The following is a 261,345-nucleotide window of genomic DNA, read 5'->3' as shown; positions in this document are numbered from 1 at the left end:
GGCTTTTTCTAAGCTCAAGAAAAGGGGGTAAAAAGACAGGTAAGGGTTTTTTGGTTTGTTTTATTCTAGGTGTTATTCATCAGTTCCATTTCGAGTAGCAGGAGTGTACTCAAACCATGATGATAGGAATTCATTGGTCCTGTAACTATACAGTTGTGGATTTCAGGAATGCTTATATCCAGGAACTCAAATGAGATCTTTGGAGACCTATATCTTGCTTCATCCTTAATGCTGACTTGGCTTTGTCTTTATTCTACACTGGCTTCTTGCATGTGGAGAACATGATTTATGTTCCAATGGCCAGACTCATACCTCCCCTGTTTCTGGCTTCAGTGTAAAGAGGCTAAGTCTCTAGACACTGCAGGTCAAAAACACCTGGCGGAACTCTCACTGGCCAGATCTGAGTCATCGTCCTGTTCTTAAGGCTAGAGGGCTAGAGAGGGGGTCAGTCTCACTGAAACTCGTTGGAATGGGTCCTCCATAGACCAGAAGTGCTCTGTTTTCAGAAGGAAGGGGGAAATGAGGACAAACAAAATAATCAGATGTCTGTTAGAACTGTCCAGCGACTTTGACCAGGATTAGAAAGGGACTGAGACTAGGGGCAGATGCTATCCCCAGGAGAAAAGACCAAGCCGTTGGCTAGAACTTTTTGTATCCTGTGTAATTCAAGAAACACTCTGACGTGGTCAGAGTGTAGGAAGCTGAGAAACTCATGAATGCGTCTTTGACGCTATTCTGCTGTGGATCATGGAAACCCACCCATGGGCCTCACCCTGTTCCTAACATGCTTAAATTACCATTTTCCAGCCCAGAGGTTCTTTAGGTTGGGGAACAGGTGATGGTGATGCTTCTCAGTGTTTGAAAACTACTGACTTACACTAAGAAATCCAAAACATTGTATTCAGAAGTTCTCCTTGGGTATCTTGTGGCTTTAAATATACATGTTGAACTTTTTGTTGGAACATGATATACATACAAAAAGTGCACATATTATGAGTGGATAGTTTGATTAACTTTCACAGGCTGAACGTAACCATGGAACCAGTCTCCAGATGAAGAAGCAAAACATTTCTAGCAGCCAGAAGCACCCCCCTCCCTGTAACCTCTTCTGGTCACACTTCTCTTGCCAAGGGTGATCACTATCTTTGAACAGCACAAATTTGCTTTTTCCTATTTTTTATAATTTATATGTATATATATGTGATTATACAGGGCTTCCCAGGTGGAGTTAGTGGTAAAGAACTTGCCTGCCCATGCTGGAGCCATGAGAAACTCGGGTTCGATTCCTGGGTCAGGAAGATCCTCTGGAGGAGGGCATGGCAGCCTGCTCCAGCATTCTTACCTGTAGAATCCCAAGGACAGAGGAGCCCGGCAGGCTACAGTCCATAGGGTCATGCAGAGTCACACACGACTGAAGTGACCTAGCACACGGTATGCACATTACTATACAGTTTATATTCTTGAATGTTTATCTTTTTTTCTTCAATGTTATACACACATAGGATTTATCTGTGTTATGTTTGTAGTTGTAGCTTGTTCATTCTATATTCTACAGTCTGTTACCACATAGTGCCTCATTGCTTATTTATTCCACACACTCTAAGGATGTGTGGGTGTTTCCCATTTGGAGCGTTTACTGCTGTGAACGATGAATATTCTAATGCATGTCTCTGAGTAAACATACATAAACACTTCTGTTTGGGTTGTATGTAAAAGTGGGAGCTCACGGCTTTACATATTTGGGGCTATTATTAACAAATAAGATTGCCCTTTAAATAAGTTATCTTTGACATTTAATGATAGCCTTTAAGGTATTGCATAGCCTTCTTCATATTCTGGGTGTTGTCCACAGCCTGAAGGGTGCTACTCAAAGTCTACAATCAGAATAAGACAAGGGGGCTGACACTGGTTGCCCAATAAAAAGTCATGAGTCTTTTCTCATGGATCTGAGTCAGTTCTCAGACAGGAATTCACTGACTGAAGAGGTAGCCAGGTCCTCAGGAGCAGGGATCCTGAAATGGCAAGTTAGGCTGTAAGAAAGGATTCTTAGTCATTTCCAACGGCTGTTGTTGTTCAGTAGCTTAGTCGTGTCTGAATGACTCTTTGCAACCTCATGGACTGCAAAGCAATCCAGGCTTCCCTGTCCTTCACCATCTCCTGGGGTGGCAGATGGAGCTTGGCTCCCTGGAGTTTGTTCAAACTCACCTCCATTGAGTCAGTGATGCCATTTAACCACCTCATTCTCTTTTGCCCCCTTTTCCTCCTGCCCTCCATCTTTCCCAGCATCAGGGTCTTTTCTGGTGAGTTGGTGCTTGATTTCCAAGGGAATCTATGGCTATTTTCTTGGAGAAAGGTGAATACTCAGATACTTCGAGGATTATTGAATACAGGTTCTGAGTTGCTATTGACATTTGGAGACCTGAAGCAAAAAATGGAGTTCTGGCTAAAGTCTGACTTACAGTGGGTTCCCTGGGCCTGCAGTCCCATCTGGTGGCCATTTTTTTCTGTCTTTGAGTATGTAACTGGGATTGATCCTCTTGGCAGCTGGAGTGATCTTCCCATTGGCCATTGGCCTGTGGAATAAGAGTTATCATAGTGGGGAAGGTCAAGAGAAGGCTCTGAAATGGCACCCTGGTCAACTGTCCACTCCCAGCAGGATGGCAAATCCAAACCAGTATTGCATCCCGCGGATAAGAGTGGGAGTGGGTGTGGTAAAGATGAATGCCGTCATTAAAACCTAAAGCGGGGTCTCCAACTCCCAGGCTGTGGACTGTTAGGACTTGGGCTGCACAGCAGGAAGTGAGCAGAGGGTGAGGGAGCCAAGCTTCATCTGCCACTCCCCATCACTCACATTACCCTGCCCCATCCCCACACCCCCATGGGAAAATTGTCTTCCGTGAAACCAGTCCCTGGGATCAAAAACGTTGGTGACCACTGATCTAAAGGATGCAAGGGTGCAGGGGGTGTGGGTGGTCCTGATTATATGTGAGTGGTCAGTCACTGTCCAGCTCTTTATGACCCCATGGACTGTAGCCCACCAGGCTCCTCTGTTCGTGGGATTCTCCAGGCAAGAATACTGGAATGGGTTGCCATTTCATTCTCCAAGGGATCTTCCCAACCCGTGGCTCCTGCATTGGCAGGTAGATTCTTTACCACTGAGTCACCAGGGAAGCCCATAGACAACATTTATTTACAGTTTTGCCCCAGGGATATGCTAATTCTCCTACCCTCTGTTATATATGGTCTGGATATAGACGCGGACCATCTAAAGCCCTGGAGAATATCACAATGATCCATTACATCCGTGACACTGTTCCGATTAGGCAGATGAGCACGAGGTGGCTAACACGCTGGCAGCAGATGGCAGGAGAGAGGGCAGGGGCAGTGGGTGTGCAGACTCTCAGACCGCAGCGCAGCGCTGAGAACGTCCTGACCGGGCTGGTGTGGAGCTTCAAGGCCGTGGGGGACTGACCGGCGGCCCCCACGGGCAGGGAGGGCCCAGCTCTGAAACCCTGGTGTGTGCGGTCGTCGGCAGGCTGAGGAAAGCACGCCTTCCGCAGTCACAGACGTGGCAGCTGGGGCCGTCGGCTCCCTGCCCTCCTCACAGGAGGCTCCCTGCTGAAGGGAGCCCTAAGCAGTGAATCGGCGTGGCTTTCACCGCAGTCCGTACCGACTAGACCACACAGATGCACTCCATCATTTTCCAGGGTGCAGCTCTCCCCTAATTCCCATAGACCGCTCCCCGAAGGGACACTTGGAAGAGGGAGTTTAGTGACACAAACCTTGGCCCCCACTGCTGCAGGTGGCCTTCGGGTCACACTGGCGTTTACCTTGCCGCTCCTCCACTGTGCCCTCTGAAGACGCCACATCCCATGCCATCACCTCGGCAGGTGTTGGTGGCTTGCTTACCTGGTGGTGCAACTCAAACGTTCATTCCTGGGGTCCCCAGTCCTTGGAGTCGGACCCTTCTCAGCTTACCTGGTGGTGCAACTCAAACGTTCATTCCTGGGTCCCCAGTCCTTGGAGTCGGACCCTTCTCAGCGTGGGGCTGTTGCACAAGTCCATGCCCAGCCATAACTGGGGAAAGGACTCCGCAGAGGCACCGGGTCAATCACGCGGTTGTGCGTATTTCTCCCCGCTTCCTCCACGCTGCTCCTGTGCAACGGCAGCCTTGGGTCCTCCCGCTGCTCAGGTGCATCGGTTCTGGCCAGAATGATGGCAGCTGTTCTCTCTGATTGATCTTGGACACAGGAGTCTAGGGTGCCTGCAGCATCCACAGATTATAGTCCAATGATACCATTACAGTCACTAGCAAGAGTGTACTCCCTTTGGGGACCCGGACCCTCCTTCCCCTTTCCTCCACTCACTGCGGTCATATCTGCTTTGCAATCTGAAGACTCTCCTGCCTGCTTTTCTTTTTTCTCCCCTCTATTCACAGGCATTTCCTCCAAAATGTCCCTTGGTCATCTTGTTCCATCTTGGTGATCTGAACTGCCCCCATGAAGCACACTCCTGGTTCGTTCCCGAATAACCATCTGTTTTTCTCAATCCACCCCCTCGCCCCGGCCCCCTCCGCCTTGATAGTTTAAACCTAAAGGTTTAACAGATACCTGCCCTATAAATGGGCTTCCTTGGTGGCTCAGATGGTAAAGAATCTGTCTGCAGTATGGGAGACCTGGGTTCGATCCCTGGGTAACGAAGATCCCCTGGAGAAGGGAATGGGTACTCATGCCGGTATTCTTGCCTGGAGAATTTCAGGGACTGTATAGTCCATGGGGTCACAAAGGGGTGGACACGACTGAGTGAATGAATGCCTACATCCCCTATGAACACAGGTATCTCTGCTGGTCAATTCACTGTCATTTAACTCTGCAGAGGAGTTACAGGATATGTCAGTGTCTTCCAGGACTTGTACTGGGGAAACAGAAGTCTATTTTGCCTATCTGCAGAACGGCAAGTTCACCTTCAAACTGTTCCTGAGTTACTTTTATCGTTGCCTCCCTTTTCCCTCCCATTGGTAGGAACTCTTTTTTGTCTCCTTTAAACCACAGAACTGCTAATTCAAGTGAAATGACATTTCCAGAAGACTAGAAATTCCTGATTTAAGCAGGGCCCTTTTGAGTTCAGATGGATTGTGATAAATAAGAGAAAGAGACTCTTGTTCCCCAACCGGCTACTCACTGCTGCCCCAAGCTGTAGATTAATGGAACTGGCCCAGGAGAAAACTTGGTTGGGATTTTCCTTGGTGAGACTTTGTGGCCACCAAGGAGCTTTCCTTGCAAGTAAATAAGTCTGGGTAGAAAAACACCTATATGTGAGGTTCTTATTGCCTCTCCTACAAAAACAAATCCCCTGGCAGTGATAAAATAGAAAAGACTGACTAAAGGTAAACACTTGGACTCTGCACAAAGGCTTTTGGTAATTTTAGGTAAAACGGGCTGGGTCTCTCCCATACCAACCGCTTGTGCTTTGGAAGCTGTAGAATGTGGGCTCCAAATGCATTTGGTCAAACTGCCCAGAAAGTCAAAGGGAGGATTCATTAGCAAGGATGAAATTTACCACCAGACTATGTCTGTCTTTTCAGCCAAACAGACTGAGGCTTATTTCTTGGGGTGCTCAAACACTAAAACAAAATGTTTTGAAACCCCTGTGATATTTTTTTGGTGAGTAGAGTGTTGAAAGGAACTTATGTGGAAGAATCAATATTAACTGTTGCTCCGGAGTTGTCAGGGAATTCATCAAAAAGGTCCCTCTTTATAAGTGATGGCTTTTATTCTAAGAATGGGATCCATCACTTTTAACTTAAGACCTTAGCTTGTGAGGTAAAGTAAAATGAAGCATTAGCTCTTGCATCCGTCACTATAATCTATCTCCAAGGCAGACAGAAGAGATAAATTTGTGGGCTTCGTTGCTCCATGGCATGTGGGGTCTTAGATTCTTGACTTGGGATCAAACCTGTGTCCCCTGCATTGGAGGTGGATTCTTAACCACTGGACTACCAGGGAAGTCCCTAACCAGTTTTTTTTTTTTTTTTTACAAATACAATGTCTACTATCCAGACTGAATTATATTATCATCTCTAACCTGGAGCTTCTGACTGTGCAATCAATAACAGGAAGAGCTTTGATTGGCAATTTAATAGATAGCAGTTACAGAATTTTTTAGTAAGGTGGTGGCTACATCTCAGGGATCTTGTCCTTCAAGTTTTTTTTTTTTTTTTTTACCATTTTATCAGGGTGTTCTAAGTCGCTTTTCTAATATTTCCAAACTCTTTCCCCTCCTATGAAACACAAAAATGATGGCAGGTGGGAGGAAATTCACAGAATGAACAATAAAATGTCTCTTGCCTGAAATCATTGCCCCCAAAATAGGAGATGATGATTCAGTAGAACCACAATGTGCAGCCACTGGGTTGGTGTCCATGTAGTTCCAAAATTGTTTGGCTGTAAGGGCATCATGTGATACCTCTAAGTATTTTGTTGGTGGTATGTTTTTAGAAGGTAAAGAGCTAAAAATTCAGGTTTCTGCTATAAAATGCTAAGCATATGAACACAGGTAGCTATTGCATCTCTGGGGTTCTCTCCGTGGAACTTCTTTCCATGAGCTTCCTGCTTTCCTTTTAGAATCGCACTCATTTTACTTATTTTTGACCTTGCTCTCACTTTCCCCCACCATCAAAGGTGACTGGTCCAAGTGGACACCTGATTCAAGCTAAGCCAATCAGATACCTTTCCCTGGGAATTTAAACCTGAGGCAAAAGTCTGTTTCTCTTTTAAGAGGAACTGTGTATAATATGAGGACTTCCCTGGTGGCTCAATCGGTAAAGAAACTGCCTGCAATGCAGGAGACCTAGATTTTATCCCTGGGTCAGGAAGATCCCCTGGAGAAGGGAAAGGCAACCCACTCCAGTATTCTGCCCTGGAGAACTCCATAACAGAGGAGCCTGGTGGGCTACATGGGGTCGCAAAGACTTGCATAATATGTGGAGTTGTGAGGCATAGACAACCACATGCCACGTGGCTTGAAGAGCAGAAAAAGCTGGGTGCAGAAAGGATAAAGTACATATGCAGAGAGAAGCGGGAGGGTGGGGCATGCAGGAGGAGACGGAGAGGGAGAGAGCATCGGAGATGGGAACTTTCTCAGGTTTTATGCAGTATCCTTGTAATTGCTCTCTTTTGCTTCAGAGAACATGACTTTGGGGGCTTTCCAGGTGGCTCAGTGGTAAAGAATCTGCCTATCAGTGCAGGAGACGTGGGTTTGATCTACGGTCCGGGAAGCAGGCTTTGGCACAGCTAAGCACGTTCACCACAACTATTGAGCCTGTGCTTCAGAGCCCAGGATTGAGCCCCGGCTCCACAACGCCCTCGATCCCGGGCGCGGCGACAAGGGCGGCCACCTCAAAGAGAAGCCTGAGCACCGCAGTGAAGAGGAGCTCCCACTCGCCACAGTTGGAGACAGCCGGTGGGAAGCAGCAAAGACCCAGAGCAGCCAAAAATAAATACATAAAAAAATAAATAAATAAGAGAACATAACTTTTTTACCTGCAGCCAAGAGGAGTCTTAACTTTTCCTCCCATTCCTGGCAGGTGTATGATATAGAAAATACGAATTTGCCCAACCAGGTAATCCTGGACTCACAGGAAATACTCGGATCTTGTAGGAACCTCTTCCTGCTGCAGGAAAAAAATCTGCCTGCTTTCTGCACTTTCTCCCCACACCAGCCCTCAAAGGGTTTAGAAAGACTCAACCTGAAGATCAGGACAGATGGAGGTTTGGGGGCTCCCAAGGATTTGGGGGAGGTTAGGGCCCCTAGTTAGATGGCTAGAGTGCCTGGCCACTGTTTGTAATATATTTTTTCTATAACAGACTATATTCTGAGTTCCAAATCACCAATTTGCAAGACAACTTTAGGACTACCATCCTTAAAAACAAAACAAAACAGGGACTTTCTATGCCATATTAATTAACAGTGATGATTCACGACCCAGAAAGGGTTCTTTAATACATACAAGCACTCCACTAATCAGGGCTTGATTGAATTAGGTTCCCTCCATCATATTTGACTCTTCATTTATTTAATGAGAGGGAGGAGGCAACTAAACTTCAATTTTCTGTGCACTGAATGGCCATTAGATGACAAGGTGTTTATGAAATGATACTATAAGTCAGTGAAGGAAAAATAACTTTAAAAATATCCTCTCTCAAAAAAAAAAAAAAAATATCCTCTCTCTTTTTTCTTTTTTGAAGAACAAAATTCTGTATGCTCAAGAAGGAGGAGGCAATTAAGACTTTGATTCAGTTAAAAAGTCAAGAGAGAAAAAAAAAGTTATGAGAGAAATATAATTTGAAAGCTGAGAGACACTAAAGGGTTTGAGTTCTGGCTCTTTTGATGACTTTTGGTAAGACATAAATTTTTCTGAATCTTTGCTTTCTTGTCTCTAATAGGAGTTCCAGTAAGCCTTGCCTGCCAATTCTTAGAGTTACTGTGAGATTCATGTGTAATTGTACATGTGAAATTGTTTTGTAGTCTATAGAAATATTATATAAATATTGTTTACTCTTATTATGATAATTGAAGTAATAATAACTTTTAATTACTATGGCTTGCAAATTAGGATTCATTGTATGGCAGACACTACTTGAGAATAAATTTACCCTCTTATCCAAGATTATCTGCAAATATATATTTTTATTATTTTTATTTATTTATTGTATCTTTTTTCTCTTTATTTTTGGCTTGAACCAATGCCCCTTGCATTGGGAACATGGAGTCTTAACCACTGGATCACCAGGGACATCCCAAAATATATATTTCTAAAGAACCTTTTTGCTGATTCTAAGCATGTGTGAGTTGAACCCACGCCCGTAGTGTCAGCTCTCCGGAGGAGCGGCGTTTGCCTCCTGGGCCGTCTCCCCACCCTCTCTTGGTTTGGCTGGTCCTCTCGTCGTCTCCCGGGCTCCAAACCACAAGTTGACTTTTCCTGACCAGGCACGAAAGTGACCTCATTTGAGCATGGCCAGCCCTGAGACAGAGAGATAATAGGAGCGCTTGTATACCCTTGGCTCCTGTCAGCAAGACGAATAGGACAGGGGACGAGATGTGGCTTGAACAGCTGGTATAACCAGATCTGGGACTTACTCGGGTGGAGGGAGGAGGTGAATGACATCATCAACCGATGAATGTCCTATTGGGAGGCAAACCCTTCCAGGCGCAGCCGAGAGACCACGTCTGGGCTTGCACCCCGTGGGCACCCCAGTGCTTTTTCTTCTGTTTTTGTCTGTTATTTAAACTTGGCATTATGTTTCTTAAAGATTGATTTTTATTATTAGACTGCCCCAGGTCCTGGTTGCAGCACGTGGGAATTTTGATCTTCATTGTGGTATCTTTATGTGGGATCTAGTTCCCCAGCCCGGGATTGAACCTGGGCCCCCTACGTTGAAAGCATGGAGTCTTAGCTGCTGGAGCACCAGGGAAGTCTCTGTTTTACAATTTAAAAAATTTTTTCCAAATATACGTATACTATCATTTTATGTCTATATAATACACAGTGTTATTCATACATTCAAGATATACATATATACACACATATATCACACATGTATATGTGATATATGTATACACACATATATGTATACATGTGTGTGTGTATATATATATATATATATGAATAATACTGAGCACCTTGAAATTTCCCCCCAAACACTTAATTAGTTCTTTCATCACACCCAAAATAATATTAATAGTATGGTTTGTGTTTCTGAGGGTGATGATTCGATTTCTATATCATGTGACACATTTATACAGATCTAAGTACATAAGAGACATTTATCTATTTTATTTTTACATAGTTTTTTTTGATTACTTTATCATCTCATTTTTCATTCATTTTTTTCCCCTGTGTTTTTGAACAAAGTTGTAATTATGGTACTAGTTAATATTTGATTCTTGTTTTTTTTTTTTTTAATCAAAAGTTAAATGTTTTTTTCACATTGGTACATTATCTTCATAAATACTACCTCAGATAGCTACCAGAAATTCACTGGATATGTTGAGCCATCACATATACTTTAGCCAATCTCATGTTAACTGTTTAAGAAACTTCTGACTTTCCCCTACTATAAATAATGCTGTATTTGGCAACTTAGCCATAAAGCTGCCGGTTAACCTCTAAAGCTCACTTTATGTTGTGAAGCATTTTCCATTTTTTGGCCGAGCCGCTCTGCTTGTGGGATCTTGGTTCCCCAACCAGCGATTGAACCCATGCCCCATGCCCTTGGCAGTGAAAGTGTAGAGTCCTAACCATTGGACTGCCAGGGAATTCCCATGTTAAGCATTTTCAAAGGTGTATTTCTCTTTTCTAAAAATATATTAACTTTTTCCACTTAAAATTATTTTATCCAGTTCAAAATATATACACATATGTAATACTAAAGGATAAACAACTCATGCACAGTATCCAAGTAAAGACTGTGTCTCAGAAATTTCTTTTTCCTCTGGTCCAACTGCATTGCTGAAGCAACAGATAACACTCAGCAGAAATAGTCCCATCCATCATGACCATCATCGTCACGATTATCAAAATAATCTTGCTTATGATCATACCAGCGATGCATTTTTTAGGAACACCAAAGTGAAACCGGACAGTGAAATCTGTAGCTGGGGAGAGTAAACGCAAAACTGGGTGTCAGCACCAATTGTCGTGTGTGAAAGCTTGCTATATGCTGGACACTGTGGTCGGTGTTTGGGGTGCGCTAAATTAAGAATATGCAAGGACCATGGTGGACTTGCCAAGGAACTGGCCAACTCTTAGGCCCCTGTTGAAATAAAGATTAATCTTTTTCAATAGTTTTCTGGACTCTTTATTATTCAAATCCTTATCTATTCAAAGTCCTTGTCTGTTTTGCTCCTCTTCAGTTGCTAATGGTGACTGCTTTGGCAGTTTTCTCCACACTAGTTCCACAAGTTCAGGCAGGTTCTGCCCCCAAGGGTTCCTGGGCCTGAGTCCTTTAACAACTCACCTACCCCATCAAGTTTCTGACCATTCACCTTCGCTGAAATCACTCACTCAGACCAAGTCAGTGATTCAGAGCTGAGGAAATCAGCTTGTGGCTTCCGGAGGGAAAATGGCAGGCAACAGCCCGTGGGCTAGGCGGCCACACGTGCTGGACGCCCCCGTGTGAGAACACGTTGTTATGTGCTAAGTCGCTTCAGTCTTCCCCAGCTCTTTATGACCCCGTGGACTGTGGCCCGCCAGGCTCCTCCGTCCATGGGATTCTCCAGGCAAGAGTACTGGAGTGGGCTGCCATTTCTTCCTCCAGGGAATCTTCCTGATCCAGGGGTCGGATCCAAGTCTCTTATGTCACTTGCATTGGCAGGTGGGTTCTTTACCACGGCACCACCTGGGAAAGAGAAACAAGAAAATGAAGCCCTCTTAGACTTGTCCTCAAAGAATTTGCCATCCTGTTCGGGAGCTGAGTCCATACGCGGTGCCAAAATTGCAGTGAATGCCAAGGGGGTAACTTACATACTGTTAAGAGTACATCAATGCATGGAATTTCCCTGGTGGTCTAGTGACTAAGACTCCATGCTCCCAGTGCAGAGGGCCCAGGTTCAATCCCTGGTCAGGGAACTAGGGCCCACAAGCTGCAGTTGAGAGCTTACATGCCACAATTAAAGATTCTGCACGCTGCTGCCAAGATCAAAGGTCCCAAGTGCCACAACTAAGGCCTGGCATAGCCAAATAACTAAATATTAAAAAAACAAAACAGAGTATCCCAGTGGGTTCTGGAAGAGGAACAAGTGATCATGTGGGGATCATCATTCCCTCACAACAAGGAATTATGACTGTCAGAGAAGCAAATCCATAAGGAAATGCAAGACACATCTAGACTTGCAGCTAGTGGAAACAGTGACTGACTTTATTTTTTGGGGGGCTCCATAATCACTGAAGATGGTCCTTGCAGCCATGAAATTAAAAGATGCTTACTCCTTGGAAGGAAAGTTATGACCAGCCTAGATAGCATATTAAAAAGCAGAGACATTACTTTGTTAACAAAGGTCTGTCTGGTCAAGGCTATGGTTTTTCCAATGGTCATGTATGGATGTGAGAGTTGGACTGTGAGGAAAGCTGAGCACCAAAAAATTGATGCTTTTGAACTGTGGTGTTGGAGAAGACTCTTGAGAGTCCCTTGGACTTCAAGGAGATCCAACCAGTCCATCCTGAAGGAGATCAGTCCCGGGTGTTCATTGGAAGGACTGATGCTGAAGCTGAAACTCCAATACTTTGGCTACCTGATGCGAAGAGCTGACTCATTGGAAAAGACCCTGATGCTGGGGGGGATTGGGGGCAGGAGGAGAAGGGGACGACAGAGGATGAGATGGCTGGATGGCATCACCGACTCAATGGACATGGGTTTGAGTAAACTCCGGGAGTTGGTGATGGACAGGGAGGCCCAGTGTGCTGCGGTTCATGGGGTCGCAAAGAGTCGGACACGACTGAGCGGCTGAACTGAACTGACTGGCAAGAGGCACTGAAGTACAAGTTAAGTTCTGTAATCAGATCCTGCTGACCTTCAAGGTCAGATTCCCTGGGATTCTCGGTCCCTTTGCCAGGTGGATAAGTCTGTTGTGGGGCCCGGAACTTTCCCAACAGTGTGAGAACTTCCTGGGTGTGATTGTTCTCCAGTTTGTGCATCGCCCAAGCCGGCAGCTCTGTGATGGTCGCGGTCTTATGCCACACGCTGCGCCTCCTAGGACGGCTGCTGCCAGAGCCCCCGTCCCCACGGCAGGCCACGGCTGACCCATGCTTCCATAGGAGACCCGCAGACACTCACAGGCATGCCTGGCTCTGTCTCTGGTGGGGTTCTCTGCTCCTTTCCCTGGGTCCTTCCATGTGTCTCTGGTGGGCATGAAGGTTGCTTTTAAATACAGCTGAGCCCCTCCTACGGTCCTGTTGCAGCTTCTCCTTTGCCCTTGGCTGCCCTTGCAGCTTCTCCTTGCCCTCTTTTTTTTTTGGTGGGTTCCAACATTCTCTTGACAATGGTGGTTTAGCAGTGAGTTGCACTTTTGGTGTTCTCGCAGGAGAAGATGAGCACATATCCTTCTACTCTGCCATCTTTTAAAATAAGATGTGTCAAGGGAGTGAAAGAGACAAGATCAACCTGAATTTAGGGGAAAGGAGGGGGCTATGGATGCAGGCTTGACAATGGATCATTTGGAGGGTAGTTTTGAGCAGGGTTCAAACAAAGAGATGTCTGTAGTGAAGGATCTGGCCAAATGTGTTTGGGTTGGAGCCTGGCTGGAGTGGATGAGAACATGTTTGTGTAAAAATTTAGGTCAGAAAGTGGTGAAGATGGCAGTTTGTTGGGAGTCCTTGGGTGCTAGACTGACAGCTGAGACTTATTCTTGTGGGTGGCAGTTCAAAGCTTGTGAGCCAAGGAATGATGTCATGAAAATGGGAGGCCAGAAATGAGAGGCTGGAGGCAGAGAAGCCAACGAGGAGGCCCCTGAATGCCTTGGGAGATAAGGTCCTGTTGTTGGAGTGGGAACGGTAAGATGGGCTTGAGGAGTAATGGAAGGAAGAATTGACAGCCCTTGCCATGACTAGATGTGGATGGAGAGGGAGCAGAGAAGGGTGACTCAGGGTAGATTTCAGGAGAAAGAGTGAAGGGAGGATTTGGAGACAGGAGATCAGCTTCAGGAGATCAGTGGAAAGTATTTGCAAGTGGAAAGATTTACATATCTGCAGGAGCGTAGTCTCAATTGATTATCTTATGAAAACGGTGGAGTTTCTCTGTGAGATAGGTGGGCAGTAGGTATCACAGGAATTTAAAATGACAAAACTTCTGGCTCACAGGAGAGCAGAGTAGGAAAAAGTGCTCTGATCTAGGATTACAAACCCTAGGCTAAGTCCCATTTTTTTTTTTTTTAAATTTTCTTTTCCCCCCGTTCATTTCACGTACTTGGACAAAATACAGGCATACCTTGGAGATATTGCCTGCTTGGTTCCAGACCACTGGAATAAAGTGGTTAGCTCAATAAAGTGAGTTGCTTAAATTCTTTTGGTTTCCCCATGCATGTAAAAAGGGGCTTCCCAGGTGGTGCTAGTGGTAAAGAACCCGCCTACCAATGCAAGAGACGCAAGAGACACGGGTTCGATCCCTGGGTAGGGAAGATCCCTTGGAGGAAGGCAAGGCAACCCACTCCAATATTCTTGCCTAGAGAATCCCATGGACAGAAGAGCCTGGAGGGCTACAGTCCATAGGGTCACACAGAGTCGGACACCACTGAAGCGACTGGGCACATGTGCACGCGCGTTTTAAGTAAAATTTGTGTTTTGCATTGTACTGTAGTCTAAGGTGCAATAGTATTATTCTTAAAAAAGACGATGCACACACCTTAATTAAAAGATACTTTATCACTAAAAAATGCTAACCATCATCTGAGCCTTTAGTGAGTCGTAAACATTTTGTAATAGTACCATCAAAGTTCCCTAATGATAGATAACCATTCACTAATACAGTAATTGGAGAAGGAAACGGCAACCCACTCTAGTATTCTTGCCTGGAAAATTCCATGGATGGAGGAGCCTGGTAGGCTACAGTCCATGGGGTTGCAAAGAGTTGGACACGACTGAGCAATGTCATTTTATTTCTTTCTATAGGTCCATTTGGAGAAGGAAATGGCAACCCACTCCAGTGTTCTTGCCTGAAGAATCCCATGGATGGAGGGGCCTGGTGGGCTACAGCCTATGGGGTTACAAAGAGTCGGACATGACTAAGCAACTAACTAACACATACACGATATAGTAATAAGGAAAATGTCTGGAATACTGTGAGAATTACCGAACTGTGACTGAGACATGATCTGAGCGAATGCTGTTGCAAAAATGGAGCTGATAGCGTTGCATGACGCAAGGTTGCCACAAACCTTCAACTTGTAAAAAAGAAAACAAAACAACGCGGTATCTGTGAAGTGCTATAAAGTGAGATATTCCTGTATTTAAAATTCCCTGGGCCAGTCTCCTTATCTGTAAAACATTTGTCTATTATCTATTTTATGGGTCTTAGCCCATAAATCACAGCCATTATTTATTAAATACTTCAGCAGGTAACAGAATTTAAGAACTTCATTTCTTACTTAATCTTTAGAATGCCCATTCTTCATTTAAAAAAAAAATTCCAAACTTCAGTAGCTTAAAACAATATTCATTTTATTTGTTCATCCTTCTACAATCGGGGCTGGATGGGGCTCTGGGGTTCTGTTGGTCTTGATGCTGACCACTGACTTGTTTGCAGTCCCTGGTGGGTGGCTGGGTGATGGATGGCTGGACTTCTCTCTCCTCCCTATCTCGGGGTCTCTTCCTCTCCACCTGGTTTCTCCAGCAAAATAGCTGCACTTCTTTCCCATGGGTGCAGATCTCCCCAAAGTACAAAAGCAGAAACTTTCACACCTCCCCAGGGGTTCAAAGAGGGAACTACCCCCCTGCCGGGCTGCATTTCCAGATGAAGGTGAGTCACTGGCCCGGTCCAGGTTTAAGTGGGAGGGACTCCGTTAGGGCGTGCCCAGCAGAAGGGTGGTCCGCTGAAGGGCAGCGGGGTCACAGACTGCAACAACATTGTCTCCAATTTGTAAATGAGTAATCTGTGACTTAGGGAGGTTAAATTACCTGCCCCACAGAGAGAATAGAGATAAGCAGGGGAGAACAGATAAAATTTGTACACACTTATCCCTCAGTATCAGTGTTGGTTCCAGAAAGAACACCCCCTGAAACCCAAATCCAAGGATGCTCAAGTCCTTTATATAAAAATGGTGCGGTATTTAAATATAACCTACACATATCCTCTGACATACTTTAAATCATCTCCACATTTCTTATAATATCTAATACAATTAAATGCTATGTAAATAGTTGTCAGTGTGGTGTAAATTCAAGTTTTGCTTTTTGGAACTCTGGATTTTTTTTTTTTTTAAATCCACCGCAGATGTGGAATCCAAGGGACACAAAAGGGCCAACTAAAATTTGTTTTAATCTGAAATCTTGTGAGGTGGGTACTGTTATTGTTCCTAATTTAGAGTGGGAAAACTCAGGAGTAGAGAGTTGAACTACTTTGCCTCAGGTATTTTTCTCTGGAGATTCATTATACACTTGCCTGCTGTCTCTTACAGGGCACTACCTGATACATATAAGGTGACTGTAAATGTTATTTAATCTGAACTACTGTTTGAAGCACTGAAGCACATCTCTTCAGCCATCCACTATCATATCTTATAGACTGGGAACTGGGAGTTTTCCCTTTGAGCTCTCACATGATCAGAGCCTTTTCCATTTCAGGCGTCTGCTTTGTCCTCCATTATCTAGGGCTTGGAGTTTGGTGAGGAGTGACAGCATCCTTGCCCACCCAACCTCAACCTTGATTCTCCCTGGCTGATTAACCTCATGCTTCCCTCAGTAATTTCCTCTTTTCTAGCAACCAGGTATTTCTTACAAAGCAAGACCTTCCTTCCTGGGTGAGGACCTTCCTGCAATAGGGCTAGCCTCAAAGTTCCATCCTTTCATTGTCAAGAGGCTTCTCAATTAGTAACCCTTTGGTCCCATTCACTTCCTGTAGTTCCAAAGCTAATTTCCCTATTGTTGTAACTGTGGTGGCTTTGGACAATAGCTTGCAAAGATGCTACTTCCCATGGAGTAACCCGCAGTAGCTTCCCCTTCCCTCTGCTGGTCCTATGGGCAGAGGACTTGCTGATGGAAAACAGTTTCAGAGTCTCCTGGAGGAGCCATGGCTCTGCTTACCTTTGATAGTGATCTCTCAGGCAGCCTTGATTTTCCCGTCTGTGAGGAGCACACCCTCAGATACAGATAATGAAGAAGGGGGCTCACATAGGTGGCCTCTGCTCTATTTTGGGCAATGACAGGGAGCAGCCATTTAGGAAATGTGCTCCGAATACTCCTACCCTTTCCATGGCAAAACTACAGGATGGCCTTGTCTTTCCCATACACTTTTCTCCTTCACAGCAACTCCAGATTTTAATTTTGACTTTTTTCCACTCTTGTAAAAATGTGGGGCACAAAACTTGCACTTTCATTTAACAAAAAGGTATGCAGGCAGGTATGTCTACAAAGTGCCTTACATATATTGTCTCATGTGACTTATTTCGGGAATAAGCTTATGTTTGAATCCAGTGGGGTGGGGTGGGGTAGGAGGTTTTCTGAAGCCGAATTTACCTGGCAGTCACTCTCCCCTTCGCCCCGACGGGAGGGGACAAGGGAAAGAAGGAATTGAGCTGCTTCGGAGGGCTAGGCCGCCTCCTACTTCCCGCAGCTGTCTTGCCAGGCCAGATCTAGAAGCAGGGGGTCTCCATCCCACGCCCAGATCCAGTCGGTGGGAGGGTGGGCGGTTTTTTCCGGGTCACTGGCGCACCCTCTCTATTCCCAGCCACCTGTTCCGGTTCCATCCCGGCTCCAGGCTCTCTGGAGGGCGTCAGGGACATTCCAATCCTCCCACGACCCGCGAGGATGTCGCGGGAGAGGGGGGCCCCTTGCTGTTCCTTTCCAGCACCGAAGATTTGCCCGGGTTTCTTCTCAACCCCTGGTGACCCGAGTCACCCTGGAGAGGAAAAAAGAACTGATAAATGGTTTCAAGGTTGTTTGTTTACAGTGAACTAGTTGGCGAAGTCGCATCCCTAGCGACAGAGGCACTTTCTGGGCACCGTCTGCGCAAGAGCAGACAATTGAAAGCCAAACAGCCGAGATGCCTCCTCGCCAGACCAAATATGGTCACATGCAGCCTCCCGTGGAAAGGCTGGCCTCGCTGGTGTCTCCCCGCGCCGGAGCGTACCCGGGCCCGCCCTCAGGCAGAACCACTGATCACTGCCGCGCTCCGGGCTCCCGGCCTCGGTACCCGGCACGAAGAGAAGGCGCGGCACCCAGGACCCGCCCTTCCTCGGTCTGGGCCCCTCACTCGCGTGCCTTCCGCCGCCCCCAGCCTGGTTTCGGTCCACAAGTCCTTGATTAAACAGGCTCGGGCCACTTTCCCTTTGATCCCGCCCCAAGTCCGTGGTAAACTCAAAGGAATGCAGATCCAGGGTTCCGCGAGAGAGGTCAGCGCGACCAGGAGGAGTGGGTGGGGGGCACCCATCTCCTCTTACCCTGCAGAGTACCCAGCACGCCCAGGGTTCTCTGGTGCCAGGGTGGAAGGAGGAGGAGGAGGAAGGGGAGGGACGAGAGGGGGTAGGCAGGCTCGGGACTTGGAGGTCATGCATAATTCAACAGCTCAACTTTCGGGCCCGCCTCTTTCCTGGGAGTGGGAGTTTGCTCCAAACTTTGTTTATGGGACAGTCCGGGATCCGCGGCGGCCGCGCTGTCTGCTTCTCCGCCTCTCCGCGGAGCGCGAGCGCCTGAGGCCAGTTCGGGGGATGTGAGAGCCGAAGCCTCTCGGCTGCCAGACACCGAGTAGGGTCGGGATTTGCCAGCCGGGCCCTAGATCCAGCCCTGCAAGCTCGGGACGCAGCCGAGCGACCCAGGCCCAACGGCGAGTTCGGGCGGCACGGCGGCCACCGCACGCCCAGACTCGGCTTCGCTGCGCGCCCAGGTAGTGCCCGCTGGCGCGCGCCCGCTCACCCCGCACCACGCCAGGGCGCCCGGCTCCTCGGGCTTCCCGAGTGGAGACGTCTTGGAGTTGGCTCGGGTTGGGACTTTGGGGGCGCTGCCTGCCCTGGAAAGTTTCGACCTGTCCTTAGACACCAGCAGTTTCATTAGCGTCTCCAGTGCAGTTAACTCCCAGCAGCCACCCCCTCCCCCTTTGCTGGTAACTTCTTGGCTTCAAGAAAGTTGCATAATTCTGGAGGCCAGGAGGGACCCCTCCCCCATCCCGCTGGGCTTAAGTGCTGGGTGTCTGGGATCCCGAGGCGGACACCTATCTGTCTCTTCTCGCTCTTCTCCCCTTCAATTCTCCGACCTTCAGTAAGAGGCTCATCTGACCTCCTTTCTCCCAGCAGAAGATGAATCCGGCTTCGGCGCCCCCTCCGCTCCCGCCACCCGGGCAGCAAGTGATCCACGTCACTCAAGACCTAGACACGGACCTCGAAGCCCTCTTCAACTCGGTGATGAACCCCAAGCCCAGCTCGTGGCGGAAGAAGATCCTGCCGGAATCGTTCTTCAAGGAGCCCGACTCCGGCTCTCACTCGCGCCAGTCGAGCACCGACTCGTCCGGCGGCCACCCGGGGCCCCGGCTGGCCGGCGGCGCCCAGCACGTCCGCTCGCACTCGTCGCCCGCGTCCCTGCAGCTGGGCACCGGCGCGGGCGCCGCGGTCAGCCCCGCGCAGCAGCACGCGCATCTCCGCCAGCAGTCCTACGACGTGACCGACGAGCTGCCGCTGCCCCCGGGCTGGGAGATGACCTTTACGGCCACTGGTCAGAGGTACTTCCTCAAGTAAGTCAGCCTGGAGCAAGGGGGGTACCCAGAGTTACAGTCCCCAGGCCGCGCGCGCTTCTTCTTGTGCGTGTTCGTGACCGTGCGTGCGTACGTGCGTGTGTGTGCGTGCGTGATAATGTGTGTCCTAGCACGGCTTTCCCCCAGAAATCTGGGAGGCTGGAAGTGGGAGTTAGTGTTAGGGTGCTGGAATTGTAAGGGATCAGAAGCTGGGTCTGGTGAAGTTCTTCCAGGATCCGGGAAGTTGCGAGATCGTCAGGACATGAAAATTCTTCGAGGAAGAAGAAAAAAGTACTTGGGCAGAATTCTCGTGAAACACAGAGATGATTATGCGTTGAGTCTGGAGTACTGATACTGGAGTACTTTGCCTCCTGGACCCAAACTCTTAACTCCCTTTCCGGCCCACCCGAAGTCAGGTAACTCCTAGCCTGGTGCTCTGCGATGTGACATCAAGATAGTTCTAGAACAGATCTGAGGCTTGTGGGAGGAGAGAGGAACTTTTGTTACTGTAGGTGGTCTGCTGTCTCTCCATTCTTGGAAAAAGCAATCTGGAACAGGGAACACTGATTTAGGCCTTACGGGTCCCAGTTCGATGACGTAATGGCCATACAGCACCCCCCAGTGATGTAATTAGGAACTGCGTGGTGAAGTGGTTGTGGGCTGGACAAATGAATTGTGTGGAAATTGGGTCAGGGGAGTTTTATTGTGTTGCACTTGGTAATCTAAAATATCATCGATCAGGAGCTGCTTTGTCGTTATTTCCCGACAGGTTGTGCTGGCTTTTCGATGTAGTGAATTTTACCCTCGAGTGGAATTAGACTGTGTAGAAAATGTATTCACAGGCCTAAAGAAGGTTGCTTCAATTGTGGTACCCTAGAATAATTATATTCTGGAGGAGAAGCCAAGCTGGAACTTGAAACATAACCGGTGAGGTCATGGGGGGTCAGGCCGTCAATGGCCTGGATAGAAGTCCTGCCAACTGGAGCACTAGGTTCAGGATTGCCTGCCCTGGCTGGCTGTTGACTGCCGTGGAGGAAAACTCTTCTGAGAGCTTGCCTTAGACTTTATTTTAAAGCCTATATAGATATATATAGATAGCCTATATGTCTATATATCTATATATATAGATATAAAATAGAGTAGCCTTAGTTTAGAAGTTGTTATGTGCAATTTTAATAAGATAATATTTGATACTCTGATTGCTATCAGAGGACCTGATAACAAATACACAGTGATGATGGAGGCTTAAAATAGCCAACCATTTGACTCATACTGGTAGGCAATTATTTCTTCTCCATCCCAAAACTGTTGACATCTTGTGCAAGGAGCTCTTTGCTGAGAAGAGCTTGATGTAGCGCTGAGAAGCCCTTGTTTGAAACAGACTTGATGATCATTTTTAGTCCACAACTGGTCTTCTGGTTATTGAGTGATAGTGTGGACACATACTGAGTGCTTTGATCTAAATAGTTGGTGGAATTCAAGTATGTGATATAATAGCATGACATTTTTTCTAAGTGTGATGATATTGTTCTAAAGGATGGCATTAGTTTATATACTATGTGTGCAAAGTCATTTCCTACTCTTTGCCACCCTATGGACTGCAGCCTGCCAGACTCCTCTGTCCATGGGATTCTCCAGGCAAGAACACAGGAGTGGGCTGCTATGCCCTCCTTGAGGGTATCTTCTTGACCTAGGGATTGAAACGGCATTTCTTGTGTCTCCTGAATTGGCAGGCAAGTTCTTTACCATTAGCTCCAGCCCTTATATACTGTATAAAGGTCTGAAGTAGCATGTTGTGTTGCTTACTTAGGTAAATGCAGTTTTGAATGTGTTATTGTGACTTTTGTAGAAATGGACTTAGTAGTACATACAAATAGAAAAAGACCCAATATTTTAAAATAATTTTGGAAGATATTTTTGGTCCCAAATGATTTTTGAACTATGGTTATATATATACACACACAAATATATGATACACAATCGGCATAACTGGTTGCTAAAAATATGAAATAAGAGCTAGTCTTGCCTAATGTCTGAGGAAAGCTAGGGGAAAAGATCCCTAAACAAAAGCAAAACAAAAGAATTCTCTTTTATACACATTTTGAATGATTGGAGTAGCTCAAAAATATGTTTGTGAAAAGTGGAAGTTAGCCTTGGGTTGAGAAAAAATTGGTCTGCTACATCTGCCTTATTCCCCCAACTAAAGCCACTCCTTGGCTTCCGGGGTGGCTCAGTGATGAAGAACCTGCCTGCGATCCAGGAGATGAGGCAGGAACCATGGGTTTAATCCCTGGGTGGGAAAGATCCCCTCGAGGAGGAAATGGCAACCCACTCCAGTATTCTTGCCTGGGAAATCCCATGGGCGGCCCATAGGGTCGCAAAAGAGTTGAGCACAACTTAGCAAGTAAACAACAACAATAACAAAAAGCCAGTCCTCAGTCCAAAGCCGGGTGAATCTCCTTTGGACAGTCAGTGATGACGACAACTGGAAAAACATGTAGGTAATAGGCCAGTAGGCTTGAGCTGATAACAATCCTTGAAAATTGTTGGTCAAGTAGCTAAGGGAATTTAAGAAATTAAATCACTGTGATCATTGTCTTTTGAGATAAAGAACTCTTCCAAGAGTTCTCCGAATTTCTTTTGGAGCTTTGTTAAAGTTGGAATGTTATATGTCATATATTTTTTTCATCAAGCAGTGTATCTGGGTGGATTTAAGTAGAATCTTGGAAAGTGATGGCAGCCGACCCTGGATTAATTTTCATAAAATCTACACATGAGTTTGCACCATCATCTGTGAAATGGGGCTTTCAGTAGAATCGTATTCTTGATTCTGTCAGGAGTAGAGGGCTTTATAAATCAGAAATCAAATTATTTCGTAATTGACAAGGTCATTTTTTAGGGGAAGGTTGGAAAATTGAGGCCAGGGAAGGGGGGAAGTCATGTGATTATTTATTGGTGGACTGGCCCTCTCATCCGTTGCCTTTACTTTGGGAGCAATTTTCCTTTTTCCACGCCCCACTTAATCCCCATGTCACTTCCCCAGTTGAACAGTGAGCTATGTGGGAGGTCAAACCTGGACACTGAAGAAGCTTTGAACAGTTTTTGTCATTTTCTCAGGTAAGATTGCTCTTATGTATATGCAGTGTAATCACTTTCTGACACTTGTTAAAGGACCCTTTTCTCAGTGTTCAGACCTTCCCTGTGATGTTGGGGACCATTAGTTAAATGGTGGGGAGGATGCGGGCCATGTTGAAATGCGTGGCCTCTGAAGATGACTGCATTGTCCCTACTGTTCTCTACAGCTCATAAATCAGGTTGGGGTGTGTGGGTGTTGGGCTGTCCGCAACAGGGTTTGAACACTGATCACATTAAAAAAAAAAAAAAAAAAAGTCTGGTTATAAATGGAGTACATGTTTGGTGTATCTAGACCAGAAAATAGAGAATTATAAAGAAGAAAATGATCTGGCTTCAGGAGAACTTTCCATTCTTACAGAAAAATTGTATTTGAATAACATATTCTATAAGAGAATATATCCCTACTCTTAAATATAATTCCAACTGTAACATTTGCTGCCACTCCCAGTTTTTAGTAATAATTTTAGTGTTTAGCCTTTTCTGTAATGTGTGGTAGAAATTTATTTTTGTCAAAGTGATCTATGCAGTTGGTAACAAACCCAATAGTACAGAAGGACTTGGTTTCCTTCACTTTCTCAGGGCTCACGGAGGCAACTTTTAAATTTGTTTAATAACTGTTTCTGTCTTTAATTCTTAGATTGTTACCTTCCTAACCCTTTAAGTAATATGCTTTTACCACTGTTGTTATCAATATTTAACTCCTAATCAGAAAGTGAGAAATTTAGCTCCTTAAAATGTTCCTTTTTTCCTCTCCCAAGTTGGATATTTACATTATCTCAACTTTGTCTGTTAGGTCACCTTTGTTATTTTCTGGAAACTGACAGTATTTCTTGACTCCCCGTTTTGTGAGTCCAGGAGGTTTGGGTGGCCGGCAGTTGCACACTTTGCTTTTTGTCGGTGACACCTGAACATTCCAAAGCTCCGAATCCACGACTGATACAGGTTTTGTGCTTTGGCCCCTGGTTGACTGTATTCGTGAATTCTTCTCGAAGTGGAAAAACCGGAGGCAACATTTGCTATAATTTACTGCCTTGTTTATTAGATTGGGTCTTAGACTTGCACACTGGGTCTGGTGTCAGGACTCCTGGGACACCCAGGAGGATATATCCAGCAACAAATTCAAATGGATTCTTTCTTTTCGTTCTTCATCGGTTGTTTAAACTTGTGTCACCTTTTAGTTTCTTCATATTTGGACCTTGACTTTCTTAAAAATTTTTTTCTAAAAAAAAAATTTTTTTTCTTAGTATTTCTAATTGCCTTTTTATACATTTATATGTTATTTGCCTTTATTACGATCTCAGAATTTTCTAGGCTCTCAATGCCCTTGGTCGTCAGGTTTCTTTTCCTTAAGCTTTTATGTCCAGATTCCATAGTCTCTGTGTCCCATTCTGGTTTCTCTCTAGACCTACAACAGGGCTGCCATCCGAGGACTTCTCTTTCCTTCCATGGCTAGAAAAGCTGAAGTACAAACTTCAGTAACTTCTTAAGAGATGTTTGTGGGAGGTAAACTTTTCAAATTCTTTTCAGTTAGAAAAGATTTCGTTTAAAATTGTTTAAAATTTACTTTTCTTAAAAAAGAACTGACTCTAGCTGGTTTTCCCTGTTTACCTTTGGATGACTGGATACTGTACTTGTTTTCTCGAAGAGCCTTTTGTCAGTCAAAAAAAATTGCTTGCTGCCTTAGTTTCCTCGTCTGTAAAATAAGGATCATAATACCTATTTCATGGTATCTGGAAGATTAGATAACATACCTGGAGTGTCTGGTACATAGTCAGATTGCAGTACAAGTTCATTCTTGCCTCCCTACATGCATACTGGCTACCTGGCCAAAATCAGATGCAGAGACTTTGGTAGTAGGGTAAACTAACTTTGGCTCTCAGTTAAAGTTTGGCGCTGAATGACAGCCTGGATCTGGAATTGCAAGCTTGGTTTTAAAGTTGGAAATAAGAACTGACAGTCAATCTTTGTGTTAAAGAAACCTAAATGGGGTACCCACCGTGGGGTGTGGTGGCTTTTTGCTGCAGCGTCTTGGGCAAAAGGCATCCAGTCACTTCTGAGGAAAGTCTACTTTCTGACTTTTGTAATTTGGCTTGTGGCTGCTAGTTTCGTGTGTGGGCTGGTGTTGGAAGGGGAGTGGGATTGAGAAGTGGGGAGAGATGAGAAGAGGAGGTAACTGACATGTGTTGATTATCTGTTCCATGCCAGAGGAGGCGGGCAGCTGAATCAGCGCTTCTCAGGGTGATCGGGAGCACCCACGGAGCCCGCTCCTGACACATGAGTGTGGAGACTTTGTTCATAACCCTAGGTGCTTTTCACACATTCTTTCTTTTAACCCTCACAGTGACCTGTGAACAGGTACATATTTTTATACCATTTTACTGTTGAGGAAGCTGAGGCACAGTAAGGTTGAGTAAATGGCCCAGGGTCACCTAACAGGCACGTGGCAGAGATGGGATTAAAATGTTGTGATTCTCAAACCTGTCCTGCCCTTGTACTGCCTCATGCCAATTACGTGCCCATAATTAGGCCCTGTAATTAGGTATCCTTGGTGACCAGATAACTTTGGAGTGGTGGGTGGAGCATTCGGGTTTGCTTCCAGGCTCAGTCTGGGCACTCAGATTTGGAGCTCTCATTGTTGGAGAGAGAGCAAGAGAGAGAGATGATAAAGCAAATCAACCAGAAATGGAGAAGTCTATTGACAATGCCTATATTTTCTCATTGAGATTTTCACCATTCATGAATCCATATCATTTTGCGGGGAACACAGATGTGACATGAAGGATGACCTAGTTTATGCCAGGATTGGACGAGTTCCTGATGAAATTTAGTTAGGTAATGTGAGTAAAGCAGCTTAAAGGAGAAAAGGTTACTTCTCATTGTTTTTATAATTGCAGAGATTGATTAGAAATAAATTGCTTAAAGGGTTGAGTGATCTTAATTTTTGTTTGTTGACAAATTGAATTAAGAAGGGTAGGAATTATCCTTGTCTTTCCCTTCCTCCCTCCTGTGGTTAGGAAATATCTAACCACAGGAGAGGGTGATGGAAGTAAAAGAACCCACCAATCCAGAGGATAATTTTATTAAAAAGTGTGATTTGGAAGACTGAGGATTGAAGTAATAAACTTACTGTTGAAGGGCAAGTTCTGAGGGGATGGCCCTTCCACTGGGGGACTGTGAATGTTTTAGTGCATTGAAATATCAGCAGAGCAGTTTTCCAAAGTGTATTCCTTGGAACCCTAGTCCACTCAGATACTTTGTGAACAAAAGGTTCACAAAGACCAATAGATTTGAGATATGTTGCATGCTCTATCCCTCTCTTGGAATTTCACAATATGCATTAATGATTCCAGAGTCATTTATTACAAAACTAGTTCATTTTTAAACCAATATTTCACAAGCATATTTAATTTTTGAACATTTTATTCCAACTGTCATCTCTTACCATCCACCCAGGAATGTTTGTAGACTTTGGGAAGCCTTTTTTGTGGCCTTCACTATTATTTCTCTAGTTGAGAGTTTCATATTTAAATCAAGTTGTAGTTTTTCTTTTCAGTGTACTTTGTGTATATGTGTTAGGCTTTCATTTGTATTTCTTGTCTTTAATAGTCAGTTACCAATGCTTAGAGATAAGAAATGGCCTTAAATATCAAACAAGTGGGGTATAACATAAAAAAGACCCAACAGTTATGGTACCTTGTGTAAGTATCATAATCCTGATACTATGTTTAAAAGTATGTGTGTGTGTCTGTCTGATAGAGGGTTCCATAAAGTGTTTTCGATGGTCATTTGTGGGATTATGGAGATTTTTCTTGTCTAGTTTCTATTTTCCTGTATGTTCCAAATGTTGCACGATAAACATAAATCTGGAGAAGTGGGGGGAAAATCACAGGAGAGGGCAAGCGCAGAGGCACGGGAAGAGGGAGTGGTCGATTTGGGTAGTTGTGTGGGGCGTGAGGGACTCTGAAAGCCTTAGCTCGGTACCTGAAGCCTGGAGCTTTTGTTACCAAGAAAGTCCTCTTTGGGGACTGCCTGTGTTTTTCTTGTTTGGGGTTCTTTTCTTTTTCAAAAGTTTTTATTGAAGTGTGGTTGAATTACAGCGTTGTGCTCATTACAGCTCAGTGATTCAGTAACACGGTAGTGTAGGTCCCTCAGTCGTGTCCGACTCTTTGCGACTCCGTGGGCCGTGTAGCCCCCCAGCCTCCTCTGTCCATGGGATTCTCCAGGCAAGAATACTGCAGTGGGTTGCCATTCCCTTCTCTGGGGGATCTTTCCCACCCTGGGATGGAACCCGGGCCTCCTGCATTGCATGCAGATTCTCTACTGTCTGAGCCATCAGGGAATGTGTTCGACACAGTAATTGCTGAAAATCTTACCCAAAAATTCTCCATAAAAGTCAGGATAAGAAGGAGACCTGATGGCAGCAGACCTTCTGAGTTTCCTTTAACGTATCTTTTATTTGCACGCTCTCTTTCCTGGACTTCTGGCTTTTATTTAATGTTCCATCTAGACACAGCAGATGACAAGGGAAGAAATGATGCTCGAGGAAGTGAAGTCAGCACTATATGCCAAGTGCTTGGCGCCGTGCCTGGCACCCCGGAAGTCTCCTTATTCCTGTTCTTGCTCCTGGTTGAGATGGTGACGGGGGCCTTGCCTTGGTGCTACCTTAAGAGATCCTAACTGGTCCAGCACCACCAGGAAAGATCTGCACGCTGCTCTTATGTGGCAGTTGAGGGCACCGTGTGGAGAGGGGAGAAATCGGGCAGGGTTTCAGACCCCAGGCAGCTGACAGTCTCGCTGGAGAATCGCGGAGAATCCAGACACAACCAGGTTGAAAGCCCCTTTCTGACCTGTGTGCGGAGGCTCTGAGCTTTGGGCTTTGAGGTGTGTCCCAGGAAGTCAGTCATTTCTGTTACAGTTACGAATCTGAAACTTCCAGCTGCTCTGGACGTCTTTTAGTTTCTCCCATTGGCTACGCTCCTTCTGGCCTCAGGAACTTGGCACAAGCTGCTACCTGTGCCTGGAACATTATTGCCCCGCTTTTTGCCTGGTTAACGCCCACACCACCTTCAGGCATCAGTTTGGGAGCCAGCCCTGCAGGAGGTTTTCCCTGACTCACAGCCCCCGCACTGGCTTAGGTGCTTCGGCTATGTTCTCCCATAGCCCTCTGGGTCTCCCCAGGCTCAGCTCTGCGGCTGTGTCACTGTGTGTTTTTATTTGTGTTTTTATTTTTATTTTTGGCTGTGCCTTACTGTGTGCGGGATCTTAGTTCTCCAACCAGGGATTGAACCCGAGCCCTCTGCAGTGGAAACTTGGCTGTCCCAACCACGGGACTGCCTGAAATTACCCTTATTACTGACGATTTATTTTTCTTTCTTATTACACTGTAACTTCCATGAGGGCAAGAGTGGATGTTTTTCTTGCTTTGTCATTGTATGACCTGAGCACAGTGCCTGGCACACAGGTAGGTGCTTTGATAAGGAAAGAATTCTGTAGTATTTTCTTTTAAATCTTTACAAGCTTACAGCCTGGAATTCCTTGTAGGAATCTTCATGTTCAGGAATCATGTCTGTCTCCCGCCTGGACTGAAAATTTAGAACCCTAGCTTGATGTATTAAATGCAGTGAAGATGGATGAAGGATGGGTATTCAGAGATGTTGTGCCAAAACGAAACATGTTCACTGGGGAAAAATGTATATGCTAGAATTTTTATTGAAAATATATATTTCTTTGTGATGGATTTTCTGCAAATATTGAAATACTGAGTATTTGTCTGTCTCCCAATTTGTCCATGAAAACCCTTTCTTGGGGTTCACAGGTTGAGGAAGCAACTGTTATAATCCGTTAATCCATCAAAAAAAGTAGAAAACACAAGCAAAAGAAGTATAACCCAAGTGAACAAACACAACTTTTACTGACTTGATTTTATCTTTGAATTTCTTTTTAAAAGATGACTTTTGGGGAATTCCCTGGTGGGTCGGTGGTTAGGACTTGGTGCTTAGACTGCTGGGGGCTGAGGTTGAAACTTGGTTGGGGAACTCGGGTCCTGCAGCCAAAAAATAAAGATGGCTTTTTAACATACTCTCATCAAAAAATTTAAGCAGAGCTGAAGAATGTAAAGTGAAAAATAAAAGCACTCCGCCCTCCAGTTTTACTCAATGGAACCACTGTTCACATTTGCGTGTGTATCTTCCAGGGATTTATTATGTATACACATGACCTCATTTATACTTGCATCAGTTGGTTGTTTGGGGATCTTGGGAACCACAGCTTAGGTGGTCTCTTTTTCTGGTTGGTCCTCATACACCCTCAGGACTGAGTATAGATATGAGTTAAATTCTGGAGAACTTCATGAGATTCTTGATGGGTGAGAAGCCTCGTTGGGGTAACTATAGTTCAGAGACTGGGATTTGGCTTTGTGGTTTGGAAAATTGATGTCCTTGGTGCTCCAAAACCGATCAGGATGTGGGTTGTACTGGGATGAAATGGGGATAGACATTTTATGTGCAGTTTCAGAATTCACAAGCCATAACTTGAATATTCTGCTACTCTGGAAGGAAGGTACTCACTCACACGAGTGACTCAGTCATGGGGGAATTGCTTTGGTGGTGCTGGAAAAGTGAAGAAGTGAAATCAGTCGTTTGAGGGCTAGTGAAATCATTTCAGGGACACTAGAGAGGTAAATTGGATAGGATTTGGTAACGGAGGAGATCAGGGCCGTGAGAAAAGGAGATGAATGGAAAATTTGCAGGTTACTGGCTGTATAATGGCTGGAATGGTAGTGCTTCTTGTTGTAACGAGCAGTATTGGAAACTTTAAAAGAGGCTGAGAAACGTTCTAACATGTTAAAGATACCCAAGGGAGATATATATACATATATTCACCCCAGGCAACTATATCTATGTGTGTATTATCTATATTATGATCATAGATTATTATTATTATTATTATTATTCAAATCCAGGCATGGATGAGATTCCTTAGAGAGAGGTCACAAAGATTGAGAAGAAAAGAGAAGTTCCTAGACTTGGTGAAGGAGATGGAGAGGAAGCGGTCAGAGATACTTATGAGGAAATCCAGAAAGTGGTGCCTGAAATTCAGGGAAGTTCAAGAAAGAGGAAGGGTTAATTTTATGGCATGTTTCTCAGAGGAAGATGGGCACTGAAATATATCCAGCGACTCGTGTTTCCCCTGGGGCCACTTTTTCCAGGGTTGGGCTACATTGAGTAAGTACTACATTGGGTACTACATTGAATAAGATGGCTTTTGTTTGTTTCTTTAAAGCATTTTATTTTTTAAATTATAAACAAATGATAACACATTTATAGGAGACTTGGAAGATAGAGAACAAGGTTATGGACAGAAGAGAGAAAAATGATGACAATAAGCCCCTGAATTACGTAAGTCATAGCCCGCGAGTTCCCACCACCACTGAGGTGTCCTGCTAAGAAGCTCGAAGTTTTCCCTGGAGAGGTCTGCTGACCGTCTGGAAGGATCACACATTTGCTTATTTAAACATCCGGTTAAAATGAGGCCTGAAATCAGTGTTTTATAACTCACCGAGATAAGTTATAAGACTTGGGTAAAAATATTACTCTACTCTAATTGATATGATACTCACTTGCCAGGAGCAAAATTGCCTTCTCCAATCCTAGCTGTGGTCAAACCTTTGTCACAGATTGTAGCTTACCGGACTGTTACTGCCTAGACGCGTTATACTTAATTGCAGCCATAAAAATAGCAGATTATATTTGCAGAGTACCAGTTAAAAATTTATGGTTTGGAATATTATGTAACTGTAGTTTCAAATGAGTGTGTATCTTTCCATCTTTGTTCCTTCATTTTGCCAGACTGATTTCAATAGCTGGTAAAGTAGATTCTGAAATTATCACGCATGTCAATGCTCTGGTCAATTTACTCTTTCACAGTGTAAGTAAATAAAACATGCTTGATTATATCAAACTGATTTGAGTTTGAATACATTTTGTAGTGGAAGCTGGGACTGTAGGTAAAAGGCTATTCTGCTGCATTCTGCAAATTTGGGAGCGTCTAGTGGTCCTGTTACTGGCTTGGGATTTGTGTGAACATGTGAATTTAGTAGAAGGGATTAAGAACCATAGAAGAAGCAGTAAACTTCAGTGCTGCTTATAAAATCACTTGTGTTTTCTGTAGACACACTCTTCAGCACAATTGCCAGCACTTTTATGGGTCTTAGTTTTATGTACTATGTGCAATAAAAGCCTGTGCATTTAGGACTTTAGGCAAATATGAATTCTTGTTACCTAATATATCATCCAGAATATATTTGCTCTTTGTGCATTTTAGCATAGAATCCATAAATATGTATTGTATAAAAAAACTTGTAGAAAGGAAAGATGGAAATGGAGGAAGGATCAGCTACTTAAATGTTAAGCTGTACCCAGATAGGTTTTTAAAATATGATCCGTTTTCTTCATAGGCTTTTTAAAAAGTTTAATTATCTCTGATCTGAAAATAGTTAAACTTACATTTATTGATCTGACATTTCTGTAAGCTTGAAGATGGCAAGGGTGTGCTTGGGGCTTCGGGAAAGTGCTCTAGCAAAGATCCAAGGACAGTAACCCACACAGGACAGAGTGGGGCCGTTGTTCTTTGTGTTTATCTGTGGCTTACATTTTAATAACTATTGAGTCATCAGTGATTATTAACAGATATTTAGCAGTAGGAGCAAAGGAGAGTGTAGAGTCATTATTGACAATTTGGAGTGTCAACATTAAATAAATGATTTTGAAGGCTGGATGCAGAATTGTTGAAACTTTTGCCTGAAAACTTAGGCAGGTGGCTAGAACAAGGGATGGACCAGCACAGCCTTTTTAAAAATAATTAGCCATAGTGAAATGAGTCAGGTTTTGCCAAAGTGCTTTTCATTTAACCTACTAATTGGCCAACCCTAGTTAATTAGTTGAAAACCATTAAAGGACTCCGATTTCCCGGTTGTTCGTGCATTGGAATGTCCAGCTTATCTCATGTGTGTGAATAAAATAAGCCTGTGATCTGACTAAACGCATTGTCTGAATTTACAATAAAGCAAAGCATCAGTAGCTAGTTAAGTTTTGCATTTTAAGTCATTCTGGGCCTTGGTAAACACCTTAGCAACTGGTACATATTTCTTTGGAGTCTAGTTTTGAGAGCTGCTGAAAAAGAGTATTATAAACTTCCCAGTAAGCATGGAGTTGTAAACTGATGCTGTGGAGTTGCTTCAGCTGAAGTGAAAGGTTATATTTACTGACACTTATTACAAATGGATTTTTAAAACAATGTCTGTTTTGTACCTTGACGGTCAAGTCGGTCAAGGGTAAAACAAAAAAGTTACATTGTGGAACAAGATAAAATGACACTGTATAATAAATAGTATCTAATGCCATTAAAATATAAGATTTCCTTTCCAAAATGTAAGTAGGAGCTTCTAAATGAATGTTTTAAAAATCTGACTTTACTTTGATTTGTCCAATGACTTGATGCACGAAATGATTATGATTCAGAATATGTCCCAATCTAGACTGCTACAATAAATGATACAGCTATATAGCATGTAAAAGTAATAAAACCTCAGTGACATTGTGTTTTAGTGACAGCATGGGAATTGTTTTCTTTTTCTTTATTAGAATAGGTCAAAAGTAGTTCATTGGCAACAAGCAAAATGTTTCCATCCACCAGTTAGTTTCTAAGGCTAGAGTAAGATCGCTGATCCAGACTCTACTGGTTCTACCCATAATTCATAGACATCATTGGTCTATGAAAATCAATGAGGGAATGTAGGCAAAGGGGAAAGCTATAGAAACCTTCACTAAATCCTTAAAGAAGAAAGGGTGGGGATCTGATAAGTAGTTGACTTTGTTTTCCTCTTACCCTGAATGGATTTTTGAGCAGAAGAGATGGCATGGAATTAAAAAATTGTTCTTGAAAAATCCTGGTGGGGAGGCGTCTATCTGAATCCAGTGAGGAGGACCGAAAACGTTGCTTAAAAGGCCTTTGTAAGAAAGGTAGGCGTAGGTCTTGTGCAGAGTGGGCAGCTGAGTAAGGGAGAGCCGGAAATCCAGAGTCCTGTTACTGCCTCATGCGGTTACAGAAGCACAAGGGTGAACGTCGAAGCTCACAAGGGAAGTGATTTGTTGAGGGGTGGGGAAGATCGTGGGAAAAGTTGAACAAGTGTTTAGAAACATAAGGGTTTATAAAAGAACTTGAGATGTTTGCAGATGTCCTTTGCTGTAGGACGGGCTTCCCTGGTGGCTCAGATGGTAAAGAATCTGCCTGCAGTGCAGGAGACCCGGGTTCGATCCCTGGGTCGGGAAGATCCCCTGGAGAAGGAAATGGCAACCCACTCCAGGATGCTTGCCTGGAGAATTCCATGGACAGAGGAGCCTGGCGGGCTACAGTCCACGGGGTCGCAAAGAGTCGGAGACGGCTGAGTGACTAACACTACTTTGTAGTACTACTTGTAGGACAAGTCTAGAAGTGTTGCCCAAGTTGTCTGTGGGAAGATGGAAAAGCCAACTTCAATCTGCTCAGAATAACAAAGAATGATTTACTAATTTAAAGAGTGGACTTGGGAACTTCCCTAGTGGTCCAGTGGCTAAGACTCAAAGCGCCCAATCCAGGGGGCCAGGGTTTGATCCCTGGTCAGGGAACTAGATCCCACATGCCACAACTAAAGAACCTGCACGCTGCAACGAAGACCAGGCATAGCCAAACACATAGATAAATATTTAAATAAAGAGCTGTGGCTCAGTTGGGAAAGAATCCGGCTGCAATCCAGGAGACTTGGGTTCGATCCTTGGGTTGGGAAGATCCCCTGGAGAAGGGGGGATTCACTTCAGTGAATCTGGCCTGGAGAATTCCATGACTGTACAGTCCATGGGGTTGCAAAGAGTCGGACACGACTGAGCTACTTTCACTCACTGGCGGCCATCACTAGAACTTTGAGGGATGGGTTTGAAAGCAGAGAAAATGCAGCCAGGTGTTTTTAAGCGACCCTGTGGGTGGCTCTTCATGTCAACCCAAAGATAAGGTATCTGAATTATATATATATATGTATATATGTGTGTATGTATTTATGACTTCATTTCTTCCTGTCTGGATATGCGGAGATCCCCAGATCTCTGTCCAAGCTAGTGTTTCTGTTCCCAAGCCTGATGGTAGAGTGGCCGGCTTTGATTTGCCTCCTGCCTGAAGCCTGCTTTGGGTGAATTTAAAAACCTGTTTGTTTCATCCGTCATCCGGCTGGGCCTTACCCATAATTCCTGCACTTTGATTATGGGGGTTATTATGGGACAAGAGCTTCTTTGTAAAAGAGCATGTTTAATACTCTGGGGTCTAGCGTGACTAGAGGATATAAGTTGCATGGAAGCAATTAAACTTGGAGGAAATGTCATGTGGGCCGAATTTAAATGTACAGTCTTGTGGCATTGAATTTTTTTTTTTTTTTAAGTTACACAGAGAAGGGTGGAAAGAGAAAAATAAAGGAAGAGAGAAGAGAATTGGCCAAGAGGCTGAGGGAAGGAGGGAGGAAAGAAAACAAATCATCTTGGACCCTCGGTTAAAACCCCAAAGTCTAGAGCCGGTATTATGCTCATGCCATTGCCCTTCATATGAACACTTTAAAAAGAAAAATACCGGGGAATTTAGACTCGTGGGACTCGTGGCCCTTTTTGCTGTTGGTTGAGCCCCTTCGTCGCGAGGCGTGTGTGTGTCTAAGTGTGCAGTGGTTTTTCGGGAACAGGTGAGTAAACAGGACTGAGGGGAGCCAGCCCGTGAGGGTCCTGCTGACTGCGCCAGTTTTCTCTCCATTTTGTGCTCACGGCCGCTGGATGTACGCGGTGGCTTGTCTTGGACTTCTGATTAACAGTCGCGTGCCCTTTCTCTCACTGTCCCGAACTGTTCTCCATCTCCTGCGTGGTGTGTTAGCCCTCAGCCAACCTCATCTCCTCTCTGACACTTGGTGAGACCAACTAGCTAGAAGGATCTCCTCCTTCTCCTCCAGATCCCATAGTAATTTGATCTGTATGGGTAATTGGGCAATTGATCTTTCCTATCATCCATTAGAACGTTGGGTAGGGCTTTTTAAAGCTGTTTATTTTTGGCTCTGCTGGGTGGGGTCTTTGCTGCTGCGCCTGGGCTTTCTCCGCTTGTGGTGAAGGGGGCTGCTCTTTGCTGCAGTGCGGGGGCTTCTCCTTGGCGTGGCTTCTCGTCTTGGGGAGCGCAGGCTCTAGGTTCGAGGACTCAGTAGTTGTGGTGTGGGCTTAGGTGCTCTGTGGCATGTGGGATCTTCTTGCACCAGGGATCGAACCTGTGTCCCCTGCATTGGCAGGGGAATTCTTAACCACTGGGCCACCAGGGGAGTCCCCAGCCTTGTTGCTAAATGAATGGATTTATTTCATCTCCCCAATATGTCAACTCTCAGAATGTGGGCCTGATGTGTTATCCTTCGTGCCTAGCATGTCTGGGTACAAAGTTAAGTACGTCTGTTAAGATCAAGGCTGATGCTGAACATACTTTTCCAATAATCAAAATGTACTGGGTGGTCAGAGTCAGAAAAGGATGCTTTTAAGATCAGATGTAATAGTACAACGAGTTTGATTTGAATTTGAGAATTAGACCTAGTAGGCAATTTTGACTTTTTTTTTTGCAAGGGAGAGTACTTATGTTTTATTTTCATTCTTTATATTATGAACTCCTTAAGGACAAACAACCAAATTTTACCCCATTTGTATCTCTTCAGTGCCCTGCCTAATGCCTAGCACACATGATAGTTCAGTTAATATCTGCTGAAAGGAATATAAATAATTTAAAATGTCTCCTTTATTTAGATCATCTAGTACTTCTTTCTTAGGCAGTAAGCCAGTAGATATTTATGGAGCACATATTGTGTGCAGAAACGGGTACTCTGCTTATTGGCGTAGGGAGTACACAGAGAATGTATTACAAGTTGGAATATATTCTAATCTTTGTATTTAATTATCAGTCTGATTATACATTCAAAGAAATCACTTCCTCAAGCAGAACATAACAAATTAGGAGAGGAAAAGTTGCTGAAAATAAATCCAGTGTATTCATTCTATTCCCAGATTATTTTCGCATTCCACTCCATGCTGGAAACATAGCTCCCCACCCCCTACTCTCCTTTCAAAGGATCCTAAGATTGTAACCTTTCCGAACATAGCTGGAGAGGTAGCGGACTGTTTAGATTTCAAAGGACTTTTTCAGGATGCAGAGTAAATAAGGGGAATCTGAGATATCAACAAAACTGTAATTAAGCAGATTAACTGTGTCAGTAGTGAATACAGAGAGATGTCAGAGGAGCTAGTTAGTAGCAAATATTTAAAAACACAGCCTCAAGTTCATCCTCAGTGGTATCACCAACATCCACAAATAAACCTGAAAGGAAGTTTAGCCAGATAAACCCAGGAGAAATGGTTCGCCTGGGAACATCACCTTCTAAATCATGTATCTATTATTAATGTCTTTATTTTAAATTTTGGCTTGGGCGCTTTTATTGTTTACAAGTTTCTTAAGGTCAGACAGAACCAGAATTTAATTTTATCATTTTTTCAGCTCTCTGAAAAGCAGGAAAAGAACCGTCTTCTGATCAGAATAAAGGAAAGGAGAATGTAAAGTTATAAATTAGATTTGAAGTTGAAGCTCCAATACTTTGGCCATCTGATTCGAAGAGCTGACCCATTGGAAAAGACCCTGATGCTGGGAAAGACTGAGGGCAAGAGGGAAAGGGGGTGATGGAGCATGAGATGGTTGGATGGCATCACTGACTCAGCGGACATGAGTTTTCGGAAACTCCGGAAGATAGTGAAGGACAGGGAAGTCTGGCATGTGGCAGTCCATGGGGCCGCAAAGAATCGGACACAACTTAGCGACTGAATAACAATAGCTGGTCGTATATATAAATGCAACAGCATCTGTTTATTTTTTATGGCACCCCCAAATTGCCCGTTATATACGAATGCGTTTTGTTTTAAGAAATCCAGCCAGAGACGGTCCTTCTTGACTCTTCTATACCAGTCGCGCTCATCGCCCCCGGAGACTGAGCCCCCTTCTCAGCTCACACTCCATCCAAGAGCACATACAAACCTGTAGTTCAGGTTTTTTTACCTGTTGTATCTTCACGTCCTTCTTTTTCTCCCCCACTGGAAAGTATGTTTTTCTGTGACAGTACCTAGAGCTCTACCTTAATATATTATTCTGTAGTATGGCTGTACTACAGTCTATTTACCCATCCTCCCAATAATGGAACTGTGATGTTATTTAAACCTCACTGGAAAGACTTGGTATAAATTAAATTCTTCTTTTGAGTTTTTGAGGATTTTTTTTTTATCACTTTGAAGGGAGATTTTTCAAATTACCCAAAGGTAGGAAACTCAAGTCTAATTACTAAAAATACATTGTGTTTATACGATAGTTTAACCTTCTTTTCAGTATGGGCATGGTACCCTAGCAGTGGCATGAGGATGCCCAGTGCCAGTGGGGTGGGGTGGGTGGAGGTGTGGGGAGACACCACCACATAATCACAAGCATGTGAGGGTGAGGATAGAGCCCTGTTCTGATTTCTGATCTTCCGGGGGCTTTTTGGTCAAGATCACGGAGCGTGTTCCTTCCTCCAGGAAAGGCAAGGACCCTTTTCCTCCTCTGCAGTTTACACGCTCTGCCCGGAGCTCTCTGGCCAACATCATCAGTTCAATATATGGCCTCAGAGCCTTTGATGTAAGTCGTGAGGGGGCAGGTGTGGTGTCCAGGGCCGGAGGCTGAGCTCCTAGGAAGCAGGGCAGGAAAGAGGCTCAGGGGATCCTGCTGGCAGGCGGTACCTGGGAAGGGCGGCCTGGGTGCGCAGGTGGGTACCCCCGGAGCGGTCCCTCGGGGCTGTGTAAACAGGAGCCCTGCAAGCCCGTCTGCGGAACACAGCCTGCCTGGTCCAGGCTCTTCCACTGGCCTCTTGGAGCTGCTCACCCAGCCTGTGGTTCAGCCGTTCCTAGTGCCTGGATCTTGGTGGAGAACACTTACTGCTGTTTTTCTTCTCTTCAGTTTCTCCCAGAAGGCCCATCCTCAAGGGCAGTCTGGGCAGTCAGAGTCAGTGCCCTCCTCGTCCGTCTGTGCCCGCAGGTCTTGACATGGTTGGGTCCTGTTGTTCTTCCCCTTTGTGATCTCTCTCCCTTCCGTCCTCTCCACTCCTGATGCTTCTGCCACAGAACTCGACACTTCACTTGTAGGTTATAACACACGGGCCTCCGACCTCGGCCCCTTACGCGCTGCAGCCAGGCTAGTCTCCTGTGAAGACAGCTCTCAGCGTCTCATTTCCCACTCAGAGCTCTCCCTGCGTCCTGTCCCGTCAGGGCTGAACTCTCCCCTATTCATCCGTCCCCCTAGCAATGGGACTATAATTTTTTTTGCCTATGCTGTCTGGCATGTGGATTATTAGTTCCCCGACCAGGGATCGAACCCTTGCCCTCTGCACTGGGAGCATGGAGTATTCACCTCTGGGCTGCCAGGGAGGTCCCAGAACTGTGTTATCTAAGCCTCATCTGAAAGACGTGGTGTACATTGAATACTCAACCGCATCTGTCTCCTTTCCCAGGAGTGCCCTCCCCTCTCTTTTCTGGCTCTCCATCCAGCTCATTCCTCCCGGAAAGCCCATCTCAAGCCTCCGCTTCTGCCCATCTCCTTAGCGCCTGTGGTCTTCAGCTCCTCTGCACTTGCTGGTACAGTCGGTTGGGTGGAATCAATCTCATTGTTTCAGGCTTGAAAGAACCCTCCTGTATTTAAGCTCCTTGAGGGCGGGGGTGAGGGTCCCCCGTTATCCATGAGCTGGCTCTGAGCTGAGGGCTCAGGGTCACTGAACTGTAGGGCCAGCAAGCCGAGCACGCGGGGACGCGGATATAAACCCTCACAGTGGGCTGACCGCTGTGACCGCTCGGGTTCCTCGCCTCGAGTGAGATGGTAGCCAAGGTCTCTTACGTTGCTTAACTGATAGCACTTACTTTCTTAAATAGCTTTATTGAGATATAATTTACATGCCGTACATCTTGCCCATTGAAAGCACACAATCCAGGGACTTCCCTGGTGGCCCAGAGGTTAAGACTCTGTGCTTCCAAAGCAGGGGGCACGGATTTGATCTCTGCCTGGGGGAGCAAGATCACACGTACCTCGGCAGCGTGGCCAAAAAAAGAGGCAAGTGTACAATTCAGTGCGATTTTTTCCCCCTGCATACTCACAGATTGCCACAGTCAATCGTAGAACACTTTCATCACTACAAAGAGAATCCCTTAGGAGCCAGGGAGCTATTAGCTAGCCTCTTCCCCTCCCCGTAACCCCATCCCCCCCAGTTTTTAGCTACTTTATGTCTCTGCAGGTTTGCCGATTCTGGACATTTATATAAATGGAGTTTTCTGTGCTCTTCCTTGCCTGGTTAGTGTTTTCAAGGTTTCTCTATGTTGTAGCCTGTATCACATCTTCATTCCTTTTTACTACTTAATAATATTCCATTGTATGAATATGCCACATTCTGTTTATCCATTTATCTATCGAGATGGGCATTTGGGTTTCCACCTTTTGGCTAATTATATTTACTGTTGAGGGGAAAATGGTCTTCTCTGCTGTGGCTTTTTCAGTTGCCAACAGTAGTTCCTTCCTGCTGCTTTAATAAGTAGGAATCTGTTTGCGAGGTGGGGAGGCGTAAGGGGTTGGAAACTTCGTTGTCTGCAGCGGGGAGCAGGGAGTGCTCGTGCGTTCTGTAGTCAGACATTCTGGTTTGAATCTCAGCTCTGCCACTTCATGAGCTTGCATCACTTTAGCCGGCTCCAGTTTCCTGGTTCGTAAAGTGGAAACCGCCCTGCCTACTTCCGTCACAGTCAGGGTCACGCGGGAAAGGGTGTGGAGCTTGGGGCAACTCAGTCAGCGCAGAGTGAGACCTCATTATGGCTATAAAAATAAATAAGCAAATAAATAAAAACGAAGGTAGTAAAAAAGTAAGTGCTGAATATTATCAGTTTTAGTAAGGTGCAGTGACTCAAAGCATGGAGCCCGGGGGCCGTATCCCAGTGGCGGTCCCCAAAGTGGACCTGCTTAGTATTATTGGGATAATTAAACATCTCTCCTTACTTCTGTTAGTAGTGTTTCCTGCTCTTGGGTCTCAATTTGTGGTCTGGTCACTATTCCATCAGCCCATTTGAGAAGAACAACTCTATGGGGGTAAGATCTTTTTGATAAAAAGATACAGAGGGAATAAATTTCACTCTTTGTGGAAAAGAGCAAGGAAAATGGAGACTTCCTTTATAGGCTTAGTCTCAGAGTGTAGCCGAAACCCTGAGCTTTTTTATGGTCATTATGCATTTTGGCTCTTGTATTTGTGGTTCGTACATGAGGACTGAAATGCCTTTTTTGCTGAATACGTGAATAAGAGATGAAATGTTAGTTTGATTCGAACTTGACTTGGAGGGTGGCGTAAATAACAATTTCACTGTTTTAGTGAGTGTGTTATGAAGAATCAAGGAATTGTACAGTTCTGGATTTTAGGCAGGGCCTGCCTCCACACCCAAAATAAAAGTATTTCTTATTGTCTAAAATAAGTAGGTTTTAGAAACATACAGTTCTTATAACAGCAAGTCTTTTGGGAGAAGGGAAAATAAGTCATTGTCCTTATCCAAACTTAGCTTCTGCCCTTGTGAACTTGGTGGGGCTACATAATCTTCCCTCCCCGCTTCTGTTCTGGCCCCAGGTGAGTGTGGACAGGTCTTGCCTGGCATCCTTCCCACGAGTCTGAACTGTGCACAACAACTGTGAGCAGGCCAACATGTCCTGGCTGACACCATGACCCGATTTTGTGTGGGAGATCTCGACAAAAGAGTATTTGTTTCTGGGGGACTGACACCCATTTTTTCCCATTAAGTCTGACCTTTCCATCATTAGATTGTAGCTCTTTTCAGAATTAAATAGAGCTTAGAAACAAGGAAGAAATGAGTAAAGGAGAGATGCAGTTTGCTGTATCCAGATGCAAACTGTGCAGAGACAAATGGATGTGAAGAGAATGGACATTATTTCTGGGGTGACTTCAGGGCCTTGTGGCCCTACCATGATTATGGAAAAGGATGGCTCATTTTACCTTAGCATCATGATTTTGCTTCCTGTTGTTCTTCCTGGGACTGAAGGGCCCCGACTTACATGCAGACTCCTTCTGTTTGCCAGCCTAGCAAGGGCAGAAAGGCTTGTGTGCGTGACTGGGGCCTTACCTGAAGCCGCAAGCCTTGGCCCTGTGTTTCTGGCTCAGAGCTGCCTGGAAACTACCGTGACCTGAGCAGGCCTCAGCCGTCTGGAGGAAGAGCAGAAAGAAATTGTGATCACCTGTCCTCAAACGGAGGTGTAGTATCCTGCTTGTGAGATGGTCAGAAAGGATCATGGAAACAGTAAAAGACCTTTGAAAATGTTAGGTCTTTGTCTATTGGCCTGAGATAAGTTGCTAATTTCCTTTTGTCCTGAGATTTTCTTTTAAAAATCTTTCTGTTCACCGCTAGAGCCAGAAGTACCAAGAACTAAATAGTTTCAGTGGAAGCTGCTTGTTAGAATAGTGATTATGTGTTTGGGTTTTCCTGTTTCAGTATCTCAGAGTGACCCAAACTGGCTTAGTCATGTGAGTTTTTTGTATCTTCAGAATTTTAAAAAAAGTAATACTTCCTTAAAAAGAAAAGAAGAACCTTCATAGGCTTCATTATGGGCTTCCCTGGTGACTTAGATGGTAAAGAATCTGCCTGCAACGCAGGAGACCCAGGTTCAATCCCTGGGTTGGGAAGATTCCATAGAGAAGGAAATGGCAACCCACTCCAATATTCTTGCCTGGAAAATCCCATGGACAGAGGAGCCTGGCTACACTATACAGAGAAAGGGAGACGATCTACCCTCGAGAGTTTTGTAAGTTTCATCAATGGATAGAAAACCCTGTGGTTTCATGGAGCATACAGCACGGATGTCTCGGTTGGTTTAGTCCATGTTTTGTCCAGTTTGGTTTGGGAGTGCCTACCATGGCCACACCACACTGTCTTCAGCTACGACCTCTTACTCCCCACTTCTGGCTTCTCTGACACTTCAGAGGGGAAGAGGGAATGTCATGGTGTAAGGCAGCTGCCATACCTTCCTTTCTCTCAGACCTCCTCACCTTTAGGATAATAAAGACCAGTTTCTTCCTGTCAGAGCTGTGTTCTTCCTTGAATTTCAGCAGATATTCAGAGCTGACTGACTTATTCCACAGGACACCCCACAAGGCCCCAAATGAGGGCATATCCCAGGAAATTGGGCTTGTGGTTAGGAAAGCAGTGGGTGTAGGTGATGGGTAGGCAGCAAAAGATGTTTACTGTAAGTGTGGCTGCCTGATAAAATACAGATGTCCAGTTAGACTTGAATTTCAGATAAAACAATGGATTAAGTTTTAGTATATCCCCAATATTTCATGAACATACTATACCAAATAAATGATTGGTTGTTTATCTGAAATCTAGATTTAACTAGGTGTCCTCCATTTTTATTTGTAGCCCTATGTCCCTGAGATAGTTCTCACTCAAGTCTCATTCACCTTTTTTGTTAACCTCTGGCTTACTCGACCTTCTTTGAAGAGGTACTGGGAGTAGCACAGTGAGAAGGCTATCACACTAGCGTGAGCTTAGAGAGGGCAGGGCGGCACATAAATAAAGTATTGGCCAAGGAGCTGTTTGGTGGCCTCAGGACAGAGTGGGTGTTCAGCAGCCTGTTCGTGATACGCCAAGGTTGGGCAACACCTTGGTTTGGATACTATTCTTGGACTCACCCCTACGTTCAATGCATTTCATCACCCCATGTGAGCACACACTCATAGTGGGCAATTATCCAACTGATGTCCTTCTGTAGTCTTCACGGGCAAACACCTGCAGTACCTTCTCCTGGAGTTTGGAAAAAGAGGAGTAGAATTTCATCTCTAGCCAATAACACTGAGTGTACTTTTGGGGTTCTAGTGCAAATTGTTTAAATAAATTGAGAAAAAAACTTGAATTTGTATGTTTAACATTGCATTTGTTAAGGTAGTTTTTTTTTTAATTTATTGGAAGTTCCCTGTGGTTCAGTAGTTAGGTCTCTGTGCTTTCACTACCCAAGGCCTGGATTTGATCCCTGATTGAGAAACGAAATCCCAGAAACTGCACATTTATTTATTATACACCTCAAACATTTATTTATTATACACTGCAAATATATATATTTGTACACAAACATTCTTTTAACATTCTAGCTCAAATAAGAGGAGTCATTAGCTTTGTTTGGTATAGTGACTGATTTCAACTGAATGAATTTTAGGGGAGAAAAAACCCATAGGAAATATGGTCATGAAGCACAGGGGATACTTATCTAACATAGTCTGCCTCTGGATGCATTAATGTTTCCTGGGTTTGGGGGAACCCTTTTTGAGGTTCTGTTATTAATTATTAGGTTCCAGTCATGACATAGTGGAATTAATTTATTTATAGTTGTTTCCTTATGAAATCTTCACAGATATTTTCCCAATTGCGGACCTGTCCCTTGGACCTTGGTTTGACTCAGAAAGCCATCCCTGATATTTTTTTTCTTGGGCCCTACAGGAAGACTCATTGCTCATGTGTGACAATTACTTTGCAGCCATTACTGTGTGGTTGCAGCATATTCATCGCTAGAAATGGTTGATGAGTGTCACCTTGATGCATGAGCTCAACTGCGTGTCAGACCTCTAGGAAGGGAGGGACTTAGTAGGTACTAAAATGGGACCTGAGGGAGCTGTTTGGAGGTGTGTTGGTGATTAAGGAGGTGCCATTTGGTTTGAGTCAGGGCTTTTAGCCTGTGCTTAGAACAGCTCATATCTTCCTTATGAGAAAACATTTATTTGCATGTGATCCTAATTTCTGCTTCATTAAAAACAACAAACCAACCTAGTCAAAAAAGCTCTGTCACAGAAGGCAAGAATAAAACAAGGGTAGAGTTGTCTCTTTCATCAATAAGCAGGTTTTCCTAAGAGGCTTCCTATGAAGGTTTAGGTATTATTATGTTTTGATTTTGGGAAGAAACAGAATGAACCGGTTCTTTCTTCTTTGTACAAGCATGGGTACTTTAGAAGGATGCAGCTCGCTGGGGCTTGTATGATGCACAGCTCAAAAGTGATGGGTAACCCAATTACCTGGAAGGGCTTGGATGGCAGAGACTGGACCGTTTGGCCATACACGTAGCACAGAATGTAGATCCTCCTCTCTGTTCTGTGCGAGCGTGCCAGTCAGGAGTGGTCCAGATGGAAGTGACAGAAGGCTCGCTCACACTGGCACCAGCTAGGGTGTGTACCCAGTGAGGCCAAGGTTGACCCCAGATCCAGGGCTGCGTCAGCATCATTTTGGACACCCATGTATTTCCTGGGCATCTCTCTTCCCCTTGGCCACCTTCACTTCTGCAGTAGGCAGGAGGGTGGCCTTGGGCAGATTTGGGCTTCCTGTGTTACAGGTGAGCGATGTTAAAGGGATGAGAGATCGCCCTCCTCCCCCAGGCTTCAGTGTGTGCTTGTATCTGCTCACTTGCCCTTTCCTGAGCCTGGCGAAGCTAGGCACTGGGGTGGTCACCACCCAGGAGTCACCTTGCCAGAACAGAGAAAGAGCAGCTGCTAGCTGGAAGTGATCACGGTGGGGGGAGGTTCTGCTGTCAGAAGCGGGGAAGACTGGGGTGGGGGAGGGGCGTGGCAGATTTATTTGGCCATGGGTTTTAGTTGTGTCATGCGGAATCCTTAGTTGCTGCATCTAGTTCTGTGACCAGGAATCGAGCTGAGGCCCCTTGGGTTGGAGGTGTGGAGTCTTAGCTACTGGACCACCAGGGAAGCCCTTGTACCTTAAATCATTCATTCAGCTCCCATGACCAATCATTTAGATCGTTTCTAGTTTTCACACTTTAAGTAAACCATGTGATAAATCTGATAAATTTTTAAGATACATTTGTGATTGCTCCATTAGAATTGATTCTTAGAAATTATTGGATCCAAAGCTCTTATTACCATGGCAGATGGTGGGGGGAAAGAATCATGGTCAACTTAGAATCATTTTAGTTGGATATTGAATCAAATATACATCATAATTCTTTATTTTGTTTTACTATGTGGGAAAGTAGAATTTGGTAGTAAATACCAAATGATTGTTATCATTGTGTATTATTCATATGTTGTATTGTTGTTATATATTCATTATGTTACATCTATAATAAATTGACAATTTGTGTTTTCATGATTTTTTGAAAATTAAATCTATTATTTAAATAATAACAACCTTGATAGAAAACATACTAGTACTTGGAAAAATAGTAACAGCAACATTATCCCCAGTGTGTTTAATCAAGCTGTAACTAAAGCATTGTTGTTTGGGAAACAGTTCATAAGACTGCATTAAAACAAGCCTCTTGCTGTTCCCCCACCGCACTGCAAAATAACTTTTTTGAGATTCTACCAACTGTACAATCTGTTCTGACATTAGGCTCCTTCTTTCTTTGCCCTTGTTGGTTTAAAAAATTTTTTTAAATTTATTTATAAATATTAAATAGTTAATATAAATAGTTTATAATTTATTTTTAAAAATAAATTAAAATTATTATTTTAATATTTTATTTATTAAATATTTTATTTATTTATTTAGTTTTCATGTGAAAACTAGAAACAAATAAGAACCAGCGCAGCTGGTTTCTGGCTGTGCTGGCTTGCTGCTTGGGCATTTTCTCTGGCTGCTGTGGGTGGGGGCTTCTCTTGTTCAGAGCAGAGGCTCTAGGGCAGTAGGGCTTCAGTAGTTGTGGCTCCGGGTCTCTGGAGCACAAGGTCAAGGGTCGTGGTGCGTAGACTTAGTTGCTCCGAGACAAGTGGGATCTTCCTGGATCAGGGATTGAACCCAGGTCTCCTGCAACTTCCTACACTGGCAGATTCTTTACTCCTGAGCCACAGGGGAAGCCCTGCCCTGGCTGCTTTTGATTTTTGTTGTTTTTCCTTTCCTTTCATATTTATTTTTTGGCCGTGGCATGTGGGATCATAGTTCCCCAACCAGGGGCTGAGCCTGTACCCCTGCATTTGAAGTGCAGTCTTTACCACTGGGCCTCCAGGAGAGTCTCACTGTTGCTGTTTTTGAGATGAACAGTTTTATATTCATGAAGAGGTAGTTATTACCAATTATGTCATAAGAGGGCGGGTAGGAGGCAGTGAGTAGTAACAGAGGTATTATTAATAGCTTTTCAGGGGAAGGATGTGGCATATGGATTCATGATTTCTATCAAGGTATTTTTTAGATAAAGGTAAGTGAGTGAGAGTTGAAAGAATAAAGATAAGGAAAGTGAAATGATGAATACATTTGGGGACCCTGAGCAAACATAGTTATAGCACCAAAGAAAAACCACATATTGATTTTGAAACCGTGCCAACATGTTGAAATGATAGTAGAGGAATTCAAAGAGTTTATTGTTAGATCATTGGCCTGTCTTCCTTGTAAGTTTTTGAGAACACCTGCAATGTAGAACATCAGACAATAGAACGTGTGTAGTTCTTTAAAAATAAATCTGAAATATAAATAAAGAGACTTCCCTGGTGGTCCAGTGGTTAAGACGCCATGCTTCTAACGCAGGGGAGGGCGGGGTTCAATCCCTGCTTGGGGAACTAAGTGGCCATACCACTTGGTGTGGCCAAAAATGAAAATAAAAAATAAATAAAATAAAAATAGATCTGTAATATAGTTGAGATTGGTGCAAGATGACTCTGTCTTCGACCGAATTGAGTGTTTTAGTTGAATTTCTTCCTCTCCTTAGATTTCCTTGTTTTGTTTCCTGTCTATCATTTTTAGCAAAAGATTGCCAGGGAAAGGAGTTACGCTTGGTTACCTTGGTTAACACATCAAGAGAGCTGGGCAGTCTGGTCACCGGTCTGCACACAGTCCTGGCCGCAGTGACATGGAGCCGGCCACAGTGGTGCAGCGCCCGCTCTGTCTGGGGCCTTTTACTTCTTCCAGCGCCTTTGCTACCAGCGTCAGTCGCTCCTGTTCGGGCCCTGTGGTTTTTGCTTCCTTCCAATAACATTACTTGAGTTAAAAAAAAAAAAAATCACAGAAATACAGTTTCACAAAGACTTCTGTGATCAGTGTTACCGTCTGGAAGAGTAGACAGGGAAGAAGCAATTTTAAGAAGCTTGAAAAGTTTAAAAACAACGATTATTTCTTTACAAGGGAGGTCTCGAAGTTGTTGGGTGCATGGTTTTTGCTCTTTAAAATGCCATATTTAGTATACCTCCAAACAGTTCAAGCGAGGCGAAAGCTGGGGTAGGGAAGCCGGTCACTCTGTGACATTTTCAGGACCGTAAGTCAGAATGGCAGCAAGTGTGTTTTTCAGGATCTCTGGTTCACTCAGCAAACTTCAACCCAGTGGCAGAACTGTTCCTACAAAGAGTGACATGAATTCTTCTACGATGCTCCGCATTTCTGTGTTCTCTTCACTTGCGTCACTTTGAGCAAACAGTTGTCGGCATTCTTTGTAGTCAAAGACCTTGAGATTCTTCTTAAAACGTGTTGTGTGTGGTCTCCGCAGCCTGGAGGTATGGTTCATTCCTGGAGGCAAGTCAGGCAGACCTAGTGGTGACTTTTTGCAAAAACAGCTGTCAGTGGAATTGGACAGATAGGATTTGAGCTGGATCTTGAGGTGTAGATGTATGGTATCTAGATAAAAACGATCTAGACATCTGTTTCAGCTTCTGTAGAAACATGTTTTGAGTAGATGTTACTCTGTGACTTTTCCTTTTTGATTCATTTATACATTTTCTGGCTGCTCTGGGTCTGCGTCTCTGTGCGGGCTTCCTCTAGTTGAGACGCGCAGAGGCTGCGGTGTGCGGACCGCTCCCCGCAGGGGCCTCCTGTTCAGAGCGTGGGCTCTAGGTCAGGTGGGCTCAGGGGTGGAGGCACATGGCCTTAGCTGCTCGGAGGCATACTGTGCAAGGCGGCCTCCTAACCACTGGGCCATCAGGGAAGTCCCACCCTGTGATGTTTGAAAGAAGTCTTTTACAATAGATCTGTGTGTGGGTGTGTGTGTGTGCAGGAGGGGTGATGGGGAACTTGATATCTGGTTGTGTGACATCTCCAAAGGGTCTTCCTTAATGCACTTGGAACTGAACTTGAAGGCAGCTGATCCCTGAATCCTGTCCTTCATCCACACTTGTCAGTCCAGCTGAGCTTTGTGGTCAGACAGACTTACGATCATCTTGAAAGAGGAGTTTTGTTGCTTCACCTTGAGGACTGACCGGATGGGTTCAAAGGAGATCCAGTTACATCCTTAGGTTTCATACCATTGAGGTTACAGTGTCCACACATGACCTTGAGCCTGTTTATTGTCCAGGTACCCTGCCTCCATTTGTGAATGCCTTATCTGAAACATAAAGAAACCAAGTTTCTCCTCTTCAGAGGAGATGGTATCTGGGAGGGGTTGAGAACACAGGTATAGAGTCAAAATATTGGAGTTCAGTTCTCAACTCTGCCTCTCACCAACAGTGTGACCCTGTGTGTTGGCACATGTTATAATTTCTGTGTCTCAGCTTCTTCATCCCTAAACAGACGATAACAAAAGCACCTATTCAACAAGCCTGTTTCCAGGATTAAGAGTCAGTCTATGTAAAGAACTTAGATAAGTGCTCAAGAGTGTCGTACAATAGAGCCCAGGACCAAAAATAAACTAAAAGATCGAAGTGTGTAGATATTAAGTGGAGCCGAGTCCCTAGTTGGTCACTGAAAGTAGGGTGCAGGGGTGGAACCCTAAATGCTTCCAAAGGGCCACCATTTGGAAAGTAAAATTTAGAAGTTAGCTCCTTGAGGTTTTGAGAGAACCAGGGCATTGGAGTGCTGGGGTCCCCAGAGTCAGCCTGGTTCTAGGACGAACTGGCACCCCAAGCGGGCCCTCTCATCTTTGCAGTGAAGGTAAACTGTTGGCCTCCCCTTGGCATTCAGTTAAAGCCTAAAGTAAGACGCTTGAGCGAAGGTCCTTTTTTGTTTTTGCTCCAGTGAAAAGAGTGTGGAGATTGAAGAAACTGTCAGCCGCACACCTGATTTCTCTTTCGACAATACCGCAGACAGACCCCGTCTCACAGGAGCTCCTGTGGGTTGGTGTGAAGAGACTCGGGCAGCCGAGCTGTTTCTCACCCTTTGAGGGGTTGCAGGGGGCCCACTGCCTTGCCCTCAGGGGACTCCTGCTCCCCGCCTCCGCACGTGGTTCAGCCTCAGGGGTGCGCCTGACGGGAGCTTCGTCTCTTCCTGAAAGGTGCCGTGAGACACAGCAGGCTGTTCCTCTTTGCCATTGTTTCTGCCTGTCTCGCAGCAGGATGAGGTCACAACAGAATGACAGGTTTATCTTGGATTTCCTTGCTTGGCCAGCAGCCTAAACATGAAACATCTCTGGGTTGAATGTCTCTGGGTGTCATACGATGTCAGGGGCTTGGAGGTGGTGTTGGCTCCGGCCTTTCCTCTTTCTGGAGGCCAGGTGGTCTTTGAGGAGGGGGTGAAGGACAGGGGACAAGTTTATATTTGTCAGATCACTGTTCTCGACGTTGACACTTTGCCTGCCGTCCCAGGCTCCTGCAGCTTGGAGAGGCAGCCTACAAAAGTGCGGAGCCCAGCGGCTTCAGGTGCAGACAGAACTGGGTTCACATTTCACCTTTGCCTTTTAGAAGGGTTCTCCTCTCTGGATTCCCCATCCCCCCCAGTCCCCAACCCTTCACTGGGATTTCTCACACTCGACCTTGCATAGCCCTTACTTTTTCCTCCGTCCATCTGTAAGCTCCAGTTGTGTGGGGACCACATCTTTGAATTCCATGGGTTCAGAGAACTTTCTGGAGCCTGACTGACCTCGCTTCCACTCCTGGCTCTCTGCCATTTTCTGGCTGGATGACCTTGAGTAAGTTGTCTAGCTCCTTGCCTGCCTTGGGTGTCGTTCTGAGGATTAGAGATAAACACATGCGGGGCGTCTGGCACCAGGGAGGGCACGGATGGATGCTCAGGGATGTTGGCCCACTCACCCCCAGCGTGGTACTAGCGCCTCAGTGTCTGCCCACACCCCCAGCCGCCCGGACAGATCTGCCGGCTGCCTGATACTGAGCCCGGCTCATGGCCAACTCGGGCAGCAGCCTGTTGGCTCGGGGAGGCCCTCATACCATCCTTCAGTGTCCGAAAGCGCGTGCCTACAGACGGCACAGACTTTATTCTTGGAATCTCTTGTTTCAGTCCATCCCTAAGAACTTGATAGTAGCCTTTAAAAAGTAACTCTGAAAAATTATTTCAAAAGTATCCATAGCTCTTTGTTGAATAAAAGAGGGGACTCTGCCATAAATCATCATTCGAATTTCTACTGTCCGCCGCAGTGGATATCTATTTTCAGGGGTCTCTGTGTCTGTGCTTGAACTGCCATTTTCTTTTATTGGGTGGTAGAATATTCTACATTTACATTTGTATCCGTGGTAGGGGTTGTTAGAGTTCATGAATAATACTGATGTATAGGATTTTAAAGGGCTCCAAATAAATCCTTGGTTAGATTAAGGTCAGCTTGAGATAATGAAACTGGCTGGTTCTTGGAAACCCATAAGCCTCCAGTAGTTGTGAACTTGAGGACGCACAGTGGAGTTACATTATGTATTCACTGAAGGCACCCACATAAAACTGTTGTGAGCCTAGAGAGGGGATGGTGGGGGCAGAGAGAAAGGGAAGATGGATTGTGTAAGGTCCACTCTGGGTCCTCAGAGGGTATACCCTGGAGTGACTGTGAAATGAGTTGTGAGTCTCTTTTTCCCTTCTGCTCATCTCGGTTCCTAGGAAACCCCTCAGGGTATGACCATAATATGACTAAGTGAAAGCCACTTACCTCTCCAGCTGTCTGTCCTAAAGCTGGAGGGAAAACTGGGTGTGCTGGTTTTAATAAGACAGAGGCTATAAATGGTATAGCAAATGAGTGTGCAGACAGATTTTCAAGAGTAGCTTTCCTGTATCCATTTTGTCTTCTCTTGGGAGTTTCGATCCTAACTCCTTATCAGTCTCATCTCTGGCCTCTACATATGAAGCAGCCTTTTCCTTCTTTCCTTCATTTTCCTTCCACACTGAGCTTCTGCTCTCTGCTGGGCCTGTGGGATGTAACAGTGATTGAATGGCCTTTGTCCTAAATAATCAGCATTGAATTTTAGAGAGAAATATGACAATGGCTTATCATAATACACAGTCATGCAAGGGAATCTCTTAAAGGAGACCATAGCCATTTTTATTAAGAAAGTACAGAAAAAGAAACAGTTCCAGCCTGGGGAGGGGGTTACATGAGGTCACCCAGAAGGCTGTTCCTTGAGCTGGGTTTTTAAGGATAGGATAGAGTTTAGAGAGGCAGAAAAGAGGGGTGGGAGAGATATCTCAGTTAAGGGGAAAAATAAGACTTTCTGAAAGCTTTAAAGCCCAAGCCATTGGAGGGAATAGAGTTCATGGAGTGAATCTGAGATGACATGGGAAAAGCCTTCCCAAGGCAGCCAGAATTCCCGTGAGTTCAGGGTAGCTTCCACTGAACGGTGTGGATGTTTATGCTTGTTTGAACCCTGTTGGAATATTTCTGGTTTGTTTTATGAAGGGATGTCTCTCACTGAGGATACTGACTCAGGGACATTTCCTTTTACAGTCAGGATGGCCTCCATCAGACCAATATTGTTCTCAGGCCTTTTTTGTTTTGTTTTGTTATCTTGGATAAACAGAGAGAGGCTGGCTGATTCATTTTTCTAGAAAAACAGGATGCACTAAAATACTGCAAGTGACAATGAAACAGACATGCTCACGTACAATAATACTTAGAAAGGCACCAAACAATATGTGTAGCAGACACCTCCATAGTGTGGCTGCTCTTCCCCCATCTTCATCGTCTTGAGTCCTTGGCCAAGTGGCTTGTTTCTTTGGGTCTCAGGTTCTTCAGATATCAGCTTGGGACCAGTAACACCCACCCACAGACAGGTCATGAGGAATAGACGTGCTGGGACCAGGATTGGGCACACTCCACTGAAACAACTCCAGTGAAGTGGGTGTGAAGGATTTGTTCACCATAGAAGCAATATATTAACAGTGATTTAAGAAAAGTGAAAAAAAAAAAAAACTTTATAGTATGGGAATGTTCAAATAATACATAAAAGCACAGAGAGTAGTATAATAAATTCCCACATGCCCATCATCACCCACTTCAGTGCTCAACATTCTTGTTCATTCAGCCACTCTCTCTTTTAAAAATGTTTTAAAATTTATAATGATTAATTGCTAGCTCAATTATTTTAAAGCAAATTCCACATGGTGTGGGATTTTTACAGCTTTTTTTTTTAGAATCTGAAAAACATCAGTGGGCCAAACGAAGAAACTCTTAAAAATGGCAGAAACCAATATTTTGAGCCCAATAGTCACAGCTGAGTTTTAGATGTTTTTGCTTTAAATCAGAAGATGTTTGATACAGTGGTTAAGACTCTTGTGCTTCCACTACAGGGGGCATGGGTTCGATTCCTGGTTGGGGAGCTAAGATCTTGCATGGCGAAGGCCCCCCCCCCAAAAAAAAGATGTTTACAAATATTTTATTGAAGAGTAACACTTTCAAAGTACAAAGTATTGTTTGTTTCATTTAGTGAATGCTTCGCATATTGGTTTGTACGTAAGTTAGCATTGAGGTGTATATGCAAAGCATTTTTTATAATGGAAGAGTTTAAATATACCCTAAACCTAGTGGAGTAGCATAATCAATTCCTCTGTACCCATCACCTAAGCTGTTGCTCCTGTGTGTCACCCTTTGAAGGATGCTCATGTTGTTTATAAAAGAATTCCCGGGTCAAAATGACATTATTAGTTTGGAAAAAGATGTAGCCTCAAACATTTATACTCTTTGGAAAGAAATCCTTAATCATCAATGCCTTTGAAAGGCGTGTCAGTGATAGCTTCTCAGAGGAACTGATTTTTTTTCCAAATGGAATAAAGTTAAAATTTGCTTGATGTTTGAAAGCAGTTCAAGAAAAACCTCCTCAAAAGACATGGAAGCAAGAACCAGTTTGGACGGCCATACCAAAATGTTAGTAGTGGGTTCTCTGGGTGGAGAAATTATGAACTTTCTTTTTTTCTTTTTCCCACCCATGCATCTTTCTGTTTCATTTTTGCTTTTCTGTATTTTACACTTTTTCCCCAGTATAAGCCTAGATTATTTCATTGTTAAAAAAATAATAAAACAAATGTGAGTTACCCAAATAAAAGAAGGCATGCTGGGAGTAGAGATTGGCTATATTGAGGTGACTGTGTAAGTGCAACAAAGATCCATATCATCAAAGCTATGGTTTTCCCAGTAGTCATGTATGGATTCGAAAGTTCGACTGTAAAGAAGGTTGAGTGCTGAAGAAATGATACTTTTCAAATTGTGATGCTGGAGAAGACTCTTGAGAGTCCCTTGGACAGCAAGGAGATCAAACCAGTCGATCCTAAAGGAAATCAACCCTGAATATTCATTGGAAGGACTGATGCCGAAGCTGAAGCTCCAATACTTTGGCCACCTGATTTGAAGATCCAACTCATTGGAAAAGACCCTGATGCTGAGAAAGATAGAGGGCGGGAAGAGAAGGGGACGACAGAAGATGAGATATTTGGATGGCATCACTGATGGTCATGAATTTGAGCAAGCTCCTGGAGTTGGTGATGGACAGGGAAGACTGTGTTGCCGTCCATGGAGTCTCAAAGAGTTGGACATGACTTATCGACTGAATAATGTAAGTGCAGGGCAGATTGTTTTTTTTTTTTCCTGCACCACAAGGCATCTGGGATCTTTGTGCCCAAATCAGATTGAACCCACGGCCCCTCCAGTGGAGTCTTAACCACTGGACCATCGGGAAAGTCCGTGGACACCTTTAACTACCAAGTTTTTACCTTTAGTCTTGCTGCTTGTCTTCAGCCCTGGCTTGGTCTCTGGTTCTGGCCTCTGTTTCCTTGGTACTGATGCTGGAGGATGATGCTTACCTTCATGGCATCATTCCAGTAGGCCAAGTTGGGAAAACAGTTGAACATACTTCCCAGGCCAGGTCTCTAAGCTGTGTTTAGGTTCATTTGTGATTCTGTTGGTATTTGATTCTCTTCTGTCCTCTGCTGTTATGTATTCTGATTTGCCTTCTGAGGCTTCCCTGGCTTCAGGAGGTGGGTGTTGGGAAAAGGCTAGGCGATGATAGACGCTGGGAGACGACGTGGGCAGGATGGCTGGGACAGGGAGCTCAGAGAGCGGGCGTAGTCCCTCCTCTCACCCTGAAAGCAGGAAAATGTCTCTGTGCGCCACTGCCAGCCTGCCCACCTCCGCTCCGAAAGAAAAGTCATTCCATTTCTCAACATGGTTTTCAGACCTGCCTTGGAACCATTGTCTGTCCTGAAGTTAACTCAGGACAGCCAATGAAGTTAACTAATGGAAATAGCTTAGTTATGCAGGCCTCTGCATGGGCTTGTGTTAAAGGAACACAAAAATTGTGCAGGAAGAGATATTTTCAAGGATTAGTGATGGTGAGATGTGAGTGGAGAGGCATGGGGAAGGGGTTGAGAGGAAACGACTTCCGTGATTAAAGAAGCCATTTATACCAACTTGGTGGTCATGGAAAGTCTGACCTGTGGAATGACAAATGGTGAGAGTTGCTCCTGCTAATTTACTCATCATTTGAATATCCTGCTGGTAGAGAAATGCAGTACGAAAGCCTCATCCTCTTGCGTTGGAAATACTTGGGTTGCCAAGGACTAGACTCTGTTTTACGGTCCTTCCCTGAAAAGAAGATATTACTCAGTTGGCAGGCAACTGGGGTTTCCAAGGGACTCATTCAAACTCTGTTTACTCTGTACTTGCCAGTACAGAAGGACAGGGGAATTATTATTATTATTTTTTAATTTGAAAATATGTATTTCTTTATGCTACCTCGGGTGTCTTAGTTGTGGCATGCAAGATCTTTGTGGCATCATGTGGGATCTTTTGTTGAGACACACTGACTCTCTAGCTGTGGCGCATGGGTTCGGGGGTTGTAGTGCGCGGGCTTAGCCTTTTCTTTGGCTGTAGCGTGGGAAATCTTAGTCCCCCAACCAGGAATTGAACCCATGTCCCCTGCATTGCAAGGCCATACCCACTGGACTATGAGGGAAGTCTTGGAAATTAGTTATTAATGATGCCTTCCTCTTAAGGACACTAAGTTTTCCAGTGGAGAAGAAGGTGATCCTCCTGCCAAGATCTATGTTGGTAGGTGAGTTTTGTTTCCCTCTCTACTGAATTCAGATTAATCCGTGTGAACTTTGACCCTAGTGCCTGTTGTAACAAAATGTGTATGTTGACAAGAGCTTTTGAAGCACAGAATAAACTCACCTCCAGCTCCTGGTCTTTGATCTCGATATTACAGAGCACCAAGCTTCCCTGGTGGCTCAGATGGTAAAGAATTTGCCTGCAACGTGAAAGACCTGGGTTTCATCCCTGGGTTGGGAAGATCCCCTAGAGGAGGGCATGGTAACCCACTCCAGTATTCTTGCCTGGAGAATCCCATGGACAGAGGAGCCTGGCGGGCTACAGTCCGTGGGGTCACAAAGAGTCGGACACGACTGAGTGACCCAGCCCAGCCCTAGCAGGCCGCTGTTCAGGTTTGGCAAGGATGTATCCACAAAAAGCATTTCTCTTTGATTATTTGGTGTTTTATTTTGGAATTTCTTGTCTTGAATGTAGTCCATGTGTCAAGCCCCCCGGTAGGAGTATCTTCCTAAAGTAAGTCATAGAATGGAATGGGGAATCCAGGGTTCCAGTCCAATTTCCTTGGCCCCTGACTCCATATAGGACATGCAGTAAGTCCAGGTTTTCTTCATGTGCCAAATGGAAGTAATAATGTCTGTCATGGTTGAAGATTCAATGCAAATCAAAATTCTCTAATGCCCTATATGGGAAGAGAATCTAAAAAGTAATGGATTCACAACTGATTCACTTTGCTTGTACACCTGAAACTAAGACAAAATTGTAAGTCAGCTATACTCTAATAAAAAGAAAGATAAATGAAATATTAAATAAAATAAAAAATTTAAAAGGCCATAATATATATAAGTGTTTTTGAAATTAAACTCACATGCAAATATACGATTGGATATAATCATCATTCAGGGAACAAGCATTTTTTGAACTTTCATGATGCACTTTGGCTTTTGCTAGGTCCTGGTGAGAGTTGCCATAAATGTCAAGGACGCTGGAGGAAAGGGGAATAACATCGCCAGTCAGTTGGCAAACATGCTGCAATTAGTTATTAGTGGTTAAACAATGATGTTATTAGTGGTGAAGCTGTGTAGTCTAGGTGAGAGCTGTTAGCCGTGGTGCCCCTGTGCCCCTACTCATCCTCTGTAACCCATTCAGATCGGGTCCTCCTCTTGCTCACCCTCTTCTCGTCTTGGCTGTGTTGTCCCTTACTATGTTCTTTTCCCATCTCCTTTGAAATTCTCTGTATTCTACAAGGCTCAGGTCAAATATCAGCTCTCTCATGTAGCCTGCTCTGATTGCCCCTCTGGACGGTAGGAAGTTCTCTGACCTAGTCAGGGGTTGGCAAGCGTTTTCTGAAGAGGTCCAGTTCGGAGGTGTTTGGACTTTGTGGACGGCATGGGCTCTGCTGCATCCACTCTGCCACTGCAGCGTCAGGACAGCCACGGACAGCACATGGGTGGGTGTGGCCACATGCCAATAAAACTTTATTTACAAAAACAGGCTGCCAGCTAGACTAGGGGACTGAGGCTGCATTTAGCCAACCCCTGGCGTACGTCATCGTCCTCTGGGTAGGCTTATTGAAGGCTTCTCAAGGGCAGAGTCCAGGCCTGTCTTGCCCTTGAATCCCCTGGATGTTTAAGTAGGAGGCTGTTCAGTTGATGTTCAAGCCAAAGAATGACTGAATGGCGCTGGGTTTCGGGTCTTGGCATCTGCACTGAACCTCTGGATGTCTGAGCTCTCTGAGTCTCTGATGTCGCGTCCCCTCTCTGCCCTGCTGGAAAGGGGGTGGGGGGCAGGCCCTCTGAACTGTGTGTACACCTCTTGTTTCTGCATTTCTCAGCCAGCCTTCCACTACTTTGAGCAGCTACTATTTACAACTCAGAGAATTCTTTATTTATACAGCATTGGAGACTGTTTACCCGTGTTGAACTAACATTAGGTTTCTTTAAATGTGCTTTTAAAATGAAGAGTGGCCATTTGTAACTTTAGGAACATAACAGCTGGAGTCATGATGTAAGCAAATATATACACCCTTAAATTTCTTTCCAAAGGCCCGGGAATGGGATTTTCCTAGTTGACGTGTTACAAACCAGTACTTTGTACACTGCTAGAGGAAAGGAATATGGAACAAAATCAAACAAAAAACTTCTGGACATCTTAGAAGTTGTTTCACAACACTGAGAAGGTATGAATTTGGTACTTTGTTTTCATCTGGAAAATTGGCAAATAAGTTTTAGTATAGACATAATTTTCAAGATGAGTAGTTTGTAAGGATCATTTACACATTTTTGATACTGAAAGAATAGCATATCAAAGGAAGAGAAAAATGCTTTCAGTTCCAGATAATATTCTTTTTTCCCTTAGGGTAAATAAATTCATTTTCACTAACCTGGCTATTTGTTATTGTTTTTTCTGCCTGAGCTCTTCATTTTTAAAAGTGAGTTGTTGGAGTCTTCTGAATTCAGTTGGGGAAAACGTTATAGACCAGTTTGTGAGTGAAACATTTGCTTTTTTTTTTTCCACTTTTACCCAATTTTAAGATTTAATGATAGCTACAGTATTCAAGATAATGAGGTATTAGCAGAGGTTTAAATACACAGATCAATAAAATAATGTGAAGAACCCAGAATAGACCAAAATGAATATGCCCAACTGATTTTTTACCAAGTTAAGTTCAATAGAGGCAGGATAGTTTTCCCAACTATTTAAACAGTAGCCAGAGCAACCGAACATTGTTGTTGTTTAGTCAATAAGTCATATCCAACTCTTTGTGACTCCATGGACTATAGCCCACTGGGCTCCTCTGTTCATAGCAAGAATACTGGAGTGGGTTGCCATTTCCTTCTCCATGAAGCATTGCTTTTTAATTTCACTGCAAGTGAGGCAGATGAGGGCCTTGGAAAAGAAAGGTTATTATTTCCTCTGTGGAAACTTTTATCTTTGTTTTCTGAGTGACTGGTAAAAACAATAGTTTGCTGTGGAGTTTCAATAATCAAAGAAGAGGAAATAGCATGTGAATGACTACAGCTGGTTGGCGGGGACAGGGCCGGCTCTGAAGGTGAAATGTACGGAGGCCACGTTAACTGTCTCCTGGTGCACGGGTTGCGGGCATTTTCTGTAACAGGCCAGATGAGAAGTATTTTAGGCTCTGGGCCCTGTGGTTACTCTCACAGCTATTCAGCTCTGCCACAGACAATACCTAAACAGTTGGACATGGCTGTGTTCCAACGAAGCTTTATTTGTGGACACAGAAATCTGAAATTTCATGTGTCACCAATATTATTACACTTCCAATTTGTTAAAATTATTTAAAACTGGGAAAACCATGCCTAACTTCCTGGCTGTGGAAAAACAGATGGTGCATGGGATTTGGCTGCTGGACATCATTTGCTGACTCCTCTCTATCCTAATTAATTAGCATGGTAATTTCTTGAAGAGGGGAAGGGTGTAGTGGTCTTTGGTGTTCAGTACCAAAATTTTACCGGCTTCCCAGGCGGTGCTAGTGGTAAAGAACTCGCCTGCCAATGCAGGAGATGTAAGAGATGCAGGTTGGATTCCTGTTTGGAAAGATCCCCTGGAGAAGGGAATGGCAACCCACTCCAGTATTCTTGCCTGGAAAATCTCATGGACAGAAGAGCCTGGCAGGCCACAATCCATGGGTCCCAAAGAGTCAGACACGACTGAAGTGATTTAGCATGCATGCACCTTTCATTAGATAATTTGATTATGATTAGTTAACACAAATTTGTAAAGAAAATCTCTAGTGGAATTTGGGTGATCCTTCAGGTGTTTATGTCCCTGACCCATTAATACAAAATTGAGTGGCACTTTGGACCTTGTTACCCATCTCGTGTGTGGTGGGGCTTCTTTATTTTATTTTTTATTTCTATGTATTTTATTTTGGGCTTTGCTGGGTCTTAGCTGCTGGGCTTCCTCTAGTTACGATGCACAGGCTGCTCACTGCGGTGGCTTCTCTTGTCTCGGAACACAGGCTCCAAGGCACGGGGCTCAGCAGTTCTGGTGCTCAGGTTTAGTTGCCCTGAGGCATGTGGAATCTTAATTCCCGACCAGGGATTGAACCCATGTCTCCTGCACTGGCAGGCGGATTCTTAGCCACTGGACCACCAGGGAAGTCGACTAGATGACTTCTAAAGTGAAAGTTGCTTAGCTGTGTCTGACTCTTTGTGACCCCATGGACTGTACAGTCCATGAAATTCTCCAGGCCAGAAGACTGGAGTGGGTAGCCTTTCCCTCCTCCAGGGGATCTTCCCAACCCAGGGATCGAACCCAGGTCTCCTGCATTGCAGGCGGATTCTTTACCAGCAAGCCACAGGGAAGCCGGATAACTTCTAAGGTTTCATGTGACTCTTCATATTTTAGACCCTCTATCACTTGTGCTTCCATTCTGTTTCTGATGATCATTCTTGCAATTTACCATCCTAAAAATTATTTAGATATTTATTGGGAAACAAATGTACCCTAATTGTACGGGGCTCAGTGGCTCAGTATGTATGGATATGGATGGTGGGTTGGTCAGCATACAACAATGTACATTTCAGTGTTCCAAATGAAATTTTTTTTACATTGCAAAAAATAGCCTTTCTTATAGTTATAAAAATAATATAGTAATTATACATATAAAATATGTTTGTGGGAATTCCCTAGTGATCCAGTGGTTAAGACTCACGGTTTCACTGCTGAGGGTGCGGGCTTGATCCCTGGTTGGGGAACTAAGATGTTGAAGGTTGTGTGCTTTCAAAAAGAAAAAAAACTAGAAAAAAATGTTTGTTAAAAAATATATGAATAATTAAAAATAAAAAATTAGACATTCATTTTGCATTTTTACTGTAGTTCCTCATTTGTTATTTATTTGCTCATCCAACACTTCCAGTACCTCCTGTGTGCCGGACACTTGTCTGGGCATTGAGGACCAAGCTGTTCCCCTAATAAATCGAGAATCTTGTGTTGAATGTGATGGGTGGGTAGTTTTATTTGTACTTTTCGGAAGAGGTCTGCTTACTCACTACTTGTTTTTCATACATGTATTTTTTGTTTCAGTTATCTCCTGGCAAATCTCTGAGTAATGTTTTTGAATTATCAGAGGAAATTTTACAGTCACACAGGTCTTTGTTGACTTTCCTAGTCTCCTAAAGTTGTTAATCATGGAAGATGACTCTCATTCCTCACTGACAGAGAATGAATTCATACTTTAAAATTACAGTGGCAAATTTGGAAAGTACTTCTTTCAACTTGGAGCTTTACAAAAAGTCAATCACATAGGTCCTTTAGAAAATTATTATGTCAGGTTATCAAAGGCCACTGAAGTTAGTTAATACTATCAGCCTTCTAAGCGCTACTAGTAGATTTATATGTGTGTTACACAACACTCTTTATAAAAATATTCCACATGCATTTATTAAATGAGTACTAAAAAAAAAAAATCTCAGGCAAAATAAAAACAACTGAAATACTTCACAATACTTGTTAAAGCTGTCTCACAACTTGGCCTTGATGTCACAAGTTTTGTTTATTTTTGTAAAAAGGTGGCATTCTTAGGCTTTACAGCTAGGAAAAAAAGACCTTTATAATAATAGTGTTATGACAATAGCAGTAATAAATAATCCAACAATAGAGAAAGCCGTTGTTCACCATCACTCCCCTTTGACTACTCCCTGCTCTCCTCTATTTCTCTTCAGAGTGATCACCTCTGTTTTTCTACTAAAATAAAGTTAAATATGGCCTCAGACCTTTTTTTCAAATTTTTGCTTATTTTTAAAAAAATATTTGTTTGACTGTGTCAGGATCTTTCATTACAGTGCAGAGGCTTCTGTCTAGTGGAGACGTGAGGGTCTGGTTGCCCCACAGTACATGGGGATCTTAGTTCCTTGATCAAGGATTGAACCCGGGTCCCCTGCTTTAAAAACGAGGAGTCTTAAGCAGTGGACCACCAGGGAAGTCCTTGTTTGTTGTTTCTTTTTAAATAAATTTTATTTTTAATTGGAGGATAGTTGCTTTACAATATTGTGTTGGTTTCTGCCATGTATCAGCGTAAGTCGGTCATAGACATACATATGTCCCCTCCCTCTTGAACCTGCCTCCCACCTCCCACCTCCCAGCCCACCCCACCCCCTTCTTGTTGCAGAGCACAGGTTTGGGCCCCCTGTGGCATACAGCAAATTCCCACAGGCTGTTTATTTTGCATATGGCGTGTGTATGTTTGCATGCTACTCTGTCAATTTGTCCCTGCCTCTCCTTTCCCCTCTGTGTCCACAAGTCCCTTGCTTATTTGTTTAAAAAAATTTTTTTTTCCCCATTTCTTATGACCTTAGGCTTTTCACTCATCCATTTACTGCTCCTTGGGATTCCCCTTACTTGAACCCTATCATCTAGTTAATTCTTCTTAAGTTTCGCCTTAAAAGGTCCCCTCTTTGTTGAAGCTTTCCCCGACCTTTCTGGAAACAGATGATTCCGCTTGTTATAAGCCTTATACTTCTTCAGAGCAACTAGAATTTATTCTGTCGTGACCTGACAGTAAGCTGGATGAACGTAGAGTCTGTGTTGCCTTTATGGACCCAGCGTGGTATGAATGAACCTGTTAGCTGTGTATTTCCATATTCGGCTCACAAGGCAGACTTTTGAGGCACAGAGAAGTTACGCAGTTTGCCCTAGGTCGCATCCTTATCCATGGGGGAGCTTCAGTGCCAACCCAGGTTGGTGTGACCCAGATTCTGCGTCTCCCATGGGCCCTTCAGAGGTACCAGTATTGGCTGCTGATAGAATTCACTGAGAGATCTTGATGTTTCCTCCTCCTGTGGGTCTGTATGTCTTCTTGTAGTCCTCAATTTTTTCATCTATGTGTTTAATTATAACATTTGCTGAAAGATATGTTCAGTTACTGTTTGAGGAAATGGTGGAATTTTTAAAGAAAATTTAATGGCACAGGAATGCAGAGGGCCAGGCTGTTTGGAACCAAGACGGCCTTGGAAAATCCAGGATCTATATCAGACACATCTTTGTCTTTAAACAGCTTGAAGTTGGGTGGGGCAGGAAAGTACTTATGCATAAATTATTAGTAGAATTCCCTGGCAGGCCAGTAGCTAAGACTCCGCACTTTCACTGCCGCGGGCCCGAGTTCAGTCCCTGGTCAGGGAACGGAGATCCCGTAAACTGTGTGTGTGGCACGGCCAAAAAATTAAAAAATAATGAGTATGCATTCAATGACAGTGGCTGTCTGTACAACTGTTTGATCTTTTTCTGCCAAAATCTCAGTGATATTATACAGACTATCAAGTTCAGGAGTTCAGAACATGAGCTGCTGATAAGAAAGCAGCTTCATGGAGTGGTTGGGGCTAGACGTCTTATAAGGCATGGCTACTTTTCAGCAACTAGAGAATCGGTTTCACATCTGTTCTCAGACAAGCCCCTGGTCTAAACCTGCAGCTTAAATCTCTCTTTTGTTTTCCAGACACTTGCGTCCACTTGCCCATTAGACACATCCACTTGTGTATACCGCAGTCACCCCAACATGTGTGACATGAATTCATGATCTCACTCCCAGACTTGCTTCTCTTCCATTGTTTGAAACTCAGTAAATATTGCTCAAGCTGGAACCTCACCCGTCATTTCTTCCTCACCTCCCACATCGTCTTTCTCACAGTCGCACTTGATCAGTGTCTCCATAACCTCCCTTCTCTATGTTTCCTGGTCTAGGTCACCAGCATCTCTTACTTGGGCTCCTGATCACCTCCTTGAGATGGTCTTACTCTCCTCTGATTGGTTGCCAGGCTTCAGCCAGAGTGATTTTCTTAAAAGACTAATGTATTAATGTCATATCATCTGTTGTAAAGCTTCTCATTTGGCTTTAGGATAAAATTCAAGTGCCATAACGTCCTTACAAGGCCCTTGTGACCTAACCCCTACTTTCCATCCAGATTGAACTTCTTATGTTATTGTTGTTTTTTGGTCACTAAGTGGTGTCCGACTCTTTGCTACCCTATGGCCTGTAGCCCTCTAGGCTCTTCTGTCCATGGGATTTCCCAGGCAAGAATACTGGAGTGGGTTGCCATTTCCTTCTCCAGGGGATCCTCCCGACCCAGGGCTCAAACCCGAGTCTCCTGCATTTCAGGCAGATTCTTTACCCACTGAGTCACATGGAAAGCCAAACTTCTTATAGTTCCTTCTAAAGATTGCATTCTTGCTAGCCACTGGGCCTTCGCAGTGCTCTTCCCTCTGATTTACTTGTCCCTTCAATGAGTGATTCTTCGCTCCTGCAAGGGCGTGGTCCTGAAAGCCTTGTCATGAACCTTGACATCCTGAAATCCAGGGGGTGCGGTGACTATGCTCCTCGGTAACTCAAGGCTTCCATTGACGTTTCCCCTTCTGCTTGGTGGGGCACAGTGCAGAGTTTATGGCTTCGGTTTCGTGCGGACCTTTCTCTGGGGTTTCTGGGGGCATGTGTGCCCATGCCTGCCTCCTGGCCTGCCATCCTGTTTGGTCGGGGGAGGTGGGGGGTTGCTGAGGGAGGGTGTGGGGGTGGGTCAGGAGGAAGGGTACTGAGTGGAGGGCCGGGAGCCTTGGATTTGGCTGACATCTGCTCCCATGCTCCGCACACAGAAGCACGGAGCAGCTGGTCAGCATGTGGGCCGGGAGGAATGGGGCTGGGCCAGGGACTGGGGATTAAGGCAGCCCTTGTAGCAGCAACTGTGACCCGGAGAGCACCTGGCCCTCCCGGAAGTCCCAGAGTGCCTTCTTTGACCTCCTTCCTTCACTTCCTGCATTTTCTGAATTACAGCCCTTTTTAAAAAATTAATTTATTTTTGGCTTCCCTGATAGCTCAGTTGGTAAAGAATCCGCCTGCAATGCAGGACTTGCTGGTTTGATTCCTGGGTCGGGAAGATCCCCTGGAGAAGGGATAGGCTCCCCACTCCAGTATTCTTGGGCTTCCCTTGTGGCTCAGCTGGTAAAGATTCCAGCTGCAATGCGGGAGACCTGGATTCGATCCCTGGGTTGGGAGGGTCCCCTGGAGAAGGGAAAGGCTACCCACTCCAGTGCTCTGGCCTGGAGAATTCCATGGAGTGTATAGTCCATGGGGTCGCAAAGAGTCAGACATGACCGAGCGACTTTAGCGCACTTTTTGGCTGCGCCGGCTCTTCATTCTCTGGCCGCGGTGAGCAGAGAAAACTCCGTAGCTTTGGGCCAGCCTCTTATTGCCATGGCTTCTCTTGTTGCCGAACATGGGCTTTAGGGCTTTAGTAGTTGCGACACGTGGGCTCACTAGCTGTGACTCCTGGGCTCTAGAGGCCAGGCTCAATAGTTGTGGCTCACTGGCTTAGCTGCTCCGAGGCATGTGTGATCTTCCCGGATCAGGGATCGAACCTGTGTCTCCTACATCAGCAGGTAGATTCTTTACCTCTGAGTCACCAGGGAAGCCCCTGAATTATATTACAGCCTTTTATCCTGGAACCAGAACCCTAGGAGTAAACCAGGCCCTGCTCTCATGGATTTCCCAAGATTGGCTTCTTTTCCAGCTCCTCCTCTGGTGGCTGAGATGTCAAAGCCAAGTCAGGTGCTCTTGCAAAAGCCTGTGGGCATCCCCTTCTCAGGTGCGCTGGGACTTGCCGGCTGAGAGCTATAATGATAATGAGGTGTCCATCCCAGGTGACTGGGTCTGAGGTATTTTCTAGCAGCATGACTATAGGCAAATTATTTAACCACCAGTACAGTTTCTTTACCTATCAGGTGGGATTGATAATTCTTAATATTTATCTTCTGGACATAGCACATGAAATAAATATCAGGAGGATCGAAAGAAAAAAAAGCTTTGCATATTATGAAATATGAAAATACTTTACATAACAATTTATTTATAGTGTGTTTCTGCTGGTAATATTATTCTTGCTGCTTCTAAAGTTAAAAACCATCCTGTCCTTTGAATACATTTTATGAATTCTCTGTCTTTCTAATTCTCTGTGTCTTGAATGCAACATAAAATCCGTGACTGTGGCAGAAGAGCGTCACTGACCTTGGGTGTGGGAAATGTGTTCCTCGTGAAATCTGCACAGCCTCACATGCTGCTGTCTTCTGGGACATTTATGTAGCACCCGCTAAGCATTTTACTGAGACAGCATTTTTTTTTTTAAGTGAAATTATCTCATAATCCAATCATTATTGGGAGAAAATGTCAGTTGATTTTTTTTCATTACTAAGAACAGGAACAAAGAAAACTGTGTAACAGAAAATTTTCTGTGTGGCGTAGAGAAATCTAATCACTCTCATGATTTCATCAGTGGGGCAGTACCCAGCTTTAGGGCAAGCTGATGAACTATTCCACTACAGAGTTAACCAAAGAAAGAAGAATTGGACAAGTGTAGTGGGGGTTGGGGAATGTAATTAGAGAACAGGAAAAAAAAAAAACCCTCACAATTCAGTTATTAGGATTATTATGAAGGAACTGTCTTTTGAATTGTGTTGAAGCTAAAGAAATCATAAACCAGTATTTTTGTGTGACCATTTCCCCTTGCAATTGAGGTTTATATGCCAAACATTCTTCGTATATCTTCATTAAGATGTCAGAATTCCTTGTGAAGCCTGCCTTCATTTGCATTCCCTTGTACAGTTATTAACAAAAGACCCTTTATGTCTCCACCCAGCTTGATTTCAGTCATGAACTCCATTTTCCTTTTATTTATTTCATAGAATCTGGTTACTCGACTGAACTCAGAAATGTGTCTCTTGACGACTTGGTGGGAAGCCAGAGAGAGGTGGTGATGAAAGCAGTTTGTGGGTCCTGGGTGAGTGGGGACAAAGAGGAGCAGGTCAGTGACTCTGGCTCCTCAAGGTAAGAGGGACCCGGTGTTACCTCCAGAGTCTCCTCCCGGCAGATTTTAAACATTCTTACTCAAAGTTAGTATGTTTTGCAGTTTGAAAATACAGTTGGAGCCTAGAGTTGTATGAAGCCTGATTGTTATTAGTTGGCTTTAAAATTATGCTTTTCTGATAAATTCTTTGAACATCAATATGGTCAGTTTAAACAATGATGAAACCTATGAGCAGTTTAAGGGGTTTAGTGAACACTCAAAAGTTGTGTCACAGTAATGATCAACCACTGGAGGTTAAGCTCCTGAGATTTTGTCCTTTATATCAGCAGTACCCAACCTTTTTGGCACCAGAGACCAGTTTCATGGAAGACGATTTTCCCAAGGACTGGAGGCAGGAAGGCGCGGTTGGTTTCTGGTTGATTCTGGTTGATTACATTTATTGTGCACTTTATTTTTATTTTGTGGCAATCTCAGGATATTCCACCTTGACTCTAGGGTTAGGGCTCTCATTCCTAGGAGAATCTAATGCCACCACTGAACTGACAAGAGGTGGAGCTCAGGTGGTGATCTGAGCAATGAGGGAGGGGCTGTAAGTACGGATGAAACTTGGATTGCTTGCCCACTGCTCACCTCCTGCTGTGTGGCCCGGTTGGGGACCCCTGCTTTATACCAAGCGCTTAAGATCCTATGACTGCTTAGGATTTGAGGGCTGGTCAGGGTTCAGAGTGCAATGAAAGAGGGAGGATCCTTGCTGCCCAAAACATCTTCTCATCGCGAGTTGCCTTTGTTCACACCCTTCCCTTATTGTTTAATCCAGATCATTACAAAGTAGTTGTTAGCAAAAATAGATGTGAATGCTCATTCACAAATATGAAAGGTTTTAAAATATCCTGTTACACTGTGACTTTGAGAATGAAAATGTAATTGAACTTTGCCTTGAGTTTTCCTAACATTTTTTTTGAACCCTACATAGATACAATTCTTCTCCGTGGGAAAACTTCTATACTCTTTCCTCATTTCCCCCAGCACTATTTCAGTGTCTGCAAAATGCATATTGATAGTTTTTCTAGTGGGGTCTGGTTTGTGGTTGTTAGCGGTAAATTAGATGTGGTCTGGACTCAAAAGGAGTTTAAAACCTGATAGAAATAAGACCTACCGCAACCACCAATGTAAAACTCTTTGAATAAATATAAATGAGGTCTGACATTCAGAAAACTAACATCATGGCATCTGATCCCATCACTTCATGGGAAATAGATGGGGAAACAGTGGAAACAGTGTCAGACTTTATTTTTTGGACTCCAAAATCACTGCAGATGGTGATTGCAGCCATGAAATTAAAAGACGCTTACTCCTTGGAAGGTAAGTTATGACCAGCCTAGATAGCATATTAAAAAGCAGAGACATTACTTTGCTAACAAAGGTCCATCCAGTCAAGGCTATGGTTTTTCCAGTGGTCATGTATGGATGTGAGAGTCGGACAGTGAAGAAAGCTGAGCACCAAAGAATTGATGCTTTTGAACTGTGGTGTTGGAGAAGACTCTTGAGAGTCCCTTGGACTGCAAGGAGATCCAACCAGTCCATCCTAAAGGAGATCAGTCCTGGGTGTTCATTGGAAGGACTGATGCTGAAGCTGAAACTCCAGTACTTTGGCCACCTCATGCGAAGAGTTGACTCATTGGAAAAGACCCTGATGCTGGGAGGGATTGGGGGCAGGAGGAGAAGGGGACGACAGAGGATGAGATGGCTGGATGGCATCACCGACTCGATGGACATGGGTTTGGGTGGACTCCAGGAGTTGGTGATGGACAGGGAGGCCTGGCGTGCTGCGGTTCATGGGGTCAGAAAGAGTCGGACACGACTGAGAGACTGAACTGAACTGAAGTGCACCCCAACACTCACATGTTGCTTACATTAAATTCTTTCTGTATTGAGGCAGCCGCTGCATACTGTATACCAGGTTGTTTGTTATATGGCCTTTAGGATTGTTTTCTAGACGTTGTAAATATGCACAAATTTCTCAAGTAGTTTAGAGGACTTTTATAAGGTATGTAAGGAACAGGACCTTGTTTTAAAAAGTCTAGAAAGGTTTTTCATATCCTTGGTCGTACTGCTTTGTTTAAACGATAATATAGAATGAAAAATCAGAGCCTGTGTTGGTTTGTGGGTATTTGTACTGGTTGTGAACTAGAAAAGTATTACATGTTAACTATGGGGAAATTCTCGGGGACAATTGATCCTGAAGTTTCAAGAAAAGGAGAAATAGTCATTTTTTGGTTGCTTCTTTTAAAATATGCACCCATCTCTTAGAATTTGTATATTTTAACTTCAGGAGTATTGATTAATTAACCTGAGCATAGATCTGTGTTTTACTGTGATAGTGTGATTTTTTTGTGGGAGAGGAGAGGGGGGACTTAAAACATCAATTATTAATTTTGCTTCCTAATCTGCAATTTGATCAGACTTGGCAGGAACAGCTTGTCTTTGCTCCACAGTGCCCATCAGAGTGGCTTGCCTAGGCTTAGATAACCTCTGCAATGCAGCTCACTCACATGGCTAGCAGGTTGGAATTGGCTGTCAGCTGGGTGCATCGGTTTCTCCACATTAGGGTCTCTCTATTGACTGCTTGAGCTTCCTTATGACATGGTGGCTAGGTTCTAAGAATGAGCATTCCAAGGGACAGAACGTAGAAGTTGCAAGTTTGTAAAGACTTGAGCTTGGAAACTGGCACCATGTTCTCTTGGTCAAGTAGTTGATTATGTGAATTTTAAACAGGCAATTTCACGATTTAAGGAGACATTTTATTTGAACTTCATTTAATGGATCACATGGGTACCTAGGGTGATTCCTATCTTGGGGATGTGGCCTTCTTCCTTCCAAGGTGAAAAGGAAGGTGCATGAGCTGAAATTCATGCTTGTTGTGACATTTGTTTTTCTATTCCTGTTCAGGTGAACAAAAATGTCAGGAACAGAGGACTGGATCTCAGCTTGAGTTTCTTGGAGGGATGAGAAAGGCACACCGTGTTAGGATTGGATGAGAAAGTTGGCAGGCTTCTCTTTCCGCTTTTGGGCATGTGTCTTTATTAGCTCAACTAATACTTACATAATGCTTCCTCTGTGCCAAGCATTTTACATCTGTTAACAGAATTGTATTTCCATAGGAGACCTCCTGTAGACTCTTCCTGTGTTACAGGTAGAGCCTTGTAGTACTGCTCTAATGACATTATTTTTAGAAGAGGTTATTATTAATAAGGGCTTCCCTGGTGGCTCAGAGGTTAAAGCATCTGCCTACAATGCGGGAGCCCTGGGTTAGATCCCTGGGTTGGGAAGATCCCCTGGAGAAGGAACTGGCAGCCTGCTCCAGTATTCTTGCCTGGAGAATCCCATGGATGGAGGAGCCTGGTGGGCTACAGTCCACGGGGTCGCAAAGAGTCGGACACAACTGAGCGGCTTCACTTTCACTTATTATTAACAATCCCTTGCCCTGTGTAATAGCTCTGTATAATATATACCTTTTTGTTGTTGTTGTTTAGTCACTCAGCCGTGTCCAACTCTTTCACAACCCAGGCACCGGCTCCTCTGTCCACGGGATTTCCAAGACAAGAATACTGGGGTGGGTTGCCATTTCTTACTCCAGGGGATCTTTCTGAACCTGTGTCTTCTGCATTGGCAGGAGGCTTCTTAACCACCGAGCCTCCTGGGAAGCCCATAATATATACCTTGTTGCTCTTTTAAAGATATCCTGGAGATATTCTGAAAATGCTTGGAATTTGGTTGTTTTTGAACACATGGCTAAGTCCTTCCTCCTGTTATTGTAGTTTCTCTTAACACTTGGATAGATATTATCTGGGTATATTTTACTTTTAAGTTTAAAAACCACGTGATATGATGATAATCCTAGTCTTTTAGTTTGGGATATTACCACGCCGTCAGGGTTGTCAGGGTCTGCTCTGATTGAGTCTTATTTCCACTCAACACCATTTGGTAGTACTGAGAGTCAGTATAATGAACAGCAGTGCGGGACTGTCCCCTCTTTTCAGCCGAGGTCAGCTGGCAGCTGGCGTACACTGTTTCTTTATTTTGGAAAGGTTTTGCTTGGGCAAAGACTCACTCTTTTAACCAAATCCTGCTTTTCATCTGTTTTTGATGGCAGTGGACCATATTTCCCAGCCTTTTGCAAACATTGCCTGTCTGGCGGGATTTCCTGGACACAGAACCCTTGACGACCATTACTGGCCAACTTTTTTGAACTTCAGTGATTAACCTGGTTATTTGTTCTGCATTTTCTGCCATGGGAACCAATAAGCTTAGCCTTTTGAAATTAGCCAAGGGTCTAAGAATAATCCATTTGTTAATCAGACCTATTGTTTCCCCCTGCCTATTAACTTTGATGAATCAAATCTTCCCTCCAATATCCAGCTGTTAATCTACACACCAGTACTATGTAGAGTGACATTAATTTCTGAATAAGGTTCCCACGGTAGACCTTTGTTGTTGAAGTTTTGGAATTCTTACGTTATAGACTGACATGATTCAAACATGGCAGGAATGGAACATCAATGGCACATGATTAAAAATTGGTTGATCCATCAATGATAATTTTATAGACAGGTATCATTAAGTTGCTCTCATACACAGATCGTAATATATAAAGTCTATATGTAATGAGTTGCCCTCGAGAGTAAGGCCGTCACTTTGTCACCTTATAAAGCTAAGCCTAGGGTAAAGCCAGTTGCTGCCACTGGTAGACTGTTGATAGAGCCACTCTTCAGAGTGGTGGGCAGACCCCTCGAGTAATGGGAGATCTCCTGGGCTTGCACTCAGAAAAAAATAATCCTCACACCCAAGTCTGGTTCCCTTTCCTCCGTGGGGTGGGTTGAGATGGTCTGTGAGATGTGTGATTCTCATGCTTCTTGCTGTCACTTAGGAATGTGGCACATTGATGCAGAAGACAGATTAACAAAGAGGTTAGATTATATGGTCCCAGGGTTTTTTTTCCATTTCTTAATATTCAAGGTGTGCGTGGAATGTACGTTTTTGTCTCCTAGGAGGAAGCGCTGATCATATGTAAGTGAGAGAGAAAAGGGGCTTTGGTTTAAAAAGAGCTATTTGATAACAGCTTTTCAGAAGCGCAGCCCCTCTAATATGTGATGAATGTATATGAGTTGCTGGATACTATTAGTAGTAAAACCGTTTATTTAGTAGGGTGGGGCTGCCTTAAAGATACCTGTACATCTGGTCTTCTCCGTAGTCTACTTGTGAGCTTTACATAGCACAAAGAGCCTGAGGAACACAGGAGTTCCGTTGGGGAAAGTTACAGGACTTACACAGCGTAGTAGAGGCTTATGATTTGTGGTGTTGTAATCAGTGACCCCGATAGAATCTGGATGAGTATTAAAGAATCCTAATGTTTTAATTGCCAGTCTATTTACATCATTATATAAAGCTTGATGGGCATGGGGCATGGTGATGTGTATATTTGAAACATCTTTGCAAGGCTCTTTCTTGAAAATAACACTGTGAGCTGCATCTGGATGTGTAACTGTTAGTCCTTATGGAAAAGTCTGTTTAAATGTATTTTTCTCCTGAGGGCTGAAACATAAAATAGAATTTAAATATAAAAATGCTAAGACCCTAGCTTTGATGCTTCTGTCACTAAAATAGCAAGAAATTTACCAAAGGTTTACTCATTTTTGTCAAATTAAAAAAATCTAAACAAGTTAGCCAACTTTTTTTTTTTTTAAAGATTGAAGTATAGTTGGTTTACAGTGTTGTATTAGTTTCAGGTATACTGTAAAGTGATTCAGTTAAACATTTATTCTTTTTCAGATTCCTTTCCATTATGTTATTACAAAATATTACATATCGCTTCCAGTGCTATACAGTGAGTCCTCGTTTATGTTATATACAGTAGTGTGTATATGTTCATCCCAAACTCCTCATTTGTCCCTCCCCCACTTTCCTTTTGGCAACATGTTTGTTTTCTATGTCTATGCATCTGTTTCTGTTTTGTGAGTTCATTTATATTATTATTACTTTTTAGATTCCACATAGAAGTGGTATCATATGACACTTGTCTTTCTCTGTCTGACTTGCATCACTTAGTATGATAATCTCTACGTCCATCCCTGTTGCTCCAAGTGAGTAAGCCACCTTCTTGATTGTGTAAAACTGTGGGGACAGTATGATCAAAAGTGTCATGAAGCCTTCCCCCTTCCACGCACGCTGAGTGGTTATACCTACCACTGCAAGTTATAGCGGTTAAAAACACCACCTATATTTATTTCGCTAAAAAAAAATCCTGAATGATGCTACTCTTAGAAGTTTTCTCCATTCAGTTGAGTTTTATATCTCCTTGAAGAGGTTTGGAAAGAAAGTCTGCCAGTTGGAAGGTGAAAATGAATAAAAGTGTGGAAAACATAAATTTATAAGTGCAGCTCTGTAGCATAGAGGCAGAAGCTAAAAGCAAGTGTTCCTTTTCTTGAACTGAAGCCCAGCTGCAGATGCTAGGGTGGCTGTCAACTGCTTTTCTCCTCCTTGTTGCCCAGCAACGGACTCCCATTCTTCAGTGGGAGGGGAGTGCTAGTTCTTACCCCCTTTTGATTTTTCTTCACCCCCACCTGCTCTGTTTCCCTCTGGCTCTCTTTTAATACCGCATCAACTTCCCCAGCTGTGACTGGACTTGTAAAAGTTAATCTTGGAGTCGTGTGCCAACCCAGGACAGATTGTAGGGGACCAGAGAGCATGGTCACCGCTGTGGCCTCTGCGAACCAAGCAGGAGGTGCCAGACTCAGGGGTGGGGCACCCGGCAGCCTGCATTTGTTTAGAAAGCGATGGCTTGCTCTGTGCAGAGCCCATGGGGGAATTCTTGGACTCTACTGGGCTTAATTCTTTAAAATATTTATTTTCTTTTAATTTTGGATTCAGATTCTTAAGATTCTGAGAATCTTCTTTTCTCCTCTGAGGGACACTAAGAAGATTACAGAAAATTTCAAGAGTGCTTGGCGTTGGTGCCAGGCAGGCCTGGGTCCAGATTCCTACATGATTTATGAGCTCTGGGGCTTCAGGCACGTCTCAGAACATAAACTTTTTGAACCTCAGTTCCTCATTCATAAAATGGGGATAATCTCTCTTTGCAGGATTGTTGTATTAAAGGAGATAACCATGCAAGGAAGATTCCTGAGATTCTGTAGGAGGCCAACAGCTGGGAGGTGACTAGGACTCACAGTGTCAGGAAGGCACTCCGACTTGTGTTCTTGACTTTGGCATTGTGCTGTGAGTTTTGCATTGTGAGATCTGAGCTAATGTGCTGCGGAGAAACAGAGATGATGCAAAGCACCTGGTGGGAGAATCTGCCTTTGCGGCTTCTTCTGGTCCACTGTGTGTATAGATCAAACCCCATCACCTCTGTTCAGTATTGGCGCATGTTTAGGGGCCATCACTCTACTTGAGATGGACCAACACCCACCTGAAGGCACGCACTCTCTATAATAACTTGATAAAGTGGGTGGGAGGTCAATTCTTTAGAAAAAAAAAATAAAAATAATCACCGACTTTCCAGAAAGCTTTGTAGCAGAATTATTTTTCAAAGGGAGCTCTCTCTGCATTTAAAATGTGATTAAAATAAACCAAACAAAAAAGGATTTCAGCAGGAGCTTTCTGTGGCACAAAGTTAAGTCCACTTGTGTCCAGGGTTGCTTCAACTCCCAGCATCTTTCTCAGGGCAGTCTACCATTGTTTCCATCACTTCCTAGTTTTTGTCTTAATCTTAGCTTCAGAATGCTTAGGCTAATGTTCATGAGTATATCTTCAAATGCTATTTTAGTGGTTTTTTTTTTTTTTTTTCTTTCCTCTCCTTCCTACTGGATCCTTGAGGCGTGGAGAATTTTAGGAAGTAAGATGGAGTGGCAGTCACTGTTGTCGGTCCGCATGTAACAGAGGGAAGGTCACTGCGTCTTTTTCACCCTGTTTCCTCATCTGCAAAGCGCCAATACTGGCTATGCTTACTTAACAGAACCACTGTGAAGTCCAGTAATAACAGCAAACACTTTTTTCCCCTCCATTCTGTGAATGTCCCCCCCACCACAAAACTGTATTTTTTTTTCTGTAGCAGTTTATCAGCTTCAGCCCTATCAGCGTGTGATACCCTGTAGTTTTTTCTTTTTATTAAACTTTTTGGAGTGTGGCTTGTTAACGATAGTGTAATAGTTTCAGGTGGACAGAAGAGGGACCCAACCATACAGATGCATGAATCCATCCTCCCCCAAACTCCCCTCCCAGCCAGGCTGCCACATACCCCGTAGGCACCATCGGCTGTGGAGCTGCAACCCTGGTCTCCACCTGCTCGATGCCTGCAACACCCCTTTTCTGCCATTTTTGTCTCCAGACACATAGCAGACATTTATAGGCAATTATGATGTGCTGGGCACAATGCTAAGAGCTTTCTCTGCTTTAGTAACTTTAATTTCAAGATAAATCTGTGGGGTGGGTGCTTTAGTCCTAATAATTAAATGGTAGGTAATGCTGATTGATAGCTTTTTACCTGCCAGGCTTTGTTCGAAGGTCTTTTTATGCCGTAGCTGTTGGTGGGAAACTGAGGTGCAGAGTGATTAAGTCACACGCCCAGAGTTTAACATGTACAACATAATGATTTGGTATGTGTGTATTGCAAAATGTTGCAGTCCATGGGGTCAGAAAGAGTCGGACGCGACTTGGCAACTGAACACCACCACCAGCGTATTAATATATTGCAAAATGATGAATATAACAGCCATCACCTCACATAGTTACAGATTTTTTTCTTGCGATGAGAACTGTTAAGATCCACTCTCTAAGCAACTTACAAATACACAATACAGTATCGTTAACTATAGCCCTGCTGTACATTATTGTATCACCAAGCCTTACCTTTTAACTGAAAGCTGCACTTTTTGACCACCTTCCCGCATTCCCCCCACCCCTCCACCTGTTCGGCAGGCTCTGCTTGTGATGTCATTTTACAGATAAAGAAGCTGAGCATTAGAGAGAGGCTGGGTAGCTTGTCCAAGGTCTCATAGCCAGTGAGAGGCAGATGTGGCCTTCAAACCCAAGTGTTTTCTGACTCCTCCCCCTGCAGGCTTGCCTGTTGTGCAGCTTGGCCTCCAGGGACTGAGGTGAAGGGATTAGGTGCCGCTCTCGGGGCTCTTTGCCCTCTGTTGCCCTAATAGAGAAAACGCCCGTGAGGGCAGGTCCCCGTCAAAGGCCCACTGCGGCAGAGCGGTCTCCTGGTGGATTCAGATCTGCGGTTTCTCACTTCCTGCGGTCGGACGGCCCCTGTGAGGTGGGCTCTGCACTTTTCTGAGTCCGTGCACTGATTTCGCAGCGGGTGACAGAGTGGTCTTCCCGGAGAGCTCTGGTGCCGGGGCCTGCCTGGGTTCCAGCAAGGGTTTTGGGGGCAGAGCTAATTCCCCAGTGCAGAATGGTCCAGGAGAAAAAAACATGCCCGAAGGCCCTCGTGTTGTCTGTGTCTGAGAGGGCTCATCTATGGAAGATGGCCAAGAGCAGACTTCAGGATTTTTCTTAGCACATTTACCATCCCCTCCCCTGATTATAAGCTGAGAGGGAAGTGTGCTGTCCGACTCTACAAATGGAATTGTAGGTTCACTGAGCTAATGGTGTCTATCCAAGCTCTATCAGTTCAGGCAGAACTTTGAAAATTAATTGGGGGGGGGTATTCTACTGAAATTTATTTTGGTAACTTGAGACCAGAAAAAGTTGGGAAGATTTTTTATTGGTAAAGAGAGGAAAAGGGGGCTCGCCTGGTAGTCCATGGTTAAAATTCCGAGCTTCCACTGCAGGGAGCACGGGTTTGATCCCTGGTCAGGGAACTAAGATCTTGCATGCCCCACTGTGTGGCTCCCACAAAAAACAAAAAACAGAGAGAGAGAGTGAAGAAATACTACAAAACTTGCTATTTTTGACATTTTTGTATATAAAATTTCAAACATGCATGAAGTACAATGACTACCTATTTATAATATTTATATAAACCCCTTACCTAGATTTAAAAATGGTTAACATTTGCCATATTTGCATCCTATTCTTTAATGGAAGTATTTTCAAGCAAATAATAGATGTATTTTAACTCTAAATGCTTGAGTAGTTATCTCTAAAAATTAAAGACATATTCCTGCATAACAAAATTGTCATTTTCAGACCTAAAGAAATTAACAATGATTTTTTAAAAAATTTTTTGAATATTTTCAAACCCAGAAAAGTACTGAGGAGTGCACTCTTCATTTGAATTCAGCAATTCTGAATGTTTCACCACACGTCTCTTGGTGTATTTTCTTTTTTCACTAAACCATGGTTTCGCCCTTGTATACTTCAGCATGCAGCTCCTAAGAGTAAGGACATTCTTTTGCACAATAGCAAATACCATGATTACCCAAGAAAATTAGCCTTTGTTAAATAATATAACTTAATATATAGCCCTTGTTCAAATTCTCCCAGTTGCACAATATCTTCTGCCACTGTGTGTGTTCACATATTCCATGCTATAGTTTCATGCCTCTGTTTTGATTCAGAAAAGTGCTCCTCTCCCCTTTACCATTTTGTTTCTTTTTCACAATATTAAGTTTAAAAAATTTTTTAGACTAGTGTTCCACTTGGATTTCTTAGGATGACATGAGGTTGAAAATTTTGACAAAAATACTTAAGTGAGTTTGTGTATTCCTTTTTTTTTCTTTTTTTGAAAAATATGGAACGCTTCATCAATTTGCGTGTCATCCTTGAGCAGGGGCCTTGCTAATCTTCTCTGTATCCTTCCAGTTTTAGTATATGTGCTGCCGAAGCGAGCAGTTTGTGTATTCCTTATTGCATGAAGTCAAGATACAAACAATACTTTCTTAATATCACCTAATTCCCAGTGCTTACTCAGACTTTCCCAATTGTTTCAGATTTTTCTTTGTTTTTGTTTTTTTACAGTGGTTTGTTCAGAGGAAATATTTTGCACCATTTAAAAAAAACAAAGTAGAAAAGTAGACTAGCTTTAATGCTGTTCCTGGTAAACACTCAAGGTTAATGTTTATGTTTCTGCTAGATGCCAGCCACATCTTTTTTCTTTTATAGAAATTATTTTTTAAAATGGAAATCATTTAAAAAATGACGTTTCTCTTAATTACCTTAAAAATGTACTATAATTTTTATAGAAAAGTACACAGGCCTTAAGTATGTTGCCTGTTGAATTTTCACAAATTGGACACACCCACACAAGCAGCTTTCAAGAAATAAGAGTTTCCTAGCACCTAGAAGTACCCCATCTGCCCTCTTCTAGACCCTCACAGTCCCCAAGGGTATCACGCTTGATGTCTGGTGTGATGGGTTCATTAGTCTGCTCAAAATTGCTTCTAGTTCCCTAAAAGAATGAGCGCGAACTAGAGAAGCCATAAAAGATATGTATATTTTAGTTTGGAATTATGAAAACCCACCTTCAAAGACATTGTAAATGATATACTGTATATATTTTCACACAGAATAATTCCCACAACAATGTTTTACATAATGGTTTCATTCAGAGGCTTCCCCTGCTTCCCGAGAAGTGGGATTTAATCCAAAACGCTAAAGGTTAAGTTATCAATGGAACTCAAAGGGCATTTTGTTTCCATTTGGATAAGTCGTTTAATGTTTTTTAAGTCCACGCATATGTTAACAATGGAGGCAGTCAATTATAGGGGAGCTTAGCAAGGCATTCCTGGAGTTCTCCTCAGTGATGAGCATCCCGAAGTGAATTCAGGAAAAGAGCAACTATTTTTCATGGAAGGAAATTATTTTAATTAGTAACTCGGAAAGGATAATAAATAGATAATTCTGAAGTTGCTTGGCTTTGGGACAAGTAATTGCATTGAGCATGCAGTTGGGAAAAAAAAAGAGGAAATAAAAGAAAACGAGGCTGGGGGCATGTATAATCAGTTTGGTGCAAGTAATTACATTATGAAGGCTTCATGACAATTTTATGGTACATTAACAGTGCAGAAAAGCATGCACCCTGCATTCTAGTAAGAAGGCTGGCCGCACAGTGTATGTGTAAGTCTCTTGACCCAAGGTTGGTTTTCATGAATTCTCAGGCTGTCGGGCTCTGCAGCTGCTAATAGGTAACCACCTAATGGGCTGAACTAGGCAGGGAGATGGAATCCCACTTGTAGTGTCCAGAGAAGCCTTCCTAGATCCCCAGTGGTGGTGGTCGTGTTAATTGCTGAGCCGTGTCCGACTCTTTGCGATCCTGTGGACTGTAGCCTGCCAGGCTCCTCTGTCCATGGAATTCTCCAGGCAAGAATACTAGATGGCCAGTATGCCCCATGTAAATTGGGTCTCGAGGGTCCTGCGATGTGCATCTGGGTGGTATTGTTGTAGGTATCTGTGGGTGACTTTGCTCTGTGTGCCTGGAGTTTTGTTTTTCTTTTTAATTTTTTAGGGGGTGGGGGCGGGGAGCAGATAGGAATCAACCTTCTCTGGTGTGGTTTCAATGTGACATGCCCTAGTGACATTAGTTGCAAAGTGACTTGCTAAAATTAGAAGGTGAGATTGAACAGCTGGGTTGATGGCCTAAGTGCTGGGTTCCCACCAGTTGTTTCAAGGGGATGGAGCGGAGCCACCCAGAGTGGTTTGCAGCAGCTGTGACCCCCGAACCAAGGAAGCTACATTTTGAAGCCACACTAAGAATAGACAGATTCTTACAAGCTCTCGATTTTGAAGTAAGGAAGAAAGCTAAAAGCTTCTGGGTGCAAAAATTCAGTTTACTCTTTAAAAACACAAGTTTAATTTCCAGCTTTCATAAATGGAAATGTATATAACAAACATGAAATAGTTTGAAATCATAATATACATACACATGCCCATATATGTCTCTCACTATCTCTCTCCAGCCCTCTAATCTTTATACGAATTCTGCTTTGGATAAACTCTGTCATCAGGTTGCTTTGGTATTACAGCTCCATAGCATTACACTCACATTTGCCCACTGATTCTGGATGCGAGCTGCCTATGTTTTTTAATTCCGGTCAGTTGGGTATAAAAATAGTGCTATAATAGCTGAAGTATGGGAGGGCATGGCAACCCACTGCAGTATTCTTGCCTGGAGAATCCTGTGGACAGAGCCTCGTGGGCCATAGTCTATGGGTTTGCAGGGTCGGACACAACTGAGCGACTAACACTCTCACTTTCTTTAATTTTCGCGTCTGAAGGACATTGTGTGTTCAGGCAGTGCCGCTGAACTGAGTCTGATGCTGTGCTTGGGATAAATACCACAAATGGTATATTCTGATTCCTAAAATGTATTCTGCCTGCATGAGTGCATGCTAAGTTGCTTCAGTCACATCTGACTCCATGGGACCCCATGGACTATAGCCCACCAGGCTTCATTGTCTGTGGGATTCTCCAGGCAAGAATACTGGAGTGGGTTGCCATGCTCTCCTCCTGGGGATCTTCCCGACCCAGGGATGGAACCTTCGTCCCACATCTCCTACATCAGCAGGCGAGTTCTTTACCATTAGCGCCACTTGGGAAGTCCAGAATATATTCTACAACATATTAATAAAGTGAAAGAAAAGATCACACCTGAAATAAATGTTAGGTTAAGCTAATTCAAACACAGAGCTTTTTTGTAATAGTGCAATTTAGGAGGGAAATGTAGCATTCAGTGTTTCCCAAGTTTATTTGATAACAACACTTTTTTGGGGTGCTGGTTTGGGGGTTTATCTTCTAGGACTTAAATCCCATAGAATGTACTTGAGGTTACACTGCCTGTAAATGCATCTCCTCGTAGCCAGTATGACTGAGCCTAAAAGCTTTTGTCACCTGAGAAGTAGATTCGAGTTAGGTTGAATGTCAGATGAGGTCCCTCTGTGAAGTGAGGCTGTTGGCAGACTCAGAAGTGTCTTTCCCTACAGAATGACTTAGTGTTAATTACCTCCCGTACCCCCACCTCACAGCACACTTTCATTTTCATCTTTTTGTCAAAATAATTGTTACCAGGACTCTGGGAATTTTCCAGACCAAAGCTCAACCTGGCTTATTTTATCTTCCTTTTGTAGGACTAAAGAAAGAACGTGAAATCGCTCACTCCTACTCTTTGCGACCCCATGGACTGTAGCCTACCAGGCTCCTCTGTCAATGGGATTTTCCAGGCAAGAGTATTGGAGTGGGTTGCCATCCTCCTGCCATCCAGGGGATCTTCCTGACCCAGGGATCAAATCTGGGTCTCTTGCATTGCAGGTAGACACTTGACTGTCTGAGACACCAGGGAAGCCCTTGTAGGACCATGTTGACAAAAATTTGTTCAAGGAACATTTTGGAGCAAAATAAGAAAATAAGCAAATAAGCAAAATAAGGTAGTTTATTTAGATAGTCATATAAAGTCACATTTCTGTCATTTTCCTCTTGATTTCATTTCAGTGTAATAACAGACCTCTCTTTTCTCACATAGCATATGATAATTAATACGTGCACATATTCTTGCAGTTTGTATTAAAATTACATGTCTGAGTATGCAAATGTGACCCTTTTCTCAAAAAGTCATTTAAAGTGAATCCAGATCCTATCAGCTCTTAGCTGTTTCTTCTAATATAGCTGTTTTCATTTCAGAGTTACAAAAATGTACTTTTTGTAAATGTTAAAAATGTAAATATCATAAAAAGCTTAAAGGGAGTAGCTTAGGAACAGTAGCTTAGAATTATCTCTAATACTTTTTTCCCACTAAAAAAATAAGTAGGAAAGATTAATCTACACTTAAGTAAGTATAGTTGTGTGTGTGTGTGCTCAGTCGCTCAGTTGTGTCGGGCTCTTTGTGACCCCGTGGACTGTAGCCCGCTAGACTCCTCTCCTCTGTCCATGGAATTTTTCAGGCAAGAATCCTGGAGTGGGTTGCCGTTTCTACTCCAGGGTATCTTCCCAACCCAGGCGTTGAACCTGGGTCTCCTGTGTTTCCTGCATTTACAGGCAGATTCTTTACCATTGAGCCCCCTGGGACGCCAATTATAGTCAATTACAAAAGTTAATAACCTAACATTTATAGAATTATAAATGAACACATTTATCAAACATCAAAAACATCAATATTTGAATATTTTCCCTAGTAATCAGCATTAATAAAGACCAAAGACAAGTCAGGCTGAAGCTGTTATTGTCAGAGTTTCTGAAGGAAGGAACTTTCCAGAAGGCGGGACCTTTAGCAGCCCCAGTTCTGGCTGGGAGCCCTGCTCTTGAGAGCCATACTCGGTTGCGACCATTGCATCTCCAAATCCACCTTCAGAGTCTTTTTACCTCTTCCTTTTAAGTCACAGCAGAGAGTCTGGCTTTGTATTTGGTTTACTTTTTAAAGTAGTATTTGTCTCTCTTCCTCTCCTTCCTGCCTAACATCAACTACAGGATCACATGGAGCTAATTTGTTTTACTGTCACGGGAGTCCTTTTTCTTGACCGGATGGGCCTGATTAAAACCAGGCCAGTTAGAAGGTCAGCTCTGTAGGCAAGTGCATACACTCCATGACTCAGTGGTTCAGGAGGGATGACTGGTGTGTGCTCGGCCATGGCTGACTCTGCGGCCCCACAGACTGTAGAAGACCCCCCTCCCTGCCTCCCCAGGGTCTTCTCTCCATGGGATTTCCCCGGTAAGAATACTGGAGTGGGTTGCCATTTCCTCCTCCAGGTGATCTTTCTGACCCAAGGACTGAACCTGTGTCTCCAGAGTACAGGTGGGTTCTTTACCACTAAGCCTCCTGGGAAGCCCACCAGGTGGGACCGTTGAAGCAAGACGATGAGGGGAAGAGTCTGTCTTGTGGGACCCGTTCTTCCCAGGGACCGAGCCTGTAGGTGACGTTGTTCCGGGACAAAGTCAGGCTATCAGCAGCACCACCTGTCTGTACCCTCTTTCCCTTCCCTCCTAAAGGTCCAGATGATTTGCATCAGCCTCTTTGGGTTCACAGGGCAGTATCACGTTATGGGGAAAAAAGCCCAAGACCCAACTCTCGAATAAGATTGGGCTCTCAGCTGTGTCACACAGGACATCAGGAAAATTTTTAAGTCATTTAACTTTTCCCAACTCAATTTCTGGATGTTAAAAATGAAGGTTAGTAAATCTGCTATGTGAGGGTCCGATTAAGGTAATTTTTGGAGCTTTGAAGTGCTATGTACATGTCAACTGCTGCTGTTAGACATTATTATTACCGTCATTACTGTGAATATTGTGATGTATGACTAATAGTCATTATTATCATGACTGTCACTGTTAATGAATGTCACTATTAACTTCATTTGTATGTTCACTCATTCATTCATTTGACAAACGTTTATTTATTGGCACTTCCCTGGCCAATGTCTGTGTACATAAGGGTGGTGCTAGTGGTGAGGAATCTGTCTGCCAATGCAGGAGACGCAAGAGACTCACGCTGGATCCCTGGGTTGGGAAGGTCGACCCACTCCAGTATTCTCGCCTGGGAAACTCCATGGACAGAGGAGCCTGGTGGGGTACAGTCCGCGGGGTCGCAGAGAATCAGACACGACTGAGTGACTAAGCACAGCGTACCCTGGCGATCTAGTGGTTAGGATTCAGTGCTTTTGCCACTGTGGCCCAGGTTCAGTCCCTGGTTGGGGAACTGAGATCCCGCAAACCCTGCAGGGTGACCAAAACCCCAGCAGCAACAAGAGCAACAGAAGCCTTTATTGAGTGTCTACAATATGTCCGAGGTGGTGTACTTTCGGGGTCCATGGTAAGCCACGCTTGGTGGTGGTTCAGTTGACCAGTTTGCTAAATCAAACTAGAATAAATGAATGTTTTTATTTGTTTTAGAGGATGTTACAGCATCCTCTAGGCTTCATGTCCTTCCAGGGACCAGTAAAGAACAAATTTTCCTGGATGAGTTTTTTGAACACTTGATAGATAAGGGTACATAAGTTATGGGTGATATGTTTGATACAGTCACTGAGAAACAAAATATTTTGTCAAATGAAGCTCATTAAATACATTTTCCCCCTCCTTGCTTTTTAAAGTCATTTATTTCATGAGTAATTTTTGAATATCTGCTGTGGGTCTTCCACACTAGATCCAATATTGGAACTACTGAGAACTTAAAAGCTTATTTAAAGTCTCCTTCAATTCAACATCCTTTAAAAAAAAAATCGTCTCATGGAAAGGAAAAATCTAAATGTGTCCTGTAGAGAAAATACCATTTCCTTTGACAGTCATTATGATCTTTATCCTGCTTCTTTCTTTACACCGAGTTCCTCTCCAACTCAGTGGGAACGGCCTCGCAGTTCTGAAGGCAGGATGTGTGCCTTGGAGTGGGAGGAGAACGAGGCTTGCGGTTGGTCATCAGACTAAATTTAAACCATTATTTGGAATGACTATGTAATTAACGTGGGGGTTAAAAAATGAAAAAATACAGCTGCAAGGGTCGTTTTCTTCCTTTAATAAGAAAAGAAGTCAGGAGGCATGAGAAGAAAACAAACACAGAAGCATGAGGCATGCCTTCTCTTTCATGAGAAGAGAATCAAAGATGCACCGTAATCTTTCGGGAGACAATAAATGCCTCTCCCTTCTGGATTAGGCAGATGACAGCAAGAACAGCCCGCAGCTGGGCGTCTCCAGAGCGGACAGGTGCTGGATATGAGATGCCTCCGATGGTCCTGTGAAGTGGAGACAGTGCTCCAGGTGACAGGCCTCGCTTGGTCTGCCGGAGGACAGAGCCGCTCAGTCTGTTGACGCCTGGTTCACCGTCCCCCGGATCGCTCTAACAGCTGCCAGAGGCAGCCATGAAATATCGCTTAATTATAGAATTTCCCTTGATCCTCTTTATCCCTTCTCCCGCTCCCCGCACCCCGCTGCGCGCCCCTCCCTGCTTCCCAGCACCTTTAGGCTGAGCCCTCGGGAGTGTTGGGATGGTGCCTGTTCCAGCTCACAGCTAAAGGACTGGCAAGAGGTTCAGCTACAAGAGGTTCAGTAAGCTGTGGGCTTTTTCTTGGAGGCTGTAATTAGCAGTGTTAAGTTCGAATGTGGAATGCAATGTTATTTTTTTTTCAGCAGGAAGCGAGTTTACTTGGAGCAGAGCAGAGGAGGATAGCTTTTCTCATTCTTTCTCTCCTTTTTTTTTTTCCTGATCGGAAAGTAATGCTTATTGTACAACGTGGAGAAAATATCAAGAAATCTAAAGATATGACTAAAGCCTGCTTTCCTCTTATTCATATGTTTGGATATTAACCAAAATAGCATTATGTTCACTTTCTATTTAACAAGTAGAGATCCATGTCATGTGTAATGTCTGTTCAGTCTTCCGTGGTCTGGCTGACCCATAATTTACTGAACCATTTAACACATTTGAGACATAAATAAAACTGCAGCAGACATCCTTGCACAAACATTTTGCATACTTGCTTATTGGTTTGGAATTATGTTTGTAATTAACAGGGCCATGAAATGAGATTGTCTCTGACATTAAATTAAGATGATCAAGGGCTGATGTGGTGGTTCTCCCATCCAAGTACTAACCAGGCCCGACCCTGCTTAGCTTCCGAGATCAGACGAGATCGGGCGCGTTCAGGGTGGCGTGGCCGTAGGCTGATGTGGTGGTTCTGCATGCACTTGTCTCTTTTCCATTGCCTTTTTCTTGCTGAGTAGCTTTCGTTCCTCATGATTTAAGAGGGTTGCTGTAGCTCTGGTCATAACGTCTACTTTCCAGGCTGGAATAAAGAAGGTGGAAAGCAGAAAAGACTGTTTATCCCTTCCGTTTAAAGAACTTCCCTAGAATTTCACACAGCATTCTGTTTATTGTCTCTGACTTAGTCTGTTGGCCACACCTTGCACCCAGAGGAGAGGGCGCGTAGATATTCAGAAGCAGCTGGCCATCTCAGCCATATCTTTCTGTTTCCTTGGTATGTGTTTCGTGGAGGAGTTTCTAATGCAAAGATTTTTCGAGGATTTTGTAATATGTTGACAAACTACTCTCCAGAAAGAGGTTACCAATTAAGTTTAGTAAAATATGCAAGAGTGACGCTCAATGAGGCTATGGGTTCTTTGGTGACTATTTTAAGGGCATTTTAAAACTTTTTCCTGAAGCTGTGTTTTTATCTTTTTTTAAAATCATACATTCTGGAGAGAGTTGATGTGGGGGTTTCTGATACTATTATTTTTTCTTCAAATCAAGGTCTGTACAAGGAAGAGTATTCCTTCCAAAAATTGGAAGGATGTTGGCCTGAGAAGTCAAATGTTATTCACACATGTTTCCTCCACTTTTAAGAACGCTTATTTGGAGATTCAATTAACAAGTGAACCCAGTTTGAAAACTTTTCCTGCCAACCAATTAAAAAGGCACAACCAAGAAGCTGCTCACTCAGCCCATGTCGATGTTAAGATATAAAAATGTTTGATCTCTGCTACACCATTTCCTATAAGTTTAAAAATCATATCAAAATTAAAAGTGTATACACCTAAATAGATGTTTTTTTACTATGAGAAGTAATGCTAGCTATAATATGTTAGTGAAGAACAGTGGGGGTTTGGATGGGTTAATAAGTCATAAAAAATTGAAAAAATATATTTTCTGTTCTTTGTTAAATATATGTGTGTGTGTGTGTGTGCACGCGTGCATGTGTGTTTGTGTGTGTGTGTATATTTTGGTTTATGGGATTTTAGTTCCCCCACCAGGGATTGAACTCGGGGGCTCGCTCAGCAGTGAAAAGGCAGACTCCTAACCTATGGACCGCCAGGGAATTCCCAACAGTAGTATATTTTTGATTAACATACACCCGTGGGTACAAAACTAACTCTTTTGTTTTGCATTAACATGTTTTGTATAAAACTGTAGTACTTTTTAAGCTAATTTGTTTTTCCATTTTGTTGATTCACAGAAGTTTCCAGTCTTCTTGTGTTTCTGTACCTAATCTGTGCCCCTACATTTTGGGGTAAACTTCGGGAGTGAACTATTTTCACCCTGTAATTGATTTAAAGAACTTCATTCGGGTAAAACTTCTTGAGCATTTCTGTTAGGAAGGAGGGAAAGGCGTTAGGTACTCTTTTTCTAGTATTGTCTTATGCTTTTCACTTCAAGCTAAAATCCTTGCTACTTTATACATGAGACTGGAAGTCTTGGGCTGACATGGGATGCTCATCACCATTAAAAGTGCCTAACAAAGGCGTTAGAGGAATCTCAGCTTTGGCCTTTTCTTACACTGGATCTGAGAGTTGTTATTATTAGAATGTAGGGTGAGGGGAGGCGTGGTAGTGAAGGAGCCACTGAAAGGCTGGTGGTTTGCTTGTTCTTTTGTGTTTTGAGAATGTTTTTGTCTCAAGATCAATGGTTAGTTAGCTGCTTTATGTGAAATCATATAAATCTGTAGCTTTTGCAGTGAATTAATGTCCATTCTTATTTTTCCCCATTTTCACTGTACCGTAGGGTGTTTGCTGACAATTTTGCATTTGAATTCCTCAGATCTTTGTAAGAAGTTGGGATAGATTTTCATGAGAGAGAGAAGTGGAATTAGTATTTATGGAGTGTGATGGGTGTGTCTGGCACTGTGTGGGTGTTTTGTTATGGGATGAAATATCTAAAACAGCCTCAGGCATGAAAGCATGTTCTTCTGCCTGTTTCACAGTGGAGGAAACTGAGGCTGGGAGACACTGCGTGAAGTGTCCATGGTCTCTTAACTGGATAACTGCAGGGCTCAAAACCACTGCAGTGCTGCCTCATTTGGGTGATGCTTTCAACCCAAGATGCAAAGAAATAGACGTAAAGAGACGCTTTGGGCTGGGTTTACAGGAAACATAAGCAGTGTTGCCTGGTGATCACCTTCACGGCCTCCCGTGTTTCTCTCCCCTCCCTGCTGGGAAACCTAACTCAATCCCCTCCTTTTGTCTTTGCTCCTGCAAACTGTTTCTTGCAGCATGGGATGCTGGCTCCGAGAAGCACCTCCAGTCTTCCTTCAGACCGGGGCTGGGGCTCATGCCAGTCTCTGCTCTAGTTCCCTGTATCCTGTCGTTCAAACATGTGCATAAAGTGGCTGAAGACCAGGGTGGCCCATCCTCTTCCCGGAATTAAACACAAGAACAACAACAAACCAAAGGACTTGGCTCTCCCCACATGAACAGAGGAGAGACTGGACTAACCCAAGAGAGTTCTTGGTTTTTTTGGAGGGTCTGCCCTATTTCCTTGGACAAGTGACATTTAGTTCATTTTGGCCCACCGGCACAAGCAGTGTGTCAATGTCCCATTTAAGGACAACTGGAAAAACAACACGTTGAAACATGTGTTGGGCATGGGGAGCCTGGAAAAACAATTTTCAAAGTATTTGAGCACTTAAAGTATCTTGGTAGCTTAAAAAGTTTTTCTTTTAAAAACTGATGGAGAGGTTAAAGCTGCTTCCCAGATGTCGGATGCTGTCGATACTGGAGCGTATCTAACATGCAGCTATTGAGATAGAGTGTCAGGCTCTGGACCTCTTATAGCAACAATGAAAATAGGCTGTGGGCTTTGTTACCCTCCACACCACCCTTTATTTCGTGGCCACTGCCCACCTGATTGCCAGCTTCCAGGTCCCACGCTGCATCTTCTGTTACGTCCTCCCGGGGAGGAGAGGACACTGCAGGCATTCAGGATCATCTATTTAAGTGGCATGAATTCAATTCTACATGCCTAGCAAATCCCAACATAAGTATTTGGGGACAGCATCACTTCATCTGGAGCTTGGCTATAGAAATAGTACCATGTCCTAACCTTGGAAAGATCTGGCTGTGTTGGACTTACTGAAAGACCTTATAATATACACAGAGCTTAGCACACTGTACATTATGGCCCATTTAAAGGATTTGCAGTGGTAATTTTCATCACACTCCACATTTGCCAGAACTGCTTTTGGGGCTGCATCCTCATGGAACATACTGTCCTGGGGTAAATACAGTTTGTTGAGTGACTGAATGGATGAATGCCTTTCACTTCCTTTGATAATTTTAGAATTCACCATTCATTAAGATCCTCATCTTCACTTTTCCTCATTACTATCCCCTATTTTTGTTTGTGAAAAAGTGGGAAAATAGGTACCGAGCACCTATTTTATACTTGATGCCTGGAAATAATAAAACCTGGTAAAATAAACTCTTACATGGTTGTTCAGCTTCAACACAGGAAACAATGTGGTTTATAAATCTTTTAATACCATTATTGATCCTGACATGAAAAGCGGAAAAAAAAAAAAAAAAAAAAGAACAGTGTTGATAACTTCTAGGGCACTTGGCCAGAGGCAGACAAGCAAACAGAAGCACAGTCCTTTTTCTTCTCGATTTTTTTTGGGAATAGGAAAAGTGAGGTGAAGCAAGAGTTGGCTCAGTTTGCACAGAGGAAGTCAGGTCTGCTCCGGTCATGTGGCGCTGGGGACCTCAGCGGGGATGAGGGGGTGCCTCTCACACAAAAGCTCACCCTCCGGAGTGAGGTTACTGAGTCACACCTCTGGGTCATGTCCATGAGTCATGGGCTTCCCAAAGAGGCTTTCTCTAGAAGTGGCGACTTCATGGTATCCCCAGCTTTTTCACCCCAGGGATAAACGCTGGTAAATAAGCCCCTTCAGGAAGGAACTATGATTATTACAGCCTCAAGTGGGCTCACTCTGCACTTCGGGACTCACTGCAGCTCTGTGTGACTCAGCTCTCTGTCCAGATGGAGCAGGTTCGGAAAAGCCGGATTCGTGTAGATGGATGCCCGAGGCTGGCTGACGAGGAAGTGCCTGAAGACCTTCCTCGCTGCTTCGGCTCCTACTGCTGCTGATTTCAACAAGTGGAGACTTCTTGGCACCGCTGAGATGGAAGTAGAGGATTAGAGCCTGGTAGTTAAAAATACAATCCCTGTCATTCATTTGGAATTCCAGAGAACGCTGAAATTTTTTGAATTGGCAAGTGAATGGTAGAGACCGGAAGCATGCACCAAAATAATGCTTCTGGTCTTGTATCATCTTTTATTAGAGGATCCTAAAGAAATCCCCTACTTATGTATGAGTTATTATTCCTGTGTCATAGACTGCAGCTATGTTTGATGAGCTGCCGAAGTGAAAATCTGACCGGAACCTTTTAACTATAAATTCCTTGTGGTTTCAAAGAAGGATGAGCTTTCTCAGCCAACACACTTGTGTTATGCGAACAGTCACCTTTATTGTATAACGTAAGAGAGTCAGTTTTTATAGCTTTCTAATGGCTGTGTCAGCTAGGTACATTTGCAGCTTGACTTTTACCTCTTTGTACCTTTTATTCTTATGCGTTGGACTAGCAAGTGATGGTGATGTTTAGGAATTTGGCAGAACAGAAAAAGAGTTATAACCAATTGTAATGTAATGAAAGCTGCTTTGGGATGAAGAATCATCAGTTGGGCTGACAATAGGAAAGATGACAACTTGGGAGGGAGATTGGTTGCTTTAGAAAGAAAATAAAACATTAGCTGTGTGTCTTTTCAGCCAGGTGAAGAGCTAGCACTTTATTTCCAATTGTCAATATATTCAAAAGACAAGTCCTTATTATCCAGCCAGACTGATAGGGTTAAACAGAGGGGAACAATTTACTGCTGCTGGCTCAGATGGTAAAGCGGCTGTCTACAATGCGAGAGACCCGGGTTCGATCCCTGGGTTGGGAAGATCCCCTGGAGAAGGAAATGGCAATCCACTCCAGTACTATTGCCTGGAAAATCCCACGGACAGAGGAGCCTGGTAGACTACAATTCATGGGGTCGGCGCAAAGAGTCAGACACGACTGAGCGACTTCACTTTCACTGATCAGATTGGATTGCTACTTTAGATGTGGGCTTTGAGCTGCTATTGCTATGGGGCCTCCATGGTGATCAACTCCTACTGTTCCCTGGGTTTGGGTGGCTCAGTGATAAAGAATCTGCCTGTCAGTGCAGGAGATGCAGGAGATTCCTGGGTTGGGAAGATCCTCTGGAGAAGGAAATGGCAACTCACTCCAAAGTTCTTGCTTCGGAATTCCCACGGACTGTGGAGCCTGGTGGGCTACAGTTCATGGGGTCGCGAAAACGTTGGACGTGACTGAGAGACGAAACAACACGAGGAACTGTCTGGAGGGGGTATGTGTCTGAACCTGGGAGAATTATAAGTGTGCATGCCAGCTCTCTTTGTTCTCGTGATTAAGACCCGTCTCTGGTGTCAGTCAGAAGAGCCGAGTATCACTGGCAAAAAAACAAAGCACAACAAAAGGCTCCACTCAGAGAAATGCAAGACGTGAGGAAGATATGATGTGTCATTTCCTAGATCTTGAAATTTAAATCAGAACACACTGCCCACATGTTTAATGTAATTGAAACACAGACAGCATTTATCCCTGAAATACAACGAGAAAGTGAACCAGCTTTTACGTATTTGTATTTTAATTCTAACTGGGGGAAATTTTCAGCTTTTTATGTGAGTCCTGGGCAAGTCTCCTTGCCATCTGGTACAGGATTAAACATTGGCATAGCATGTGTTTTCTGCTGACAGTGGGTCCAATTTATTCGGCAAGACCTGCCTGGGAAATTATCAACCTCATGCAAATCTGCTTCAGTTTTCATTTTTAACACTGATGAGTTTAAGTGAATGGGTTCACAACAAGCAAGTTGCAAATCTATTTTAGTTAGCAGTTTTTAAGCAAATCATCTTCAGTCTGTATAAACATTTGTTATACCATGAAGAGGGTGGTGAATTGGCCTGCTAAGTCAAAAAAAGAGCTTTAAATGTCTGATTTTTAAAAATAAGGTATTTTACCTATGCCCTCAGTTGGGCTTGTGAAGACTCTGTGGGCTCCAGGGCTTTTGTTTTTCAAGTGCCGGCCACGTGTAGGAACCCGGCTGTGCCTCCACTGGGCCTTTTCTGTCGTCAAAAGAGCTTGTGTTGCATTGTAAGAGAAATATTAGTACCGACCCCTCCCCCCACCCCGCCAAAAAAATAAAAAAGAAAGAATGAAGGGAGAGGTTAAAGAGAAACTGGGATTGGCAGGATGACGAAGCCTAGAAGCACTGAGCATGAATTGAGTTTTGAGCAAGTCAGAGGAGCCTGGCGGGCTACAGTCCACGGGGTCACAAAGAGTCGGACACGACGGAACACTTTCACTTTCACAACACTTAGAGCCTTTACATTCCCATCTCTTTGGTGTGGTTGTCTATAACTGGGCTTCTCTTGTGGCTCAGACAATAAAGAATCTGCCTGTAATGCAGGAGAGCTGGGTTTGATCCCTGGGTCAGGAAGATCCCCTCGAGAAGGAAATGGCAACCCACTCCAATGTTTTTGCCTGGAGAATCCCATGGACATAGGAACCTGGAAGGCTACAGTCCATGGGGTTGCAAAGAGTCAGACATGACTGAGCGACTAACACGTGCACATAGTCATCTATCTAGACGGTAGTAGGAAAGAAGAAGCTGCTTTTAAGTCTTGCCCTAAGAGCTCGGTTGAGGGAGCCCTGAGTAATGTCCAGCACAACTAATGTGAAACTCTGTAATATATTAAGACAGGAGGGGGGGATCGGGATTGGGAATACATGTAAATCCATGGCTGATTCATATCAATGTATGACAAAACCCACTGAAAAAAAAAAAAAAAATCTTAAAAAAAAAAAAAAAAAAAAGACAGGAGGAAGAGTAAAAAGGCCAAACACTTATACTTGCACATGAAATCTTTGCCCACGTATATAAGCAGACAGCTTATGTTGCTATGAACTCCAAATTCTTTTAGAATTAAACACTCATAATCATTACTATTTTTATATCTTTGTATGCTTCCAGCAATACAAAATGTATCACATAGGCTTTCTCTATTTCGGAAAGTCTTTGTTCTGTGGCTTCTTTCCATGAAGTTAGTGTAATAGGTCATGAACTGGGGGGTAAATTTATCCAAAAAACAGCAAGCCTGCTCCTGGGCTATAAGAAGCTGGTGGATTCTGTTTCTGCAGATAAGATTTTATCTTTGCCTTTCATGGTTCTGCAGCCAGTCAAGATTTTATATGTATCAAATGCTTTTCATTTTTATGCCTAACACGTGCACGAGCACTACAGGTATTACACAGTCCAGGCTTGTTGAGCCAAAGGTCGCCAGCCTTGGGCTGGAGGCCGGAGCTGTCTTCCATGAGCTCACTGGCTAAGGAGTGAACTGGTCATGAAATCGGCAGGTGACCTCGCTGATTACAGGCTTCCCAGAACAGCTGTTTGTTCACCCTCACAAAAAGGAACCGGAGCATTTGTTGGCTTTTTTACCCCTGTCTCGTAGATATGGGTGCTTGAGACCAGGTTAAATGGCTTGTCCACTTAGGTCACACAGGATCAGGCGTATGTGGGGATCCCCTGGAGATCCAGTGCTTAGGACTCTGGAGCTTTCACTGCTGAAGGTGCGGGTTGGACCCCCGGTTGGGGAACTGGATATCCCACAAGCTGTGAGGTGTGGCCAAAACCAAGAAACACAAAAAACAAAAGAATGCCAAAACTCAGGTGTGTGTGACTCCCAGCCTGTGGTCTTCCCAGAAGACACAGTGCCTCACACTGTCTCCCAGGATGTCAAGGGCCGTGGGGACCACAGACCCAGCTGTTCTAGGGACGAGTCTGGAGGTGTGTCAGAGGAGGGATTGTCAGATAGAGAGGGTGGGGAAGGGATGGAGGACCGAAGCAAAACCTGAGAGACTGGAGGCCAGTGACCTCACCCAGGTGAAAGGTCATGCAAATAGGAGCTAGATTAACAATCTCCAGGAGGCTGTTGGGAGGGGCCAGGCCTGTAGGGGAGGGCGCTTGGGAGAGTGGTAATGCTGTGCCCCCACCCCCCCGACTGATTTCAATGACATTCTAACCCCAAACACAGAATATGCCTAATACGTAAAATGGCTTTCCCAACTTTCGTCTGTATTGAAGAACACATTCAAATTCTAGAAGGAAAAATTATTTAACACAACGCAGCTTTCCATAAACTACCGTTTCCAACCTAATATCTTCTCAGAGCAGTGCTTGACCTTTCTCGCCCCTGGGCAAGCATGCAGGTCCTCAGAACTGAAGCTGTCACAGACCCTGGTGTGGTTGTACATTTGTCCTCTAGAAGATTGTGAAGAAAGGCAGTCTGGGAAGTCGTGGTCAAAGGAGCCCCCGAAGGGAGAGGAAGAGACTCCATCACCTTTGTAACAGGTGCCATTTCCATTGCCCACCACCCGGGGCTTCCATGAGAAATCCTTGCAGACATCTTTTTTTTTTTTCAGTCCAGGAAGATTGGGTGTGTGAAAGTGTGTGTCAAGAAGAGTTTTTCTTTCCCTTAGAGACTGGCTTTTTTTTTTTTTTCTTATATAAAGAGCATGGAGACAGGTAATTGAATCCATTTCCCTTCTTACTTTGGTCACTCAAAAATAGGAGCCAAATCTCTAGTTTATCTCCAGTAACTTTTTAGTACCTATGGCCTGCATTTTCATGCATCATTTTCCTTTTTTGTCTTTTTGCGGCATCAGAAGTGTTTTTGTTTTCACTGGTTATGACAACAGTACATTATCACTGTTCAAAACTGGAAAGTATAGAAGAGTTTAGATTAAGGGGGAAAAAAATCTCCAGTGAGCCTATTCCTTGCTTACGCATGCTCAGTCATTTCCAACTCTGCAAACCCATGGACTGTAGCCTGCCAGGCTCCTCTGTCCATGGAATTGTCCAGGCAAGAATACTAGAGTGGGTTGCCATGCTCTCCTCCAGGGGGTTTTCCCGACCCAGGGATTGAACCTGAGTCTTCTGTGGCTCCTGCCTTGCAGGCAGATTCGTTCTGCTGTGCTACCTGGGAAGCCCATTACTTGCATGTATCAGCCTAAATACTCTGGTATCTTTTTTCCTTTTGGTTCCTTTTTTTAGGGAAGTGGGGTGTGCTGGGTCTTTGCTGTGGTGAGTGGGCTTGTGAATTGTGGCACTTCATTGCCCCACAGTGTGTGGACTTAGTTCTCTGATCAAGGATTGAACCATTGTTCCCTGCACTGGAAGGTGGATTCTTAACCACTGGACCACCAGGGAAGTCCTCTGTTCCATTTTCATATGAAAGCTGCATAGAATGTGTGTTCACAGAATATACACTAATATGCAGATTGAACACACATATATAAGTGTATATAAATATTACATATGTAAATTTTTAAGGGAAACTGGACTTAAGCAGCAGAGAGACATTTTCTTTCTTTCCTTCATCCTTTCTTTCTCCTTTTCTTTCATCATTTTTTTTTTCTTTTTTTCCCCCTTAGACATTTGCTTGAAGTGGACTCAGCAAGAGAATGACATCAGACAGGGCTGGGAGTAGCAGGGAAGTGGAGATTGATTGAGCTAAACTGCGGGTCCTGGCAAGCAGTAAGGCTGCACTGAGAAATACAAGAAAGGAAGTGACTCAGTGGCTCTGAGGGACGGGGCAGAGATGAGGCAGCAGTATGAAAGAGCCGTGGTTTGTCCTCCGGTTGGGAATAGGGTGAGGGGAGCTAAATGAATTTAGTTTTCAAATCGAATCATGAGTGGTGGATTAAGTTCTTCTGAGCAATGCCCTTGCTCTCGGCATTCAGACCAGGAGTCACCCCGGTCTGAGGTTTAGAGAAGAACTGCCCTGGGGTCGAGGGGTATGCAGGGGCTGGGGAGTGGAGTGGCTTTCTTCTCAGAGTTATTTCAGAGCAAAGAGAGCTGCTCTTGTATGAAAGGCTCCCCCTCCGTACTCAAGTCTTCCGGGAATACAGTGAGTGACACATTTAATTATCAAACCCGCTGCGAACAAAACTCCTTTAAAAGCGTTGGCGGGGTGTGGAGTTCGAAGGGTGGGCTGAGGAGCTCCCACAGTTGTGGGGGGAGTTTGGGGGCTTGAAGCTGTGGCTGAGTTGTGCGTCTCTGGGGTCAGATCTCTTAGGATGAGGGTCAGAGTGTCCACCCAGAAAAGCCCTGCCGTCTCTCCCAGGGGGTGGAGGCTGTGGGCTGCAGTGGCTGTCTTCAGACGAGCTGGGCTCCTCCACCACTTTGGGTGTGAGCCTTTCTGCTCTCTGCAGACTTGAGAGCCCTGGCCCACTTGTTCATAATGGGAGGTGTGAGTGGGGGACTGGCATCTGAGAATCCATCATTCCGGTTCCTGTATTGTTCTGATCACGGACCGGGAGCAGTATCCTTAAATGTCTCCCAGGTGGTAAAGAACCCACCTGCCAATGCAGAGACATAAGAGATGCGGGTTTGATCCCTGGCTTGGGAAGATCCCCAAGAGAAGTGTGTGGCAACCCACTCCAGTATTCTTGCCTGGAGAATCCCGCAGACAAAGGAGCCTGGCGGGCGATGGTCCATAGGATCGCAGAGAGCTGGCCACGACTAAAGCACCTGAACACGCCCAGTGAATTTCTCTATATCACTGCTTCTCACTCTGGGCCGCGCTCCTGATGGGTCTACGGCAGTGTCAGTATATTCATGGTGTCGGGGGATCTAAGAGAGGGCCACGAAAGAGAGAAGGATGCCTCCCTTTTTGGTACAGTGGGAAGTATTTCTTGCTTACCGTGTGTTTTAGTAATATGGAATCCTGAAGGAATAGGTAGTCAAAGGGTTTCTTAGCTCTAATTACTTTGCTAAAGGGAGCTTACTCAACTTTGACATCCTCATCAATTGTTTCCTCTTTTGGAAGACTGGGACAACCCCCCTGAGGCTGGCTATGAGTCTCCATGAGACCAAAGGTTGACAGAGAATTTTACGAACTCTTTGAACAGAATTACTGTTGTTAACCTTGAAGGTGTAACTGAGACAGTTGTTTCTTGATCCTTAGAGAGTTGATTTTCATCTTTTCAGTTCAGTCTCCTTACCACCACCACCACCAGACCCTCCTCAAGATCGTCTTAGTTTTTTATTTTTGTTCCTCCCAATTTATTTTTGATTATTTTATAAAGACTCCTACAGTGTGAAACTCTACAGCTAAATTTAATTTTGCCTCTTGCATGGAAGCTGACTTTTTTTTCTTTTCCTTTTAAATCATACTCATTTTAAAGGCCTTCTTGGGAAAACATCCAAGTTTTCACTCAAGGCAATGAATGAGCGTCCCATGGCAATAACTTCTAGTCTGGGATGAAGAAATTTGAAGGAGAATTTTAGCTGAGGCCGTATTCAGATGTGAGGAAATGGAAGCAAAAGAAAAGATAAATATAACTCCATTATAAGAGAGTCACTGATTTAGGATTAAACCCAATGATACTAATAGTGGTTTTTCACACGAAGGATTCAAAGGAAGTCATTGCTATTCAAGAATAAGCTGTGTTTAAAAGGAACGAGATTGCTTTTTCACATGGATCTAAAAGGATCTATAACATGTGGGGTTGACATTGCCCTTTGGCTTGGGAGAGGCAACCTAGCTACAAGGCTTCGAACAACGGACTGACGTTCAGCTTCTGCCATCAAAGTCTGTTGTGTGTGATAAATACAGAAAGATCTTTGATATAGTTCAGAAAACAGATTTGTGGCACCGAATGAGCATGCTTATCTTTAAAAGAAAAACGTACTAAACTCTCAAAAAAGATTGAGTTTATGGAGTGACACAGGGTCTGTAAGGCGCCAGAACTGACTTGTGATGTGGTCTGGACGGAGGTGGGAAAGCTAGAGGTCCCACCCAGCTTTCTGAAGACATCCTCGAAACTCTGGGCCGGAAGCTGATGTCCTTCTGGTTTCTCTAAGATTAATAACAAAGCTTGGGTGTTGTATATGACTGAAAGTCTAACCAGGTCTTATTCTCCGGAAGCCTTTATGCCTCAGTAATCTGGGTGTCTCCATAATTGAGCACTTCCTACATGTATTTCCGGCTACTCTGTTCCCCAGCTACAGAGTTGTTACCTTGCGTGGCAGAAAACAAGCTTCCTGAGGACCTCGCAGTGTCTCACCCTTAGTAAGAGCCATGTAATGTCATGTTTATGAGGTTGGTTTCAAGGGCCCTGTCTTTGGCTGGGGCCAGGCGGAGGTGTCTCGTTATGTCAGTTACATGAGCAGGGAGAGTATGGGGGGGCTGATGGGCAGGAGAGCAGGGTCCTGCTTTGGGAGAGGAGTTTGCGCTCTGGCATCCCAATGCTTGGATGGCAGTGAGCACTGGGGACTGGAGAACATAGGCTCCCTGGACTTGAGGAGGTGTGCTGGGGCTGGCCCATCCTCAGTAAGGCAGGAAACCCTTAAGAGGGCATTTGCACATGGAGGCAACTGGTCAACTAAATCATGGACTTATTATCAGAGAGTCCCCTGCAAAATCCCCATCATGGCCCAGCCTGGATGGAGGGTAAGTGGGCAAGCTTGACATCAGCTGGAAGCAATGTGTCAACCTCCTGTAAGCAGATTCTGAAGGAAGAAAGGCCAGCACCATTTAACTGTTGTGTTGTTACTGGTGATGATGATGATGATGCTAACAATTAAAGAGATAATTGTTTTCCTTCTTTTAGTCACATAGAAAAAATCACCACATGGCAAGACCCTAGGAAGGCGATGAATCAGCCCCTGAATCACATGAACCTCCACCCAGCTGCCACTTCCACACCAGCGCCCCAGAGGTCCATGGCCGTGTCTCAGCCGAATCTTGGTAAGCTTTGACTCGGAGCTGGATAAACAGACATTCAAGCAAGGGCCTCTGGAGCTCAGAAGCAGCTCTGGTTGCCTCAGTGCCTACTCGCGTACCCAGATGGCATCCTTTCCTCCCTTCTGGCTGTGTGACCCTTTCACTGCCCTTGCCGTCTTTTCTTGGCCTCTTGGCTATCACACTGCTACCCAGCTTGACACTCCAGCTCCAGCATCCTCTCCGGTTACCTTTACTGAAGCTCTTGGAAAAATCACTTAGGCCTGTCTTCTCCCACACCAAGGCAAGTAGGGCTCTTATCCCTTTCCTGTGAATTTGGTCCCTGAAGACTCCCAAAGGGTACAGTCCTGGCCTCAAATCTCTTTGCTTCCTTCCTTTTCTTCTCCCTCATAAATGTGTGACTGACACCAGACCAGGTATTTTCTTGCCTTATTTCATTCAGTCCTCACAATGACCCTACAAGAAGTGATAGCATTCCCATGTTATATATGCAGAAACTTTCCCAAAGTCCCGGCTTGTGCGCTAGTAGAGCCAGAGCTGAAACCGAGGCTGGTCTGGTTTTAGGATGCATTCAACCCTTGCATAATCTGCGAGTGGCTTCTCCCCACACCTACCCTAGGATAAGACGGTTCACATTTCACTTCATTTTGAATAGGTGTGATTTTAGACTTGAGATTAGTTTCTGCTAATTGCAAAAAAAGTAAAATTCGACCCACTGGAGAGAATTAGGTGTGAATGAATACCCTCCTGTGACAGAACCAGTCAGCTTTTGTTGTTAGTCATTCTCCCATGCCCCTATAAGTTATTTTAAGGTTTTTTAAAAGATAGTGCCATTTTCAGGTGACGTTTCCATTTAAGATCAGATGTCCAGAGACTGTTTTTATATACAGAACAGAATTTTAGAGAATGAAAAGAATCTCTGTTGGATTTTCAAGAATGAACAGATAAAAGTGGAAGCAGTTTTCCTAGACACCCTCCGTTTATAACTGTGGCTTAGCCACGGTGAGTATGGACTCAAGGAGATCTGAGTCAGTATACTCAAGTAAATACATTGTCCCTTCTTTCAGGAAGTCTGGATCTACCGTTTTAAAGCCTGCAGATGTAAAATATATAGAAAAGGGAAACGACTGGGAACAGCCTCTGTTGTGTTTTGTATCTAAAGGGCAGATCAGGCACAATGGTGCCGCTGCTCCTATGAGCAACGGTAAACCAAAGCTTCCCATGAGTCATTTGTCCCCAGTATATCAGAGCTTAAGCAGAAAGCAGATGTGAGTGTAGCGAAGAAACCACAAATTAGGTAACATTAGACTGTTTCAGGGTTTCTTTAACCATTTAATTTTTACTGAAAGTTCTAAAAGCTGATTATTAAAGTATTATTGCCAACTTTGTAGTCAGTCTTAATTGGAAAAGATCTTTCATGGACCTGGTTAAAAAAATTCAAACCCTTTTCAAAGGGGTGTCAAAAAGTAAGTCTCCCTGTGATCACCATGCCTCAGTCCTCTGGGTGTTGTCTGGAGTCAATCAGCGTTTCCAGTCTTATGTATGTTTTTTCACATAAATGCTAGCACATTATATCCACTGTTCTGCACCTTGGTTTTTCCACTTCCATATCTGTACATACAAAGCTGTCTTTTTTTTTGTTGTTTTAAAAATTGCCCAATATAAATATTTAACTGGCCTCCATCTGATGGGTCTTTGGATTCAGTGTGTTGTTAGTGCACCCAATATTGGAGTGAATATCCTTGTTTATGCTCTTTTGTGTACTTCCCTTAATTTTTAAAAATTGCCCAAGAGGGAAGAGGACTAGATTAGAAGGACTTTGAATGCTAAAAACTTAATACTGAAAAGCACAGGTGAGGTCCTCCCTCACCCCCCAACACACTAAAAGCCCAGTTGTTGGTAAAGTTTACCTAAAGAAATTGTAATCGGAATGTCTGAAACCAGTTTACCTGTGGCTGAATGAAATACTTTCCCCCAGATCTCTAATAAATTGGGGCAGTGAATTTCTCAAGACACACATTCTGGGATTTTTCCAGTAATATTTGAGTGTTTGCCCACTACAGAATGTGTTCCTAGCCTCTTGAGAATCACAGATGTATCCCAAGAATGGGAATATAGTGGGGAGTCCAAAGTAAGCTCCAACGACTGGGGATAATTTAGAGTCACAATATGGTCCTAATAATAAATGATTTACTCAGAGTATTTTATTCTAAGCTATAGCTTTGCCTGTAGTTTATACTCTCTATTATCAATCTTTAAAAGTAGAGCAGATCTTTCTACTTTTTCTTTTAAGATTTAGCATGTGGTATTTTGTTTTCATTATTTTGAAAATAATAGGTATACATCTGTTTATGTATATCTATTTATATTATTAGTGTATATATGTATATAATGTATATATAAAGCCATTATTTTGAAGATAACTCAAAATTTCTAGGTCTGTTTTATCAACCACATATTTTTTTTTCTTTTTACCTTTTAAGTGGAGAAGATCCTTATCTTCCTTCTACTTCTTAAATCTCAAATTTTGGTTTTTTCAATGGCATGCCTCTGACAAGTGAACTTAAGTCATAGGTCCCCTTCACCGATGTGTATTTAGGTTTATGTGAAAATGATGTCAAAATGCAATGAACATTACTGTCAGGTGATAGAATGAGTACCTTTACTAGTCTAATTTATGTATTTCTAGAGCTATGACATGGGCTTCCCTGATGGCTCAGACAATGTGGGAGACCCAGGTTTGAGCAATCCCTGGGTCGGGAAGATCCCCTGGAGAAGAGAATGGCAACCCACTCCAGTATTCTTGCCTGGAGAATTCCATGGAGAGAGAAGCCTGGCGGGCCACAGTCTTTGGGGTCACAAAGAGTCAGACACAACTGAGCAACCATAATCAGTGATATAGCAAAATATATTCAGCAGTAAATCTCCTTATATTGCAATGCTGTGTTTTCCTGTGGATTAGAGACATGGCCCTGGGAGTCAGACTGTCAGAATTGGAGTCTTGACTCTGCCTACTGGTGACTCTGTTAAGTTGCTTAATTCGGCCTCAGTTTCTCCATATGTAAAATGAGGATTATATTTACAGTGTGAGGAGGTTGTATAAGTTTAAAGCATGTAGATCCATGCCTGGCACATAATGAAATATTATCATCATTGTGTTTTGTGGAAATAAAATCTTTATTTTGTTTTATTTAATTATATGTTATATTTGAGGACCATTTCATTGTTCAAGTTAAACGTTCTCAAAAAAAAAAATAGGAAAGATTTATTTTAGATTGGTTAGTGTGCAAAGAGCTTTAAATTAGCAACTGTTTTTTACTTTCGGTGAGGATAGCGCCCCCTGGTGAAAATATTTCAGGTCTCCTCCAGTCCCCGGACTCCCTGCCAGCCCAAGAAACCTTTTGGCAGTCGGTAAGTCGGTATTACAGTATTCCTGCCTGGAGAATCCCATGGACAGGGGAGCCAGGCAGGCTCCAGTCCACGGGTCTCAAGAGTCGGACGCGACTTAGCGACTAAACCACTGCCAGCAAGCGAATCTCGCTCAGTCGTGTCTGACTCTTTGTGACCCCGTGGACGATACCGTCCATGGGATCCTCCAGGCCAGAACACTGGAGTGGGTAGCCTTTCCCTTCGCCAGGGGATCTTCCCAACCCCAGGATCGAACCCAGGTCTCCTGCATTTCAGGTGGATTCTTTACCAGCTGAGCTATGAGGGAAGCTTTTGCCAGTGGGTATCTCAGTTTTTCAGTGGGTATATTCCTGAAATGTGGGTTGTAAGTCAAGTCAGATTTGAATTGCAAGAGAAGACACCCATCCCTTGAAGGCATCCTGGAATGAGTGACTTTGTGAAAGTCATTTGGTGAGTGACTTTGTGACCATACTTTTGTCAGGAAGCAGATTTGTTGTGTAATTAACCTTGCTCTCTTTTCAAATGCCAAAGTAAAACAAAATAGACTCTCAAGGGGTTATTTCAAATAGCCCTCTCCAGCTCGGTCTAATTTTTAACGGAAATTTTTGTTTTCGTGTTTACCAAATTGGATTGTCTGTTAGGTTTTATCCAATTTGCTTCTATCTGGGCAGATAGATCCCCTTTGAGTCCGAGTCCCTGGAGATACGCAGTGAATGGTAGCAGAAAGGAAGGTCTTGGAGAGCTTTAGATAGTGAAGAGCAGACGGAGATTACCCCCAAGTGGACGCTGAATCACTTGGGGGCTGACAGCTTGTTTGAAATCCTCACTTTTACGTAACACAGTGAAGGAGGAAGATTACTGTCTGTGTGAAAGTTGATTTTTTTTTTTTTTTCCCTGTGACACAAACCAGGTAGGATTTCATGTCTTTTCAGTGAGTTCATTGGTATGATTAATTACTATTGATAGCTACTCTGTTTTATTGAAGGAGGGGAAAAATGAAGCAAACAACAACAAAAAAGGACTCTCCTCAGGCCATATCATAATACAGGAAACAATGGGAACGTGCTAAGGAAATCAGTTAGCTTGTTACCGCAGTGATGGGGGTGGGGCGGAGGGCAGGGATTTTTTAGTATAGTGGTTAATGGGAAGACTTACAGTCAGAACTGAGTTTCTCTCTTGGGTTAGACATTTACTACTTTTGCTTATTCTTTAACCTGGGTCTCATTTCCCTTATTTGTGATTTGGTGATAGTAATAGTCTTTTCCCGATAGAAGTCTTGAATATTTAGGTATTGCATATTTTGGTACATAGCATAAAGAATGCCCCCCTAAGAACTGTCTTGTTATCACGATTATTACAAACTGGCCGCCTGGTCTGTCCTCACTTTTCTGGCCCCTGTGTAGCTGGAGGAAGAGCCTGTAGTGTGTGCATTAGAAACTTTGATCTTTTAGACCCTTTGCTTCCATGTTGAGAAAATAATCTTTAAGCCCAGCCAGTGATGGTGAGAAGATGAAGAGACACCTGCTCAAGCCCTGGCTCCTCCGTGGGCAGAGGTAGTCCCTGAAGAGCAGGTTCACCTTGAGCTCTACCTGCAGAACCTTCTTCCTCTGCGAGTGTGTTGGTGTCCAGGTTTTCCCATTTCTCAGCATGTGCATGCCTGCGTGCTAAGTCGCTTAGTCATGCCCGACTCTGCGACCCCGTGGACTGGAGCCCGCCAGGCTCCTCTGTCCATGGGGATTCTCCAGGCAAGAACACTGGAGTGGCTTGCCATGCCCTCCTCCAGGGAATCTTCCTGACCCAGGGATTGAACCCACGTCTCTTACGTCTCCTGCATTAGCTGATGGGTTCTTTACCACTAGTGCCTCCTAGGAAGCCCTTTCTCAGCACACGAGGAGTGAAATCTTGCAGTAACTTAAAATCTCCCCACGTTTTCAGAAGTTTTGGGGGAGAGAAAGTGACCGGCAATCTTGGCTTTTCTGTGATAATCCTAGCGATCATCGACCGTGGTGTGCTGAGCGCTGTCCCGCATTAACAGACCTGTTTTTGGAACAAGGCCCCGACCTGAGGTGCCAGTGCCCTCCCAGACAGGACAGGAAAAATAAAGCCTGTGTAACAGCTTCACCAGACTGCCAGCCCTAGCCAGTTCAGAAACTTCTGGTGAAGTGCAGCCAGGGTGTATTTTTAATGCTATAGGAATTTTTAAAATATCACACACTCTCGCACACACTCCCGCACACACTCCCTCTTTGAAGATGTGCCATCCACCAGGCCAGCGTCTGTCCTCCAGGTCTGTCTCGATCTGTGTTTCAAATTATAAACACATGTGTGGTTTCCCTGCCTGCTTGCTTTTGCAGGGGATGCTTTTGAAGACAAGATGGAAAATCTTGTCTCCGCTCAGCTTGCAAAGTTGGCTCCCGTGTCTCTCCAGGAAGTGTACAAAGGCCCTTAAAGACGTTTCACCAAAAGCAAATAAAATAGCTAAGGAACACCTCAGTCTAGTGTTGCTGAAAGCAAGTTTACTGGAAGTTAGATTTATATGTGGGCTATCATAACTTTGTCTTTTTCCAGTAGTCGTCCCCCCCCCCCGCCCCCCGCCCCGATTAAATTTATGTAGTGAGTTTGTGGCAGACACATCTGGCTACTGTGATTTTTCCAGCTCCGTCCTCACTACTTTTTGAACTTGGTGGTTTCTGCAGCATAAATTAGCCTAATGCTCACAGACACACACACAGACAATCCAGAGACAAACTGGAAAACCTCCACGCTTGTTGGGGAGGGTTGGGGTGATGGGGCGTGGGTAGGATCGCTGCGGTGCAAAGCGGGTCTGTATGGGAGACTGGTGGGCATGGGGAAGGGGAAGGCATTCTGTTTTTTATTTTATTTTTTTACCCTTTCTTGATTCTAAAAAAGAGAGAACAGGGACTTTGTTGGCCGTCCAGTGGTTAAGACTCTGCCTTCCAGTGTAGTTGGGTGCGGGTTCAGTCCCTGGTTAGGGAGATAAGATCCCACATGCCTTGTGGCCAGAAAAACCAAAACACAAAATAGAAGCAATATTGTAACAAATTCAATAAAGACTGAGAAAAGGCCCACATCAAAAAAAACAACACAAAACTTAAAGAACTATTTTCTAAACTGCAGAAAATCAACACTATTGTCTTAGATTTGGAGGAATCCATCAATTGTCAGGATTCACTCTATTTAATCAACATTATCATAGACGGCACTTTTGGAGTTTCCTAAAAGAGATTCATTACAGGACTTCCCTGGTGGCTCAGATGGTAAAGCGTCTGTCTACAATGCAGGAGACCTGGGTTCTATCCCTGGGTCGGGAAGATTCCCTGGAGAAGGAAATGGCACCCCACTCCAGTACTCTTGCCTAGAAAATTCCATGGATGGAGGAACCTGGTGTCCATGGGGTCACAAAGAGTCAGACACGACTGAGTGACTTCACAAAAGAGATTCATGACAGTTCCTTCCTTCTAAGACTTTTAAAGATTATGTGAAATGGGGCCTGAAAACCAATAATAAAGTCAACTGATCAATTCTTCTTTTGCAGTAAAGCTGGACATATTATATAAGGGCTTTCTAGGTGGTGCTAGTGGTAAAGAATCTGCCTGCCAATGTAGGAGAAGTAAAACACTTGGGTTTGGTTTGATCCCTGGACCTGGAAGATCCCTTGGAGGAGGGCATGGCAACCCACTCCAGCATTATTGCCTAGAGAATCCCATGGACAGAGGAGCCTGGCAGGCTACAATCCATAGGGCCGCAAAGAGTCCGATGTGACTGAAGTGACTTAGCATGCATGCACACAATAGTATATAAAGAAATGAACCTTATGTTTTCTTAAATCTCTTATCTATATCAGTATTCATTCATACTTTTGCATTAAGATGACATGATGAAGACTTGTATTAATAGATTTTATCACTCCAAATTTAGAAATTTAAGTAAGATAAAGTAAGACTCTGATAAGAAGCCTCAAGAGCCATTGAAAATGTTTGATGCCACAGCTTTGCTAAGAAATATTTTCCAAGATAAAATTCTGAAATAATTGCTAGGTGAACTATTTGGAAGACTATACAAAAATATATTGTTTATCGGATACCACTGACATTAAATTCATGCAATAGGAAAATAAATATATTTGTAACCACTGACATAATTGTCATAGGATTACATAGCACATGGAAAACTGTTTTATTATATCAGTCTAATTTGATAAAGTAGGCAAAATTGTTTACACTATGATTATAATTCTATTTCTTAAAAAAGACTTTGTTGAGATTTTCTTTTCCCATGGGACGTTGCTCTCAACCTGTGTATTTCTAGCCTGTGGCCAAGTGCATTATGCATCACAGGTGCACCATTTTGTAGAATAAGTGTATTGGGTAAATCAATTATGTGTTTTTAGATGTTGGTAGAGATTATAATAAGGCTTTTGAATTGGGGGTGGTCCCCCTAATTTTCTTTTAAATATGGTGATATTCTCTTTTTTTTATTACTATTTGTTTTTTTAATAACCAAAAAAAAGGAGAACCAATTACTCAGTAGCGTCCGACTCTTTGTGACCCCATGGACAGTAGCCTACCAGGCTCCTCTGTCCATAGAATTCGCCAGGCAAGAATACTGGAGTGGGTTTGCCATTTCCCACTCCAGGGGATCTTCCCGACCCAGGGATCAAACCCATGTCTCCTGTATTGCAGGCGGATCTTTTCCGTCTGAGCCATCAGAGAAGCCTTGAGTTTTTTTATTGTGGAGGAGGACGGGGTGTCGGGAAGAAAACTCGATGCTCCGTGTGCAGTTTAGACGAAACCACGAATTGTTAAGCTTCTCTGCAGCCCAGTCTACTTGTGGCACACAAGTCGCTCCCTAGTCTCCTAAGATGAGTGTTTCTTTAAGTGGGGCCTAGCTGGGCAGGATTCCTTGGGGCATTTGTTAAACACACATCTTCAGAGTCTAGTAGCAGTGTGGCTTGCTCCCCAAAGAACAATCACGGGCAGCTGCTGGGAGGAAGACTGCCTGGACCCCACCCCTGGGAAATCCTGCCTTGGCCCGCGTAGGGTGGGGTCTGGGAATGGGCGCTGTTTTCAAGTGCTCGGATGCCTCTGGTCTTGAGCCAAGTGTAGGAGCAGCCACAGAACCATGTGCCTTGGCACAGAGATGGGAGACTCACAGCTGGCAAAAACCCACTCAGAAATCCAGCCTTTAACTTGAGTTACCTGAAAAGAACTCTTAAGTTTTAGCTGTACAACATAGTGATCCACAGTTTTTAAAGATCATCCTCCATTTTCTCTGTCTGACTTATGTCACCGACTTCTCAGTGGGATTTGTGCCTGAAATAGATGTTTATGGTGACTTTGGCACTTGTCGCCTGGGCACTTGATGTCAGGGCACACATGAGCTTTGGCATGTGAATGCTGAAGCCCTTTTCCAGAAATTTAAAAAACCAGAGGAGACGTTGCTGTTTGGCATCCTGATGATTGAAGTGTGATGTCTAAATTCACAAGATCAGTGTGGAAGCCCACCTTGAACTTCACTAGGACTGACCCAAGAAACCTCTACAGGCTTGAAAGTGAAAGCGTTAGCCGCGCTGTCGTGTCCGACTCTCTGCAGTCTCTTTGCCATCCCGTGCGATCCTCTGTAGCCCAGCAGGCCCCTCCATCCATGGAATTCACCAGGCAAAAATACCATTCCCTTTTCCAGGGGATCTTCCCAACCCAAGGATCGAATCCAGGTCTCTTGCATTACAAGCAGATTATTTACCATCTGAACCACCAGGGAAGCCCCCTCTTATAGGCTTAATTACGCCCCTGAAAACTTCCAGAGGGGGTGCCCCATACCCCAAAGATGAACAGATCCTCTTAGGAAGGAGGTCAAGGTCAGGTCAAGCTTTTGCTTTGTCCCTTCTTTGTAGGCACAACGTTCATTTACTTATTTATCTTTAATGGGTTCTAAACTCTTCACCGAGCTGCAGGCCTCGGTTGAGGATTTTAAAAATGATTTGGGCAGTTTTAGTACTCTCTGCTGGCCAACTTCCAGTAGTTTGCCCCCAGGAGCTTCCTTGCTGTGGAGAATGCCATCCAGTTAAAGTTTTAGGCAGAGGGATGCTGGGATGGTAGTCATTTGGCCATTTGTTCCAAATTGACGTGTCGCATGACATCTGGACCCTTTTTCTTAGATCTCCTCTTTGGGGCTCCGGGTGATGTTGACCCCGCCTGTGTGTGATCATCACCTCCCCCACCCTGTATCAACTGCAAGATTGATTTCTTCTTCCTTTCTGGAAGTCTAAATTTATTCCTGGGGTGTTTTGCAGTTGCTGGTGGTCAGGAACAGCTGTTGTGCCACGCTTGACTTGGAATAATTCTCTGTGATGAAGTCAGCAAAATATTGATAATACCATAAGAGAAGCCAGGAAAACAAAAGCCTTCATGGTCTTTTCTCATTAAGTGTGCTGAAGAGAGGAAGATCTCCCTGGAAAAAGTAAAGCAGGGAAAAAGAGGTCTTAAAACATACTTGAGGCAGCAAGATTCAGGAATGTTATTTTCTCCCATGTTATATAATTACTACTTGGTCATCACAGACAGTACTGATCAGCAAAAATGAGAAAATAAAAATACTGTAATAGGGTCATTCAAAATCACACAAACGTCTCATATTTCTCTTTTTCAAGTACAAATGTAAACAAAAGAGGTTGGAGAATTCTCTAAGTTCTTTTTTTGTAGCTGCTTTTTTCACTTAATGTATCATGAGCATCTGTTTCAATGCATATTTTTTGATTAGCTGTTTTTATTGGAAAAGTAACACAAACCTGGCAAAACATTCATGCAGTTCTGAAGAGTTCCAGAGAAGTAGGATTCTGTCATACCAGGACCCACAGCCTTTCTCTCCTCCCTGGGGAAACCATTACTACCCGTTTCCTCAGCACACTGGGGGTTGGTTCCAGGACCCCTGCAGATGCTAAAATCTGAGGATGCTTAAATCCCTTGTATAAAATGGGGCAGTACAGCTCACCCTCCATATCCACGGTTCTGCATCTGCAGGTTCCATATCTCTTTTAAAAATTTATTTATTTTTAAAAAATAATTTTATTTATTTATTTATTTTTGGCTGTGCTGGTTCTTTGTTGCTACGTGGGCTTTTCTCTCGCTGGGCACGCAGGGCTCTAGGCGTCCAGGCTTCAGTACCTGCAGCTCTTGGGCTCTAGGGCACGGGCTCAGTAGTTGTGGCTCATGGGCTTAGCTGCTCCGAGGCGTGTGGGATCTTCCTGGATCAGGGATTGAGCTTGTGTCTCCTGCATCTTTAGCAGGAGGACTCCTTACCCCTGAGCCACCAGGGAAGCCCTGCAGGTTCCATTTCTATCCCAAACTGGTTGCCTCCTTAGATGCAGAAACCACAGGTTCAGAGGGCTCTTTGTATTCCAGAAATACTCTCTCTATGTGTGTGTCCTTAGATGGATATGCCTTTTCTAAAACTTAACATATATTAGAGACCTTTCTAAACTGGCACTTACAGATGTATTTATTCTTTTTTCTCAATTGATAATATTCTACTCTACAGACCATAGAATAACCATAGTTATTCAACCAGTCCTCTATGCTGGATATTTAGGTTCTTTGCTGAGTGTTTGCTATTATTAGACAAAGCCACAGTGTGCATCCCTGAATACAGATCCTTGTGCCATATGCTGTTTATGTGGAGGACAGTTTTGCAGAAGTGAAATTCCTGGGTCCAAAGTTATGTGCATTTCAAGTTTTAATAGCTGTTCTACTTTCCTCTAAAATGGTGACATCAACTTACACTCTTACCATTAATGGGGCTTCCCAGGTGGCCCTATTGGTAAAGAACCCCACCGCTAATTCGGGAGACATAAGAGACTTGGGTTCGATCCCTGAGTCAGGAGCAGCTCCTGGAGGAGGGCTTGGCAACCCACTCCAGTATTCTTGCCTGGACAATCCGAGTGGACAGAGGAGCCTGGCAGGCTAGGGTCCATAGCGTTGCAGAGAATCGGACACAACCGAAGCGACTTGACATACATGCAACAGTGTATTAAAGTGTTGCTTTCCTCCTACTCTGGCCAATAATGTTCATTATCAAAAGTTTTAGTCTTTGTAATTCTGATTGGCATGGATTAGATTTTCATTATTTAATGAGAAATCTCCATGGGGTCGCAAAGAGTCGGACACGACTTAGTGACTAAACCACATTTAATTTATATGTGTATAAATATGTATGTGAATGGACTTGGGGCATATTTCTTTCTTTACACCATTATAGTCATCATGTTAATGGCTGTATAGTTGCCATTGTATAACTCCATCATAATTTATTTTACCAGTTCTTCTACTGAGAGATGTAAATGTTGATTCTATTTTTTTATTATTTTTATAGATTATATTATATGCAGTAAATATTCTTGTACTTAAATTTTTGTGCCTTCTTTTAATTTTTTCATTTTTTTCAAGTTTCTTTGGAATGTTAATTTGTTAGGGAGGTATGAGAATTCCTTTTAAAAAATACAATTTAAATGTGGTTTGCTTTTATCGAACTAAACAAGTAATTATTTACCTAAATAGACAGTTTACTGCAGGCCTGCTCTGTTTGTTGTGAAGAATTGGTTTGGGGTGCTACTTTCTTTCACGAAATAATGATTTAAAGTTGCCACAAAAAGTGTACTTTTAGCCAGACATCTCGCTTTCCCAGTTGCTCTGGTTTTCAACTTGCATATCCATATGTTTTTGACTAAATCATAAATGGAAGTTTCATTTGAAGTTTGCTTCCCAGTACATGTCATGCATTTCATTCTGTATTATTTTCATCCTTTTCTTTTCCAGTATTATTTTCTCAGACACCAGTGAAGAGTGAGTTGTGAGTTTTCAGTTTTGCCAGGAGTTAAATATTTGCAGAGATGGAAAAAATAAAGTAAAAAAAAATTAATACGGATGACTTAGTCCTGGCTCACAGGGCTTTCGTATAGTTGCTTCAAACTTACACTTTAAATGAAAGGAAAATATTCTACTTCCACTCTTATCAATTGCCATAATGCCTGAATTAATTAGAATGGAACTATTATTTCTTCCCAAGTGGAACTGGCTCATTCCATCCTAGCAAAACTAATGCTCAGGACAGCTGCTAATGGCAGTTCCTTCTGCCCTTCTTAGCTTGTCTGATTTTTTCCTTCCATCAAGAAGGCCAACCTGGAACAGTTTCTTCTGCTCTGACCCTGGGAAGTGAGGGCCTTTCACCCCAGGGCCTCAAGCTTTATAGTCAGCTAACTCTGGGAGCCCAAGTTCTCCCCAAGAAAACTTGTGATTCTTTAGTTCAGTGTCTTGTTGCCAGGCACAATTGTATAGAACGTTTTTCTTCTGAAAGACCAGACCTGTAGCACACCTCTTTGTCCTGTCTTTCCAGGCTCTATATTTTTTTAAAATGAGATTTTTTTTTTTCTTTTTTACAAAATTTGGGATGTAATTGACATAAACTTTGTATTAGCTTCTTGTGTACTGCATAAGGATTCGATATGCAGATGTTACGCATTGATCAGGATAACAAGCCTAATTAACATCTGTCACCGCATGTATTTGGTTTTTTTTTTTTTTCTTGTGATGTGTCAACTGAAAAAAAAAAAGGTACAGCCTAAAAGCTGAGAATTATGTTTTGTTCAGGGGCCTTCCTGAGGACTGTTGTCCAGGAAATAGCCTCTCAGATAGCACTGAGGGACTGTTCAGAAAAGGTCAGGGGAGGAGTCAGTATATATAGGAGTTTTTGCTGGGGAAAAAAAATAAGTCAAACATCAAAAAATTACTGCTAATCACCCCAAGAAACAGAATCTCAAGTTAATGACGTTAGTGCTTTTCTATGTATAGGAAGATGCAAGAATCTAGACTCGTTGAAATTGTTTCTCTGGTTTACAACTTAGGGTCAGTATCCTATTTTTCTCTATCTGGAGTGCTCCTGAGGGCTCATTGTTGGGGTTGGCTGCAGTGGTGGATGGCTAACGCTCTGTTTACTGAAATGACAGGCAATGTATTTTTGTCCACTAATAACAGTTGGGATCCGGGGTGGAGGTTACGAGGCTAGGAGGAACAGTGAGTGTACGGTATCCGAGTCTCGTAGCACCTGTTTCTGTTCGGGTTCTCTCCCTCCACACCCCGGCCAGTTCTCAAAGCCACTGGGCAGTAGCCATTTCCTTCAGGAGAAATACCATCGGAGCGCAATGGCCTGCATACAGTCCAGTTTGTCTGGACTCTGCCAGCCTGAGATTTTTCCATCTCCGGGGAGTTTAGGGTGTGTTTAGGGAAAGTTTTTTCTTTGTTGTTGTAATGTGTCACCTTCTATTTTGAAATAATATAAAACTTACCGAGGAGTTTCAAATACAGTACCAGGAACTCACACATACCCTTTGCCCAGATTTGCCTTTGTTAATTGTTCATTTTTTTTTTAAATTTATTCATTTATTTTTGGCCCTGTTTACAGCAAATCGAGGGCTTCTCTCCCTTGCAGAGCACGGGCTTCTCACTGTAGTGGCTTCTCTTGTTGTGGAGCATGGGCGCTAGGGCGCACAGGCTTCAGTCATTGCAGCACACAGACTTAGCTGCCCCGAGGCGTGTGGAATCTTCCCAGATCAGGGACTGAGCCTATGTCCCCTGCATTGGCAAGTCAGATTCTTAACCACTGGACCACCAGGGAATCCTGTTAATTGTTTATAATTGCCTCATTTGCTTCTCTCTCTTTCCCTGTGTGAAGATGTATTATATATACATTTTTCCTTCACGTCTCAGGACTAAGTTGGACACATCAAGCCCTTTTACCCCTAAAACTTCAGAGGGCATTTTCTGAAAGGACATGCTCTTTCATAAGCGCAGTGCAGGCTGACCTTGTTTAACTGCGCTTCACTTTTCTGCTTCACAGATACTGCATTTTTTACAAACTGAAGGTTTGTGGCAAAGAACTGTCAGTGTCATTTTCCCAAGAGTGTTTGTTTGCTGTGTCTCTGGGTCACGTTTTGGTAATTCTTGCAATGTTTCAAACTTTTTTATTATTATTGTATTTGTCATTGTAATCTGTGATCAGTATACTTTGGTCACTAATGCAAAAAAGATTGACTCATTAAAGGCTCAAATGATGGTTAGCATTTTTAAACAAGAAAGTACCTTTTAATTAAGATATGTACTTTTTTTTAAGAAATAATGCCATTGTGTGTGTGTGTATGTGTGTGTGTGTGGTGTGTATAATAAACTCAGTAGGCTACAGTATAGTATAAGCATAGCTTTTTGTGCACAGGGAAACCAAAACATTTGTGTGACTTGCGTTTTTGTGTAGCTTCCTTGGCGGCTCAGATGGTAAGGAATTTGCCTGCAATGTGGGAGACCTGGGTTCCATCCCTGGGTTGGGACGATCCCCTGGAGAAGGGAATGACTACCCGCTCCAGCATTCTGGCCTGGAGAATCCCATGGACAGAGGAGCCTGGTGGGCTACAGGCCATGGGGTCACAAAGAGCTGGACACGCCTGAACAACTTTCACTTTTTGAAGTTTCATTCGCCCCAGTAATGTCCCTTATGGCCATTTGGTTTCTGGTCCAGGATCTATTGAAGGTCATTCATTGTATTTAACCGTCTTCTCTCCTTAGTTTGTGTTTCCCTGGAATTTTTTTTACCTGTGTCTCTCACGTTTCTGGACCTTGACATGGTATTTCCTCCCGGTTTGGAGTTAGGTGGTACCTTTTGGGCAGGTGCGGCGCAAAGGCGATGTTTGCGTTCTTCTCCTGCATCCTGTCAGGAGGCACGTGTCAGCTTGTCCCGGAATGGGTGGTGCTGGGAAGAGGGCAGAGTTTGCTCGGGCCAGCGGGCTTCGCTCACCTGTGTGTTCCATAAAGACAGTGCAACGTGAGGAAAAACTTTTTGATTCACCAGGTCTCTGTAAGATGTGTCTTCAGGTCATGTAAATATTTTTCCTTCCTCAGGATGATGAGAAAATGCCATGTCTAACATGCTCGCTTAGGCTTCTTAGAACACGGCTTAATTCATAAATAATACAATCAGTGTATCAGTGTCGCTGTATATACAAAGATGTTCGTGCGTGTGTGCTTCAGTCACGTCTGACTCTTTGTGACCCCATGGACTGTGTGTAGCCCATCAGGCTCGTCTGGCCATGGGTTTCTCCAGACAAGAATACTGGAGTGGGTTGCTGCGCCCTTCTCCAGGGATCTCCCAGCCCAGGGATCGAACCCACGTCTCTTCATGTCTCCTGCATTGGCAGGTGGGTGCTTTACCATTGGCGACCCCGGGGATGTCCATATACAGAGGTAGGGTTTTAAAATGAAACTGTGATGCTTCTGTCTGTTGATTCTACTGTTGCTTCTTCCAGAACACTTAATTCAAAAGGATAGATAGGGCATTCCTACTGTCCAGCGGTCAGGACTCTGTGCTTCCACTGCAGGGGCACAGGTTCGATCCTTGGTCAGGGGACTAAGAACCCACAGGCCCTACAGACTGGCCAGAAAAAAACAGATACAGGTAATAAACTTAAGCTGGGGTGGAAGACAGAGAAAATAATAAAGCCGGGGAAGAAAGTGCATACCGCAGGCCTTGTGTGGTTTCTAAAGGTGCCCGCAGACTCAACTCTGAGACTTGGGGACTCCTGCAGAGAGGGCCGCGTGTTCAGTTACAGGAGTCAGGACATCAGGCGGGAAAGACTTGCCTGGTGTGGAGGAGAGACAGTTTTTCAAAGAGTAGTGGCTGAAGAAGGAATTCCCTGTAAATGATCTAGACTGATCGAGCAGACAGCGCCCAAAAAGTCTCCCCATGGTGAACCAGGAGCTTTAGAGAGATGTTTTCTCTGCCCTCTCTAGGCCCTGGGTGGTAGCATCATCTGAGAAGGCCAGCCGGGAATGGCTGCAGACCACACAGCTACCCACGGTACCCAGCTGGACTCAGGGATACTCCTGAGAAAATTCAGAGTGGAGGCATTTTTCTCTTGGGTGTTTTGTTTCATTTTTCTTTTTTTTAAAAATTTTATTATTTTGGGCTGTGTTGGGCCTTTTTTGCTGTGCATGGGCTTTCTCTAGCTGCAGCAAGCAGGAGTTATTATCTAGTTGCGGTGCATTATTTTGGGCTCTAGGGCGTGTGAGCTCTAGTTGGCCGAACATGGACTTATTTAATCTTCCTGAACCAGGGATCGAACCTGTCTCCTGCATTGGCAGGCAGATTCGTAACCACTGGACCACCAGGGAAGTCCCTCATTTTCTTTTTTAAGAATAGAACCCCCTTGGCACACCTTCTCAAATGAAATTTAGAGGTGTAGGTTTTTGTTCTGTTCTGCTTGGAATCAGAATCTCCTTCTGAACATGTTTAAGAAGCACGGCTGCTTTGATTTCTGCCTCTCCTCACCACCTCAGAGCTTACGCCTTTCTTGCCCCAAAGTGACTCTGAATCACCTCAGGGGGCTGGAGAACAGCCCAGAGACACAGATCCTGAGCAGTATACCCACAGAACGTCTCCGTCCGGGGTTTCTTCAGAATTTTAAATTTTACCAGTGTATGAAACTCTCGGGCCGTTTCTCACGGGGCCTGAGCAGTGACCTGGCGGAGATTTCTGTCGCTTTGGAACAGAGACGCGCCGCGGCGCTCGCCGGGCTTCCCTCAGGCGCAGTGGTGAGGAATCTCCTGCAGTGCGGGGGGGTGGTCCGGTCCCTGGGCTCGGAAGATCCCCTGGAAAAGGGAATGGCAGCCCCCTCCGGCGTCCTTGCCCGAGACATCCCACGGACTGCAGGCTCCCGTCCATGCGGTAGCAGACGGTCGGCCACGGCTTGGCGACCACAGCCGACTCACCGCAGCCGTGACCCCGCAGGCCCTGGGCCTGCCCCCGCGCCCGCCAGCCTGCGGGACACCCTGATGGCCCCTGCACTCCATTCCCAGAGGTCAGGCGCCCGCCCACCTCGGGACCTTTGATCTCCATCAGCCTGGAATGTCTCCCACCCTGATTTCTGCACTTCAACCACATGTGGTTTTTTTTTTTTCTTTTTAATATTTTAAAATTGTTAAAAATTCTTTTATTTTATTTATTTTTAAATTTGGCTGCTCTGGGTCTTAAGTGCAGAATATGGGATCTTTGGTTGGGGCATGTGAACTCTTAGTTGAGGCATGTGGGATCTAGTTCCCTGACCAGGGATCAAACTGCATTGACCCCTGTATTTGGAGCCTCCTGCACCGGCCCCCTGCTCTGGGAGCCTAGAGTCTTAGCCACTGGACCCCTGGGAAGTCCCCCATCCAGCGTTTTTACAAATTACCTCCTCAGACACAGAAGGAATGCTTCTCTCAAATAGTTCTGCATTTGTTTATTCAAAGCCCTTATCGCTAGAGTTACTATTTATTTGCTATTGTCTGTCTCCCCACTAGACTATAATCTCCTGAAGGGCAAGACCTTTCCGTCGTGTTCTCCACTGTCTCTAGCGCCTAGAAACAGGGCCTTACACTTGCTTGGGGCTCAGCGGGTATTTGGTGAGTGAATATTTAAGTGAACCATAGACCACTGGGGAAAAAAATCATCCATGGGCCTACCATTCAAGGACCACTATTAGTATTTTGATACATTTTCATTGCAAAGGTAATTAACATTTTGGGGGTCACTAGAGACCCTAGATCTATGGGTACAGTCTTTAAAATGCATATAAGCACAAAGTCTCCAAATTTGACACATAATTTTACCGAATTTCTTAATCCTGCTGCTGCTGCTGCTGCTGCTAAGTCACTTCAGTCATGTTCGACTCTGTGCGACCCCGCAGACAGCAGCCCACCAGGCTCCCCCATCCCTGGGATTCTCCAGGCAAGAACACTGGAGTGGGTTGCCGTTTCCTTCTCCAATGCATGAAAGTGAAAAGTGAAAGTGAAGACACTCAGTCGTGTCTGACTCCTAGTGACCCCATGGACTGCAGTCCACCAGGCTCCTCCGACCATAGGATTTTCCAGGCAAGAGTACTGGAGTGGGGTGCCATTGCCTTCTCGATCTTAATCCTGCTACCCCGGTTGAATTCTTGTTTTTTTTTTTTTTTCTTGCGTACTCATGGCCTGATGCCAAGTACCCCTCATTACTGTGTTGTTTCTGTTAATTTGATTGCTAAAGAATGACTGTTTAATTTGCATTTCTTGTGAAGCTGATAATTTTTCTACATTTGATTAGAAAATGCATGTTCTCTTCTATACGTTGTTCAAATCCTTTGATTTATCTCTTGGAGTGCCTGTTGTGTGAGCTCTTTCAATAGTAAAGATGTTTACTAGAATAGCGCATAGTAAAAAGAAGACAGATTAAGGACTATTGGCCCACGCTGGCATCTTCTTCCTGCTGCCAGTGGAACACGGCCGTGGGTTCATTTTTTGTTACTGAGTTTGGGTTGCCACACTCTGCACCTGGAGCAGTTTTAAAATCATTCAGGAAAGTGAACCAATAAAAAGCTGCAATAAACTCTCTCCTGACTAATGAAAATAAATGCATGGATCAGAGTTTCCATTTCCTGCTGGGATAAAAGTATACCTATTGTCTGAAGATAATACAACAAGAAAAGTTTTGGTTTTGCTGCTGTTGCCAGGCCATGGAATAAAATTCAAAGACACAGATAACTTTGTGAAGCAGTACGGTGAAGCAGCCAGTTTCCTCTTTTTTTTTCCGAGTTAGTCGTTAAGTGCCTACATTCACTGCCTTCATAGATGTGCTTTCTGCTTGGCCACTTTTGATAAATCTTCCGATGGCCCCGAAATCAGACGGAATCAAGTAGCACTTTCTGGTGCTGCTTTAGGTGGAAGAAATATGATTTCTTTATAGCTGAAGGACCCAGAAGAAATGAATGCCAGAAAGATGTGATTTTTTATTTTTCATAGCTTGTTCTAGATCTCTTACAACAGTGAAAACTGTTGTTGAAATCCTTTAAAAGCCAGTAAGATATACGTTTTACAGTGTCTATTTTTAAAAAGATGATTATTTCATTGTAAAGTATATGTTCACTGTTCATGCATTTATTTCCGTTAGTCAGGAGAGAGTTTATTGTAGATGATGCATTTCTGTGCTTAGCTTAGCTGGTCAGTCGTGTCCAACTCTTTGTGACCCTGTGGGTTGTGACCAGAGGACCCACTAGGCTCCTCTGTCCATTGGATTCTCCAGGCAAGCATACTGGAGTGGGTTGCCATGCCCTTCTCAAGGGGGTCTTCCTGACCCAGGGATGGAACCTAGGTCTCCTGCATTGTAGGCAGCTTCTTTACCATCTGACCCCCCGCCCCCCCACCCCCGCCCCCCGCCCCAGGGAAGCCCTGATGCATTTGCTAGGAAAACATAAAAATCCATGTTATAGGCATTTCCATCTTTACACCTAAGAGAACAGAGTTGCCTGGATGTTTGCATCCTGGTTTGTTGACTTGATTACTGTTTGGATGGGCACACGGGATGGCAGGTAGGAAAATCGTTGGCTGCTGCTAAAAATTCAGGGATTCCTGTGAAGTAAATGTAGGTTGGGTTACGAGTCTAAAACCACTTGAGCCGGGGCATCTGGAGAATCTAAGATCCACCTGTCTGATTCCGGGGGCACCTGGAAGTGATGTTAAGGTTTGAAGTCGAGAAAGTGTGTCTGAATGTACATGGATCCCAGAATTCTGTGTCTTATCAGCTGAGCCGGCTGAGATATTTCCTTAGAGTTATTCTCACCCAGAATTGGAATAAAGAGCTCAGTGTGAAGTTGGGATAGTGCAACTTCTTGGTTTAATACTTTACAGATTTTTGGAACCGAATGCACCCTGAAGTGAAAAGCTGCTTTTTTTTTTTTGCTGACCTTGTTGGACGGCTAATACTGTTTCTGGGAAATAAGAGAAACAAGCGACTCATTGTTGGCAGGAGCTGAGAGAGATGCAAGAAGGGCGAAAGACGTGTCTGCAGCCTTCTTCCCCCCTTCATTGAATCGTGACTGAGTCCAGGCTGGACTGAGACTGCGTTTGTCTTTCTACCTCCGTAGACATGTGTTTTCCATCAGTCTGGGCTGCAGGACACCTGGCGTTGGCCAGTTCACTTGAGTTAAACCCTGTATGGCCCATAAACAGAGAGAGAAAGACCCGCAGCTGTGCCCAGACACTCTTGATGCAGAAATATTTTTGAATCTTGGTGTGGCTAGGTCCACGCATATGTCAGATACGATTTACACCTGCATGCTTTGGCTTCTCTCTGTTGGATATCATCATTTCCCCGGAGCCTCTGTGGCCAGAAGGGCTAGTATTGCTTGATGGCCCCACCTCTTCTGGTTGGACCCTTCCTGTATTATGAAATGTAATGCTTCAAAGATACCTGATTTGGTCTTTTTTTTTTTCCTTAAGGACTGAAGAAGAAAGCCCTACATCATTTTCTGTAAAACCAGATCCCACAAACAGGGTGTCATCCCAACATGTGACTATGTTGATTTCATCATTTTACAAGTAAATAAATTAATTAAATTAGTCTGCTTTGGACCTTTTTGTGAAATAGGGCAAAGGAAACTCCTCTTAATCCTTGTCACCAAATCTAACTCAGTAAATAGGTTTTGACTTCAGGACAGGGCGGGGGTTGGTGGTCCGTGCAGCCGACGCCAGCCACGCCTTCCAGCACATTCCCTGAGCTTCCTAGGTTTGTCACAGTCAATGCTTGTGATTTGTACTGAGTCAACTGACCTTCCAAGTTTCTTCATCTCTCAAGTGAGTGAATTGGCTTAAATCATTGGTTTTAAATTGTGTCCCAAGGCCCCATGCCAGGGTTTTGGGGCATGCAAGCAGAGGCTAAGCTTAGTTAGTATCCAGTCTCCAAGAGCCATGTCTGTCCAACATATTTTAAAACTTTGTTTAATATTTTGACTCAAGGGTTGGGAAACGCCTGTGGGGAAAGCAGAGTGAAAGCCAGACCGAGACAATTTAGAGAAGAGAATCAAAAGAAGTGCCTTTTAAGCATTCACTGACACTCCACAGGCTGCAGGCTTGCTGTGAATGGGCCCCTGCACATGTGGGGTGTCTCTGCTTCATACCCTGTATCAGGCTCTGGGGAAAGATCCTGCTGCTAAAACAAAGATGGAGGGATTTGGTCAAAATGCACTAAGCTCCTTCCAGCCTGAACTTCTATGGTGATGCTTCAAAGTAGGGTAAATACACGGCCACAGCTATGATGAGGATGGTGGGATTTGGCTCAGACGGTAAAGCGTCTGCCTGCAATGCGGGAAACCTGGGTTTGATCCCTGGGTTGGGAAGATCCCCTGGAGAAGGAGATGGCAACCCACTCCAGTACTCTTGCCTGGAAAATTCCATGGACGGAGGAGCCTTGTAGGCTACAGTCCATGGGGTCGCAAAGAGTCGGACACGGCTGAGCGACTTCACTACACTTCACTTCAATGGCAAAACAAGAACAAAATGCATTGAGTCCTCAACAGGGAATTATGCTCTGGGAGTAAAGAGAAAGCCACAACAAAAATCTATTATTCATTAAATACCCACTTATAAGAGTATGGGATGCAATAATTAAAATGCATCCCAAACAGAAAGAACTGTGTCTGTGTGTGTAGTGGGGGTGGGTTTCCTGTTTGCTCTGACTTTTCTTTTAAATTAAAAAATATATATATATTTCTTTTAAATTAAAAAAAAAAAAAAGCCTCTGCTGATCATCTTAAAAATGAACTGATATTTTACTACCCATTTCTGACCCATAAATCCATAAACATTCTCAGGGAGAATGTATTTAGTGCCTACTGTGGGCGTTAACAAGTCAGATTTGAAATAAATTATTTTTGTTCTGTGTTTATAAGGAATATTCATACCAGTGGAGTTGATTTCTAAAGGACAGGGGAAGGCGTGGCTGTTAGGTCTTGTTTATAAAGAGCACGAATCCAGCCCTCAGGAAGGTGAGAGTTCAACTCACAGGAAGAGAACAGTTCAGTGTTTCTTAAAAGTGCTTCTGTTCACTGTGTGTGGCTCAACCTAGAATCCAGGGAGAAAGATTTCCTTAATTTTAAGACTTAACCAAGCTCCTGTTTGTGAGCAATACATTGCAATGTCATAAATGGTGCTTAATTTCTTTAAAAAGTTACAGAGTAAGTGCCGGAGTCATGGTCCCTCTACCAAGTCATCACCTGTGCGTGTGTGCTGTTGTGTCCGACTCTTTGTGACCTCACGGACTGTTGCCCACCAGGCTCCTCTGTCCACGGGATTCTCCAGGCAAGAATCCTGGCTTGGGTTGCCATTTCCTCCTCCAGGGATCGTCCCAATCCAGGGATCCAACCCGCATCTCTTGCATCTCCTGCATTGGCAGGTGGATTCTGTACTGCTGGTGCCCTGAGAGGCTCTGATGCCCAGGTTGTGTGGATGACAGAAGGACAGACAGCTGGTCCTGACTGAGGGAGGACACATTGAGAGCTGCTTTGATGGACAGCCTGGCTGTCATTCTGAACATCAAGTGGTTGTCTCCTTTGAGTGCTGGTTCTCTTTGTGAGGAAACACGTTAGGACGGAAATAGGAAACTTGGGTCCTACTGCCGTGAGTTAGCTCTGGGCATGTGGACAGTCACAGGTGCAGGGTGACCAACCGCAGCATCTGCTCGGGACCCTGAAAGTCCCATGTCCCAGGAGACGCCTCAGTAGACCCAGGACAGTTGGTCACCCTCTCTGACAGACCTGTATCGTCACTTGTAGGACGGGGACAGGGAATGGAATCCTAACAGCCCACAAGGCAGCAGAGCCCGGGTTGCTCTCTCGGTGTTTAGGTTTCTGGAATGTGTTTCCGATGCAATTCATGTAAACATATTAGTCCAAACATCAACCTGGGTTTAACACCTGTTCCGTCTGGGAGGAAGAATTTTTCCCACATCCCAGATCATACCCAAAGTATGTATTCAAATGTTGCATATTCACCTACTTTGGGGAAACTGTAACCAGACTTTCACCATAATAAGTCAGCGCTGCAAAGGGGTACTGTCAGAAGGGTGCTTTAGAGCTCTTAATGTTGTTTTATCATAGAAGCTGGTTAAAAAAAAAAAACCCCTAGCTAAAATAAAAGATAGGTTATTTTGAATATATGACACAGAAGTTTGTCTAGCTGAATTCTGCTTACCACCTGTGAAAACTGATACACAAGTTAAACCATCTTAGAAATCTTCCTGTTAAATCAATATTTGTTGATGGAGAATATCAGCGGCTCTTTGGCAGTCTCTTATAACCCTGGCTTTCCCTGGGCTGTGTGTTTTTTTGTTTGTTACTTTGTATCTTGAACAGCAGTGGGTAGTTCTAGGCACAGGAACCACTTTGTTCAACATCTACAGACTGCATATCCCTTTCTCTGACTCCACACCCCACACAGTGGCTCAGTTCACTTTGAGAAGCTCAGCACATAGTAGGAGCTTAATAAATATTCATTCATTTTCAATTCAATTCGTAATTCAGTACTGCCAAGACATCTGCTAAGATGCATGGGACCAGCATTTTCCAGCATCCCTCCTCAGGAGACCAAGGTTGAAAAGTGCTGCATTTTATATCTCCCTCTTGGAAAGTCTCATTGTCTGTTTGTATGTTAAGGTCTTTGAGAAATTCTGCAATAAAATAAATTCTTTTAAGTTTGTTTAGCCCCATATTTCCCAATCTTAATTGACCATGAAACATGGGAAGCGGCTGTTAGAATTTTTTAAACTTTAACTTAATATCTATTTGCTCCCATGGGACACATTTAGACCATGTTTTCTTTCTTTCTTTTTTCTTCCTTCTTTCCTTTCTTTATTTTTTTCTTCCTGCCTTCCTTTCATTCTTTTAATTTGGCCATGCAGTGTGGCATGTGGATCTCAGTTCCCTGACCAGAGATCGAACCCAAGGCCCCCTACCCTGGAAACACAGAGTCTTAACCACTGGATCACCAGGGATGTCCCCAGACCATGTTTTCTTTTGAATATTTATCCACTTTTAATATACCCTATATTATCTATTCATTTTTTATATATGCTATGGAGACTATTTGATAGTATTGAAAAGACAGTGCCAAGCACAATTCCTGGTATTTATTGAAGATGTGGTTACTATACACACACACATGCATACACAGACACACACATGTTTTTCTTATACCTGTTTTAGAGTTTCAGAAAAAATCATGATAAGATAGAGTTCTCATATGCCTCTCACCCAAATTCCTATATTAGTAACATCTTACATTGTATGATATTAACATACAATGATAACAAATTTTATCATTAATGAACCAATACTGATGCATTATTAACTAACTTCCATACTTTATTCAGATTTTCTTAGTTTTTTCTTTAATGTCCCCAGCTGTATACCACCTTATCTTTACTTGTCATGTCTCCTTAAGCTGTTCTTAGCTATGAAAGTTTCTTAGGCTTTCCTTGTTTTTGATGACCTTGATAATTCTGAGTACAGCTTAGGAATTTTATAGGATTTTCCTCTACAGGACTTTGTCTGATGTTTTCCTCCGATCAGGTTGGGATGATGGGTCTTGGGGAGGAAGGCCACAGAAACAAAGGACCATTCTCATCACACCTTATCAGGGTCATGTCATCACCATGGCTTATCACCGTTGAGGTCGATCTTGATCACCTGCCAGTGTACAGAATCCCTCCCCTGTAAAGCTGCTCTCCCTGACTGCCGCTGGGCAGCTGTGCTCATTGGGAGGAGGAGGTTGCTATGTGCTACCCCTGCATTAGGAGTGGGAGCTTTCTCCCCTTCATTGAGGACAGTGTATCTACGTTAAATTATCTGAAATTTGTCTCTACAGATTTGCCTCTTCTCCTGGCATTTATTTATGTATTCAATTATTTGTTTATAAGAGTGTAGACTCATGGACATTATATTTTTACTAAAATAATGAATCATAGCAACATGTGAAACTCCATTCTCGACAGAGGAGAAGTGCAGACGCTGGGTTGGGGGTACTGGGAGAGGAAGAATCATGCGGTGCTGGGCAGGCCTACCCCCTGATTGCATGGAATTGTGCCTCTGACACGTTGACAAAACCGTATATTTTTCAAAAGTAATTTAATTAATTTGGCTGCACTGGGTCTTAGTTGCGGCATACAGGAGGATCTTTAGTTGCAGCCTGTGGGATCTAGTTCCCCGACTAGGGGTTGAACCCACGCCCCCTGCATTGGGAGCACAAAGTCTTAGCCACTAGATCACCTGGGAAGTCCAAAACCAGATGTTTTTAAAGTTCAACTCAAAGAGCTATGCATAGAGACACCACAGCTGAGGAGCTGTGGTCAAGAGGAGAAAGGAGGCTGAGGAGAGGAGGAGAAATGCCTCACTAGCAACAATATTCCTCTTGGCCCTCCCTAGACTCACGTGTGCGTCACGGAGAAGGATTGAAGGGGAATAAAGTCTTGCTGTGTCTTTCTAGGGCTTAGGTGTGGCGTCTAGCCGTTGGCACACTGCTTGTCCTTTCCATCATCTGCTCGGAGCCAGCCTGCTACAGGCCTGTGATGGGTTTTGTAGTTGAGCCTAGCCTTCTGGTTTTGTTTTCTTCACTTGGCATTGTTTGTGTGTGTGTATAACCATAGCCTATTTTAAAAAAAAGTTGGGGGAAGGGGAAAGCAAGCCCAGGACACAGAAAACCAAGCCACTGAGCCTCTCCGAGGCCAGAGAGACGTTCGTCAAACCTTCCAGCAGGCGCGCGGGGCAGCCTGATCCCCGGGCCTCCCTGCTAGTCCGCAGCCCCGGCTCGGGGAAGCTGCCAGCATCCTCTGTCTCTGAGCTGTTGCTGTCAGCTCCTGGCGCTGCAAAAGGCGGAAAGTTCAGGAGTGAAGCCTTAACCTTTTTCTTGCCTGCTTCTTATACAGCAAACGACATGCTGGCTTAAAATGGAGCCCAGGGACCTTCCTGGCCTCGCATCTTGTGGGGCCTTGGTAGGCATGACCGAGTGGTGTGTTTGCTGAGCACGTTAGAGGTGCATCAGTGTCCCCGTGGGCATTAGCCAGAGGGTCATGGGTACACCCTCTGCGCCTCTGCACGGCCCATTCCCGTGCTGACCGTTGACTTCACAGTCATTGACTCAGAAGAGTGTTCCTGTCTCAAATGCTGTGGAGTTTGTTTTTCTTGGTGTTTTCTTTTAGATTGAATAATAGCAGTGCAATATGTCTGGTTACATGTCTGTAGAGCTTGGTTATGTTTGATGGCCAAACACTCAAGAGAAAGTCAATTATTGAAGAAGGAAAAAAAAAAGGGAAAAGGAGATGAAAACTGAAAAAGATAAATGTGGATTTGAATTTAAATTCTGACTCTCTTGGAAGGGGAAAAAAAAAAGAAGTCTCTGCTTTAGTTTTGATGCATTCCTGCTTCAATGGAGAACACTTCTGTGTGCGTTATTCCTTTCTGTGGAGACTGACTGGTAAACGTCTACAACTGACTAGGTCTTTAGCATTTTTAAGGCATTTAATGGTGGTCTGTCCTTAACTGGTTTGGCCTCAGATACTGCGTTTGAGATACTGTACATTTTTTGTTTGTTTGTTTTTCTTTTCTTAAACTGAACTATTCTTTCCCCAAAATGTTATGGGATATTATCCCAAGAAGTATTTCTTTTGTTGCAAATCGAGATGTTTTCCTTTCTGCAGTCTCCCGAGGACTTCCTCTGTGTTTTTCTCTGTCTTGAAACTCTTCTGCCCCGCTTTGTCTCTGAGTATCTATGAAAGCAGTGGTTTGAAAGAACCTCGACCATCGGGAAAGTTCACAAGATTCACCTAATAAAAGGTCCAGCAAGTAACCCTCTGAAATGAAACCACTGCAGGGAGCAGAGCGGCAGGGTGAATCACGGGCCTGTGGATTGAGTCAGGACACCTGGCTTCCAGGCCGTGACTATTTTACGGCCTTCACCCAGTTCACTGTTTCTCTGGGTATTGCTTCCTCACCTCCACGTGGAGAAGTTGCACCAGACAGGCTCTTAGTTTTGAGGATCTTGACTATATTTTAAGCCTTGTTGTTTTTCAAATAATTTGGGGTTCACCTCCTTTCACTCCACCAAGAAAATATTTTGCATATTTGATGCATCCATGACCATGCTTTGGTTTTCTGTTTTTCGTTTAGCATTTGTCTATTTTACGTAAGGAATACACACAGGAAACCTTCAAACAGCACAGAAGAGAAGGAAGACCTCTTCCCACCCTGACACCCTGTTTCCTCTCCAGAGGCACCTACTGTTGTGTATTTTTCTTGAGAAATTTACCGTTTTATGTATAATATGCAGCCCACCCCACCCCTATTTTTCTAAGCACAACGACTATGCTCTTATATACATCCTGTTCCTTGGATTTTTTTTTTCCCCCTTCTGAAAGTTGCTTCTTAGAGATTGTTCCATAGAAGTAACTGCAGAGTTTCTTTATTCTTTCGAATAGTTCCACAGCATTCCTCTGAATGAATCATGCTCTCTTACTGGTGGACACTGTTTTCAGTCTTCTGCTGTTATGGACAGTATCAAGATGAATTTTCTCATACAGACTTCTCTGTCGGTGGGCGTGATTTATTTTGAAGACAAAGCCGTTGGCTAAGTTCTATTTTCTTCCAGTCTTTACAGTTAATAACTGGAGATGTTTAGTCTAAATGATCAAATCTAAGTTAAGTGGAAGAAAGCAGCATGTCCACCATGCCTCCCTCTGGACGGTCCCTGTAAGGGCTGGTGTTTTAAAGGCTAGCAAAGGTGTGGTTTTCTAGAAGCGATCTCCACCCAGCCTTAAACTCCCCCAGATAAGGATGCAGACATCAGTAAAACCTGGCTCCCAGGGTCTGGATGATGTGTGGAGTGGAGTAACAGTCCAGTGGGTAAGACTCTACACTTCCACTGCAGGGAGCAAGGGTTCAATCCCTAGTCAGGGAACTAAGATCCTGCATGCTACATGGGGTGGCCAAAAAAAAAAACAACCTCTGAAGTACTAACAAAAATTTAACATTTTCAAGCCTCCTTTTCCTAACCTGGGGATTTGTGATGTTGAAATATTCAATTTACACCTTCCTCTTATAGACACAATTGGGCTTCTTTTTCCTGTGGTAGTTACATCAGAAAAATAGGAGCATCCTTTTGCAGAAGGTTCAGAAACAGCTGTGTCTGGAGATACTCACTATGTCTCTATCTAAGCTTCCTTCTTCTGGCCTGAAAGAGGTCTTATGAATTAAACCCTTCTGAGTATCTGGACTTTGTCTTACTTGAAAATCTTTATTTTAAGAGAATTTTTCCCTATGACACAGTATGTGCCCAATCCCTGACCCTCCCACCCAGGCCTTCAAATAGAGATTGTAATTATGCTCCAAGCTGTAGAAATGAACTACTTATTTCAGTTATTTTGGCATCAGTCACAACGATGCTTTTTTCCTTTTCTTGGACTAAGAACATAAGGAATGCCCAGCTGGTTTCATTCATTCATCCCATCATTTACCGAGTTTCCTTCTGTGCCAGGAGGTAAGAGTTCTTGGCGGTGGAGTTGATTCAGGAAGTGAAACCCAAACTGTTTTTGCAGAATACTCCGGTATCTTACCTTGTCTTGAGCGACTTCTCTGTGATTGAGCAGAGTTGTCAGCCTGTCCAAACCCTCCTTCAGCGCTTCCTACTTGTAACCTGAGCAACCTTTGGGCCCAGGAGCCTGTTTGGAGGGCCGGCTGTTTAAGTGGCCTCTCACTGTGGTCCATTGAAGGCAAATTGTGTGTAGAGGGGTTGCCCCGGTTTGGGTGATTGTTCCTGGACTTTGGTCTCAGGTGTGACAGAGGGCGGCGAAGGACAGTTGAAAGGGCAGGTGGACAGGGTGTCCGGAGTTCAGCTTTGGCTCCAGTTGTACCTGTTTCTAAGCAGAGCACACCCCTTGCCTCCCTAGCGTTCACAAAATAAAAAGCTGAACTAGGTGTTCACCAGGAATCTTTACAAAGCCTAACATTCTGGTGTTTCCCTGGTGGCTTAGATGCTTAAAAATCTACCTGCAATGCCGGAGACCCGAGTTTGATCCCTGGGTTGGGAAGACCCCCTGGAGAAGGGAATGGCTACCCACTCCAGTATTCTGGTCTGGAGAATTCCACGGGCAGAGGAGCCTGGCTGGCTCCAGTCCCTGGGGTCGCCAAGAGCCGGACACAACTGAGGAACTTTCACTTTCACAGACAAGCATAAAACCCCATCTCATTTCTTCACACGTTCCTTGCAGAGCCTGTTAGATCCTGTGAGGGCACGGGCTGTTTGTCCAGCTCCAAACCCAGCATGCAGCACACGGTGGGAATGCAAGAAAGATTTGAGTCGTTAGAGGGTTAATTTCAAAAAGCAACATTTTTATCCCACTGCTACTTCTATCCAGAGGAACTGCCTGTCACGGAGCCAGTTCTTCCTTAAGGAAGCCAGTTCTACAGAAAATCCTACGTGTTGGTGCTTTGCTTTCTTCTCCTTTCTTTTTAAAAATCTCATTGAAGTAGAGTTGATTTACAGCGTTGTATTAGCTTCAGCATACAGCATCGTGATTCAGCTATGCATGTACACGTATTCATTCGTTTTTAGATTCTTTTCCCGTATAGGTCATTATGAAGTGCTGGGTAGAGTTCCCCGTGCTACGCAGGAGGCCCGTGTTGATTATCTGTTTTATGTAACGTGTGTATGTTAATCCCAAGCTCCTGATCTATCCCTCCCCGTTCTGTTCTCTCTTGGGTAACCGTAAGTTTGTTCTCTAGTTCTGTACCTCTTTCTGTTTTGTAAATATATTTTGCTCTTTTTTATGGCTGAGTGATATTCCTCTGTGTACATGGACCACGCCTTGTTCATCCGTTCCTCTGTTGATGGACATTCAGGTTGCTTCCGTGCCTTGGCTGTTGTAAATAGTGCTGTGATGAACATTGGGCTGCACGTATCTTTTCTAGTCAGGTTTTCTCCAGCTGTATGCCCAGGAGTGGGACTGTTGGGTGATATGGTAGTTGTGTTTTCAGTTTTTAAGGAACTTCCACACTCCTCTGCGTGGTGGTTGTACCAGTTTATATTCCCACCAACAGTGTGGGCGGGTTCCCTGGTACTTTTTTTCCAGTGTGTATATGTGTGTATGTGTGTGTTTTCTACACATTCATTTAATACATAATTGATTAGGCTACTTTAAAATTCACCTAAGAAAGTTTGCTTATCATATGTTTCCATGTAATGTCTATATCAAACTGAAGGTCTGAAATATTTCACTCTGAACTTTAAGTAAAATATGCCAATAATTTTATCTTTAAAGGTAATGATATTGAATATAGCACAAATTACGTTTTTTTGTTCTTTTTCCTCAGAAATGAAGTAAGTATATAAAGTTACACATTGTTGCCTTTGGCCCTGACTTAGGAGCAAATAGACTGGAAAACATGGTTTTCTTTATTACAGGATATTACCCAGTAGAAGTTAAGCAAATTGATAAGTAAACTGTCTTGAGAAAAACTAGCACTTTTTAAGATGCATTTTTTGCGGGAGAGGGGACACTAATTATATAATTTATTAAACTATTTTAAAATGTTTTGTAACGTGAAGTACTGTGTGCTAAAATTTTAAATATTGGTAAATACAAATAGAAAATCCTTTAAAAAGTTGAAAACACTTATATGCCTTTATCCAGTCACAGACACTATTAGCATCTTTTCTATAATTTCTTTCTCACTAATAATTCTCACTAAATGTTCTCTAATCATTCACTAATAATTTCTCACTAATAATGTCTTTGGGGCATCCTCTTTTAACAAAGCATGAATGGGGTCCTGCTTTTGTGTAGACCCCTGATCTAGGTGCTGTGTTTTTTTTTTTTTTTTCATTTATTTTTATTAGTTGGAGGCTAATTACTTTACAATATTGTAGTGGGTTTTGTCATACATTGACATGAATCAGCCATGGAGTTACATGTATTCCCCATCCCGATCCCCCCTCCCACCTCCCTCTCCACCCGATTTGTTACCTGTCAATTTGCTCTCCTGTCCTAAATATTATTTTACACCCACCACTGTCAGTGATCACGTGCCCTCCTCAGCTCTGCCGTAAACATGCAGGTTGTCTGAGGATAGGCACACACACCCAGATGTCCTGGTGAAATTAGCTTTCATGGTGTGGTAACCTTTGTGGAATTTGCTTATGACCACTATGTTCTATTTAAGGATTGACATGTACCCCAGACACAGGCAAGGTGTGAAATCAGACTTTTCACGGGGCACAGGAGCTAAGACAAGGTGAGTCAGGAGAGGGGCCAGTGCCTGAGTCTCTGTGAATTGGATTAAGGTAATGATTGCCGAAACAGTAATGACAAGCAGCAAAGTGCTTTGGAAGGAGCCTCAGGAATCTGTACTCTGGAGTACACAGCGTTCTGATGGCCGCTTTTTGACAAGGTCTGTGCTCCTGGTCGCTCATCTCCCTGTTCTTCCCTCCCGCAGTGATGAACCACCAGCACCAGCAGCAGATGGCAGCCAGTTCCCTGAGCCAGCAGAACCATGCCCCTCAGAACCCATCCGCGGGGCTCATGAGTATGCCCAACGCGCTGACCACCCAGCAGCAGCAGCAGCAGAAGCTTCGGCTTCAGAGGATCCAGATGGAGAGAGAGAGGATTAGGATGCGCCAGGAGGAGCTCATGAGGCAGGTATGGCCTTCGGTGGTACCTGGGGGAGGCTTCGTGGCCAAGGCTACTAGGTCGGTAGCCACTTGCCATCAGAGTAAAATAAATCTTTCTCCAGAAGCACTAACGGCCCCACACCCTGCTCCAAACTTCCATTCTCTACTTGCTCTATCTTGAGAGCCAGATCTGTGATCACACAGACGAGCTCTATCAGCATGGCCACCTTTGGCTTTCACGACTCGTCACTAGAAGGAGAGAAAGGGTATGTACCAATCACTTTTTACCACAAAACTTCATGGCTTGAAAGAATAACCCTTTTATTTATTTATTTTTTAAAACTTTTTATTGTATATTGGCCTATAGCTGATCAGCAATGTTGTGATGGTTTCAGATGGACAGCAAAGGGGCTCAGCCATACGTACACGTGTATCTCTTCACCCCTCAGCTCCCCCTCATCCAGGCTGCCACACAACAGTGAGAATAGCTCCCTGCGCTGTACAGCGGGTCTTTGTTGGTTATCTATTTTAAATATAGCAGGGGGTACATGTCCGTCCCAAACTCCCTAACCATCCCCTCTTCCCATCCTCCCCTCTTCCCACCAAATAGCCTTTTCATTATATCACACAATTTTGTGGTCAGGAATTGAGGCAGGGCTCAGCTGGACTGCTCTTCTTCTATACACAGTGTAGGCTGAAGTCACTCAGTGGTGTTCAGCTGGTGGATGGGTTGACTTGGAGGGTCCAAGGTGGGTTTCCTTAAGTGTGTGGCCTCCTGGTGAGGGTTGCTGAAAGACTGGGCTTAGCTGGGACTAAAACTTGAAGCATCTGCCCATGGCATCTCTAGCTTGGCAGTCCTGGAGCTGTGGAACTACTCTATTTGGAATAGCAGCCGGGGTCTCCCTGAGAGAATGTTCTGAGAGACAGGAATGGAAAGCTGCCATGTGTCAGGGCTTGGCTCTAGAAACTGCCGCAGAGTCACGTCGTCCATATTCTCTTGATCAAAGCAGTCGCAGTGCGCGCCTTCCTCCTGCAAACCTCCTCTCACCCTCCTTCACACCCCAAAGCAGAGCAGACAGCAGAGCGTGTTCCATGCAGGGAATGACAGTGAACCTGCAGCCGTCTTTGATCTGCCGTGAAGCATGAAAAAAAGAAAATTGAGGAGGCTTGAGAAAGCAAAATGTTTTGCCTATGGACTCTGACAGAGGGGTCTGCAGAACTGCCTGGGCTTTGAACAGACACGTCTGTGCCATCCTCCACTCGTCCATGTGCGCAGTCAGTCCAAAGAAGGCGTGTCCTCAGTGAGTCAGGCTCAGTGCTTCCCTAAAAAACATAAATAAAAGTCCCTGAAGGAGGCCACAGTCTTTTCCCTGCTGAAATGGCTTGGTCTTTGCAAGAGCAGAATTCTCTTCTGTGCTGCTCAGCTAATGTAGCACATATTTTCAGGCCTCATAAATTTTGCTGGCTGCATTTTCGGGAGGAAGGCTTCGGTTTATTGTTCTAATTCTTCAGACTGCCTTATGACTCACATGAAGCAAGGTACATGGGTAGCTTCCTTTCCATGTTTAAGGAAATGAGTAGTTTTAACTGTTCCAGAAAGCTTTCTTGCAGGGGACTGGGGATATTAAACACTATTTTTTCCCTTTGGCAGTATTATATCTGATACTTTCAGAAATATATACTTACTGCCATAGGTAAATAATGAATTTCTCATCAAATAAATTCTAAAATACAAAGTATCTGTACTGTGTGATACTTTATACTGTGTGAGGTGGCTTTCCTGGCGGCTCAGATGGTAAAGAATCTGCCTGCAATGCAGGAGACCTGGGTTCAGTCCCTGGGTCGGAAAGATCCCTTGGAGAAGGGAATGACTACCCACTCCAGTATTCTTGCCTGCAGAATTCTATGGACAGAGAAGCCTGGCAGGCTACAGTCCATGGGGTTGCAAAGAGTCAGACACGACTGAGTGACTGACAATTACACTGTGTGAACTTTAAAAACCATGATGAATTAAAAGAATTCCTTAGACAATCTTTGAAAATGCGGGAAGTGAATATAAATTGTGCTTTGTTGTTCTGTTGAACTGTCCTCTAAATTTGAGGAATACAACTTTGTAATATGACCATTATTATGCTTTTTTACCCTGAGGATTTATGTCTGAACTTTCATAGCTATTTCAGGGTAACAGTTGTTTATACTGTCTTTAGATATACACTATCATGTTTCTTAGCAGGAAACGATTGTATTATGGTTTTCTGTCTTTGGATAATGATTCTACTTGGAATAATGTATCTATTTTATAATATAGAGTAAATTAAATAGCAGTAGAGTAGCCTTTATACATTTTAATGATTTTTTTCCCCCCACAAAGCTATGACTATCCTGCAAAGAATGACTTGCTTCTCAGTTTCTGCCTTGTTCTATTTCTCTTTCTCTTACCCCACCTCCTCCTTTCCCACAGAAAGTATTTCTGAGAAGGGGTGGAGAAAAGTGCCCCAGATTGTTCCCTTTATGCCAACCATAGGTGCCTTTGAAGCAGAATGTTAGTATTGATGGTTCATATTACAGAAATACCAACCAAGTTCCTTAAATGCTGGTCCCTAGAGGCTGTGGAACTCAAGGGTATTTTGCTTCATCAAAGTGTCACTTCCCCCGTACAGGACCACGGGGAGAAATACTGTCCAGATTTGCTCACAGAGGTTCACACAGTTAGCTTTGGACGTGCAAGCGCACGCATACGGAGGAGGAGAAGATGGGAAGGGTGGTTCCGGTGCCTTCTTATCTTTATTATGGAGTACAGGAGGAAAGGTCTAAAGAGACTTTTTTGAGTCGTGGAAGTTTTCCTCCATCCAGAATTAGCTTGCCTCTTAGGGTCAAAGATATTATTTAAGACCACACAATAAATGGTGTTAGAGGGATGACAGTCTTCTGGGGCGTTTGCCAAGACGTCTGGTTGTTCAGGTGTGGATTATGTGTATCACCTTGGTGTGTAGTTTTTTTTCTTTTTTTCTTTTTAACTTCTTTCTTTTGTCGCTTTGCTCTTAAGCATCACTATTTGAACTTGATGGACTGGAAGTAAAAGTGATTCTTGGCCCACCTGTTTAGCTGCCTTTTAGCATCTGGGAGGAAGGTAGAGGCACTTTGGCCCTGAAGAGCTCTGAAGATTGTCACTTCCATTTGTTCTTTCTGTCCCACTCCCTGTTCTTCATAGTCAACAACTGCCTGAATATCCTTTGTTCTCTGGGCACTTAGTAACTCCCCTGCGTGGTAAGGTGCTTCCGTCGTGTCCTGCTCTGTGAGATCCCGTGGACTGTAGCCCGCCAGGCTCCTCTGTCCATGCGATTCCCCAGGCAAGAGTACTGGAGTGGGTTGCCATCCCTCCTCCAGGGGATCTTCCTGACCCAGACATCCAGCCCACATCCCTTATGTCTCCTGCCCTGGCAGACAGGTCCTTCGCCATTTGGGCAAGCTGGTAATTCGCCTGGTCCCCCTGTGGTTTGCAGGAGGGCCCTTGCTGTCTAGCCTGTCCTCTCAGAGCCCCTGCCCAGCAGGCAGGCCTTGACCTTCTTCTCACAGGAGAATTTCTGGGAGAGAAGTCCCTTCCTGTCCTTCATCTCTATGGGAGGAAAGGAGGTTGGCACACTTTAATAAGTAGAATGAATTTATGCCCTAATTCTTGGGAAATTATCACTACTCTGTATTTTTTTTTGAACTATTTATTTATTTTTGGCTCCTTCAGGCCTTCGTTGCAGCACACAGAATCTTTTACTGTGGGGCACAGTCTTAGAGGCTTCTCGGCATGTGAGATCTTAGTTCCCTGACCAGGGATCGAACCTACGCCACCTGCATTGCAAGTGCAGAGTCTTAACCACTGTTCTGCCAGGGAAGTCCCCTGGAAGCTCCTTATATGCTATATAACTATTGTTTTATTTTTCCTTCTTCTTCTTTCTGCTTCCATGCCATTGTTCCTCTAGGCATGTAGTCTGCGGAGAAGACAATTCCTTGGTCCTTCTTCCACAATCTGACATATACCTTCTGCTGCCAAGGACTCAGACATGAACTTATCACTGAAATCATGTGGAATATATTAACACAATGAATCTGAGGAAAGTCTGATTACAGATCTGAAGTGAACCTCCATTATTTCAGGATGGAAAATTATTTTCTGATTCCTTTTTTATCTCGTCTGTTTATTCACTCAACATTTGCGTAGTGCAAAATAATAAAAAGATAAACGAGACATGGCTGCCTTCAGATAACTTACATTTTATCACAGGAGACAAAATGATTAAATCTAATCTGAATTGGTGGCCAGAAGGATAAATTCAAACCGTTCCCTACTTTGTGGGGTTCCAGTGTCTGCTCATGACTGGAGCAGAGACCAGATCACCTGAGCCCAGAGCTCTGGGAAAGGAGCATAACGTGCTTTTTGCCTTTCTTTTCAGCCCCCACAGGCCAGCAAGTTGTTGAATAACTACAGAATTAGGATCAAAGGGCTGGTGAGGTTTGGTATCTCCCCTGATTAGGAATCTTTTTAAGTAGGAGAGTTTTGTTCAAAATGGTTCCTACGCATTAACGTTGGCCGCTGTAGCAACACAGTTGAACTGCTTGTATCTGATAACTGATGAATTATCTCGAAACACGGCAGGTGCTCCCAGGCCAGGGGTGCCAATGGGCCCAAAGGGATCCCAGCCAGGTCTGCAGAACGTGGCCTTATTAGGAAACTTTCTCTTTCAGTGTCTCTCACAGACCTTATAGAGAATGACTTTTCATGAAAGACATTCTCCACTGTCCGTGATAATGAGAGTTTTATTTTTTGCTGGTGAGGCAGTTTCAGGTTCATCAAAGTAATAGCAACCCTGGAAAAGAAAGCAATTCTCAGGAATTCCCTGGTGGTCCAGTGGTTAGGATTCTGAGTTCTCACTGCTGAGGTCCCAGCTTCAATCCTCGGTCTGGGAACTGAGATCCCACAAGCCACATGACCAAAAACAAAACAAAACAATCTCGGTTGGACGATGTACTTCTTGCTATCTTCTCATATAGTTTTTAATTTTTAAAATTATAACTAGTAGTAGTTGTTTTTGTTGTTTTTGTCTGACTGAGATAAGAGAAAGCATTTTTTGCTAATTGGAAAAAAATCCAGACTCAACAGCCTTCAGGGACTTCCCTGGTGGTCCAGTGGGGAAGATCTGTGGTTCCAAGGCAGGGGGTACGAGTTCTCTCCCTGGTCAGGGAACTAGGATCCCACATGCCACGCAGCCAAAACGAACAAACCCAAGTGGTTCTGTCTCATCACTTTTTCTCCCTGACCTTCGACCCCAGGGCAAATCCCAGCCTCTGGAAAACCACCCTGCTGAGGGTGCTTTGCTCTGGAGGTGAGATAACTGTAAGAAGGGGAAGAGAAGAAGACTTCGTAATGTATGATTCCATTTATATGACATTCTGGGGAAGGCAGAACTATGGAGACAGCAGAAGGGTGGTTGCTAGAGTTAGGGGTGAGGGAGGGACTCCCTGCAAAGGGGAGGCGCTGGGAGATTTGGGGAGTGAGACCACAGTTCTGGGTATTAGTTGGGGTAGCTGTTTCACAGCTGTATTATGTATTCGTCAAAACTCAGAACCGTACAATTTCACAAAGTATGACCATGACTATATGTAAATAAAAATAGTAATGAAGTAAAGTTATTGCACAGAAAAGACAGGTAGAAAATATTTAAAATAATCAAAACCAAAAAGGAACATAATCATCATCTATTCTTTTACCTCAAGAGAGCTGTGAAGATGTTGGTGCTTTCTTTCCAGTCTTTGTATGTATCTTTTTAAAAAAAAAATATATATATATATTTAGTTTAAAACAAAATTGGTAGTATATTATACTACTGTGTGTTACCTCTTTTCTTAATATATTTTGAGAAGTCATCTATTTATTCTGTATCAGCCATGAAAGTTGTGCTTTGAGTTTGGACCTATCTATTCTAGGCTGCCTGGAATCCTTTCTACAGCAAGACTGGACATAAATTTTAAAAAGCCATGAACCACACATGCCCACAAGACTATCGACTATTCTGCTGTTACAGCTTAAAAACCAACACAATATTTGCTCAGTATCATAAAGGGCATGTTTGCAGTTTTACCCAATGAAATGGAAAATGTGAGTAACTGGTCAGAAATTGAGAAACAAGCTTCTCAGGCCCTGTTTGTCCCTCTGAAAGAACAATTCCTTGACGTGAAAACAGACTCTTGGCTTTATCTGAGTAGAGTCTTCCATTGTTTTATTCATTCGAATGTGAAGCTTGGGGTCTTTCTGGCTCGAAGATGATTTCTGACTGGAGGACTTCCTGTCAGCCCCCAGGGCCGGGAAGAATCTTTCGTCGAGAAGCCTTCGCTCCCGCTGTGTTGTTGGGAAACCGTGATTATTCCCAGGCAGACTCAGCACTGCTTTCACCCCCATCCTTCACTTAATTGGGGCTCAGCGGACGAGAAAGCGGCGTGTCAGACAGAAGTGCTGACTCAGCACGGCCTCCGGTTGCCAGGGCAACGGGACGAGGGCAGCGGGCTTGGGCGGGAGGCCGCGGCGTTCTTCGGGCAGGCCTCGCAGATTTCTGCGCGGCTTGACAGCCTCTGCCGGCTCTGGCGGGCCAGCCGGCCGGCCTCCGCCCGCCATTCCTGACGGAGGGCCCCGGGGAGGGACACACCCGGCCGTGAGCGCGGCTGGGCCGGGGGAGGCTCCGAGGCCTGAGGTTTGTCATGTGAAGAACCGCTATGGAGAGCGGTTAAAAAGGGTCCTGGCGTAGCCTAAACCGCGGCAGCTTCACGGGGTCACGGCTTCAGCACACGGGGCTTTGACTTCCTTTGAGAAAAGCCTCTCAGGGAATGAGGCTTCGGGCTTGACCGGGAGCATCGGTGACGGGATCCCGCTGGAGTAGCCTGGCTGTGTACACTCACTCACTCATTTGGTCACCGTGTTCTCGGCTTTGAATGCCCAGCAGTGAACTTATAGGCTTGGTCTTGACCTTCATAGGGTTTCCATTCTAACTGCGACAGGTCCTGGAAACAATTCATTTTCTAAACAAAATTACCAGTTCCTTTAAAAAGGACACTTTGGAAAGATGTAAAATCAAACACATTTAAAATTTTTATTTATTTTTAAATATTTATTTTTTATACAATTAAAAAACTATTGAAATCTAGTAGATTCACAGTGTTGTGTTTGTTTTAGGTGTATAGCAAAGTGTTTCAGTCACATATATGTGGGGGGGTGTGTGTGTGTGTGTGTATCACCTCCGTGACATAGGGAAGGTTTGCCTAGGGCCATACGGTGCTGTGTGGCTGAAGTCCTGGGAAAGCTTTCTCAGAATTTGAGAGTGATGGGAAAAGCCCAAAATGGAAAATACTGAGCATTCTTAATCGTTAGTTAAATTGGTCAGCCAATTTGAATTGGCATAAGAAAGCGTTTGCACCCCTGGATGGGGAAGTTCCCCTGGAGGAGGGCATAACTACCTACTTCAGTATTCTTGCCTGGAGAATCCCACGGACAGAGGAGTCTGGAGGGCTACAGTCGATGGGTTCGCAAAGAGTCGGACACAACTGAAGCGACTGAGCACGCATATATTCTTTTTTAGGTTATTTTCCATTATAGGTTATTGAAATTTTTTAAATAATTTAAAACTTCCCTTTTCATTCCCGATTACAAAGAATTGGCGTATTCTCCACATTGTACAGTACATCCTTTTAGCTTATCTTACACCCAGTAGTGTGTATCTCCCTCTTCCCCACCCAGGTATCACCCCCAACTCCCACACTGGTAACCACTGGTTTGTTCTCTATATTTGTTATATTTGCTAGTTTCTTGTATTTTTTAATCCCACACGTAAGGGATATTGCACATTGTCTTTCTCTGTCTGACTTATTTCACTTTGGCATAGTGCCCTCCAAGTCCATCCGTGCTGCTGCAGATGGCAAAATTTTGTTCTTTTTTTATGGCTGAGTAGTACAAACACATTTTTTAAAATGGAGGTTCACCAAGTGTGCACAAAGGAAAAGCAGCTTCATATTTCTGATCTTGATAAGATCTCTGAGGTATGAAGAAATACTCCATCTTGAAATCCATTCAGCTATTTTTTTTTTTTAAGTGAAGAGGAGAATATCTAAATTATAATGTTTCCCTTAATGTGATTCTAAAGGATAACAGAGATTATGGAACAACACAAAACTGTTATATACGTCTCGAATTAAAGAGCATCAAGAAGGCCGTGGTTAATAATTAGGGACTCAACAAATGTCTTTTCCAAAGTGTCAGAGTTTCGAATATTCCTTCATAGCGACAGCCTCAGTCTGGCAGCTGAGCCTGTGTGATGAGGTTATTTCCAAAGAGAGGCTCCAGGAAATGTGACAATGAAGTTCTCGAATCCCTTGGCACAGAGTTAAAAAGAAATTCACATTGGGCATGGGTTTTTTTTCCCCCCTATAAAGAAGGTCAATAATTCGGCATTCTGCCTCTGAAGTCCCTCAGGGTTTTGGCAGTGAGAGCAACTTCTCTGCACCAGAATAATTTTTTAATGTTAGGATTTCAAAATATTGTCTTTCTTTTCTTTTTTTTTTTTTCATTTGTTTCTACTCACTCCACCCCTTATAATTAAAACAACCCAATGTTCCATTTTTGTAGTATCCCTGGCCACACACACTTAAACAGATCACCCTCTGAAGACGTTATTGTCTTCCTTTGTCTTTGAAGTACACTCCAGCGAGGGCCAGAGCTGGCTGGCGAGAGGCACTCCCTTCACCCAGGACGGACCAGCTACGGGGCACTTTGAACTGCTGTTTACTTTCTCACCTCCCCTGCTGATTTATTCCATGGGCAGGCGGCAGGCCAGCGGGGAGTTGGGAGGAGAGGTTTGAAGTTCTCTTCCAGGGGCATCTTCCTCTTATGAATCAGCATTTGTCTTTCACCCGCTAACCCCTCCAGCTATTTTAAACACCATCCCATCCCCCAGCGCCTAGGAGAGGGCACCTTTAAACCCACATATATGTAATTATTCGCTTCAGGAAGCTAGATGGAAGACCACAAACTCTGAGGGAGATTCTCAGGCCTTTATTTTGTACCAGTCTTTACACCCCCCAGCTTGGATGTAGAGAAAAAAAAATGTGGTGGAGGAGGGTAGGGGTGGGGTTACCAGGGGCAGCTGTCCAGATCTTTCTGAAACTGGCCTTTAACATCATAACTTATAACTCTGCTGGCTGTGCTTGTGAATTCCCAGGACACTAGCTCCACCCATATACATTGAAACGGATGGGGAGGCCAGTTAGATCTGTTTTCCAATTCAGAGATTCAGGAAGTGAAACAGGACACCTTGTTAAATCCTCTGAACTGCCTGAAAGAGTTCACCTTTCAGAAGAAGGAGTTTACCTTCTTTACCTAGCTCAGCTGGTAAAGAATCCGCCTGCGATGCAGGAGACCCTGGTTCGATTACTGAGTTCAGAAAATACTTCGGATAAGGGATAGGCCATCCACTCCTGTATTCTTGGGCTCCCCTGGTGGCTCAGACCTTAAAAAATCTGCCCGCAGTGCCGGGGACCTGGGTTCAATCCCTGGGTTGGGAAGATCCCCTGGAGGAGGGCATGACAACCCACTGCAGTATTCTTGCCTGGAGAATCTCCATGGGCAGAGCAGCCTGGTGGGCTCCAGTCGATGGGGTCGCAGAGACACGACTGGACAACTAGGCTCACACAGCCTGGAGAAGGCGGGGACGGGTATTTCCACGTTCTGACTGTGAAAGCAGGTGCAGAGAAATGAGACAATGCGCCCAAGTCCCGCAGCTAGTAGGTGAAAGGGCTGACAATTTGAGGTCTTGAGGTCTGCCAGCCTTGGTCCTTGGCGTTCCTCTCTCTGCCGCTGACTGTGTAGTGGCTGTGAGAACAGACTCGGGCCAGATCCTGGGAAAGTTGCTTAGCTTGTCTGCGCCTCAGTGTCCTCATCTATAAAATGGAGAGAGCTGGGCTGTCAAGAGGATGAAGTGAAATAGTATGTTAAGTAATATAACATGAAAAAAAAAAATAGTATGTTAACACACTTAGGACAGTGCTTCACAAGTTGTAAGTGATATGCAAGTATTAGCTAATATCTGTGTATCCTAAAACATTTAGCGCCATCAGTAGCTCATTTTATTAGCTGCCTCCTTGTGCCAGGTTCTTGATAAATATGCTTTTTAATCTTTATAACCAGCCAGCAAGATAAATCTTAAAAGTCATTTTTTTTTCCAGATTAACAAACTGAAAAAAAAAAAGTGTAGTCCAAGACGTTATATCTAAGGAGTAGCTGAGCTAGGATTTAAGCTTTCATCATTTTGATTCCAAGAACACTTTTTTTTTTGGTATGCCAAGCCCTGGTCATGTCCAGTAGCGTTTACGCCTCAACAAGTGTTTGAAAATTCCAGTGGCCAGTAGCCCAGAGAATTGAGAAGCAGCCAGTTCTACCAATGAATGGACTACATCAGATATGGCTCCGATCTGGGACAGCGGGAATCTTCCTTCTTCCATGTCACAGCCCATTAATAGTTTAAGAGCCATAGTTGCCACTCCGTATCTCTTTTAAACAGTCCCCTTGCTTCTTCATGGGACTTTCCTGGTGGCTCAGACGGTAAAGAATCTGCTTGCAATGAAGGAGATGCTGGTTTGATCCCTGGGTCAGGAAGATCCCCTGGAGGAGGAACCCACTCCAGTATTCTTGCCTGGGAAATCCCATGGACAGAGAGGAGCCTGGTGGGCTACAGTCCATGGGGTTACAAAGAGTCAGGCACGACTGAGCAACTTCACCTTCACTTGCTTCTTCATAGACATAACACCCTGACTTCCTCACATTTTGAATTTTCTCCTTTGATCACTCTTTGTAAGAATCGTGACAAAGTGTAGAACAGAGACCTGGATGCAGTCTTGCGTGTGGAGGTTGGTAGATCCCTGAATGCAGCAGAAATAGAAGCAGTGCTGACTCCTTGAGTTGGAAAGAAGGTTTGGAGCATGTAGATGTCAGGGAGAGAGACCCTACGAGGCGTGGCCCTTCTCCGTTATTTTTTGTTGTAGCCTGTTTCCCCTCTAGAATCCTCGCCGAGCAGGGCACTATCTGTAGTTTTCGTTGCTGTATGCCTGCTGCTGAGGTGCCTGGCCCCTGATAGTCTCCACAGTATTTTTAAAAAATAATTTTTATTTATTTATTTTTGGCTGCACTGGGTCTTCATTGCTGCTCAGGCTTTTCTCTAGTTGTGACGAGTGGGGGCTATTTTCTGGTTGTGGTGTGAGGGCTTCTCATTGCTGTAGCTTATTTTGTTGCAGAGCATGGGCCCTGGGGCGTGCAGGCTTCAGTGTTTGTGGCGTGTGGACTCAGTAATTACAGCTCCTGGGCTCTAAAGCACAGGCTCGGCAGTTGTGGTGCTTGGGCTTAGTTGCTTGTAGGCGTGCTTGGACCAGGGATCGAACCCATGTCTCCTGCATTGGCAGGCGGATTCTTTACCACTAAGACAGCAGGGAAGCCCTCTCCATAGTATTTTTTTAAAAAGTAAATACAGGTACAAAGGAATGAGTCTTTGTGGAGTCTTTGGGAGACAGTTGGCTGAGATTTGGAAGTGGGAGAGGTGGTGTAGCATGAAGAAAAAGTTTGAAGTTAGCAGGAAGAGCTGCTCTAGGGCCAGGTGAGGAATGTACTTGAGACGTGAAGTTTCAGACCCCAGATGGACGTGTTATTTTGGACTTCAGGGCTGGGAGAGGGGCAGGTGGTGGCTTGCTGTGATCATCAGGAAAGGCATTCTGGGAAAAAGGCAGTGGAACAGAGCCTCTAAAGGGGGGGGAGCAATGGCCTGATGAAGAGGGACCCAAAGTCCTGACAAGTCCAGGAAACGGAAGACTTGCTTGGGAGGACAGGTGGCTGGCAGTGGGAGGGCCCCTGGGAGGGGACCTGTGGACAGACTTGCTGACCTGGAGGAGAGGTAGGGGGGAGAGACAGACCAGGGGCTGAGGTGTGCTTCCAGCTTAGCCTCTGGTATCCGGCCTGGGCTGGGGCAGCTGAGGGGGAGCACGGGCTGGGGCAGCTGGCGGGGAGCACGGGCTGAGGGCCGCTGCCCCGCCCGCTCTGAGTCGGGGGCCTGAGTCACAGCCTGGACCCGCCTCGTTCCCCTGTCCCCGTTTGCACGTCAGCTCTCTCAGTCCTGTGCCCCATCTTCAGCCTTTGCCTCAGCTGTTTTCGTTCCATCAGTCTTAACTCCACATCGTAGTCAAAGTAAAGTCAGGCGTTTGCCTTTCATTTCTGCCCCTGTGAGGGGAGGGGATGTCATGTGGCAGCTAAATTCACACTGGATCTAGGGCTTAATTTTATACCTAAATTTAGTTTAGTTTTTTTGTTTGTTTGTTTTTTAAGTAAAAATCCTCCCTTGTTTGGATGAGGACATGTTAGGTTAGTTCTTTTATTTCCAAACCTTAGATTTTGTACTGCTCTTCTTCAATTTGTGAACAGAAATAGGAAACTTATATATATATATAGACCTTTAAAAATTCTAAATATGCAATATATTATTAAATATATAATTATATATCTTATGTAAAATATAATTGAATGAAATGAAGCTTCTCACTATTGCCCAATTATATTAAAATTTAATTTTATGTTATATAAAAAGGTTTACAAACCTGTCCTTGTTTTGTTTTTTTTTTTAAAGCTATATTTTTAGCCTTGCTGACTCATGATGAATTTCACACTTGGTATAATCTTCCAAGGTGAAAGCTGATCAGGAAAAAGTGTCAGACCACTCAAAGTGGATTAGTTCCATGTTGTAGTGTGACTTTTAAGATGGTTTATTTTTACTTTAGTTTTGTTGGGATTGGAATACAGAACATGAGGTGCCAGTAATCGTAATATTTAGTTAACACGTATTAAATGATCTTGTATGCCAGCGCTGTTCTGGGTGCAGTGTGTTACCTCACTTTATCTCCACAGCTTTCCTATTGGGCGGATTCTATTATTATCCCCAGTTTACATATCAGGAACAAAAATATTAAATAACTGGCTGGGAGATGGCATGGCCCCAGATGCTGCTCCTGATGACTCTGCCCTTCTCCCCACCTTCTGTGTTGGGAGCAGGAAAGACGCAGTCAGATCATTTCATTAGGATGGCATATGAGCCTGGCTAGTTGGGATGTATACAACAGACTATTGTTTTACTCATATTTGTGGTTGGGGGTGAGAATTGAATGTTCTTAGTTAATTTTTTCTTTTATTATTAATTGAAAATATTTCCATTTGAATTCCAGTGATTTTTCATTTCTTCACTGAGTGAATATTTATCAAGTACCTAGTAAATGTCTGGGTTGTTATACCCAGTGCAGACACAGAAAATGAACATGATAAATAAGATCTCTTTCCTCTGGAGCTTACACTCTAAAGAGAAGGACAGACAGTAAATATGTCAGTTGCCATGAAGAACATTTAGTGTAATCTCTGAAGAGATTGCGTCTGTTGAGACAGACATCAGTGAGGGAACGAACTTTGGGACGATCTGAGGAGTGTGTTCCAAGCAGAAGGAACAGTTGGGACAGAGGCCAACAGTGGGAGGAGCAGTGGGAAGGGAATGAGGGAGTGAGGGGGGCCATGTCCCAGACAAAGGAGGAGACGCGGCCAGCGATGCCAGGCAGGCTTGTGGGCCACTGTGGGTAGGCAGCGTGTGGGTTCAGAGTCAGGGGCCAGCATCACCTTCCCAGTGGCTGCTGTGACATAAGATGGTCTCATAAGAATCTCAAAGAAAGTGTCGCACTCTCCCCGCACCCCGAAAACCTCTGTATCTCAGACTGGCCTGATTTATATTTCGGAGCTAGTTTTCAGGTATATTCAACACATGTTCCGTCTTCTCCCATTTGTTAGTTATTTCAAGGTGAAAATGAGATCGTGAGCCCCCTCCAGGCAGAACAAAGCATTCATTGCCTCTTATGATAATAGGGTCAAATCCTCCAAGTATTGAATCATTTGGAAAATATGGATGCGGAGCAATGGAACTTCAGGTATCTTTCATTTAAAATAGAGAGAGGAGAAGTGAAAAGGCACCATTAAACATTTCCACCAATATAGTATAAAATTCATCCAGCTTTGGTTATTATAAATAGTCCTTTTGAATTTCATTTATATATTTAGCCACTCATAAGCATTCTTTTAAAATAAATACTCTATTAGAACTATCCCAGGAGTAACTTAAATGAACAGGAAAGCTTAAAATATTGAAAATATTAAAAATTATAAAATTTTATAAAATTATAAAAAAAATTAAAAATATTAAAAATATAAAATATTAAAACTAAAATATTAAAATAAAAACACATATTATTTTATGTATTTCTACAATAATAATTCATATATATTGTGTATATATATATATATATATTTATCCAATGAAGTTCCAGAAATGATTCTTATTAGGTTTAAATTCAGACCACCTGGAAATTGCAAATTCATCTAGTGTTCTTAAGATATACGGTGATAAAATTGCATCACATGTAAAGAAATGCAGCAATCTCTTCAAATTGTATGTTTAAAAGGATAGCTGTTTAAGGGTAAACTCCACATTTATTCAGAATGATTGGAGAATGGGAATATTCTAGTTAAAGTTGATTTTCTTTTTTGGATAATGAAGGTTATTGCCTGCAGGATCTTTGCATTTACTGTCTATAAAGGACTAAAAATTGCATCATTGCCTCGCTGTTTCAGACTGTGGTGTGTGTATATGAGTGTGTTTGAGGGGCTGGTGGGCCCTGTGTTCCTCACACCAGGTCCAAGACCTGTTATTCTTATGTGTGAAGCCTCCAGGGAAACTTTGGTTAGAAGATAAGGTTTCTAATGAACACTGCTTACCACATAAAGACAACTATAGCAAATAATTCAATTTTTCTACATGTATTCAGAAGGTACTTCTAGGATTGGAATTATGGACTGAAATCCCCCTTTAAAAATCTCCTTTTCTTGGGGGGGCGGTTTGCTTTTCATAGATTATTGAGTAAAATTTAGGTTAGTTAAGTATTGAATTATTTGAAATCTGGATGGACAGAAGTGAACCAGGAACCCTTTCTAGACAGGGTACTTATTTCAGCATAAATTTAAAATGCAGTTTCTTATCACTCAGATCTTCATGGTTTGTAATAGTCATGCTGCCATAACTCCTAGGAACAGTATGATGAACCCTAGTAACCGAAAGTTTTTATAGCCGATGACCTCACTAGACTTGTCTAGACAGCAGTTACTCTGTTGCTGTCTAAAATCCTCACTTCTTAGGGCTGGAAGAAATCTAACGCAGACCCTGTAGCTTCGATGGCCTGAACATTCTGTTTGCTGTTGTAGCCTTGGTTTTGGGGTTTGAGGGATGGCAAGGCCAGTGGTTCCGCTTGGGTAGTGGGAAAGATAGGCATACACATGGGAAGGGCCTCACTTTGGTTTTGGACACATGGAAAAATACACAAAAGTTTTATCCTCTGGAAACAGCAGCAAATTTGAAAGGAATGTGATGTCTGGTCATGCTTGTCAAAATGGGAGAGACTCCCTGGAGGTTACATTTAGAGAAAGTAATTGCAGACAAATTTGTAACCTTTTGGATTGACTCTCCTTGGCAAAATCATGTTAGCTTAAAAAAAAATGCTGGTGTTTTAATTTTTGCTAATGAAATCCATATGCTGTCAAACAGTTAATCGTCAAGTGAGATTTGGGTTGGATCTGCATGCTTCTCCAAACTTCAGCCATTTTAGTCAACAGAATAATTAGTCAAATAGAAAAACCGATTGACTAGCAAACTTTTAAACCGGTTGCTTTGCTCTCCTGGTTATCATCTAAAACTGCCAGTTGTGATTTAACACAGAGCTTGAACTCTGTAATTCCACAGCTTTACCGGGCTGTAAGTGGTAAAGACCAGAATGTACCTGCTAGGCCAGAAGAGTCCAGTTGCTTTGACTGATTTAGATTTGGTCTGATCACTTGGGGTAAAAATAACCTTGTCCTTGAGAAAGTGTCTTGAGAGGTCTTTATATGATTTGGGTGGGTTGGACAGTTTCTCCGTCAGTGCCTTGAGGGCAAATATTACATGAGCTTCTCATTAACTTTGGTGTCTGTGAGAAAGTGACTTATGCCTGTAAGACTTCTTGAGAGAAAGAACACTAATGATTTCCTGATGATTCTGACTTACGAGGAATAAACATGAAGTGCTTTTGTGTTTGGTGAAAAGTTTTTGTGTGAAGCGTCCTTTGCTCCAGTCCTTGTAAGGAGTGAATCACAGTTGCCTCTCCCCCTGACGGTCACCTTTCTGCAGGAAGCCGCCCTCTGTAGACAGCTCCCCATGGAGGCCGAGACTCTCGCCACGGTTCAGCCTGCTGTCAACCCTTCTGCCATGACCCCAGACATGAGATCCATCACTAATAACAGCTCGGATCCTTTCCTCAATGGGTAAGTCAACATTTTGAGGCCACTTATTTTTGCTCTCTTTATTATGAGGTTTAGAGTATAATAGATCTTTGTTTATACTGGGAAAAGTTGGGGAGCTTGGAGGTTGGGGTGAGGATAGAGGGAGGATGTGGAGGACGTGGCAGAGAAAAGAAAAGCAGACAAGAAGTCACCAATTTTTTTTTTTTTTAATCTCGAATTCAAAAACTGATGCTATGGCATGGAATAAACCCCTAGTCAATAATTTGAAAATAAGGATGAATTTATGATTTCAATAGTATGGTGTTTTGTAGTAATTATTTAGAAGAATTTTGTGGTTTGATGTAGCCAGTGGAGATAAAAACATGTTACATGGCAAATACAAGCAAAACAATTAAGAGGTGGTGTTTGTGGTGAAATATGAGTAAGGTTTATAGTTAATAGTATTATTATGGTTATTGTTGTTTAGGCATGAATTTATGGACTCTGTCTCGACCTTATGGACTGTAGCCCACCAGGCCCTTCTGTCCATGGGATTTCCCAGGCACGAATACTGGAGTGGGTTGCCATTTCCTTCTTTGGGTGATCTTCCCGACCCAGGGATCAAACCCAGGTCTCCTGCATTGGTAGGCAGATTCTTTCCCGCTGAGCCATCAGGGAAGCCAGTTAATAGTGTTATACATCGTCAGTTCCCGAGATCGATCCTCGTACTGTGGTTACGTACCGTGTCCTTGGGGGAGCTGCACCCAGGATGCGCAGGAACGCTGTATTTTTTTTACATCTTCTGTGTGAGTCTAAAATTATCTCACAATTAAAGAACAGAATAAAACAAAAAGTGTTGTTTTAAAATATGAGACATATGAGCAGAAGGCAAAGGTAATTGAACCAGAAATATCTTCATGAGTAGAACTAGTCAACCTTAACTGTAGCCTTTTAAACCCAAATAAAGGGCAGTTTCTATTTCCTATGTCTTTTCTGCCCTTGCGGAGGCTTCAGGCAACGAGCAGATACAGTTATGAAAGTTACTAAAGATAGAGAGATGAATGAAAACAAACAGTAATCAAAATACTGAAGGAAAGGAGATTCTAAATGACTGATACACAAATAATTCAAATGTCCAGAAAAAATGTAAAGAATAACTTAAGGTTTACACACATACCCAACACCCAGGTTTTTCATATTTACATTGATCTTATTTTTTAAAATAAATATTACAACTAATATTTAAACTCTTCCCCACCACCCCTGAAATACATTTCTTTTCCTTTTTCCCTGCCTAGTGGTAGCCACCATTTGGAAATTGTTGTATATCCATCACACCTATGTTTAGACTTCTCATTGCCTGTCAGAGGCTTCCCAGTTGGCACTACTGATAAAGAATTATCTGCCAGTGCAAGAGACACAAAAGACCTGGGTTTGATCCCTGTGTCAGGAAGATCCCCTGGAGGAGGAAATGGCAACCCAGTTCAGCATTCTTACAATTCCATGGACAGAGAAGCCTGGCGGGCTATAGTCCACGGGGCCGCAAAGGGTTGGACACGACTGTGCATGTGTGTAAACACACACACACACATTGCCTGTCAATGTCGGTATCCAGAAGCAACATTCAACATCTTTTTTCGTTTTTTTTTTTTTAATTTACATATATGGTATCATTCTCTATATGTATTGTTATTTTATTTTATTGTTATTTTCAGATGAAAAAGGAATCAGTATCAATTTATTATGACTGGCCGGTTGGTTTTTTCTTTGCTTACAATTGATTAATTTCATCGACACAGGGATCTATGTTTCAAAATTAAAACGAGGTTCAAAGTCTACCTCCCTTTGTTATCTGGAACATCAGGCAGATCTACATTAGTTGGGGGTCTTCACGATTACATTTTAATTTTAAAATGTCCTCCTATCTTTTGCTCTGCAGGGGGCCGTATCATTCGAGGGAGCAGAGCACAGACAGCGGCCTGGGGCTGGGGTGCTACAGTGTCCCCACGACTCCAGAGGACTTCCTCAGCAACGTGGATGAGATGGACACAGGTGAGGGCCAGGCCCGTGAAGCTTTGCAGTGGGTTTGGACTTTTAAAGAGGACTAAACTCTTTAGTCCTCTCAGTTCTTTTTTGCTTTTTTGACCACACTGCGAGGCCTGCAGGATCTTAGTTCCCCGACCGGAGTTCGAACCTGTGCCCCATGCAGTGATCCTCTCAATTCTAAAATCCAACCAGAAACACTTAACCTCAACAACCTGAACTGACAGCCGCAAAGCCCCCAGAACCCAGGCACCATTAATAAACTCCAGCTCCTTCCCTATAGTTTATACAGATGTAGTTTTATATTTGGGCACAGGATGTTAACTTCTGCTTTTTTTCTTTCTTCTCTCCTTCCTTCCCTCCCTCCTTTCCTCCCTCCCTTCCTTTTCTTGTCTGCTTTATTTAAGCCCTTTCCTCATAGTTGCATTAACATGCCGCTGTCTGCTTTACCATTCTTTCACAATGGAATATTTATACTTCTCTAGCTTTTTGTTGTAATGTACAGGCCACCAGTATGCAGAGTTTTTCAAGTCATGATTGCATTTGGGAAGCAATTGGCAGTGGACTTCTGGAAAGTTAAGCAACTCAGAGGATTCTAAATTGTCAGCTCCAAGTCCTCACAGTGTCCTCCTTCAGCAATTAAATTTAAGTAGTTCCTGACCTGCTCTGCCTTCAGGCCAGGCCTCAGCTGGCTTGCTGGTTACCTCTTTTTCTCCACTTCTCCAGGAGCAAGGCCTCCACACTTGGTCTAGATTTAATTTTCAAAGTCCTAAACTCTCAGAAGATAGTCTTTTGAACCAAAATTAAATGGCAGCTCACAACCAGGACCTACAGGAAACTACAGCACAGGAAACGATATTCAGTATCTTGAAATAACATGTGATGGAAAAGAATCTGGAAAAGAATATATATGTACAGTTGCTTTGCTGTATACCTAAAACTAACACGATGCTGTAAATCAGCCGTACTTCAATTAAAAAGAAAAAAACCTAAACGTAGACTTTAAAAAAATGAAGAATAGCTGACATGTCCCTCTTTGGAGCTGCTCGAGTAAGTTTCTCCTCCGTCACCGCTGATGATAGAAAGTTGTTCTGTGATGAGAAGGATTGTTTTCCCCGGTGCCACTGTCCAGGGGACCCACGTTGGTCACCTTCTGTTCCTCGATGGCTGTGCTTTATGCTCTGAGACTAAGCAGTTGGTCAGACAAGATGCAGGCTCTGCCAGAGCGTAGGGGCAGCTGCTCGGGGCTCTCTCTGCAGCCCGTCATCTCTGTTCAGAGAACTGCACAGACTGTCTTGTGAGGAGTCACCCAGGAATAGTTGGAACTCTTTGTTTTGTTAGCCTTCGATTTATTACCTCAGCCTTCTGCCTCCCTTCCTGCCTCCCTCCCTCTCTTTCTTTATCCTTCTCTTTATTTTTTGGTGTGAGATTCATCTTAGCCTCTTTGGAACGGCTTAATGAAGTGGCTCCCTCCCATGTTTAATAATTATTTGCTTTCATCTTTTCAACATTGGAAAGCTAGTAAGCATAGAAAGCAAAGTTAAATAAGAAAAGACTCAGGAAATCTAAATATAAGCAAGTTTGACCTTTAAGACATTTTTTTGTTTTGTTTTTAATTGGAAGATAATTGTTCTAGAATGTTGTGTTGTTTCTGGTGCACAACAAGGTGAAGCAGTCATAAATACACATAATCCCCTCCCTCCTGACCTTCCCTCCCACCCGTTAGGTCATCACAGAGCCCCCAGCAAGGCTCCCAGAGCTACACAGCAACTTCCCACTGGCTGGATATCTTTTAAAAAGTATTTATTTATTTGGCTGTGCCACATCTTGGTTGCCGCATGTGAGATCTAGTTCCCTGTCCAGAGGTTGAACCCAGACCTTCTGCAGTGGGATGGTGGAGCTGTAGCCCTAGAGGACTGGGGAGGTCTCTAGCTTGACTTTAAAATGTGAAAACAGATGGATTCTAGTCTTTGGCTTTTTTAAAATGACATTGAGAGTAGATAAGTAGGGGATGTTTTGAAACCAAAATGTGGAATTAAGTTATGTCCTGTAAAGAACATAGTCCTTGCAGACGGGCCACCTGAACTGGATCTTTGCTTCTCTACTCCTTAGTAGTAACACTGGTCAGTTACGTAACCCCCCAGGGCCTCAGATTTCTCACCCGTAAAGTGGGAGTAATGTGCGCCCCTGGCACCGTGGTGAGGCATCATGAGGTCATAGCCCTTGGCACAGAGTTCTCTGTCCTTCTGAGAAAGATGAAGTATCATCCAAGAAGGGTGAGATTGGTCCTATTAAATGTGGGGGTTCCAGGTTAGCCTGGCTTAGCGAGTGCTGAATTTACAGTCACATCTGTAACGTCTTTATAGGAAGTGGGCATAAGCCCCCTCAAGGGGAGACCTGTAGTTTATTACACAGGAACAAGGAAAGGAAAAGCCAAGCGATGGGCAGCGCTCAGCTGAGGCTGGAAAAGGTCTGGTGGGCCCGCTGATCACATGCTGACCACATGCTAAATGGTGACAATTCAGCCAGACACTCCCTTTGTGAAAGACACGTGGAAACAACAGCTGGACCTGGTGTTAGAGACATAGGAGAACACAGCAGATGGAATAATAGGAGCACAGGCTGGAGGTCGTCCACTTTCCAGAATGTTCTACAATAATCACACCTTCTAAGAACTTCTTTTTTTTTTGTCTGTCTCATTTTTATTCATCCATTCATTTTTATTATTGATGCAAATGTGCATCTTTTTTTAAAGTTGAAGTATAGTTGCCATGAGATATTATATGTTACAGGTGTATGATACAGTGATTCACAAGTTTTAAAGGTGATATTCCATTTATAGTTATTGTGAAATGTTGGCTATATCCCCCATGTTGTATAATATGTCCCACTTTTCAAATGAAGAAAACTGTAATGACCAAAAAGATTATTATGAGGTTGCAAAGCTACTCCAAGGAGAGATATTTTTAAGATTGTTAGCCTTAATGAAGAACCTTAATTAGTCTCATCATGATTTCTGAGGAGAAAAGCTAAGAGAATTTTTTAAAGCAGAGGATTTTATTTGGTTAAAAAAAGTCAGTTCTTGAGTTATTGAAAACGTAAAATGGGAAATCAGTTGAGGTGGATATTTCTATGTGCATATGAAGAAAAAAAGACATCCAGCACTTTAGATCAGGTAATTTTTCAGGGCAGATAATTTTTTTTTAAGCCTAATTTCCTTCTGTTACAATCTATTGGGTAGGAAAAAGTTATTTGGATTTTTTTTTTTTTTTTCTAAACTAACCTTGTTTTTCAATGTCAGTAACACAACAGTCCTGAGGTCATGTTGAACTCATTTTAATTTTTCAAATGACTGCTTTTTGCAGTGCAAGTCCTATAAAATATTCCCAAGAGTCACTGGTATTTTATGAGTTTGTAGAAAAGCCATGAAGTTTTGCTACCTCCAAAACTGTAAGTGTGATTATGTTTCCCTTGTTGCTATGAAAGAAGTAATTTTTCTCCTTGGAAAATGCATATTATTAAAATGAGTTTTCTCCCATTTTGTCTAGAATAGTAAAATCTCTATGCAGGCTTCTTAGGAAGCCTGAAGTACTTGTATGACGCAAAAGCTAATTGAATAAGTTTCTTAGAAATGATTCCATGGTGAAAGCTGGCCGTAGTTATCAATGCACCTCAGACTTTGAGGTGTATTTTATCCCTTCAGAAAACTGATTGGGGCTGTTGGAATGAACCAGTTGTTCTGATATTATGTAATTAATTAGCCATGACTGAGTTCTCTCAGCACAGTCAACAAACATTTATGGTGTTTCTGTATTTGTGTATGTGTTTATGTGGGCTTCCCTGGTAACTCGGTCGGTAAAGAATCTGCCTGCAATGCAGGAGACATGGGTTTGATCCCTGAGTTGGGAAGATCCTCTGGAGAAGGAAATGGCAACCCACTCCAGGATCCTGCCTGGAGAATTCCATAGACAGAGGAGCCTGGCAGGCCACAGTCCATAGGGTCACAAAGAGTCAGATAAGACTTAGCGACTAAATCACCAAGTGTTTAATTTATGTGTGAATGAGGCCCAGAGCCTCGTACCACGTGTGGCAGATATGATACTGCACCTACCTCCCAATTTCAGACAAGTGAGTGTCTTAGGCCACACAGCTGAAAAGCTCCATCTCCTGGCACAATAGTCTGTACGTTTTCTCCTATCCTGTCATTCATGAAGGATGTGTTCTTCATGTCATATCCCAGACACTGAAATTTCCTCTCCAGTAGTATTCTCTCAACTAGGTTCTGCAGACTTTAGTTCTGTTAGGATATAAATTCTGCCAAAATTGGATTCGAGGAGGTGATAGTGGCTTAAACAAAATAGAACAGATTTTCCTTACTACAAAACTTCTCAGAACCTATATGGTCCCATGCATTGTAACTCATATGCCTTGTGAGAATACCCTACTCGATAGCTGTGGGGTGTATGTACATGGGTAGTGAAGCGGGCAATCTGCAGAAGCCACTTTCTAAAATACTTTGAACATGATCCCCAGAGTTGTCAATGAAGATTGTTTTTTAATAACATAGTTAAAAGAACCTCCTCACTACCACCTTTGAACATAAAGAGGATGATATGGGCAAATTTGAGTTTATAATTAAATTGTTGGGTTATAGCTCTGTGATAAGGTTTTTATGACTGTCGGGGCCTCTCTGCTCAAACCAGCTCTTCGTGCCATTGTCATGGGAAGTCAGTGATGGTAGGTCAGATCCACAGTGTCCTCATGTTCTCCTTTCCTGTGTCCCTGAACTTACCCATTCTGGACCATGTCTACCCAGAACAATTAGAGCTTCACCCAGCATCTCTGTGTCGCTTAGGCATGAGCACCACCAACTCAGTTTCAGTAACATGGTAGCTGAAATTTTGCAAGGAGACGAAATATTTGCAGCCTGCAGCAAATAAAATCTTCTGGTGGAATGTGAGCACAGTGGAAATGAAGATGAGAGTTATGTGGACAATTGAACTTGCTCCTCTTTTCAGGAGCCTTAAAAAAGAGTTAAATAGGGTTCATCTGTGCTATTTTTCTAGATTCCACGTATGTGTGTTAATATACGATATTTGTTTTTCTCTTTCTGACTTACTTCACTCTGCAGGAATAGAAACAGAGAGAACAGATGTGCGGACGAGGCGGGATGGGGAAGGTGGGATGAGTTGGAGATTGGGACTGACCTATATATATGACCATGTGTAAAATAGGTAGCTATTAGGAGCCTGCTGTAAGCACGGGAGCTCAGCTCAGAGCTCTGTGACGTCCTAGAAGGGTGGGCTGAGGAGTAAGGTGGGGAGTAAGAGGTTTCTAGGAGGAAGTAGAAACACGTGTACATGTAGCTGATTGACTTCATTGTACAGCAGAAGCCAACACAGCATCGTAAAGCAATTATACTGCCATAAAAGGATTAAAATGGTTTCATTCCTTTCCATCACAGGAGAAAACACAGGACAGACACCCGTGAACATCAACCCTCAGCAGACCCGTTTCCCTGACTTTCTTGACTGTCTTCCGGGAACCAACGTTGATCTAGGAACTTTGGAATCTGAAGATCTGATCCCCCTCTTCAATGATGTAGAATCCGCTCTGAACAAAAGCGAGCCTTTTCTAACCTGGCTGTAATTAATACCATTGTAGCTTGGATGCAGCCATGACCTGACATTTCCTGGGCCTCTTGGAAAAAGTGATGGGGCAGAGCAAGGCGGCAGGTGAGACGCTGCCTCCTTTCCTTGTGGCCAGTTTAATAATTGCCTGGATTTGATTGGCAGTCACTTAAGTTAAACATGAATAAACATTCTATTTCTGTTTTCTGCAAGCCTGCATTCCTGTGATGGGTTGTGCAGCAGAATTGATTACGCAGAATTGCTTCTCTGTTTTCCTCTCTGCTACCCCATGACTAAGCTTCATGGGTGTTAGCTGAAATTTATACATCAATTGATTATAAACCATGAAAAACTGATGACCACAGGCAGTGACTTTTGACAGGTGGCTCGGTCCAGGAAATGTACACAAAACTCGACCTGATTTACAGTTTCAAAAACTGTATTGATGACATTAGTACCAAATGCTTTAAAGAATATTTAACTTGAGCTTTAAAAATCATTGTACTGATAGTAAAATTCTGCTGTTTGGAATACAAAGTAGTTTTCAATCCATGCAGGTTCTGATGGCTCTTATTACCTGTATTCACAAAGGCACAGAGTCCTCTTGTAGTTTATGCTTCATCATTTTACCGCACAGCATCTAGACAACTAGTCCTTCCAACAGGAGAGTGGCGATGGCATTAGTCTCAGTTCCTCCACCAAGATCTCGTGAAAGAGAAAGAGACCAGTCGGGTACTAATTATGAGCATTTATTAAACAAAATGTTTTTAAACGACAAGTTGGATTTTTAAAAAACTTACAGCTTAGAACTTGACGTTTATTTTATGAAGCACTATCAATTGGTGACTGATGACAAAGGGCAGCCAAATGTTTTTGTTAAATCAGTGGCAACTGTATTTTTGTCTTTTTGAAACTGCTCTGAAAACATCAGGACCACGTAGCTTTCAACCGGATGGCGCCCAGTGAGCTGTTGCTTTTAAAATCCTGAAGCCTTCTTGGTTTTTTTTTTCTTTCAAGATTTCTAGGGTTTAAAATAATCTTATCTATGAAGCTGTTTGAAGGATGAAGCAGATCTCTGACTGACGGGTCAAAAAATGCCCCCTGAGGGTGTATGGTGGAGACCCTTAGTGTTTCCGAAGTCACTAAAGTTGATTCCTAGGTGTATTATCCTAATCCTGTTTGCTACAGTTGGTATAGAAAGGCATGAAATATGTACTCAGTACCTCTTATGTAACCAAAACTGTTTTGTTTTTTTTTTTTTTAGCTTTTAAGGACTGAGAGAGAGCATCAGGTTCGCCTGGCATGCACTCTGCCTGCATTGCCAATGAAGTCCTCAAGTGTTTAATATTTTGAACTGACATTATTTATAATCTATGAATTTAATATCTTTTTTGAGAGACATTAATAATGCAGGTCTCTGAGAGGAACCTTTCCATTCCCAAAGGGGCTTATTTGCTGGGGATCTGAGATCCTTTTTGATCTACCAAAAGATAGACAGGCAGAATACATCTTATCTTGTTGGAATGAAGGCAAGTGTAAAGGTCAGAGATGAAGTAGTAACGTTAGGGAATACAGTGGAAAGGCTACTAGGTGTGAGATGGAAACAGACAAGCTAGACGAGCCGGAGGTGTGAGGTGCCCCCAAAGAGCAGAGCAGTGATTTTCTCCCGCAGCCCTTGTCCCAGAAGACTGTTGTGGGAGAAAAGAAGGCTTCGGTGCACTTTATGAGGGAGGAGGCCAGCGCTCGTGTCCCCCCGTCCACGCTGATGTTAAGTGAGGAGGCGGATGAGGGCATAAACCTACCGTTGCTCCCAACACAATGAAGTGACTTTTTTCCCCTGAAGGACCCATGGTTTCTCTTCCTCTGATTCCATCTCTTTCTCAAAACGCTCTGAGAGATGAGGGTAGATGTTTCGGTTGCTACTGTATTGAAGGGAGCACTATTTCTTTTTCTCTTCTGTTAGCAATAGTTGCAAAAAGCATTGTACATTCTTTCTAAGAAAAAGCAAAAAAAAAAAAAAAAAGACTCAAAAACAAGGGACCTAGTAAAACTGAGCAGTGTTACTGTATTTTTAAAAAATATTTTTATAGATTCATTTTCAGGTTATTAAACATTAAAGAAACAATTATCCCTCCTTTTTTTAAGTAGTTAAAACATTGATGATTTGTATTATCAATTTTTAGAAATAATTTCCTAGTAAGCTTGTGGCATTAGAAGATACTAGAAGAATTGTTTTTTTTTAGTGAAATTAGTTGGAACATTTATTAATGAACATAACAATTATTTTTCCAGAATTAGATACAGATCCTGACTACATGTTTACTAATAAATGAAGCCAGATCTAATTTTTGTTATTTTTAAGGCCATGAATATGGCCTTTGTTAAAGAACACTAAAGCTAGAAATCTAAAAACAACTTTTTAAAGGTTCTTTGCTATTATTGTAAGTGTTAAAACCCCTGCAGAATTCATGATAAGGTGCTATTTATACTATATTTCTTATTATAAAATGACTGCCAAATATCATGTCTTTTTAGTCCTAAATCAATCAGTAGATTTCAACATTTCATCCAGATTAAAAATGGAAAAATAATTTCAGAAATCTTTCTTTTAAGGTGTTTTCTTTCCCTGATAAAACACATTTCCTTGAAGTAAATACATTGTCAAGACCTATTTGCAGTTCTGTTAAATCTAAGTAATTGTTAGTGTTTCACCAGAGAATTTAGGATGTGATCTGCCTTTCTTTCGCTGATTATACAATGTAAGTAAAAACAGAGTAAGACAGTTAGTGTGCTGGGGGTGCTACTGACTCCAGCTTAGCAGAAAGTCTCTCTGGAGAAGAAGGTGATCTGGAGTGATAGAGTTTTGCTAATGACAAGTGGTGTTCTCACAACAGAATTAGAAAGCAGCTTCCAGAAGCGCAACTTTCATGGCAAGCAAAAGCTGTTAACTAAAGGAAATTGTAGATGAATTTAACTGGGAAAGTAGGTGATCAACAGAGACCGTTTCCCTAACACACTACATCATTCATGTGTCCGTACTTTAACTTTTTAAAAAATTGTTTCTACATTTTGTAATATGATATATGTGTGTTTATTTTTAATTCAGATTGCTATGCATACAGAGAGTGTGCAGAAAAATCAATCAGATCAAACTGTTCTACCTGGAGTTTGGTACTGGTTTTTACTTCTCTGATTCTGTATAAGAAAAATAAATACAATTGAATTTCCACTTGGAGCCTTTATCTTGTCATGATTTGTGTGTGTTCTTTTTACGAAGGGCTTTGGGTGGTACTGGAGGGAGGTTTATGTAACCTTCCTGGCAGACAATGAAGGAAAGAAAATTTTGTAGGCAAACATTTTTTTGGCTCAAGTGCCTGGTTTTCAATACTCTAAATATCCAGAGTTCTGGCTTCTACTTTATTTGAAGCAACTCACTGAGACTTTAAAAAGTATGTGTGTGTGTGTCTTTGTGCTAAGTCACTTCAGTCATGTCTGACTTTTTGTAACCCCATGGACCATAGCCCGCCAGGCTCCCCTGTCCAGGGGATTCTCCAGGCAAGAATACTGGCGTGGGTAGCCATTTCCTCTTCCAGGGGATCTTCCCGACCTAGGAACTGAACCCGAGTCAGCCCTTCCCAAAACCTTGCAGATTTGACTGAAACACCAGGACTACAGTATTTTTCTTCGTTTCTCTGTTATTAGCAACATGCTGTGGCTTCTTGGGCATCCCTGGTGCTCAGACGGTAAAGAATGCAATGCGGGCGGCCTGGTTCCGTCGCTGGGTTGGGAAGATCCCCTGGAGGAGGCCATAGCAACCAGCTCCAGTATTCTTGCTTGGAGCATCCCATGGACAGAGGAGCTTGGCGGGCTACAGAACACAGGGTCACGAAGTGTCAGACACGACTGAGCATCTAACCTCAGCGTGACTTCTTGTCCAACCAAAATCAGCTCGTCCTTCGTCCTGTGACTGTGTTTCCGCTGTCTTCTGAGCCCCTGATGCGGGCTGTGCTGACTTTTTATGATGTGAGGGCACTTTTAGGAGCAGAGCATTTTTAAGCAGAAGCACTCAGCTGAACAACAAGAGAAGAAATCCTGGGGGAAACAACTTAGTCCAGAGTCTAAGCCTCATGCATCTTTTTAAAAACTATTTCATCATCACTTTTAAGTTAACAGAGGCTCTCTGTTCAAAGTGTTACAAGTACAAACATGTATAAAGTAAAAATATGAAAGTTCTCTATCTTTCAAATCTCACAGTTTAAAAAATATGTTTGTTAGACTTTTTCCCCCCCATAAGCTGGATTTTTTTTTTAACAAAAGGAGAGCAATTGTGTGTGAAGTTTTGAAGCTTTCATTTTTTTCTCTGAATAATAATATTACCAATACATATTGAATATTTACTAAGTGCCAGACACTATATGAAACATTTGATATAAATTATCTAGTTTAATCTGCACATCAACACTATAATTTCAATACTGTCCTCATTTTACAGATGAAGAAACTGAGGCTTAGAGAGATAAAATAATTTTTATAAGGGTCCATAGTAAACAAGAAATACACCCAAAAGCTCAAGATGGTCCTTCCATGCCAGTACATGTATATTTTATTACATTTAATAATAAATAATATTTTGCATGGGTGTCCCCTCTGGGTAGCTGGTTGTTTCGGTTTTCAAATAGCACTGAACTCAGCAGTTTGTTCTTTATTTATTTAGGCTGCTCTGGGCCTTACTCGTGGCATGCAGGATCTTCAGTTGCAGCATTTGGGATCCGGTTCCCTGACTGGGGACCTAATCCCAGCCCCCTGCATTGGGCGTGCAAAGTCTCAGCCACTGGACCACTAGTCCCAACAGTTTGTTCTAGACATACGAGTATGTCTAGAGGAGAAACTCCTCAGAAAGAAATCACTGTATCAAAAGATATGTGATCTTAAATCTTGGTTCGGTTCAGTTCAGTCGCTCCGTCGTGTCCGACTCTTTGCGACCCCATGAACCGCAGCACGCCAGGCCTCCCTGTCCATCACCAACTCCCGGAGTTTACTCAAACTCATGCCCATCGAGTCGGTGATGCCATCCAGCCATCTCATCCTCTGTCGTCCCCTTCTCCTGCCCCCAATCCCTCCCAACATCAGGGTCTTTTCTAATGAGTCAGCTCTTCTCATCAGGTGGCCAAAGTATTCGAGTTTCAGCTTCAGCATCAGTCCTTCCAATGAACACTCAGGACTGACCTCCTTTAGGATGGACTGGTTGGATCTCCTTGCAGTCCAAGGGACTCTCAGAGTCTTCTCCAACACCACAGTTGAAAAGCATCAATTTTTCGGCGCTCAGCCGAAATCTTAAATCTTGGTAGATTCTGTCAAATATTTTTGAAAATAAGTCCATGCCAATTTATACTTCCAAGAACAATGTATGCAAAGGCCTTTTTCACCATTGCCAACCTAGAGATGGGTATTGCCTAACTCTTGTTTTTCTTGTTTTTCCAGTTTGAGGCTACAAACATACAGTCTCAAAAAAAAGAAAGTCAAATTTGATTTGTATGAACATTAACTTTTTTTTGTAGCCCCCACTCATGTATACATCCCACAAAATGTTCATGAATATATGTGGAATATATGAAGTTCAAAAATTGAATGAAAAATATTTTTTCTATTTCTATCAGTAGTATACAAAACAAATTAGCTTCTCTTCCTGATTTTTTCCAGCTTTATTGAGATATAAGTGACATGATGTGTAAATGTAAGGTATGCAACATAGTGATTTTAAGCATGTATATACAGCAAAATGATCACCCCAAGACGGTTAGTTAACACATGCATCGCCTCACACGGTTACAAAATTTTTCTCTGTATGCAGTAAGAATTTTGACTAACTCTTAAAACTTTGCAAATATGATATATAGAAAATAGCTTACTATTATAGTTTGTAATTCTTGAATTAATAGTGAAATTGGATGATCTTTTCATAAGATTATTGTCTATGGTGGGTGATGTCAGTTCTCAATTACCCAGATTACCTTAGATTCCTTTTTACTGTTTTTGTGAAATGGCAAGCCACTCCAGTATTCTTGCCTGGAGAATTCCATGGCCAGAGGAGCTAGTGGGCTACAGTCCATGGGGTCATGAAGAGTTGGACACCACCGAGCGACTAACAGTTTCACTCTCACTTTTCACCCCCATGATGGTGTATTTTCACTTCCAAAAGCTAACAACTGTGGCTCTTTTAAAAAGGATTTTTAGGATCACTTTGCCCCCATACACAAGAGAGCTGGAAATGCATGGGAATTTACATCCTAGGACATGACTTTGCCCAATGACAGGTGGGCCTTAACTCACATTCCAGAGCCCCCTGCGGGATCGGGCAGAGACTACCTTCTGTGGGGTGTTGCCTGACAGCACATTTCCTGTTTCTTCCCCTTTCCAGTGCTGCTTCCCCGACTCTCACCAGTTTCTCCTCTAAATATCCACTTCCTTAATAAATGCTTTTCTTAAACAATGCTCCCTTAGTATACCACCTGTACATGAATCCTTATATCAGGATCTGCTTCTGGAAACCAGACCTAAGTTAGCATCCAGAATACACAGCCAACTCTTGCACGTCTATCAGAAAAACAATCCAATGGAAATGTGGGGTAAGGATACGCACTGAAATTTTACAGAACGGAAAACTAGGTGCCAAATAATGTCCCAACCTTGTTACGAATCAGGAAAGTGGAAATGAGATCGTAGTAACATGACATTTCCCTTATATCAAACTGCACATTCCAAAAGACTTGTAACCCCAAGGGTCGGCCAGGACGTGGAAACGTGGGAAGGCAGTGTGCTGTAGGTAGCAGTGTAAACTGATAAAAGCTCCCTGTACCTTCACGAAGCTGGCAGCCTGGGCTGTTTCGTTGACCACTATATCCCCAGTCTCTAGGTCAATGTCCAGAACGTACGGATGACCAAACAGTAAATATTTGTTGAGTGGATTAGTATTTGGGCACTCTGTATTCCTCAGGAAGTGAGCACTCTCAGAGGGGACACACAGAGAGAAGCAGTTGCGAAATAGGGGAGAAGGAACTTCCTAGACGATTTAGTTGCTTAAACAAACCTGTCAAATCAGTCAGTGGGATGGCAGCATTGCAGCCAACCACGCTGTCCACGTGGTGGGTTGATCCAGCTGGCGAGTGAATCTGACAAGCATTGCGGCCAAACCGGCTGAGAGCTAGGACTTGTACATTTATAGTGTACTCAAGTTTCCTTTATTCTCTTTTAAGGATGCAATCTATTAAAAATTCATATATTGGTATTCCCCATGAAAAACTGTGACCACTATCTTTTGGGTTTTTCCCTGGGTCAATGTGTGTGTGTGTGTGTGTTTTTACATTATGATTAAATATTGTGTGACCATCAAAGCTTCTGCAAATGTAATTTACTTGACTTCCACTGAGAGCACATATGAAAGTTCAGTTCAGCCGCTCAGTCACGCCTGACTCTTTGCGACCCCGTGGACTGCAACACGCCAGGCTTCCCTGTCCATCACCAACTCCCGGAGCTTGCTCAAACTCGTGTCCATCCAGTAGGTGATGCCATCCGACCATCTCATCCTCTGTCATCCCCTTCTCCTCCTGCCTTCAATGTGAAGGCACCATAGGTATTAAGAATCTGCAGAAACTATGACATCGGCCTTGCTCCGCAGAATAGTTAAATATATGTGATATATTAAAATGAATACAGAATCAAGATCAGACATATTAGGTCACATTCAGAAGACTTCTGAGATGAGATTCTGGTCATGGGTGTGAGATGGGTGTATGAATTCTGGCCTTAAAACAGAATGAATTTATTCCAGGGATGTTTCAGAAGGTCTGGGACACTCAGGTCCTCAAAGAAGAATTCCTTAAAATTTTCTCTGTAACGTCCTCAGATTTCAAGATTTACCGAAACCAGAAACCAACACATTTTACTTTTGCACAGTCTCTGGAGGCTTCAGGAAACTGACCGAAGCTTTAATGTTGTTCACAAGAAGCTGCTCACACACCCTGTTAGTGGCTCATAGATGGCTCCCAGGTTCTCTGGAGCCCTTCTACTGACCTGGGACTCAGCAACGTTTTCCTACAGGCTGTCTTTTGAAACTGCTTGTTCTTAGCTGCTCTGTCCTGTCCGACTCTTGGAGCACCCATGAACTATAGCCCGCCAGGCTCCTCTGTTAATGGGATTTCCCAGGCAAGAGTACTGGAGTGGGTAGACTTGCCCTTCTCCAGGGGATCTTCCCAACCAACCCAGGGATCGAAGCCGGGTTTCCCGCAAGGCAGGCAGTCGTTACTATCTGAGCCACCAGGGAAGCCCTGGGTCCCCCTCAAATACCTGGGTAATGATGATGTGACTAATTAAACTGTAAGTGGAAAAACTAATTTATGGGATTAGCAGAGATGGACAGTCACCAAACTCTTGCATTCTAGCAAGAGAATCCACTTATGGAATTAGCGCAGTGAAACAAGGTTTCAGAGAGTGAGGACAAGCGGAAGATGAAGGGAGGAAGGTGAGCGGGAACATTCCCTGCAGCCCTGCAGGCCCCGGAGCAGGTGGTGTGTGGGCCGAGGGGGGCAGGCGTGGGCGGCCTCCCTTACAGATTTGCTGTGGGCTTTGTTGCCACAATGAGTGAAGAGGGTCAGTGCCATTCCGCTATTAACTGACATCATGGCTTCAGCCAGGTTTTCTAGCCTTGTTTCTTTACATGTAAACTGGGCTGTTACAATTTTTTTAAAAAAGGAGGGTTACAATGAGAGAGTGGTGAAGCTCAAGGGAAGTGACTTATGTAGAACATTCAGTCATTCAAAGGTGGTCAATAAATGATCATTTCCCTCTTATCTGTAAGCTTTTTCCTCTCTTCTTCCCAGGCCATGTTCTTCTCCATAGCACTCATCACCACCTAACAATACAATATCATTGTCTCTCCCCATTAACCTGTCAGTGCTGTGAGAGAAGATATTTTTGTTTCTTTAGCACCTAGCTGGAGGAGGCAATGGCACCCCACCCCAGTGCTCTTGCCTGGAAAATCCCATGGACGGAGGAGCCTGGTAGGCTGCGGTCCATGGGGTCGCTAAGAGTCAGACACGACTGAGCGACTTCACTTTCACTTTTCACCTTCACACATTGGAGAAGGAAATGGCAACCCACTCCAGTGTTCTTGCCTGGAGAATCCCAGGGACAGGGGAGCCTGGTGGGCTGCCGTCTATGGGGTTGGACAGGACTGAAGCGACTTAGCAGCAGCAGCAGCACCCAGCACCTTGAACAATACCTGGTACACTGTTCAAAAGTATTTTCAAAAATATCTGTTGAATGAACAGATATCTTTAAGAGGGCTTGTCTTTCACACCACAACCCTTGCTGAGGATGGCACCATCTTTGATTGACTTGGCTTGCACTTCCGTGTCTTGAATTAAATAACCTTTTGGACCCAGAGGGATCGGGTAGAGAGGGAGGTGGGAGGGGGGATCGGGATGGGGAATACATGTAAATCCATGGCTAATTCATGTTAATGTATGACAAAAACCACTACAATATTGTAAAGGAATTAGCCTCCAACTAATAAAAATAAATGAAAAAAAAATAAGTTTTGGAAAATGTTCCTCAACGGGGGAGGTATCAGAGGAAAATTGTATTCTTTTTTTATTTAAGTTTCCAACATCATTTTTTAAAATAAAATTTTATTTATTTTAATTGAAGGCTAATTACTTTACAATTGTATTCTTTAGAAAGACGGCCAAACCTGCCCACTGAGAAATTATCTGCTGTGAGCAGTTGGGCGGAGTTGCCACTAGAGGGCAGCAAATGGCTTTGTCAGTTGTGACCAGCGCCAAGCGAGGGTGGGGACGGAGCCAGGCATCACGGGAGCGGGAACCAGAAGGACAGGCAGAGCGCTGATATTTTGTTACCTTCCTTGCATTCGCTTATGTATCTCTTGACAGGAAGATCTATAGCTTTTGAGGGAGAATAAAGTTATTTTTAAGAATACAGAAAAAAAAAAAAAGAAAAAATAAGACATCCTCGGAGCAAGGTTCACAGTGGAGTCAATGGATCACCTGCTTCAGATTATCCTGAAACATCAGAATAGAATGAGAATTTTCCTGAATCTGAATGCGGCTGAGGACTGGGAATCTGCATTTATTTAGCAAGCTTCCAGGTCATTCTGGTGCATTCTCAAGTGTGAGAACCACCACACGTGGTGTGAATGTGCGCTGTGCGTAGTCTGTCCGACTCTTTGCAACCCCGTGGGCTGTATCCTGCCAGGCTTCTCTGTCCATGGGATTCTCCAGGCAAGAATCCTGGAGTGGGTAGCCACGCTCTCCTCCAGCGGATCTTCCCAACCCAGGGATCAAATCCAGGTCTCCAGCATTGCAGGCAGATTCGTTTCTGTTACAGCCACCGGGGAAGCCCAAACATCTGATGAATAGTCTCTAAACTTTTCCATCATGGATCCCCCAAGGTATGCTTGTTTGCCTGCTCATTTCTTTATAAATTATATACATGGTTGGCTATCCCAGGGGCTTCCCAGGTGGCGCTAGCAATAAAGAACCTGCCTGCCAATGCAGGAGACCTAAGAGTGAGTTCCATTCCTGCCTGGAGGAGACCCCCTGGAGGGGGGCGTGCAGAACCCGTGGAGGGAGGAGCCTGGGGCGCTGCAGTCCATGGGGTCACAAAGAGTCAGACACGACGCAAGTAACGAGCACAGCACAGCACGGGCTGTCCTAACATAATTGTATCATAAAACATTCCACAAAAACGGAAATTCTGGAAGGTTGGAACACATACACATTAAGTTTTATAAATGAACTTCCCATGCCACATTTTGGATGAGAGGATAAGGATAATTCATGCTGATGAAAGGTTGTTTAACTGAAATTCAGGCTGATTGTGAGGGCATAATATTCATTTTCTCAAGTTTAGGGCCCTAACATCAGTGGGCATGAGGCAGCATGATTATCTGTAGAGATTTTATTTCTGCTTCCAAAGAGTCATTGGGGATATGCCCCCCACCCACCTTCCCTCTCAGATTCCCATTTGGTGCTGAGGAAAGTTGTCATGGTTACCCTCTTCCCCAGCCTGATAGCCTGAATCCAACTTCTGGGTGGGAAGCTGAGTGTGAACTGCTCCATGTGTTGGCATATGGTAGCAACTCCCAGGTACTTCACACACACATACACACACACACACACACTCACCCTCTGGGACTACGTTAAGTCTGAACAAATCACAAAATCATCTGCTGTTAAACCTGGCCTACAAAAAGCTTTCAATTCGTCATTGGACTCTAAATTTGGCTCTTCATCTTTTGAGGTCATGGGTCTCTTTGAGAATCTAATGAACCCTATGAACTTTTTCTCTAGGATGGGAGGGAAAGAAATTTACTCATCTTCCCATAGACACCATTTCAGAGGGTGTGAAACTTTCTGGAGTTCTCGGAGTGTGGACTCTGAGAGAACAGTGTCAGCATTTTCTGGGGACTTACTAGAAATACTCCACCCTTAAAGCCTACAGAATATCAAACTTTTGGTTGGGAATAAGTCCTCCAGGTATTTTTAGTGAATAATCAAGTTTGAAAACACTCCAGCCTATTGGTTGTCAAACATGCCTCCTTGTGAGACTCTCCTGGTGAGTTTAAAAAAAAGAGAGAGAGAGAAAGCACTGATTCATGGGCATCAATCCACTTTAATTAGATCAGTATCTCTGGAGGTGAAGCCTGGACACTGGGATTTTTTTTTTTTTCTTTTCTTAAAATTTTTATTTATTTCTTTATTTTGTTATTCATTATTTTTATTTTGTTATTTTATTTTGTTATTATTATATTGTTATTTATTTTTTTACTTTGTATTGGGGTATAGCCAATCAACAAACAATGGTTTATTAAAAAATATATGTATTTATTTAATTAGGCTGTGCTGGGTTTTAACTGTGGCATGCAAACTGTTAGCTCTGCATGTGGGATCTAGTTCCCTGACCATGGATTGAACCTGGTTCCCATGCATTGGGAATGCAGCGTTTTAGCCACTGGACCACCAGGGAAAAGTGAAAGTGAAAGTCGCTCAGCCATATCTGACTCTTTGTGACCCCGTGGACTATACAGTCCATGGAATTCTCCAGGCCAGAATACTGGAGTGGGTAGCCTTTCCGTTCTCCAGGGGATCTTCCCAACCTAGGGATCGAGCCCAGGTCTGTGTTGCAGGTGGATTCTTTACCAGCTGAGTCACACAAGGGAAGCCCAAGAATACTGGAGTGGGTAGCCTATCCTTTCTCCAGGGGCTCTTCCAGACCCAGGAATCGAACCGGGGTCTCCTGCATTGCAGGTGGATTCCTTACCAACTGAGCTATCAGGGAAGCCCGGACCACCAGAGAAGTCCCCAACAAACAATGTTGTGACGGTTTCAGGTGGACATTGGGGGGACCCAGCCCGACATACTCATGTGTCCACTCTCCCCCCAAACTTCCCTTCCATCCAGCCTGCCACATAACATCGAGCAGAGTTCCATGTGCTATACGGTAGGTCCTTGTTGATTATCCACTTTAAATATAGCAGTGGGTACATGTTCATCCCAAGCTCCCTAAATACCCCATCACCCATCCTTCCTCCAGTAACAGTAAGTTCATTCTTGAAATTTGCGATTTAAAAAAATTCTCCAAAGGAGTTGGAGGTTTTATTTTCTTGGTGTCCAAAATCACTGGGGACAGTGACTGCAGCCATGAAATTAAAAAACGCTTGCTCCTTGGAAGGAAAACTATGATAAACCTGGACAATGTATTAAAAAGCAGAGACATCACCTTGCTGACAAAGGTCCATATAGTCAAAGCTATGGTTTTTCCAGTAGTCATGTATGGATGTGAGAGTTGGACCATAAAGAAGGCTGAGTACTGAAAAATTGATGCTTTTCAACTGTGGTGTTGGAGAAGACCCTTGAGAGTTGGACAGCAAGGAGATCAAACCAGTCAATCCTAAGGAAATCATTGGAAAAGACCCTGATGCTGGGAAAGATTGAGGGCAGGAGGAGATGGGAGCAACAGAGGATGAAGTGGTTGAGTGGCTTCACCAACTCAATGGACAGGAGTTTGAGCAAATCCAGGAGATAATGAAGGACAGGGAAGCCTGGCAGGCTGCAGTCCATGGGGTTGTGAAGAGATGGACACGATTTAGTGGCTAACCAACAACAGCGGAAGAAGTTAAGCTCTGTAGACCCAGATAGTAACAAGCCAGACTATTTCTGACAACCCCAAACCAGAGCACACTCATTCCTCCTAGAAAGGAACCTGGAAAGTCTGACTCATCGCTTTCACTTACCAGTGAGGAAACCAAGGCCTGGAGGCTGAGGAGCTTTCCCAAGACCACACAGTTGCCGAGAGTCTCAGGCAGCATTCAGCTCTCCATGGGTCTCTGTTCCAGGAACGGCCACACGCTGGAACAGCGAGCCCAGGCGCTCTTGAGGAAGCCTGGACGCGAAGGTGCGTGTGTTCAGCAGAGGCCCAGATCTCAGCATTTTCTGAAGCAGATCTTTGATATCAGCTCTGAGTGTTTTTTCCTCTTTGTCTCACTGTGGTGTCTACTGCTCATTTGCATTCAACTCAGCTCATGTTTTCTTAGGAATGAGCTTAACCTGTGCCTGGCTGGTGGGAAGCAGCGGGCTGCAAGGCAGAGGGAGGCTGGTCCTGGTGTTGACACGTGGGGTATGGAGCAGGAGAGCTCGGTGCTGGGCAGGGGAAGCTCAGGCTTGGAGCCAGTGTCCTGGCTTTAATGCCAGCGCTTCTGTGACCTCCTTCTGGGGCCTTGGGGCTTGTGCTTATTCTCTTCATGCCTCGGTTTCCCCACTCCTCACTCAAGAGTGAGAATATCACAACTATCTCTGATGAGCAGGTTGTGACTCTTAAATCCGCTTGATGCCCATCAAGACCGATGTCCACACCAGAGTGCATGCTCTGCCAATGTTCACTCTTAGGTGGTGGCAGGCCTGGGGGCAGGTTGCCTGGGATCCTGCCTTTCTTTTCTCTTTCCTTTCTTTTGTTCTTTTTTATTCCCTCCTTTTTTCCTTTTCTTTTTGCTTCCTTTCTTTCTTCTTCTTTTTTAACCCTGAGGGTTCTAGAATTCTGCTTGTGCATTCCAGCGCCTTCCACACTGAGATAAGTAAATCATTAAATAAGAATAATTGAGAAATAAAACACACAGGAGTGAGCAACCAGCGGGACTCTGGGTGGATGTCTGTATACAGGTGCTTTGAAAGATTATATAAAAATAATGACTCTGATTACCATGGTTTAATAGTTTTCACTAATTCAGTTTAGAATGAAATAGTGAGCAGTATAAATTGTGACTATTTAAAAATTTTTGATTCATTTATTTTAAGAAATTTATTTATTTGGCTGTGCTGGATCTTAGTTGTGGCCAGAGGTGTCTTTAGTTGTAACATGCACACTCTTAGTTGTGGCATGTGGAATCCAGTCCCTTGACCAGCGGTCAAACCCCTGCTTTGGGAGTATGGAGTCTTAGCCATTGAACCACCAGGGAAGTTCCCATGAATTAAAAAAAATAACAATATTTTAGTATTTCCAGTTTACAGTGGAACTTTAGCGTGACAAAGCACCCCTTCCTAGGTGCTTTTAGAAGAATTAGGAGAGTAAAGAGCTCAGTGGCTGAGAGTGTAGAGACTCACCCTCAAACAGTCAGACTCTCTGGGCTTAGATCCTGGATTTCCTATTTGCTTTTTATGAGGTTCTGGAGAATTTATTTGTTTGTTTTTTTCTAAGCTTCACTTTAGTCTCATACAAAATGGGCTAATTGTAGTTTCTTTATCATAGAGTTGTATCAAATAAACAAACCCAGACTTGGAAAAGGGGAAACAATTCAAAAGGGCTATTGCAACGGGAGAATCTCCAATCTCAGAAATATGTAGGCATCTCAAAAATAAATAAAAAAGGCCTTTGCTTTATGGGAGGGGTAAGCAGACCTTTGTAGCAGTCGGAAGGTGGGTGAGCAAGGGTGCGTGAATGCTGGGGTCTGACAGTAACAGTGTCTAACTGGGTCAGCCCATTTCCCAGGTAAGCTAAAGGGGGAAGCTGTACGCTTGCCCAGGCCTGGAGGCGAGCAGAGCTCATGGTCCTGTGGGCAGCAGAGCCTCATCAAAGCTCAGCGAAGACAAAGCAGTGGATGCGCTATGGGCGGCTGTGAGCACGTGGCCCGTTGTTTGGACGATTAAGTAAATTCTCCATGTATATCACTTGCCAAGATTTCTGGGTATATATGGATGTCAAGTTCTTTTTTTTTTTTTTTTTTGGTACAAATGCTTGACTCTAAAATGCTTGAGAATAGCCTTTTCTTTCCTTTGAGGAGAATAATTTTAGTCATGGATTCATAACCAGGGTAACAGCCCATTCAGTGAGTATTTATTGGGTTGGCCAAAAAGTTCATTTGGGTTTTTCCATAACAGCCCATAGAAAAATCCAAACAAACTTTTTGGCCAAGCCAATACTATGTTTCAGGCCCAGTGCTGGGAAGAGGTACAAACATTGAGACAGAGTTTCTGAGTTGGAGGAGTTCTCAGTCCAGGGGGAAAAAAGGAGGTGTTACGTGATATAACCTGCAAAGGGCAATCATTGGCACATATACGGGATGTCATGGGAGGCTATGCAGGCGTTGTGACTTAGCTGGAGGTACAGTGATGCGGGAAGAGCAAGATGAGAACTGAGTTGAGTCTTGAGGAAGAGGCTGTTACGCTGATGAGTAACAGGGAGAGAGCGTTCCCAGGCAGACAGCACACAACATACAAAGCCAGGGTTTCAAAGAGTGTGGGGTGCCCGGACATCAGGCGGTTACCGCATCCCTGAGTTTCAGGCAGAGCAAGGACAGAAGCCAGCGGGAGTTGGGTGCTGGAAGCCACAGAAAGGGCATGCATGTGTGCTCAGTCATGTCCGACTCTTTGTGACCCTGTGGACTGTAGTCCACCAGGCTCCTCCATCCATGGGATTCTCCAGGCAAGAATACTGGAGTGGGTTGCCATTCCTTTCTCCAGGGGACCTTCCCTACCCAGGGATTGAACCTACATCGCTTACATCTCCTGCATTGGCAGGTGGGTTCTTGACACTAGCGCCACCTGGGAAGCATAGACAGGGCAGGGGCATGCTAAACTTTGGGCTTAGGACATGTCGCGGCTCACTCCTACATTTCTGTGTCTGCCCGATATAGATGATGACTGTAAAAAAAAAAAAAAAAAAAAATTAAAAAAACTATTTCCTTCTTCCAACTAAGACAAAGATTTCAGGACAAGCCTGTATGGAAGGACTGGGAGAGTTCAGCTTAGAAATGTTGCGTTGAGATACCAATGCGAAATTCAAAAACAGACATTTAGCAGGCAGGGCGGTGATCTGGACTGGAGAAAAAGACGTGGAGGTCGTGAGCATTGTCATGAAACCACAGCAGTGAAGATCCCCCGGGAGCGTATTTAGACCGAGAAAAGCAGCGCTCAGCGGCTTTCCTGGGGGCTCAGTGGTAAAGAATCTGCCTGCCGCTGCAGGAGATGAGGGTTTGATCCCTGACCAAGGAAGATCCCACATGCTACGGAGCACCTAAGCCCATGTGCCACAGCTATTGAGTCTGTGCTCTGGGTGCCAGGGGCTACACCTCCTGAGCCCACACGCCACGGCTACTGCAGCCGTCTGGCCCTGGAGCATGTGCTCCGCACCAAGAGAAGCAACGCGAAGCCCGCACACGGCCCCTAGAGAGTAGTCCCCTCTTGTCACACCCAGAGAAACGCCTTTGAGCGGCCAGGAAAGCTCAGCCCAGGAGTGGATATGAACAATAATAATAAAAAGGCAGTGCTCTGAACTCAGAGTGTTTAAGGAGAGGTGTATCTCCTTTCCAATGTTTGTAGGTCACTTGATGATGGGCCCATACTTGTTTATGGACTTAGGAGAGGATTCCTGCAGTCCCCGAGCCCACTGTGTGTGTGAACACTGTGTTGGTCTCCAGGACAAAGAACTATGGCTCTTCTCCTCAAGAAGCAGATGAGTGATTCTCAACGTGGGTGAGTCTGCCCACTCCCAGCTCCCCCAGGCGCACTTACCAACATCTGGGGATATTTCTGGTTGTTACGACTGAGAAGGAGAGGTTGCTACTAGCATCTGGTCAGGAGAAGCCAAGGATGCTGCCAGGCATCCTATGGTGCGCTGACAGCTCTCCTCACGCCGGACAAAGCATCATCTCGCCCACACAGCTCATGCGTGGAGGCCGAGAAGCCCTGATCTACACTAAGAAATAGGGCATGTACACTGGCGGGCCTCAGCCTTTTTTGGCACCAGGGCCGTTTCGTGGAAGACAATTTTTTTCACAAACCAGGGGGCAAGGGATGGTTTCAGGATGATCAAGCACATTACACTTACTGAGCACTTTATTTCTAATCTAACACCACCGCCGATCTGATAGGAGGTATCGGTCTGAAGCCTGGAGATTGGGGATGCCTGATATACACAGTCAAGGAAGTTAAAAAAAAAATTCCCTTCTCCCATCTGAGTGTGGTGGCTTTGTAATGTGTCAGCATGCCTAGGGCAAACTGCATGCTCCAAAGTCATGTTTCCCAGTAGGGAGGACTACAAGAGCGGCTAATGCCAGCCCTGGAGGGCAGACAAGAAGCAGGAGCGCCTTGGGGGCCTTGTACGTTGCTGTTGACATGAGGCAGCAACTGGGTGTACATCTGCTCACCTCTCCTGGGATCAGCGGCTTCTCTGACCCCTGGGCCCACCATACCCACGGTGTTCACCTCCCCTGGTTCCGCCTTCTGCCGGACATTCCACTGAAGCCAGAGGCGATGAGAACCGTCACGGGTTCCAGGGCCTCCTCATGGGCTTCGGCTCATGCTGTGGGTTCCATCTTGTTCACACTCTGTCAGCCCTTACATCCATCTTCCCTTGCAGATTCTGCCCTGTGGACTTCAAGCCCCGGCATTAGATGCTGAGACAACAGCTGGAAACAGTGGCCCCCAACCGTTTTCACATCAGGGGCTCGCTTTGCGGAAGATAATTTTTCCCCGGGCCAAGATAGGTGGGGTAGCTTCAGGATGATTCAAGAGCATTACATTTATTGTGTGGTTTATTTCTCTTACTTTTACATCAGGTCCATCTCAGATCATCAGGAATTAGGTCTTGGAGGCTGGGGACCCCTGGTCGATCAGAGAATGCTTACCTAGCTTCAACAGTTAGTAAAGGAAAATCCTTGTAATATATACACTCAGAGATCTTTAATCTCTGATTGAACCATGACTGACATGCGTTAAGGTGGACATCGCCCAATTAGCATTTTTAACACAGGACAAAGTAATTTTGTAGAAAGGCAGATTTTTTTCTTTCCTGGGGCCAATCTCAATGGTTCTCTCCCATGAATTTTTCTAAACCTTGGGCCTATTCTTTCTGTTTTGCTCATCCTCCTCCTCATCTTAAGTATGTACTCCATTAATTAATATCCATCAGCAAAGTGTGAGCTCCCGACAAGCTATCACGGGGTCCAACCCATTGTCATCCTTGATGCCCACCAGCCTGTGATTTCAATCAATGGTTGCTCAAAGAGGCTGGGTTTTAGCATCACCTGGGGAGCTTGAAACACTACAGAATGGAAAAAAAGGCAAACTTCCATGTCTCATGCCTAGATTTTCAGATGTAGTAGGTCTAAGCTGGGATTCAGGAATCATAATTTTAGAACATTTCCTAGGCTCCCCTAGTGATCAGCCATGTTGGAAAACCAATGGTCTAAACTGATACCAAACACATTGCATGTACGTGTGTGAGTGTTTGCGTTCATCGTTCCCCCAATGAGAGCTTTTTCCAAAGATTTTTTTTTATGTGGACCATTTTTAAAGTCTTTATTGAATCTGTTACAATACTGCTTCTGTTGTTTTCTATGTTCTGATTTTTGGGGAGTAAGAGGTGTGGGATGCTGGCTCCCCGACCCAGGGCTGAACCTACATTCTCTCCATTGGAAGGCAAAGTCTTAACTACTGTGCCACCAGGGAAGCACCCCCGCTCCCAGCCCCCATCAGATGAGATCTTCATTGCCTATCTGCCTGCCTTTCTTCCTTCCACTTAGCTAGTGACAGGTGCGCTCTCTGGCCTCAGAGTTCTCATGCAGTGAGGGCAAACTCACAGCATGTTGTGTCTTCAGGGCCCAGTCTCCAGAGGCCAGCACTGTGATTAGGAACCGTCTTTTTGGTGACTCTGAGAAACCCAGTTTTTGGTGTGCCTGACTTATATAGTGCCGCCCGTCGGCTTGGCAGGTGCAGAAGTGAGATGCTAGCTCGTATCAACCTCTGAGAACCCTCCTTGTTATACGTCAGCAATGTGGACAGCCCCACAGATCTCTCTGCTTCCCCTTGAGGGACTTCAGCCCTTCTTGGGATGGTTGACTGCTTTTCAGTAGTCCTTTATACAGATGGAGGAACGGAGGTTTAGAAAGAAACTTTCCCAGGATCCCCAAGCTGACATGTGGATAGATGGGGTTTGAACTCAAATCAGTGGAATGAATTTGATTCTATACTAGTGCCTGATTCATAAGGCCAAAGCTAATGGCTTAATACAACATGTAGAACTGATAACACCTATGACCTTACTCCTGGGCCGTAGGCTGACAGAATGATTTTTTACCCAAATCAATTTTTTAAAAACATTGTTTTTGTTTGCTCAAAGGAAGCATTTGTAGAAAACATGAATTTTCGTTTAATCTTTTGCCCCTCCTTCCTCGCAAACACACAATCTTTATGATATTACCTTTGAATTCTGATTTTAATTTAATATACATAAGGAAACCCTAGTAAATGATGTCAGGCTCAAAAGATTAGTCACAAGTAATTCAAACATGTTAGCACAAAAGGCAATAAATAAAAATTATGATACATCAGTCATTGTTTTCCCCATAAATCTTAAAAATAAAAATTGGTCTTAGCTTCTCATTTTTAATGTGATTTACTCCTTTGACTTCTGTAAAACTACCAAGGATATTAACATCTCTATGTACACAGAAGCAGTGCAACAGCACACATGTTCTTATACATTTTTCATTCTTAGAGGAAAAATTATGAAACATTTGCTTTGAACCTGCTCTTCAATGATAAAACGAAGCTAATTGGAAAGATTCATAAATATTCCTTAAGTGGCCAAACTATTTTTTATTTGAAACTAACGAAATTCTAAGTTGAACTGAGCTGGTTAGAAAGGAGAAGAAATAACTCTGGCCTCCCTAAGCTTTGTCAGTTAGGAAGCAGGTAGGAACTGGCAACTCCAAGAAGAGAATTAAGTTTAATATATCTTCTCACACGCCATCAGGTTACAACAGCTCATCATGGAGGTTTAGACTGGCCCATCTCCCTAGAAGATAGAGAAAATTAATTAATGCAATATCATTTCTGTGTGTGTGTACTTTCCCCTCCCCATCACCCTTCTTAATTTGTTTGTGAGCTCAGCTGTGTCCGACTCTGTGACTCCATGGACTGTAGCCCACTAGGCTCCTCTCTCCTTGGGGTTTCCCAGGCAAGAATACTGGAGTGTGATACCATTTCCTTCTCCAGGGATCTTCCCGACCCAGGGATCAAACCCACTTCTTCTGTGCTTCCTGTGTTGCCTGGGGGATTCTTTACTAAGGGGAAGCCCCCTTAGTCTTAATGACTCTTGCCCTTATTGGTCACTTATTGAATGTTTTCTATACTTTCCTGACTTTGGTTCAGAGCTTTGTCACTTACCGATGTTTAGGCTAGAAGTGTGGAAGCTTCACTTTATTATTAGAACTGATTTTTAATAAGTGGAACAGAGGGCTCAAGTGATGTGTCTGAAGCCATTGTTAATGAATAGAGAAGCCAGGAATGACTAAGGAGAGAACCCTGGGAGGGGGGCCCAGGAGCTGTGTTTCTTTCCTTGGACTGAGGCTGCTATACAGAGTTCCATCCTCTAAAGGAAGTAACAGCACAGTGCCCTCAGCCTTCTGGTTACTGACAGGGAGGCATTTCCCCCGCTGCTGGGCTGTGTGGCATCTGAGACCTTAGTTCACCAGCCAGGAATTGAACCCTGGATCCCTGCCGTGACACAGAGCCTTAACCGCTCGACCAGCAGAGAAGTCCCGACTTGGAGGCACATTGATGACCCCAGGTTGGACGCTCACTCAGCACCTCAGGAAGAAGGTTTAACAAGCACGGTTTATAGGCAAAGACACAGCTGAGGGCAACCAGCTTGGCTAAGACCGCATAGCTGGCATTCAACAGCCGGTATTCTGAGGCACATTTCCACCTATTACCTCATGTGAGGACTGTGCCAGGCCAGGGACCTCTCAATAAATACTTCCTGTCTGAATGGATGGATGTCTGTCTGCATCTTCTCTATGGGGGTTCGGCAGGAGGTGGCTGGGAGAAAGAAGCTTCTAGAAGCGAGGCAGCTTGCTCAGCTCGCTCAGCAAGTGAGTGATTAACTGGGAGCCCAGCACTCCCCCGTGTCCTCCTGTGGGAGGGACCCCGACCAGCTGTGCAGAAGGGGGGCTGCCCACAAGACCAGGATCCTCAGCAGACCACTGTTTTGTTCCCCCCCCCCACCCCCCCCGCCAATGTAGCTCTTGTGTGCACTGAAATATTTAGTAATAAGGTTTCATGACGCCTGTGAATTACTTTCCAAAGGTGCAGACAGAGAGCAAGCTGATGTTAACAGTCTGTGGATCTAGGTGAAAAGGCATGGGTGTTCACCGTATTGTTTTTTAAAATTTTACATGGATTTGAAGTTATCCAAATAAAATGATGGAGAAGGAAGGAGGAAGGGAATTCTGGCGATGTACATTCATTCTCTGTGATTCTCTAGTGCCAGCTAGAGTGTTCAGCAACTTTCTTTTCACTATGAGGTGATTTATTCATTAAAATTGCTGAAATTTTGATTTCAGTCTGAATAGATGACACTCACTGAAGACGCAACAGACTACAACGATGGGTGTGTTTTTCTGTTTTTTAATTTTTAATTTTAAACATTTTAAATAAAATTTTAAAGGTTACCTTCCATCTACAGTTATTGCAAAATGTTGGCTATATTCCCTGTGCTGTAGCCTACCTTACACGGAGCAGTTGGTGCCTCCACTTCCCACCCCTGGATTGCCCGCCGCCAGCCACTGGTTTGTTCTCTGTATTTGTGAGTCCGCTTCTTTTTTGTTATATTCAATAGTTGTGGTTTTTTAGATTCCACATGTACGTGATATCATACAGTATTTGTCTTTCTTTGTCTGATTTATTTCACCTAGCTTGATGATCTGTGGGTATGTTTTTAATTTATAGATAATCCTCAGATTTAGTAACTGCTATCTTCCGTTAGAAGAACAGTTGTATTTCCAATTATACTTGCAACGAAAATTTGCTACCTAACTAAAAAAATGTAACTTGTTTTGTGAAAGCAGGAAAAGAAATAATATCAGTGTTTGAAATGAATGAGCTGATTTAGCAAGCGTGCATTCTTGTTGGATGAATTACAAAATTCAAACGCTCAGTACTCTTAACCACTACCACAAAAATAATTTTGATGGATTTCTAACTGGTAGTTTTCTTTTCTCCCCAATTGTGTTTTAAGACCAAAAAATTTAAATACAACATTATAGAATTGAAAGTTTATAGAACAAAAATCCGATAGGGAAATTTATTTTTAATATATGCATTTTACTCTTGACTTTGGGAAGAAGTTTTCATTTATATTTTTTATATTTCAAAATATATGATTGTTAAACATTTTTGAATAATATAATATAGAAGGAAGGGGAAAATGTCAAAGTCTTCTTACCTACAAATAATTACCATTAAACATTTTGGTTGGATTTCCTTTAGGTCTTTTTTCTACTCATTGTGTTTGAGTTTTCATTTATTTTATTTTATTTATTTTTAAAATTTTATTTTATATTGGACTATAGTCTAGTCGGGCTTCCCTGGTGGCTCAGTTGGTAAGGAATCTGCCTGCAACTCGAAAGACCTGGGTTCGATCCCTGGGTCGGGAAGATCCCCTGGAGGAGGGCATGGTAACCCACTCCTGTATTCTTGCCTGGAGAGTCCCCATGGACAGAGGAGCCTGGCGGGCTGCAGTCCATGGGGTCACACAGAGTCGGACACGACTGAGCGACTAAGTACACACACCAATAGCTGATTTACAATCTTGTCTTACTTTTAGGTGTATAGCAAGCTGATTCAGTTATACATACATTTACTATTCTTTTTTATATTCTTTTCCCGTTTAGAATATTGATTTCTAAAATTTATATAATTGTGTGTTTTGTATATACTTTTTGTATATTGCTCTTTTTAAATAACAGTATCTTATAAGCATTTTCAGTATTACTACAGTTTTGAAAAAAAAATCCTTTTAAGGTAGAGGAAATGGAAGCAATAACAACGAAACTCTGGTAGGATATATAAGAATCACATAACTGAAGAAACTGATGGGTGAAAGACAAGGTCAGGGCAGAGATTTTCTAACTGAACACCTCCCTAGATTTCTGTGCACACACACACACATACAATTGTTGACTTATATACATATATTGCTTATAAGAATTATTTGAAAAAATTATTTGGAGCATTTTTAATTTGGGTATGATATTATATTAAGTAGATAGACCTTTATTTATACTTGTTTACATAATTCCCCAATAAGGGAACTCTGAAGTTCTAGCCAACCTTTTTTTTTGGCCACAACACATCACATGCAGGATCTTATGATACTTCCCTGACTGGGAATCAGACTTGTGCTTCCTGCGATGGAATCGCAGCGTCTTAACCACTAGACTGCCAGGGAAGTCCCCAACACTTGAGTCCTATTTAATTTTTTCCTCATACTTTTATCTGTGTTTAAAAATAACTTCATGTGTATGAAATAATGTCCTCATCTGGCTCATTCAGTAGTTGAAATAATCACCTTGCTTTACTGTCCATAGGTTTATTTTTCATAGTGTTGATAATTTACAGTCATATTTGGAGAGGAAATCCCTAATGATTTCCACTATTTCTTGCACTTAAGAACAATTTCTCTCTTCCATATATTTTCCAAGGGGAAGAAAATACCCTTCATGTATTACGTGACAACTTTAACCCACCGTGTAGATCGAGTTAGGAAAGAGAACATTTGGGAACAGACCGTGATGTGTCTTCCTGCAACAGATGTCCACTTCCTGAGACTCTTCATGTAGACATTATCATAAACCTCTATATGTGTGTGGAGTCCTTTGCCTTCAGAACTCTGATCAGGTGGGGTAAGACTGAAAGCGCTCAGCCTCAGCCTAGGTATGCTACTAATAGCATCATAGCGAGCAGTTTCCCTTGGCTGAGAGCGGAGCTGCCTGGGCCTTCCAGCCTGGCTGGAGATCCTGCAGCCGCCGCTCTTTCTGCCCCCTCGTCCCATGTGCGCTGGTGGCCTGACTTGGCCAAAGACCTCAGCTTACCCCGCAGCAGCCGCAACACTGGCAGTCTCCACAGAGGGTCCCCAGGAGGCCATTGATCACCTGGATGGCACAGATAATTATCTGAACCGCCCCTACGATCAGCAGGATGGAGAAGAGGGTCAGATTCCAGGGAACCACGTCACTGGGCTTTTGGCACCTGCTCCATAAGTCAGAGTTCCCGAGGTAATCTCTGTCGGGGACACAGGAGAGAAAAGAGACACTGGTTAAGAAGTAGGCCATCCCCTAGGCTAGAAAGTCACCACAGTGATTTTTCTTTTGCAGTACTATCTATCCAAGACCTAAGATTCCTGAGAAAAAGAATCCCACAACAACAACACGTTTAAATGCAATACCTAACAGTTTTATTGAGTATCTACTATGTGCTGGACCCTCTTCTGAGTGTTTCACACATATACACTCATTTATTTCTCATGGAGACTTCATGGTCCTTTTTTCCCACACAGAGAGGTTAAGTGACCTACCCAGCTCACACCATTATTGAGTGAGAGTGATTTTTGTGAGCTGACGAGGCAGATGGGCAAATCGAATACATATTAAGGGGCCATGGAAATGTAGACACGGCAGGAGGACAGTCTTACAAATGTCCGTGGCCTTTATCCTACGATTGTCCACAGGGACCCTCTGAACTTCTGACAAATGGCCTGTCACCTCCAGTGGCCCTCTGAAGTCATGGAAAGTACAATCGAGTCATATAGTTAAAGGGAAGGGCTTGATTCTTTTGAGGCCTACTTCTGGTCAAACTGTGAACTGACTTAACTGTATTTTTGTGACAGTGTATGGATTCCACCTACAAAAGGTTTAATTAACTAGAAGAAAGAAATAATCTGCTGCCTTATTACATATTTTATAAAAACTTTTTGAAATAGGAGAAATTACGGGATGTCTATAAAATACATATATTAAGAGTCCACCGCGATACCAAGGGCAGTGTGCCTTGAAGGAGAAATGTGAAGTATGCTTAAGAGACAAAAACGAGGGCAAAGCGATAGTATTTCTGCAGTACTGGAATTCCTTCTCGCATTCGTAGAGCCCCAAACTGGTTTTTCCCTTTTGCTTTAGGAATCCACTCTCTTTGCAGGGTCTCTGTAGAAAACTCTCTATCTGGCTACTAAAGGAACACCCATCTCATTGTTTTTAGGTCTTTTTGACCATCTGTCTCTGATGGTTTCTCCAGCACATCAGTACACACTAATTTGAGATATATTTTGTGTTAACATTTTGAAAAATCTTGGAAATGATGGAAGACGTTTCCTTTATCCAGAAGGGATAAAGGAAAGAATGAGCGATTCTTGATTTAAAAATAAAGCATTGCATATTGCATTGATTCACCTTCCCACAAGAATACAGTCCTGGCTGCTCACTAGCTCTGTGACCTGTGTTAAGTTAGGTCGCTCAGTCGTGTCCGACTCTTTTCTACCCCGTGGACTGTAGCCCACCAGGCTCCTCCATCCATGGGATTCTCCAGGCAAGAATACTGGAGTGGGTTGCCATTTCCTTCTCCAGGGGATCTTCCCGACCCAGAGATCGAACCCAGGTCTCCTGCATCGCAGGCAGACACTTTAACCTCTGAGCCACCAGGTAAGCAGTACCTCTCTGTAAAGTGGGAATAACAGTATCTATCAAATCACAGGGTTAAATAAGGATTAAAGTGGGGATTAAATGCGTTACCCCTAGTAAAGTGCTTACGACCGTGCCTAGTAGATAGTAAGTGCTCAATAAACTCTAATATTGTTATTACTTTGCTTAAGCTGAATAGTCTGGCCTAAAGGAAAAAGACTGGTATTTTGAATTCAGACGGACCCGGGTTTGAATTCAAGTATTCCTCTTACTGGCTGTGTATTCCTCACACAAGTCACCTAACACCCCCTGACCCCCACCCTTACCATTAGTTTCTTCATCTATAAAATGGGCTGAGAACAACTGCACAACTCTGAAAATTCAGTAATATACCTTATGTATTGCTATGTAAGACTTCAGTATGTTATTTTTAAAACACCCATTTTTCTCTTCTGCCTTTTCCCACGCAGTCTCTCTTATCTTTACCATTTTTCATCTTGATGATTATGCTGCTGCTGCTAAGTCGCTTCAGTTGTGTCCGACTCTGTGCGACCCCATGGACTGCAGCCCACCAGGCTCCCCCGTCCCTGGGATTCTCCAGGCAAGAATACTGGAGCGGGTTGCCATTTCCTTCTCCAATGCATGAAAGTGAGAAGTGAAAGTGAACTCGCTCAGTCGTGTCCGACTCTTCGCGACCCCATGGACTGCAGCCCACCAGGCTCCTCCGTCCATGATGATTATAGAGGGCAATATATTCCAGTCACATTTTTGTAGAGAAACGATCCTAAAATGAAGCTAACTGTCAATCCTGCATTCCTGCCTCTGTGGAGTTTGTCAGTGGTGGGATGACAGTTCCCTCTGGTGGTAGGATCGGTGAGACACTCAGGAGGAGGCCAGGAATCTGTGACTGCGTTTGCATGGAGAGGTCCTTTCAGTCTCACTCCAGCAGCCCTTACAAACCCTCCCCGAGAGTTGTTCCACAGGCCCTTCTCCTTTAGCCCCAAACTCTCAGGTTCTGAGAGTCTCAGATTCCCGAAACGATTGCTGCTTCCAGCCCTCCAACCCCAGGTGAAGGGGCTCCCTAATTTTCCGTGGATCTGGAGGCTAATTATACTCCCACATTCTGTGAATCGAAGAGATCTGAGACAGTTTAAACTCCCTGAATCCGATCGTTTGTGAAGGCAGTCCCAGCTGAGCGGCAGTAATTCCATCAACCTCAGCGTCAGCCCATGGATTTTGTACAACTCACTTCCTAAAGGCTGCTGAGGGAAGGAGCAGGGGAGCCCGCGTGCGTGGCCTGGGTGACAGGTGCGGCCTGCTCGCTCCCAGACCCCGACTCTCCTCGTGACCTCAGCTCACTGTGTTCCCCCTCCTGGGCTTCTCAGCTCCCTGGGTTCCCGCTGTGCGGAGCGCCGGGACCTTGAGCTGTCCTCTATTATCTGTCTGTCTTCTCTCTGCGACTGTACGCCCACAAGGGTAGAGACCACGTCCCCCGCCTCTGTCCCTCGTCTCGGCCCCCAGTTCTACCACGGGGAGTGTTCGATAAATGGGCAGGTTTCCTGTAGGGGGTCCCACCCGTGCTCCAGGCGCTGGGCCAGCTGTGCTCCACCTTTCCTTCCAATCCCACAAGGAGGGACTCCTTCCCTTGAACAATGCCTGGCATACAGTTGCCCCCAGGAAAGAGTCACTGAGTGAATGGACATATACACAGATGGAGAAGTCGAGTGGGCAGGGCATTAAGAGGTACAAACAATTAGGCATAAAATAAGCTACAGGATATATTGGACAACACAGGGAATGATAATAACTATAAATGAATATAACTTTTAAAAATTGCAAATCTCTACATTGTACACCAGTAACTTATACAATGTTGTACATCAACTATACTTCGGTTACGAAAAATGTACTACTAAAAAAAAAGACATTAAATATTTAGAAAGTGTTAAACAAAAAAGAAGCTGAGGCTAGGGAATGTAAATGCTTGAATTTGATCTCCCTTCTGTCTGACTCCAAAGCCATTGCTCTTAATCATTACACACGTGCCCTGTATATGAGTAATGTCACTCCTTTAGAATAATTAGATATGATTTATTCATGAAATTTGGTCTACATACCTTTAATAGTATGTGTAGTATCTCTACCAGTATGTTAATCAAGGTTTCCCTGTTACCATAACAAGGGCTTCCCTGGGGGCTCAGTGGTAAAGAATCTGCCTGCCAATGCAGGAGACACAGGTTCAATATCTGGGTCGGGAAGATCCATGGGAGCTGGAAACGGCAACCCACTCCAGTATTCTTGCCTGGAGAATCCCATGGACAGAGGAGCCTGGCGGGCTACAGCCCATGGAGTGACAAAAAGTCAGACTTAACTTAGCGACGGAACAACAATGTAACATCATAAAGTGATTATTCTCTTTGAACCCTCATGAGGCTGTTTGAAAAGACAGAAATTAATCACAAAATTATTATAAAAACATAACCTTTTAGAAAGTTCTAATGCATCATAATAGATTTCATTCATGGTAATGAATTTTTTATATTCATAAAAATGAACAGTAAGGTTGAATGTTTAGCAAGTGCTATGTTATGTAAATCATGTTATTTCATTCTTGCCGGAACCTGTGAGGTAGATCTTACCGTCACCCCGTTTCACAGAGAAAGAGCTAAGAGGTGTGTCCGCCAAGATCATACCACTAGTATGTGACCGGACCCAAAGTCTGGTCAGGTCAAGGGCAAAGCTGGATCTTAACATCTTTGGGGCTTTCCTGCTTCATGAAAACTGGAAACACTTTGCTGCAATCCCATCTCGCCCCATCTATGTGACTTTCTGCTCTGGGGAGCGTGTTCACAGCGGTTCCCTGCTAAGAAGTAATCATGAAGAGCAGCTGCAGATGGTCGTCACTGGAAATCCAGGCAGGACCCTGAATGGTATCAGCCCGGTGCCCGGTGAGAGAGCACTCTCCCCAGCCCTGGACTCCCTCCTCGGGGGACAGGCAGGGCTGCAGCCTGGGCCGGCAGCGCTGAGCGTGGCGGGGTCCCCGGCCCTCCCGCGCTGCTGCCTGGCCTTGGGGTCCCCGGCCCTCCCGCGCTGCTTCTTGGCCTTGGGGTCCCCGGCCCTCCCGCGCTGCTGCTTGGCCTTGGGGACCCCGGCCCTGCCGCGCTGCTGCCTGGCCTTGGCCTGGCCTCCTGCCTTCCCTCCCGCAGCTGCTGCCTGGCCTTGGGGTCCCCGGCCCTCCCGCGCTGCTGCCTGGCCTTGGGGTCCCCCGCCCTCCCGCGCTGCTGCCTGGCCTTGGCCTGGCCTCCTGCCTTCCCTCGTGCAGCTGCTGGCACGCCCTGTGCCAGCTGCTTCCCTTTCAGCCGCTCAGGGTCAAGGCAGATTGACCAATTGTCTCAGAAAGGAAGACCTTGGATGGGAGGAGGTCCTATTTCAAAGGCAGCCAGGAGGGCGTATCTCAAAACGTCCCAGGTTTCTTTTTCCTTCTAGGATGCTTCTTCAGTATAGTTCCCTGACCGAAAAAGTTAACTGCCTTTGTTCCTTTGATATGATCAACAACAGGCATTTCTAAGGAAAACAGAACTAAATTCTATACCCTTGAGGAGCCGTGAATCTTGTGCCCCAACCTGGAAACCTCAGAGTCCAGCTTGATCACCTTCCCCCTTTCTTCTCATTCCTAATCCTGATGATTCCATCTCAGACAGTCTCTGAAACGTCTCCCCTTGTGAGCCCCAGTTCCACTGCCTTGGAGATGCTCAGAATCTTGTCTGGATTGTTCCTCCAACCTCCTACTTTGCTCCCTCTGTCAGTTATTGAGTCCTTTTGATCATCCTCCACATCACTACATCACGGTCACCCTAAAACTCCCAAGTGGCCATGGCTTGTCCCGCTTGAAGTCCTCTGCTGTCCCTAATGTCCTGAATGTCTGCCTGTGTCTCCATCACACCATCCTGTGGAGTCCCTCTGCTCCTCCCTCAATATTCACCCTGCTGTTCTGGCCACTCAGTGATCTGACAGTCCATGAGCACACGGAACCTTTTCAAAGTAACCTCAGGACTTCCTTTTCTCTCTGCTTGAAACCTGTTTCCCCTCTTCTCCAAAAGACATGCTTCTGTACATCTTCCAAGATCATCCCCTGTCACCTCCTCCAAGAAGTTTTCCTTGAGCAAGAAGTTTCCCCTTCATTTCACCCTTTTGGCAGGTGAGGGTCCGTTCCCTCTTAAGACCCTAACTTACCATGTGCTCACTGGGGCAGGGAACCAGGTCTGTCCTCCTCTGCTCCACATTTGAGACAGGTTTCAGCCAAAAGTGGGGCTTCCCTGGTAGCTCAGACGGCAGAGCGTCTGCCTACAATGCGGGAGACCTGGGTTCAATCCCTGGGTCAGGAAGATCCCCTGGAGAAGGAAATGGCAACCCACTCCAGTATTCATGCCTGGAAAATCCCATGGACTGAGGAGCGTGGTGGGCTACAGCCCATGGGGTCACAAAGACTCGGACGCGATTGAGCGACTTCACTTCACTTCAGCTGAAAGTGAGGTCCCGAGCGGTGCTTTTGTTTTTTAAATTCTAGCTGTGGACCTCCAGGCAAGTTAACCTTTTGAACTATATGTTTTCTACTCTAGGGATTAAAAAAAAATCTTCTGAGCTTTATTAGGAAGATTAAGTGAAATAATGCATGCAAAAACACCTGGACTTTATCAGGAGGAGGAGGAGGGGGAGGAAGGAGAGGAGAAGGGAAGGCTCTGCTGCTACTGGTGGGTGATGAGGGAAACTGTCCTGAGTCCTCTCCTTTGGTCTCACACGTGATTGTTCCTTCCCACTCACTAAGGAGCTATGTCTGTGTGTTACACTTGCAGCTACCGTAACTCCTCTGATGTCTCCACACCGGGATCCGATGGACGAATCCACGGGAGAGTAACAATGACTGGAGACAGAGGCCCCTGGGCTTTTCAAAATGGACTCTACAAAAATCAGACAGTGCAAATCCATACCCTGTTGAAAAAGCACTGTGACCTGAAGTCAGAAAACTGGGACTTGAGCTTCCATCATTAAGAACAGCATTCCTTTGGGCAAGTCATTAGTCCTCTTTGGACCTCTGCTGAGTTACGTCTGAAGGAGAGCGTTTAGTGAGGCCGAAATGAAACGTTGTGGGTGGAAGCATTTTTTTTTAATGTTTTATTGTTTTGCTATTTTTTTTATGGGCGTATAGCTGCTTTATACCGCTGGGTCAGTTTCTGTCACAGCAAAGTGAATCAGCTGCACCCACACATCAGTTCAGTTCAGTCGCTCAGCCGTGTCCGACTCTTTGCGACCCCATGAACCGCAGCGCGCCCGTTTTTTTAATGGGATTTCCTTCCCGTTTAGGTGACCCCGGAGCAGTGAGTAGTCTCCTGCCCTGTGCGGTAGGTTCTCATTAGCTACCTGTTGCACACACAGTAGTGTATATATGTCAATCCCCATCTCCCGATTCGCCCCACTACCCACTCCCACTTTGACTGAAAATACTAGGCAACACAGGATTCGAGGGTTGTTATAAGAAACTCGAAATGAGCCTCTGCAGCTGGAAGGCAGGTTTGGAGCTGGTTGCAGGAGACAAGGCCATAAAGAAGGAAAGACACCGGATGTAGGGGAGAATGGGGGCCGGGGAAGCCTGCCCGGTGGCAGAGGGTGTGGGGAGACATGTCTGGACTCATCCTCCTGAAAGCCCTGGTGGAGCAAGCGTGGCATATTTCACACCAAAGGTGGACCTGCATTTTATGTGGGATTAAATCCTACAGTCAGGGCCTGATGGGATACAGCACGAATAGTCAAAATCATTCTATCTTATAAATCACCTGCAGAGTGTATAGCATGTATGATTTTGTAATAAATCCAAATGCAGCCATTTTTAATCATATTGTAGTTTGAAGCTACTATGCAAATGTGTGAGTACACAAACCTTTCTCCCTTTTGATAACTATCAAAACCTCATGGCAAAAAGGGGATGAGTGGGAGAATTCCTGCTTCTCTGCACAGTTCATTCTGTTTTTATTATTAAAAAAATAAAAAGTAAAATAAAACTGTTTTTATTAGTAAAAACAGTTTATTCTGTTTTTTATTATTAAACCACTCTAATCCAATACCTCTTAATGGGTGGGTTAGCTGCTGCTGAGAGGGGTAAATAAAAGGAAGCACCCAAAAGGATCTATCACGCAGTGAAGTGTGATACAGGTGTCTGATGTGAGTGCAAACTTGTTTCAGCAGGACAGATGCAGAAGACTTTGAAAAGTGGTATCTTCAGCCTAAATGTCTGTCGATAGATGAATAGATAAAGAAGATATAGTCCATATATACAATGGACTATTGCTCATTCTCATTTTCTACTATAAGATTTTCAAACAATGCTCTCTGTTTATTAATGTTTTGAGTCGCCTCGTGTTGATGCTAATAGATGTTTGAGTGCAAGTGGGTGATCCCACCAGCCTTCCCTCAGGACAGCTTAGCGAGTCAGTGCTAAGCCGCTTCAGCCTGTCTGCCTCTCTGTGACCTCAGCGACTGTGACGCGCCAGGCTCCTCTGTCCCTGGCGTTCTCCAGGTAAGAATACCGGAATGGGTTGCCATGCCCTCCTGCAGGGGATCTTCCCGCCCCAGGGATGGAACTTGATTACTTCTTCTGGTGTCTATCACAAGATCACTGAGAGGTGAGATCTTGTGGAACCTCACTGCAGGACTGCAGCTCTGCCTCAAAGGAGCAACGTGCCTGAGGCTTGAAAACTGAAGATGGAGGGCCTCATACGGTGTCCCCCCACCCCCGCCCGGGGCGTTTACCTCGGGTGCCCCCCTGTGGTGACACGCTGGTATTGCAGGGTGTACCTTACCCTTCGTGGAAGGGGTAGCCCCACGTGTTGTTTTGGCTTATGAGACATTTTGGACCCCTGTTGATTGAGACGGCTGAAACGATAAAGGAGTATCCAGCACCCAGGACTCCGATTACTGCAAATATTGTGGAGGTGAACATCTGAAAGAGAAGGAGAGAGACCAGGTGGGATTCTTAAGGTGTTCAGAGATTACATGCAACACTCCTGACTGTCCAATCATTGATGTGATGAATATGGGGAAGTTCTGGGGTAGAAGCCAGTCTTTACTGGAAATGGGGCCTGTGGAGTCTCCTAGAATGAATTTTGATGTCTCACGTTCCCTTCTCCACCTGCATCCCCATATATTTTTCTCCTATTCATTGAGGACTCATATACTAGTTATGGTTTTATACCTTTGAACCAGAGTTTTTAACTTTGTTAAAAATAGACTATCCTTCACAGGGTTAATATGGAAGACCAGTCTATTACAGAATCAAAGACCCTTAGAATGGGAAGTAATCTTAAGTTTTCTGGTCCAGTCATCTTGCTGAATCTAAGTCATCATGGGACCTCATGTGGCAGGCAAGTTTTGCTTATGAGAAAGGGTAGAAATCTAGGATATTTGCTCATCAATCCTAATTATATCCCTTGAGTTAAAAAAGGGATGAAGTCCAACTTCTCTTCCATCAGGTAGCAATCTTTAAAATATCTGAAGATATTTTTTATGTTACACAAAAATACTTTCTGTTTGACATCTCTCCACCGCTAGTTTTCTTTCCTTTGGGTTACACAAGCCCAACAATTTCAGTTCTTTCAAATATTTTTATATAACAGAGATTAATTAGTGAAGAATGGATTGTACTAGTGCCTTTTTTTCCAATTATAAAATCAAGATAGACTATAGAATATAAAATGCAGAAACAATCTTGGAGCCCATCTAGGCCCCACTTAGAGACGAAAAAATTTAGGCATAGAGATGCAATCTCCATTCTAAACAGTAATTAGAGAGTAGCCTGGAAACATTAACAATTTTGAAATTAGAGATGAAAAATTATCAGCTCCATTGCATTGGGACGTGAAGGTGTAGGGCAAAGCACAAGAGTCTAAAAGTCAGCAGACTCAAGCTCAAATCTCAGCGATGCTCCTTTCCCTGTGTGATGAATCTGCATAATGAACGTAGCCTCAGGGTCTTAGCGTCTCATCTATAAAACGTGCACGATAAAGCCTACTTAAATTAGACATGGTAACGTAAGTTAAACGTCAGATACTTCCTTTTTCCTGTTCCTTGTATTAGTATCAGTCTTTTCACAGTGCATATTTGAGGGTTTGAGGGTGGGATTAGAGGGTAGAGAGGATCTAATTGTGCCTAAGCAACTGGAATCTATGCAATCTATTTAGCTTGGATTCATATTCATATCATATATCATATTATGTATTAATATACTTTGGATACAACTTTCCAAGACTGAACTCTGGTTCCATGGACCGTATCTGCCTGTAGAACTGACCATTTTCTCCTTCATATAAAAAACTCAACAGGACCCTGTGGGACTCCTGGGCATGGAAGCTTTGCCATGTCCCCTGTTTCTTGTTTGTAGGGAGCAGACTGCAGCCTCCATGACCTTCCCAGAATCCCAAAAGGCAGGTTCGAACAGTTGGTAATAAGGGAAGAAAGGTGATGCAGAGACAAGGGAAGAATGGCCAAGAAACAATAGCGCAGCCTTGGGGCAGGGTCCTGGCTCTGTCTCAGGGGATACACAGAGCGATCTCTTTGGGCTCTTTACAGAATTAAAGCCCCCAACAAATGGAAGATGTTAGCATTCTGCATTTCAGAGAAAACCACAGTTTGATAGCTTTAGGAAACTCATCAGGAGACCACCTAAGACCAGATTAAAGATGTGCAGGCCCCGCACGCACCCTGATCCTGGTCAGCACCACTGCCCTTGAACCATTGCTATACAACGCCTCCCCAGATCCTCCTGAGTGGGAACATACAGTTTTTCAGAGCACTAGCCTGCTATGTCCCCTGTGGCCTAGCAAAGCAATAAAGCTATTTTTTCCCTAGGTTATATTTGGGTATGTATGGTAATTTGCAAGCTTCCCAGGTGGCCCTAGTGGGAAAGAACTTGCCCACCAGTGCAAGAGACATACGAGACGTGGGTTCGATCTCTAGGTCGGGAAGATCCCCTCGAGAAGAGCATGACAACCCATTCCACTATTCTTGCCTGGAGAATCCCATGGAGAGAGAGGCCTGGTGGGCTACCATCCATAAGGCCTCAAAGAGTCAGACACAGCTGAGGCGACTTAGCACGCACACATACATGGTAATTTGCAGTTTTCTGATCTCATAGGAGACTGCAGCCTTTTCCTCAAGAGTCCTTGCGAGAACACACTTTGGGAGATGCCGTTCCAATTCAGTGCCAGGCACAGAGGCCACGATTTTGGCATCAATATCTCCTGGCCCCAGGACCCTGGGATGTATCTAGTCTCATCACAGCACAACATCTACAAATACACAGTCTCTCATCTTAAAATTGCTTAAAGTCTTCAAAAGCCAGAATTTCCGTTTATTTAAAGGGTTGCATATTCTTATATTTTCATAAAAAGATCTCAAAAACCTTCCAGTGCAATCATCTAATGTTCTGACTAGTAAAAATACCTTCGTTCTATTAGAATCTTAGATGCATTATCTCACTTAATCTTCTCAACGAACCTGTGAGGTGGGTGTGATTAATCTAGGTTTTCCAGGCAGGAAGCTGAGACTGGTAGAAATGAAGCTAATTGCTCTAAGTCAAACAAAGAGTGAGGTGGTGGGACTGGGATTAGTCCATGGTCATTTGGTTCCAAAGGCCATATTCTTGTCACTTTCTGAAGTCACACATCTAGAAGGTGGCCAAGCTAGACTAAGTCTGGGGGCTCAGGGGGAGGGGCAGCATAGTGGTGGAGAATAAGAGGTACAAACTTATTAGGTATACATTGTTAGGTATAAAATATGTTATGAGGCTGTATTGGACATCACGGGGCATAGAACCAATATTCTATAATAATTATAAATGGAATATAACCTTTAAGAATTGTGAATCACTGTATTATACACCTGTAACTTATTTAACATTGTACAGCAACTATAGTTCAAAAAAAAAAAATGAACTGGAGTCTCCCTCCCAGGCCAGTGTCTTGTACCTGCTACTTCTTCAAATACACAGACACACACACACATACACACACACAGAGACACAGAGACACACAGACACACACACACATGGCACATTGCCACCAGCATCAGATGCACTTAGCAACAGATCGAATTTGTCGTTTACAAATTTCTCTTTGAGTGACATTGATTCTCTCACAGAAACAAAGTGACAGATAAGGAAAAAATATCTTTTCCCCTTTTTTTTTTTTTTTTTCTGGTCTTGAGTCAGGAATCATGAAACTATTGACTGTTCAGAGTGAAAGAGCATCTGATGGTAAAGATAACCCAATATGCAAAACAGAAAAAGAGACACAGATGTACAAAACAGACTTTTGGACTCTGTGGGAGAAGGTGAGGGTGGGATGTTCTGAGAGAACAGCATTGAAACAAGTATACTATCAAGGATGAAACTGATCACCAGCCCAGGTTGGATGCATGAGACAAGTGCTCGGGGCTGGTGCACTGGGAAGACCCAGAGGGATGGGATGGGGAGGGAGGCGGGAGGGGGGATCAGGATGGGGAACACATGTGGATCCATGGCTGATTCATATCAATGTATGACAAAAACCACTACAATATTGTAAAGTAATTAGCCTCCAACTAATAAAAATAAACAGAAAAAAATAAAAAAGTAAGTGCCTTTTAAAGCAAAAAAAAAAAAAAAAAAGAAAGAAAGAGGATCTGCAATTGCTATACTAGAAAAGGAAGAAGACTTTTCCAGGAAGGCAGTGTGAAGTCTGAGGAGACCACGGTTCTAGCCTTCTCGTTCGTGGGGTCTAATGAGACCCCAGGCACCCAGGGCCCCACCTGCCTGGCCTCAGCTTTCGGTGGTATACAGAAGAAAGGGGTGGGTAGTTCTAGAAGGTCCCTTCAATGAAAACAGCTCAGGATTTCATCATCCAGTGGCTGGAAGTGAGAGGAGAAATCTATCTTGTGCTATTCCTGCTGTGTGGGAGGAGTAGAGGATTTCAGATATCATTCCTGGAACATTTCAACAGGCCAGTGTTTACAGACACAAGAAGTGAGCACACACGCAAACAGTCCTCATTTTAGGCAAGTCTGAGTACAGGCAGAACCAGGTTAATATAAAATATCCATGAGACAGCTTCCCCTTTACCGAAGAGTCCCCTGTGAGCACCTCTGACCAACACTATCCAACCAGAAACTAACGCAAGCCGTATTCATAATTTAAAATTTTCTCGTAACCACCACCTGAAAGGTTTAAAAAAGGTGAGATTAATTTTGATAATATACTTTCTTTAGCTTGCATATCCAACACACTATCACTTCAATAGATAATCAATAAGAGATATTTTACATTCTGTACCAGTTCCTTGGGATCTGGTGTTGTGTTTTCCACCTATGGTACATCTCAGTTTAGACTGGCTACCTTCTACATGTCCAATAGCCACGTGTGGATAGTGGCTCCTGCATTGGACAGTGCAGTCTAGAAAATTTGGGAGACTGACTTGGGGTACTAAAAGTTAAAAAAAAAAATAGATGAATAAGGTCTGTACTGATTTCATGATTATGATTCCTCTCAGGAGGCAGGCGTGTATAACAGAGGATGGCAACACAGTCATTCTCAATTGAAGCAATAAGGTTTATTTCTTTACAAAACTATCTGAAGAAAAAATGGCATCAGGTTACAAGTTAATAAAGCTACAGGCGGTATGTTCTGTTTTTGTATTCACATTTGACATATCTCAGGCCTTGAAATTTGAAAAGTTTCTCCAAATAATTTTTCATTACTTTTCCAGGATGGAGAAGCCAGCTCCATTTTATGTCACTTTGTTTTAACTCATGTTTAGAAGTCTTGAAAAACTGCTTAATTTATTACTCTATTATGTCTTAAAATCAGGAGTACCTTTCATTTACGATGGGTTTCATGATACAAAATTTTTCAAGTTAAAAGAGAAATTATGAAAGTCAAGTTGAATATGTTAGGGAGCAGGCACTCTAAGCTGATGCTTTTAAAAGTAAACAGGCAAAAGGCCTGGAATATTTCTGGAAGGAGACACAATAATTGGGAACACTGCTAACCTCTGAGGAAAGGCGTTGCCAAACTTTATCGAGTCAGGAATGTGTGACTTCCTTTGTAGTTTTTGTACTGTGGACATGTTTTTCCTATTCTAAATGAATAAATAGTAAAGGGGCGACTCTATTGTGTAGTGGCCAAGGGCATGGGGTACAGGCCGACAGGTCTGGGTTTTGCTTTTTGGCTCCGACAAGGTTCGTGGGCTCTCGGTTCCCAAACCAGGGATCAATCTCATGCCCGCTGCATTGGAGGCATGCAGTCTTACCCACTGGACCACCAGGGAAGTCCCAGATTAGGTTTGATGCCTGTTTCTTCCCTCATGACATTGGGAAGTTTATGGGCCTCCCTGATAGCTCAGCTGGAAAGAAGCCACATGCCGTGTAGGAGACCCGGTTCCATTCCTGGGTCAGGCGGACCCGCTGGAGAAGGGATAGGCTGCCCACTCCAGTATTCCTGGGCTTCCCTTGCGGCTCAGCTGGGAAAGAATCCGCCTGCAATACAGGAGACCTGGGTTCGATCCTTGAGTCGGGACGATCCCCTGGAGGAGGGCATGACAACCACTCCAGTATTCTGGCCTGGAGAATCCCATGGACTGTATGGTCCATGGGGTCACAGAGAGGCAGACATGACTTTCACTTCCTTTCCCAGAACATAACATGTAAGATTGCCTAATCAGTAGTAAATCGGGAATCAAAGGTACACAAAGGTATAGAAAATCAGATAACCCCCTGGTGGGGTAGGTATTAGATAATGCCTAGCACTTCACTGGGGCTTGCCTGGTAGCTCAGCTGGGAAAGAATCTGCCTGCAGTGCAGGAGACCTGGCTTTGATCCCGGGGTTGGGAAGATCCCCTGGAAGAAGGAATGGCAACCCACTCCAGTATTATTGCCTGGAGAGTTCCATGGACAGAGGAGCCTGGTGGGCTACAGTCCATGGGGTTGCAAAGTTGGACACAGCAGAGCAAATGAGCACATCACAATACTTCACTGGGAGGATACCCAGGGAGCTCTCTCGCCTATTTCCAATACTTGAAGGATTTTCCATGACATTAACAATCACTTGATAAATGTCTTTATTATAATATTTTAATAGTCATAGCTTCACATATGTTAGTAAGTGAAGTCGCTCAGTCATGTCCGACTGTTTGCGACCCCAAGGACTGTAGCCCACCAGGCTCCTCCGTCTGTGGGATTCTCCAGAAAAGAATACTGGAATGGGTTGCCGTTTCCTACTCCAAATATGTTAACCTCCCACAAATACAGAGAGCCTAGCTCTGGGGAGAAAAAGAAAAGTAAATAAGCCGTCTTCTGGTTGCTCAACACACACCTTCCGTTTGCATTTCTAAAGAAGCATGTGTTCGTGTATGTGCTCTAAATGCTTCCCTTAAAGTGGAAGAGAATGCTCTCGAATCACCAGGTATCAGTTTAAGACCTCCCTCTTTACCAGACTCTGGAGGCGGATGAGGTGGGGTCCGGCCCCAGCCCTGCCGCCGCCGCTGGGTGTTCTGAAGCCCCTGGCGGAGGTGTGGGGTGGGGCGGGGGCCGCTGAGAAGGGAGCAAAGGTGGGTGGTTTAGGAGACAGGATATTTCAAGGCTTGGGCAGTGGCAGCATGTTGGGGAAACATCTCTGGTGGGCATGAAGTTTCCTCTCAGAAAGGAGATACATAGAGATTACTTGAAGATTTTTTTCACTTAAACATTAATGCCCTCCTGTATTTTCTGACTCAGTCTTGGGAATACAGACGGGGGGTGGGGGGGAGGTTGGGGTGGTCAGAAACTAAACTTGCAAGAGCCTCAGTTTCCTTACTTATAAAATGAGAAATTGGAATGTCTACCTCAAAGAGCTACTGTTAGAATTGAGCCCAATAAAGTACGGAAATGACCTGAAATCCTCCCAGAACATTCATTTACTTCATCCAGCCAACAAGTATTCATGAAGGATCTATGAGTCCCCAGTACCGCAGGCACTTGATACTACCCTCCTCTGCCCTGCACGCTAATGCTTACAACATTTTTTCCCAGTCCTTGCTATGTCCTTATGAAAGGTACCAACTGCCGTTGGCCATTTTACAGCAGAGGGTTTTGAAACATAGAACATTTAGAGAAGAAATAGGGTTTCACACTCCATTTCTTCTTTTATGATAATTATTTCACAAGAAGGGTCTTTCTTAAATCCCCTTCAAACTAGCGGTCCTTGCATGGAATGCAGAGGCTGCGGTCAGCTCTTGATGCTCTTGGCCTCAGAAGTGCTGACGTCAGAAGTGCTCAACCAGGAGGCGTCCCTAGGGGTCGCTGGCGAGCCGAGTCGGACGCGGGAAGACGTGCTGACTTCAGGGAATAGATTGATTTATGACCTGATCAAGCTCTTCCTTCAGGACGGGTCTGTGCACCGACTGGCCCTGACTATGGGTGGGGTGAGCCTTTATCTGCATGATATACTTTCAGGATGCTGAAATGCCTGTCTGCCCCTAAATATCTCCTTTATCAGGCCAATTATTAGAGACACTCCTCTGAGTTAAGGTCAAGGTTTCATAAGGCTCTTATTACTGTACACACTTAACAGGAAAGAGCTGATAAAATGAACTAGCTGTCCCATTGGACCCTGTGTGTACATGCTGAGTCTTTGCGACCCCGTGGACTGCAGCTTCCAAGCTCCTCTGTCCATGGGATTCCAGGCAAGAGTCCTGGAGTGGGTAGCCATATCCCCCTCCAGTAGACCTTCCACACCTAGGGATTGAACCCGCGTCTCCTGCGTTGTAGGTGGATTCTTTATTGCTGAGCCACTGGGAAAGCCCACTGGACCCTGAGAGGTCAATTTTTTTTTTTTTAAATGAATCAGAGGACAGATCAGCTGCTAGGACACCTCTAGTTTGGGGGCAGGAGGGTGAGACCTAGCCACACATCCAGACCAGGGTTTTCAAAGCCCAGTTTGAAAGTCTCCCTCCTCCCGCAGCTTTTATCCCAGGGCTCCCTTTTCTCAGCTCTTATTTACCCTAATTTATTTAAAAGAGTGCAGATCCTGGGGACAGGGTTTCGGTCTTTGCTCTGCCTCGGAGAATGTTTAGCCTTCATTTTTTAGTTTCACTCTGAAACTATCAATTCGGCAATCTCAAGATTATTTTTTTCCCCCCAGCTTATTGTCTTGCTTTATCTCTACAGCAACCACATCCTGCTTCCACTATTGATTCCTATGTCCTGGTTTTACTGCCCAAGGAAAGAGAAGAGAATGACGCAGCTAGTTTCTGAAGAATATTCCAGAAAGACTGAACAAAGAAGAGAGAGACAGACCAGAAAACCAATGACAGAGAGACAGCTATGAAGACAGCCGCATGATTTGGCTCAGCAGCTCTTGGCCCAATTTGCTCCTGCCCCACAGACCTTTCTACCCAATAGGATTTCTTACATGATGCTCTCAGAAGCCCAGGGTTCCTTATACACCTGGAAGGGAATATTGTGAGCCTTTGGAAAAATAATTCATATCTTTAGCATTATAGAACCGATCAAATTATGCTGCAGGTTTTTTTTCTTTTTGTATGACAAAATGTTTGTAAATGCATGCATGCATGCATGCTAAGTCGCTTTAGTTGTGTCTGGCTCTTTGCGACCCTATGTTCTGTAGCCCTCCAGGCTCCTCTGTCCATGGGGAATCTCCAGGCAAGAATACTGGAGTGGATAGCCATGCGTCCTCCATGTTTGTAAATACCTCTCTTTACAAACTGACTATGGCTTCAGAGCCTCGGAACATTAAGGAAACATCTAAAGCAGGGACATGATCCCTGTGGCCTTTTGGGGTGGGCAAAAATCTCAGTGATGTCCAGGTGGTGGTGGGTTCATTGCTCAGTCATTTCTGCCTCTCGCAACTCCATGGATTGTAACCCACCAGGCCCCTCCATCCATGAGATTTTCCAGGCAAGAATAGTGCAGTGGGTAGCCGTTTCCTTCTCCAGAGGATCTTCCCGACCCAGGGACTGAACCCATGTCTCCTGCATTGCACACTGGTGGCTGTTTTTTTGCCAAAATACAGGCCCAGGAGTACTGGGTTATTTTTTGTTTGTTTTTTAAAAGACGTAAGATATCTATATTTCTTTTGTGTATATGTGAAATCTACTTTTAAACGGTGGCCGCTGATTAACAAACAAATGAACCCAAAACAAGAAATCTCTCTGCTGGTCACTTAGAGAGTGCTCTCCCCTGGTGCAGGGTGGCTGAGGCTGCTGCCTTGGTTTCCAAGTGGCAGAGCTGGTCCTCTGAAGGCCACTGCCCTTGTGGACTGTTAGCTAGTGGCTGGAAGGAGTCATATTCAACTTACATCAAGAACGGATGCCTCTGGAGAGGTGAGGGACCCCAGTCAGAAGACTTGCATTGAGCAGATCAGATGTTTCAGATGGTATATACTCAACTGTGCTTAATAACTTTTCTGCTTTCCTCTCAGACGTCACACAAATCTAATTCAAAAACATGCGTTGTACAGTACTTTGAATATTATTTCCCATCTCACTGTGATTACGTGTGACACAAACAACAACAACAAAAATGAAAGAAAAGCTCTGGTTTTGTGTTGGCTGATGTTCAGCCTTCTGCTCAGCACCAGGGAATGAGCTGTTAGATTTCTATGTAATTCATCCAATTTCCTTAATTGCTCATTTTTTTTTCAAATTCTCATCTTTGATTTATTCCCCCCAAATCCACAAGGTGTAATGGGATTAGATTTCAAAGAGAAAATGAGTTACATATTTACTTCTTTCCTTTATCATTAAGTATATGAAAATACAATTACATATAACACACACTGGAGCTTCCCTGGTAGCTTATAAGTAAAGAATTCGCCCACAATGCAAGAGACGGGAGTTTGATCCCTGTGTTGGGACGATCCCCTGGAAAAGGAAACGGCGACCCACTCCAGTATTGCCTGGAAAGTCCCATGGACACAGGAGCCTTGTGGCTATAGTCCTTGGGTTCGCAAAAGAGTCAGACACAACTTAGTAACTAAGCGGCAACAACAATAACACCCCTTTTTAAAATCAAATGTATCAAATTACATAATTGTTTGTAATTTGCAGCAAATTACACAATTGTATAAAATGCATTGTGGTTGATTTTTGCATCTCTTTGTCAATAATGATTTTAAATGTCGCTATAATAATCAATGCTTGATTGTGTTTGAAAAGGGATAACATTCTCTTTGAATGATCCTTGATCTTGAGTGGAAAAGCATCATGATATTCACAGGGCACCAGCCTCAGCCCTTCACATGTATTCATAAGGGCATGGCAACCCAGTCCAGTATTCTTGCCTGGAGAGTCCCCATGGACGGAGGAGTCTGGCGGGCTACAGTCCTTGGGGTTGCAAAGAGTTGGCCATGACTGAGCAAGTAAGCACAGCACAGCACAAATATATTTTAGTTGACTAGACAAGGAAATAATGATGAGAAATGTTAGAAATGATTATGTTTCAGGACAAGTTGCAACACCTTTCCCTTTAAGAGGTTAAAGGTGGAAATGTGTAATTTATCATTGGGGTTCTCTTCAATGGACAACTGACTCTGGAGATTGGATCAGGTGCTGGTTGATCCATCATCCGGCCAGTAATTCTGGCTCAGCCTTCTTCATTTTTGCCAATCAATGTACCTGAACTCAATATTTTTCTTTAAATCAGCTCTCTATTTTATTCATTTATATCACCTCTATGAATGAAAAGCTAGAGTCATCAGCACACATAAACACAATATTATTGAATTTCTAGTTAATGTTTCTCACATTCCTGGAGCTGGAGACTCGTTAGGGAGATTACAGAGAATTAGAAATAGCAAAGACTTTTTTCCATCAAAGCAAGAGTTTTCTTGATAGAATTAAGAGGATTGAAGGAGAATTAAAAGAAAATAACTTTCTATATTATTGAAAGATAGAGCAAATCTGTGTGCCAGCAGAGCTTGTCTGTCCTTGGGAAATTCTGAGTTAGTCCAACTTCTTCATCTTAACAGATGGGCAGAGGGAGGCAGAGAGCACGCCCGTTGAGGAAATGGGACTTAACCCCACTCCCAGGCTTCTCACCCCCAGCTTGGAGTGGTGAAGCCCATTTTCTGTAGCTTGCCCACTAAAGATGGGTGACTACAGGAGACAAAAGAGGAGAGAGGAGGCTGGGGGCAAAACTGAGGGAGAGGTAGGGAAGTGCTGAGCCTCTGAGGCAGCGAACCTGGCAGGGGTGTAGATGGAGACTTTGGGGGGCTATCGGGAGAAGAAGTCACCGTCTGTTATCCTGTCCCAGCCCCACCTTTACAGACGAGGCATCACGGAGCCAGAGAAGGGAATCGGCTCGCCCGAGGTCTCAGGGCTTCCCAGCCGCAGAGGCAGTCACGGCCCCCATCTCTGCCTTCCAAGCCTGCAGCCTTCTCTTTATTAGGCTATACTTTTAGTTAGCATTTTATTTTATTTTTTAAGTTTTTCCTTTTGGCCAAGCTGTGCTGCATTCAGGATCCTAGTTCCCTGACCAGGGATCTAACCCACGCCCCCTGCAGTGAAAGCCCCACACCTTAGCCACTGGACCATCAGGGAAGTCCTGAAGCCTTCATCCTTTCCATGGCATCATTGCAGTTTTCCAGCCCTGATACCGCTGGCTGCTTGTAACATTTTGAATGGTACTCGTTCCATAAGTAAGAAGGCTATGGTTTTAAAAATTTATGATGACTGTTACTTTGCACCAGCAAGAATCCTGTCATGATCCCTGGAGCAGCTGCCCCCAGAGTGCCGGCTGGGGCTGGTAGCTCACCCCCCAATGCCCAGCACAGGGGGGCAATGCCCCTGGAGCGGGTCTGGGGGCTCCTCCCCCTCCGTCCCCGCAGGCACTCACCGCAAAGCGCTTCCCGCAGCCCTCGTTGCCACAACACCCGCAACAGTCATTGTTCTTCAGGCCCAAGAACACCAGGGCGGGGAAGATCATCTGCGAGCAAGAGAAGCAGCTTGTGGTCTGGCACGTGAAGGGGGGCCCATGCCTGCCTGCCTGTGTGAGGAGCCGCATCTCCACCCTGGGGCTTGGGGGCCAGCAGCTAATGGAGTCTGGCTGGTGGGTAGTCGAGTGTTATGGAATATTTAGGTTCTATTTGGCCTAACTGCAAATCCAGTGAGGCAATATATCAAGATCTGACACTTGAGTTTCCATTTACATGGTGGGTTAGGAGAAGGACGAGAACCTTGTCCTCGATTGTCATGAAACATGAGTTTCTCTCTCTCTAAACTAGAAGTCCCCAATCTCTGCTGGAAACAAGGGATAAAGAAATCATTACCGAAGAATCGGAAGAGGAATTCACTGACTCCTGTTTCTCTTGGTAGTTTTTGATCAATTTACTAGAAAAAGTGTATTCACTCCCTGACCCCCCAGAACCCCGCACCCTGTCATTATCTTGTTAAAATAAATTACGTGGCACTCAGTTTGGTTCAGGGGAGTCTACTGCCCCACGGGAGCTGCCAGCCTAAGTCTGGGGATTCCTTGGCAGGTCCCTATGAGGATGGAAAAAAAATTGAGGCACTTAACATTTCATCATGCGGTTCTTGGGCTTTTGTTAGCAACTAAATCTCTTCCTGTTCAGTAAGTACCCAACTTTAAAAAGACAGGATGAAATCTTTGGGGGGAGATTTTAAGGTTTCCTTACTCACCAAGACTCCGCTTCCTAGTATTCCTCCAAAATACCAGACCTCGTCGGAAAGGTGGTCATTGTCGTCTATCACTTTTCCTCCAGGGAAAAAGAGCAGGATGTTGGCGAGGAGGCCAAACACAGCCAGGGGGATGAGGGTGCCCCCCAGGCACTTGGCACAGCTCCCGGTGCACATGCTGCGGACGTAGGATGGTGCGCGGTCAAGCCCCCCAGCCGCCTTTCTCGCAGGTTCTCCTCAAAGCTGTCGGCTGCAGAGTCGTAACAACTGTCCCCAGATCAGTTCTTATTTTGGAGCCGAGAAGCAAAATCAGCCTGTGAGCTGTGTCCTAGGAGCTGCTTCAGCGTCTCAAATATAGCAGAACCTCGATGGTGATGGTCATTTATATTCTCCCTGACCTGAAGCTCATTTTTTTTCCCCCCGCACCCTCATAAATAAGATTACGTTCATTGCAATCATTTTGCCATGGAGACCAATAACCTCTGTTAATAATCCACCAGCACAGACAAGACACTCAACCTTGTTGCAATCGAACTTAGGGCTGGAACAAACGGCATCTGGGCCTACTGCACCTTTAATCTGACAATGGCCTGCCCAAATCAAGAAATATTTTCCCCTAGGCTCTTTATAAATCACAGTAAAATTGAGTTACATCCTAGCTAAAATCATGTCTCCTAAGTACTTAATGGTCTACAGTGCGTGTCTTCGCCTTTTCCGCTGAAAGCCTGGAATGCAAAAGAGTTATTTGAAAGAGCTTCTGCTTTCCTCAATAGGAAAATAACAATCTGATGGTCTAGTTGGGTATTTCTGAGCTTGGGCCCATAGGAATTTTTTAAAGGACAAAATCATGATGATTATTTATTTTGTTGTCTGCTTGCTCTATTTCTATACTTGCTGTTCCATTAAGTTCTGTTTTCTTCCCTACCTGGCATGATAGAATTAGCAAAAACCATTCCCAATCAACTTGCTCAGCTATATCTTCTATGCAGGAATAAAAAGCTCCATCTTTGAAAAGGGTAAGGAGAAAGGGAGGTTGGTATTGGGTGGAAGAGAGGAAAGATACTGATGGGGGGATTGGAGGTAGAGTGGGCAAAGTTAAAAGAGCAGTTAGGAAGTGTAAGAGGAGGTAAGATGGACCTTTATTGGAAATTTTGCCCACCATCTGGGATAGCATTCGGTTACTAACATGATGTGTGTCGCTTTAAGAAAGCTTCTGCCATGCCTAGGCCAAGCCCTACGTCATGCAGTGACCCTCCCTGCTGGGTACTGGTGTTGCTTAAGAGCTAAAGGGCTGTGGGATGAAAGGGGAGCCTGCCAGCCCTTTGATGAGAGCCTAGAGGTTAAGAGTAAGACAGCAGGTAGAATTTCACAGACAGTCAAGTTGTAGCTAAATAGAAAGCAAGTGACGTTGTAACTTGGTAAGACCTGTCCTACTGTGAAGGTGGCCACTTGTTCCCAGGAAAGCAGTGGGCTACAATCTGCCATGGGTCAGGGACCCTTGGCCAGGGAAGCTATGGTTGGTTGATCCCAGAGAACTCAGTTTGGTTGAATGCTGAGTTTTCTTCTGAAGATCCTATGAAATGTACATTGGTTGCTCTATAAGGATACTTTCTGAGGTCTCAGCATTGGGGCAAGAAGAAAAACAAATGTTTATTGAGCATGCATGATGTACTAAGCATGGACTGTGAAGATGTCTTGTCCTTTCTACTGGGGGAGGCCCGAGGGCTCAGAGAGATTAAGTACATGCCATAAGGTCATCCCAATATAACAAGACAAGGAACCAAGACTTTAAAACAAGATTCTTTGTCACCCATGCCTGGGCTATGGTCTTCCTAATAGATTTTCTTCTTTAGAAATTAAAAAAATATTCTCTTTTCAATATAAACAATAGAATGATACCGTGTGTGAATTGTATGGGTACAGCAGGACATACTTCTTTCTGAACAACCATGAACTACTGTGATTTTTTTCTTATTACAAAATATGGGTTTATTTATTTATTTATTTTTGGTAGAAAAGTCGGTTATACAGATTAGCAGAAGGAAGAAAAACCAGCCATGTTCCTACCACCAGCAGATAAGGACTGTTATCACTTTGCTGGCTCTTGCTTTCCAACACTCTGAGCAGGTGCAAATAAGCTTTCTCTGTAACCCACCAGCTTTGGTAAGGAGTTCTGAAAGTGCCAGGAGGAAGTCCAAAGTTCTCAGGACATTAAGAGTGGAGTTGATCTTTGTAGATGCCATCTTGGAGCTAGGCAGCTCCCCTTTGGAGCCTGGGCAGTTTTTTCTTTCTTCAGGGACTTTTGCCCCTAGAAGTTACTCAAGAAATTTGAATAACACTGGTCAACACAGCCCTGATACCCTAGACTTTTCAGACTAGTAACACGGGTTAGGGTTAGTGAACAGGTGAAAGTAGAAGATACCATGGACCACAGTTGAGGTTTCTTCCATGATTTTTTAAAAGATGTGGTACATGAGGAGCTATGAGGCAGAGGCCAGAGGTCATTTATATCCTGTATGCAGAAGGGGAAACGCTGTGGGATAGTCACCCTTCTGGAATGCCCTGACTTCAGACACTTCGAGGGTGATTAATTCATTTATTGTTCAACAATTCATTGTGCCTTTAGACCTGCAAGCAGGAAGTGGCAATCTAATCGGGGGAAGGGGGAGGTGAGGGGAGGGAGCCTTGGTGAAGTTTACCCTCAGGAAGGGCTGGGTCCTTGCTCAAGACACTCATGAGATTCTGACAGTGAGCCTGTGACGCCCATGCTTGACGTTTGCTGTTCACTCTCTCTTTAGCAGTGAAGCCCTTGAACTGCAAGGGCTAGAGCCCTGCTTTTTAGAGACATTGCGGACGAGGTGGCTGAGGCTGAGCCCCACCTTGGTTCCCGTTCTGCGGGAAGAAGACTGCAGAAGTGAGAGCAGATGGCAGCTCTCGAAGGGACAGAAAGTGATCCTTGTAGAAAGAAAAGGAGAATAGGAGCTTGGCAGCCGCCCTCCTGGACCACATCCTCTGGGAGTTTGCTGGCAGCAAATTCAGCCACAGAAAGTCCACGGGTTCCTAGGCGTTAGGAGCGATGCAGGCGCTCCATCCCTAAGTCAGTGAGCACAGGACTGGGAGATGTTCGCCAGGCGACCCTGACCATCTGCAGGAGACATGCGTTCATACTGGGGTGACACTCATTAGTGTTTCTCAGTCTGCTAAACTCTTCTCCTGGCAGTTGATGAAGAACCATAAATTCAGTGCCAGGCAGTGCAATCCATAAGTGTGTTTGAAGCACCCACCGTGTGTCCACCCGTGTGCCAAGTACTGTCCTAGTGAACAAAATAAATCTGACTTGCTTTCTCACTTCACTGGCTTTACAACCAGTGGGACTTCCCTGGCAGTCCAGCAGCTGAGACTCCGAGCTCCCAAAGCAGGGGACCGGGGTTTGATCCCTAAGTCAGGGAAATAGATCCCACATGCTGAAACTAAAATTTGCATGCCACAATGAAGATAGGAGATCCCACCTGCTGCAAGGCCTGGCACAACCCCACAGTATTACGACCTCTTACTTGTCACAAGAAATTAAAAAAAAAAATCATGCACAGAGGTTAAATGAGTTAACTGCTCCTTAGCAGAAGAAGTAGGACTAGCTTGTTTTAAAGTAGATCAGGTAATTCTTCAGCTCTAGGTAGTACCATTGGAATTCTTCACTCTTGTTCAGCTGGGGCCTGCATTGCATTGATTTGTGGGGCCCAAGACGGCTTCACTCACATACCAGGTGCCCTGATGGGAAGGGTGATACGATTGGGCTCAGCAGGGCCCCTCTCTTCCCCCTGTAGTCTTAGGGGTCCGAAACTGTTGCTCCAATACTTTGGCCACCTAATGCAAACAGCCGACTCATTGGGAAAGCCCCTGATGCCCGGAAAGATTGAAGATGAGAGAAGAGGGCTGCAGAGGGTGTGACGGTTGGATGGCATCTCCGACTCAGTGGACATGAATTTGGGTGCACTCTGGGAGGTGGTGAGGGACAGGGAGGCCTGGCGTGCGACAGTCGGTGGAGTTCAAAGAGTCGGATGTGATTTAGCAACTGAACAACAGCAAAGTGAGATTTTGTGTGATGACTCAAGAGACAAGAAGTAGAAGCTATCACTTTCTCAAAACCTGAGTCAGAAACTGGAACAGAGTCACTTGTGTCCTATTCTCTTCACCAGAATCCTCTAAGATTCAAGGAGAGGGGCGCAGACCTTACCTGTGTATGAAAAGAGTCTCAAAGCATGTGTGGCAGACTTTAACCTGCCACGGTAGTAGAGGTCGGGTTCAAACCCAGGGAGTCTGATCCAGAGGCGAAGCTCTTAACTACCACAGAGTAATCCTTAATACGCCGAGTTTGGGTCGGCACGGGGGGCTGCTGGTGTGTGCTCAGCTTCCCATCAAGGGCCTTTTTCAGCCACAGGCTGAACACTCTGGGTGATTCCCTCTATTTTATGGGGGTGGACACAGCTTGGTTAGGATCTGGACTTGGGAATTTTGAAAGCACCGTCAACAGCGAAAAGTCCATGTCTCCAGTTGGTTTCAAAATCAGAATGAGCAATTGCAAGCACACCCTGCCCGACGACTCAGAGAGGTGCTCTGTGGCCCTCCCCAGCCCAGGGCTCAGTACAGAAGGGCGCAGCTTGACCCTTCAGAGAGGCGTGAACCTTGGCTGATGGGTTTTTCCTGAGACCTGCCCAAATATCGATTGGTTTCAGCGATCTTTCTCTGTTTAGCCTTATGTTGCTATGGTTATAGGTGGAAAGTTAGCTTTCAATAGAAACTCAGCTCCTACTCACTCTCCATAAAGTGGAACAGCACTAACTGAGGTTCCTTATCTTTTTAAATCAAGTGTACTCACAGGTTCTACAGTAGACTAAATTAAGAAACTCATGTCATGGTTTAAAGGCAGAGACATGTGAACACTGCATTTCTTTCTTATGTTTATAAATCTGACTTTATGAAATTGTATATAAATAATTTTATATAATTATAAATATATATAACTATATATATATTTCATAAAATAAATATGACTGAGAAACACCTGCATTATATCTGTACTATACCAAATATATATATGCATACATATATTTGGTCTATGCCTCTGCACAGGTATTTCCCCAGTCATATTTACTTTATTAAATTATATATAATTATATACCAATAACAATATAAAAACATATATAATTTCATAAATATATAATTATATATATGGGCCAAATATATATATATATATATATTTAGTCTATGCCTCTGCACAGGTATTTCTCCAGTCATATTTACTTTTAGAAAATTTACAAATATAGTTGAAAGCAATAAAAAACATAAAACAAGTGAAATTTGGAAAATACTGAAGCTTGTCTAAGAATGTAGCATACCTTTGAAACTTTACGGCCAAGAAAAAATTTTAACAAAATTATATAGTTTTACCTGGTGGCTCAGATGGTAAAGAAACTTCATGTGATGCCGGAGACTCAGGTTCAGTCCCTGGGTCAGGAAGACCCCCTAGAAAAGGAAACGGCTGTCCCCGCCAGTGTTCTTGCCTGGGAAATCCCATGGACAGAGGAGGCTGGTGGGGTAGAGTCCATGGGGTTGCAAAGAGTCGGATGCAGCTGAGTGAGTAACACACACTAACACACACACACACAGTGTTTATTGTGTGCTTGCTCCTTGCTTGGAGCCTTTAATGCCCTTCATTGTTAGCTCATTTAATTGGCAGTGCCATCTGAAGTGGATCCAGTAACTCACTCTTTCCTATACGGGAGGAACTGAGGCTCAGAGGGGTAAGGAGCTACTTGAGGACCATGCAGTAGAAAGCATCAAGCCAGCATCTGAACCCAAGCCCACACACTGCTGATCACAGCGAAAGGAGAGGCCGTGCCCGGGGAGACGGAGGGGCTCAGGTGCCCTGCTGCCCAGACATGCTCACGTTGACTTTAAGGGCTGATGTCCAGCTGCAAAAGCACTGAGCAAGGGACAAACCCTTATGGGTAAGAATAAAAGAGGGCTTCCCAGGTGGCTCAGACAGCAAAGAATCTGCCTGCAATACCTGGGTATCGCAGACCTGGGTTCTACCCCTGGTTCAGGAAGATCCCCTGGAGAAGGGAATGGCAACCCACTCCAGTATTCTTACCTGGAGAATTCCATGGACAGAGGGTAGGGTGTTGAAAATACTAAAACTAAGTTTGAAAAAGGCAAGTCTTCAAGACTGTCACAGAGGGATGGAATGGGTAGGGAGGTGGGACAGGGGTTCAGGATGGAGGGGACGCATGTATACCCATGGTGGATTCATACTGAAGTATGAAAAAAGCCATCACAATATTGTAAAGTACTATTCTCCAATTACAATAAACAAATAAAAATTTTTAAAAGGCAAGTCTTGGTATAGTCAGCTGGTGTGACATGTGCTTACTCTGTGGCCAGTTTGGACTGCCCTCCTCTGCTGACAATGGTGTCCAGAAGCCTGAGTTGAATGGTAAGCATCACTCACTTGCAATTGATTGACCAGCTCCAAATCACAGAAAATCAGAGTTAAACAACTTTCCTTTAGAATCTAAACTATAATTGCAAAAAAAAAAAAAAAATCTTCCCAGTAATAACTATGCTGATCAAACTTAGAGGGTAGAGAATACATACTAGAGGTCTTTGGTGGTCTTCTCAGTATCCAGTACAGCCTGAGGGACTTTGCAGAGGCGCAGTACTTTTCCTTATTGAAGTTAGCATTACTGTGATTACCTATATATGTATCAAAAATTTTAGCAAAGTTATAGACCATGGCTTCTCAGAATTTACTATGTATACAATTCACCTGTGAGCTTGTTAAAATGAATATTCTGATTTAGAAGGTCTACGGTGGGGCTTGAGGTTTTGCAATTCTAACAAGCTTCCAGGTGATGCTGGTAGTCATGTCGTATGACACGTGTGTGGTTCTAAGACTATGTGGTGAAATTGTGCCCACTTAGTATTTTGGGCCAAATGGACATCTTCTCTTTGACTTCCCACTGGGCGTGCCCTGTGTGGGATGTTTTGGACAGTTGCTTCTTGCTCTAGCAACCTTTGTTATTGAGATCATTACTGCTAGCTTGGAGATTTCAGAAGGTTCTCTCATTGCTCTGGTTTGCTGATTTCTGCATGCTTTAGGCAGTAGTTCTCAAAGCGTGGGCCCATTCAAAGTTTTTGCTGACGTCTGTCGGAAGGGCCCTACCACTTAGCAGTGTGTCTTCCCCCATAGGGACTCATTCCCCGTTGCATTCCAAGACTGTTATTGTAGCCCTTTCCACATTCCCAAGCCCTCCCTCCTTTGGTCCCCATTCCTTTGCATTTTACAATCTCTTTTCCCACTTTGTGGAAAAGGAGGCCCAAGTTCCTTCATCATTTTCTTCTTCTTCATTTTTTTTTTTTGGCCTTATGGAATGCAGGATCTTAGTTCCCTGACCAGGGATTGAACCCTCGCCCCCCACAGTGGAAGACTGACCACTAGAAGTCTTGACCACTAGATGGCCAGGAAAGTCTCTCATCTTCCTTTTACATTTATGATATTTTTATACCAACACTTCCTCTTCAACTCAAATTTTATCCTTATTTTCATTATATTTCTTATAAGAAGGTAAATTCCCTCACTGTGCTCTTGTTTCCATTCCAACACACCTTCTGTGACCCTGTGCCCTCAATTATTGTTGTTCTCTCATATACATTTAGTTGGGGCTGGTGGTTTAGTTGCTAAATCATGTCCGACTCTTGCAACCCCATGGACTATAGCCCGCCAGGCTCCACAGTCCAAGGGATTTTCCAGGCAAGAATACTGGAGCGGGTTGCCATTTCCTTCTCCAGGGGGTCTTCCGGACCCAGGAGTTGAACCCGTCTCCTGCATTGCAGGCAGATGCCTGCATCGCAGGTGGCTTCTTCACAGACTGGGCCAGGAGAAACGCCCCTTACATTCAGGAACCTCCCTTTACTCGTTTCTCCACTCTCTTTCCCATATGCTAGGTTGCTTACCTTTCTCTTCCTAAACTTTTATTATGGCAGTAAAAAATTATCTGCCAAGCATAACCAATATTTTATAATAACTTTAAATAGAGTATAATCTAAAAATATCAATCACTATGCTGTACATCTGAACCGAATATAACATTGTAAATCGACTACACTTCAAAAAAAAAAAATCTGCCAAGTAGAATTATAGAATGAACTCCTTTTTGTACTCAGTTGGGTCTAACTCTTTGAGACCCCATGGACTACAGGTCACAGGGCTCCTCTGTCCATGGGGCTTTTCAGGCAAGAATACCAGAGAAAGTTGCCATTTCCTCCTCCAAGCGATGTTCCCAACCCAGGCATTAAATCCGCTTCTTCTGCATCTCCTACCTCGGCAGGCAGCTTCTTTACCACTGCAACACCTGGGAAGCCGGAGCTCCTTTTTACCCATTCACAAACTTTGATCGTTATCAAAATTTGCCACTTCTGATTTTTTTTTTTTCTTGGAAACATCTTCGCTCTGCTCCCTCCCTCAGCTGTCACCCTACTTCTTGGTTTCCTTTTGTGATCAAGCCCCTTTCTTCAGTTCCTGGTTCTGTCTGATTTGTTGACCTCTTGCTGCCTGGTTCCTGTCTGGGCTCGCCATAGAAACTTTGTCACCAACATTTTGACTGAGTCCTGGGGTGATTTCTCAGGCTTCACCCTTTGGCCCCTGCACCATCCCATATTCTGTAGTCACACTGGTTATCTCTGCAAGGACTTTGGAAGTTAGCACTCTGCACTGTTCTCTCTTCCTGGGACATTCAGGGCTACATTGACTTTCCAAACTTATCACCACATCAAAATCATTCATAGACTTCTCCGGTGGCCCAGTGGTTAAGACTTCAAGCTTCCAATGCAGGGGGTGCCAGTTTGATCCTTGGTCGGGGAACTGGATCCCACATGCTGCGTGCTGCGGCCACACACACAACGAAGATCTTTCATCTTAACCTCTATCCTAGAAAAGGGGACGGACCACTCCTTGAAGACAGCGACTGTATCTTTTAGAAAGGTAAAGTCCTCGACAGTACCTGGTACGCGGTATCTTCACTGAATTGAAGCACCATAAACTATTAACTGATAACGGTGATGACGATGATAGTGACAGCCATCCCCACACAACTATGAAACTTGACTTGTGGAAACATAAGATAGGATCATGTATTTACTTCTTGAACTCACAGTTTTAATACCCTTTGGGAATAACCACACAGCTAATGACCCAAAGGTGCAGAGGCTGGGATTTCCACGTTCTTGTGCTTCCTGTATGGTTTTGAGTACATTTAAAAATTCTAGTTAGCTCTTAAGAATATCCATTCATTGCTTCTTCACAACTGAACTGAGAGCTACTTAAGAGTACATGTAAACTGGCAAGATGGAGTGAGGCTTGAGGCTCAGGGGAGGGCAGAGATGGAAAGGAGACCTTTTCCTACCTGATTTAAGCATGTTTTTTTCTTCTCTGGGGGGGAACACCTGAAACATAACATCATATTGAATACTTCCTGGAAAATAGCTTAGACACTTCTTGTGTTTGTTTGATTTTTTTGGCCATGGTGCACGTTGCAGGATCTTAGTTCCCTAGCCAGGGATTGAACCCTGGGCCATGGCAGTAAAAGTGCCAAGTCCTAAGCACTGGAAAGCCAGGGAACTCCCAAGACAGTTATGTTTTAGAGGAAGCATCAGCCACTTCCCTTCCCCCATGTATACACATTCTCTGGCTTTGAGTCCCCAAATGAACCACAATCTGACAACCGTCATGATCCAGAGTCTCCCTCCTGCCTGACACTGACCTTAAGTTCAGCTCCCGGTGACTTCCAGAGCTACCTGCCAGCCTCAGGGTTCACCTATCAGCTTCAGAGCAAGTGAAGAAAAACCACAAGATCCCCCAAAGCTTCCTGGCTGAAGGGATTTGCCCTCTGAGTGTTTTGCTGCCTTCTTGTGAAGACACCTGGGCATTACCCCACAAAAAGGTAACTGATATGTGTATGTCTTTGAGGCAGGCCCACCATCACTTTTTAAGAAAATTTTTTATTTATTTTATTTTTGGCTGCATTTGGTCTGTGTTGTTATGTGTGGTCTCTCTAGCTGTGGCAAGCAGCGGGCTGCTCTCTAGCCGGGGCGGGCAGGCTGCTCATTGTGATGGTTTCTCTTACTCTATCACTTAATAACTACGGCCCTTGAGACATTACTTAACCTGTCAGAGCCTTAGTCATTTCATTGATGAAGTGGAATACTTGGCTTTCAAGGTTCAAAGAAGATGACGTAGGCAAAGGTCAAGAGGAGCGGTTCATTCATCATTGTGCTCAACAGACTTTATGGCCATCACTCTTGTAGGTGTAGGGATGTAGGGACCTGGTGGTGAACAACCCTGCTCTTAGGAAGATCATATTCTGGTGGGAGTTATTCACATGCTAGTTCCGTTTCCTGTTTTCACTTTCCGTTTTCTTATTCAGAATAAGAACATCTGCAATTATGTCAGATATATAATATTTTAGAAAAATGGATGCTCCAGCCAAACACAAGTCTGCCTTTCTTTGACAGAGTCAAGGCAAGTAACAACTTTTTTTTTCCCCCAGAAGAGTAGAAAAAAATCTGGTTCATTAGCTTACTACCCTTATTCCTCTGTTAGAAAGAGGACACTAGAAAACTCATACCAGATGGTACATAATGTTACTTGTACTCAATTCCGGAACTAGGATCTCTGCGCTCATTAGGTGTCATCTCCTGATGGTCTACCAGAGGGTAAGCCCCAGGCAGTAAGAAAACTGAACTCAGAAGACAACTAAGCTAACAGGGGCGACGTCCTCAGGCAGCTGAGAAGGTCATGGCTCTGTCTAATAAGCAGAACAAAGCTTTTATTTGTTTATTTTATAAAATAACATCCAGGCATTTGACAAAATATAGATCAAGCACTGACTTTTTAAAAATTAATTGAAATTCTTAAGTGGTATCAGACATTTTGACTAGTCCGGACCAAACCAGCATGCGATCAGCTAAGGCTTCAGGTCCTATAATCACATCATCTCACACATGTAAGTGCAGATGACTATTATTCAGTCTTTGGTGTGCATGCATAGCATCATCTCACTCGATTCCAACCATGAGATCACCAGTCGTTATTATTACAGCCATTTTTCCTCAATGGATGAGGAACTGAGGCGGAAGAGGTTAAGAGATTTGCCCAAGTTTGCACAGTGAGATGGTGTAGTGGTAAAGAATCTGCCTGCAAATGCAGGAGAGGCCACAGACGTGGGTTCGATCCCTGGGTCTGGAAGATCCCCTGGAGAAGGAAATGGCAACCCACTCTAGTATCCTTGCCTAGGAAACCCCATGGACAGAGGGGCCTGGTGGACTACAGTCCATGGGGTCACAAGGAGTGGGATATGACCGAGCAACTGAACACACACAGTCAGCAAATAGCAGAACCAAAATTAGAGTAAATATCTTCTGATCCCTAAGGCTAGGACTCTGACTGCTGTGATGCCGAGAGAGACAGAATTTTCACACCAGAATGCCCACCCAGCATGGGACTCCAATGGGACTCTTTAACACACATGGCAGGATTTCCCTGGTAGTCCAGTGGCTAAGACTTTGCACTCTCAATGCAGAAGGCCTGGGTTCAATCACCGATCAGGGAACTAGATTCTACATGCTGCAATTAAAGACTTGGCACAGCCACATAAATAAATAAATAAAATATTTAAACATACATGGCCAAGCTTCCTGCTCACTACCCCTCCTTCTTCTCCACCCACCCCCAGATAAAACTTAAGCTGAAGAAATATGTACATATATGTATATGCTGCTGCTGCTAAGTCGCCTCAGTCGTGTCCGACTCTGTGTGACCCCATAGACGGCAGCCCACCAGGCTCCCCCGTCCCTGGGATTCTCCAGGCAAGAACACAGGAGTGGGTTGCCCTTTCTTTCTCCAACGAATGAAAGTGAAAAGTGAAAGTGAAGTCGCTCAGTCATGTCCAACTCTCAGCGACCACATGGACCACAGTCTACCAGGCTCCTCCGTCCATGGGATTTTCCAGGCAAGAGTGCTGGAGTGGGGTGCCATTGCCTTCTCCGATATATGTATATAAAGGACCTAGTTATTAAGTGTGTTAAATGTTGGTTTTGCTGGAAAAAATGTCATCTAAATAGGACTAGAGATTATCTGTTTTCTCCTGTATTAGTTTGTGATTGCAATATGACAAACCACACCAAAGCCCAGTGGTTTTAAAGCAGTAAATGCACGCACGCTCAGTGGCTCAGCCGCGTCCGACTCTTTGTGACCCCATGGACTGTAGCCCTCCATGTTCCTCTGTCCATGTGATCTCCTAGACAAGAATACTGCAGTGGACTGCTGTTTCCTTCTCTAGGGGATCTTCCTGATCCAGGGATCGAACCTGGGTTTGCTGCATTGGCAAGAGAATTCTTTACCGCTGAGCCACCTGGGAAGCCCAAAGCAGTAAACTCCTTTTGTTATTCATAAATCTACAGTTCTTCTGCTCTTAATTGGGCTCTTTCATGAGTCTGGGATTAACTGGCAGACTGGCTAGAAGCCAACTGGTCTAGGGTGGCCTAGACTGGGACAACAGGATTCTTCCTACAGGTACTTAGGCTTGTTTATTTGATGACAATCACAGAGTTTCAAGAGAGACACTGGTATGTGCCAGATTTCATTTGATACATTTTATTGATCAAAGCAAATCACAAGGCCTGCCCAGATTCAAGGGATGGTGAAAGAGACCTCTCTAAACGAGAGGACCTGCAAAGTCAAATTGAGGCCTTTAATTGGGGCCACCATTTCAATCAATCTGAGAATTCCTACTTCTGGCTACCATGAAGAAATACGGGTCCAGGCTGTTACCCCTCCAGATCTTTCAAAGGAAGTTGGAAATCATACAAAATATTCCAATTTGAAAGTGATTGGAAGCCAAATAAAAATGTCCAAAAACAGTGTGTAAGCAAACAGAGCCTTTGTTTAAATCTTGGAATTAGAACCTGCTGTTCTATTGATTATATACGGTATATTGTCACTGGAAGCTTCCTATATATATTTTAACCCCATGCATAACAACCAAATGTTGAGATCAATATTCATCCAATTTTGCCCCATAGAATAAATATAAGGGATATAAGAATGAATCTGGAATTTTGCCAATGAAGTTTTATTATTTGAACTTTTTGTAGAAGTATCACTAGCATGAGATCAGTGATTCATCAGCACATCTACTGGTGGATGCCGTCTTCTAAGTAGATGCTGCTTCTTCTAAATAGATGTTCATTTTACCCGAAGCTGATGGAGAAACAAGATATTTGGAGATACCAAAGCTATGGTTTTTCCAGTAGTCATGTATGGATGTGAGAGCTGGACCATAACAAGGCTGAGTGCCAAAGAATTGATGCTTTCACCTTGTGGTGCTCTAAAAGACTCTTGAGAGTCCCTTGGACTGAAAGGAGGCCAAACCCGTCAATCCTAAGGGAAATCAACCCTGAATATTCATTGGAAGGACTGATGCCGAACCTGAAGCTCCAATACTTTGGCCACCTGATGAGAACAGCTGGCTCATTGGAAAAGACCCTGATGCAGGGAAAGATTGAATGCAAAAGGAGAAGCAGGCAGCAGGGGTGAGATAGTTAGATAGCATCAACAACCCAATGGACGAGACTTTGGACAAACTCTGGGAGATAACGGAGGTCAGAGGAGCCTGGCATGCTACCTCCATGGGGTCGCAAAGAGTGAGACACAACTTATTAACTGAACAACAATAACAGCAACATTTATATTTTCTTTTTTTCATAGCATTTTTTAAAGTAAAAGTCGAATATACGTATATATATCGTGGAAAACTTGATGATTTGACACACATACACAAAAAGAAATGGTAATTGTGTGTGTGTGCTCAGTCGCTCAGTCGTGTCTGACTCTGCAACCCTGTGGGCTGGAGCCCACCAGTCAGTCTCCTCTGTCCGTGGGATTTTTCCAGGCAAGAATACTGGGGTGAATTGCCATTTCCTACTCCAGGGGATCTCCCAGACTCAATGAAGCTATTAATATACCCTGTTCTCACATAGTTACCTTTTATAAGGGCACTTGAAATCTACTCTCTTAGGATATTTCCACTATTCAGTAAAGTACTATTAACTACAGTCATGTTGTACTTTAGATCTCTATCCATCCTCCATAACTACAATTTGTATCCTTTAGCCAAAGTCTCCCCATTTCCCCCACCTACCCAGCTCCTGGTCATCACCAATCTACCCTCTGCTTCTATGTATTTGACTTTTTATGTTTCACACATAAGTGAGATCATGTAGTTTTTTTCCTTTCTGTCTCTGGGTTATTTCACTTAGCATAATACCCTCTGGATTCATCCAATCTTCTGAATGAATCCTCTGGATTCACTCATTCATTCATTATTGCAAATGGTAGGATTTCCTTTTTAAAGGGTGAGTAGTATTCCATTGTATATATATTCACAATATCCTAGGCATGGAATCATAACATTATTCTCTCTAGGTCAAAGATAAATTATCACAGATGTCAAGTGATTTTGAAGCTTCTCCTACTCATAATCTTTTGAAGTAGTTAATGTTATACTTAGGGCATCCCTCATAGTTCAGTCGGTAAAGAATCCACCTGCAATGCAGGAGACCTGAGTTCGATTCCTGGGTCTAGAGGATCACTTGGAGAAGGAAATGGCAACTCACTCCAGTATTCTTGCCTGGAAAAACCCATGAACCAAGGACCGTGGTGAGCTATGGTCCATGGAGGTCACAAGAGTAGGACACGGCTTATCGACTAAATCACCAATGTTATATCTATGCTTTTAATGCATTCTCCTAATAGGTAGAGAATTTTTAAAAAGGACTTTTCTTTGAAAGATTCATGGCCTAAATGAAATTTAAATAACCAAAACCGAAATACAATTTTGAAAGCTTATTTTGTTTAATTTTATGAAAGTTAGAACACCAATTCATTCTCCAAAGGGTAGAATTATCGCACAAACTGTCAACTGATTTCCCTATTGATCAAGTTAGTAGTTCTTAATTCTTTTGCATATAAAATAAACAGCTTTCACAATAAAAATGAATCATTTTGACATTTTACCCTTAGATGTATAAATACATATGATTTCATTTTAGCTGTCCAATAGTATATAAAAGGAAAGAACACATACGGAGAGTCTTTATTCCAAGTTATCTTTGGAATGTTTGTTTATCTGTATTTGAAAATGAACAGTCAGGTCCAAGATATCTAAATGACACCATGTACTCTGGAAGACTGTATTTTTAAGGATTAATATATAATCCCATCCCCAACACTCTTCTCACTCTGACAGAGATAGCTCAGGTCTATGTCCTTTTCCTCTGAAACGGGGAAAAAGCGACACCGAGGTTGGGTCATGAAAAGCATACGGCCTCCTCCTGGTTCTAAGTCTAGGGACTCCCACCCTGGGAAACCAGCTGCTGCATTGTCAGGAAGCCCACACGTGAGGACTGCAGCCGACGGCCACGTGCAGTGCTGACGACAGACATCCACCCACATCCAGGCACGTTCCGTCTTCCTGCTGAGGCCCCAGGCATGCTGAAGCAGAAATGGCAGAATCTGCCCCCCGCTGCCCTTTCCTTTCTGAATTCCCGACCTGTAGAAAGTATGTGATACAATAAACAATTTTTGTCGCTGTAAGCCATTAAGTTTCATTATGCAGCCAGATTACCTGGAACATATGCCTTGTAATTAAGGCTGTCAGATAAAATCCAGGGTGTCCAGTTCAATTACAAGTTTCAGAAAAACAGTATTTTTTTTAAATTTAAGTATGTCTCATGCATTATCTGGGACCTACTCATACTAAAAAATGACTCACTGTTATTCCAAAATTAGAATGCAACTGGACGTCCTATATTTTTATTTGCTAAATCTGGCAACTTTTGCAATAGGTCCATATTGAAAATTTACTTGCTTAATTTACAATATGAACCTGTGTGGAATCTACACTATCATATTCACTGATTGCCCACAATTTTGGGGAGGCCAGACTGACCTTGCAGACCCAGGTACTCAGCCTTCTAAAGGCTGGGGCCAGAGCAGAAAATCAGACTGTGGCCTGACCCTGCCTTCATCCTGTGGCTCACAGATTCTCTCTGATCCCCACGTCCATTCATCGGATCACTTCAATTAAAGCTGACAAATAGCCACAGGAGACTATTTTTAAATGCAAAGAATACTCTGGGAAAAGATTATATCTTCTTTTTATTTCTTTAGCTCTAGCAGCTAGGCATCATGCCTCTTAAAACCACTTCTGATCAAATTGTTGTCCATTCCCAGTCACCCTGTTACATGTAGCCTCTTTGTCCTGAAATTTCTAAATATGAGCAAATGTGACATCGTGGGACTCTAAGTTTAAAAATTGCTCTTTCTCTTTAAAAAATTTTTTTCCAGGAAAGAATGGCAGATGAAACACATGATGTCTGGGGATTTGCTTCAAAATAGCCATGGGCGTGGGTAGGAGCAGAGATAGAGCAACTTCAGCCAGCGCTGGGAACTGGGTGGCCAGGAAGCTGGTGATGGCCACATGGGGTCATTTTTACTGTTCTTTCAGCTTTTTTACTTGTTCAAAATTTCCCATGACAAAATTTAGAAGGCAGGAAAAAATATTTATACAATACAGAGAAGATTATTTTATGCTCTATAAACAGAGATTGATAGTGCTAATAAGTCATCTGGCCCAAACCAGCATGTTATAGCTAGGATACTATAGTCCTGGTGAAGCAGTGACAAAATCAAGTCCACATGAATGCAACGCTTGTACTCAAGCCTTCTGGATTCCACGCCAGTGTTTCACATGGGCCCACATTATACCATATTCTTTCATCTTTCCAGTTCATAAATCATAGTTTTATAATCATCAAAATTTAGAAGCTCTTTTTAAACAACTATGTTCCCTGGCATCTCAATAGGCATGCAGACCAAGAGAAGACTGCTTGATTTATTTAGGTTGTAATGGAAAAATTTGTCAACATTTAAAGTATAACTTTGAGAGCAAAAAGGGCAAAGTATCAAATAGGTACATATGATTTACATATAATGCATGTGTTCAGGATATGTTTTTAACATGTATTTACTTGTAACTTTCTTTGATTCTCTCCATGCCCCCACACACATGTACATGCACGCACACACACATTCAGCTGTCTTTCCTGAGTCTGAATTCAACAGCACACATTTTTTTCAAACACATATCACTTCCTACTTTGAATGTGATTTGCTTATGTATCTTATATATCTTATTTATTCATTAATGAATATTTTATTGAAGGCTAGCTCTGTGCCCAGCCGTGCTGGGTTTAAAGTGGTAAATAAAACAGACTTGGTCCATACCTTCATGGAGCTTAGTAGGGGAGAGAGAAAGTAAGAAAACACAAGGAAAGTACATAAAAACTGAGATGAAACCTAAAAAGGAACCAAACAGAATAAGAAGCTAGGGAATACTAAGGCGAGTGGGAGCACTGTGGGGATGACCAACACTGCATGGGATTCAGAGACATTCATGATAAGGTCCCAACAGGAAGAAGGGGAGACTTATTCCAGGCCTAGGGCCCAGCCTGTGCAGAGGTCCCTGCGTGGGAACACCGGGCCCCAGGGCGGCTGGGCCAGGAGTGAAGAAGGCAGAGGAGGCAGTGTGATCGGAGGGAAGGCGAGGTCAGGGCACTTGTGGCCTTGATGTCAGGGTCAGAAGTTGGGGTTTAGTTCCCAGTGGGACGTCACTGGGAAGTTTTAAGCAGAAGTGTGACACAATTCTTTCTATTTTTTCTTAGTTAAGGTCTCTCTGGTTCCTGGGTGGGGAATGGATTGTAGCAAGACAAAACATGAGTCAGCAGGCCAGACCGAAGGCCATGGTGGTGGCCCAAGTGAGTTGTATTGAGGTTGGTGGTGGCAGAGAAATGGCAGATTTGAGAAAGGATTTGGACGGAAATCATGACAAAGTCTGGATGTGGGGTCACAGGGAAAGAGAAAAGCCATGACTATTTCCCAGGTTTTAGGCCAGAGCAACTGTTATCTATGGTAACTCCATAGATGAAGGTAATTCAGGGAAGAAAAAAAGTTGTATTCTTCTTCTTTTTAAAAAATAAATATTTATTTATTTATGTTTGTATTTATTTGACTGTGGCGGGTCTTAGCGGCATCATGTGGGATCTTTAGTTGCAGAACGCAGCCTCTCTAGCTGTGGCTCGAGGGCTCAGCAGTTGAGGTCCATGGGCTTAGTTGCTCTGTGGCATCTGAGATCTCAGTTCCCTGACCAGGGATGGAACCTGCCCCCTCCATTGCAGGATGGCTTTTTAACCACTGGAACCACCAAGTCCCTGTTTTACTCTTTTTCCCTCAAGGAATGGATGGTCCAGTAGGAGACAAATCATTACTAAACTGTGAGCATCTTGTAGACCCATCTCTGTATTCTGAGAAGGTAACTTGGTGCCCACCACACAGGTAGAGGTTGAATAAGGCTTACTTACTGGGTGTGCAAGCAAGCAGAGCCCTAAGTTGGGGGGAAGCACCTGGGAGACTTCCCCTGGACGCAGGATTTAAAAAGAACAAAAATTTTAAATAACTATTGGTTATTTCAATGCATATTATGGTTCCATACTGGACTTCGCAGGCGGCTCAGTGGTAAAGAATCTGCCTGCCATGTAGGAGCTGCAGAGACACAGGTTCTATCCCCAGGTGCACAAGATCCCCTGGAGGAGGAAAAGGCAGCCCACTGCAGTCTTCTTGCCTGGAGAATTCCATGGACAGTGGGGTCTGGTGGGCTACAGTCCATAGGGTTACAGAGTCAGATGTGACTGAGCATACACGCAGCTCAGCCTAGTTACATATCGAGGGCTCCCTGCCCTTTAAAAAAATTATAGTAAAATACACATAAACTAAAAATGTACGATTTTAACCTTTGGTTTTTGGCTGTACTGGGAGGCTTGCAGGATCTTAGTTCCCTGGCCAGTAATTGAACCCGGGTCACAGCAGTGAAAGCCCCAAGTCCTAACCACTAGACTGCCAAGGAACTCCCTATTTTAGCTGTTTTTTTTTAATGGGACTATAATTGCTCCACAGTGTTGCATTAGTTTCTGTTACACAGTGAAGTGAATCAGTTATCCATATGCACTCGTATGCATATGTCTTATCCCTCTTAGATGCAGCCGCCCCATCCCACCCTTCCAGGTCATTACAGACCACGAGGCTGAGCTCCCGTGCTATACGACAGATTCCCACTCGCTAGCTGTTTTATACATGGTATTGTGTGTGTGCCAGCCAAATTCTCCCAGTTCATCCCAACCTAACTTCCCCATCCTCCCCGTATCCACGTGTCCATTCTCTACACCTGCATCTCTATTCCTGCCCTGCTAATGGGTTCATCTGTGCCAGTTTACAATTTACACTTCAGAGACATTAGTACCTTCACATTGTCGTGCAACCATCACTACTATCCACCTCCAGATCTTTTTAACCTTCCATAACTGAAACTCCCAACACCCACTGAGCACTCACTTCCAATCCCGCCCTCCCCTCAGCCCCCAAGTAACCACTCTCCTCCTTTCTCTCTCTATGAGTTTGATTACTTAAGACCCTCATATAAACGCAATCATATGATATTTGTCCTTTTATGCCAGGCTTATTTTACTTTATATAATATCTTCAAGGTTTGTCCATGTTGTAGCATGTGTTAGGATTTCCTTTTTTTTTTTTTTTTTAAGGGAGCCCAAACTCTTTTACAGCAGCTAAAACGACTAAGTGTAGCAAGAATTAGTTAGAATTGTAGTGCCCTCCTCAAGTGAATGTCAATGGTCAGTCACGTGTGCTGGCTCAAGAGCTGCCCCTGTGAAGGACACGGCTCACTCCGGCAGGGCTGGGCAGTCTGCTGATGCCGCGATGTCTTCTCTAGGTAGATGCCCCAGTGGGGCCCCACTAACCTCCAGCCTACTGATGCCCCCACCCTTTCTAATCTTCATCACTCTCACCGCGCTCCCCCAACCCCGCCCCAGGCTGCCCCCCCTGAAGGGTTCAGCTTGGTCCTTCTGCTGTGTTCTTTGGACTCTCATCTGTTGTCGGTGGGTCAGAGTCTTGATCTCTTTGACGCTCGGTATTCAAAGCCAAGTTTATGTTTACTTTTGACAGTGAGCTTACAATCTCCACTCTGTCTCTCATTTACTCTGGGTAAATTTGGATCCTTCCCTCTTTATGGCAAATGAAAGAGCCAGAAAACAAAAAAGAATGATGTCGAAAGTGATGAGAGTAGAAATGGAGAGTCAGCAATGAAGACCTAGGTATAGTTATATATCTCCAAATATCATCCTTCTACAGACATTTCTTCCATTTCTTCTTTTGGTAGGGTGGGAAGAGAGATCACTCATCTTGAGAAGTACTGGAATGCAGTTCTTCTCTGCTGACAAGTAAGGGCTGGACGTGGCTTAAAGTTCCGTTATGAGATTCTGGATGAATGATGGAGGCATACACCCAACACAGGTTTTCTCTGCATGGAGAAAGCACAAAAGTACTAAGAGGGAAGGCTAAGATTTCTCTCCACAATAACTTGTCATCGTCTGTGCCATTCAGCATAATTGCCATCATTATAGGCAGGAGAGATTTTTAAATGGTTTTTACAGTACTCACCAAGGTTTTAGAAAACAACAGCAACATCAGTATCAATTCAGTGAAGAACCTATAAATATGTTATTTTGTGCAAAATAGCTTCCTAATGCCAAGCCAGTCTTTAAACCTTCAAGGTGAGATCCATTAGGAGGTCATGAAATCAATTTAGAAGGTTACTATTTAATTTTTAAATAAAATAAAATAGAAAATATTGTGGTATATCACAATTAGTAAAAATAGTAATTATTTATTAGTAATTATTATTAATTATTTATAGTAATTATTTTATTGGTAAAAATAAAATTAGTAGAATTTTGAGTTTGGTAAGATATGTGTATGAGATGAGTATTTTTTGTGTGTGTACTTTTTACTGAGTACAATGTACTCCTTACCAAGGGCCCCAGCAAGGGTGAAAAAGTTTGAGAAAATTGCCCCCAAACTGAATGTATTAATTGTAATGTAGGCCTGGTTACTGCCCTGGGAAAATAAAATGGCATTGAATGTGCATCAAAAGTGAGTTTGATTTTGGAGTGTTTGACAATAGCTAATAGAGAACTGGGCTAGTTTCACATTTTCAAACATTCCTTCAAACATGAATTCATTTTTCTTCTCCAGAAAAAGATTTAAGAAGGTTTTCACAGTTGAATATAAAATAATAGAACACATACACACCGTTAAATAATAAGTGATAAAAAAAGATCTTAAAGGAGAAGGGGGTTCAGAAAGTCACACAGAATCAAGACTATAGATAGTTGTATTCAGTGAATTCATTTACCGTAGAAATTGATGAAGTAATGAGGAAGAAAAAAAATATAGCCCCTGACATCCAGAATGGATTTGACCTTCACAGTTAGATGTCAACGTTATTATAAGCTGGTCTGATGCTCACAGCGTCACTTTGCTTCCCTGTTGCCCAGAAACATTCTTACAGAATATCTGTAACAGATTTCTCTCAGACCACCATCAAGTGGGACAAAAATAAGGTTGCTGTCCAACACACAACACCATATGTTCCCCTCATCTCCTGCTTGGGAGACTGTGATTTCTCTACAACATCAGCGTTCAACCTTCTCTAGTCTGACCTCCCTACAGAGATGACCTATTGAGATATCCATTCATGGAACTGCTCCCGCTTTCTGACAGCCCCCAACCCAGAGTAAATCCTTACTCCATTGATTTTCCCCCAAACTGCCCACTAGCACCCAGATCCTTCACTCGCTTCTTCTGACACCCTCTTACTGAGATGCTCCCACCACTGCAACCCATTAAAAAGGAAAAAAAGCATCTCGTCCCACTATAGGTTTTCCTGCTGGTCTCTGAAGAATAGAAAAAAGCAAAGCCAGTAGTTGGTTAGTAGGCTCACAGGGGACAATAAAGGACATAATCAGAAAAGCACATTTTTCTGTACGTTTTTTTTTTTGGCTGCATCATGTAGGATCTTAGTACCCCAACCAAGGATCAAATCAGGGTCCCCTGTATTGGGAACAGAGTCTTAACCCCTGGACTACCAGGGAGGCCAGTTGCTGTACTTTAGAGAGTATGTATCTGTGATCATTGGGGAAGGCAGTGGGGGAGAAGGGTTAAGTTTATGGCACTCCTTTATAGCAGTACCTTTCAGACTAAAAATGTGTAGTCACTGACATTTAAAAGGCCCAGAGAATTTTTAGGTATGATCATTTTTCTTAGCTGCGTTTTTAAAAGTACTTATCTTTTGGAGATGGATACTGAAATCCACAGGGAAGAGGGGAAGTGGGTGGAGATGTGACTGGAAAAAGGCTGGTCATGAGTGGATGATAATTAAAGCTACGTGATGAATACATCAAAGTGTATTAATTATTTTCTTTTTTTTTTTTAAGTCTTTTTTGAATGTGTCATAATATTGCTTCTGTTTCATGTTTTGGTTTTTTGGCCACAAGGCATGTGGGATCTTAATTCCCTGACCAAGGATCAAACCACACCCCCTACACCGGAAGGCAAAGTCTTAACCACTGGACCACCAGGGAAGTCCCGATAGTATTTTCTTTGCCTTTGAGTTTTCCATAATAAAAAGTAAGAATAAAAAGATTTTTGGAGTTCTATTGCTCCTCTGTTTGTGGCTTGTGGAGGCCCAAAGTGGAATGGGGCTGTGTCTGAATACTTTGAGAATCAGGGTATTGGAATTTAATCAAGGATTCCAAAGTTCTGTGTGGGTGTGGGCATGAAGCAGGGCAGAACTTTGCAAGATATTGTCTGAGGGGGTCAGGGAATGCAGGGAGGTTTTAAGCCAAGTGGATATTACAACTGCAATATCCATTAGCAAGCATTGAATAACCAGGTTTGAAGCAACTAGAAAGGAATGTGAGATGCAGGAACACAGCTGGGGCTGGATCAGTAAGTGCAGGTCAAAACCTAGATATGTTCCTCTCGCGGAGCCTGGTGTGCCTGAGGTTACACCTGCTGCCGTGGAGTGCTTCTGAAAGATTCTTTCGTTTGTACTGCTTGAGTCACAGAATCCAGCGATTTCAGTTTTCTTAAGTTAGGTAGCAAGGTTTCAAAGGTCTGACACTTCAAAATCAAACACTACGTTTTTGAAATAAATTTCTAAAATATTTGTTTTTGTTTTCATGGGGTTGATCTTCTTTCTGCCATAGTTCTGGAAAATAAACCATTCATTCAAAGAATATTATTGAGCACCTAGTATGTTCTATGGAGAAGGTAATGGCACCCACTCCAGCACTCTTGTCTGGGAAATCGTATGGATGGAGGAACCTGGTGGGCCGCCGTCATGGGGTCGCGAAGAGTCGGACACAACTGAGCGACTTCACTTTCACTTCTCACTTTCATGCATTGGAGAAGGAAATGGCAACCCACTCCAGTGTTCTTGCTTGGAGAATCCCAGGGACGGGGGAGCCTGGTGGGCTGCCGTCTATGGGGTCACACAGGGTCAGACACGACTGAAGTGACTTAGCAGCAGCAGCAGTACGTTCTAAGTACAGACCTAAGTGCTGGAGATAAATAGTATTTGACTCCATAGCATTTAGAGTCTAGTGGGGAAGATGGAAATCAATTCAACAATCTCACGAATATAGTTACAAATTAAGGTAAGTGCTTCAAAGTACAAGGAGCTATTAAAAGAAGTGGCTTATTCTAGTTAGAAGAATTAGCTGAGTAATTAGAACTCACTGGAAGCCATTGGGACAATAGAAAAACATAAAGCAGCATCTGACTGATCTGAAGCCTTAGTTTTTTACTCTGAGGTCAGAACAGTGAGTTACAAAGTGAGTGACATGCTCACAGGGAAGATAAAATTTGTGGATAAAAAAGAGTTCCAAGGTGATGAAGACTTCTTCACCAAGTGAAAAATATAATGATCTGATGCAGCTACTAAATTTGCGCCTAACTGTGGCATCATTTCCAGTGGTAAAAGTCTTATGAGTAAACATCTTGCAAAGTTTATATCCACATGGAATGCATATGTTGTATCCATTGGTGGCAGCTTGTCTCTAAAGTAAAGACATCCACTATCAATCAATTCCTCCCCTTTGTGTAAATATGCTACTCCCCCACTGAGAGGAGGCGTCTGTTCCTCTTCTTCCTTGAATCTGGGCTGACATGTAGTTGCTTTGTCAATAGAATCGGGTAGAAGACAACTGGGGTCGTTCCCAGGCTCAGGTTTTAAGATCACTGGCAGTTTCTACTTCCTTTCTCTTGGAATCTTAAGCCACCAAGTAAGAAATCCTGGCTGATCTACTGGAGACAAGTGTCATGGGGAGAAGCACTCAGACATCAGATAAATCAATGAAAAAGTGGTCTTGGACACCCAGCCCGGACAGGCCTTCCAATGACTCAGCACCGTCATTGCATGAAAACAAGCCAGCTAGACTGAGTCAACACACAGAACCACAAGGTCAGTAAGACATTGTTGCTTAAAACACTACATTTTGGGGTGATTTTGGCAATAAACAACCAGAAATCATCTCTACCTCCCAGGACCTACACAGAGATAGCGTGTGCTCCAGAGATCTTTCTTAAGTCAAATTTGAATTGAACTGTCTTTTGTCGAGCAAACCAGTTGTCACCAAAATTCATTGTGACTTTTCTGTAAGGGGCAATGGAGAAAATTTACAGGATGGAGGGAGTTGTCTTGCAGGCTCCTACTGAAAGTATGTGAAATGACAGTGACTGGGGGAGATTAATACCTACTGAGGCTCTGTCATGAGCCAGGGACTGTACAATGCACTTGACATCTGCTATCCCCTGTCATTCTCAATACAACCATTAAAAGGAGGTGATAGGACTTCTCTAGAGGGACAGTGGATAAGGATCCACCTGTCAGCGTAAGGGACATGGGTTCAGTCCCTGATTCGGGAGGATTCCACATGTTGTGGAGCAACTAAGTCTGCGAGCCACAACTCCTGAGTCTGAGTGCCCAAGAGCGTGGGCTCTGCAACAGGAGAAGCGGAAGCCCCGCATTGAGGAGTAGTCCCCCGCTGCAACTAGAGGAAGCCTACTCACAGCAATGACGACCCAGTGCAACCGAAAATAACTAACTCAACAAATAATTTTTTAAAAAGAAGTGATATGGTCATCCCCAATTTATTGATGAGAAAACCGAGGCCACGAAGTCGCTGCGTGGCAGGTCCCATTGGTAGATCTGTTTGATTTCAATGCCAGTTACTTTGCCTAGAATATGGATCTCTATTTGGAGGATAGTTCCCAGAAGTCACCTGTGGAAGTTCTTGAATAGCTCCCAAGATGCAATGGCAGAGTCTTGGGAGTTCTGAAGAATCTCATTGAGCCTGACCCGACCCTCTGATGTTGACTTCTCTTAGCGTGAGTGTGGGGAGAGACATATTTGAGGGTGGAGGGGATATGATAGTGGCTATACTGGAAATTACTGTTGCTCCCTAGGATAACAGCCTATGCTCCTCCTTGCTATCCACACACATGCTCCCTGGCATTCTGCATCACCCAGATCAGAGCGACAGGAGACTCCAGTGGCAGTCTGAAAGCTAGAACATTCGCAGATCTTGGAGGAGGCCAACAGAAACAGTCATGGGAGTGGAGAGGGGAGGAGGTCAGCAGAGAAGTGACCTACCACATTCCTCCAGACCTCCAACCTGGCAGGAGGCTGCCTTCTCTGAATGCCACTCCCAAACTTCCCAGGGGAGCAGGCTCCACCCTCAGCTCAGATGTTTCCCCTAGGGGGAGGTGTAGGAGGTTGGGGTGGGGGTGCTGAAGGCACCCACGGTGAACAGTTCCGCTTCCATCAATCGCCCACTTAGCTTTAGGGGCGACGTGCTCAGCTTTGCAACACCACAGCTTACCCTTTAGAAACCTGAATCCTCTTCAGTGCAGAGCTGGCGCAGTATCGTCCCAGTTGGGGGCTTGCACAGGGAGTGTGTGTTGAATACGCTGAAGACAGTCTTCAGACATCGCCTACCTACCTTGCTTGGTGGCGCTTACCTTCCTGAGGGCTGAGTCTCCTGTTCCCAGCCTTTAGTTCTCTTTCCTCCTCACTCTTCACAATGAGGTATAGGAAAGAAAATCACAGAAAGACTGAGCCACCCTGCGGAGCTGGGACTCTCCTTGGGAAGCGCCTCCAAAGGAGGAACTCAGTGTTTGTTGGCGGAATTAAGTACTGTTATGTTGCCCTTCTGGAAGGAGAAGTAAATGTGTGGGCATGTGTACCTGCTGAGTTAGGCTTAAAACACGACTGCAGATGGGGAAAACTAGTACTGAGCACTTGAAAGGAAAGGTGTTAGTTGCTCAGTCATTTCTGACTCTGCGACCCCATGGCCTGTAGCCCGCCAGGCTCCTCTGTCCACAGGATTTTCCAGGCAAGAATACTGGAGTCGGTAACCACCTCCAGGGGACCTTCCCAACCCAGGGATCGAACCCAGGTCTCCTACGTGGCAGATTCTTTACTTTCTGAGCCACCAGAGAAGTCCCTTTGAGCACATACTGGGTTCCAAGTATTAGCCTAAGCATGTCCATTCAATTCTTACAAGAATGCTGTGTGGTGTTACTTTATTTCCATTTTACAGATTAAGAAACTGAAACTCGAGAAGTTAAGTGATTTCCAAGTAGCCTTTCACGGTTTTTGAACCATCTTTTAAGTTTGTTATGTGGTCACTGTATATTTTTGACATTTTCTTGGGCCAATTTCAGAAACTTGTGTTTCCTACAGATTTTAAAAAATTGCTGCCATTGATTTATCGATTGTATTTGCTTAGGGACTTACTTAAAACTTTGTAAACCAACTTAATTGCATATGCTAAAATACTTTGCATAAGGTAAAATATGCCTATATATCTATTTTGAGTGTACAGTTCAATTAGTTATGTCAAAGGTGTCAGTTCAGTTCAGTCACTCAGTCGTGTCCGACTCTTTGCGACCCCATGGATTGCAGCAAGCCAAGCTTCCTTGTCCATTACCAGCTCCCAGAGATTGCTTAAACTCATGTCCATCGAGTCGGTAAAGCCATCCAATCATCTCGTCCTCTGTTGTCCCCTTCTCCTCCTGCCTTCAATCTTTCCCAGCATCAGGGTCTTTTCCAAGGAGTCAGTTCTTTGCATCAGGTGGCCGAAGTATTGGAGTTTCAGCTTCAGCATCAGTCCTTCCAGTGAATATTCAGGACAGATTTCCATTAGGAAGGACTGGTTTGATCTCCTTGCAGTCCAAGGGACTCTCAAGAGTCTTCTCCAACACCACAATTCAAAAGAATCAATTCTTCAGCACTCAGCTTTCTTTATGGTACAACTCTCACATCCATACATGACCACTGGAAAAGCCATAGCTTTGACTAGACGGATCTTTGCCAGCAAAGTGATGTCTCTGCTTTTAAATATGTTGTCTAGGCTGGTCATAGTTTTTCTTCCAAGGAGCAAGTATCTTTTAATTTCATGACTGCTGTCACCATCTCAATAATTTTGAAGTTCAAGAAAATAAGTCTCTCACTCTTTCCATTTTCCCCCATCTATTTGACATGAAGTGCTGGGACTGGAGGCCATGACCTTCATTTTCTGAATGTTGAGCTTTAAGCCAGTTTTTTCAGTCTCCTCTTTCACTTTCATCAACAGGCTCTTTAGTTCTTCTTCGCTTTCAGCCATATGGGTGGTGTCATCTGTGTAATCTGAGGTTATTGATATTTCTCCTGGCAATCTTGATTCCAGCTAATGCTTCATCCAGCCTGGCATTTCACATGATGTACTCTGAATATAAATTAAATAAGCAGGGTGACAATATACAGCCTTGATGTATCTCTTTCCCAATCTGGAACCAGTCTGTTGTTCCATGTCCAGTTTTAACTGTTGCTTCTTGAACTGAGTACAGATTTCTCAGGAGCGGGTAAGGTGGCCTGGTATTCCCATCTCTTGAAGAATTTTCCACACTTTGTTGTGATCTACAAAGTCAAAGGCTTTGGCATAGTCAATAAAGCAGAAATAGATATTTTTCTGGAACTCTCTTGCTTTTTTATGATCCAGTGGATGTTGGCAATTTGGTCTCTGGTTCCTCTGCCTTTTCTAAATCCAGCTTGAACATCTGGAAGTTCACAGTTCACTAACTGTTGAAGCCAGGCTTGAAGAATTTTGAGCATTACCTTTCTAGTGTGTGAGATGAGTGCAGTTGTGTGGTAGTTTGAACATTCTTTGTCATTGCTTTTCTTTGGGATTGGAATGAAAACTTATCTTTTCCAGTCCTGTGGCCACTGTTGAGTTTTCCAAATTTGCTGGCATATTGAGTGCAGCATTTTCACAGCATCATCTTTTAAGATTTGAAATAGCTCAACTGGAATTTCATCACCTCCACTAGCTTTGTACATAGTGGAGGCCCACTTGACTTCGCATCCCAGGATGTCTGGCTCTAGGTGAGTGATCACACCATCGTGGTTATCTGGGTCATGAAGATCTTTTTTGTATTGTTCTTCTGTGTATTCTTGCCACCTCTTCTTAATATCTTCTGCTTCTGTTGGATCCCTACCATTTCTGCCCTTTATTGTGCCCATCTTTGCATGATCTAACTGTTCCCTTGGTATCTCTAATTTTCTTGAAGAGATCTCTAGTGACAAAGGTATACATAAGATATAAAAGCTTTTCATCACTCCAGAAGTTTTTTTTTGCTCCTCTGTAGTCAATTTCTACCTCCTGGCCCTGGGCAATCACTGATCAGCTGTTACTGTAAATATTGTCTTTTCTAGATTCTCACGCAAATGGACTCCTACTGTATGTTCTCTTTTGTTTGTGATTTGTTTTCATGAGTTTAATTGTTTTAGATTCATCTATATTGTTATAGATATCAGAAGTCTGTTTATTTCTTATTACCAAGTAGCATATTCCATTGTATGAATATTCAGCAGTATGTTTATTGTTCTTCTGTTGTTTTCTTCTGTTTATTTCTATTTATTTCTTCTGTTGTGACTATGATGAATATGTATTAGTTATCTATTGCTGTGGAAAAAATTACTATAACACTTGGTGATTTAAAAGGAAAATATGTATTATGTTACAGTTTCTGTGGGTCAGAAATTTGGGTCTAGCTTAGCTGGGTGCTCCTGCCTCAAGGTCTCCTCACAAAATTGTACTTGTGTTGGCCAGGCCACTAGTCCCAGCGCCCATGTTATTGGGAGGACATAGCTCCTTGTAGGCTGCTGGGCCAAGAGCCTCAGCTCCTCCCTGAATGCCCGCCAGAGGCCTCCCTTAATCCTGCGACATGTGGCGTGTGCATAAGGAGTCTCATAACACTCCCTCTGGCTTCAGCAGAGCTTCACCAGAGCAAAGAGGGAAGAGGCCAGGAGAGAGGGGAGGATATACCGAAGTCAGTGTTTACGTGGCTTCATCTCATCACTTCTGCCATATGCTCTCTCTCCTTTTTAATTGAAATATAGTTGATTCACTGTCATGTTAGTTTCAGGCGTGCACCACAGTGACCCTTTTATATTACTTTTCAGATTATTTCCCCTTATTGTTGTTATTCAGTCGTGTCTGACTCTTTGCGACCCCATGGCCTGCAGCACACCAGGCCTCCCTGTCCATCACCAACTCCCAGAGCCTGCTCAAACTCATGTCCATCGAGTCGGTGATGCCATCCAACCATCTCGTCCTCTGTCGTCTCCTTCTCCTGTCTTCAGTCTTTCCCAGCATCAGGGTCTTTTCTAGTGAGTTGGCTCTTTGTGTCACGTTTTTCCCTTATAGATTATTACAAAATATTGAATATAGTTCCACCTGCTATATAGTAAGTCTTTGTGGTTCATCTATTTTATATATAATAGTGTGTATTTGTTAATCCTAGCCTCCTAATTTATCCCTCCCCCTCTATCCCCTTTGGTAACCATAAGGTTGTTTTCTATGTCTATGGCCTCTGTTTTATAAATAAGTTCGTTTGTATCATTGTTTTAAAACTTCCACATATAAGCAATATCGTATAATATTTGCCTTTCTCTGTTTGACTTAACTTAATTATGATAATCTCCAGGCCCATCCACGTTGCTGCAGCCTTATTCATTGTGTTAGAGAGAAGTCATAGTTTCAGCCCACAGTCCAGGAGACAGTATGAACAAAGGTGTGAATTCTAAGAGGTGGGGCTCGTTGGGACCCATGTTAGAGGAGGCCTACCACAGAATGTGACTGCTATGAACCTTTGTGTACATGTCTTTGTGTGGACATGTTTTCACTTCTCTTGGGTAAATACCTAGGAGCGGAATTGCTAGATCATAGGAATACTTGGGCAGAAACTGTCGAGTTATTTTCTCTAGTGATTGTAGCATGTACAATCCCACAAGCACTGTATGAGAATTTGAGTTGTTCTACAAGCTTGGCAACATCTTACATTGTGAGTCTTTTTAATTTCAGCCCCTCTAAGTTGTTCAGTCATGTCTGACTCTTTGCAACACTATGGATTGTAGCCCACCAGACCCCTCTGTCCTGGATTCTCCAGGCAAGAATACTGGAGTGGGTTGCTATGCCCTCCTCCAGGGGATCTTTCCCACCCAAGGATCAAATCCGTGTCTCTCATGTCTCCTGCACTGGCAGGGAGGTTCTTCGCCACTAGTGCCACCTGGGAAGCCCCCTCTAATGGATAAAAAGTGATATATCCTTGGGGTTTTAATTTGAATTTCTCTGATGATTGATGGTGTTTCTTTTATACTCATTGTCCACTTGTATGTATCATATTTTGTGAAGTATCTGTTCAAATCTTTTACCCATTTTCTATTCAGTTGTCTCCTCATTAATGAATTGCAAGAATTCATATGTGTATATACACGCAAGCAGGCTCAGTTGCTTCCATTGTGTCTGACTCTTTGTTGACCCCATGGACTGTGGCCCACCAGGCTCCTCAGTCCATGAGACTCTCTAGGCAAGAGTACTGGAGTGGACTGACACGCCCTCCTCCAGGGGATCTTTCCCACCCAGGGACTGACCCTGGGTCTCCTGCATCACAGGCAGATTCTTTACCACTGAGCCACCAAGGAATTTCCCGTGTATATATATTATAAATATACGTATGCATACATATGTATATATATACATATATATATATCTCAAAGTCACCACCCCCAAGGTTGGAAGGTATCTCCAGGCTGGCAACATGTGGCTACAGACTTTTTCTGTAGCCTAGCTCTTGTAACTTGAGAGCAGCCCTCTGAACCACTAGAGCGTGGAGCGGAAGGTCTCTGTCTAAAGCAAGTAGAAGATTACCATCAAGCTGCTAATCCAGCCAGAGGGGAAGTCCTGGAGGCTTTTCACTGACTCTAGTGCTAACTTGTGGGCACCCATCAGGCAAATTACTCCTTTATAAAATAGCAGTATCAAGCCCAAGGGTCTGAGGCTTTGTTAAATTAACATCTGACATCACTAATTTTGAGATTGAGCAAGCTCGTTCACGTGAAGATTAAAAAAACAGCTATGCTTTGCGAGTGTGATGTTTTATTTCTTGTTCAGTCATCATTTAACCACAGGGCATTTTATATTTTAACAAAATGACTGTATGTGTCTTTGTCATCCTTCACAAAAACATCATTAGATAGAATAATATGGAAGGGAATGAGGAGGAAGAAGGGAGAAGCAAGGATGGGTGCCCAAGGAATTATGTGACTTAGATAAGTCACAAGGTAAGTTAGAATTGAAGGGGAAGGCAGACAGACCTGGAAGACTTCGTCTCCTCTGCAAGAGGCTCAGAATATAGGTCCCACCTACCCCTACTCTCCTGGCGCCTACAAACAGCCTCCCTCCTCAAGGCCTGATGACCGGAGGAGGGAGGCGCCTACCACACCAGGGTTAAACAAGAGGGAGGGTCCTGCCTGGAGGCTCCCCGTCATGACAAGGGGAGCTACTCTGCCTGCCAGAGGAACGTGAAACTCTGCTAGTCACCACCTCTCAAATCACGTTTGGGGCTTAGCACGGTGATTAAGGGCTCCACATCACGCTATGTTTGCCCTAACCTTTGCTCCATTCTTGCCATTTATATCAGGCTTTCTTTTTTTCAGCTCAGATAAGAACCCATGACGAACGTATCTGTAAGCACTATTCCTTTAGAAAAAAGAGCTTGTGATATTATCAAGTAAGAACTCCATTCTTACACTGGAAACCAGCTTTAACTACTCAAAAGAAAGAGCTACAATGTAACAGCATTTTCTACCTGTGTCTAAATTTTGAAGTTAGAGGTTCCTGACCTTAACTAGAAGTTTAGGATCCTTGCTGTCACAGAGCTCCTAGCACATAGTCTTCTTGTAAAGACTCCGCATCGGACAAGGCAAGAGACACTGTTGTGCTGGGCAATGCGTCTTGTTTTGCACAGGAAGGTCTGGACCCAGAATCAGAGAAGTTCTGAAAGCTGACTTCATCAGAGACTGTATCTTTTATTCCTGTCTTACAGCCTTTGGGCAGGAAAAACAAACAAATGAACAAACCTCATTCTCCCCCATATGCCTCAGACGGCATTGTTGATCTTTCTCTATGCAAATCTCCATGTGGAAAATACTTTAGATACCAGTTCTGCCTAGACAGTGCCAACATGGGAAGGGATGTCTGTTTATTGCTGCTAAAAATAAGATGAGCAAGCCACACCTCTGGAAACCAAAGGGTGCAATCACCTCAATGTTCTCTAATAAACGCTAATTACTTCCTTCTCTTTAATGGCTTATTTATCTTTGTAGTCACTGATGACTGAAGGTTGGATGTAAAAGTCATGTGGCTTGGCTAGCAGAATGTGCCGCATGAAATAAGATTGTTCGAACAGTAAAAAAAAAAAAAAAGCAAACCTTTCTAAATAAGATCTGAGAGAAAAGTGTGTCTAAACCATAGGGAGATACAACTGGCAATTTTCAGATTCCAAGGAGTCACATAAACTAAGACTTGAGCTTATTACTGAGTGATTTCAATGCAGTTATAAAAGCTAAAATCTTTCTTTTTTTTAGAGGGAGTTGGTGCTATTTTAACAAAACTCTGAATTATTTTTAATCCTCTTACTCCTGGTTGAGAAATATGAATGTGCTGTTTGACAGAATCAAAGGAGACATGTTAAAACGTTAAGATACAAAAATTTATTTTCTTTCTATTTCTCAGTAGTGGAATATTCTTGTCACTTTTATTTTGTGTTGCTGTCAAAGAACCCTCCCTAGAAGGATACAGATTTTGGGAAACCATGGTTACAATGATTAAAACAGGCATACAGAATTACCAGTATATATCTTAAATACCTTCTGAAAATTTACCATACCTGGTATATTTCAATTATATGTAGCATAAGGCTACTTACAGTGAGCTAACCATATACCTGGATGCCAACTAATATTAAACTGTAGTTTCTAGAGCTGAAAATCTGATGCCCCAGAGGCTGACCTTGTGACTACTGTAGGTAGCATTCTTATTTTGGAAGTGCCCTGATTTGGTCTGTAATGATGGGACTTTGTATGGCTCATGCGTTGGAAAGCAGCTGGCCCTCCGATTCCGCGTGGAAGTTCATTGCAGTTTAAAGTAGGCATGCGGGACTAGGGAAGACCAAAAGGAAAAATTAAATCAGCAGACAACACCTATAAGAGAAGATAAAGGAGTGGGGATGGTTAGGTTCAGAGCGGGGAATGCTAAATCGGAAGTTCAGTTTTATGATGGTTCTGCCATTTTGTTGCTGTCTACATGGGGCGAGGTGGGGGGAGCCGGCACTTTTATCTTTGCAGAGCTGGGTGCCACCTGAAAGTCACAGCCCAGGGAAATGTCTGCCTTGCTCTGCAGCGTTACAGAAGCAGACCCTGACAGCTCTGCTGTATTCTGACGTCAAGTATCAAGAAGGATGGGGCCTTAAAGTGCAAGAGTAGATACAAAGCAGTCTGCTGGGTTGAGTCTAATTCTGTAGTGACTTAATGGATTTCGTGTCTAAGTTTGGGCTGTTACATGTTCACTATCATCAGCATTACTGGGCGCCTACTGAGCGCATGGTATCCGTGTACATGAATGCGCTGAAGGCTATACAAGGTTCCAATGTCTATTGAACGTTTTTGTTTTGCGCTTCATGTATATTAACTCCTTTAATCTGTGTGATTGCCTGTGAAGTCAGGCACTATTATTATTCCCATTTTAGAGGTGAGAACTGTAAAGGCTAAATAGCTAAACTGATAAAATTATTTTAAAAAGCTGAATTATTTCCCTAAAGTCACATAAAGAGGCAATGGAATAATCTGGGTTCAAACCCAGGCATTCTGAATCTAACACTTGTGCTCTTAACTACTCAGTTAATATAAATTTATTAAAATACACTTATATATTTGTATCTGCATAGTTTATATACAAGTATGTATATATAATATATATAAAATGATATAGTTCAGTTTATATGTATGAACAATGTTGTTCAATTAGATATCAGTTCAGTTCAGTCCCTCAGTCGTGTCTGACTCTGAGACCCCATGGACTGCAGCACACCCGGCCTTCCTGTCCATCACCAGCTCGTAGAACTTGCTCAAACCCATGTCCACTGAGTCAGTTAGATATAGTTATACATATGTATATATATATATATGTAACTATATAGCTATATATATTTGTGATAACTATAGTTATATATATATATTTTAATGAAAGAAACATTTAAAATTTTATATATAATATTTGTTATATATATAGAGTCATTCAAACATTTTTGCACAGAACTGGATAAAATGCGGGTGAGCTGCAGATGCCTGTTGTGAAAGCCGACATGAACGACTGGTCTGAGAGCAGAGTCTGTGAATTACCTCCTTGCGTGTGTGCTCAGTCGCTCAGTCGTGTTTGACTCTTTGTGACCCCGAGGACGCTAGCCCCCCAGGCTCCTCTGTCCATGGGATTCTCCAGGCAAGAACACTGGAGTGGGTTGCCATTTCCTTCTCCAGAATTACCTCTCTAATAACCAACAATTAGCTCTTCTTTTCCCCCAGAACCTTTATGATTCTTATTTTATTTGTGAGACATCATCTTGGTGTTTTATAAACACCCTTACCCTCTCCTCTAGTTATTTTAAAGAGCTGTAATGACTATCACGGTCAATGTCATTGAACTTTGAAGAGTCACTGAGTCAGTGGAGAAAGCTCTGGTTCTAATGCAAAACCATAGAAAGCGCTTGACTTCCGGGGATGAAACGATCTAGAGATAAAGCCCTAGAAGAACATCCTTATAAGATAGGAATTCAAAATAGTTACAATGAACTGTGAGATAGGTCAGTGCCACCTGCTATTAGAGATCCTTTTCACTTTTCTACGATCACAGTCTATGGACTTTACCTATCCTGTCTTCCTTGTGCTGTTAAAGTAGGACTGAGGAAAAAAAAATTCAAGTCATATAAAATATAAGCAAATATATAGAAGTTCACTTTGTGTCATATTTGTCTAAGTTAATTTTTTGTTTTGGAGATGGATGAAATTTTATGAATAAAATTGTGATCTCCTTGCATTTCCCCAGTCCTAATTCCCTCTTCCCTCTAAATGCTATCACAGATCTGGTGTGTATTTTTTTAAGTTTATATTTTCTTTTATTTTTCTCTTTTTATATATAATGAAATAATATATATAATGTTTTTCTTATAATTTTTAACACTGTTCCATAAATATTATATTATATATATCCTTTTTCATTCAACATTACTTTTTCAGATCTAATCATGATGATGCAGATATAGTTCATTCATTTTATCTGCTATATGAGATTATTATTATTCATGCTTTTTCCTAACCATGGATCTATAGAATGTTTCCAAGTTCTCTCTTTTAAAAAATGTGTTTATGAACATCTTTGCTCTGATTTTTTATCCTTAAGCACATGTGAGAGAATTTTTCTAGATTATATACCTAGAAATGGATATACTAGAGAATGATATGTGCATTTTCAATTTTACTAGAAGTTTGCAAATTGTTTTCCAAAGCAGTTGATCATGTATTTTCACTTTAAGTATTTTAAAAAATGTTGCTTTTCTAACAATATTCAGATTTTAAAGATTTTGTTAATGATGGTATCTCAAAACCCAACTTTATTTTAAAGAGAATATAAAACTGCCCCATAACCAGCCTGATTATAGCTATAAAGTATTATGAGGTAAGAAATTAGAATTTCAGTTCCTTCTTGCTTAGATTTTCCTGTTTTACATTCTGATGACTTTTGGCAAACTATAAGGAAACATATTAATTTTCTGCTAAGAATATCTATAAATGACTGGTCAGCTAGAAGTAGTGCAAGTAAACAATTTAGTATAAAACAAATTTTTTTTCAGATGAAATAAAGTGAAACATATTTATTATAAAACATTAGAAAATGCAAAATGCAATAAAAAGGAAAATAGAAATCACTCAAAATCCCTACATCCAAGACTAGCACTGAGAGATTTGGCAGGTGTCTTTTTCTACGCATATAAATACATGGAGAGCTTTTTTTTTCTCCTCCAAAAATATAGATTTAAAGAGAACATGAGCATGCTCTTGAACAATGTATTATGAGCATTTTCAAAACATGAAATACTCTTATAAAACATGATCTTTGATGACTCTGTATTTTTCCATCAGACGAAGGTAACATTTTATGTCATGAATCCTCCAGTGATTTTTCTTTCAGATGAATCTCTAGAATTGGCATTCCTAGGTTAAAAAGCAAGACTGGTTTAAAGGAGGTGTCAGCAAACTTTTTCTGTGAAGGGCCAATAACTATTTTAGGCTTTGGGGGACGTATGGTCTCTATCGTAGCTATTTTAACACGAAAGCAGATATAGAAAATATGTAAATGAGTGAGCATGGCTTGTTCCAATAAAACTTTATTATGGATACTGAAATTTGAAATTTGTATAATTTTCATGTCACAAAAAGTTGTATCCTTTTGATTTTTTCTCAACCACTTAAAAATGTAAAAATCATTCTCATGGGCTATACAGAAACAGTGGTGGCCATGGTTTGTCAGAGATCTTAAACTCAGATTCTGATAGGATATCAGACTGGTTGAACTCTTACAAATCAGTTAGTACAGCTTGTTCTTTTATATGTGGCTTCCCAGGTGGCTCCGTGGTAAAGAATCTGCCTGCCAATGCAGGAGGAGACTTGGATTCAATCCCTGGGTCAGGAAGGTACACTGGAGAAGGAAATGGCAACCTGCTCTAGTATTCTTGCCTGGAAAATCCCAGGGACAGAGAAGCCTGGGCTACAGTCCATGGGGTCACAAAGAGTTGGATGAGACTGAGTGTGTTCTTTTAAATATTAGAAAATGAGGCCTAAGTATTAATAATTGACCAGTTGTTTGCACTGTTCATGTACACAAGGAGCATCAATAGTACTGACTCAGAAGTCAGCAGTATTGACTTCTTCTGAAGTCAATTAAAAAGGTATGTTCGAACTGGGTAAAGCGTATGCAGGACTTCTTCTGTTTCTTACAATTGCATATGGACCTGTAATTACCTCAAGAAAAATTTCAATTAAAACAAGATACATTTAAGCTAAAGAAAATCCAATTTTTTAGACACCACATCCTGCTGTAGAAAGAAATCAGGAAACTCTTTCCTTCTAAATAACATTTGAAAATATTTCATTAGCAATCAATTAATTTCTTAATACAGAGACAAATGACTATAAGAGTTAACCATATAAACGCCAAAATACCGAAGAACCGCAGAAAAATTCACATCCACTTAGAAGTGGGCACCATTGAACATGCAATGATGCAAGTCATCCTTTATAAAGTGTGTTACAGGGAAGTTTTACAGTTAATCTTGTCATTAAGGATAAGCCTGGCTAAGGAGTGCCCCTCCTGACGCTCCTGGCCGACAGGGAAGTCTCTGGGCTGGTTCACTGTTAGCAGTCAGGATAGTACTCTGCACTGCAGTGAAATACTCTGTGACCATCTGTATTTTCCATGGCAAAGGCAGAGATGGAGAAGACTCCTTAGTCCCTGTTGAAATGCAGCCGTGTCTATAGTGAGACCTACTTCAATTCCAAACCATCTGTAATAGAAATAAAATACTAGATGCCTGATTATTATTGCTGAATCTCTTGTAGAAGACCTAAACCTCTATTGGAGCTCCGAATGGCCCCATATAGATTGGAGTTTCAAAATAATACACCAAGGTAGCATGTGCAAAAGGAGGGTTTTATACGTTGGTTAGAGAGTCTCAGCTTGCTGGAATCTAAAAATTGATTTAAGAAATGATTGATCAATTGATTGATAGATTCATCAATTGAATGATTGATTTATTCATCATTCAACATTCACTGAACTTCATCCATGAACCTTGCCCTGGGTTAAGTACTAGATCAAATTAGAAAACTTTATTTTAGGAAGACATGAAGTAGTAGTTGAAGTTCTGGCTCTAAATGTGGCTAGAATTTGTTCAAAAGTGATAAGGTGGTATAAAGCAACCCCAATATCTCTTGAAGTTCTGTTAAGCCTTCTCAAACTGCATGTGTAGTCTTCTTTGTGAGCTTTTCCCGCGTGGACAGTGAAGGAAAGTCCGAAGGCTCAAGGTAGCCTGGAGCTAAAACTCCCCTCCAGGCCCTCCCCACCATTCTAGGCAAAACAAAGAACTCTCTCACCCAGAGTCCTACGTTTCAGTCCAAAGACAAATTAACTCATTAGCTTCCGTGGCCCTACAAGGCAAGCCCTGGACATTCTCACTGCAGAAAAGGGAGGGACCTGCCTTTTTCTACGGGAAGACTGCTGCTATTTTGTTAATGAAACGAACATAGTCCAGGACAGAGTCAAAGAACTTAGAGACAAAATTGAACGCTGCAAAAGTTACAAAATCTTCACACTCCCCAAAACCTATTCCAACAGGCCCTCCCTTGGTTCCTCCCCTTCTTGGGACCATTGATACTTAGCATTTTATTCCTCTTATTTAGACCCTGTCTCTTCAATCTCTTTCAAAGCTTTGTCTAAAAACAGATTTGGGCCAGCTCTTGAGACCAAGTCAAGACTGTTCTTTTGCTTGAAACCCTGACAGCAAAAATAAAACATCAGCACTATGGGCCTTAGACTTCCTTCCTTCCTCCCAGACTACAAACCCCTGACACTCATTTATCAACATGAAGAAGCCCTGAACATTAAAGGCGCCCACATCTCTTTCTCTTTTCATATATATATATTCCTTAAGGTCTGGAATGAAGGAAAGTTGCATGGCTCAAGGTAGCCTGGAGTTAAAACTCCCCTCCAGGTCCTCCCCACCATTCTAGGCAAAACAAAGAACTCTCACCCGAAGAAAAAACAGACATTAGGTTGATTACGCCCAGCTCCAAGCCGGCCCAGCCTCTGGCGGATCTCCAGAACTCCTTGCCCCAGCTGAGAGATAACTCCTCCCAGAAACCTTGGAGAAGAACAGGCCCCCTTAAGACAGTAGCTTTCTACATACATGCCTCTGTATACTTACTCTTTTCTTAGCTAAGTGCAGCAGCTCGGTAATCTGACTGCTGCCCCTTCTTGCCTCATTACAGGTGATCCGTTCCTGTAGAGTGGCAGTCTCGATCTTTTTCTGAACCTCGCCCCCTCTAGAAGGATAGATGGTACAGAGATGTTTTGTCTTGTGCCCATGCTGTTGTGTCTGACTCTTTGTGACCCTTTGGACTATAGCCCATCAGGCTCCTCTGTCCATAGAATTGTCCACACAAGAACACTGAAGTGGCTTGCCGTTTCCTACTCCAGGGGATCTTCCTGACCCAGGGATCAAAACTGCACCTCCGGTGTCTCCTGCATTGCAGGCAGATTCTTTACCCACTGAGGTATTGGGGAAGCCCCTGTACAGAGATGCAGACATTTTAATAAACTTTTATAAGTTACCTCATTTAAAACCTTTCAGCTCTCTCTTAGATGATCTTATAGAGTAGATGTTCTTTAACATATTTGACACTGGAGAGCAAATTAGATCTAGAGACGGTTAGGGACTTGCTGATACCAAGTTAGGGAAGCAACCAGTCATTCAGGTAGGCAGTATAGTATAGCAGAAGCAAAATGTGGGCTTTCGGTTCAAACTGTCCGAAGTTTCCATTTACAAACAAGGCAACTCGGGCAAATCTCTCAGCCTTCCTGAGGCTCAGGTTTCTTATCTTTAAATGAGAATAATACCCATCACTTTGAGTTGCTATGAGAATTAAATGAGAAAATGTGTGTCAAATGCTCGGTGTGCAGTGGTGAATCGAGAAACAGTGAGCTGATGTGTCCCCGCTTTTCCTCTTGCCCCCTAGAAGGAGGACACTGAAGGTACAAACTTTCTGCTTTTGAGTCAGAAGTATGAATCTACGTTTCGCCTTGTGCCCACGGGGCATGATTTGGTGGGTCGAGTGGAGGGAGAGGGCTGTGGGGTCAGGGGTTTCTTAGTATCCAACAGCACAGTCTTCACTCTGTCCCCTTCTCTCCAGTGTGTGCTTCTATATTCAACTGCACCTGGCCTCCCCCAAGTCCAGACACCTGTTTCTCCAGAGCAGGGCTGTCCAGTCAAACTTTCTATCATACAATAATGGAAATGTCCTCTATCTATACTTTCCAATACAACAGTCACTTACCACATGAGGCTTAGGCACTTGAAACACGGCTAGTGTGAAGGAGGAGCTGAATGCTTAATTTTATTTAATTTTAATTAGTTAGCGTTTAAACTTAATTAGCCACATTTGGCAAGTGGCTACCCTATTGGACAGCTCAGCTCCAGAGAATTAGCCTCCAGCAAGGGTGGGGTAAGTTCAATTTCCTAGCTGCTTACACAGCTTTGATCCCATCCTGCTGATTGCAGTCTGGTTCCTTCACCTCCAATTCCAGACACAGCTGGTGGCACATTTGTGGAATTCTGGGAGATTCTGTGTTGTAAATTGCTTTGGGTCTCAGCTTTCCCACAATAGGCTCAGCGTTGTGTTGATTTGTGATTCCCCCCCACCAAGTTTCATACGTTGGAGCCCTATCTCCAGTATCTCAGAGCGTGACCTTATTCGGAAGCAAGGTCTTTGTTAAGATGAGGTCATGAGAGTGGGCCCTAATCCAAGATGACTGGTGTCCTTATTAAAAGGGGAAATTTGTACACAGAGACATGCACACAGGGAGAACAAGATGTGAAGAGGGAGGCAGGGATTGGGTCATGCTTCCACAAGCCTAGAAACTCCAAAGATTGCCTGAAAACCACCAGAAGCTAGGAGAGGAGCAGGGAAGAGATTATCCTTCACAGCTTTCAGAAAGAAGCAACCTTGTCCACACCCTGATCTTGGACTTCTGGCCTCCAGAACTGCACGGAGATAAATTTCTGTTGTTTAAGCCACCCAGTTTATGGCACTTTGTTGTAGCAGTTTAGGAAACAAACTCATTCAGGATTCGGTTCTTTCCTGTCTGGATCCTTGGTTGCCACCTGTCCTGTTGAGCATTTTCACGCTTCTCCTGTCTCCTCTCTTCTTGTCCACGTCTTTGTGATCAGGTGGCACTGGTGGTGAAGAACCTGCCCTCCGGTTCACGAGACATAAGAGACTTGGGTTCGATCCCTGGGTAGAGAAGACGCCCTGGAGGAGGAAATGGTCACCCACTCCAGTATTCTTGCCTGGAGAATTCCATGGACGGAGGAGCCTGGCGGGCTACAGTCCATGGGGTCACAAAGAGTCGGACACGGCTGAAGCGACTGAGTACACATGAAGACCTTAAAGAACAGCAATGAGAAACAGTCTTTACTGTCATATAAGTGAGGGTTAGGAGGGGGCGACCCTGGCTGGGTTCCATCGGCCATCTTTTCTGGTAGGGGCTTCCCTGGTAGCTCAGACAGTAAAGTGTCTGCCTGCAATGCGAGAGACCTGGGTTTGATCCCTGGGTTGGGAAGATCCCCTGGAGAAGGAAATGGAAACCCACTCCAGGCCTGTTGCCTGGAAAACTCCATGGACGGAGGAGCCTGGTAGGCTACAGTCCATGGGGTCACAAAGAGTTGGACATGACTGAGGCGACTTCACCTCTTTCTTTCCTCAAGTTTTGGATTTTAAAAGTCTTATTTGCAAATATGAGTCCTTCCTATGTTCCCTTAGCATTTCAGAGAAATGATGATGCCCTTAGAAAAACAAGATTCCCTTATTGAGAAAATAAATTAAAAAATTTCCCAAGGGGCTAACTGCTGCATGGAAGAAGGAAAGAAAATCAATTTTAGGGAAGAGATGTCTCCACAAACATCTCTCTTCTGTTTAAAATAAATGAAGAAAGTTAAAATTCTAGATGTATGTCAGTGGCAGGGAAGTGTAAGAGGGTTGTAACATATACATTTTTGCTTAGAGAAGGTGCTCTATCTAGAAATCTGGTAAGTGATCACTGCAATGTCTACTTAGATAGAAATTACACAAAGTTGCAAGTCAGGAAGAAAAGCAAGAATATGACAAGACCTGTGTTTAAAAGCCATTTGATGGAAGCAAGGTTCTAGGTTGAATAAGAAATAAACAATTGAGTGAATCAGATTTCACCTTGGAGATTTCAACCATTCATAGCAGCAATGATTTTCCAGGTTGGAACTGAAAAACTGAAGTTTTTATTTTACCTAATAAAGACAGAAATCTATAAAGGATGAAAGAGAATTTTCGTCATCCTCCCATCCTTATTCCCATTTCCCATGTAACCAAAAGTTTCCCGCTGACAATTTGGTCTAAATAAATGTCATTATCCTTTATACAAGACTTCTGAATAGTAGTAATAATATACTAAATATTATATTTATGGGCATTAATATGTTTCAACATTTCAATAGTTTACTGCTGAGTAGCAGAATGCACCAAAATGTAATGGCTTAAAACACAACCTAACTTACTATTTATCATGATAATGAAGGTTGAATGGGCAGTTGGTCCTGCCTGGAATTGCCCATGTGGCTGCATTCAACTGGCAGATTGCCTGGGGACCAGGCTCAGCTCAGGTGTCTCTTCCGGGTACCTTAGTTCTTTGTGCGGTTGACTTGGGCTGCCTCATAGCATGGCGGTCTCAAGCATTCCAAGAGGGATCATTTTAATAGCAAAGAAGTAGAAAACTGTTGGTCTTCTTAAGACTGGGCTTAGAAGTCCCAGAATATCTATTTCACTGTATTGTGTCCATCATAAGTATTGCACACTTCAAATTTCCTCATCTGATCTCAATACTTGTTGAAGTTATCTTTATAATTAGATTTCAGTAGATTTACCATGTACAAAGTTATGTGTCAGTATTCTTATTTTTTTAAGATAATTTTTTTTTCATGTGGACCATTGTTAAAGTCTTTGTTGGATTTGTTACAATATTGCTTGTTTTTTGTTTTGGTTTTTTGGCTGTGAGGCAGGTGGTATCTTAGCTCCCCTACCAGGGATTGAACCCTACCCCCTGCCTTAGAAGGGCGAGTCTTAACCACTGGAGCACCAGGGAAGTCCCTGTATTTTATTCTTAATCGGGGAAAAAGCCTTTTGAATTCAGTGATTATGGAGATTATTATTTATAAGTATACCTAAAAAGTGTGTCAGTCAAATTAATAATTTCCACAACAATAACCAAATGTGCAGCTGGCATCCCACCAGAGTTTTTAAAAAATGGTCTTCATATAAATTTTAGAAATGAGTAAAAGCCCACCCAGCTTCAAGGAGAGTAGAAACGGACTGCATGGCTTGTGTGATGAGCAGCTCTGTGCCCAGGGACGGGAGGAATCACTTGGAGGCCATATTTAGAGATGATCACAGACAGGTGCTGTGCATACTGCTTCATGTGTATTATCTTACTTAATCTTCACCACGACCTGACCAGATAATTACTCACCTTGCCACTTTGTGGTGGCTGAGTCCTGTGGCCTGTGGGATCTTAGTGCCCTGACTAGGGATAGAACTCATGTCCTGCACGCTGGATCACCAGGGAATTCCCTGCCTCTAATTCTTAATGCTCAGCCAGAGCCAGGGCTTTCTCCAGACCCAATAATATCTTGCCCTTTTTCACCAACTCTGAAAGCAGAAAGCATTCCAGATTTAGCTAGAGAGCTGTGGGTCTGAATCTAGCTCTATTACTTTTTGAGGGCGTTTCATATCTTTCTGTTTCAAGCACTTCATCTGTGACATGAGAATTGTAGCATCTTGTCGAAGGGTTCTGGCAAGGAGTAAGTTTAACAAAATATAACAAAATAAACAAAGTATATAGAGTTGGGGAAGAGGGCCAGTAGTTTTAAAAACTGGGATTAAGAATACTTTTATATGACTTCCACTAGTGTTTCTTTTAGTAAATCATACCTACTGGAAAACAGTTTATAAAAAAGACAAATAAAAGCTGAGGATAGATCACAAAGCTTGCTGCATAATAAACCACTCTAAATTTTCATCTATTAAAACAATAGGTTATTATTCCTCACAGATGTATGGATTTACTGGATCAAGAAATCCTTCAGGATTTATTGCTGTGGTTATCTTCAGAATATACAATCTGCCATCATGGTTGTTTTGGTATTTAGATTGGTATTTACAGCAATCTAATTGCTGTATCTTTGATTAGGAAAACCTGAGAATTAAAAGGGGTCTGGTGACATCACAGTGATCAATTTCTTTTAGATGCCTACAAACCTTGATAGAAAATACTGGTTGATTGACCAACTTCCTCAAAAATCTGCCACCAACTCCCTCTGTGTCCTTGGGAAAATCTCTTTGCCTCCCTGAACTTCAGCTTGTTTCTCTGGGAAAGTAGGGAGAGATGGTTGAACTACATGGTCTCTAAACTCCTTTCCATTGGCAACATTCTATCATTAAAAAAAAAAGATCATAGGCACTATGTATATGGGTGTGTTAGGCACTTCAGTTGTGTCCAGCTCTTTGACACCTCATGGACTGTAGCCTGCCAGGCTCCTCTGTCCTTGAGAATACTGGAGTAGGTTGGCATTCCCTTCTCCAGGGGATCGTCCTGATCCAGGGATCAAACCTGGGTCTCTCACGTTGCAGACAGATTCTTTACCATCTGAGCCACCAAGGAAGCCCATTAGACACTATATGAAGTGAAAATATTTCATAATCTAATTTTTGCAGAATCCTCAAAGGCCAGGAGAATATACACTGACAATCATACTCTAACACAAAAGCATGCACATGGTATAAATCAATGTCTTGGGTGTGTAGAGCATCTGAACAACTTTGTAATTTCTGCTGTTTAAATTTGATAAAAAAAAGTCACAATATTATATATTAGGAAGGAAGATGATTTATAATGATCTCGTTCTAATTTTATTATAGAAGCTTGATTCCATGTTAAAGGTTGACTTACATCTAGAGACTATTTTAAAGAGTTTTTTAAAATGCTAAATTATAATCAGTTTCTCAGAGCAGGAGGACAACAATGATAGTATTACCCCTTTTGTTCTGAGAACCATTTTGTAGATGGAGAAATAAGGAGACAGAGAGAGACATTTTATTAGGAGCATTGACTTTGGGTGTGTCTAGAAGAGAAAGGTCACAATAATGAGGAGCTTAGGAACGACAGTAAATGAGTGATTGAAGGAGCTGGAATGTTGGCCTGAATGTAGGAAACTCTACTGTGATCAGAAATTTAAAGGGATCCATCTGCTGAGAATGATATTTCGGGTTGCTTCCTCGGAGAGAACCAGGTAGAGGTTACTATTAATAAGTTCAATATAAAGACTTCCATTCAATGCAAGACATTTTCCAGTTATTATAGCCCATATTCAGACCCGACGCCCTTAAAACAGTGAGGTTTCTATTACTAGAAATGTTTAAACAGAAGCCAGATACACCTTGGCAGAGACGTGGCAGGATCGATTCATGCCAAGTACTAAAGTACAGGGTGGACATCGGGCTGGGTGGCTTTGGGAGGAGTTTTAATTTCAGGTTTTTTTTTTCCTTTCAGTGACAATCACTGACGATGTTAAGAGGCTAAGTAAGCAATCAGTGGAAAAATAGTAGCTCCATCTCTAACAAACTTTCATGTAGATCTCATAAAAGAAACACTAAGATTGCAACTGGTGAATGTTCAAAGGCCAGGAGTAGATAGAGCACTCACAAGGAAATATAAATAATTCATAAGCTTATGAAAAAATATGCAACCCACTGGTAAAAGAAATGCAAATTCAAATATCAATGAGATAGCGTGGGTCATTTATTAAATTGGTGAAGGAAAGAAAACTAATACATAATATTGATGAAAATGCAGTAAACAGTCTCAAACGTGGTTGGTGAAAATATAAGTTTGTATAGAGACTTCAAAAAGCAGTTTAACATATCTAAACCACTCTATATGGACATTTAACCATATTAAAGAATTATTATCACTAGATACAATTACTGCATTGAAGTTAAGGTCAGAAACAAAAAGCATTTTTATATTCCAGAAATACAGATTGAAATATTAACAGATGAAATCATGGTGTTTAGAATTTGCTTGAAAATTATCCATTGAAGATTAGAAGTGCCTACATGGGACTATGGATGAAAAGTGATTGATTATACATTGATCTTTGTTGAAGTTGGGAAATGGCTACACAGGGATCCATTTTGCTATTCATTTTTTTATGCATTTAAAATTTCCTATAATAAAAAGTAGAAACAGTGATCAAAAAAACCCCACTTTACATTCTCTCACTTAAATAAATTTCCACCTAGGAAAATGTCTTGATGAAGTGTGCTGATTGGCATGCAAAGCTTCATGCACAAAGATAATTTCTCACTGTTTCCTGGCTCAATCTTCTGCAGTGTCACTCACCTGTTTAAACCATTCAGGGGCACCCCATTGCTGTCAGTATTAAGATAAAAAACTTGAACCCATCTGCAAAGTCTTAGATCCCTCTGACCTCTGCATACTCAGCTTGGCAGGTGTCCAGAGCACACGTGCCCCACGCCTGTGGCCTTCTCTTAGGGAATACCCTCTTCCGACCTCCTCCTTCAGGTCAATTCCACTCCTACTCCAAACCCCAGGTCAATACTGTTCTTCGGGGAGGCATTTCTGCATTTCCCCAGATGGCGTTAAGCCTTCATCAGATGCTTTCACAGGACTCTTCTCAATTCTAAGGCATGTGTGCTCAGCCGTGTCCGACTCTTTGTGATGCCACGGCTGTAGCCCACCAGGTTCCTCTGTCCATGGAATTTTCCAGGCAAGAAAACTGGAGTGGGTGGCCATTTCCTCCTCCAGAGGATCTTCCTGACCCGGGGATCAAACCCACATCTCTTGTGTCTCCTGCATTGGCAGGAGAGTTCTTTACTAACTGAGCTACCAGACAAGTAGCTAATTAGATAATTATAACCTGGCTGCATAATGCCTGCCTACCCTTGTCAGTGACCTTCACTCTCTTACTCGCAGCTGTATCAGCCAGAATTTCCAAGTATAGTAGGAATTCGGTAAATGCAGGTTGAACTAATTAACTAGTAAAAATAATCTAAACCCAGTTTAGCTATCTTAATTCTCTGATGAACTTACTTGGTTATATTTTAGCACATTAAAATGGAATGGCAGATTTTTAACCTTTCAAAGGTAATGGTAGGATGAGGGGCTTGAAAGAGAGGGTGCCTCCTTTGCCTTATGAGAAAACCACATCTCAGAACTTTCCCAAAGGAAAACTGCCTTCACACTATAGCCAGGACCCCTTTGCACAGTAGAGCTCACAAAGAGGGAAGAAATTCCAAAATGTCTAATCTTGTCAGGTAATGAGTGGATGAAAGAGATGAGATGATTAGGGGTAAAAAAGAGTGAACTTTAAACTGCACAGTAAAACCCTGGCTTTTAGTTCATTATTTCAGGAATACATGTTCTAGGGAGAGCTGCACTCTCTTGGCTTCTGGTCCAAGCTAATGAGGTCAACAAATTTTCATCAAGGAGAGAGATGTTCCTGTTAATTAGGTAATGAATGGGACTTTGCCATTCTCTATATTAAATTACTTTAATTTTCAGAACAAAGGAGTCTACTTCCTGGCTAGCTCACTTTCATAATCTAGACAGTGAAAATAGGAGGCAATAGGGAAAAAAAAGCAGTAAATTCTACTGCATTTCCTGGGGGTTCACGTCCACATGCTGGTTCATTTTTTAGGAGTCTGAGCCAGAATGCCCCTCAGTTGGGGTTTGTCTGTTTCTCACAGTTAAGATTCAGGTGTAACTTTTTTTTTTTTTTTAGGTGTAACTTTGTGTGTGTGTGTATGAAAATTCTACATAGATGATGGTGGGAGACACTTGATGTCATTTGTTCTTCACCCTAATCCCCTAGTCCCCACCCCACTACACCCACTCACTTTAAAAAGGCAACACTCAGGCAAGCTGTAAGGCTAAGCTTTTGAGAATTCAAATGGGCAGCTTTTTATTTCTTTATATCCAGCTACTTAACAGTTTTGCCTCTGAATAAGCAAGATTCTTACCATTGACTTAGCTTTTCAATTAAACCCCATAAACTTTGGCTAAAGACCCTGGACATCACCGTAAAGGCTCCAAGGCACTTTTTAAAGGTTTCCCTGAATGGGGAGGCTACAATTTGTTTAGAAGTGGCAGGGGTTGCACATAGGGAAACAGGAAAGAAAAAAAAAAAAATGAACAAGTAGATAGTCTCAATATAGAGTTTCTTTCTTGTTTAACAGAGAGATGTTGTTTGCTTTCATTCATTTAAACTGTTAATTATTTAGCCAAGTGCTGTTCTAACTGTGGGGTTATAGCCATGAACTAAACCAACAAACTGTCCTCCCTCTGCTCGAACGAAAAATGTGCCCCTTCTTTTAAAACTTAAATGCTTGTGGCAGTCTACAAGATATTTCCTTTTGAAAATGCATCATTGCTCTTTGTATACTCATAGAGATAAATAAGTACAGAGAAAAAAACCAAAAAGCTCCTGGAGGTCGATGCCGGAATGTGGATGCTAATTTTTTCCCCAGGGGAAGGCAGTGGTTTCAGTGCTCATACTTGCCTGATTGGCATTTTTCTGTATTTTCCATGTATTGCCATGTTTCTGTGTAACCACGAACAAAACTAATGTCGTGTTACCTGAGAAATGAAAATCTGTTCTTGAGAACTTCACTCCAGGTAAGGTCTCCAAAGCCCAGCTGTGCTGGTCTGAGGCTGAGTGGTGTGGAATAAAGGAACCCCCCAACCCCCCACCTCCCACTTACAGGTTGAGGGGAACAAGAGCTGGCTTTGAAGCAAAAACTTTCTCTGGAGTCCTGTAAGAGAGGAGAGATGAGGAAGGGCACAGAGAAATCTCCTCAGGTTGTAATCCAGGTGAATACCACAAAGGTACCACTTAAATTTTTCCTTTATTTTGTCAATGAGCTGTTACTTTTAGTCTTACTTTGTTGAACCACCAAAGGCATGGAGGCACCTTAGTTTAGCTCTGAGCAAATACTAGTGTGGAGTAAGGAGCGAGCATGCGACCACGTTACTCCATGGAAATCCATTTATTCTGCCTCTCCCCAGGGAACCCCGTGAGAGAGAGTCATAGACTTTAGGAGAGCTGGTAAGAGCCTGAGCTGAGCATGTCTGGAGAACTTTCAAATGTGCATTCCCCTCAAGGACAAAGGGAGCCATCAAGAAAAGAGGAGAGTCAGCACAGAGGGGCAGAGATAGCTGATTTGAACTGTTAGCTCACCTCTGGAGTTGTCTCAGTCAACAGGTGTACCTGGAGGAGATGCATGGAGTTTCTGCCTCGTGTCTGGCCCCGAGCTGGATGCTGAGACCTGGGTCTTGTCCTCATGGAAAGTCCATCCCAGGAAAGGGGACAGATGACGGGTATGCAGCACAAATAATCAATGAAGAATATGTTAAATATTGGAACCAAACAGGAAGTGGAGGAAAGCGATGGGCAAGGAACTGAACAGTCTGGAAGGCCTCTGAGACAAGACCATTGAGATGAGATGACAGAAAGAATAGCCAGCATTTGAAAGAGAACCACCAGGAACTGCTGTATAGTTTAGAGATGACTTTTGTTTCTTCACAAAGGTCCAGACTTCACCTCCTGTTTTTGTTTTCTGGATATGAGCTGGCCAGGAAGTAGTCACTTTTATTCTAGAAATTTGACATGTTGAGAAAGAGGAGCATAAATACTGTTTTAAATTCTATCTAGTGCCATTTTAATTCACTGAAAGAATGCAGGTCAAGTCACTAATCAGAATCTGGTTACTAACATCTGTATTTTAAGCCCCCACCGTGCACCACGAGACATGCAATGTTGGGCTTTTACACAGGAGCAAGTGCTTCTCCACCCATCAGCAATTGCTATGGGGATCCCAGATTAATTTTTCTTATAATATTTTATCACAGTTCCATAAAAGGATCAAAAGTAAGTCTGCACAGAACAGAACCCTCTTAGGGTTCATGGTTGAAAGGATTTTCTAAAGATGCTTGAGAAGCCGAATCACAATGAAGCGGCATATCCCAGCCAGAGATCGCCTCTGCAGTGTATTGCATCCACTGAACCCAAGCCCTCTTTATGGGGCACGTGCCATGTGTGAGGCCTGGAACTAAAACACTCTGCATGCATCTCTCATTTAGCCTCACAAAACCTCCCCCAGACTGCTTGCCCATTTAACAGAGGAAGAAACCACAACCCAGAGAGGAAATGTGGGCCACAGACACATTGCTGGCTAGTAATCAGGGCTTTCTAGCTCTAAACCTGCAACCACATTTAATCACTATGAAATGCTCTCATCTTAGTTCATTGAAAAAAATGGACATATTGCAGAAAAGCAACACAGCTCATCTGCCGTTCACTTAACCCTTCACTATCCGTGAAGAAATCCACAGGCAATGAAATGCCATCCGGCAATCTTAGTTGGGAATCTTTAACTGGAGTGAAAAGTAAGAAAAAGAATACCTGGAGTCAATATTGAAGCATGAAGCAATAATGACGGTGATGATGATGATAATGTCTTCTGGCACTTAAAACATACAGTCAACGAAGAGGAACAAATAGAAATATTTACAAATAGTTATCACTTTTCAATATCTGCAACATGCTATTTAGGTTTGGCTACTCTCCCTCTAAATTTTTTTTTAAATTAAAAGCCAAGATGGCAGGTAAATATGAATGTACTTGATATTTTAAAAATAACTCCATGGAGTAGGAAATGGCAACCCACTCCAGTATTCTTGCCTGGAAAAACCCCATGGACGGAGAGCCTGGATGACTACAGTCCCTGGGCTCGCAACAATTGACACGACTTAGTGACTAAACAACAACGACATCAGAAACAGACTGGACCTGGCCTCAGATTCCGCGGAGCCATTGCCGGCCCCCTGTAGCCCCTGCAGCCCCACTGTGTTAAGAGATTGGAGGACCGCTGTGTTCTCTTTATGGAAATGTAGTGTGTGCCACTGGGGATCCCATCCCCCTGTGCTTTCCTTCAGATGTGAAGTCACCACATTCACTTCTTTCCTCTCTTCTCTTGCCTTCTCTTCCTGTTCTCCCAGAAAAAAAAAAAAAAAAACAAACCTCCAAATTAATAAAAGCATGATTATCATATTAAACAAAATAGCTAAGGTCATGAATATTTCAGAGTGGAAATATATGTGAACTATAATGCCACCAAAAAAGCTAACCTTGAAGATAATAAAAGAAATGCAAATTAAAATCTACAACTCTATACCCTATTTTCCCTATCAAATTGACAATGATGGAAAAAAATGATAACATCACAGCTTGTGAGAGTGTGGTGAAACAGGACTGATGGGAAAGAAATTGATATAATTTTTCTAGAAAGTAATCTGAAAATGTTTCACTAACCTTGAAAAATGTAACATCTAAATAAGGGATTTTTAGGTACCAAAGTGTTACTTATAATATTTAATGCCATGATAAAATGCTATAATATTAACTGGAAAAGATCACATTGCAAAATGATGATCAGTTTTGTAGCAAAAATGTTTTCCATAAACATGTGGCAGTCAGGCTGGAAGTAGACGCTGAAAACGTTAGAGGGATTACCCACAGGGTGACGGCAAAGAGGTAGCGATGCTATTTCTTTACTGCAGTCTGGCTTCCTCTCTCTGCCAGCCCTAGTTTCCCCAGCCCTGTCACATCTGAGACATCCTAACCTGGCCAGTTCTCCCTCACCGGCTGTTTCCCTGGGTCCGTGAACAGACACTGGTAGCCCCAACGTAAAACCTCTCCTATGGCCCCTCTAGTCATCTCTGTCCTTGGGTCCCAAATGCTTTCGTTTTGCATCTTAAATAATTTTCCTACTATTGTCAACACAGGTTTATTTTTTTAAAGTTGAAATTGAAAAAAATTTTTTTTCGGGTTTCATTAATCTTCTCTAACTTTTAAATCATACCTCACAAATAAGATTTTGTCACAGCTGGATTTAGTAGAGGCAGAGAAATCAGGTTCACTCTTTCCTGAAACACTGACAAGAAAAGAAAAGAACAAGTCACTTAGAAAAGGTTTTCATAAGAAACCAGCTAGGTAATCATTAAGTTTATTTCTAACTGGTAATGGGTTTTATCCCAATTAGCTGGTATTAAGTTTCTTGCCTAAGTTCACAAATCTGCCCCTAAAATGGCTCCTTTGTTAAAGCACAAACGGATGAACTCAGCAATACTTAATGGCATAACTAGGTATTGGAACATTCCACAGAAAAAAGGAAAATAATTTTCTAAGAACACGATGGCAACAGCCAACAGCCAACATTCTTAGACTCCCAGATTACCAAAAGTATATACAATTTTAGTGTAGAAAAATAAATCAATTTTATAAAATTAATCTTGTAGATTGAAAAGTGCCCTCTTTATCTTTTAAGATACCGAGTGTACCTTTTTCATTCCTACAGCTGATCTGCCCCTGCATGAAGGTAAGACCGCAGTTTACATTTTTCCTGTGTCCATCCCAGGTTAAGGGGGGCAAACCTGCTCCCCCAGCTTTCTCCTTCTCCAGCACCGCCTTGTCCATGAAAACAATGCTTACTCAAGTGCATTCTTACTAAAGTGCAGCCTGAGAGGAAAAAAAGGAGTCAGGAAATGAGAGACTTGGAACCCAGCTGCTCAGAGATGAGCGTAGTGAACATCTCGGTGGATATTTTTCCTGTTTATTTTGTCAAGGCTGAGCCTGCCAGAGAAGGCCTTCACTCACCGCCTGCATCCCCTCATCTCTTTTCTCCTCAGTCTGAGGAGACTGGCTTTCCCCTCCCCGACTCCACCTTCCTGGGCAAGGTAAAAAAATTACCTCCTTTGCCAAATTCAATGGATAATTTATTTTAATGGAACTCTTTACTGCTCTTAAATTTACTCCTTCTGGTAATTCAACTTGCTTCGTTTATAAAATGTTTGTCTCTCCTGATTCTCCTAGAACCTCTCTGACACCCAAGGCCTTTTTATCCACTGCCCACATTTCAAAACAGGAACACAGCTCCATCTCTGACCAAATATTCTTCTCTCTCTGCAGGCTTTCTCCTTGGGCAGTCTAAAGCAAATTTTCATTTCAAATCCATATTTCCAGCCCTGACCTGTGATTCAACTCAACTCGGGTGCTCCCGCCTGTGGGAACATATCCGCTCAGCAGACAATAGGACATTGTTGGGAAGAACAAGGGCTTTGGGGTAAGGTGTGCCTGGGTCTAAACATCCAGATCTGCTCTCTCTTTTAAATCTGTTCGTTTATGTAATTGGAGGATAGTTACTTTGCAGCACTGTGATGGCTTTTGCCACATATCAACATGAATCAGCCGTAGGTATGCATGTGCGCCCCCAGCCTGAGCCCCCCACCCGCCTCCCTCCCCACCTCATCCCTCCCGGCTGTCGCAGACACGGGCCCTGGGTGGAACTTGCGCTGGTCGTCTCTTTTACATGTGGTAATGTACACATTTCAGTGCTGTTCTCCCAAGTCCTGCTACCCTCTCCTCCTTCCACTGAGTCCAGAAGTCTGCCCTTTATGTCTGTGTCTCCTTTGCTGTTCTGTATGTCCATGTCATCCTCCTAGATTCTATTTATATGCATTAATATACAGTATTTTTCTTTCTCTTTCTGACTTACTTCATTCTGTATAATAGGTTCTAGGTTCATCCATCCCATTAGAACTGACTCAAATACACTCCTTTTTAGAGCTGAGCGGTATCCCATTATGTGTATGTACCATGACTTCCTTATCCATTCATCTCCCCACGGACATCTAGGTTGCTTCCGTATCCTAGGTGTTGTAAATAGTGCTGCCACAAACATTGGAGTGCATCTGTCTCTTTCAATCCTCCTTTTTTGGTGTATATGCCGAGCAGTGGAATTCCTGGCAGCTCTTTTCCCAGCGTTTTAAGGAATCTCCACACTGTTCTCCATTTGCTGCACTAGTTTGCATTCCCACCAGCAGTGTAGGAGGGCTCCCTTTTCTCCACACCCTCTCCAGCATTTACTGCTTGTCGACTTTTTGTTGATGGCCATTCTTACTGGCGTGAGATGGTACCTCATTGTGGTTTTGATTTGCATTTTTCTTATAATAAGTGATGTTGAGCACATCCTTCCATGTGTTTATTAGCCATAGGTATATCTTCTTTGGAGAAATATAGATCCTTTGCCCACTTTTTGACTGGGTTGTTTTTCTGGCATTGAGCTGCATGTGCTGCTTGTATATTTTGGAGATTAATTCTTTCACAGTTGTTTCATTTGCTATAATTTTCTCCCATTCTGAGGGCTGTCTTTTCACCTTGTTTATAGTTTCCTTTGTTGTGCAAAAGCTTTTAAGTTTAATTAGGTCCCATTTGCTTATTTTTGTTTTTATTTCCATTCCTCTGGGAGGTGGGTCATAGAAAATCTTGCTATGTTTTATGTCAGAGAGTGTTCTACTTATGTTTTCCTCTAAGAGTTTTAGTTTCCGGTCTTATATTTAGGTCTTTGATCCATTTTGAGTTTATTATTGTGTATGGTGTTAGAAAATGTTCTAGTTTCATTCTATTTCATGTAGTTGACCAGCTTTCCCAGCACCACTCGTTGAAGATTGTCTTTTCTGCATTGTATATTTTTGCCTCCTTTGTCAAAGATAAGGTGTCCATAGGTGCATGGATTAATCTCTGGACTTTCTATTTTGTTCTATTGATCTATCTTTACTAGTTGTGTAATTAATGGAAAATGATTTACTGTCCCTATCACTCAATTTACTCATTTTCACAAGGAGTATAGCAATAGTAATTCCCTTATATGGATGTTTTATGGATTAAATTAAATAGTGCATGTGAAGCACCAGTATAAAGTAAATGCTCAATAGATTTAGTCACTATTGTTTTTTAAAATATTTATTTTAATGTAATTTATTTACGTGGTTATGCTGGGTCTTAGTTGTGGTGAGATCTAATTCCCTGACCAAGGATAGAAGCCCTGCATTGGGAGCTCGGAGTCTTAGCCCCTGGACCACCAGGGAAGTCCTATCACCATTGTTGTTATGTTCCAAATTCAACATACCTAAAACTGAAGTCAGTGAATTCCATTACCCTTACCCAATACCCCAAGCCAGAGACATAAACTGAATCACTTTGCTGTATGCCTGAAAATAACACAATATTGTAAATCAACTATACTTCAGTAAAAAAATAAAAAATACTAATCATACACACACACAAAATGACAGATTCTTGGATCTCACCCTAGACTTATTAAGTCGGAATCTTCAGTAAAGAGGCTGGGAAGTCTCTGTTTATTAGGCTTTTCAGGTGATTTGGGGCAGAGCAGATTGGGAAACTTTATGCCCTTCCCTTCCTTCCCACCAGTCGCTGTCTCATGCCAATTATGTAGCCCGCCAGGCTCCTCCGTCCATGGGGTTCTCCAGGCAGGAATACTGGAGTGGGTTGCCATTTCCTCCTCCAGGGGATCTTTCCAACCCAGGGATGGAACCCAGGTCTCCCACATTGCAGGTGGATTCTTTACAGTCTGAGCAACCAGGGAAGCCATACCAATTATTAGTCAAGATGAATTCTTGAATTGACCCCCTCCTCTTCATCACTACTGCTACTAATCTAATTCAGCACCCTCAACCTGGAGCTAGCCTGGGGTCAACCTTATCCCTGACAGATGAGCCACTGAGCTGATTGGAAGTGGTTGTCAAGGGCTCTCCCCTTTCTCACTAGGACTCTCACACAGCCACTCCTTGCAGGATCTAGCCCCGCTCTGACCCTGAGGTCGGGGTTCTGACCCTTTCTGAGCCAGGTCCCTGTCCCCATACCACACACCCCACCAACGGAGGTCCTGTTAGTATCAGGCCAGCTTGCCCACTGACTTTCATCTAGGTAACTGCCCCCAGAGTCTACACAGTGTGCTCAGGGCTGCCTGCCTGTTTAGACAATCTCAGATCCAACCCTCATCCCCAGATGCCTTCAAGATTAGTCGTTGCAGTCTCTTTTTTCTGTGCCAGGCGTCTTCCCCGTCAACTAGTGGACTAGCCAACTGTCTCATCCTCATTGAACTAATCCTTTAGATATACTGTTAGTGAGAAAAATATAGATAAGAATTTAGATATAAAAGAATTTCTGCTGAGAAGAGAAAAACACTGTATTTATACATATAAAAATAGTAAATAAAATTCCATTGCTTTCAGAGGTACATTAGTATGTAAAGTGGTTACCAATGGGTGATGGGATTTCACACATTTTATATATTGGGTATTTATTTATTTTGTAGTTAAAACTAATGCATGAATAAAGGAAATCAGGTGGTGGAGTGAAATGCTGTCTACATGCTTGCCCTCTTGGTTTTTCCTATCTCCCATTCCCCACCCCTATTTCCAGCTGAGAACTCAGTTCAGTTCAGTCACTCAGTCATGTCCTACTCTTGGCAACCCCATAAACTGCAGCATGCCAAGCTTCCCTGTCCATCACCAACTCCTGGAGCTTGCTCAAACTCATGTCCATTGAGTCGGTGATGACATCCAACCATCTCATCCTCTGTCATCCCCTTCTCCTACTGCCTTCAACCTTTCCTAGCATCAGGGTCTTTTCCAATGAATCAGTTCTTCACATAAGGTGGTCGAAAGACTGAAGTTTCAGCTTCAGCATCAGTCCTTCCAATGAATATTCAGGACTGATTTCTTTTAGGATGGACTGGTTGGATCTCCTTGCAGTCCAAGGGACTCTCAAGGAGTCTTCAACATCACAATTCAAAAACATCAGTTCTTCAGCTTTCAACCTTCTTTATAGTCCAACTCTCACATCCATACATGACTATTGGAAAAACGGTAGCTTTGACTAGACAAGACTTTTGTCAGCAAAGTAATATCTCTGCTTTTTAATATGCTGTCTAGGTTTGTCATAGCTTTTCTTCCAAGGAGCAAGTGTTTTTTAATTTCATGGCTGCAGTCATCATCCAGAGAAGGCAATGGCACCCCACTCCAGTACTCTTGCCTGGAAAATCCCATGGATGGAGGAGCCTGGTAGGCTGCAGTCCATGGGGTCGCTAAGAGTCGGACACCACTGAATGACTTCACTTTCACTTTTCACTTTCATGCATTGGAGAAGGAAATGGCAACCCACTCCAGTGTTCTTGCCTGGAGAATCCCAGGGATGGGGGAGCCTGGTGGGTTGCCGTCTATGGGGTCGCACAGAGTCGGACACGACTGAGGCGACTTAGCAGCAGCAGCAGCAGTCACCGTCTGCAGTGGTTTTGGAGCCCAAGAAAATAGTCTGCCACTCTTTCCATTGTTTCCCCATCTATTTGCCATGAAGTGATGGGACTGTATGCCATGGTCTTCGTTTTTTGAATGTTGACTTTTAAGCCAGATTTTTCACTCTCTTTCACTTTCATCAAGAGGCTCTATAGTTCTTCTTTGCTTTCTGCTGTAAGGGTGGTGTCATCTTCATGTCTGAGGTTATTGATATTTCTCCTGGCAATCTTGATTCCAGCTTGTGCTTCATCCAGCCTGGCATTTCACTTGATGTAGTAAAGGCTATGGTTTTTCCAGTGGTCATGTATGGATGTGAGAGTTGGACTATAAAGAAAGCTGAGTGCCGAAGAATTGATGCTTTTGAACTGTGGTGTTGGAGAAGATTCTTGAGAGTCCCTTGGACTGCAAGGAGATCCAACCAGTCCATCCTAAAGGAGATCAGTCCTGGGTGTTCATTGGTGCGACTGATGTTGAAGCTGAAACTCCAATACTTCGGCTACCTGATGCAAAGAGCTGACTCATTTGAAAAGACCCTGGGAAAGATGCTGGGAAAGATTGAGGGCAGGAGAAGAAGGGGACAACAGAGGATGAGATGGTTGGATAGCAACACTGATTCAGTGAACATGGGTTTGGGTGAACTCCAGGAGTTGGTAATGGACAGGGAGGCCTGGCATGCTGCGGTTCATGGGGTTGTAAAGAGTCGGACACGACTGAGCAACTGAACTGAGCTGAACTGACCCTGCATATGAGTTAAATAAGCAGGGTGACAATATACAGCCTTGATGTATTCCTTTCCCAATTTGGAACCAGTCTATTGTTCCATGTCCGGTTCTAACTGTTGCTTCTTGACCTGCATACAGATTTTTCAGGAGGCAGGTAAGGTGGTCTGGTATTCCCATCTCTTTAAGAATGTTTCACAGTTTGTTGTGATCCACACAGTCAAAGGCTTTGGTGTAGTCAATAAAACAGAGGTAGATGTTTTTCTGGAATTCTCTTGCTTTTTCTATGATCCAATGGATGTTGGCAATTTGATCTCTGGTTCCTCTACCTTTTCTAAATCCAGCTTGAACATCTGGAAGTTCTTGGTTCATGTACAATTAGAGCCTGGCTTGGAGAATTTTGAGCATTACTTTACTAGTGTGTGAGATGAGTGCAATTCTGCGGTAGTTTGAGCATTCTTTGGCATTGCCTTTCTTTGGGATTGGAATGAAAACTGACCTTTTCCAGTCCTGTGGCCACTGCTGAGTTTTCCAAACTTGCTGACATATTGAATGCAGCACTTTCACAGCATCATCTTTCAGGATTTGAAATAGCTCATCTGGAATTCCATCACCTCCACTAGCTTTGTTTGTAGTGATACTTCCTAAGGCCCACTTGACTTTGCATTCCAAGATGTCTGGCTCTAGGTAAGTGGTCACACCATTGTGATTATCTGGGTCATTAAGATATTTTTTGTGTAGTTCTTCTGTGTATCCTTGTCACCTCTTAATATCTTCTGCTTCTGTTAGGTCCATACCATTTCTGTTCTTTATTGTGCCCATCTTTGCATGAAATGCTCCCTTGGTATCTCTAATTTTCTTGAAGAGGTCTCTAGTCTTTCCCATTCTATTGTTTTCTTCTATTTCTTTGCACTGATCACTGAGGAAAGCTTTCTCTTCTCTCCTTGCTATTCTTTGGAACTCTGCATTCAGGTAGGTATATCTTTCCCTTTCTCCTTTGCCTTTCACTTCTCTTCTTTTCTCAGCTATTTGTAAGGCCTCCTCAGACAACCATTTTGCCTTTTTGCATTTCTTTTTCTTGGGGATGGTCTTGATCCCTGTCTCCTGTACAATGTCACGAACCTCTGTCCATAGTTCTTCAGGGACTCTGTCTATCAGATCTAGTCCCTTAAATCTATTTGTCACTTCCACTGCATAATTGAAAGGCTTCCTAATTCCTGACTCAGGATGTTTGGACAAAGATATCTACTTTTGATAACTGAAAAACTCAAGAGGATAAGATTATGTCAGGTCAGTGCTTCTCAAAATTCTGTGTGCAATGAGTCACAAGGATATCATGTTAAAACACAAATTGCTGGAGTTTACTTATTTTTTTAATTCATTAATTTTATTTTTGTTTGAACTGGGTCTTCCTTGCTGCTGAAAGACTTCCTCTAGTTGAGGTCCTTGGGCTTCTCACTGCAGTGGCTTCTCCTGTTGTGGAGCATGGGCTCTGGGTATGTGGGCGGCAGTAGTTATGGCTGTCAGGCTCTAGGGCACTGGCCCAATAGCTGTGGCCTGTGGGCTGAGTTGCTCTGCTGCATGTGGAATCTTCCTGGACCAGAGATCAAACCTGTGTCCCCTGCATTGGCAGGCTGATTCTTATCCACTGTACCACCAAGGAAGTTCAAATTGCTGGGTTTTAATAGAGGGAGAGGGAAGAATATACATATACATTGTTTTTTTTCTATATCTGGAAGCACAGCAGGGAATGACCAGGAATGGCAAGAAATGGTGGGGGCGGCACTTGGGCTTTTTGCCATGTACTTTTTCATATTCACATATATCATGTGAGTAATTTTACCTCAAAAATAAAATAATTTATAATATATGTACATAAATATAAATAATTGAGCAGCTTGAATCTTCAGAAACACTGACTTGGGCTAATTCTGTCATTTAACTTAGTCATATAAAAGATTTTAGTTTTTTCTTTCCCAGAAACTAGGTCTGTAACTTTGGCAAACAGCAGATTGTAGCACAAGTAATTCGTGAACTCTTGTGAAAGGTGGGTGGGGTCATGAGAAGGGAATTTTTAGCCAGGAATTTAAAACAACGAATGCACAGTACAAGCTTCTTGCAAGTACTTGAATGTTTAAAACGTGATCCTTATGATCTTTTGTCATGAGAATCGATCTCTTGTGACACCATAGGGTGAAAACTGTTAGAAAACTGCCTTTCCTTTGTGGTGGGAAAGGGTTGCTAACAAAACTGATTCATAATTATTAGCATCCTCTTGAATGACAAGATCATAATGAATTCAGAGCAAAATCCTGCTTCTTGGTCTCTCCTGTCTTTTAAAAGCTTATTGAGATATAATTGGCAAATAATAAGCTGCATATATTTAAAGTGTTCAATTTGCTAAATCTTGACACATGTATACACACACGGAGCCATCACCACCATCAAGATAACAAACATTTCTGTCACTTCTCAGTCTATCTGGGTTCCTTGTGGTCCTCCCCTCTCACCCCTTCCCTACATCTCCCACTCACAACGACTGAACTGTTTTCTGTTCTCATATTAGTTTGCATTTTATAGAATTTTATACAAATGGTTTGCACAATATGTACACTTTTTAAATCTCTCTTCTTTAATTTGGGTCATGATTTTGAGATCCAAAAATTGTGTATATTAAGAGTCAACTCCTATCTGTTGCGAAATGGTAGGTATCAGTGAGAGTAAGCCTCAATGTGTCTATCTATTCATCTGCTGATTGAACTGGGTTGTTTCTGACAAACCATTGATAGCATTTTATTTCCTTATAACCATCTACAGGTCATTCACTCACCCCATTTTACAGATGAAAAAATGGAGACTTAGAAAGGCCAGGGAACTTGTCCAAGGTGCACACACAGTGGCTGGAGCATAGAATCTTAAATTTTTAGGATGTTTGAGCCAAACAGGACATTCTGTCTTTCTCTTTAAATGACTATTCGGTGTTGAGATTTGAATTGTGATCAGTAAGAAATAGGTTTTTTCTCTTTATTCAGGATAACATCAGCAGGTCTTACCCTGACTGTTAAATACCGATATCCCTTTATTAAAATTCATTCTTAATGTGCTTCTGGGAAATTTTCTGTAATGCTCTATCAACTTAAGGTGACCTTCCCCCCACCCCCATAAAACAGCAGTGTGCAGGGCTGGCTTGCACAGGGTCACAGAGTTGCCTATTAAATTTTCAGGACTTACATATTGTTATCATAGAAATTTGCCTCTCCCTGAGATGCCCAGCTGCCATAGCCTATCCCGTACCCCCTCGGCCCCTGGTTTTCCTGGCCTCACAGTTCTGGACCCGGTGCCTCCCCTGGGTACCCTGATCGTCCCCATCGTAGAACAGCCCTTACCAGGTCAGGCGGGAGGGGACTTTTTGTGTCTGGTTCACACTTGTATCTCAAGCCCCCAATTCATGTTTAGGGAATGAGTGAACGAATGAATGAACTCTGAGGCAATAAGGTGAAAACAAACCAATTGCCTGTCCTAGAGTCAAGAAGATCCTTACCTATATTCTCTTCGTTGATCTTCACCACAGCTCTATGAGATAGGAATTATTATTCCCATTTGACAAACTCAGGAAGTTAAATGATGTTGGAACCCAATACTGGCAGAACCTTAAAACTCTTTTCTCAATATCAATGTATGCTTCCATAATATCACTCTTTCCTAATGCAGTGGCAATCACTGTCTGATAATTATGTACTGTAACCAGAAACAGCTGCGTATATCACCTTATTCAGTCTCCACAAACCGCCCTAAGATGTAGGGGAGGTCACTCATTTGCACGTAAGGAGATGAGGACGATCAGAGGAGAACTGACTTGTTTAAAAGTGCTGTTGCTCTGCAAAAATGAATAATCACTGTGATCTGAGTACATTGAGAAGACTTTATGGTCAAAGAAAGATTGGAGTTGATACTTGAAGGAATGGTAGTTTTCAGATAGATTTAAAGCCATCCAAAATAGGGATTTC

General features: G+C 43.4%; 2 protein-coding genes, 1 long non-coding RNA gene and 1 other non-coding gene across 5 annotated transcripts in view; 2 read left to right on the top strand and 2 right to left on the bottom strand.

Moving 5' to 3' along the window:
- The first annotated feature begins 18,300 nt into the window (after window positions 1-18,300).
- On the top strand, window positions 18,301-156,504 carry WWTR1 (WW domain containing transcription regulator 1). 2 transcript variants are annotated; one of them, XM_043874739.1, is made up of 7 exons: window positions 18,301-18,590; window positions 18,994-19,430; window positions 97,091-97,227; window positions 129,011-129,213; window positions 145,505-145,638; window positions 147,536-147,648; window positions 153,104-156,504. In XM_043874739.1, the coding sequence occupies exons 2-7, from the start codon at window positions 19,000-19,002 to the stop codon at window positions 153,286-153,288; spliced, it is 1,203 nt and encodes a 400-aa protein (XP_043730674.1). In that variant the 5' UTR covers window positions 18,301-18,590; window positions 18,994-18,999; the 3' UTR covers window positions 153,289-156,504. The 2 variants fall into 2 exon arrangements, with proteins under 2 accessions (XP_043730674.1, XP_043730673.1); XM_043874738.1 differs by having other exon boundaries at window positions 18,302-18,590; window positions 18,997-19,430.
- LOC122676210 lies at window positions 76,410-76,516 on the bottom strand. The gene has a single exon (XR_006335494.1). It is a non-coding gene; the product is annotated as a U6 spliceosomal RNA (small nuclear RNA).
- Window positions 156,505-173,207: 16,703 nt separating the features above from the next.
- On the bottom strand, window positions 173,208-199,438 carry TM4SF4 (transmembrane 4 L six family member 4). The gene is made up of 5 exons (XM_043875334.1): window positions 199,005-199,438; window positions 198,202-198,291; window positions 186,144-186,283; window positions 177,712-177,901; window positions 173,208-173,633 (listed from the first exon to the last, which is right to left on the bottom strand). Exons 1-5 carry the CDS (start codon window positions 199,176-199,178, stop codon window positions 173,616-173,618), a joined length of 612 nt encoding a protein of 203 aa, XP_043731269.1. The 5' UTR covers window positions 199,179-199,438; the 3' UTR covers window positions 173,208-173,615.
- Window positions 199,439-252,036: 52,598 nt separating this feature from the next.
- Window positions 252,037-261,345, top strand: part of LOC122676141 — a 12,959-nt gene continuing 3,650 nt past the window's right edge. Inside the window, exons 1-2 of the long non-coding RNA XR_006335442.1 lie at window positions 252,037-252,197; window positions 252,430-252,583. This is a non-coding gene — a long non-coding RNA (uncharacterized LOC122676141). The remainder of the gene's footprint in view (window positions 252,198-252,429; window positions 252,584-261,345) is intronic.

The sequence above is a fragment of the Cervus elaphus genome, chromosome 19, assembly GCF_910594005.1.
Source record: "Cervus elaphus chromosome 19, mCerEla1.1, whole genome shotgun sequence".
NCBI lineage: Eukaryota > Metazoa > Chordata > Mammalia > Artiodactyla > Cervidae > Cervus > Cervus elaphus.
The sequence above is the reverse complement of the archived record's forward strand: the minus strand, read 5'-3'. Positions and strand labels throughout refer to the sequence as shown.

Excerpts from the sequence above, each read along its gene's own strand:
- TM4SF4 (XM_043875334.1), bottom strand. The coding sequence starts at position 199,178 with ATGTGCACCGGGAGCTGTGCCAAGTGCCTGGGGGGCACCCTCATCCCC. Across the intron at positions 198,292-199,004 it reads TACTAGGAAGCGGAGTCTTG|ATGATCTTCCCCGCCCTGGT; the intron begins GTGAGTAAGGAA and ends TCTTGCTCGCAG. Across the intron at positions 177,902-186,143 it reads GGCTACCCCTTCCACGAAGG|AGATTACCTCGGGAACTCTG; the intron begins GTAAGGTACACC and ends TGTCCCCGACAG.
- WWTR1 (XM_043874739.1), top strand. The coding sequence starts at position 19,000 with ATGAATCCGGCTTCGGCGCCCCCTCCGCTCCCGCCACCCGGGCAGCAA. Across the intron at positions 97,228-129,010 it reads CGTGTCTCAGCCGAATCTTG|TGATGAACCACCAGCACCAG; the intron begins GTAAGCTTTGAC and ends TCCCTCCCGCAG. Across the intron at positions 145,639-147,535 it reads TCGGATCCTTTCCTCAATGG|GGGGCCGTATCATTCGAGGG; the intron begins GTAAGTCAACAT and ends TTTGCTCTGCAG.